General features: G+C 47.0%; 1 protein-coding gene and 2 long non-coding RNA genes across 6 annotated transcripts; 1 reads left to right on the top strand and 2 right to left on the bottom strand.

The window, feature by feature from the left end:
* Window positions 1–82,979: 82,979 nt before the first annotated feature.
* On the bottom strand, window positions 82,980–232,950 carry SFMBT2 (Scm like with four mbt domains 2). Of its 4 annotated transcripts, none has more exons than XM_072954947.1 (21): window positions 232,841–232,950; window positions 216,617–216,768; window positions 209,608–209,702; window positions 206,803–207,043; window positions 160,978–161,066; window positions 159,128–159,374; window positions 153,722–153,819; window positions 140,850–140,951; window positions 139,158–139,305; window positions 133,309–133,391; window positions 128,341–128,467; window positions 118,687–118,800; window positions 115,294–115,336; window positions 113,377–113,447; window positions 111,739–111,878; window positions 104,966–105,075; window positions 96,829–97,004; window positions 94,739–94,905; window positions 94,135–94,398; window positions 93,293–93,418; window positions 82,980–87,680 (listed from the first exon to the last, which is right to left on the bottom strand). In XM_072954947.1, exons 2-21 carry the CDS (start codon window positions 216,714–216,716, stop codon window positions 87,540–87,542), a joined length of 2,682 nt encoding a protein of 893 aa, XP_072811048.1. In that variant the 5' UTR covers window positions 216,717–216,768; window positions 232,841–232,950; the 3' UTR covers window positions 82,980–87,539. The 4 variants fall into 4 exon arrangements, with proteins under 4 accessions (XP_072811048.1, XP_072811047.1, XP_031526719.2 ...); XM_072954946.1 differs by lacking the exon at window positions 232,841–232,950 and adding an exon at window positions 232,384–232,520; XM_031670859.2 differs by lacking the exon at window positions 232,841–232,950 and adding an exon at window positions 228,780–229,280.
* On the top strand, window positions 160,980–162,858 carry LOC140691386 (uncharacterized). Its single transcript, XR_012067020.1, has 2 exons — window positions 160,980–161,374; window positions 161,951–162,858. It is a non-coding gene; the product is annotated as an uncharacterized lncRNA (long non-coding RNA).
* A 6,060-nt stretch (window positions 232,951–239,010) lies between the features above and the next one.
* On the bottom strand, window positions 239,011–263,016 carry LOC140691450 (uncharacterized). The gene is made up of 3 exons (XR_012067074.1): window positions 262,941–263,016; window positions 251,193–251,260; window positions 239,011–239,096 (listed from the first exon to the last, which is right to left on the bottom strand). It is a non-coding gene; the product is annotated as an uncharacterized lncRNA (long non-coding RNA).
* Window positions 263,017–288,358: the final 25,342 nt, after the last annotated feature.

Here is a 288,358-nt window from a genome sequence, read left to right as displayed (position 1 = left end):
TGAAGGGAAAATTAGAGGCGTGCGTCTCGTAGACTTGGCCTCGTAGGCTAGCGTTCTGGGATTCTCCTGGCCTGGTTCAGCGAACCTCGGCCAGCATGCCAAAGCCGACAGTCCAGTGAGATGGTGCCAGGAATAATCAGGCTCTGCGCTGGCTGTGTCCTCAGGAAGCACCGGCGTTCAGGAGGCCACTGGGGCCCTGAGGGGGCAGATGTCATTACAGTGATGCTGTCCAAGCGGACATTATAGCAGGGATGCATGCAAAGATGGGGGACCTGTTGCTCTTGGATCATTTTATCCAAACAAAGATGTAATTGTTATGTCTTCTCTACAATCCTAGAAGCCCCCCTGGCCTTTTTGGTCTGTGCCAAAACAGCTCTCACACTCGTAACACCAAACACAGAGCAGCCCAGCCGACCTCAGTTCCAAGTCTTGATTTCCGTGAAGAGTGTATCGGGAACCTTCCAACGACAGCCATCAAACCAGGATAATGACTTCTTTAAATCCCCAGCCTTGGCTTCAACCTCTTTCCTCTTCTCTGTCTTCCCCGAGGCCCTGAAGTCGAATCAGGCCAAGTTTCCACTTCCCCGCCCGCTCCCCGCACTCCTTCCCCCCAAGTGCGGTCTTGGTCCTGCTGGAGGCCCTCGGGCAAACCTACCCGGGCGGGAAGTCCCTCCGCAGGCCCCACAGCACGTCTGCAGAGAGTCAGAACTCGTCCCCACCCACTGGGACCCCAGCCGCCCCAGGGGCAGCTTCCATTGGCCCCCTTCTCAGTCCAGAAGGTAAGGGGCTCTCTTCCCCACTTGGCCCATGCACATCGCCCTCCCCAGGACTCCAGCTGGCCTGGAGTCCAGCTGCCTTACAGTGACCCCCCCCCCCAGAACCTGCGAAGCCCAGGCCCTCTTCCTGAGTGCTGAGGCTCACGCTCCCTGTGTTTGTTCACGCAGCCATTCACCCACTCAGCAAGTAATTCTGAGAGCCTACAGCATGTCTGTGCGCCAGACCTACCAAGCCGGGCACAGCAGCGAGGGGCCCATATTGTCAGCGCCCACCACGGAGCCCAGCCCGTGACCTGAAGAAGGCCGTTGTGTTCATTCCAGTCCACCAGAGAAGTAAATTCTAGCATTCGCTATTGTTCTAATAAAACCCAAGTACTGCGAGGCTTGGCGTCGTCACAGTAAACTTGTAAATGGTCACACAAATTATAGTTTCATTTAAATACGCTTCCTGTGGGAAGAAGGGCACGCTTTTTCAGAATCATAAATTCCCAAAATGCATCCTGCCGCTCACAGCCTTCTGCTCGAGCCGTGCGCTGTAGACTTTTCCTCGCCCCAGCTGTGAGATGCCCAAACAACTAGCAGTGTTTTATATGTGGTTTTAAGTCCTCCACACGTGCAGTATACATTTCAACCATCCTCATTATTTTAATTCTTATGTTTTGTTGAAGGGTAGTTGATTTCCAGTGTTAGCTTCGTGGGTACAGCAAAGCTCCATTTTTTTTAGATTCTTCTCCACTGCATGCTATTACAAGAAATTGAGTATAGTCCCCTGTGCGACACAGTAGGTCCCTGTTGTTTATCTATTTTATATACAGTCATGTGTATCTGTTAATCCTAAACTCCCAATCTAGCCCTCCCTCCCTTTCCCCCCAGTAACCACAGTCTGTTTTCTGTCTGTGAGTCTGTTTCTCCATCCGCCTTCATTATTACGCTGTGGAAATTCCTAGACTGATTTCATATCGCATTTGTTCAAGGGAAAAGCAATTTCGTACCAGTCGCACTTGATGTGGGGTCCTCATCAGAGCTCTGACTCTACTGAGTTACATCCAAAAAGTTTAATATTCATCCTGCCTTGCTGACACCCTATCAGATGTGATCCGCTCTTCAGTCAAAACATTACGTTTCTAATTACACGACAAATGGCCTGAGATCTGGGACTCAACAGGCTTTTAACTCTATGCCTCATCCCCCCCAAAACAAAGCACCCTCCGCCAGCACCCCACTGGCAGATGGGGGGTGATTCATGAGAGAGAATAGGATTTAACTTGGCTTTTCCGCTGGCGACACAGAGCCCCCAAAGACGCCAAAACGTGTCTGTTGCCACAAAACAAGCAGCTTTCACGCAGTGACACATGGGGGAGCAGCCACGAGGAAGATCATCTAGTTTTCTCTACAATATGGCCCACTGACTGGATCCACGCGCGCTCTCTCTCCCCGATGGGCATGCCACGCGGGATGGGCCAGACGAGACCGACTGAGTCCCCTTCACCTACTGATGCTTCAGGGCTGAGGATTTCAGACGAGTCTGTGATTAAACTCATTTCGGGTCACAGAATCTGTTTTTAGGAAGGAAGTCTTCAGCTCTTGTTTTTTGAAGCATAGTTGATTTATGGTGTTGTCTTAGTTTCTGGTGTGCTGCGCCATGATTCAGTTATACATCAGTCTGCCACTCTCTCTCTCTCTCTCTCTATATATATATATATTCCTTTTCATATTCTTTTTCAATACAGGTTATTACAAGATATTGAATTTAGTTCCCTGTGCTGTACGGTGGGACCTTGTTGCTCTGCCTGTGGTCTTGATAAAAATTCCTCAAATATTGCACTTTTATCGCCCGAAACAATGAGAATGCACAGCATCGCACCCGCCTGTCACAGCAGGCGCTCCCCACTGAGGTGAGCTTTCCCAGGACACCCTGGGGGTACGGCCGCCAGACCCCCTTTAGAGACCCCCCAAAGCTAACCCAGTGGCCTGTGCCTGGTCCTAATGATGCTCACAGACGCAAACTGCTTCCCTCGCGACTAACAGCAGTTTCTCTCAAGGCGACTGATTTCAGTCATCACCACAGATAACGGCTGGTCCTCCCCCAGCACACCTTGCAATTAAAAACTTCTCCCTCAAACCCTCCCTCTTCCAGGTTAAGTGGTCCCGACGGAATGAGCCCCTCCTGCTCAGCCCCGTTGTTTTCTCCTTCTCTAAGACCACAAGCGCCAGGCAGGCTGGATGGCACCATTCTCAGCTGTCGCTGCAACCCTGTGTTCCATACAGCGTCTGGCACACCGTAGGTGCTCCATAAATGTTTGCTGAGTTAAATGTCTTCAGTTCTCCAGTTACTGGTGTTCTTTCCTGGACTCGTTGATCTTTTGCACCCATAGCGTAATCAAGGTTAGCAATCGATACAGCCATGGTAACAGTTAAAACACTGAAATGCTTCCCAGCCCCCAGGTGGCCTCTTCCTGGGCATCCTGGTCACCTCTGGCTTCTCACCCCTGACTCTCTGGGCCTTCCAGAAGTTTCCATAATCCAGCACCTGAAGGATTAACACCAGCTGCGACAGGGGAGCTTCCAGGACCCTGCTGATTGGCCAGTGCCCAGCACCCTGCCTTGAACCAGATCTGCGGGGCTGTAAATATATTCTGGCTCTAATGATATTAAAATCATATGATCAAGAACAATACTGCAAAGGAGATGAATTTAGACAGTCAACCACAAGAGCTCCCAAAAGCCCCTACTATTGACTCATTGTATCTGAATCAATAGTTTATCAATAGTTGAAGTGCTGTGGCCAGAGGTGGTACCTGGGGACAAATGCTCAGGACAGCAGGGAACAAGAAGGGAAAGGACTCACAACTGAGGGGACGTGGTGAAGGAGCTTTGAATGCTAAGGTTCGGTCTACTCTGCAAAGGATAACTCAAGAATACTGTCAAACTTTAAAAATTTCCCTAAAGTACTACATTTACAGAAATAAAATTTGACAGCCCCTTCAAAACTTTGAGAAGAAACCTACTTGCTGAATAATTTACTAATCTTTTTGTTTGCTTGTTTAGGTCTGAGTTGATCTGGATACTTTTATGGTTGTGTTCTGTTTTATTTTATTTTTATTTTTAATTTATGTCATGGGACAGTAGGAAAGACATCAGAAAAGGATCTGGGGTTGGAACAAGAAAATATATTCCTATTGGTTGCTTCCTTTTTTTAACTCTCCACGGAAGCCCATAGAAAAACAAGTACATTGTGCATTACAGCCACCAAGAGAGACATTTGTTTTGCAGTTGGCAAAGGGAAGGTTCTGAATTATTGCTTAAGAGACAAAATTTCCAGCAAGAACCCTGCCACGGCCTCAAAACAATAGGTGATGGGCATGACTTTTTTGGGCCAGATAGTGGGAAATGTGTGTATTTCTCAATACCTGACTTAGGAGATTTAAATAAAGGATTAAAAAAAGGCATCGTCCCATGCTGGCACGTATACAATTCTTTTACTGCTGCGTGGTAATCCATTGTATGTAATATAATTAATTTAACTAATCTTTAATGGATGAGCATTTGGTTTCTAGACTTTTGCTCTTACCTTCAATGAACTGCAATGAATTTTTAGCATATGTATTTGCAGAGATTTTTTTATTGATGAACCTAAAATTATGCGCTTGCCTTTAATGAAAAAAGGCAAGTTGTAGAAAATTATACCATGATTCCATTTGTATTTTATTTTAAAAGATATGCATATATTCATGACTGTTTATGTTTGTAAAGAAATAGTATATTTCCAGAAGCTTACACAAAAAATTGCTATGGGGAGTCAACTCTTGAAAATGGGAATGGAAATAAAGGGGCGCTCTTTCCCTTTTACCCCTGTCAGGCATTTTATCAAGAGTTGATGATTTTTCTTATCATTATTAATAAAATTATGCCCAAGTCAAACCAAGACAAAAGCTCCAAATCCATTGCCTTAAGGACCAGTCACCATCTGTGGCATGTTACTAGCGCTTTTCAAAGCAATCTGTATTTCACAACAAAAAAAAACAGAAACTGAGTAAAAGTCAGGGCTACCATGAATTAAGACTGACAGCCACAAATATAGAGAGCTTCCTCCAATTCGGTGTGAAAAGTTTAGCTCTGCAAGGAAGCAGAGTACAGAGGTTAAGCTTTCAGGGGTCAGAGCCTGGTCTTCTAGGTTTGAGGCCTCCCACGCCATCAACAGGCCTTGAAACGTCGATGAGGTTCCTAAGTCTTTCTTGGACTCAGTTTCCTCACTGAAAAATGGGGAACGCGTACACAGGACTTTTTCATTCATTAAATACTTATGAGAGTTAATGAGGTAATACATGCAGTCCAGGGCCCCAGGGAAGCACTCAATGAAAGTTAATTATGTTTATATTACTATCATTATTCTACAGAGGAAGCAGCAGATCTAAAAAAATAATTTACAGTATCACTTGGGTTGCAGTAAGGTAAACACGATAGACAAATAAATTGTCTTCAGTGGGGGAGAAGAACAAACATTAATAGTTGTACAGTCAGGCTTCCCTGACCTGACTTCCATCTAACTGCGTTGGAGCATGATGGACTCAATTATTTATCACAGCAAGTTACCAAGGCGAATCAACGTCATTGGGTCACGGAGCTGTATTTCAGTGACGTGCCAACGTCTCCCCACTGCACCTGTTTATTTGCATGCAAGGAGGCCAAGATGTCAGTTGAATGTTTTGACTGTTCCAAAGAAAGCATGGAAGCTGCTCAAAACGAGAGGAGGTTCCCTCCAACCTTCCTTCGTTGCTTCTGCCTCTCATCCGGTCTGTCCTGGGGCTGGAAGCACCCTCCGGTGCTGCTCCAGGCCCCGGGCCAGTGCACAGGAAGGCAGGCCATGGAGGCCTGCCCAGGGGCCGCTCACCTGGTTGGACTCAAGCACCCAGGGCCAGCCTCCTCCTCCTCCCTGCTTGTCTCCATCAGCGGCTGGTCATTTTGCTTTTGTGCCCTGCTCTTCTAGCTCCTTCCCAGGAATGGCATCTTGAACTGGTTTGGGGTTCATCTTGAACCCAAAATATCCAAAGTGTATGACCAAAAAGAAAAAAAGGAAAAAATAGCTCATGACAAATGTTGGCTTCATACTTTGCAAAAGATGCCCCAGTTCACCCAAGGAAGACAGATGGGAACCCCAGGATGGGTGACACCGGCAGGTCTGGGTGTGCACGGCTGCCTCATGTGCGTCCTTCCACGTGATCTCACCACCTGTAACACTCGGAGATGCTTTTCTGTTGACTCACGAAAGCAACACGTTCTTGTTGCGAAACAAACAGCACAGGAGCAGATCACGTCAATCAGCCAAAGACGCTCCCTCTTCAGATGTTAACCATCATTAACATCCATCCCATCCTTTTTGCTTATCCATGGACATCACAAATATTTACTGAGCACTTGCTATATGCTGGGTTCTGTGTGGGATCCTGGGGATACAGGAGTGGAAAGAGCAAATAGGATCTCTGCTCCCCTGGGACATTCATTGTAGAGTGTGTGTGTGTGTGTGTGTGTGTGTGGTGTGGCGGGGGAGAGACAATAAAGAAGAAAATGAATAAATAAAGGAGAAAGTTCTAAATAGAAGGTGTTGGTGTGGTGTAAGATGGCACAGGGCAATAGGAGATGAGCCTGGAGAGGGAGTGGGGAGGCCTGTTAAAAAGAGCCTGGGTATTTTTCCAGAAACAACAGAAAACTGCTAGAAGAAGGAGCACGGTTAGATTTCTGTTTTTAAAAGCTCACACTGGCTGCTTCTGCTGAGAACGGACTGAGATTCAGACAGGCTTAGGGAATTCTCCAGGGAGGGACAGGGTCAGCCGGAGTCCAAGCCATGTGCTCCCTTTGCCCCCCTAACGTTGTGGCTTTATTCTAAGTCCAAGGTAGGTACAGAAGACTGACGGGCATAGCCTCCGTCAGAGATCAGCAAACTCTTCCCATAAACGTCCAGGGAGTAAATGTTTTAGACTCTGTGGACCAGATGGTTCTGCATTGTAGCAGGAAGGCAGTCTGAGGCAACACAGAAACGAATGAGCCTGGTTCTGTTCCAATAAAGCTTTATTTATAAGAATGGACAGAGGGCAAGTGTGGCCCTTGGCTGTGGCTGGACCATGTGACTCTGCAAGAACAACCAATGGGAGAAACGTTTTGAGAAGTTGGAAGAAATTTGCAGCAACAAATTCAAGACTCCTGTCTTTAACCTCAGATGCTTTAAAATCTAACAAGGGATGTCAGCCAAGCCAACCCTATTTGGGGAAAAAAAGAAAAGAAAAGAAAACTAGAGATTCAGAGAGACAAAACAGAGGGAGCTGCAAAGTGAATATAATGCAAATTATGAAACTAATCTCTAAGAGAAAAAAAAAAAAGATACTAGTCAGGCATCATTAAATTAGCCAACGGGTGTTAGACCGAGTAGGTGCAAAGCTGGGTTTGAGAGGCCGGGTAGGGAGGGACCAGGAACAGAGAAGAGAACAGATCCTTCTCAACTCAGATGTCTGAAATTTACACAGCATAGAAAGGATAAGGAGGCTGCAGAAGCGCCATACAACTACAGACAAATAGCCAAGGCATTTGTGTGCTCAAAAAAAAAAATGCAAACCATAAACTTCATCCCCCCCTCAACCAAGAATGTCTATTAAAATAAATGTCACCAGCCTAGACTAACTGATAAGACTGAATTATTGATTCCAGAATGAAGGTTTTCATCAGCAATGTTCTATGGTTTAATGCAACAATCCAGTCCATTTCCCCAGCTCTGCATTGTTAAACAAGACATGGGTTTATCTGGAGCCCCTGCCACTGCACATAACCCAGGGCCCGCTGCATCCCTCCCTGAAAGCCAGAGAGTCAGCTGGCAGAGAAGAGGGCAGACTCCGCGCCACTTTCCTGCAGAGTAATTTCCAAAATGGAAATTGGATGCGATCGCGTGACGGGGCTTAACTTCCCTCTGCATGAAGCACCGACTAGCAGGCTCCGCCTCCCCAGCTCCGTGGCCTGGAAATGCCTTTCTGTTGCCTGGGTCCTTCTGTAAGGTTGAATTCCCGCTGCAGGAACCTTGGGGTTGGGGGTCAGGAAAGAGGTGCAGAGCTTTGGGGACATCAAATGACCCCCATCCCAGCTCAAAGATGAGGAGGTGGGAGAGCCAGACAAGTGTCTTAGCAAAGTCAGGCTAAAGCGATGGTAAAATACTGCACAGGAAAGGGTGTGCTCTCTCCCCGCAAAAGAAAATATGACCGATTGAACTATGGATGCAACGAGGCAGAAACGGACTGCCCGCCTGGGTTCACTGCGCCTCCTCTTACCTCCAAACCCACCCTGCCTTCCCTGCCTTGGCCCTGAGCTGTGACGAAGGCGTTCGCCTTCTGCTAGTACCCGGTTCTCTTTTTATTATTATTACTGAAGTATAGTCAGTTTGCAATCGTGTGTCAATTTCTGATGCCACGCATAACTCACTGAGAGTTATGCAGCCCTGAGCTCCATGTACGTACACGTTCCCTTTCGTATTCTTTTTCAGTATAGGTCACTACAAGATACTGAAGTGCTAGACAGTAGAACCTTGTTGTTTCTCCATTTTATATACAGTGGTTAGTATCTGCAAATGTCAGATTCCCACTTTATCCCTTCCCACCTCTCTTCCCCCCTTTGGTAACCTTGAGTTTGTTGTCTGTGTCTGTGGGTCTGTTTCTGTTTTGTAAATATGCTCATTGGTGTCGTTTTTTTCAATTTCACAAAGGAGTGATAGCATATGGTATTTTTCTTTCTCTGTCTGGTTTATTCACTTAGCATGACAATCTCCAGGTCCATCCACGTTGCTGCAGATGGCATTATTTTATACCTTTTTTATGGCTGAGTAATCTTCCATTGCATATACAGGCCACAACTTCTTTATAACTGACTTACCATGGGATCCAGCAATCCCACTCCTGGGCATATATCCAGAGGAAGCTGTAATTCAAAAAGGTACATGCATCCCAGCGTTCATAGCAGCACTATACACAGTGGCCAAGACCAGGAAGCAAGCTAAAACGTCCATCGGCAGATGACTAGATAAAGAAATTGTAGCATCTTGTTCTTAAACCACACTGACTTTCTCAATCAAATTGTACCTCAAGAGTCTTTACTCAGTTGCCTACAGGACTCCAGAAGTTGTATCAAAACCGAGTTTCCAAGCACTGTCCCAGAACCTCAGTTTGCATTTCTCTCTGTCCCGAAGCCACACAATGGCTCACTCTGCTCAGAGCTAAGACACTGAATGCAGCTCTACCCAGTATGGCAGCTGCTGGCTGCCTGTGGTTTCTGAGCTCTTGGAATATGCCTGTCTGAACAGAGATGTGCTGTGAGTGTAAAATACACCCCAGATTCAAGACTGAGTGCAAAGACAAAATGTAGATGAACATGCCGAGATCATCTATCACTTTTATATTGATATCATGTCAAAAAGATACTTGGGACACACTGGTTTAAATAAAATAAAACGTCTATGAAGTTCACCTGTTTCCTTTAGCTTTTTAACTGTGCTCCTAGGAGAGGTTCAGATTCCAGCTGTGACTCATATATCTCTCCTGGGCCGTGAGGACCTGGAGTTAGAGAAAGCAGCTGGTGGACACAGCGGCCTGACGTGCAGAGTCCCTGCAACACGCCTTGCACCTGCCCCGGGGGAGGCAGTGTTCACTTAAGGCACGGAGAAGTCCTAAGTTACTGTCCAAACTGCCGCCTTTTCTGTCCTTGCCAAAAACGGAATTGCTTTTTAAATTAGCTGTGTCCCATTTGCTGGCACTGTTATTTCTAAGGTGGTTTTGCCTCATCTGTCTTGGAGAGGAGGTGTTTTTCCTTGTGAGAGTCGTGCCCTCCTCCAGACGGTGGGAGTCACGAAGGAAGGCTCGTGGGAGATTTTTCCTTAAATTCAGAGCTCATGGGACATTGCCTGGCCCTTAGGACTTCCGAATAAACGTCATCAAATGATAAATGTTAAGTTAAGGATGAAGTTTGCTGTGATAAGGTGTCAGTAGGTACTTAGGTTACAGCATCAACACTAGGTGACAACCATCATTTTTCTACTTAAAAACAGAAAATAAAAGGTTAGTACAATGGCTAAACTTAAAAAAAAAAAAGCAAGCATTTTTTTTAGGACTGTGATTCTTGTAGTGGGGTGAGATGCGATGGGGTCTTCCCAAACGAGACAGGCTGCCCTGTGGATCACTGTTCCTTGTTCGTGCTGGAATCGTTTCATCCCCCGCAGCCATGACGAGATGGGGGAAAAGGTTAAGAATAAGCATTTGGGTCTGACTCACTGAGAGTTATCCAGCATCTTTCTCACTGCCCTTACTTCCATCCCCAGGCAGGGCCAGCTTCGCGAGCGTACAACCCATGCCTGGTTTAACAACTGGCTGTCTGTCTTGAAATTCTTAATAACTTTAAAGATTATTTAAGGGGAGCTCAAGCCTGGATATTGGGGTCATTGCGTAAAATTCCTTCTCCAAATGCCATCAATATATTTTCAAAGAAAACGGATGACAGTGTGCTCTGTTCTTTCCACTTCCGTTGAGATTTTCATGAAGGAGGTGCTCTTGGTGTCTCCACGTATTTTACTCAGATCTTGACAGTATAATTTAAATAATGATCGACCGAGGAGGATTAAATCATCATGGCGCTTGCAGGTGACCCATTTCTGCCTCTCGTCGTGAGATCCTTGGACAGTGATGTTTTCTTTCCTTTTAATGGACATAGGACACATTTTTCTTTGTGTAACTTTCTTTCCCCAAGATAAATAAACGCGAGACAGTAGGACCCATCATGATCAGTGAAAAAGCAGAATCTATTACCTGAAATCTCTTCTCACTACTCTCCTGCACACTTGGACGAATTTTCTTAGCAGCCGATGGCTTTCAGGAGTGACTGCAGCTCATGTGAGTGACACATAGTGAGATATATTTTGCAATGAATCCTTAACAGTCTGTACAGTTGTACACAACGTACCTTAAGTTTTAAAAAAGAGTCATGTTAGAATATATATGTTGCATGAGCTGAGGCAGTCTTACCCTCTTTGGGCCTCAGTTTGCTCATTAATAAGAAGAGGCATTTATAGTATCCACCTCATAGGGTTCTGTGAAGATTACAATGAATATAAAGTGTGGTGCTCATTGCTGGGCGTTCAGTTAAGCTACACAATACAAGTAGTTAGATGTGGTTATTATTGCTTTTGCTATTATCAGCCAAGCTGTTTCTCTATCTCCATCCATTTTCCTCCTCACATGCTGTCAGGAAGGAGAAAGTAGATTTTTTCAGAATGAAATTCTGCCCTTTGCAGCAACGTGGATGGCGCTGGAGGGCATCAGGCTAAACAGAATAAATCAGAGAAAAACAAGTACTGTGTGTTATCACTTATAGGTCGAATTTAAAAATGAAGCAAACAAATGTAGTTTGCAAAACAGAAACAGACTCACAGCACAGAGAACAAACCAGTGGTGGCCAGTGGGGAGAGGGAAGGGGGGAGGGGCACGGGAGGGGGAGGGACTAAGAGATACAAACTATACTATACATAAAATAAGTAAGTAACAAGGATGGACTGTACAGCACAGGGAATTAGAGCCACTGCCTTGTAGTAGCTTTTCATGGAGGATAATCTGTAAAAATACTGAATCACTGGGCTGGACACTTGCAACAAATACAATGTTGTAAATCAACCGTGCTTCCATTAAAGAAATAAGTTAATTTTAGGAGTGGATTTTTTTCCCCATAACTTAAACTTTACCTGCTCAGCCTTCGGGTGGAACCCTAAACAGAGAGAGAATTCATGGACCACAATTAACCTCTCTTCGAACCGGGAACTTCTCTTGCCTGCAAAGCGTCTGGTCGGATTCAGTTCACCAGAGGCCTCCAGGGCTTCCAAGCCTTCCTTTCTGGCGAGCTCACTAGAGGCTTCCCCTAAATCTTCTTCTTCAGAACTTGCTCACAGTAATTCACGCCGCATTCCATGGCTCTTTGTGGTTTTCAAGCATCAGTACTTCACAGGTCAACTTTACAACATTCCAACAACATATCATTAATATATTCGTATGTCACTAATTAATTAACAGGTCACTAATGCTACTTGTCATAGAGGGAAGTTAGGAAACCAAGAATTTAGGCGACCGGACCACTGACCCTCAGTTAGTGCAAAATTTATGGAACTAATTATATCGCCCGTGTTTTCTCCCATGCAAACTGTTATTCCCATCAGTGAATTTGAAGCAGCTTTATTAATATCAAGGAGGCAGACACATAAGCTAAGAGTCCCTCAATTATGTCTTTAATCTTGAAGTTACTGAGCGTTGCCGGGGGGACACAGCTGCCTTGCAATTGCCTTCCGCCGCCTGGCATAGCCAATAACACCACATCCACAAAGCATTGTGGTGCCTGATCTCGGCGTTTAGTTAAAACCCCTTCCTGCCGATGAACGTCAAGATGGACTTGCTGTTTTGTTGTGTCTCTTCTCTTCCTACGTGATGTTACTTGAAACTGACAAAAAACCCAGGGGTAACAAAAGGCGAAGAGAAGACAGCACGGAATGTGTGAATTAGGAGTGGCATTGATACAGGAAAAAAGAATGAGGGGAGGGGCGAGAGGAGGGCCGAGTCCCAGGTCTCGGTTGGGCCCCTGGGACGTGCCCTGCCAAGTGTGGGTCCTTGGCTTCGCGCAGGAAAGAATTCAAGAGCGAGCTGCAGTTGAATAAAGGTAGATTTATTCAGAGAGAGCCATACTGCCTGGAGTGTAGGCTGTGGCAGAAGGCAGGAGAAAGGCCATGAGGGGTGCGGGCTGGGCGCTCAGTAAATACACACTCCGTTGACAGTGCAGGCCGGCTCAGGAGGGCGAGCGGCCACGAGGCGCGGGGGTTGTTAACTTTTATGGGTTCGGTACCTTTATACGCTAACAAGTGGGAGGATTACTCCAACTACTTTGGGGAAGGGGCTGGGGTTCACAGGAACTGGACCACCACCCACTTTTTGACCTTTCTTGGTCAGCCTCGGATCTGTCATGGAGACCATGGGAGTGCCATTCACCATGCTAATATACTACAGTGAGTGTACAACGAAGCTCAAGGTCGCCTAGAAGCTGAATCTCCTGCCATCTTGAGCCTCAAGGCCCAGGGGAGTTGACTCTTCTACCATTTGGGTGTTAATTGCTGTGTAATTCTTAGAATGGCTGTGCCCTGCCCCCTGCCCTCCTGTCTCAGCGTGAACGAGAGACCGGGTCGATTCAGTCAAAGGGTAACAACAACCTCCCAACTGAGGTCTTGGATTTGATGTCCAGCCAGCTCGAGGGTCTCCAGAACGTTCCGGCGTGTCAGCCTTTGGGGTGGGGCAGCCCTCGTCTAGAGAAAGTAAGTGTGCTCTGCAGTGGTGGAAGCTGTCTGTGGTGCGATGCCATCCCTGCCCCTCCTTAGAACTGAAGAGTAAACCACCTTTTTTCCATCTGAGCTGTTAGCTTTTAAAAATACTTAAAAACCAATCAGCAACTAAATTGCATCTGAAGAGCCATTTCAATTATAGAAGGGAGGCAGTTCCCCAGCAACAGAAGTATTTAAGAGCTGCAAAAATTAATGTGCATTTTAATGCTGATTTTCAGAGTATAATACACGTTGTAATTCATTTAAATGTATTCTGTGTATTTTCTCCTCGCTTAAGGCACAGCGGCAGTCCTTGAATCATCATAAAACTACATTCTAAAAGTTTTTTTTTTAAATAGAAAAGTATTTAAAAGCTAAGAAAATAAAGAGTGAAAACAGAATTGGTCAGAATCGGAATGTAAATTGCATTCTTCTCCGTGAATAACATCACTTGAAAGAACTCCTGTGGAATGACGCCTGCTCCTGAAAAGACAGCCTGGAGTTTGGATGATACCAAATTAAAAATCTCATCTAAAATTGCCTTTTCCCTTGTTGCCAGACTAGATGGAAGCCATGAGATTCATCGGAAGCTAGTGACTTGGCAGATAAATCCAGTAAAATCTGTGCCTCCACCGATGACAGGTTTTAAAACTGAGTTAAAAGTAAACGATTTGCCCCCAGCAATGGCGAGCTATACCCACGTCACCAGCCCGCAGGGGGCAAAGCCAGCAGAGCAAATGGCTGTTTTCGTTCAGCGGTTGTCCCAAGCAAAATGAAACGCATATGTGAGGCAGAGGTGAGGCCACAAGCAAGGAAAAGAGGTCTGAGGTGGACGCAGCCGTCCCGGGTCACCTCACTGTCGTTTCTAACGAGAAATTCAGGGACAGGTGGATTCTAGCCGCAGAACATCACTGTGTCCTCACCTCCTTCAGTGCCTTCGTCTCTTCCCGCAGCTGATGAGGGACCAACATCGGGGAATGGAATTCCTGCAGATTCACAGAAAGAGTCAGACCCCTAACAAGCCACCAGGAGGGTGTGGGAAGTCACGCTGGTCATCTCTGTCCTGTTGTCATCTTAAAACAAACGAGCACAGGCTTCTGAATGATATCCCATGTGGGACCAGGTCATTCCAGTCCTGGACTCAGTGCTACCTGTGCTGGATTTGCATTTGAACCCATGAGCTGCCCAGAACGATGACATTCTCTGCCTTCCCCTGACTCCTCCCCTTGCCTGAAGTCAACATGGTTATAAACCATGTCAATGAATGAACCTAAGACGGAGGCTTGTCCAGAACCCGCCTCGGGGGCGTCAGTGCTGCTCTGGGTCCCGAGCAGAGGAGTGAGAAGGCCCTGTGTTTATTGAACAAGCATTAACTGAGCCCCTACTTTCACCGCCATTTGGCAAAGGGTCCTGGGGAAGTGAATGATCGGGGAGCCACAGCCCATTCATCAAAGAGAACCGAGTCCAAGGGCTGCACATCTGGGGGGACTCCGCATTGCTCACTGAAAGACAAAGATTTCCTGGTGCTTAGAGGGGTGGTTAAGGACTACAGCTGAACTCAGAAGCCACAGTTGGAAACGGAGTTTGGAACATCCTCTGGGACTGCCCCTCCCAACTCTGCAAACTGTGGCAACAGAAAGTTCAGAGGTGGGAAGGATCTCAGTCTGGCTCACACGCTGGTCTGGGAGTCTGGCTGGTCTGGGCTCTGGGTTACCCCTCGTCACCTCTGCTGGGTGACCGAAGCCTGCACGGTTTTCACCCACGGGAGCCCTCTGCCCTGGGCCCCAAAGGGCCCCCTCCTCTCAGGCAAACGGGACATTGTCACAGTGCGTCCTGCCCGTGGGGCCTCCGTTTCTCAGCCTTGTATAAGGAAACCACTGGGTCTGCCTCGGAGCTGTGCGCAGTGGTGGCTTTCGTTCCAACGCCCACTGCTGCTCCTAGCGGAACGGGACGCAGAGAGAGCTATTTATATACATCCTGGTGCCAATTTCCACAGCAAGGAGGTGAGGCTGGTTTCTGATTTACGCCTCTCCAGCCAGCTGTCCCCTGTCATTTTGCACATGCTGGCATGACATTTCCCTCCAGCCAAGTTAATCCTGGAAAGTTTTGTTTCTTTCACACGTGAGTGAGAAATCAGTCTTTGACTTGGACTCTCCCTCGCCCCTCGTAAAACCATAATTTCACGGGCTCTGTCTCATTTGCACACACAGATCGTGCTAACCTGTCGGGAGACGGCGCATACTCTCGGGACAAAGGCTCTGATGACTTCTTTCCGTGGCGTGTCTTTGGTGGGGAGGGTGGGAGGATTCAATTAAGAATTTGGGGAATAACTGGAGTCGGAATGATTTTTCTTAAAAAAGTAAATGTTTCTCTTATTTCCTTTTCTATGTATTTTTAAACGCTAAAGATACTCTGTATTAGCAGCTAGTTGAAAAACGAAGCAGATTGAAGACTAGATGGGGGAGGAGTACCATTGGATAAATGTTCATGTTTTAAGTCAGTGGGATGATACCAAGGACCCAACAGTGTGAAACAGAAGTTATCTTTAAGTGAAATCCTGGATGTGGCATGGACGGATGACAGATGTATGGACCAGGGAGACACATAATCTGGGTCCTCGAGAGACTTGAACTAGTATAAATCAAAGCAAATCTCTAAGGTTCTCCAGAGATTCAATACGGCCAGAGTTTCGGCTTTGGAGCGGAAATGACTAACTGCCCGCACCCCACCCACGTCAGGCCGCACAAGCCCTGTGTCTTTCTCTTTCGCCTGCTCTGACAGCGAACTTTGCTCCGTGGGGACCTTTGAGGAACTTAGATCGCACATCATGAAATGGGTGGGAATATAAAAATGAAAGCTGTTCTAACCGTGACGCTCTTTGAGTTATTTGAAAAGCACCAGCTATACACACAACAGAAGTAACATTTTAATTTTAGACCCAGAGGCAGAAGAAAGAAAAGGCTGAGGACAGAAGAAATGCGCAACCCAGAATAAAATTCTACCCACGTCCTCGCTCTGTAAGTGTGTTCAACAAACACTCACTGAATACTTAAGCAGATGAATGACCAGGTGATTCTTGAGCACAGGGGTAGAAACGGTGTTTAGCACTTTTCTGAGAATGGAAGAATTTAAGTAGGATTCGACAACATCCAAAATGCCGGGGGTAAAATTTTTGTTACGGAGTAACTAGGACCTAGACGGCTCTCAAATTTTCTGTGTCGTCTTAGTCACTGAGGAAGAGTTAGAAGCAGGTTAGGACAATAGCTGCCACAAACCTGCAACGCCCAGATAGTGGACAAAAGCGATCACGAAGTTCTACTGGAAGTGCCTCCGGAAACGCTGTGAAATTATCGTCTCTCTTTTACTATGAAAGATTTCAAGGGCACAGAAAAGTATTGAGAATGAGCTCTGCTCAATGTGACGTTGAAACGAGGCATTAAGAAGAGGCGAAGCTGCTTCATGAAAACGATGTTAATCAGCCGAGGAATTTTTTTAAAATTAAATTTACTTGCAGACGTACGTATCCATAAACGATGCATTGTCTTGCATCCTTTCGAGCTTTTTAAATAAACACTACTGTGCTGTACACATCTTTCCCTAACTTGTTTTCTTACTTGTGCTTGGGGGATTTATCCGTGTTGATTTACGTAGCTGGAGGCAATTTATTTTAACTGATGTATAGTATTTATTCTTGTACCTTCTGAATGTGCCATTACTTACATCTCCACTTCCCTGGTGCTGTATATTTCAGTCACTTTTTTTTTCTGCCGGTGCAAACAAGGCTTCCTTGAAGATTTCTGTTTATGTTTCCTTGAGCACACAACCAAGGGTAGCCCCAGCGCAGTGGTTTCCAGCCCTGCCTGCACATTCGAGAGCTTGGAGGAAAGTACCCAGCCTGAGCCTTACATCACAAAGATTCCGATTTAATTTGTCTGGGTCTAAATTTTCATGATCGAAAACAGAAAACGAACAAAGTTATGGATTAGGAAATATCTGGTGGTGAGACAAGGTATCAGGAAAATAAACCAGGGTGACCCTATAGAGCCTGGATCCAGGGAAGAGTGTCCCATGGAGGTGACAACGAAGCTCAGATGAGTGACCAAGGGGTCGCCGCGAGAAGACGTCAGAGAAAGAGGGCTCCTGCGAGGAGACATGGCTGAAGGCGGCTTGTCATTTTGAGAAGCAGGAAGGAAGTCGTATGTCTGCCAGCCTGCCCCCGCCAATCGTGGGGCCAGGTCTGCTGTACCAACACGGGCCCGTGTACCGTACACCTCAACATTTACAGTCATTCCTTAAGCAAACTATTAAGAAATTTATGTTCTGTATCCTTACTTTGACAAATATACCATCATAATGACAAAAGAAAACATGGGTAAAGCTATGGTCTCTGATGGGAAACCACCAACAAAATGACCAGTGACAATAAAGTTGGTTGTTACTGCCCATGTGTGGGTGTACTCGGGATGGACCAAGGATGCTTTGATGAGTAATAAAATGAAGACATAGATATTTCATAAATTACTTTATTCCTTTGGCTTGTTCTGTTGGCTTGATTTCAATCAAATCATTATTTATGTTGTTATCATCAATATTCATATAATTTGTTACTGACAATGATAATCTCAAGGGTTAAAAATAAATTTTTTCTTAAGAAATACACAATTTAAACGTATCTTCATCAAAACATAAATTAAATGTAAAACATTCTTAAATTAACATTTGTATATTTTCCAAAAGGTTATTTTTCTTCTAAAGTATAAGTGATAATTAATCAATATCAAAATATTCATTCAAAATTATTTAAGATGAAATTTTAAATTTTAGGACGTGTAAATACATCTTATTAGCTACAATTGACACTTGAACAATGTTGGGGTGGGGCACTGACCCCCTGGGCAGTTGAAAATGAATGTGTAAGTTTGCAGCTGGCCCTCCATGTCCCATACCTGCAGTTCCTCACCTGTGGATTCAACCCACCTTGGATCATGTAGTCCTGCTGTCTGTATTACTGGGGGAAAAATCCACACAGGTCAAACCCATGTTGTTCAAGCATCAGCTGTATTTGTACAAAAATAAAACTATTGCAATTCAAGAGCTGGATGTACATCAAGTTCAAATGTATGAGTTGGTATCACATCATGTTACTTCTAGTCCCACATTGTTTTAAAATACAGGTTTTATAATTACTCAGGTATCTGAAGGCCAACAGATCAGGAGATGATGCCATTAAAAGACAGCTGTTATACGCACAGGTCCGGAGAGAAGGGGGCTGGTCACACCAGGCAGGGCCACACGAGGTGGCACCAGGGTCCATCAGGACGTGAAGGAGCGGGGGTGAGGGGAGCATATGCCTTTATCAGCCTTTATTGTGGTTTCCCTGGGGCACAGTAAGTTTTACTTGAATAAAATGTGATTTAAAAAAAAACTAATGAAATGAAAAAACAAACTTTGAGCTTGTTTATCTATAATGTGAGTCAAGTAAGTAACATTGCTAGTGAGACACTTTTATATATTAAGTGAAAAAACTGCACAGGCATCAAAGCTTTCTCAGATGATGGGGTTTGAGCAGCATCTCTACAGAGCAGCAGCGCAGGACAGAAAGGAGTGCTGACGGACATAAATCTAACCAGAGACACTTGTACCCAGCGTCCTGGCCAGGAGGCTGAGAACCTGCGGCAGCAGTTGCCTGAAAACAGGTTGTTAATGATGTTTTCTGTTACTGCTGATGAGAACACAGATTAAAATCTCCCAATTAAGCTGTCTTTCTTCATGCTTCCTGCTGGAATTTTGATATGACCGAAGTTGGAGAGAAACATTTGGACATGGTGCCTACAATAGCTACTAGTGCCAGGGCAGGACCCACTGTGTTGTATTGAGAAAAGTCCCAAACGTTTTCATGTGGACTTGTCCCAGTTAGTAAACTGCAGTACAGAGAAGGACGTCTGCACTGGTCCCAGTCACCGTTTTGGTACTTGCTGTAGTACTAAGACCCAAGATGGTAAGAGTTTGTAAAGGCTTTGTACTTAACTATTTGTTAACCCATCCACCCAGGAATAATTTTTGTACAAAAACTTTGAAGTCCGTAGCACCATGAATACTGTCTGCCCCTAGCCTAAAACTCGAGATTGTTCGTGTTTATTGGACTCAAAGCTGGCAGGATGCCATAATACTGAGGTCAAGGGATTTGGTTTTGACATGGTGACAAAGAGATTTTTATTAATTTGGGGGGAAAAAAATTAGCCATCTTAATGTAATTCCAAGAAAAACCTCACCACATTTCACCAGCATAAACCCCAGTTTCCCTCCCCTGAAATCCATTTCCTGAAATGAAACATTTCCAAAATTATAGATTTGAGGACTGAATGGCAAAAAAAATTCTCAGACTTTAAACTTTACAAAATGATCCGATGTTGTTCAATTCACACTCTGACTTAACATTCAGAAGTGGAATAAAAGCTCCAAATGGAAGTCGTTTTGTTGCACTACAATGAAAATTTAATACAGGGATGTTAGAAAAGCAGAATATTGCAAATATCTCGAGAGTCGTTACTTAAAAAAAAAAAACTTGTGCAAGAATCTTTCTGCATTTAGAGCCCTTACATTTGTGAACAGCTGCTTTTTGTTATAAAACTGAATAAAACTAAATGTCACAGTCCATTAGAAGATTGAAGGTCGAACACAAAACACAAGACTTAGTACCAAAAAAACCCCCAGAAAACCCAACAGGAACTGTCATCAGGTTTCTATATCTTAATCCAAAGCATAATGAATTACAAAATAAAAATGCATAATAGGCAAGTTTAAATAGGTAATAAATTGCATATTCAAATATACGTATTTTTGAATTTTGAATTTTGAATTGATAGCATTCTACAATTACATGTATTACAACAACACATCTGGAGAAACAGAGACAGACTGAATGTATTTCTGGCCGTTGACATTTCTTACACTCAATGTATTCCACTGGTTTGTATCTATCTTCCGGTCACCAAAGTGTGTGATCCCTGCTCCGAACGGTGAGTTCCTCGCAGACAGGAACCCCAGAAGCATGTTATTCAACTAGCTTCCTTCATTTGTCCATCTATGATTCATCAATGATTTAGCAAATATTTCTTAATTGCCTCCTGTCTACCTGGCCCTGTAGGTAATGCCGCGGTTGCAATAATGGAGAAGACAATTCCTGCCTCTGGGACCTCAGATTCCTGGGCTCAGGAAATGTTTAAATTGAATTGATCGGCTGTCTTCGTCTTACTGTGGCCCAAAGAGTTCTGAGTTACACAATCTACAGAACTCCAGGACCGCTGGCTGCCAACGTGGAAGGTAAAATAACACCTTATAAAATTCATCCCCGAAGAGGAAACTTATTCCTGTCTGTAGGGTTTGATTTGTGAAGGCATCTGGCACAAAGAGAAGCACTAAGTTTTGCATTCAGGGTGACAAAACTTGAAGTCCCTGCAGCGAATTAGTAAATTAGCATATGCGCTCATTTGCCTGAGTCCCCCAGCCCAATTTGCTGCAGGAAAGTAAGCTTTTCTAAAGAGACACGATGGAAACAGACATCTGAACACACATGGCTTTCACTTTGCAGACGTCTGAACCTATTTCTCTTTGCGATCGCGTTTGAAATCCAAAGGATTGTGCTTCTAATCCAGGTGCATTCAGTGTCCCACGGTTACCGCAGGGCATGGCGGTACATTCTCCCCACACAGAAACTTTCCTTTAGCTGAATTGTCTTTTAAGACACAACTGGGCTGATGTCACAGGAAACAGAGCGGCAGCTCTTTGCTGAGCGAGGGAGTCACACCAGATTTAAAGGCAGAGATGAGAATTTGAGATGATGATGACAGTCTTGAGGTTGAAATGATAAAGGTACAAAAGAAACGTATGCATTCTTACAGTCCAGTATTTTACAGTCTTCTTAAATATTCACCTATTTAGTATCTTACAGTCTACCTGGGTATTTTAAGAGATATTTAATTTCTCATCTTTAATTGGCCCAGAGGATGGAAGTGTTCTTTGGTCTCCCATAAATTTCAGTTACTTGCTCAAATTGTCTTTCTTCCACTAAGTTCATCAGTATAAGCTGGCTGAATTCTAACATCATTCAACGTTATTTCAACAGCATCTTATCAAGTGCCCACTCCATACCAGGTCCTCTGGGCCGGCAGCATAGGAGGCAGCTGAGCACCTAGAAAGGGTTTCCATCAAAGACAGAATGAAGAATGAATAGAATGTATTAAGTGAAAAAGGTGAAATATGAAATACGGGCAATTCGGTCAGCATGTTCGAAGGTGTGAAAGAATGAAGTATCACGGTGGGCAAGAAGGAAATATGAGTTGTTTGAATGGCTGGGACAGCAGGGAAAAAGCAGGCCTGGGTGGGGTTGGGGTGGGAGCTGGGACTTAATCCAACAGGTCTGAGCGCCAATCACTGAAGCAAGGGCTTGCTTCAGAGCCACTAAGGGGGATTTTTGTTTTTCAAAAAAGCAACAAAACTTATTTTTTTTCTGGGCAGAACACCTATTGATTCTGATTCAGAAGGTACAGGGTTGAGGCCCAGAAATGTTAATTTCTGGAAATATTTTCCAAGTGCCACGTCAAGATGGTAGCCGCACACGAGACTTTGCCTCCCTCCGCCTCTCCCTCCGCAAACCCCATGGAAATTTCAGTAGGAAGGACAGAGAGGAATTACCCACAACAGTGAGGACAGAAAAACTGCAAGAGGGCTAGAGCAAGTTAGAAAAAAAAGAAACACAGCCAAAGCCGAAAGCCACCTCTGTGAGCTACGGCCCTCCACTGCAGACGGGGGTGGGAAAGGCAGCTGAGAAAGTCAGTTTCCGGCAAAGCTACAGAGAAGCCTCGAAACTGGTGTGCGTTGGAGTGGGTAATGGACAATGAATGTCACAGAAATAAAATCGTGAGCAGAGTGTCTTGGAAACAGCTGAACCCTCCATGACCAACGCATGAGAGTAAACTGGCAACCCAGCCCTTAACCACGTGGAAGAGATACTCTTTGAAAGAAAGGTATTCGAGAAATCCAAGAGGTACTATTTCTAGCCTGATTAAGTTCTCCCCAGCTGGGAGGATGGGGCCAGTGCGGGAGAGAAGCCTCCCCACATTTCCCTTGGGATCTTGGAAGTGAGACGGTCCCCACTAGACTTCAGATGAGAGCGTTCTTGTTCTCCGGTATTGAGAAATTAAGTAGCTTTGGGGCCATGCAAGGGGGAAGGAGATTTCCTAATTTTTTCTTGAAAGTAAAACAACATTGAATGCGCTTGTGTTGAGTGCCCTGGGCTCCACAGGGAGGTGTTGTGGCTCAGACCCTGGCTTTCTGTTCTTTCTTCCCCCACACTCACGCTCGGAGCCACGTGGGTGTTTGTGCCTTTGGCTGGAATGAGGACAGTGAGTGTGGGGCAGGGGGGCAGGGGGAGAGCTGAATACCAGCTTTGTCCCTAGTGAGTTTAATTCTGGTAGGTTCCGACCTCTTCTCTAGCTTTTTCAGAACCCTCTCCTGCTCAAAAACTTGGCTCTATTTATCAACGAATAAGCCACTTTTCAGGGTACAGTCCGTGGAGGAAGCCCAGACAGCCCGGGGCCCCAGACTGGTACCCGACGACGTCGGCACAAGCTCCGCCCACCCCCGTCTGTCCTCAGTGGACCGCTGACCCCGCCTCGTGGATTTCCAGCTCCAGCCTTGGGCTGCCCAGCAAAGAGAGCTGGTTGTTTGATCTGCCGTGGCATTCCACGTGGACACGTGCTTTATTGCCACATTTAAATACCCATCTTCTCTCTCTGGGGAGGGTTCCCAAGAAAGGGGATCCAATGGCACAAATTCTGTCTTCATACACCCTTTGCTTTCGAACCACCAGGCTCACAGGCATTGGTTTTAACGTCTGTCTGTAAAACTCAGCCCGAAAATTCAAAATACAATATAATCTCTCCACATGCGGAGAACACGTTTGTAAAGTGGTCCTTTTAGGAAAACCAGGGAAATGGCAGCGCCTCCCCGTCCCTTCTGAGGCTGCCGCAGCCGCTGCTGCTACCTTGGTTACAGCGATGTGGGTTCTTAACAAGCTCTTAATTTGAATGGGCTGTTGATGTTCTGTTTACAGGAGGCAAACCGAGGGGTGACGTCCTCTGACCACAGGGGAGCTGGACTCAGTGAGTGAGTCCCTTTCTTTGCACTGAATATGCTTGAATGTGAATAGCTGGCAGTCCCTCAGAGCACCAATGTGAGTGATAAGAGCTCCCGTCGGTGTGAAGTACTTTGGACCCTCAGTGTCTCCATCCCTTCACGCAGAGACCGATTACCCAGTTTTACAGACAAAAGACCCCCTCCTGTAAGCTCGGGAGGGGGCCTGGGTGTCAGAAGGACCACCCACTCCCATCAGTTGCCGAGGGCGCTAGCAGGTCTCCCCTGAACTCGCCCCCCACGGAAGATGCTCCAAGCCCCAGGCCCACGTCTGCAGTCAGGAGCTACGGGATAACTTCAGAGCCTCACGTGGAATTGCTACCAGCATTCTTCTCTCGGCTGTCCACTGCTGACAACGGCCCACACAATATACTTTACATCATGTCCCAGTACACGTGTGCACGTAGGCTTGTGTGTGTGTGCATGACAGAAACTAAAGTCTTACAGTGGGTACATGAAATCTCTCTGATACCTTCTGTTTCCAATAATGCTGATCATAGCCCACTAAGCCAGTTTCATGACCTGCTACGGTCACTTTTTTGTGCCTAAAACAAAGCCTTCTAGTTTACGATTACGAGGCAAAATGTACTGCATATTATGTAAACACAGGATTGGTACTCCACCCAGTGTTTCTTGAGTTTTTTCAACCAAGACTTAGGTTAGAAGTCACATGTTACACTATGACCCTCTGTACAGACGTGAAAGTGTTATAGAAACCATATCTGCCTTCGACAGGGGATACACTCTGATATTTGCTATTTTTCATTTATTTCATTTTTTTGAGTGCTGAGAATTCAAAAAATTGACATCGTGAGCCCCAAGTGGAAAAATACGACTCTGACGTGGATGGACAAGTCCGTCAGTTTGATGTCCTTCCTGAGAGAGACTCCTAGGCGCAGGTGCTCTCAGCTGTAATAAATGTTTCTCTTACACGTGGACCAAAATGTGGCATCCGCACCTTGAAGGGCAAGCCAGGGCCATGGGAAAAGGTCAGAAGCCCCCCACAACGTGAACACCGGTGCGACCGGCTACGTCGCACACACCTGTGCACACACAAAGCCTGAGGTCAGCACCGCAGGTAAGTGTGTGCTCCGGGTGTGGTCACTCGAAGATGAGGTCCCTGTGTGCATTCTCCGATCTCTGCTTCCTCCAGAGGCCACCCTTGGTCCCTCGCATTATACGTGAAAGAATATTTAGCAGAGGTCATCCCGTCCGCGTTGTTTCTAAAACCACACCTGCCTGAGTAACCGCATCCCTCAGTCCTCCTGCACAGCAGCAAGAGCTCATCCCTTCCGTAAACGCTGCTGTCCACACCTGGGCCTGACCGCCACGCTCAGCCGTTTTAAAGGTGAAGTGTTTTTTTTTTTTCAATCCACTGCAAGAAACGTTAATCCACCATGGTTTTAAGACTGCCTTTCTCAGAAGTGTATGACTTTCTCCTGAGCACAATGGCCACGTGCCTCTAACTTCCCTGTTGCTTCCCTGTGCTCCAGCGATGACTGCGCATCTGATATAAAGGTCAACGACAAAGACTTGTCACCAAAGTAGGAACCACCCAGGAGGATTCTGAGAGTCAGCACCCTCTGCAAGGTTAGCTGGGATAGAAGCTGATGTTCACAATACCCTCTGCTTTCCAGAGAGAACTCAGCCCAGGGAACATTCCCCGTTGGCTAAGAGAGGGGGTGAAATGAGACTGCACATAGGAGAGGCAGAGAGAGCTAAATTTTCTTACTAGGAAAAAGGAACATGGGATGGCATGATCAGAGAGGGAGTTAGAGATAAAACTGCCCCGGAAAAGTTTGCTCAAGAAAGGACTTGTGGGGGGAAAAAACTCCAAAAGAAAAAACGGCAGAGAATTTCTTTAGGTAATTCTATGAAGTTTTCCTGTGCAATGTATCCTTTTGTGCTAAGTTCTCTCGAAACCAGCAGTAAAATCAACATGGTTTGTCTCCATTTGTAGGACCAGGTTCGGAGTCGGGGCGGGATGTGGGAAGCCTGAGTCTAGTCTCAAGGTGGGCTCAGAGTGAAAGGGATGTTCCTTCACATTCAGGACTGAAAGGAGATGGATTTAGGGTAATCAATGGAAAATCAAATTTTTTAAAAAATGAAATAAGACAGAATCCCAGTTCACGTAGAGCATGGGAAGAGGCGGGAGCAAAACAATGGACAGATACGGTCTTTCTCCTTTTTTTTTTTTTTCTGCCATCATGTATGAAATACTTTCGGACACAGGTTCAAGCGTCACAGCTCCACGTGGGAGAGGCAGTCCAAGCCCGCGGGCCCCAGCCCAGCAGGCAGAAGCCAGGAAGAAGGGCAAGGAGGCTTGCTGGAGAGAGGACGGGAGGCGGGGGCAGAGAGTCTGTCAGCGAAACTTACTACCTCAGCTTGCACTTTGGTGAGAAAGTGTGCATTAATGCCCCACCTGCTGAGAAAACCCACCAGAGATTTCCAGCGATTCCAAGTGATGATAGGACCCGTGTTTTCACGTCCTCCCAGCTGCGGGGAAGGGGCCCCGCTTCTACGAGAGAAAAATCAATAGCCTCCCTAGGCTGCCTGATGATCCAGTGCTAATTTTCTAAGAGCAGAGGATAAAAATCACACCTCCGGGCACAAAGCCTTGGAGCACACACCTGTGCACTCCGTGGCCGCCTAAATGAGGTCCTGGGGATCTCAGCGCAACTCCCTCCGCGGCTGCCATGGAGCGACGAAATGTCCTTGACAAAATCGCCTCCTCTCCTGCTGTCGTCCTTTCTCCAGCCTTAACACCAAGGAGACACTCTCCCTCCCTTTCCTCTTGGAGGAAACGCTGTCAGCCCTCTTCTGTAAGGTTAGCCCTTCTCCATCTTTCCTAGACATCTTCACTTGATCTTCACCAAAGTCCTGGCCCATTTCGTTTCTTGGTTCTCAATTTCCAGAAACTCAGCATCATAGTGTGATGGTCTGAGACTCCTTTCACTTGATTTCAAACTCCTTATCTTGACTTTTCTCCACCTGTTCTCTACTTTCTTTGCTGGTTCCTTCTCCCTCTCCTGACTTTGGGGATATCCCCAAATCTGTCCTTGATGTCCCACTTCTTTTCCCTAAATTCTTACCCTGAATTCTCCTATTGTGGCTCTAACTATCACCTCTAATGGGAAAGCCCTCAAATTTTTATCATCACCATATGCACACTCAGCTATAGAGGCTTTTCCATTTCATGGTTTCTCCATCACACTGAATCTAATTGCTTCACTCATAGTCCATAGGCCCCCAAACTGCAAACAGATCTCTTCTCCCTTGTTCTCGATCCCCTAACTACATTGCCCTTCCGTCTTCTGATCACAGGCAGCTGGAAATCACCAAACACTGCATATTCTTTTTAAAAAAACTTGTTTTATTAAACTATAGTTGATTTACAATATTGTGTTAGTTTTAGGTGTACAGCTTCAGATTCTTTTTCCATTATAGGTTATTATAGGATATTCAGTATAATTCCCTGTGTTATACAGTAGGTCCTTGTTGTTTACCTACTTTGTATACAGTAGTGTGTATATGTTAATCTCAAATTCCTAATTTATCCTCCCCTTTCTCTCTTTCCCCTTTGGTAACCATAAGTTTGCTTTCTATGTCTGTGAGTCTATTTCTGTTTTGTAAATAAGTTCATTTGTGTCATTTTTTTAGATTGCACATAAGTGATACAAGTGATATCATATAATATCTGTCTTTCTTGGCCTGACTTATTTAACTTAGTATGATAACCTCTAGGTCCATCCATGTTGCTGCAAATGGCAATATTTCATTCTTTTTTATGACTGAGTAATATTCCACTAGATAGATAGATAGATAGATAGATAGATAGATAGATAGATATCACATCTTCTTTATCCAATTATCTGCTGATGGACACTTGGGTTTCTTCCACATCTTGGCTACTGTAAATACAGCTGCTATGAACATTGGGATGCAGGTATCTTTTCAAATTAGAGTTTTCATCTTCTCTGGATATATGCCCAGAATTAGGACTGCAGGATCATATGGTAACTCTACTTTTAGTTTTTAAAGGAATCCCCATACTGGGATGTTGAGGTTGGAAATAGGAGCCTTGAGAGCAGAGAGGAAATTAGGCCAGAGACAGAAGTTTGTGAGTCTTCGATAATGATTTTTAAAGCCAGACCTGGATGAGATCATCAAAGGAGTGGGTAACAAAAAAGAGTTCCAAGGAGGACTCAGCCAGGGATATTTTAACGTTAAGAAGCCTGGAAGATGCAGAATAACCAGCAAAAGAGATTAAGGAGAAACAACCAGCGAGATAAAATGAATGAACACATATGATGATCACATACGTTATACAGTGAGTGAACATGCATGCACCAAACAGAATGCGTGAGTGAAGGAGACAGCAGGAAATTAGTCTTCAATTACACATTTAATAGATAACATCACATGTAATCGTGAAAAAAAAATTGTGGAAAGTAGCAGTCGTGGTTTTATCTGAAAAGCAATGACCCAAAGGCAATGGTACACACTGAATAACTCTTAGAGAGAAATATCCCTTGCCCTTTATGAAAGAAAGAAAATAAAATCATAAAACTTTCAGTCACCTACGTGGAAAGAAAATAGGATGAAATCACTTAAAGGAACTTTATTTTCTTAGCAGAATCTTCTTGCTTCTTAAAGGACCTTCTAAATGTCACTTTTTCCCCCTCCAGGCAAATGTGTCTTTAAATTCCCCTTTCTGCTGCTGCCCGAGCCTTTCCCGTGATAAAGCGTCTATAACGGTACTGTTCTGAATCTAACGCCTCCCCCGCTAAGCTTCCCTCCTTTCGCTGGCGCCGGTGAAAGGCAGTGCTCTGGGAACATGCTGTTAAGAGCAGCCCACTGCGTTGCTCCCAACTTCATAGATGCTAAGGAAATAGCTTCTTATGCCGGGAATTCTGAGAGCACAGAGCCGATCTCAGCAAACATTGTCTGTAAAGGGTCGGATTGTAAAGATCTGGGGCTTCCCAGGGTCATGTCTTCTTTTTGGTAACGACCCAGCTCTGCTGTTACAGACCCGTAAGTGACGACAGGCAACACGTAGAGCCCGGGTGTGGCTGAGTCCCAGGGAATGTCACTTTATTGACAACAGCCGGCTGCGATGAGAGTCCTCTTGGGTCTACGTGGCCTGCCGGACCCTGGCACAGACCACAGACCAGTCTCTCTGTGCTTCAGTCACCTGTTCATCCCTGGGGACCATTTCCAGGACCGAAGCAAGCTCCACACAATGGAGGGAAAGCAAAATGAACATTTAGGTGTTTCTGCTGCCTTGTCCACTGCAGAAGTGTCTCTGCTCAGAAAAGCCACATGTTCAATGTGAAACCACGCATCTGTGTTGGGAAAGGTTTGTGGGACCCGCGTGTGGCTAGGTTCCCCCGGGGTTCCTCTGAGCACCTTACAGAACAGAGCTATCAACCCGGAAAGTGAGAAATTACATCCCCCGTTATGTAATATTAGAACCACTTGTTCAAACACGTGGGTCTCCCTTTCCAGGACTATATATTTTGTTGGCATTAATCTGGAAAGCCTGGAGGAGAAAGAAATTCGAATTTTTACGGCCTCTTTGCTTTTGCCGTTAAGTGTCTAAGTGAAGATCTGAGTCTTCAAAGGCACACTCTGTTTAATTTAGTCCCTGTTTAACGTAACCTTCTCCTGAGCGGTACCTGTAGAGGATTTCACGGGTTTCTTTCAACATCTCTTTCAAGATGAAGATGCGAAGAAAGATTTTCCTGTCGCTGGTGGTTCTGATATAAAGAACCCATTAGCAAACCTGAAATGTGTAAATTACACGGGAGGCTCTAAGATGCGGTTTAAACTGTCAGGCAAGCAGACCTTCTCCCGGAAGGTTAATGTACCGAGGTGGGGGGGCTTGTTTCAACAAAGGGCTGAAATTCATACCCAGGAAATCACCTTCGTGATCAAAAGCTGGATTGCTTTTTATTGCAGATGTGTATTACGATACAAATGGGTAAAAAGCAGTTTTATTCTCCCTTTTATGGCATTTCCCCAGCACACCCAGAATTAAAAATGCAGCTCTGACTCCATCCGGCAGAACATGCCTGGGCGCTGTAACTCAGGACAGATATGGGCACAATCGTTCTTATTATGCTGGTGGGGTGTTTTATTAATATTTTGTAATAAAATCATCATCCTCTTATACAACCAATGCCCTGTAACGTGTAAAAAACGGGACCAGGGATTCGTAAATAGGAGAGAAGCAATGGTTAAATTGAAAACATCATTCTGGACTGAAGTTTTTCCTTTTTGTCTCCATTAAAAAAAAAAAAAAGTCAACAACAGCTTTACCCTGACTGCAGACACTATGATCTTGAGATCCTCTCCTACCCTGATTCTACATCTTATAAATCTTAGCTAAACATTGTTTCGCCGCCTAGGGACGCAATGCAGTTCTGTTTGTACTCCATGTCTTTTGTCAGAGCAGCTACAGTTAAATTCTGTACGGAATTTAACGTAATAATGTTTTGCCTGTTGTAAGAAAATAAACACACATGGACTCAACATGGTTGTCGGTCCTCGGGCAAGTACAGTTCTTGATTCAAACACCTTTTTTTTAAAGTTTGTTTTTGTTTTTTGGGGGGGAAAGGTAATCAGGTTTATTTATTTATTTTTAATGGAGGTGCTGGGGATTGAACCCAGGACGTCGTGCACACTAAGCACACGCTCTACTGCTGAGCCATACCCTCCCCACCTTAAACACTTTTAAATAAAGAGGACTTCAACCACATCTGAGGGGGCGACCTGGATTTGATGAAAGGGTAAGTGAAGGCAAAGGGGCATTCCTTATCAACTGGAGTGTCAGATGCTCTCCTCTGTGCCCCCTCGTCTAACCCTCCACCCTTTGCCATGGATGCTATGAGCCCATTTTACAGAGGGGAATAGTGAGGACTCAGAAAGGCTAACTCACCCACAGTCGAGTGGCTATGTGAGCCCATGCTTCTCCAATTTCAAATGATGCAGGGGAAGTCAGCCACCTCGTTAACCTTTTTGTTGTTGTCGGGGGAGAGGTTATTAGGTTCATTTATTTCATTTATTTATTTTTAATGGCAGTACTGGGAATTGAATGCAGGACCTGGTGCCTGCTAAACATATGCTCTACCGCTGAGCCATTCCCCACCCCTAAGAACCCCCTATTTGAAAGAAGCCTCTTTCCCTTGTCTTCTGGTTTGAAATTTGAGACAGAATGAACATCTTGGGGGAGAAATGTGTTCTGAGCAGCAAAGGCCCCGACAAAGTTGTTGGAAATGTTAAGTCCGCATGCACATCCTTTGGAGGCAAACCAAGTAAGGTTTTATTTCCCAATCAATGGCCTTTGATAATTCACCACTAGGCAAAATCCAAACACCAGAGAAGTCACATGGTGTGTACGTGACAATCAGGACAACATAACCCGAGACTCTAGCGCGTGGCCAGACGTCCCCCGAGTTCTCCACACAGACTCCGCAGTCTGGAGTCTGAAAGCACACGAGCTGCCCTCTGCCCCAAGTGCATTACTGACAATTCGCTCCTGAAACAACCAGCTCTGTTTGGTTGGTGACACGCCCTCGAGGGCATCTGTCCTGCTTTACAGTTCATCTCATCTCGATTTTGTCTAAGTGTCAACATCAAGGTTCAGAGAGAGAAGTCTCCGGGTAGAACGGACAAGGACACCTGAGAATCAGGAAGTGGCGCTCGGGGACTGAAAACAGGCACATTCGTCGTTGCAAAGGAGAGTCAGTCTTCCTGACTTGACCAAAGGGAGCTTTTTCATTGGTGTCACTTGCATGGCTTTCTGGGGACCCGTAGAGAATGGGGGTGCTCATTTGTGCGATGCTGATCACGGTCACGAACAGCTGGGCTCTTCCGACCAGGGGTCTCTTTCTCATCAGGCACCTTAGAACGACCTCAGGGCATGAGGCCTGAGCAGTGGAGCTGTGTAAAATGCACTCGTGAACTGCTGAGATGGGACCAAGAGAGAAAGAAAGGGAACGGACTTCAAGGCAAATGATGCTTGGAGTCAGGGATTAACTTTAAACGTTTTGGACGCAGCTCCTGGAAGCCCCCTTCCTATGTCCTAACAGCTATTGAATAAAGTGACCCGGATGTTTGGATGTGGGTTAAAAACATGTTAAAATGTCTGGAGGACACTTTCACTAGTAGAATGTGACCGACCCGCCTTCCGCATGCAATAGCAGCGGAGAGGCATCAGAGGCAGTCAGCCACTTCCTTCTGTGCTTTTATTTCCTAATAGACTGGCCTGCCCGGACGCCTCTCTCAGAAGGACCCAAGGGAAGTCCCTGCTGGACTTGCTTCTCAGCTCCACTCACGGGGCTCTTGTCTTGATGCAGACGCGTGAGAAGAGATTAAAATAAAAAGATACAGCTTGGCTAATGGTTAGTTTGACTTCAAGTCATAAGTTTTTTCCACAATGCTATGTCCCAGACCAGCCATCCTATTTGTTTTTTTCAATAGTGACTCATTAATCAGTCAATCAATCCATGATATTCTTTAACCACGGTCTCTCAACTCTATTGACTGGACACTCATTAATTAGAATAACTTCATGTATAGACCACCCAGAATGTGTAATTTAAAATGTATATACAGGGTATATGTGTGTCTGTGCACTTGTATGTGAATATGAAACATTATATTATATTATTATATAATGTTCTTAGAAATGGTATTCTTAATAGGCTGGAAACAACCTAAATAAATGTTCACTGACAGTAGAATGAGCGACTAAATATAAATAAATAATATTTTTACGTATAAATATAAAGTGAATGAATAGCCATAAAAGGGACTAACAAGACTTCTAAAATGCGCCAACTCAGATAAATGCAACAACTTGGAAAACACGCCACAAAAATGAAGTTGAAAGAAAAAAGCCAGAGAGGAACGTACACTTTCTGATTCCATCTTGTAGGATGTTTGGGGTGAAGCAAAACTCCTTGACGGCAATAAAAATCAGGAGACTGTTTTTTGAATAGGGAGCAGGAGGTGGCTGTGCCCTGGGGGAGGACAGAGCGGGGTGCTGGGTGCTGGCAGTGCTCTGTCCCCTCATCTGGGCAGCAGTTACAGCTGCACTGTTGACTTTGTGAAAATTCATCAAGCTGCTGGGGACAAGCGATGCATTTTTCTCTATGTGCATAATATTTCCATAAACAGTTGGTTTTCCTTGTTTTAAAAATTGATGGAAGCTGGGGAGGTTATAGCTCAGTGGCTTAGCATGCAAATAACCAACTAAATAAATAAACCTAATTACTTCCTCCCAGCCCACAAAAAAACAAAGGCAAAAAAGAAATTGATGGAGACCTCATTCGATAAGTTAACTTGATAAAGCACTTTCAGAAATTCCTTGGGCTACTTTGGGATATTCAGCAACTAAGATATTCGCCTTCCTCCCAAAATGTGATCAAAGATCCGTCAGGAATTCTCAGAAACTAGAGTCAGTGATGCTGAAAGTCTCCCTGACGTGGGAAACTGACTTTTAAAATGATCCACAGCCTTAAAGATGAAGGCGTAGGAAGCCTTCTGGGCATGAGGGCAAATGCGGAGAGAGAAGTCTGAACAGGCCGGCATCGCAGGAGGACAATTCACTGGTTTGGTACCAGAAAAATCATCTTTATCTCCAGTTGACGCCATGCTCAGCTCCGTTACGGAAAGACCTTTGGAGAGAGACATTCAAGACATCAACCGTGTCTTTCTGGATCCTTAAAGAATTTTCTCAGTGAGTCCCAGAGGGCTAGTCGCCTTCGGTTCCAAGCACCACACCCCGTGTCAGGTGTTCTATGACCGTGAACAACCTTCCATCAGCCCTTAAAGCTCAAAATCCACACGCGCACACAAAGAAAACACATTTATTATACCAAAGCCTTTCCTGTAGTCATTTCCGGGGACCCATTTGCTCTGCGAAACTGCAAACCAATTTCCTTGGGAAGCTATTTGAAATGATTCATCCCCACTTTCAATCCGTTTTTCCCCTTTCTTACGGAGCCCTTTCGCTTTCCGGTACTGAAGGCCCGGTTTCCTCGGCTCTCCCCCCTCTCGCTCTTCCTCTTCCGTTGGCTGTTCCTTCTTTTCAGGATTTCTGACGGGGGCCCCACTGCCTGAAGTCGTTGATGAATCGTTTGTTCTTTTCACGTCCTTCCCCGAAAAAGCCACGCCACGCGTTTCCAGGTAACAGGCTTCCTTTGCACAGCCCTCGTGCCTGTGCCGATCTGAAGAGACCACCCCTCCCCACTTCCGAAGTTCAAGCCCGCGGCTACAGAAAAGGGTTTCTGGGTTTGGTGGCAGTGCCAGGAGGTGGCTAGGGGGGTCCTGGCCATCACTGTGATGTTCCCTAGGTTTTGGTGTGAACCGTCGACCATTACTCAGGCGTATGTAAGGGGCAATGCGTGGGCCGCCACCCTGCCATTAAGACATCCTTGACACAGGAATCCCCAGGTGGCCAGGAGTTCCTCAGTCTGTTGGGCGCATCCATAAAGCAATATATGGCAGGAGTATTCAAGAATGAACCTGAGTCATAGTGCGGGGGCCCCACTGTCCCTGTGACCTTCCCCCTTCGCACTGTCTGTTACATCCCATGTCCTGGACCATTCACATCCCTGATTGTTCTCACTGATGTCAAAGATTTTAAAATCCTTCTCCGGTTGCCTAAGTAGACTTGCCAGCATGTCCCAAACCCCACACAGACACAAGCATGTCACTGTCCTCAGTGTGAAAAAGAAAGGAGCGAGTAAGAGCTAACATCTTCATATCCTCAGGCACGAACTGAATTTATCTAGCCATCAGCAATACCGGTTAAAATCTGTTAAAATGCAAAGCTGACAAGAGAGTCATTTTTCTGGCTCACAGCCCGAGTTCTAAATCCAGAATTTCTTTTAGTTCTTGTTATCCTGTCCAAGCTGAAGTATTGTCCACAAGCTTAGCTCCAGAGGCTGAAGAGATTCAAGCCCTTGGGTTCGTTTTAAGAGAAAAAAAAGTGACAATGAGTGTGTATATGTCCATGAATGATTGAAAAATTGTGCTGAACACTGGAATTTGACACAACATTGTAAAATGATTATAAATCAATAAAAAATGTTAAAAAAAAGACCTAACTTGCATCTGAAGTCTATTTTCGGCTTGCTCCTTGGATGTCAGGGATCGCTGTTCTTTGCACCCCGTTTTAGCTACTACGCAACATGGAACAGAGCACTCGTTCACATGCTCCTCCTCTGTACGCCTGACCACTGGGTCAGATGAAATTTTTCTTGTTTTCAGGCGCGTGGGGCCGTCTAACGGACGGGTGTTGGTTCCTATCTACTGAAGTGTCTGCTCTTCCCCACCATCCATCTCCCCGACCCTGTCCCAAGGTGACCCAACCAGCAATGCCACCCTGACAAAGATTAACCCACATCATAGCTCCGTATCTCACCACCAAGAGGGGAAAAGAGCTAAGTTAAGCACAACGTTACAGTTAGCATCTTCCCTTTGGAGGCGCTTCAGGAGCGCCCCAGAGCAGAGCCGTCCAGCAAATCGCACCTCGTTGCATCCCGACGGCATCAGAGGGACAGAGCCAGCAGGGGGCAGGCTGGACGTGGGCGGCCCTTCATGTGGCCGAGGGGTCTGCCACAACGCCAGGTGGACCGCATTGTAAGGGAAGACGTTTAGCGTTTCCTCCTTCGTGACCAGGAATGAGTCTTCACGGCAGTGACGGCGGTACCAGAGGAAGCTGGCGTCACCGCAGTCTAAACACAAGACGGACACAAATGGCAAATGGAGAAAGTGGATCAAGTCTTGCAAACACAGCAGATTGTTTGAAAAGCTCACATCGAGCAACATCTGTGTTTCCCGGGTGTTATGACGCCCGAGAGCCAAGCTGCAGGACCATGGGACTCGGTGCTTGACTCCAAACCTCGGCCCTTTCAGACTCACTGTTACGTGACCTTGCACGGGCAGGCTTCCCGTCGTTCCTTAGCGATACCAGCCCTTGCAGGAGCTCTGAAAGTCCTCATAGTCCACGTGCGGGGAGACACCCCCAGCCAGGAGAACGTGCCCGGACGGGCCGGCCCTCCGGGAACAAACGTGCTCTCAGGTTAATTCGCGCCCTCGCCCGACGTCTCCGCTTGCGTTTCTGCACTTGAAACAGGTGTGACAGCCGACTGTTCCTTCCACGGTCTCCATGAGATCCGGTTCAGCCGTCTAAAGTTACCCTGACCCTCCACACGGCGCTGAATGAGACAAGTAGATGCCTGTCTGCACGTTTAACTCTTCATCCAGACCTGCTGGCATCAAAGCGGACCAGACCCAGTGCATCAGGGGCCTCAGAAAAGTCTAGATGTTTCCTGAGTGATGGTAATCTTCAACCACAGTGACGTTTGTCTAAACGAGATTAGCTATAAATCCTATATTTAAAAGAACATTTTGCCAATGGGTGCACTGCACTCATTTTTCACATGGCTCAAGGAATTTTTTTTTTGTCCACCTACTTCAGGAAGCAGAGAAAATTGTTACTTCAAAATAGGGTTCCTGCTGTTTCATAAATACCACAGTGAGTATTAACAACTTGTCAGATATTAATGAAAATTTGAGTGGTTTTTTTGTGAATGCATTTCAGTCTAACAACCTTTTCATAGCGAAAGCAAGTCTGAAAAAAATGAGCTATTCTTCTACCATTGTTTTTATTTTTCTTCACTTAACCATTTTTGGCTGTTATTACTGGCTTCTAAATCTGTGGTCCTGTGTCACATGCAGATGGAGAGACGGAAGAAAGAGACAAGATGTTCTACTTTATGAAAGTCCGAGAGCTTAGAAACACAGGGAGTCTCCACTCTCAATACTAACATGCTAGGGAAGAACGCAGACCCCTAAGCTCTACTGAAAGACCTCACCCGCCCCAAATCGTATGACCCAGTGATTCTCAACCTTGTCTACCAGGTAGAAGCACCTGGAGAGCTTTAAACACACTGGTGCGTGGGCCTCACCCCAGGCTCACGAAGCCGGATCTCCTCCTTGGTGAGGCAGCCCCGAGGGTGCTTTGAGACAGCTGTGGAATCAACAGTCCAAGCCTGTATCATCAGCAGCAGGGCCAGGGCTCCAGCCAGGAGGGAGCAGCTCCCTCCACCTGCTCACGCCGCCCCTGGAAACTCCATGAGCCGGCTGTGGTCAGCCAACGCCCACCCCGTCATCTTCATCCCTAGGCCTCACCCCCGCCTTGCTTGCTTGAGTATCCAACTCTGATCGGCAGTTTTCTTTATCTGCAACACAGAGTTTTAAGATAGGTATTTTTTTTTAAGTCTTTTCTCTTTATGGGGGTCATACATTTAGGTTTTCTTTTCCTCTTCTGCTTTACTTGAGACCATCAATGGGGCATCACTCCTGACGAGGAAAGGGCGGCAGCTCACTGAATGAGGCTTAGTCTCAGGAGGGGAGTGGGAGCGCTGGGGGTGTCCTGGCGGGATGGGGTGGGGGGGATTCCGCTGGTCCCTCTCGTGCATAACAATAGCAACAACTTTGAAAAGCTGAGCCTCCCCCAGATCAACGCTCTCGGTTTCTCCTTCTGGGAACCTTTTGGACCATCTATCTTGTAGGTCCCGCGACGTTCCTGGCAAGCTGAAGCCTCAGCGAGAAGAAACATGGAGCTGGCAGAAGAAATATAGGTGTGCAGGGAGTGCAGAGGAGTCCTCCAACAACGCATGGAGGAGACGGGCTCGGAGGCGCCTGGTCCTGACCCTCACCTTCTGCCCCCCAACCCCCGCCGCTCCCACCACAAGTGAACGGCGCCCCAGCTGAGGCTTCCACTATCTGCAGTCCCACGTGCAATTAATAGAACCTTCTCGATAACACACACACATCTGGTCCCCTGTCGCCGACCATTACCTGTACGGGAAACCCCGTCTCTCGTTTATTGCTTTAGCGATTTGTCATTGTTTACGTGGCCTCCTCATTGCTGTGTCTGTGATCTTGGCTTCTTCAGGATGTGTCGTGATCTAAGCCTTAAAGGTGACAGTGCCCAGGGCTGACTGTTAGAACCAGAGATTTAAAAGCCTAAGACCGGGGAGGGGTTAAATCTTAGCGGTTCCGGCGCTTGCTTAGCCTGCGCGAGATCCTGGGTTCAATCCCCAGTACCTCTGCTAAAAAAATAAAGATACAAATAAAAATAAATAAACCTAATAACCTCCTCCCAAAATAAAAGTTTTAAAAAGGGGGGGGAGGTGATAGCTCAGTGGTAGAGCGTGTGCTCAGCACGCACAAGGTCCTGGGTTCAACCTCCAGTACTTCCATTAAATAAACAAAGAAACAAACAAAATGAATTACCCCCCCAAATAAATAAATAAAACTTAAAAAAAAAAAAAACCTAAGGCCAAATAAAACCCCAGCAAAAACCCTAAAGTCCTCCTGGGATGGTACATGCTAGCCCAACTCACACTACATAAAAATATAAATCCAAAAGTTGGTTTATAAGTTGAAAATCAGGTCCAAATATTAGAACATTTTCTCCATTTGTGTTCGTTGGACTTTTGGCTTGCTGGTGGAGCGCTTTCCGCCATTATCTGATGGTGTAAAAACAAAGTTCCTCCCCTTTAGGTAACGTAAAGTGTCCAATTAAAACTTACAAGGAGGCAGGGACCTCCGAGAGGAAGGTAAGTATGGCCGGGAACCTCCATGCACCACCTCCCACACCACAGAGCACTTGCTCCTTGCGTTTGCTCTGCCTTCCCTGAAAGAGTCATTATTTTCCTCTGTATCACCCAGTCAGCTCTTACATTATCCAATTTTTCTGAGGAATAAATACTGATTTGGAATGCATGTACAGTAAAAATATTAAATATACATCTACCCATGCTGTGACTTTGGGCCATTTTTTTTTCTTTCTCTCAAAAATGGCACAAAATGATAAATGAATCATTCCGCTAGGGAGTTCGCTATAAACATATCACTAAGTATTGTGATCTTTCAGTTCAACAGCATTGGGATATTTAGTGAGGATGAATTATTAAGGGGCCTTGGTCAGGAAAATGTCAGTGCATCTTTCCTGAAGTGACATTCTTTCCTCTCAGACTAGGATGGTCAAAAGACACCTGGAAGAACAGTGAGCGTTCAGGAAAACATCATTTTGTTTTGTTACTGTCAAAAGTTACTGAAAGTTCAAGTGGTCAGTTTCTACAGGGGGTTCGTGCAGAAGTGTCCTGATATTTGTAAGGATAAAAAAAAAATGACAGCGAGTGCAAAGGAACTCAGATGGACAGGAGAGGAAAACAAAGGTTCGTTTCCATAACAACCTGCTACCAAAATTAAGGACCAGTGAACAATTAAACACAGCTGAGCACCGGCTAGAACAACACAGCATCAAGTCTGGCTGCAAACTGACTCTCTGAAGATCGTGAAGGACAATCCCCATTGACGGAGTTCAATCCATCAAAGATTTTCCTGTAACAGCCGCGTTGTCTAGTTAGCACATCCGTTGCTCAGATTCCAAAAATCACAGGGGGTGATGCCTGCCCTCTCAGAGCTGACATCAACCTGGGGGCATCGTCCATCTGTGCAAAATTAAGTGGTGCGCCGGATGTCCCGAAAATAAGCGTTGTAACGAGGGATCGGAGAAGAGAAAGAACCTCGAAGGCGGGGGAGACCAAGGAACAGCAGACACCCTGGAGCTGATATGAAAGGATTGGTAATATTGGGGAAGGAAAAAGAGCAACAGTTTTTGCAATCATGGTTAAAAAAGAAAGAAACTCCACATAACCCACAATTTCCCATCTCCCCTGTCTGTGAGTGTGCAGTGCAGTCGTGCGGACCCTACGCCTCTTTGTGTGCAGCGGGCCTCCAGAACTTTTCATCCTGCAAAACCGAAATTCTGTATCCACTAAACATCTCCCCCGCCCCTCCCCACAGCCCCCGGCACCCACCACCCTCTCCTTTCTGTCCCTGAGAGTGTGACTACTTTAGACACTGCATATAAGTGGAATCAGAATTTGTCCTCTTGTGTCCAGCTTATTTCATTTCACATAATATCCTTGACGTTCATCCTGGCCGCCGCATAGGACAGGATTTCCTCCTCAAGACTGAATAAAACTCCTTTGTGTGTATAGAGCACATTTCCTTTATCCATTCATGCGTCAATGGACATTTAGATTACTTCCGCCTCTTGGCTATTGTGCATGACGCTGCTATGAACAGGTGTGCACATACGGCTGTGGGATCCTGTTTTCAGTTCTTTTGGCTGTGTCCCAGAGTGAGCTTGCTGGAGCACGTGGTAATTCTGCTTTCAGTTTTTGGAGGAACTTTGAGAAGGCACAGAGCGTCTGGTGCGGTGGCTCCGTCCTTCAGGAGGGTTCGTGTCTGTCCAGGGATGCATGGTGGCCAGTGAGGAGCCTGGTCTGAGCGGCCAGATCAGACGATGCTGAGAGGGAGACTTAAGTTCAGGGGCACCAAACTCACGAAACCCCAGGAAGCAGATGGAGACAGAAAAATCCCACGGGGTAGGCATGTGAGGACCCTCGGCAGTTCTTCGCAGGATGTGGGATGGAAAAAGCAATAGACTGGAAAGATCGGCTCGTTAGTTGAGCCATCAAACACGTACTGTGTGCCCGGCATATGTGCGGGGCTGCTGGGGACATGGGAGTGGACAGCGAGATAACTTCCCATAAGCTGACATTCCAGTGAAGGGGTCTGTTGGTACAGAAGCAAACTCACAAACTCTGCGTGTGTGTGTGTGTCTGTGTGTGTGAGAGATTAACCAGGATGACGGGGCCATGAGGAACAGCCAACCAGAGTAGCAGAGCAAGGGAGCGAGAGTGGGAGAGAATTTTCAGTAAGCAGAGGGATGGCGAGCTTGTCTGAGCAGAGACAGAAATGAAGGGAAGCCCAATGGACACGGAAAGTTAAAATAAAACACCCCACGCGGTGCCAATGACGAACGCAAAGGCTGTGAGGTGAGATGGTACAGATGTGCCCGAGGAACGGGGAGACGGAGAGTGTGGCCGGGGCCGGGGTTGGGGGGCCACTTCTGAAGGATCCAGAGGCTGTGAGACCTTTGCGAGGACTTCGGCGTCTACCCTGTGTGAGGTGGGCAGTCCCTGGGGGGTTTAAAGCCTCACGGTGACATTTTAGAAGGACCCTCCCAGCTTCCAGCTGGTTCCAGCCGTACGGGGCAGAGGCAGGAAGGGAGTGAGAGCATCGGTCAGGATGTGGTGACAGACCGGGCACCAGACGGCGGCGGCTGGGACTATGGGGGTATCAGTGGGGAGGCGAGAAGTTGCGGCTTCTGGCTGGATCCATAAAGAAGAGTTGACAGCTTGGATGTCGCGAGAAAGGGGGTTCTCACTGGACTTCAAAGTTTTTATCCTGAGCGACTGAAGGATTGGCATTGCAATTCCTGAAATGCGAAAAACTTGGGGAGGAGCTGGGGATTGGCGGTGGGGTATCGGGTATTGCAAAACAATCAGACCCATGTAGGTACGCGTTCGGATGGGAGCCGGGGCGGTGAGATTACTGCCCCGACCCGTCGGAGATGTGATGAAGGACAAGGTCATGAGAATAAATAAGAGATGCCAGGAGATTTCTCCAAGGCAAAAGGACAACACCTGTTGATAGAACAAAAATAACGCATCAGTGAAATGTCAGAGGCTCCAGACTGCAGACGAGAAGCGCAGAACGGTAGAATTTACGTCTTGTTAAGACGCAGAACAGTGAGCGGGGAGCTGCACCTTTTACATCCCCCTCAGTGTGTGACTCTTGGATCCTATTTCTAAAACGCACACCCAGCTAACTGCTCTGATGCTGGGTCCGTACACGAGCAAGGCTCGGTGACAAAGATGCCGACGTGAGTTGTTAGAATGGAGGGCTGGATATATTTGAAGCTTGCATTTTCCCAGAAGTGCTCAAAAGCGCAGGACCACAAGTGCAAGTCTTCAAACACCCTTCCTGTTTCAGCATTTCCAACTGGACAGAGGACTTCAATGTCCAGACTGAAGTCTCAAGGTCGAGGGGAGCAGGACCTTGTCTCAGTAAGACTGTGACACAGATGAAGAAATGCTCCTGGACAGGGTCTCAGTTACAGGGTACGAGCATTTGCCAGGACTCACTGAGGTGTATACGTAGGCTGTGTGCACCTCACTGTACACAGTTACATCCCAGTTTAGGCAGCAGAACGCTCAGAACCCAAGGTCAAGCGTGCCGGCCGGAGGGCAGGAGGCCTGAGGGAAACAAAGCTGCAGCCCCGAGGAGAAGCAAGGACAGCAACAAAGCCCCGATCAGAACATCGCTGCCGCCAGCCGGTCCAGCCCAGCCCCAGGTCACTGCAAAGAACCTCGGGCAGAACAGCAACTGTGTTAGAGAGCAGGTCAAACCAGAAAAACCTGCTCTTAAAGAAAAGCAAGGTAAGAATGAATCAGGTCTGAGCCCACGTGAAACATAATTTGCAAGACACAAGGAGCAATCAGACCCAGGCCTGACTCACGCCAGCGGAGGATGCCGCGCAGAGAACTCGCTCGTACTGGAGAGGAACAGGCGTAAAACACAGCCGGCTGCCCTCCCACAGACACTTCCGCAGGGGTCCCCTCGCGCCCTGGAGGGAGGAGCAGCCCTGCGAGTCCTGGCCTTCTCAGCAGTCCCCCGCGTCACGGGTGCGTCATGCAGGGCCGCCGTCACTTTCCAACTGCTCTGCTTTCTACCTTCTTAAAAAACTACTCCCAAAAGAAGTTACATCTTTCTTTCCTTTTGAGTCATCAGTTTAAAATAACTTGCTGCTCCGCCTACCCATCCATGGCTGCAGCCGACCCAGAACAGAACACCGTCTCTGATTCGGGCACTTCCTAGCAGCTCCGGGAGAGTATGTCTGAACACGCAGGGCTGACCACACGTGTCTTCCTCCCACCCCGACTCAAATGGAAGGGGAGAAGTGACAGTGGCATTCATTCGTGGGAGGAGATTGCAAATAGTTGTCACGGGGAACTCGAAATATGAGATGCTTTTGGAGACACCGAGTGGGCCAGAGTGGGACAAGGCTCGGCAGAGCAGACAGTTAAGTGACTGCAAATGGGAGACACTCATGAGAAGCAACACCTTTCTCCTTACCGGACTGCTGAGAGGGAGAGGTCCAACAAGGGAGACTGGAGTCCAGCACGAGCTGAAAACAGCAGGACCTGTTTCAAATCTGCATACAGTGCTCTTGACCACGCCCTCAGCAATGCTCACCCCCCGCCCCTGCAGCCAGGCAACCACCGCTCCCCTCTCCCAAGCAGGGGACAAGAGGGCTACTGCCTGATTAAATTCAGTTTAAGATGCTCTGGACTCGGGGACAAGAGGCAGAGCAGACAGCAGTATCAGACAGGCTGAGCATGGACGGCTTGAGTGAAACTCCACCTTGAACTTCAGGACTCCAGCCCGGGTCACTCATCTGGCGCCCAGACACCTGCAGCCAGGCAGGAACAGTCCTTGGCAGGTGGTGCGCAGAGCACCCCTGTCCTGCACGCTCCATGAGGACGTGGCCCACCTCGACGAGGGACTGAGGGAAGAAAAGGCAAAGCATGGATGGAGGAAACCAGCCCCAGGACGGCAGCACAGGAAAGCTGCCGCAGGGACTCAGCTCTGAGCCAGGAGGATGGGGAGCTCGGAAGACGCCCCCGGGGGGCAGGCAGAGGGGGTGGATGGCCCAATGCCGCTGATGGATTGTTTGGAACTGTGTTTGCGCATTTGGCAAGATGACACGTAGGCGGTTGCCAGATGTGTTAGCGCATCTGGAAAGGGTTAGTGATAAGTGCATTAAAAAATGGAGCAAATGGAAAAATGAGGCCGTCATCCCAAGAATAACAAAAACGTGGTGTCGGATAGGAAATGTAATCAAACTATGCTGCTGGACGCATTCATGAAAATCCTTACATAGTGCTATTTAATTGACTGACATAGCCAAAATCAAAATCTGGTATTGTATGAATATAAATATATATTCACATATTATATAAATATAATAAATAACATTTTATTTACTATTAAAACAAATTTATAATATATAAACAATATATTTATATTATATATAAAATATGTAGTTTATTATAGATCGTAATATATAACCTGTATTACATTCAGCCTTAGCGCATAAGTCCACTAGGGTCTGAGGCATCACTTTCTCAAAAGGAGCGAGGACATGAAATTTATAGGAAACTGCAGGCTGAAGGGAAGTTTCCTTTTTAACAAACCCTCTTGGATACCGCTTTTTATTCAATGGCTTAATAATTAATCGGGGGAAGGAAAGCTACATTTAAAGGAGGTGACGGAAAATCGATGAGAGGATGAGTGTCTCTGTTTGTGAGAACAGAGTGGGCGCCAGCAGCCCGAGCTCCGGGAAGCTCTGCGGCCAACACGGCTCCACTCAGAGTGAGTCTCTCCTGCTTTCCCCGCGTGTTCTCTGTTCATCACATGGAAGGGGGACATCCCAGTCCATAATTGTTTTTTTTTTTTAATTCAAAAATTAAAATGAGAAGACAGATGTATTTCTGATGGGCAAGAGTATTTTTGTCTTTCCAAAGAAACAGGAGCAATGCTCTTTCTCCAACTTCTCCTTTCCCTAGTCTTAAGCCATCAACGTACATGGGAAACAGCAAAGCTAAGGACACACACCCCCCTTAGAGGAACATTTCCAGCTACTTCTGAGGAGCATCCTTATGCTGCGTGCGGCCCCGCCCTCCAAGTACTGACGTCATGTTTCAGTGCATATCAGTATTTATGGTACCTTGAGGAAAATACTGCCCTCCCCGTTGCCACAGTATTTACTGCGCTTCTCACTTCGATAAATCTTCCTATCAGCACCTGCTATGACTAAACCAGGTATAAGGAGAGAAAAGCCAGGGGAAAGAGAGCTCGGGAGCGCGCCCTCCCTGGCAGCGGGGAGCTGGCCCGCAGACACGTCCCACAGAAACGTGTTCAGTGGCGGCGGATCGCACTGGGCCCTCCCCCCTCTCCGTTCTCAAGTCCTTGCTTCTTCTGCGTGTTGTGCATTTAACCTCATCCCCTCACCGATCAAACAGAACCATCTCTGCTCTGCATTCCTCTCTGCGCCCCGTCCTAACAATCATTTGGAATCCGCCAGCTCCGTATACTGGAAAAAACTCCATCTGCAATGCTACAGCTAAGGGTTGACTGGGGCTTAATGGAAACCCCCTTGCCATAACTCACTGCCAGAGGAATGCATTTCCACCTGGGGATTTTGGATGGACGGCCACATTCACCAGGAGCTGTCTGCAGAAGGTTTTGTCTAGGGCGATCCATTCTACAGGCTGAGTTCTAGAGAGTACGAGGTATTTCTTCAAACACTCGCTCTTCCTCTAAACTCTGCTGAAGGGAGAGGAAGTGTTGCACTCCTGAATAAATCCTGGGGGTCCCACTACATCTTCTTCCCTCAGGACACTAGGAGATCCTCTCTCACGTCTTCTCATCTCCCACTTTCAGAGTTAGGAAGTCAGCGCAGAAGAGCTGGGCAGAGTGAAGAAGAGAAGGACCGTTAGAACCGCCCTGGAGAATAAGGTCTGGGACGTGGTACGTGCAACAGACTTTAGAAGATGCTGGTGAAATGCATAAAACACACAATCGTGGGCTTCGGGGCTGTTTGTGCTTTTCCAGGTGGTGGCCGGTGTCACGTTGGCACAGTGGCTTCTTAAATACCCCGCTGGAGATAAACAGAATTCTCCCAGCCTGCACTTAATGAGCCTCTCAGCCTGGCTGTGAGAATTCATTTAATGCTTCAAAAGCTTTGCTTGGAAGTTTTTCTAAAATTAGCTTCATTTGGATACAAATTTTATTTATAAACCAGAAACAAACTCAAGGACACAGAAAACAAACTATGGTTACCAAAGAGGAAAGGGCGGGGGAGGAAGAAATTAGGAGTTTGGGATTAACAGATTCACATTACTATATATAAAAGTTAAATAAACAACAAGGTCCTCCTGGAGGGCACAGGGCCCTGTATTCAATTTCTTATAATAAGCAAAATAGAAAAGAATCTGATGAAGAATATATATATATATGGATATGGATAACTGAATCGCTTTGCTGTACACCTGAAACTAACGTTGTAAATCAACTACACTTGAATAACAAAATAAAATTAAAAAACATTTTTTTAAATTGGCCTCATTTGAAATTGGTTTTCAGTCTGCGTGTTTACACTTGTCTGTCGAAGAAGTCCCCAGACCTCTTTTTTTCTTATTTATTGCTTTTCCTAATACTGATTTCTCTTTCCTAAACGGACATCTACGTGGTAAAAAATTTTCAGAGTTTGGTGAGTTGCTAAATCATGGGTTACCGGAAAGGAAGCAGCAGAGACGAGCCTTTCAATTTGGTCATTTTACAGGTGAAACTGGAGCCTCTGAAGCAGGCAAGTGTGACGACGTTTATGGTTTCCCACTCTCCCCTTCAGCTGGGTAGAAGGGGGTCAAGTCCTAAAATGCCAGAGTTTCAGCAGCAAGCTTTCCCAGAGCAACATTCCGAAGCTGCTGGTGAGAGCGGGAGAAGGGTGAATTGAGTTTCACGGGTGGTGCTTAGTTTCACGTGGCCAACGATCTAAGTGCACACTGCACTCTTCTTCCTCTTGTGCACATTTCCCTCCGTCCTTAATTTTTTAAGAAAGTATTCAATTTTGGGGGAGGAGGGTCTAGCTCAAGTGGTAGAGCGCATGCTTAGCATACACAAGGTCCTGGGTTCAATCCCCAGCACTTACTCTGAAAACAAATAAAGAAATAAACCTAGATACCTCCCCCCACCAAAAACAAAACAAGCAAACAATTATTCGATTTTTGGATAAGAAAGCCAACACGGGATTTTAGAAGGCCAATAGTATTGATCTATGATGCACTCATTTTGTGGGGCTTTAAAAGGAAATGATTATAAATCCATCCTGGATGGGGAGTCGCAGAAAGAAGCCCATTTGTCTCTGCCCAGGCTCCCCACACCTCGGCGTGGCGTTAAAAGCTTACACTACTTTAAAGTGTATTTAAAAATATGTTTTGTTACCCCCAAACATAGTAGGTCATAGAAATCCATAAATGAGTTTTTGAATCCTATTGTAAAATCTCTCAAAATACCTCAAGACAATCCCAGCAGCTGCAGAGGACGAGGACCACGCACTCGTGTTTAAGGGCATAGAAGACAAGACAGAGTGAATGCATGCCATCTCTCTGACCACCTTCCACAGTCTGAAGAAGGAGCTAGAATACAGAGATCTTCTTTTAACCTACAAAGTTACTAAGAAATACAAAGACGTTGGCAAAATAGAGTAGCTGGCTGGCTTTCTTTGAAAATCTGACAAAACGCATTTATCTGACACATCTTGATGTCTTGGACGGACTCTTGGGGTGATGAACAAACAGCAGAGAACACCAACCCATCCTTTGATTTTCGCCCGCGCTCTCCAGGTGGATGGCGGTCTGTTACGTAAAGCTGAGAAGTGGCCCTTTGATGGTCTTCGCATTTGATTAAGAAACTCTGTGCTTGGCAGACCCAAACACACCAAACTGTTAATTGCTTTTTAAAGGAGGATTATGACAGTTTCCACAAGCCGTGTATCTAAAGCATTATTACGCCAAATGCTCTCATCCTGCTGAACTGTCTCTTATTCTGAGATTTTGGGTCCCTAATTGCTTATAAACCATACTGTTTATTGAGTATTAACGCTGGCGTGGTTGTTTATTATGGGAGCTTATTGCCTAACGCCCATAAAAAGCGGCATAAGTGAGCCACTCTGTGCTGGTGGTGCCTCCCCTCCCCAAAACACACACACACTCACACACACAGTCACAAGCTCGCAGAGCCACACTTAAGTCCATCAGCTGACAGAAGCAGGAGTCTTGGCAGAATTACGCGGAGGTAAAGCTTAAAGAGCGCGTTGCTTGGAAACCAGAAAGCCTTCTGTTGCTTCACAGGCGTGTGGACCCCATACATTTTCCTCTGTACATTACCTACAATGAAAAGGTCGGTGACCCAGTGAAATATCAGATTAAGCCCAACTATTAACTGGACAAATGCATTTCAAGCGCTCTTGTCCCCTGGTTCCGTGTGATTAGTATACATTATGTTCTGCCAAGGCAAGCATGAATCATTAATACGTTCAGAGTCGTGGGGGCTCTGCAATGAAACATAATAACAGCGCTGAGTGATGCGGTGCGCTGTGTTTATCAGACGCGGAGCCTTCCTCAGCGTGATCTACAGCGTTGTTATTTTGTGGTGAGGACACAAGCTCCCCCTTTTTTTTCTTTTTAGTAAATAGTATTTGCCATTCCCTTAAAAAGACGGGAAACAAATCTCCCCCCACCCCACCCCCAGCTACTGGGTACTGCTTGACTGTGTCCGCATGGGGGAGGGGAGGGGAACTTTGCCCCTAAAAGGGTGCATTGTGTGTCTGCTCACTTGATCAGGTTTTTTTTTATTTTCCACCTCCTACAGTTTAAAGTCACTCCTCACAGACCAGGGCTGGAGGAATATGAATATTTAAAATTAAACAAAGGCAAACACTCTCCAAGTGAGACTCCAGTGACTCCACTGGAACCCTGACCCCTCTCTCCTCCTCATCGCTTTCTCGCAGTGGTGTTGTGGCAGCCAGTCGGATTTAGTATGAAAAAAAGCACAAACTGGGAATGTGTCCGGCGCTGGTTTCCCCCCTCCCCATGGTGGGAGCCAGAAATCTAGGATTCCACGAACTCAGGCATTTATAATTCGACCTCTGTTTGGATGGGGTCACATTTGCATGAGTTAAGCCCGTAGGGGCAAACGCGCCTGTTGTCTAGTGGAGCTTGGGTTCAGTTACTGCCTCTGCCTCTGACTAGCCTATTTAATCCACGTAAGAACATTCTGCAGAGGGAAGGAGAAGGCAATGGGGGAGAAAGGACAGCATGCTTCGCAGCAGCCCCTGCACTTAGCCTAAGACTCTCCCGGGTGGGTACCCTGCCCCTCGACCACCTGGGGGTGAGCTCTTCCTCCACTCACCATCACTGGGTAAACCGAGGCGCAGTTCAATAAGGTCAGATCAACAGGCATGTGGTGAACACCTACCGTGTGCCAGGCACATGCTACGACGCAACGTGACAACAGCCGTCCCCACCTGCCCATCGAACCACCGCCCAGACCTGGGAGCTGGCTTAGCGGTGCGGTCCCTCCAGGGCGCTCGGTTGAATAGCAGCCACCCGGCTAAGATGACACCACTATCAATTTCTCAAGAATGAACGCCACCCCTGGCTTTACATAAAATCCTTACTTATCTATGGAGGTTAGGAGAGAAAAAAGTCCCCTACCTGCGACCAGACGGATCTGGATAACGTGTAGAGGAAGATGCTGGCTAATCCAATGAGGTGCTGGCGGGATTCTAAACCCAGGGGTCTGTAGCTTTACTTTGTCTTCTTACCTTTACTTTTCCTGCTCACCTCTGCTCCCTTTAAAAGAGTCCATGGTGTCGGGGACCTCAGATCCTGCCTGACACTCACAGCCATCCCTAGCTCCTCGTATTTAAAGATGGCGTCGCACAGTGGCAGCTCCCAGAACTCAGATCTTTTTTTTCTCATTTTCTCTGGATCGACAGTTCTAACAGCCGCCAGTAGGAGTGTCACCGAAGAAAGCATACACATGAGAAATCCCCTAAATTCTAAAATTCTGGGCACATAAATCTCATACGTTCCCTGCATGGGCGGGCTAGGAATTTTACAAATCTATGTCGAAGTTATCTCGGCAAAAGCTGCCTTTATTTCTAGGACCACGGCTGCCGTAGTCTTTCATTTCACGGGTACAATGAAGTTTCTAATCATCTGATCAAGCTATGTCACTTATGTAATAAGATAAAACCTTGTGATCCTCTGGGTAAGAGCCCGCTCCGTTGTTACGGGCTGAACTGTTGTGCCCCTCAACATTCACGTTTTCAGGTCCTAACCCCCATACATCAGAATGCGCCTGTATTTGGAGAAAGGCTCTTTAAAGGGGTGATTAAGTTAACATGAGGAAGACGGTGGGCCCAGGCCATATACGCAGAGGAGAGCAGGACACAGACTCGTGCAGAGGAAGGACCACGTGAAGATGGCAATTGACAAGCCAAGGAAAGAATATATTCGTGCATACAACACTGTCAGATCACAGAGAAAGACAAATCAAAACATCACATCAGGTCTAAGCTTAAACTCGCTATGCTTCAGGGTAAACGTCAGTCCTGGACAAACACCTAGGCTTGTACGATCACTGCGCAGACCAGGCTCACGGTCTTTACTTTCCAGCTTGGTTACAAAGTGGTTTAAGTAAAAGACCTTGCGAGAGCATTCTGTCCCATTCCCCTTCTGTTGACATCAGGGGCACTCATTTGGAAGACAATGCTGGTTTGCTAATCCAGGGCATAAACATATGACCATGCGGTTCATTCTGAACACACGCTGCCAGTGCCAGAGGAAGAGGTTTGGACTGAGAACGGGAGAAAGAACTGGCAGTAATCCAGCTAGAAGACTTACAGAGTCAGAGGGAAACATAATCTCCAGCGAAGTCCTTCATTCCATCATGTCTCTCTGTGTAACAGGGACCATAATAACTCTCTCCTTATATTAACACTGAGGAGAGAAGTCATAAAACAATAATACAGTGTATTTATTAGGGCAAAAGATGGAGTGGAGGCTGATGAATGTGCCAGGGAAGAACCATTAGCAAAGTGATGAATTAAAGTTCTGTTTGCATTTCTATTGTGATGGATCACCACTTGTTAGCTTAAGTAATCCCCACGCTTTGATTATAGCTATCAGCATATAAAAATACTGTCCGAGCCTCAAAGGTGTAATGTCTAAATGTGCTTATGGAAATTCAAGCACATTATCATTCACTGAAGTCCCAAGGACTCCAAAAGAATGAAGAAGATATTAGTTTAAACAAATAATTAGGGTAATCAAGAAAGGTAAGAATTTATGAGTAAGTCATTTCTATTCCCTGCTCACAAAGATCTGCTTATAGTATCTTAGGGTGAGCTTCCCTCTAGCGGTTTTTAAAGTCTATAATGAAGGGCAGAGAGTTGAGATGAGCATGGATGGTGATGATGGTGATGATGATGGTGGTGGTGATGAGGATGGTGATGATGGTGATAATAATGATGATGGTGATGGTGGTGGTGATGAGGATGGTGATGATAATGATGATGGTGATGATGATGTTGGTGGTGATGATGGTGATGACGATGATGGTGATGATGGTGGTGGTGGTGGTGATGAGGATGGTGATGATGGTGATGATAATGACGATGGTGGTGGTGGTGATGGTGACAATGATAGTGATGGTGATGGTGGTGGTGATGAGGATGGTGATGATAGTGATGATAATGACGATGGTGGTGGTGGTGATGGTGACAATGATAGTGATGGTGATGGTGGTGGTGATGAGGATGGTGATGATAATGATGATGGTGATGACGATGTTGGTGGTGATGGTGGTGGTGGTGATGGTGGTGATGGTGATAATGACAGCGATGATGAGGAAGATGGTGATGATGACAGTGATGGTGATTATGGTGATGATGATGATGGTAATGGTGGTAGTGATGGTGATAATAATGATAGTGAAGATGATGATGGTGATGATCGTGATGATGGTGGTGATGGTGATAATGATGGTGATGACGACCACCATGACAGGTCTATGTGATGATTAATTTCAGTGTCAATTTGACTGGCATGGAGGGGCCCAGATTAAATACTTCTGGGTGTATCTGTGAGGGTGTTTCTGGATGAGCTTAACATTTGACTCACTGGACTCAGGTGGAGTCCCTTTCTTTTCCTCTGTCTCTCTCTCAGTTATTCAGCAAATAACTCAATTACTATAGTTTCAAATGTCCAAATTCTTTCCTGAAATGATTCTTCTGGTCTTTTTGTGGGGGGAGCTTCTACTTTCTCCCTTTTTGATATTATATTTGGCATCCTAAGAAGCCAATTTTAAATCCAAAAGGGAACCCAAATCCAACGATAATTCCCCACAGTTGCAGGAAGGGACCCCTGCGCCTGACACCCACAACACTCTGGGTGAGCCTCTAGATCCACCTGCTCCTCTCCCCTCTTCTTTTACAAGCGTTTGTTCTGGAGACTAATCCTGAGTGCATAATGATAGAGCATCATGACTCCCAGGATCCTGGAGGAGCAGAAGGATTTCAGGACAAATAAGCGGTGAAAAGGCAACATGCATCTGATAAGGGTCAAGTATCCAGACTGTGTAAAGAACGCTGACAACTTAACCACAAGAAGACAAACAACCCATTTGAAAATGGCAAAGGATTTGAATGGCAGAGAAACAAAAAAGGAAGGTTCTGCCCCATTAGCAGCAAATACTGTCCATGTCCATCTTAACTACACCACAAAGGGACTGAGCCCTATGGACACAGCTATGCAAATAATGCAGGTTTTAGCCTCTTCTCTTTATGGAATAAGAATTACTGGACAGCGGTCCAAACCCTACTCATTTATTTGTTTTATCATGTCTACAATGCTGCACCATGTGTTGTTGGAAAATAAAAATGCCACGAACATCTTCTTCCCATTTTTTTTCCTGGGGATAATTCTGATATTAAAAACATGAAGAACAGCCCATGGTGGGTATTCCATAAATGTCACCAATCAGGAATAAATGTCACCAGTCAAGAAGAACTGTGAAGTGTAAAGCAAGAGAGCAGGAACCTTGACGCAGCTCTGGGCAAGGCAGAAGAGGAGGCAAGATTTTTGCCTCTTTGTATTTTGTGTTAGTTTCTTTTAAAGATGCAAACTCTCTTTGAAAAGATGCAAAAACAAAATCACATGTTCATTATGAGTTCAATATTTCAGGCACCAAACTACCTCTGAGGGTTATTGTTTCACGGGTATAGAGTTTCAGTTTCACAAGATGGAAGGAGTTATGGGAGACAGTGGTGATAGCAGCCCAACGATTTGACTATGCTTAGCACCCCTGAATTGTGCACTTAAAAATGTGGTTGGTAACTGTACAATGGTAAATTGTATGCTATGTGCATTTTACCACAATAGAAAAAACTGGGAAAGAGAAAAGTACCATCCAAAGTTCCAAGTATGCAAGATAAATACGTTCTGGAGGTCGCATGTACAACAAAATGGCTGGAGTCAATGACACTGTACGTAGACTTGAGACTGGCTAAGAGAGCAGACCTTCAGTGTTCTCGCCACACGCGCACGATCGTGGTGACCGTGTGAGGAGCTGGATGTGTGACTTAGCTTGACTGTGGTGAACACTTTATAATGTACACATGTATCAAAACATCAAATTGCACCCCTTAAACAGCTATGATTTTTAGTTGTCAACTATCACTCAATTAAAAAGTTGAGAAAAAGAATTTTAAAAAAAGTTACCTAAAACTAAGGCTGGTTCTGAGAAGGTGTCAGAGCCTCGTCGCCTGGCACTCCTCAGTCCTGACCCTCGACAGCCTCTCTGGTTGGGGTGTGGGGCAGCTCTCCTGGGAGGGAAAGCCGAGGAAGGAGGGGAGGGTGGCTGTGTCGGGGTGGAGCACGAGGACTCTCTTCCCAAGGGGAGCTGTGGCATGAAGCACCCGCTGCACAGGGAGCAGGGAACCCCAGAAGACAGAGTTCATGTTCGCCACCACTGCCAGAGGCCCGCCCCACCATCATCGCCCAAGAGGCTGTGGGACCATGTTCAGGAACCACAGGTGCCTACATCTCCCTGCTTCCAGCTCTCCACTCGGCCACCGGAAACTGCCTCTCTTTCCTGCTCTGCCAGCACCTCCTCGTTTGCTTGACCCAAAACAAATCATTTCCAGTGTCTTGACTTCAGTCTCTCCTTTGACTGATGGCCATCACGGTACTATCTCAGAAGATGTCAGATGAATGCCCGGGGCTCCCCCAGCACCCTGCCGGCAAAGGGCGACATCCTCCTTGAAAATCAACAGAGCCCCGGGTCTGAACTTGGTTTGGAGCCTTGAGTCAAACCTGAAACGAGAACTGTGGAATCTGTAGCCCTGCTCCCACGTCGAAACGCCCTCAGGACTCTGTGGCTTCTCTCCTCAGCTCTCGCTGTGATGGTAAATATTCACTGAAGGCTCATATTCCCCGGGGGGCGGTTAAACCCCATGGTGGCCCAGAATCCGTCCTCTCCACCCCATTCCCAGGACCCAGCGCTGGTGGCAGGTGCTTGGGAGTCTTTACTAACTGAATGACTGGCTGACTGCATGGAACCCCAGTCCACGCCCACAGTTTCAAAGGACCCCTTTATGGATTCAGTCAGCGCTTTCTTGTAGAAACACCTCTGACTTGGAATCAAAGCCCAAGCTGCATTTTCTCCCCTGCCTGTTTCCTGACCTGTAAACTAAAGGACTAACACGGGGTGGTCTGTGACACCTCTTTCAGTCCTGCATTGAGAGCCACAGACACGTGATCACTGGCTGGTTTATGCAACGTCCTCTGTGATCCTTTCAAAGTGACTCATTTCTCCTTAATTAATCTGAAGCAGTTTCATCTGATGGACCACGGGTGAACTTCAATAAGGTAGGAAAACAGTAAAGACAGGATGCTTTAGATGCCCACGCAGAAAACACAAGCAAGGCGAGCGGAGAGCTGGGCTCTCTGTCGGTAGTTGAAGAAGCTGAAATGAAAGTGATTTGCCCAGTTCCCAAAAAAAGACACGAGGAAATGTCAAAATTTACTGATGGTGTCCCAGTGGACCTATCTCCCTGAAGCGGGGTTTCTCACTAGCCTTTCAGACACCAGTACAGGTGATGTGCTGTGTCCTCCTGACCCACATGCCCCTGTGCTTGGATTCTCAGAAAATTCCCCCCAAGCTGTAGAGGTGACTTAACCAGGAATCCACATTCCCCACCTCTGCTTCCCTAAATCAGGAAATGCACACACTGTCACACACGAGGTCACACTCACGCTCACACCGATGCAGTATGTAGATTCACCAAACATATTTTGGGGGTTTTGAAGGGAAAATAAATTATTGACTTCTCCACTGATTTGCACTCAAATCCTTGTCCTCTCACAGTGCTGGCTTCCTGGGCGCAGCAAGATCCCGTCTGAAATGGACCAAGGACGGATGCTCAGGCCCCATTAAGGAGGGAGCGCCTTCTTCATCTCAGTCTTGTCAGTCCTGAAAAAATTAGGGGAGGCACACAGTCCTCAAGCTGTAAATAGAAACATCTTGCCCCTTCGTGCCTGGCTAAGCCTCGGGGCTGGATGCAATGGTGGAGAGCCGTAAAATCTTCTCGAGAATGCCTGCAAGCTTTCTCAGCAGTGAAAGATGGAATCATACGATGGTAAGTTCCAAGCTAAACACAACATGCAAAGGTTTTTAAGAGAAAAACAAAAAAAAAAAAGAAATGAGGACAAAATGGCGCCAGGGTTGGAGGCTGAGCACGAGCAAAATGGTGAAAGGACCACGTTTTTTTTTAGGATTTCACTCCCCTGCTCAATTCCCACTCTTTCTCTACCCGAGTTCCCAGGGGTTCAGAGCCACCCACGGTCCTTTTCCTCTCCGCCTGCTCCCACCCCCCGAGGCAGGGGCTGACCCTGGCTACTGTCTATTTAATGTCTTTCTCCAACATCTTGCTGGCAACTTGGGCCCTGGCTCAAGAGAGAAACAACCATCGACGGATCCACCCCGTCCTTGAGCCACCCAAGAATCCATCACGCTTTATGCCCTTCAGTGTGCGAAGGGCAGGGGCCGTGCTGGTCTCTGTCACCGCAAAACCCTTAATCAGCACTCAAAATATATTTGTATTACAAATGATTGTAAAGTTTTCCAACTTTTGTGAGCTCTTTTGATACACATCTTTGCATACTCGTCTAATTTTTTCTGGGCTTCAATTTCCACCTTCCTAATTTCCTAGTGTCAATTTTGAGGCATATTGTTCCTAGACCTCCAAACCAGTTCACATTCTCACCCGCGGTACATGAGAAAGCCCTCTTGCCTAAAAACTCTAGGTGGAGTACAGCCAAGAAGGAAATTCAGAACAAGCCAGAATTCCATCCTTTGTCCTGCTGGCACTTTCTGGCTCTCCTTGACAAAAGCAAAGCAAAACAAAACCAAAAACATATCCTATAGAGTTTTTGACCCATGGAAGCCTCTGGAAATTACAAATATGGCAATAATTAAAGCAGTTATTCTTTGGGGACAGAAATCTCTTTACCCCTGAAAGCAGACTGTATATGTCCATGCACATCCGTCTACATGCACACACACGTACAAACCCGTGTGTGTGTGTATGTGTGTGTACGTTTAAAAGGGAAATAAATAGGGTCACAAGGGGTCCATGAAGCCTAATTTAGCCACTCATCCGCAAAAATATTATCTGTCCTATGTCAGATCTCGTCCAGGTGGCAGGACCGTAACTCACTGCTCTCCCCGAACTCCCTCTGGATTTCCAACCACACGGAATGACCTCGCAGGCCCAGAAAGCGCACGCTGATGCTGTCCAGCTGTTTCCTTCCAAACCAGGACCAGGCCCGTTCCACGGCACGCAGAGTGTCACTGGTCCCCGGATGACCACATGAAAATAGATGCTGGTCCGTAAGTGCGTCTTCTCTAGGCAGTCACGGCCAGAGGGAGGCTGAGGTGGCCTCAGGAGCTAAAGCAAAGAAAGGACAGAAGGGGAAAGTGCATTCTTCCATCTATGGATTTGTCATATATAAGAGCTTCCGTAGCTAGAATATGACAGCAGATGGGGAGGAGGGTACAGCTCAGTGGTCGAGCACGTGCCCGGCATGCACGAGGTCCTGGTTCAATCCCCGGTACCTCCATCAAACAAATAAATAAACAAACCTAGTTACCTCCTTCCCCCACCAAAAAAACCTGAAAACAAAGACAAATGGAAAAAGCACATGACAGCAGAGCTCCTTCCGCCCCACCGGACAGGCGGCACCTTTTTGGAGGCCGTGAGTCCTGCTCATCACGGGCCCCGGGGCCTTGGCACGTGCCTCACACAGGGAAGCCTCTCCAGGCATTTTTGCTGTTGCTGTTGTTGCTGCCTAATTGAAGTAACGTCATTTTCAGAGCAGGCTGTTGCTAGTCTGGTTAGAAGGTAATTAGAGTCTGAAATAAGGTGACGGCAGAGATGACAGGGGTCGATTCCAGAGACACTGAGGATACGGAATTGTCAGTATTTAACAGCAGGACATACAGAGTGATGGGAAACAAAGCTTTTGAGTTTGCGAACTCTTCTGACTTGGGTCAGCCTATGGATAATAAAATATGAATGAATGAATGAATGGCCCCTGGTGAGACTCAGTTCTGTGGGGGGTGGGGTCGGGGTGATGGGAAGGGCTGCTATTGGCCTAGAAGTCAGAATAGCTAGATTCTGGACCTCTCCCTGACACGGACAGCACGTTTTCTAGCCGTGGGCAAGTCACTTATGACAGATGGGCTCAGCTCCTCTATTTGGAGACTATGGGGGTTGGATGAGTTGATACTCTTTTGGGCACCATCGACCTGTCTCTCTCCCCTCCGTGGGGGTGAGCTGGTTCTCTGTTAACTTCAGTACAATGGACATAACTCCCCCCTAAGGGAACGTGGCTGGGTGTAAGCATTCTCACACATCACTGGGGTCTCACAAACGCGTAAGTTGACTTCCATTCTTGCAGCAGGGTATTTTGAGGAGCCTGCCTCTGCTGGCAAAGACGAATTACAGGGGGAGGTGACAGCTCCGTAGGAGAGCACATGCTCAGCGTGCACGAGGTCTCGGGCTCAATCCCCGGTACCTCCATTAAAAATTTTTTTTAAAAACAAAGTAAATAAATAAACCTAATTTTTTTTTTAAAGCTGAATTACATCCCCTCGCCCAGAAATGCAAATCTCAGGCTCAGGCTCACAAAGGAGTCCATGAGTCAGGATGATAACAACACAAACACTGTGCAGGTCTGCGGACACACCCGCCCTTCCTGAAGGGACCGGACACGTGTCCTCGGGGGAAGACGCCCACCGCCTGGCCAGCGGCACCCCTCCTGGGAGCCGCGCAGCAGTGGCGTCTTGGGGGAGGACAGTCCTTTCCGGAGCGCGCTCCCGCAGAGACCTCTCCTCCCCAGACCTACCGGTGGGCAAGCGTTTCCAGAGCTGGTCGTTCTCATTTCTGGTCTAAGAAGGCTGACCTGGAACCTGGGCCGTGAGGCACTCATTCAGAACCTTGACTCTTACAACGCAAAGCAGCCGACTAAAGTGTCTTGCTCTCTACACGTGTCAAGTCCAGAGTGGGAAGGGGCCCCTCAGTGGAGGGAAACGGGGCTCCACCTGGAGACGCCAAGCAGCCGGCAGGAGAGGCCAGCGGGTGCCGGCGGGGAAGTCAAGGTCCCCGCCTTGTGAGCAGCACGGTGGTCCCTAGGAGGAGAAAGGTCTGCTCTACAAGGAAGGAGAAAAGAATCTCTGAGGTTCAGAAACAGAACAATGAAAGAGATGTTTAAAGCATCCAGGCTCACATAGAAACGCAGTTCAGTGATGCGGCTGAGACGCAGGGCTCTGAAGCCCGTGCCGGGGCCCTGCCGCTCTTCAGCAGCGCAACCCCGGGCGAGGGAATCAACCCCTTGGGCTGCGCTGTCTCCTCTGTGAAGCAGGGGAGGTGACAGTACTGATCTTGTAGGGACGTCGTAAGAATCAGATGAGATAAAGGTGGTCAAAGTGCTCAGCACAATTACTGACGCCCATAAAACCTTGATCAGCGTAAGAGCTTACACTTCACATCAAGTGCAGAGCTCTCTCTAACCCAAAATCCCTTTTTTATGGGAAACTGTATACACCTTTCTTAGTTATTGACTGCGGTTTCTGTATTTCCTAAACCCAACATGAGGCTAAGTGGCTTCTGAAGGTCAGAACACTTTGGGGATAATGGAACAGTATTTTAAATTAACGTGACTCAAAAAAAAAAATCAGAACATATGGTGCCACAATGGTTATTCCTGTCGAACGATCCCTGTAAAGAACAATGAGCACTAAGAGCTTAACAGTAAATGAATTTTTCACCATCACATGAAAATATATAGACCAAGAAACTGTCTTGCATCGAACACCACCAATGCCTTAAATGTAACCAGCGGGGTCAACCGCTTCTGAGCAGACGGATTTGCATTCCCTTTGCGTCACCTGCTCGATATAAGGCAAGGATCCTAGGACTGTAACCTGAGCCAGGGGTTTATTTTGAAGACGAAAATTGCTACTGCGATGGCTCAGAGTGGGCGCCCACCCACCCCAGCTATGCAACCCCCAGAATTCTAGGTCACGGCTAGTGTTTGCGGAAGAGCCCTTTACTGCACCTTGAAGAGGAAAAGAGGTGCCCACTAACTCTGACCACGGCCAGTCTTGCCTCTCGTCCATCTGCGTATATTGAGAACAGTCAAGACGGAAAACAAACCCCACACCACACAGCTTTATAGATGGCTTTCCATTGAGGTTCGGTATTATTCTAAAAAGATCTAAAGTTTTTTTTAAAAACAGATGTTTGGAAGGATTTCTTTTCCCGGATGTGTGGGGAGGCTGAGCTCCCTGCCCAGATGCAGGGCAGAAGGAGGAAAAGCACACTTTGCAGATTTCTGAACCCAGTAACAGAGCGTCGTGTTCTGAATAAATATTGAAACGGACTTGCACACGGGGAAATCCACTTGCCGTAGGTAACCAGGATGGAGGAGGAAATGAAAGGGCCCCATTTCTCAACTTCAGCACAACGTATACAAATCCTCGGGTGTGCCAGGCGCGTGAGCCTCCGTGTGGACCGGCTCGCTTGGTTAGCAGAGATGACAGAAAGCCATTTCCAAAGAATATGGATGGCCCCTGTAGTCTAAATCAAATGGAATAAAAAGCGTGCTTAGTCAATAACCGTGAGGACTGGCCACTGAAGACTCCTTAGAGGAGAAACCAAGGGGTAGGTGGGAAGCAAAGAATGTTCCTGGGTTGTTTTTTTTTAAATCATGCTTCATCCTAGAAATTGAGTCCCAGTCATCAGCCTTTCCAGTCATCAGCGGTGGACTTGGATTCAAAGGGAAAGGAGGTCACAGAACTTCACGAGAACACAGGGGCGTCAGAGCTCTAGAAACCTGTGCTTCATTTTCCAAAGGAGGAAAACGAGAATGCTCACTGGCACCCACCCTGGAGGACTTCTGTTGGGGTTAAATGAGCTGATCCGTGTCAGGCACTCAGGGCAGAGCCTGACCCGCAGCCAGCAGTCTCGGCAGTGCTGGCTGTTGTCTGGTGACCGCAGTTGTGACCACTGAAAAAGAACGACCCATCTCCCCTCCCACTCTGGGCACCTTGAGAAAAGAGCTCGTTAGCGAGAAGAGAGGAAAAATCCAGTTTCCAACTTGCAGTCTGTCTCCTGCACGTGCGGATGGCAGCTTCGGTCATCAGTCTCTTTCGTACGTGCTGCCGTTGCTCCGGCCACGGGATGGCCAAGGGGCGCCCTGACCCCATGCTCACTCTGAGTCACACACGAGTGTGACGACTCGCCTTTCAAAACAATTACAGGAGCAGCCACCTTGGCCACGAGGGAAGATGGTGTCTAATGTGCATAGTCTTTACCTATGATGCCAGGGAAGAGTCTGGTTTTATTGTTATTTTTATTCCTGTTAGGATGAAGGAATATGGTTTTTCCTTGTTTCTGCAACACAACATCTCCTTTGGCTCTTAGGGCAATTATTTGCTCTCAAAGAGAAAGAACCAGGTGGGAGCAAACCACTTTTCGGTTTTTTTCGGGGGGGTCGGCAGTATCTTTCTTGCAGATTTTGCGAGCGCAGGGGACCGGTGCGGTGTGGTGGTGAGGATGGGTTCTGTAGAGTCGGTCCGCCCTAGCTCTGAGTGAAGGCGCGCTCTCATAACAGCTGCGTCCCCCAGGGCAAGTGAGCTAACGACTGCGTACCTCCCTCCTCTGAACTGGAAAATCAGTACGCAGTACACCCTGATTCATGAAGTTGTTGTGAAGACTCGAGTTATGTGTAACACCTGCTACATGACAAGTGCTCAATAAACGGTGGCTTTATTACTGTTCTCTGTCTAACAGCAGCCATTTCTCATGGCGTGACAGCTACTTCTTGCAGGAATCTGTGGCTTCTCTGATCTCTGTGCTGGGTCTTCTCACCCAACACCTCTAGGGGGCAGTGAAGTCCCTGATGGGAATTGGCCTTCTAGAAGGTTCTTCGGGAAGTCCTTCTCTGGGAAGTCTTCTGTGGGTTTGATTTGTTTGTGACATCCAGAGAAACAAACCTTTGTGACCCAACAAATGTCAAATCCTTGAGAAAACAGGTGGCATTTCAACAAGAAATGTAACATTAACAATAATAACAATTAGAGCTAATACAACTGAAGGTCTTCTCTACAAGAGGGGCTTCTCTACCATGAGTGTTGTTCCCAAACCATCACTAACTCCACAACAGTCTTGCACAGTTGATATGTGAATCCGCATTTTATGAACATGGAAGCTGAGATTCACAGAGGTCAGAGAATGTTCTTTCACAGGGACGTGATGGCTGCAAATAAGATTTGAATGCAGGTCTGGATTTTGAAAGCCCGTGCTCTTCCTGTCCTGCCGTGTCGGTGGGAGGGCTAATAGTGGTCTGATGTTACGTTGCGCTGAAGTAACTAGCAGCCCCCAACTCTGACGAGGGTTTATGTCTCACCCACGTTGGGTGTCAGGGGTGGCGAGGTCTCTGGCTTTGCTCCATGTCTTCCTGATTCCAAGACTCAGCTGGGGGAGTAGCTACTGTCTGAGACACGCCACTCTCATAGGAGAGAGAGAAAACACCACGGGGGGATCCTACGATGGCTCTTAAAGCCTCTGCTCTATCTTGTGTGTTGCTCACAGCCCAATAGCCAGGGCAAGTCATGCGGCTAATGCTGACATGAACGGATGGGGGAAATTTCCAGGAAGCCTTGTAGAGGTGGGCCTGGTGGAGATGGATGGTGAGCATTTTAGACAAATAGTTTAGTGTCCCACAAAGGGTCTTCCTGGAAGAAAGACCTGTGCACAAGACTTCAAGATAATGCCGAGTTTTCAGGAACAATGAGGAATCCGATCTATCAGGCTTAAAATGCACATATTAGAGTTGGAGAAAGTTTGAAACTTTATGCTGAACTTTCGTTGGGAAGAGTTCTGAATGCTCAGCCAACGAGGATATGCTTTAGTCAACTGGCAGTGAGGGAGAGCCAAGCAGGGATTCAAGACTTAAAAGGTGACTTCAGGTCCCAAGGGCACAGCAAGGACACACGTTGACATACTTTGAGGGACCACGTTTCCTTAGAGGACATACAAATGTAGGTATTATTCACAACAGCCATGAAAACACATGTTTTAACCATTCACAGTCTGCCTATTTGATCCTCCCATAGACATATAAACTTCCATGGTAGATTGCATTGCTACCAATTCTTCACTTCCTCCCTGCTATAAAATTACATTTTCCATGTGACTCTGTAGCAACCCCCACAATGGAAGGTGTGAACCACTCTCCCTCTTTGATGTTGGCCTTGAGTGGGGACTTGCTTTGACTAATGGGATGTGGGCATAAGTGACTGTGCTATTTCCAAGGGGAGGCCACAAGGAGCCATGTGCATTTCTCCTGCTCTCTTACAGTCCTGTGGTCCATCCAGAGGAAGTCATGACCTGAATATCTCCTGCCCCTCAACCAACCATGGCCCCAGTGAGACACGTGGAAAAGATCTGAACTCAACATCCAGCCCAAAGCCAAGCCTGGCTGGGATTCACCAAACCCGAGCCAATCCACAGACCTGTGAGGAAGACTGATATGTGTTTGGGGTTGTTTGTTACGTAGCATGATTGCACCAATAGCTGTCTAATACAGGTCCTTTTTACAGATGGAGAAAAGCAAATACAGAGAATGGAGTGCCCAGCATCCAAACCCGGGTCTTCTTTCCTTGAGGCCAGGTTTTTCTACAGACCATTGTATCCTCAGTTAGGTGGATGGGAAGAGATTTGAAGACACAGGGTGCTTTATTCATAAAGAAGGAAGGGCCCAAAGACTTAAGGAAAGAACAAATGAAGCAGGTCTGGAGAGAAGGGGGGCAAACCTGGATCACAATTAACAAAAGCCACAGACACAGTCCGGGAGGAGGTGTCCTCCTGAAGCCATAATTATTCATAACGGGCAACCAGGAGGTGAGCTGTTTCCAAAATCTTTGTGCCCTCAATTATCTGCTCACTGAATCATCTAAATCGTGTCTTTTTGTCGTTGTTGTGTGAGACTTATTCAAATATTACAGCACAGCAGAAAGATTCAAATGGCTCCACGTGGTGTTCTGAAATTCAATCCCAAAAGCAGGCTGAGTGACCTGCAGGCTGGACATATGTCTTCTCTTTAACCCACGTTGTTCCGCTTCCTTAGGAAAACTTGTGGTCCAGTCACATTTACTCTTCATTCACTCCTTTAACAAACATGCATTAAGCAACTGTATGTTCCAGTGGCGACCCCTCCTCTTATGCAACTTACAGTCTAGAGCAAATAATCAAGTTGTTAAGCCGACCAGGGTGAAATTATAAATTAAGTATTTTCAAAGGAAATAACAGTGAAGAAGAAGAACACGTCACAGAGGAATCTGATTGCCTCAGTGGGCTGGGACGTGGCCTCTCTGGGAAAAGTGCCCTTTGAGCTAAGATCTGAAGGATGCATCAGGATGAATGATGCAAAGAACGCTGAGGGTAGACGTTCCAGATGGCGAGAACAGCATGTGCAAAGACCCCGCGGCAGAGGGCTCTATAGTTCTCTCTGTACACAACTACCGTGGGTTTGTAATATGTGAGAGCCATCAAAAACTCCCTTTCAGAGTGTTTGTCTCATCCTTGTCAACACCACCTCCATCAACACATCGTCCTCATCGCATAGACTTCAGAATTTACATTAACTCACAGTTTCTACTCCCAAGATTTATAAGCAGAGAAACAGATGAATATATACAAACATAATCTTTTTTTAATTAATAGTGAAATGACTAACACTCGCCAGCATACATTTGAAGTTAAGACTTATTTACTGCTCAAAGCATCGCATTTTCACTCAGCTTGGTTGGCCGACAACAGAGCAATTTTAAAGGTTTTATACCGTTCGCTGATGGTACCCCAGACAGATCACACAGCCCTCTGAGGTTTCCAAACTGGTGGACCTTCCCCTCAATGGGTTTTTCACATTGACTTCCTTCTTTGGATTTGGAAATAGAATGACTTTTCCATGACTTGCTTTGAGGGCTGGTTCCAATTAGACTTCCTCGGGGCTGCAAACGTTCACTCCTGTGAAGGGCGTCACGTTTAAAACTTCAGTTGGAGGGTGGGGGACTGGAAAAAAATGTTGCTGACTAACAAGTAAATCTCAGATCTGCATCAAGTAACAGCCAAAAGCTCTGCTCTCTAATCACTCATTTGTGTGAATATGCAAAAGCCAGTGGTAGATAGTTAGACACAATTTACAGACGGAGAAACGCAAAGAGAAGGTTCAGTGATGTGTCTGAAGCCCCCACACAGAGAGAGGGTAATGCTAGAGTTGTAGTCTAGGAATCTGAGCATCTAATTCATTCCATAATTACCTAAATTCCCTGAGCTCTAATTTCTTCACTTCTAAAATAAAAGCAGTAACGTCGAACCTAACAGTAACATTTGAAGAAATGATGACAGGGTTCAGTAGAAGCCGCCGGCACGGTGTCTCGTACAGTGTGAGCTGCACATAAATGTTAAATCTTTTCCATTCGTTATAAAAAATTTCAATGCCACACGTCTCTCAGAACAGGTGTGCTCTGAAGTGATGTCGCCAGCTTCAATGACACCAAATTTGACAGAGAAGTCATGTTGCAGATTTCAAGAAGGAAACGTTTCTAAAGTCATGATCTAGACCACAGAAAGGAGAAATACAGTGGCAGAAAACTGATATGAGCATCGCACACTTTCAGAAACCCTCGCCCAGGTGTAGGTGGGACGATTCAATCCAAGTAGAAATTTAGAACCTATTTACAATGCATTTGATTTTTATCATCAGTGCCAACAGAGGAAAATTAAAGGAGGGGAAACAGGTACAAACAGGGGAGGTTGGGATGAGGGTGTGAAGAGTCAGCCCCAGGAAAGGAATTTCCTCTTCTTGACACTTATAAGTCTACAGGGTATACAGGCTCCACGGATTGCATGGCTTTCTGGAATTTTATGTAAAATATCATATGCATGCTCTATATGCATTTTTCTAGGGACGCATTCTCAGAGGAACAAAAGACCGCTCCCCTCACACACACGCCACAAGTTCAGAATCACTGATTCAGACCAGTCTTATTCCTTAGCCCTGGCTCTTTTCAATCAGTAAGGACGCACCTCCCTCTCTCCCAAACTTCTGATGTGACCGGAGCCTGACAGAACTTTTGGGGTCCCATTCTTTGTTCCCTTGGTCTCCCCAGGATGATCCTGACATGAGGAGTTTAAGGCGGCAGGAAGAAGAACTTAAAACCAGGAAATGTCAACCTGGTGGTACTTTCAGATGAGAAGAACTGAAGCGAGGGTGAGGTGCACAGATGGTTACTAAGTCTCCATGTAGATTTGGCAGCCCTTCCTCTGGGAGCCCCTCAGGGCTGAGCCTTGGGGGAAGTGCTGATCTAAGAATGAGTCATCAGACGTTATCATCCAAACGAAGACGAGATCTCAAAAGAGCTCACGGGCGGAGCTCAGCCACGGCTCTTCCATCAGTCACCCCACCAGACGGAGCAAACCCCTCCTCGCCTTCCTCCTGCCGTTTCCTCGCCCAGGGAACTAAGTGATGGGACGGGCCGTCTCAGTGACCCTCCTAACGGCCACCATGAGTTACAGAGGGTCTGTCTGCTCGATGCCGGGCAATCAACACACATGGTCGTGTTTCCCCCAGCCCTCACGGACACTCTGCAGGACAGCCTGGCTGCCAGCTCGGACGCATCTGAGTACCAGGTCTTAACAGCAGAACGTGGACCCAGAGTTGGGTCTCCTGACTCTGCTATAAATATTCTTTCCTCTATACCTGTGGTCCCTAAACTTTGAACAAAAATATGGTTTTGAGTACTCTCAAAGCAGGTACACATTTTCCTTGTAAATTATACATATACAGAGATACACAAATTACCTGTAAAATATGTGTATATGTGCAGTACCATTATTACATATATCTTAATACATACTACATGTATATTGTCCCATGTAAACACATGTACTGACATGTAAATACCCCGCGGATATTACAAAATAGATACAGGGAGAAATCTGAAAGGGATCAACTAAAATTTAATAATGGGTTATTTGCCTAAGGTACAAAATTGTGTTCTTACGATCAGCAATTCTTACTAATATTCTAGGAAGCATAATGTGATTGAGTATGTCATCATTTTTGAAAATTTTGATTCAACACTCAAGATTTAACAGCTTTACTGTAATTCATACTGTAACAGTTTACTGTAATTCGATTTACACAATTTACAGTTTACTAAATGCAGCTGATTTCCCAGTGTGGTTTTAATGGCTGTTGTAACCCAGGTGGAGGAAGTCACTGGCTGTTCCCAAAATCTTCTGTTTTCAATTTCTTCCTTCAAGCGTGCAAAAGTTTGCTGAAATTCAGCTAATACAGTTCTTTCTTTCCAGATGTTTTCGTTTACTAATCAGAAGGGGCTGCATTTTTATATCTTTAACAAATGGGTTCAACATGCCCTGAAACCTTTCTGGTTAAAATTTTCAAACTGGCTAGAACATTGTTTCCAAGTTTTTAAAGTACAGAAATAGGGAAGTCTCTAAAAGCGATTCACTCAAAACTGTTTCCCTCAAAAAAGTCACATAATGATAGAAACACTTCGCAAGACCCATTTTCAAAATGCTTTCTCCATAGCATGAACTTCTTTCAAAGTGCCCATATTTTTTTTCCAGTGTTGAGTTGCATTTGCCACGAAAGGACGGATTAAAGGCATCGATTACCGCTAGGCAGCGCCCTCTGACAGCCACTTTTCATCCTGCGAAAGGTCAGCAACTCGGAGCACTTGTCTTTTCGCAAAAGAAGAAAAGAAATGTGCAATTCATCTCTCGGTTCCCAACTGTTTTAACACTCTGCCAACAAAACAAGCAGCAAGTCTCTGGGTGGTAAGAAAGATCTTCATGGTCACTCCTTATCTTCAAATACTCTACTATTTCAAATGTTGAAACACATAAAAACACTTTCCTAGGCGTGAACAGCTTATGACTCGCCAATGTGCAGGAAGCGTATTGGAAGGAAGGAGGGACGGGACCCAGCAGGACGCCTGGTCTTAGCTCGGAGACCACGGAGCCCCGTGACCATCTGGCTTGCAGCATGATGTAAACGTGTGCATTGAACAGTATCCAAAGGCAATTTCCTTTCATATCTTTTTGGTGTAAATAGCTTTAAAATATTTCCTCCAATATTCTAACATCTTTCTTTTTAAACATTGGGGGGGGGTAATTAGGTCTATTTATTTATTTAGAGATAATGTTTTTCATTCAGCAGATATATTTGCCTTCTAGCACATTTAAATTATAAGGTATGATCAGCTGTCAGGGTTTTTTTTTTTTCAATTGCTGTATAGTCAGTTTACAGCATTGTGTCAATTTCTGGTGTACAGCACAATGTTTCAGTCATACACATACATTCACATACTCGTTTTCATAGTCTTTTTCCTTATCGGTTACTATAAGATATTGAATATAGTTCCCTGTGCTATAGAGAAGGGATAAACTGGGAGTCTGAGATTTGCAGATACTAGCTACTACATATAAAATAGATATTTGTTTATGTATCTTTAGTGGAGGTGCTGGGAATTGAACCCAGGACGTCGTGCACGCTAAGCACACGCTCTGCCACTGAGCTACACCCTCCCTGCTAATGACTTTCTTCTGCACTCCCTTTGTACGTGCCCACTGCCCACTGAGAGCTCCCCCAGTCCCCCCCAGAACTCCAGGCAACACCGGTCGCACCCTTTCTCCGGGCGTCACATCTGTTCCCTGCACTTTGTCATTTGATGAAGATATTCTTGCCATTACCCTCTGAGACCTCTCTAGAATCCAAGGATCATTATTCCTCTGTTTAAAATGATAGCCAAGGACGGTCTATGTAGAGAGGATCTCACTCTGGCTTGCCACCCCCTCGTCTACCCTCCTATGGAATACACACTCCCGGGTCCCCTCTGTAGGGTTCCCTTACCCAGCAAGATGTCATCACAGAAGGTTTTATTGTCCTTACCCTTGAAGGCATCATGTGTCCGGTGCTTATTTAGAGCTAATCTCCTTTTAAAGTGTGAGTGTCTATGTTGTAGAATAATAACCACCTTATAAATCAAGTAGCAAAAACAAGGTAACAGCTTTCTGGAGAATATCCAATAAACTTTGGAAATTTCTGTCCCATTTTCAAAAGGTCGGAGTGTAGTTTAAAAGAAGAATGGAAGGACACCAATAAAGAAGTGGCTGTACAGGATGAATAAACTTCTCTGCACCCACCAAGCGGTGACTCACATAAAAGCAAAGGTCTCTTGAACTAATGAATAGCTGTGAAAGTTAAAGATCTGGTGCAGAGAATAACGTTCAGGTAGAGGGCAGGGTCTTCCAGAATTATAGCGGCACTGAAATTGAGCTCCCGGCTGGCAGCAAGACCTTTGAAGAACGATTATCTCTGTTTAGTCATAGAACAATAAAAGTCTGTAAAAGCCGATTTCCAATCATTCACTTTTTTCCACGAAACTAAAATCCCTTCCAAGACAGCCCAGGACGTTCAGCACAGAGAGGTTTTCAATCCAGGACGTGAACTCACAGAGAGATGAGCCCAGGTCTGGTCGGGGGCGTTTTAGGGCTGAAGATCAGATTAGACAGTCAGAAACCCCAAGCCTTCCCCGACCCAGTTCATTCACTTTATCATAAGACACTAGTCTTTTCTTTTTTTTAATCCATTTGCTCACCTATAAAAGCCCCTGCTCTTCACTGCTCATCTGTTTTGATACTGACAAATAAACCTCCATGCTTCTTACCGGTGGTGCCCACACGTTCAATGATTTCAGACAGAACAAAATGCAGTGCACTTTACGCCCTTCACTTTTGTTACTGCAGTCTAGTTGGTTTACGATGTTGGGTTAATTTCTGGTGTACAGCATAGTGATTCATTGATACGTATGTAGATATATATTCCTTTTCATACTCTTTTCCATTATAGGTTATTACAAGATATCGAATATAGTTCCCTGTGCTCTGCAGTAGGACCTTGCTGTTTATCTATTTTATATACAGTAGTTACTACATCAGTCACTTGATAACTGGTTGCCATGAGCACAGAGCCCCGTGAAACAGAAACTATGTGTGTATCAAAAGATATTGTGCTCACAGAGGTCACCAAAATAATTAAAGGGAGAAAAAAGTGTTTTCAGTGCCCTAGAGTCTGCACTTCCTGAAAATTCCCTACTGAACATTATTGCTCAGGGTAAAGACTTATTTAGGGAGCTAAACCCCTCACATCCTTAAAGCCACAAAGGATGTAGCACAATGAACATCTGGTCTACCTCATCCAGCACCCACCTCCTTCCTGCCTTTATTTCTTTGCCAAACAGATTACATGCAAGTGTATCTAGGGCAGAAACCTCAGTTCCCAAAACTTAAGAGTTAAAAGTTGGTGACTTACTATTTATTAACCACCTACACTTCTACAATATATAATAAGATAATTCTTGGAGAATAAAACACAAATGCTCTATAAAAAGTGTTAGAAACACCATCAAGAAGAGACCTTGTATCGCAGTGTTGCAGCGAAGTGTGTTACAGCTCAGTTGTGTCAGCAACCTGGATCTGGGCGAGAGACCAAGCAGCACTCAGTGGGGCTGAAGAACTCAGGTTTACTACGCCAGTGGGCCCGGGGGGAGTAAACACTCCAAGCTCTGGACCCCATCTGCAGGTTTACACAGGCTTTTATAGGCTGCCAGTTTACACTTTGCAACATCATATGCAAATAAGGTATAACAAAGTTGACTAATTAGGAATGAGCTTTATAAAAATGGACTGATCAAGAGTGATAGAAATGGACCATTTGGGGGTGAGCTCCATGCAAATGAGGTGCTACAAACGGACCAATCAGGAGTTAGCTCAGGGAACCAATAGAATCTTAGGGGTAAGTAAGCCATTTCAGAGGCAAAAAGTGATCTAGAGCCTCTGGGCCAGGGAACCGGGTGGTGCTGGCAGGAGTGTAGTGGCCCTGTGTGGAGGTCCTGCTGGTCTTTTTCATGGGGCTTCCCACCTCAGCAGGATTTGAGAGCCAGGAAGAGGTCATTTAGATTAAACCCTTCACTCTGCAAGCGAAAGAACTGAAGCCCAGAGAAGTGACGTGTCCTTCCCAAGGTCAACCAGGAGTGACGGTACCAAGACAGGCCCCGGTGGACTACACCTGTGTCCTGTCCCCATCACGGCTCTGCTTTCTGACAGGCTAGGGACACCTACACATAAGTGATCTAAATTATCTCCCTGAGTCTTTCTGTCACAATGTGAATGAACACACACACACAAAAATAATACCAAGGCTTTAGAAAGACTATTTTGTTGAACTCTCCCCTGCCCCCTAACCCCACACACAATAGAAGGCAAGTATCTCCTGCTATTTACACCCAGGAATTTATCCTTCAACTACACAATCTCACAAAACGATTTCTGGCCCTTGACTCAGGCATTCAGTCTGCTAAGGAGGCTGGTAACACAGCACCATCCATCCTGTTAAGTGAACTTCTTCTCCTCTGTCAAAGCCCACTATTACCCGCTCCATGTAGCGCTCGCACAACTGCGAGTGGTGGTGGGTCTCTTCTAGTCACGCCCAATTTCTCCTCGTTTTGTCTTCTGGGGAGAGAGACTGTTTCAGGTCACCATCCATCCGCCCACTAGACCCAGACTTTAAAATGACTTGCAAGCTTTCCGAAAGGCATATCTCTACGACATCAGAAAGCTGATATGACACTTGCAGAATGGTGGCACGTGAAATCAGGTCAACACTATGAGAGCTCCCGTGACCGGTAAATATTTGTTGAGCACCTGTGTGTGCTGAGTTGTGTGGCTACAGAAATCAAGACGTCTTTCAAGATCTCCAGAATTCAGGGAGACTGAATAGAGATTTCAGTGTAATGAGGACGTTAAATGGAGAACCAAAGAAACAGCCAGGGTGGGGGGCAGTGTCTACGGCCAGCTGGGGGAAGCCAGTGAAGTCTTCCCCCCGGGGAAGGTGATGTTTGAGCTGTTATCTGATAGCCAGGCAGAGAGAAGGCAGTGACAACATCAAACTGGGGGACTATAAGTAGCTCTAACAGGGGCCAGAGGATGTGTCAGGAGCTAGGAGTCCCAGGAGATGGGGGTGCAGCCGGTAAAAAGGGGTGAGCCACCCCTTCCTCTTCTGCAGTTTCTGTTTCCACAGAGCTCTTAGCTCCCAGATGACCCAAATGTTTAGTTTGGTTGCCCAAAGTAGATTTCAGGATTCCCAGGCATGTTTGAAATTCAGCTCTCACGAACTCAGGTTTCACGCCTTTTCCAAGGACTTGGACCACCCGTGGCTGGTTTTCAGAATATCCCCCTCAGACTCCAAGCTACTAAATTCTTCAAGCACAATCAGCTGAACAGACGGGAGCATGAGAGGCATTCTTTCCCCATTACACAAAGAACTTTTGGGGGTTAGGATCCGACTCCTTCTTAATGAAGAGTGATTTCCCATTTCGAAGAAAGGCTTTCCCCTTAGACAAAATCTTTATTCCCTAAATTGTTAGTTCTTAAAATAGAGAGGAAGCCAGCATCACTTGTGGGTTCCTATATGCGTTTTGTTTTTGGAACTCCGAATCATCCTGAAAATGTGGCATATTTTCAGTAGTTAAATGGGAGACAAGGCGGTATGGGTGGTTCATGGGATTAAAAGTATATGCACATTTTTCTGAGACTGCTGGAATTTTTATATCCTTGGCCAGAGACTGAAAGGAGCAGAAACATCTTGGTTTTTTAAAGGAGTAGGTGAAAGTCTTGTAGTAACTCTGGATAGAATACTTCAGTTGTGTTCAAAGGGGTCAGGTCCCTTTGCGTGGGTAACAGAGACCACATAAAGAAGGGATAATGTTAACCATGGAAAGAAGGGGGGACTCTGTAGGCTGGGGCCGCCCAAGGACCTATGACGAAGAATAACGCCAACATCATCTTGCTAGGCTTTTGTTTGCTGTGTAATTGTGCCTTTCCCGCCCTGCTGGGTACTGCTCAGCACCTAATTCTGGCTTAAATTTTAAAGGCGGTAATTAAGCCCTAGAAGCTTCTGGTGCCAAAGTTGCTCCTCGGTGCTGTTCGTGCTGTAAATTGCCAAGCTGCCCCCCTGGGGCTCCTTCCCAGAAGCTGTCAGAGGCAACTCCGTGTTTATGGGAGAGTCTCTCAATGCTTTATACTCATGGAGATACAATTAAGCCAAAGAGCATCCAGCTAAAATGGCAGGCTAATTAAACGAGCTGTGTCGGGTCCCTCCATTTAAGCCGCATCAAAGACTTCGAAGCGGCGGACTACGGGATGTCGGGGCTGTGTTCTCGCTGAGCAGTTCTGGGGTGCCGCAGGAAGGGTTTGCTCTTTAGGTCATGGAGACGCCCGATCTCTTCTGCACGTGCTCAGAAAGCAACGCAGGTGTTTGGAGGCCCCTGTGTCAACCCCTAAACTGGACAGGAACCGATGGAACACCAACGGGATGGTATGCAGCGCTGCTATCTGGCTGGAGGTGCCGAGAAGAGAGAGCAGATGTGGTCTGTGGCCTCTGGGAGTTTACAGATTGGTGGAGAAACCAATTCAATAAACAAGGGTACACTGAACAAAAGAGATGCCATAGGAGCGAGGCTGGATGCTTGGCTTTAAGTAAGGGGTGTTAATCAGAGAAAACTTGAAACTGGGAAACTCTGATCGCCAAGAGGGACTGTGGGAACTGTCCAGTCCATAGGTCCCAGCTTGTCTTAGTGGCTCTGCTAAGTGTTTCCCATCAGGTCCCCGCTCCAAGGTTGGCAGGAGAGGTTAGCACAGCTGGCGGTACAAATCGTTCCCACATTACATTGAAACTATGTTTTTTTGTAATCAGTCAGTCCCCATCCCCAGCCCCAATTCCATCCACACGCAACTCTGCATACACCCAGGTGAGGACTTCCTCGGTGCACTTCCCCGGCTGTATTAGCCACTCTGAGAGTGCACACAGCGTCCTCCATCAATGTTCTTGCTGAAGGCTGACCAGTGAGCCTGCATCCTGGCCCCTCCCGCCTGCACTCTTCCTCTGTCCGTTCTCAGCACCCGCCAGCTCAGTCCTTCCATTCCCACCTTCCACCTGGGGTCTACTTTCTCCAAGCGACCCTCTCTGATCAGCACCTCCCAAACACCCCAAAGGGAGCTGTAGTCAGCTCCCCTGACTGGGGTCAACTGTTCTGCCTTATTCATTGACTTTGTCATTATAATATGTTGGTCTTTGAGAATCAGTATCTTTCATTTTTCACAGGCTGTACAATGTGAGAGCAACATGCAATAGATGTTTACCAGGCTGAATGTAACAAATTAAACCCTGATAAATGATTTCTGAGCTATACTCTTTAGCATATTTAGAAGTGCATGCTTTACTATATTTCAACTTACTCCTTCTATCCACTCGCAGTTTAATTCTGAACAACCCACCAAAAATTTACCAAGGATTCCCCTTTCTAGTAATTGGGCATTCATTTGCACATACCTTGCATCCATTTGAGGCAGCTGCCTGTTTTCACTCACTTTAACCAGGACAAAGACTGGGCAGAGCACAGACATCTACGAGATGCCCTGACAGACTCTCCTCCACTTTTGCCAAGTTCCTATAAAACTCCATCACTCTGCTCCCAATTAGCCTTGGCTTGGTAACCAGCTCTGCATCGATCAGAAAGCACATGAAGTTTCCTTGGTTAAGTACAGGCATTGATTTACTATCTGGGGTCTCGCCAATTCTGGTGCCTTTGTAACAGCTGCTTAGAGAAGCAACCTTCAGAGATAATATTTGAGAATCCCTGCTATTCCAAGCACACTGACCCCACCCCTGGGGCATTGAAGACTTGCTTGGCCACAGGACAGGGCCACCTGGCTTGCCCTGGTTCTTTACGTGTCGCTTCTGGTACAGTGTTTCCATCTCAGTACCTTGCCCGTCTACACACTCCAGAGACTTCCCTTGGGTTGACCTGTCGTCTCTGTAAATATGATGTGCCAGTTTTCATTAGAAAATGGGCAACTGAAAAGCGAAAGTTTCCAACTTGCTGTGGTAGGAAATTGAGTTACATGAAGCCTTAGAGGAAACAGTAAAGACAAAGATGAAACCGACAGTTGCAAGGCAGAGATAAACAAAGATTGTCCACATCAAGGACATGGCAGACACAGGACGTGCACCCTTGTGTTGAATATGGCCGTTCTAGGTGAGCCCTGTGACTGACAGCAGGAAATCACCAACACCCACAGGATTCAGACGTTCCCTTATTCACCTTTGGTCGGACTTCTCGCATCCACACTGATGTGAGTTTTGCCTTCTTTGTGTCCTGTCACTATGAGCAGTGAAGCTGACAAGGTAAGGTCTTCAAAGATGGGGAGACGAATTAGCGTTTTGAATGATCAGGAGTTGACCGAAGACCTGGATCTTGCAGTGAACGTTGTTTTGAGAGTGAGAACCAGACAAACGTTAAAAACTCTGATTCCAGCTGCTCTTAGAGAGCTGTAAACTCCTAGAAGGCAAATCTGTGTGCTGTGCGGACTGCATCTCTCGTAGTTCTGAGCTCCTGGTGTTCAAATAGAGAACCACCACCAAAGCACCATCGCATACTGTGAGTTAACATTAGCATCACTGCCGGTGTCGCATTTCCATATCACCTTCCGCAGAAAAGCACAGTGAGACATGCTCTTATTAGGATAATATCAAGATTGTAAAAAATATTTCTGGCAGAGCTAAATTTTTCTTTTGCTTTAGGACCACGATTCCTATGGGTAATAAGTGACTGAAAACAGATTAGAAAAATTCCCTGACATAGAGAAGACTTAGCCTTACCATGAAAAAGCAGAACGCTCAGTAAAATGCACAGACGTTTCAAAAGACGTCTGCCGTGGGTTGCTAGAGCATTGTGACAGTTCTTGACGGCGCTTTAGGTGAAAAAAAAAAAAAGAATTAAAAAAATTTTTAGTAATTTATTTTAAGCTTAATTTTGTGCATTCATTACTGGAATAGTAATGAGAAATACACAATGTGATAAAATAGCTTGCTACCGAGGAATTACACAAACTGCTGTGCTGAGTGGTCGTTCTTCTGCATCTTTCACTGACTCGAGGGGAAAATATTATCGTTTGCAGTTTCCACATTGCCAGATCACGGTGCACTCTCCAGTGATTACTCTCTGTTTGTTTGGGATCTGTCAGCTTCGGCACCGCGGAGTGAGATGATCCGACTTCCCTGGCGCGGGAAGGACCCGGAGGGCTGCGCTGCCGCGGGAAGTTCCGTTCTCAGGAGCACGCGCTCAGTGTCACCAGCTGATAAACCACCTTCCGACGCCCCCCTCCCCTCCCCTCCCCTCAAGCTAAACTGCTTGATTTCATCTTGCAACCATACGATGTCCGAGACTGTAATCTTCAGTCTATTATTTTGATGCTGAAATGCGAGCTGGAGGAGACGCGGTTATCACAGGTTTGCTTTCGGGAGCCATCGTGTTGCCCGTGCACACAGATGGATGAGGAGGTCGAAGGCAGCCCCTCTCTCGCCAAGACTCAAGAACAATTTCCACAGCGTTTAATATACCAACAGTATAAACAGTTTCCAAAATCATTAAGTTAAAGGAACCCTGTTTGTCCCTCGCCTGCACGTTGTCCACACTTCTTCACAACGCTCTCCGCAGCTGCCTCTCAGCCTGGAAATCAAAATGTTTAAATGTCACTATGCTGCCAGCACAGTCTGATCGTCCTGAAAATGGAGTGAAAGCATCTCCCTCCAAAAGGGCCTGTTTACTGAGTCTAACGTGGGTTCCTGCTCCCCGAGCTCGGGGCTCTTGGAGGGGTGGGCGAGAGCATTCTGGGCTCGGACAGACTTGAGCTCTAAATCCTGATACGCTGGCACTTAATCTCTCCTCTCCTAAACCTCGTTTTCCTCAACTGTCAGTGTGGGGAAAGTAGTAACTACCTCAAGTAACTGCAGTGATAATTCAGTGAGATGACTCGTGTACAGAGCTCAGCTCAGCGATTTACTCAAACACGAGTTCACTGAGAACCGACTCTGTGCCCGATTCTAAAGACACAAGAAGAGAAAAAAACAATCAACATGACCTTCCTCCCCAAGCTTGCATTCTCGTGGGGGAGACAGAAAATGCACAAGGTAGATACGTACAATTCATCGTATTTCTGATGAAAAAGCAAATGCTTTAGTCCGTCCTCTGGTGGCAAGGTGGCCCTGGACGGAGGAGATTTGTTTGTTTTGAGAAAAGAACCTTGGGGTGTGATGATCAGGTCCTGCCCTTCTAAGACCAGCGAGCACAGTGCTTTTCTTTGTCCTAATGGACTCAGCCTAGTTCCTCTGCTGAGCAGGTGTGAAACATTTTGTTCCACGAATTAATGTTTTCTTAAATTTCTCCTAAAAACGATCAGCTCACACATATGCTTACGTGTCTTATAAAATGTTTCCATTTCAGTTCATTCGTATGAATTACGGGGATGGCACAGATCAGCCCATTTACATAGGAAGTTTCAAGTCAGTCCGTTGACAGGTGCCAAGTAGCACCAATGTCTGTATTTAGACAGTGTCAGCACTTGATCATCTACATGGACAGTGGGGAGAGAACGGATCGCTTTGCTCAAATTGTGGCCGAGAGAAGCCTGATTAGCACCTGGCAGAGAACAGCACAGACCCGCTGTCACCGTCACACCACGCCAGCTTCACGCCTCTCGGCTACAGGGATTCATGACAGGGAGTCACAGCGGGTAACTCGCAAAGCAGTTTTTTCAAACCATTTGTAGAAAGCTGAGGTTTTACTAAGAGTTAACCTATGCAGAAGAGACATTTAGAAATGTCAGCCAGCTAAGCATTTTGGGAATTGTAACTTAAATGAACCCCATGCCAATAGGAATTTTCATATGGGCTTAAAAAAAAAAAACTCACTTCTAAGTAGCCTGAATAATGCAGAATGTAGTTTCATTCTCAGCACATGTTCTGATACCACCTGCTGCGTGGAAGAAGATTGTTGAAGGTACTATTGGAGAGACTTTCAGGCAAGAGAGCTGTGTCAGTTTAAACTTGGACACACGTCCTCTGTTCAAAACACAGAGCAAGGACAGGTAAATGAGAAAATCATGGCTGAACTTGAAATTAAGGTGAACACCTCCACTGATCAGAAAAGGTAGAGAAACACAAAGTGGGCAGTGGGGCTGCAGCCTAAGGCTCACTGGGCTCTGGAGTGGGACCCGAACAGCTGTAACTGGGAGCTCTGTTCTTTGGGGAAAGGGTTCCATGAGGTATGGGGCGGGAGATGGGCTCAGGGCTTGGAGCCAAAAGCCAGCGTGGACCTTCTCCAATGGCAAGGCGAGGCTGACCCTAACAGAACGGACTTGGAAAGCAGCAGGATGAGGACAGAGATTAGCCACTGGGAAATGAAACACAGGGGCAGATGACTGGCTCCATGATTGGGTGTCACCATGGGCCAGGAATGCTCCCCTCCCCAACAGGGTAAGATCTGGTTCTGTTTCATTGGGCCATGGGATGGATGCAAGTACATGCCAAACCATTAATTCAATAAGCAGGAGAGGGAAAGAAGAATAAATAAAGACAAAACCAAACCTCCACTCAAAGTGATCCTGAAAATGAAAATTCCAAACCCATGAAACCCACCCAATGCTAGAAAAGCAAGGCAAAACTTTCAGGGTGGAAGTTCCTTTAGGTGGAGTTCGTGGAAGTTTCTGGATAGAATGCTAGCATGTAGAAGTCAATAGAGTTCCCAGGGGTAGCCAACAAAATAGAAAAAAATCCCGCAAATTATAAAATATATAAGGAATGTAGTTAATAAAATACGTGTAAGACTCTTATGGAGAAAGACATCACAACGTATTGAAGGACTTAAAAAAGATATAAATGAATTAATGATTATGCCATCTCCTGGACAGAAGGAGGCAACTGGGTAAAAGAAGTTAATGCTCTTCAAAGTTCCCCATAAATTTAATCTAATTCCAATCCATATTCCAACTGAGTTGTCCATGGAATTCAACAAGTTATGCCCAGAATTGATGATGGAGAATGAAAGGTCAAAAAACATCAAGGCAACTGGAATAAGATGGAGAGATTCCCTTTCTAAGTATCAAAGGTTTACGAAGCCAGAATACTTTGTGTGGTAATGGCATAGGGATAGACAAACAGACCCATGGAGCGGAATACAGCGTCAGACACAGACCCACACGTACATGTGAACCCGAAACATGACCAGGTGAGGTGGCAGGCCAGTGGGAAAAGGACAGGTTCTTGGGGCCGTTAGAATAGAGCAATGAAACTGCCTCACTCCTTCCGTTCCTGCACTGTCTCCACACTCATCAGATTGGGAATAATTAAAAAAAACACTGCCAAGTCCTGGTGAAGACGTGGAGCAGGGAAAACTCTCAGAGGGCAGCAGTGTCGTCAACTGGTACCACCGCTCTGAACAACACTGGAAATGCCAGCCACCACATATCCTAGAGAGACTGGAGAAAGTGTAACATCTTAACTTTTGAAAGGAAATACGAGGGACCATCTTAATGTCTTCGGACTAGAAATGGTTTCCTAAACATTCAGAGAGTAAAAGTAAGAATCGTAAAGGAAGGCAGTGACATACTGAAGGACGTGGAGACAAAGACCTTCCTGAGTTCCGACGGACAAAATGAAGTAAAAGGAGTAAAAGCAGAGCAGAGGGACAAATTTGCAACACAAACAGTTGGTATGGGGTTAACATCAAGCAGTTATCTTTTAAAACCCTCAACAATCAAGGGCCGGCTGTGGGGGAGCGTAGAGGGGGAGAGAGTGAGGACCACCCGCAGGGATTATGAGCAGGCAGTCACAAAAGAAAGAGCAGAAATGGCCAGTCGGCATATAAGGAGATGGTAACTTCACCAGTGATCAGAGACTAGTCACGGATTAGAGACGCACCAATGGAAACGGTCTTGAGTTACATCAACAAACTCTGCCAAGTATGGACAAGGGTGTGGCGCAGGGGAGACGCTCATTCGCTCTGGCAGGAGCGCAAACCGGTACCACCGCCTGGGACGTGACCACAGCGCCCAGTGAGGTCGAGCAGGTGCACAGTCCGCGCCCAGCGTTTCCACCGTCCGAGACGTCCTTCAGCAACACTGCGACACATGTGCGGAGGAAGAACTATACAGAAATCTTCACAGCGCGCCCTTTGAAATAGCAGAAGAATGGTCCACCCATACAAGGGATGTCAGCCATGGTATAGTTGATGGAATTTATGTGGTAGTGAAAAGAGGTGCATTAGATAGTTAGATGGACACGCATAAATCTTGTAAATGTAATGCTGAACAAAAAGAGTGAGTTGCAATACAATGCAAGAAGGATAACACTCACTGACGTGCTGAAAACCCCCAAGACGGTGGTGGATGTTACTGCGACTGCGTTAAAATGCCGTCACGGGATAAAAATTGTGTCTAGAAATGGAAAACGGCAAAACTGGAATTGTGATTCCCTCTGGGATATGAGGGAGGCTAACACAGTCAGGGAGGAGACAAAGAGGTTTTCAACTCCATCTGTAAGACTTCATAAAATAGGAAATCTGAAGCCAAGGATGGCAAAATGGTAATATTTCTAGAATCTGGGTGGATGGTATATAAACATGTGTTATGTTGAATTACTTAGAAATTACACCGAACACATTAGCTACATAAAAACACTTAACGCAGCCCCAGAGAACATGATTACAAAATAACCTCTAGTGGGGATTTTTTCAATGGGATAAACAACTTGATTTCAATGTTGCCTAATACATACGCATGGAAATATGATAAAGTGGTAACTGGACGTAGTGAGATAACGGGGCAATTTAATGACTGCCCATGACCTTCCAAGTTTTCTTTAATGTACACACGTTACTTTAATCACCAGAAAGAACATTTTAAACTTCGACTTTCAAGCCACGTCGTAAATTAAGTCAAAAAAGAAGCACGCTGCAAGCCTCCCGACCCCACGAGGCTGGTGGATTTCCCAGGCTCCAGGGATGGCCAGGTTACACTGGAATATTTTGTCATTATTATTTGCACATTGCAGGTGTGACTGTAATGACAGCTGCCTCCGGGCTCAGGCTGGTTCTCTAGGAGAGAGGCCCTGAGATACGCTCACAAGTTGAAGCTTTGCTGTTGGAACCCCAGGGAAGTCAGGCACGGGAGGGAGGAAACAGCGCAGAGCAGTGCACGGCGGAGCCGGCCGTGATCCCTGCAAGAGCAGGGCTCGCTGCTCAGACACGAGGGAGGTCTCTGGACAGACCGCCCAGACCACCCTATGGGGGAAAATCCATCCGGGGGAGGATGGTAGAGGAATTTATTTGCTGGCTGGATCCTGTCTCCAGGCTTGCCTGTGGGACCTGAACTCCCTGCACAGCCAGCTTCTGTCACCCAAAGCAGCCAGGGTCCACATCCGGGGCTTCGTCTGGGTCCAGGCACGATGGGAGGAGCTGCAGCTTTGATGGGGCTGGTGCAATGGGTTCTAAGCACTAGAGGGCTTGTGGCTGCCCCAGGGGAGTGGGTTAGAGGGCATGTGGGACCCCATCCTCACCTGGGGGAGACCACAACAGCTGGCGGTGTCGGGATGTGAAGTAACAGCCACAGTGACCGGGTTTATCCATGAAGGAGATGCAAGCCTGAAAATCGTGCAGGCAGCAAACCTGGGGAGGTGCACTGATGAACCCAACACGGTCAGTCCAGTCCCGTGTGCGAGTCAGATGCACCTGCTGTTCCGGGAGAGCGAGCCGCTCAGCCCGAGAGGGCAAGTCCAATGTCCCTGCAAATGATAAAGGAAGGCGCGCAGCCCTGACTCACCGCGTGTCCATTATGGTCCCATACGCCTTCTGACTTCTTCCTCGATACTATGCTCTGGATTCCCACCTTGTTTGCTGTAGGCCCACATCTGGAAACCATCCCAGGTCCTCACTGGACCTGCTCCAAGCCATCCTTACAAGGATATTAAATCCCCAGTCACAGGTGAATGCCCAGCGTCCCGAAGCCCCCACACCCGGGCTGACGTCCTGCCCAGCTTGGTCTGACCCCTCACCTGCTCCCACGTCAGCCCCCGGCTCCTGTCAAGCGTGTAAGCCACGTCCCGTCATCCCTGTGGTGTGCGGGCTGTCCTCCCCACGTCAGGGTTTGTCACCCACCCCTGCCCGGCTGTGCTGAGACGTCCGGTTCACGGGGAAGGGATGGTGGGGAGGGAGCGGGCCGGGGCACATCGGGAGAGCAAGTCGTGTCATTTTGCAAAGCGCCTGCATCAGGCGCAGTCGTTCTCCCGTGTCCGGGGCGGGGGTGTGTTTCTGCTAGCCCAGAGGGGTTAGGGCAACACAGGATTCTTGGCATGCGGTGCCCAGGGGACCCCACCCCAGGTTGCCAGAGGTTCACACTATCACCGGCGGGGCCCTGGCTCTGCAGAAGGCTGCATCCGTCACATCCTCTGCCGCTCGGCCATCTTCTGACCCTGGGCCTGACTTCTCAGCTGTCTTCCCTGTGGCCGCAGGAGAAGAGAGCATCTCTGAGGGCTGCCTGAGATGCGGCCAAGCTGACAATCTGCCTTCCTGCACCGCCGCTTCCCTTTCCCTTGATGAATGTCACGGGCCCTGCCCGCGGCCTGGCCGCCCACCCACTGCTCTTCCTGATTAGCCAGAGGCCAGAGCGTCAGTGCCTGGGATGCCGTGGGCGGGAGTCGTCCTCCCTGCGGACTGGGAGCCCCGGGGTCCCCACGGCTTTCAGGCAGGTGGCAGTCTGATCCCACATGCCATCTGAAGGCTCTGTTTTCTAGAAAACTCCTGGCAGCTACTATCTTACCTGGGGTTCCAAAGGGAACCAGGTCTGAGGCAAGACTCCTATGCTAGTGTATTCACTGTGGAAGAAAATTCCAGGGCAGCGGGAATGAGGGAACGTGGAAATCGAGGCAGGGAGAGGGGAAAGCACGCACAAGCTGGTGTGTCTTAGGGCTGGCCTCTGTTTAGGGAAGATGGTTCCCCCAGTAGGTGAGACCCCTCTGCCCCCGGATGGATCACACAGAGCGACCACGTTCATGCCAGCTCCTTCCCACCTCCTTTCTGGATCCCAGCTGATGCTCAGGAGACTCACTCCTGGAGAGTCAGCTTTCATCACCCAGTCCTTCTGGTCAGATGTGGTTCCTGGAAGCCAAATCCTGCACCCCGAGGTGTGTATTTCATTGGAATCCAGAGATGGTGGGAGGAACCCCAGCTCTCAAGGGTTTGACTGGGTCGAGCCTTGGTCCCTAAGGTTCCCACTGAGGGGGGCAGTGATGGAGGCAGGGAGATGGTGGCCAAGACATTCTGATGAGGAATGTCCAGTCTCACCCTGGAGTCACCCAAGGTCACGTCCACAGAAACAGTATTTTTAATGCAGCCTTTGCACCTCCCTTAAGGACGCTCTTCCACAGCCTTGGAATCAAATAGGAGCAGTGCCAAAAACCAGTACAAAGAGGAAGCAGCATCCAGGGACCAGAAAGTTGCGAACAACCTTGCTACCTTGCAAGAATGAGAAATAGGCTTTCGGTGGCAACACGGAGAGGAATGTAAATTTATTTTTTGCCTTGATTCATTCGACTTAGAGGTCTGGAAGAGTTAGGTTTCCATATTCCTGTGTAGTCAGTCCCTAAATGTGTCATCAAAGACCTTCATCCCAAATAGAAACACAGTGGTCGTGTGTATTCAGCCACATAACCCTGGCCGATCTGCCTCTGGACTATTTTGAGAAAATGACCAAAAGCACTTCCCGCTTTTGTCTGCCCTCTGAGGCTTCGTTTTGTTATTAAGTCTTTATGAAGAGGAGAAGTTCTCATGATTAAAAATGAAACCAAAAATTGTATATGCAGAACTTGACTGTCCACAAGGCAAGAGAATGTATTTAAAGATGCCTAGATAGCGGGTGATGGGGAGCAGGAACTGTTCAGCGTTCCCCCACCTCCTCTCCCCACATGCCTCTTATCCCCTCACCTCACCTGCCCCCGGGGGTGCTACCCGAGGCAGCCGCAGACGAGGGGAGAGAAAGCAGCGTGTTTCCTGGGGACAGAGACCCCAAGACGGGTGCGAAGGTGTCTCTCCCTCTTCCAACGTGGATGCCCAGGACCTGTCTGTGACACTCTCAAGGCAGTGACATAAAATAGTGTTTCAACTAATGCATCAAGTAATCATAAAGCAACTAAAATCATGGAAAATGGGAAGGCTAGAGGCCCCCTTGTGTGAGCATACAGAGTAATGTTTTAATACAAAGGATAAACACAAGTTCCTGGGTAACAAGTTCCAGAGCTGGCAGGTGACCTTGAGACGTAAGAGGATTTTGAGAACCATGGTTATTAAAACCCTAAAAACACTGACTTTAGTGCCTGGCAGGGGGGAAAAAAATAATCTTAACACATACCTTAAAAATAATACTTAATAAGTTTCTCCACAAAGACACAAACACCACCATAGAACTTATTTTCACTTTATTAACAACGTGGCTTACAATTTTCTTCAAGTAAAAAGGGTTTCTTTCTTCTCATTTAGAATAAAAATTAAAATATAACTCTGATATAGATTTTCATTTATTTACATGAAAACATATATACAGAATACAATCTTACAGCAAACCAACAACAGGCCCTTCGTCCTGCAAACCTCGAAAGCAAAAACACCAATTTTTTTCCCTTTTATGCACCAAAACACACAAGATACGAATCAAATTCCTATACGAACTATTCAAACTGGAATGCGAAACAGCAAGAGGGCTGTGGACGGCCACGAGGACAGAGTTTACGTTTCCAGACATCATGCCACTCCCGTTTTGCAGAACAAACGAGACAACTTTTTTTTCTGTCACTTAAAACATTTTGTCTCCAGTTTCCCATCATCAGGTGACTTTCAACAAGCACTTGTCAGAACTTCACTTTTTCTTCAACGCGCCTCTTCGGGCCGTAGGGAGCCCCCCTCCGTGCGGCGACGGACGTCCTGACCTACTGACACTCGCTGGTACCCGATCTTGGCCATTTTTAAACAAAACCAGTGAGACAGAAAGTGTGCGTCTCAGGCAAGTGCGTTACTGCTGCTCATCTAAACCAGAGACGCCTTTACGAACCAGAACCCAAGGCAGCACCGTGCGACAGCACTTTGAATTTTTAGGTCAATCAACTGGGTCAAACTTGGCACAATGTGTTCGTATCACGTCGTGTTCCAGCTACGGGGTAAAGCAACTCCAGGGGCCAAAGCTGGGAGGTTTAGCCAACCAACCTGAAAATTCAACCGAGCTGAAGGGAGTAAAGCAATTTTCAGAAAAGTCTTGAACAGAAAAGAACAGTGAAGGAAAAAGGGAATCGTTCCACTGTGACGGTTGCCAACAGAGCCTTCCTTTGCTGTTTAATTATTGCACAAAAGCGTCAGGGGCCGGGTATGTCTCTGCAAAGATTTTTTTCCCTTCAAAACTACAGATGCCTTAATTTACCATTTTTTCCCTCAAATAACTGCACGCTTGGTCACAACTTTCTCAAGACAAGAAAGCAAGACTGGAGCTTAGATTCGCCGTCTTAACCAAATAGCAACCTGACGTTCAAACCACAAAGATTTTCACACGAGCGCTTTTCTAAGTTCTATCTACAGAAATAAATACAAACAGGTATTCTAACAACGAAGTGTGAAACCCCCAAGGCCTCCAAAACAAAGGGAGAACAGCCCTCAGAAAGGGGCGTTTGGCTTAGGATGTAAAGGCAGCCTCAGCGCGGCCTGATGACACTCAAAACTCTAGGACGTGAATTCAGGAAACGGAACCAGCCTTCAAAGGCGGATCACCATCAACCCTCCAGAGACTGCAGGGAGGCGGCGGCGGTCAAAAGGTCTGAGTCCTTTTCATTTACTGAACAAACCAAAGCAAACACAGGAAATCACCCCTCAAACATGATCACATAAGGCAAAGCAGCCGCACAGCTGCACAGCTCCAACACGCAGAGCGGGCCCAACCTGGGCAAATGAACCCAATTCTAAAAGTGGTGGGTAAGTTCTCTGCTGCTGTTTTTCTCCCGTACATGCCGGTTATGCTTTGCTCTTTTCGGGCTGTTTAGGATGACATTTCTGTGGATAGGGTATTTTCCTAACACAGGATAAAGGCGGTCAAGAGGTCAGAGGTCAACTCAGGCTCTGCTGGTTTTAGGGCAGGATCGAGGGAGGAACTCTTGGCATTAAAGGCGAGGCTGCGTTTTTATTTCTGCTTTTCAGGTTATACGCGTGGCCCAGACCTCGGAGCGACTGCTTGGCCCAGAGGAGAAACACGCTTCTCGGCCAGTTCTGGGAGGAGAGGGGCCACGCAGTCTGCGCAGGACCCAGGCACACACGGCAGAGGACTCTGGTCCCAGCGTTGTCAGAGAGACGGCAGGGGATCAGAGCATCTGGGGACGAAGAGGGGAGAGGGCATCGCTGGCCAGATGCTTCAGCCCAGAAACGCTGGGCGCAGGCGCTGTGGTGTTCTGGGGGCTGCAGGTGTGATATGGACTCTTCCTGCCACAAGGAGACAGAACAGTAACACGTGGTAAACGGTCCTGGGAAACCGGCCCCTTTTCTCAGACAAGAGCTGGTAAGAGGTGAAGCCTATGGAGACATGAACACGATCTTCAAGCAAGCACACCCACCGTCACCAAAATCTCCCAAGAATCGGAGTTGGAGGACACTGGCAATGCTCAGAGCAGAAGCATCTTCTTGGCCCTGAAAGGTTTCCAGGCTCAGGGAGAGGCCGGGGGGTGGCAGGTGGCAGAGACAGGCTTCGTGACGCTGGCCCCAGGGCCCGGCCTCTTCTGCCTCGGCTGCGGCATCTCCTCCCCGGCACACACCAAGCGGATGTGATCCACAGAGACTGAGGACAGGGAGAGTCTCGGTAAGCAGGAAGGTGCCCCCACAGCGGGTGGCCATGGCTCACCAGGGCTGCCCGGCGGGAGGGCTCCAGCTCCCCTGGGTGGGCTCCTGAGATGCCCCCCGGGGAGCACCTCCCCCTCTGAGCTGTTATCGGAAAGGGCTGGAGAAGGTGATGCTCATTCTGAAGGACCACGCTGGGCGGCAGCCCTTGCCATCCTTCTCTCCCATCCCAAACGCAGCAGGAACAGCTCAGCTTGAAAAGGCCACCGTGATGGATCGTAAATGCGTCCGCGGCAGGAAAATGCCAAAGACCTTGAACAGGATGCCCCTCCCAACTGTTGGACAGGGTTCCACTCCATGGGGCTGAGCACTGAAGGCCAAAACACGTGGCTGAGAAGCTGAGGAGGCAAGGGTCGGAGAACCAAGAGGGGATCAAAATTTGCGCTCAGAGGAGAGAAATCCAAGTGCCGGCCAGGCCCAAGTCATCGCCAGTAATTCCTGTCTGCACGGACCAGGACGCAAGTCCGCGCCACCCAGGCGTCCAGACAAGGTCCCCTGCCAGACGCTGAAGCCTGACTGCAGGAACCAGCCACAGGGAGCCTATAGTATCCACCACTATGTGTCTTCCATTCTCATCTGTGTCAGTGACAGAATGTCGATCAGGGCTTACATTTGTAACGAAGCGTCTCAAAGTCTGACGGATAACCAGGCCTCCGTGTGGAGCAGAAAGGAGAGCAGCTCGTCAGCTCCCCCAAGACAGCATCACCAGCGCTGCTGAGACCCTCGTGTAAGAGAAGGGATCAAGGTGATCATGGTCAGGAACTAAGAGAAGGGTGGGCAGCCCCTGCTTCTCACGTCCACCTCGGACAAGGTGTGGGCCCAGCTTCCTCGTGTTTAAGTTTAAAAAGGCATTTGGGCGACTGCCACCGCAGGGTACGGGAGTCTGTGTGGGTTTGAAAGAGTATTTCGAATCCCTCCCGGGCGCGCACAGACGCAGTGCCTGGTACAAGAGGCCAGCCGGTTCCCCGAGCCACAGATCTCGCTGCAAATGACAGGATGGGCTGGATGCAAACTGCCCGAGAAGTGTCCTGAGCCACCTCTAAGCCAGGGTGAGCTGGGGGACTCACAGGGTCACTGTCCTTCTTTTTCTCCCTGTGGCCCAGCTGGCCCCTTCCCAGACAGCACCGGCAGGACGCTGCCACCTCCAAGCTGGCAGGAGTTCAGACCTGTCCCTTTACGGGACGAGGTCCAGAGTGAGTCAACGTCAGCTGGGATCACAGCACAGGCCGCTGGCCAGGCCTAGAGCTGGTCCTCACCCCATCGCAGAGGCGTGTGCAGGGCGGGGCTGACAAGACGGCGCTCCTCTAAGGGGATGCAGCTGGGGTACCCACAGCTTCCCTCAATCCCCTCCCGCTCTCCGTGATTCAGCTCCGCTGCACAACTCAGCACTCCCTGAGAGACTGAGAGTCCCTCCCTGCCCTGGTCACAACTAAACCGGGACGTCAGAGATCTTGGAGGTTCCATAAAACACGGCAGGTACACCTCCTCGCTGCAGACTTCCGGATGTGCCCGTCACGCAGGAAAATCCGTCTCCCCGCGGTGGTGCGCGGCCTCCTTCACTGCCCAGACCCCCTCCGGGGCTCCTCCGACAGGGGGAGTCCTTCCTTCTCCAGCCATCCCGAAACGGCGCCCGGAGCTGCGCGGGAGAGCAGGCTGCGGGGGCGGCCGGCGCACGTGGGCGTGGAGGCGGCGTCTACGAACACGGCCGCCTGAGCGAGCACAGCCAGGCTCCTCCTGCGTCACCGCGGAGGAGACATCGCCCGCCTCAGTTTTCAAAGGGCTGTGGGCCTCGGCTGAGGAAACCCTGCACAGAGGAAGCCGCCCGGCCCGGGTGGGGGAAAGGCGGGGCGCGGGGCCGGAGGCGGCGCTTAGTCACACGCTCCAGGAACCGCCGCCACCGCGGTGCCTGGAGGGCTTTGGAAACGAGGGAACACGCAGCAACTGGTGGACGGAGGAGGCCCTCATGCTCCTCGCCCTGGGGGGACACTCAGTGCATGGACCATCTCACGCATCCCGGGAAAACAGAAGTTCCTGTCCTGGAAACCCCCCCAGACCCGGCACGGCCGAGACGGCAGGCCGCCCGGGCGCGGGCGCGGTCAGTTGGCGTACTGGGCGTAGAAGGCCACCTTGACCCTCTCGATCTGGTGGCACAACTTGATGGCCGGCCCCAGCTTCAGCTCCATGCACTCCTGCACCGTCGGGAGAGTCAGCAGCAGGAGCGCCTGGCCATCGATGTCCTGCGGGAAGACAAGCCGGGTTAGAGCCGAGGCGGGGACGGTGCGCACTGGGACGCGAGAGCCGCGGGGGTGGGGGCGCTCGTCTCCTCCCAGCCTGGGGAGCGCTTGCTCAGAGGGCCACTTCCTTGACGGCTGTCTCATCTTTCCGTTCATAAAATCTTTTCGGCAAGAAATGTCGGCTACGGTGAAATGCACCAGCCTGGGCAGGAGGGGACGAAGAGCTGGAATGGGTGGGCTGGGGCCGCCATCTCCCTGGAAGTCCCCCACCCCCAGACCCAGCCCGTCCTGTGTGCGGTGTCCCTCCCTCACTCTGCTGTGACCCGTGAGCACTGAAAAGGGCTCTCCACTAATAGGAAACTCCCTCCCCGGCCAAGCTCTGCCAGTTCATCATCGGCAGGGCACAGCACCATCCTCCCGAGAACACGCGCAGTCGGACACGCGTGCCCCGCCCACCATCTGCATTTCCACACCCGCGTCACCCAGAACGCGGGTTAGGGGTCCACTTCCCTGGGCTGTCGCCTGTACCCTTCTGCTTCCACACATGGGGCCCCACAATGGAGGCATTCACTCAGTGCCTGTAAAGTTGCCTTCGCTGTTGGAGGAAGGGTGCAAAGCTCGCCCCAAAGCTTTCAGATCACCCCACTGGACAGACCCGCCTCTTCACCAGCTGACTTCCTGTAAGAATCCGGTTTATTTATCTAGACGTCGTTTGACTGGGTGACTGAGTGTCAGTGCCACACCCTCTCCTATTCGCCGAGCCATTCTTCCTGTTCCAGAGGGAGGACATACATGAGGCTCTGAGAGGCGCGCGCCCAAGTTAAGGACTCAGGGCGGTGGAGCAAGAGCAGAAACGGAAGTGCGCACACACCAGACCCCCCGGCCCGAGGAGAAGCAGGGCCCCCGGGGCTGCCGGAAGCCACAGAGACACGGGAGCCACACGACCAGGCAGGCACGTGTCCACGACACCACGTACTGGTGAATTTCACACAGGCAGCTTACACCCTTGAACTAATGGTTCACTCAGCTGTCCTGAAAGTATCTAAAGCAGAAAACCAACACGGGCAGAACGGTTAGCCCTAGAAAGACGGATTTGGCTAAGAGTGAGCGTCATGTTATCATACGGTCGGTGTCAGAAACCACCTGATGCACTGTTACCCCCAAATACGTAGGGCGGCCATAAAAATTAAGTATTCGTTTCAAAGGCATAAGGCAAGTGCAATCTATTACTGCTCGCTCACAGACGAGCACCAGCTGCGACGTGTGCAACTCCGAGCCACGTCTCAACTGAGACTTGGATCTGACCTCAGCCACCACCACACGGAAAGCAGGAGACGAATGAGTAGAATGGCTGATGAATTTCTGATGCTATATTTGTATCTTTTCTTTCCCTTTTTCCATAGCGCTTTTACTTGTGATTTTACTTCCCTTTCAGATGCCACCGATAAGGCTGATTGTAGTCGGGGGAGTTGGAAATACTGAGAGCGTTTTGCTCAACGTCAGGAAGCGAATAACAGTACCCCCTGGTCTGGGGCTTGTTACCTGACTCCATGCTCAGAGCCAGACCCACATACATTGTATCAAAACCAGACAGAGGGTGCAGGCCAGCAAAACTGGCTGATCTAACTAAGATCACACAGCGAGTTAGGGACAGGAGCGGAACTACAATGGTGGTTTCTGAAATTAAACTTTGAGGGGAAATTGCAGCTCAGCTCCTAACACCTGCACTTGGCCATGATGGCTATCCTTGGACACACAGGTTGATGACAACTGAAAATCAGCCCTGAAATGTTTGCATAACTCTTCACAGACAATTTCCCAAGGCGGCCGCCACATGCAGGCATCATGTTTCAGTGAAGGAGGTCGCTCATGTAGTCAATCAACAAGCATTTATGGAGCACCTACCGAGTGCTGGGCACTCTGATGGCCCCTGGGATATCACACTGAATGAAACAAGGGCTCCTGCCCTGGAGACTCTGGGAACAGACCACTGTGCTACGAGGAGCTACACACACAAACAGGGTGCCACGGGCTCAATCACTAATTTTCCCATGGGCTCCAAAGGGGCCCCTCCTGTCAAAGTCTAAGCTTGCTAGAGGAGAGAATGACTTCGAGGAAGACAGGATGTGTTTTTATAAATATGCGCCTATATAATTCACTTGTTCTGTTAGACACAGAATTACCAGAAATGGACCTCACTTTTAAGAAATGAAATGTGATGAAGTACTTGAAAGTTACACTGATGGGGGAAGGAGACAGTTCAGTGGTAGAGCGTATGCTTAGCATGCATGGGGTCCTGGGTTCAATCTCTGGTACCTCCATTAAATAAATAAACTGAACTGCCTCCACTCCAAAAAAATTAAAAATAAAAAAAATTAAAATTAAGAACATTTTTAAAAAGAAAGCAAGTTATACTGAGCACAGGGAAAATCCCATTTATTCTGATACAGAGGTCAGTTGAGGGCTGGCAGCCCCTTGGTGGGTACATTCAGTTCTACAGAAGCAGAAAGAGGAGGGGACAGTCTACATGTGGATTACGCCTGAAATTACCCTGCAATTTCTCTTTTCAAAGTAAATCACTAATTTGGGTAGTTCGCTTACTGTATGGCTCATAAAAGGTGACTGAGTAGGCACCATTTTACCCGAGTGTTCTGTGGGCTTTACAGACGTGTGGAGTTTTACTTTGTAATGTGCACGCCTGCAGCATGAAATTACAGAGTACAGGTTTTTTAAGCGGTTGCTATAACATTTCAGAATTAAAAGGCGTCTATTCTGGTGACAGGAAGTTTGTGATTTTTGTAAAGGCTCCTGGGTGACTATGACGGTCTCTGAATTTATCGCTTGGAACCCAGGGGGTGGACGTACAGCTGTTATTCTGTGCGCTGTGATTTCTCTCAGTGCTGGTGAATAACCCCCCCCCACCTTAACGCCTCCCAGTTCATCTAAAAACTCTTACAATGCCTGGAGTGACCCACTGGAGGCCTCACCAAATCAGAGCGGTGGCCTGTGGGCTCAAAGGCCTTAGAGCAAATTAGCAACTAAAGGTCTGATTAAACAAAAACACCCTCAAGTGCCTGTGACTTCAGGCAGCCCGGCCAGCAACCACCTTTTATTTTGACAGATAAAACGGCCTAATGTGGAACCGAAAATTAAATAAGAAATAAGGCTATTTATCGATTAAATTCTACCTATTTTTTCTCTCTCGAAGAAAAATAAGTATGGAGGGCCCAGGTTTTAACTGATGTGGGAGGAGCAGGTGGAGGGAGGGCCCCGTGGGAGGAGCAGGTGGAGGGAGGGCCCCGCCCCCTGCTGATTCAAGAAGTGGCCAATTTCGGGTACGTTTCCTTGTTGGACGCCTTCGCCTGAGAAGGCGTGAAACTTTCCAAGATGTTGTTATAAACAGGGATTAAGGTCCAATTAAGGACGACCCAGTGGTAAGTAGTATTTGCGCCTCTTAACCAAATTTTCACTTTCTTGCTGATTACCAGCTATTTATAAAAGGATCCGACACGGGGCCCATGCACCCTTCACAGCACAGTCTTTGCTCTTTATCCTGCAAGAGACCCAACCGAAAACATTTCTCAGTTAAAAGTGGCACCTGAGTCTAAAAACCAAACCAAACCAAACCTTAGACCAACATAAATCGGTACCTTTTGTATCTGCCTTTTGGGAAAAGAATGTATCTAAATCACTATGCTCTACACCAGAAGCCAACACAACAGTATAAGCCTTGTAAACCAATTATGCCTCAATGTAAAGAAAAAATAAAGTAAAATAAAAAGATAAAATCCCCGATAACCCTATCTGCCTCTCGGCTGTTCTAAGGCCCATAACAGACGCCCCAGGGATGCTCGCTGAGTGCTCACGGGAACGGCTGGAACACGTGTTTGCCGGTGTCATCAGCGCTCGGCCTGTATTCGAACGCGGTGAAGCGTTCCGAGGTGTTCGAAGCGCCGCCAGTGATGACACCGGACTGCGTCGGGTGATGCCTCCAGCAGGATTTCAACCTTCGCTTTGCTCTTGTTCTCAAGACAGAGATGCAGCTTCTTAAAAAGCCCCAGATCCCGTAAGTCCCCACATTTCTCACAATTCTCTCTCTTTCCTGTGTGTGTCTTTTCAATGAAGGGACCCACTTGCTGCCACGTTCCCTATGGGTAAGTGTCTTCCTTTCTCTCTGCTGTTAAGTGTCGCCCAGAGAGCAGGTGCAGCTGACGTCACACAGCGAGGAGGCGGCCTGGCCTGCCGGCCACCACTCCCACGTTCGGTGTGCACTCACTGCATGTCTGCAGAAGATGCAGAGAAAACCTCTGAAGGCGAGAACTGACTCTCCCCTGGGAGGAGCTGGGAACCACATGAAGTTGCTTTTTCACGATTCATCACTGCGTTTTGGTGGCCTTGGGAGAGCATCTGAGCAGTCCACTGGGTACAAGGGAAATCAGAGCCCTTCCTCGTTTCTTTCCTGATTTAATGCCCAAATCTCCCTCTTTCTAGGCTATCGGTTTGTATAATCTTAAAAAAAAAAAAAGGCTAGATGGACGTACCTTTAATTTATGATATGGAAAACAGCACTTTTGTAAAATAGAAGGTCGTGAAAGATTATTTACATTGTGAAACCCTGCAAGAAATTCCAATACATCGAGCACGCATAGCAGACAGAGCAAGTCCCGGCTCCACCCTGAACTTTTTACGCGAGGTCAGTGAGAGATGTGCGAGGTGGGTTGTGTTCAGAGGGTGTTTTCACATTCATTGAAGGGAAAATGTAAGTAGAACGCTCCCTTCTAATGGCACATGGTAGCATTTCTTATGTGTTAGCAAATGAGCATCAGTCCACCTGCCAGAGTGGACATTTTTTAAGGTATGGGTTATGTCAACTGTTTTCCCGTTTATTCATCATTCAGCGCAGTACCTAACATACCACAGGCTTTCAAACAAGTCAGAGAAAGAAGTGAAGGAAGTAAGAAAAGTGGTGAAACCGGCATGAAATACAGCACAAGGGACCGAGGGCTCTGCCTCGAGGAAGGCAGAGTGGGCAGACTGTTCCCTATTTGTCCAGAGAAGTAAAAGCCCTGCATGTTATAAACGAGACAAACTGAAGACGCCCCCGAAAGGTGGAGAGAAGGCGGCAACCAGCTAGGGACCGTGGAACCCAAGATATGACAGAGCAGCTAATTCTTTGGGCTTTGGTTTGCTGATTGACCTCTTACTCCCAAGACATTGCTCAAGAAGCTGGCTGCCCAGAAATGCCAACGGGCACAGATGAAAAGAGGCCCAACTGAAGCCCGTTCTCTCTACTGGAAAGTGGTTGCTAGGGAGACACAGCCTTTTGGACAGTAACTGCTCCACTGCAAGAAAGCACCTCCCCACCCCCACCCCCAGAGGCATGCGGGGAGCCCTGACCTCCAGCCTGGCCAGGAGAGCCAGGGTTTCCATCGCCCCTGGATGGCAAAGGGCCCCCAGGGAGGTGCCGGTGGGGACCCCGGGTGCAGTGCCCCCTGCCCTCCAGTGACAAGGAAGCAGCCCATCCCCTGCCACGGCCGAGCCGCAGGAAGCCGTCTGGAACAGAAGGCCCGGAGGCTTAGAGCAAAGACGGCCACTGTGCAGCCAGCTCGCCGTACCTGCTCCTGAAATATCTTGGCCAGGGGGGCACAGTCCGTCAGCTTGATGAACCTCACCACGTCGGTCACCGTCCACTCCAGTGGGTTGCTCTCCAGAACCAGCCTCTCCTCCTCCTCCTGCTTCTCCTGCAGAGGGAAGGGAAGCGGGAGGTCGCGTCACCCCTTTGCGGACGGCGGGACCTCTCTCTCCCAGCCCCGTAGGCTGCGGCCAGGCCCCGGACCACGGGCAGCCCCCTCCCAGAACGGCCGCAGATGCGGCTGGCGTCCAGGGGCTCTCTGAGCAGCTCGCCTGGGTTAGGACTTTGCTCCAACGATGTGTGCGTCTTTAGAGATTAAAAAAAAAAGGCACAGTGATGGCAGCCGTGTCATCCTGAGTGCAGGGGCCCTGGGGCCGGCTCTCTGCGCCACACCCAACTGAAAGCTGCTATTCCGTGTGTGTGACGTGTGACGACACTGCCCCTGCCTCTCGGCTGCCCGTGTGACACTCGGCAGGCTCAGGGGAGACCTGACACCCTGATTAAACATGTCACAGCATCACACAGGCTCCTAAGAAGGGAAAGCCTACCATTGGATGGGACCTCGAGGAACTCCTGACAAGCATCCCCAGGGTTTTAAAACCTCCCAGAAAAAGGGGCGCAGTCACTTCCCCCAGCGGCCGATTCTGATGTTCACCGTCCTGCTCCATCAGATGTGGAACCACCAGGCCTCTGCCCCTGACTTAGCAGCTGAGCTGGAGCAGCCGCTAGTGGTTTTGGGGTCTTAAACAGGGGTCCCCGAAGTGCAGCCCACACCATCCCCACTGGGGACACAGGACAGGCCGGCTCGGGCAGCAGGAGCATTACCTCTGTTGCTTCCTGGCCGGCTGCCGGGCCCCCAGGAGCCCCCTCGGTGCCGGGGGTGGCCTGCGCCCTCCGGCCCCTCCGCGCCCTCTCAACGGGCGCCCGGCGCTCAGGCTCGGGGCCGCTCCGCAGGGTGACGGCCCTCCGGGGGCGCGCGGAGGGCACCTCGGCCAAGGACGTGTCTGTCTGGTCGTCCCGGAGCTCGGAGCCGGTCTCCTCACTCCCGGTGTCATCGTCCACGGCGTCTGCGTCCTCCTCTTCACTCTCCTAGGAAGACGAGAGATGTGCTGAGGGGGGCGGGGGGCAGCGCCTTCGAGAACGCAGTCGGGGGCGCAGGGCTGGGCTCGCCCCCACGTCCTGTCCTGCCCAGGCGCCTGCGCAGGGCCTCTTGGTGAGATGTGTCCAAGGAGGCCTTGGAAGACGGACCCCACCATCCCGACCACGGTCCCAATCGCAGCCCCTTCCCAGCCAGAGATACTACAAGGTCAAACGTGTGGTCAGCTAAGGAGGGGGTCCTGGTAGCTCACGTGTCTAACCACCTGGCCTCAGGCTTCAGCCAGGGCCCTGCTTCCCAATCCAACGTCAGAAGCTGCTGAGCGGAACGCACCTCGCCGGAGCCCGCCGCGAAGTCCACAGCAGAGGACCTCCGTTTCTTCTGCACAAAAATGGATTTTCGCCGTTTCCTGCGTCTGGCTGGCTTTGGGTGCCCGCTCTCAACGCTGCTCTCCCCAATCGGGGGCTTAACAATCTTCTTCCTCTTGCCATAGTAATAAGCTACAGGGAGAGAGATGATGAGAGCCTTGTGAAGAGGCTACACGCAGGTACCCACGTGGATGGGGCAGTGAGATGCGGGGGGGGGGGGGAAGGAACGATGAAGGGGAGGGAGAGAGATCACTCTTCACTTGAGACAGTAGAAACCTGACATCTCATTTGTACCCCAGGGGACAATTCTGAGAAAACAGCTCCACAGAGAAGAAACATTTCTCCAATGCCCGTGTGTTTAGAAGGTGTTACGGACAGAACCCCTCCTCAATCCTAATTCAAGTGCGGAAGTCCTAACCCCGGGGTGACAGTGTTTGGAGGTGGGCCTTCAGGGAGGTGATGATGGTTAATGGTGTCATGAGGGTGAGGCCCTGCTCCGACAGGACTGAGATCCTGAGAAGATCAGGAAGAGAATGCGGGGGTGCAGAGGGAAGACCCTGTGGGGACTAGGAGAGAAGGTGGCCGACCACAAGCAGAGGAGAAAGACCTTGGGAGACACCAACCCTGCTGACACCTCGATTGGGGGCTTCCAACCTCCAGACTGTGAGAAACAAATGTCTGTGGATTAACTCCATCTGTGGTGCTTTGTTACGCGGCCAGAGCCGACCGAGACAGCGGGGAAGCCAAACGTGCCTACGGTTATCATAGGACTCCTCTCCGCCCCTGTTCCCTGTCCCCAGTCCTGCACCTGGCGGAGGCCACCCTGCCCACCAGAGGTGCTCAGACAACTGCTCCCAAGTCTGAGTCGTGAAGAGTCAACGAGCATAGTGACCAGCCACAGGAGGGTCCCTGTCACCAGGGAGTCCCCCATCCCTCCATATGACCAAGACCAGTGGCGACTGTGAGTGCAGGGGCCAAAATAAGGAGGCCTCTTTTTCAAACAGTGTTCCCCACCGACTACGCAGCTACACGCTTTACTCTTTCATCGTTCAGTGGAGACTTACGCTGCTTCTGAATTCAATAGCCGAGATGCACGCCTGTGTTAACACTTAACGCGCTAGTGAGAAAAATCACTTACCGACTTTCAGCATTGACTGACACCCTTTATAAACTGGATGTATGATCAACTAACTAAACCCTACTACGGACCCAGCTGTCAGTTATGAAGACGCGTCCTCTCGTCAGCCGGTCTCAGCTGTCCCACAGGCAATTCCCACTAGTCCACGGAAGCGCCCCAGAGGGACCTTCACCTACGGCTGGAGGGATCCAGAGGAGAACACCGCGTGAGGGGTGGCCGCCCCCACCCTGCAGTGAGGCGCGCTTTCCATGCGTCCCCCGCTGCTGTACGTTAGAGGTGAGTCATCCCCCAGCCCGCCTCTGGACCTCAGCTTCCTCTCATGCAAAATGCTCAGCTAGTGTAGGATTCCTTCAGAACTAAAATCCTCCATTTCCAGCACCTCCCCAAGGGTGGCACTTAGAACCATCGAGACGCCCCATGGGGCTCCTGGGTGGGGACCAACGCTCACCCATCAGTCCCCGAATACCTAGAGAGACCACGAAGCAGCTCAGCCAGAAGCGCGGTTCCGGCCCAACCGGAGACAGGACATGGCTTCAAGTCACAAAGTCACAAGTCACGAAGGCCACCCGCCCCTCCCAGGAGGGTGACGAGGACTCTTCCATAACAGACGTACACCTTTGTGAGCTATACGGCGGCCTGTTTTTAACCATGCTCCTCCCTTCCTTGGACTAAGAGAGCAACACACAGCATCTCCCAAGTGAATCTTAGAGAATCCTTCCACAGCAATGCCAATGAAAAGCTATTCAGAATGTTAAAAAAAGGGAAAAAAAAAGAAAAACACCCAGCTCCCCAACGACATCACCCTGCAGTCTAAGGGAAAGAAAAAAAAAAAAAAGAAAGAAAGAACCAGCCCACCGAGGACATCGCCCCACAGTGCAGGCCCACAGACCAGTGTTCCTTTCGTGATTCGCACTTACTGTATTTGGTTTTGGTGTGAATGGAACAGTTCTCCGGGCAGTTTTCAGAAACCAGCACAGGACTGAACAAGTTTGGGCAGCATTCGAGCTTGGCACAGACCCGGCGGCAGAAGTCGGCCACCTGGTCGGATGTCCGCACGATCTTGGCCACGGCCCTGTATGTTTTGCCTCTGTACCTAGAAATAAGAAAGGAGGGGAGACGTCAAGACCCCCAGCTTACTCAGACCTCTTCTGTCCAGCAGCCCCCAACGCCGCCCGTGGACAGTCTAACCACAAAGCAAGCTGTGTGAGGTTTCCACAGCACTGGGTTTGATCATGCCTCATGACCACACAAACATATTTTTAAGAAATGCCCGGTATTGTGGGCAGTATCTGTGAGGACACTACTGAATCAGAATCCTGAAATAAAGATTTCCACTCGGCGTGGTCTCACTGCAGTGTTTGTAATTTAACACCGACTCTCGAAAGCTTCTGGAACCTAGACGTTGTCACGTGCTGCTCATCACACATGGGGAACAATCCCTTCTCCCACCCAAGGGAACCCACATGCGGTCACATCACCAACATGAAACTAGAAACCAGATCTCCTGGAACGCAGGTGGGAGGGATTCTTGTTTTAAAAACAGGTACCGCAGGCCTCCTCCAAACACTCGCGGCGATCGTGACGTAAATCACGCAGCCGGAAAAGGTGAGCTCTTGGTAATGGGGTTGAGTCTCCTTTCAATACAGTTTTTAAAGCTACCATTGATGAAAAATAATTATATAATAATTATAATTATATTATATTTCTCAGCTGGCAACACATCGTAGGTCTTTATTTAGTTCACATCCCACAGAGGCCACCGGGATGAGAACACTTCAAAGCAGCTGGCCTCATTAAATGATGCCCTGGACATGCACCCTAATCTTCAAGTTAAAATCCTGAATGATAATTTATTTTGCAGAAAAACCGCACACAGTGGTGGCTCTGGCAAAGAACACTTGCGTTAGTTTTTGGGAACAAACTAAGCAAAATCAAGAGAAAGAACCGCCCCAGAAAGCTGGCCTCGTCAGTTCCCGCACCACCAGCGCCAGTCCGCCCGTTCACACACTCGTTTACAGACTTTTTTCGACTGATGATGGGGGTTACGCCCTAATAAACCCGTCTTAGGTTGAAATACTCTAAGCTGAAAACGCACGTTAACACACCTAACCTACCGAACGTCACAGCTTAGCCGAGCCTCCCCCAAACATGCTGGAGACGACCCCATTAGTCTACGGCTGGGCAGAATCACCCAACAGAGTCTGCTTTATAATAAAGTGCTCAACAGCTCAGCTAGTGTATGGAGTACCACACTGATTGTGAAACACAGAAAGGCGCTCCGGGTCCTGAATAGTGGTGAGTGTACTGGTTGTTCACCCTCGTGATTCTGTCGCTGGTGGGGAGCTGCAGCCACCGCCCAGCATCACAAGAGACAGTGGGGACCGCATGTCGGCCCAGGGAAAGCTCCAAATTCAAATTTCAAAGCACAGTTTCTACTGGATGCATGCTGCTTTCCTACCATCATAAAGTTGAAAAATCGTAAGTTGAATGACCATTAAGTCAGGTTCCATCTGGATTCAGGTGTCCAGCAGTCAACCACAAAACACAATGGGGACACCAGGCAGTTAACGCAGAGAGGAGTGTAGCAGCAGAGACCATCACTTCTGCAATTTGCAGATTAAATTTTACGTTCAGAACGTAGATCTGGTTCACTGAGAAGGATGAGGCGAGAGAAATAAATGTGATGGATAGCTCCTGAGTTTATCTCAACTTGTTTTTTGTCTGTCCTTCTGAAGACTAGGAAAATATTTTGCCCCTAATAAGTCATTTTTATAAAGTATCAATGGCAAAAAAAAGTCACTCTAACTTGAAAAAGGTGGACTTTGTGTTCACTCACTGTCTTTCACACTCCAGTGACCCCGTGTCCCTCACTCGTCATTTCTCTGAAGTGCAAAGCTCGACTCTGGACAGAAAGAATGAAAACACAATTCTTCGCAGATAAGCCCACAGCCTTGAACGACCGCTGACGTCCCCAGGACCTCTGAGGACCCCAGAGGTGGGCACACAGCCCTGCTCTGCCGTTCGCTCCGGGGTCATCTGACTGCCTCCGCTGCCGTGTAAGGAAAACAGCACAACTCTGAACATGGCCTCTCTCTGCTATTTTGGGAAATAAAAGATACAAATAGTCGAGTAGTGCGTTTTTCCCTGCAGTGTTTTCCTCTATGATCTTCATGGTCCTAGAACTCTCTCTTCTAAAGAGCACAATGTCAAGATTCTTAAAGTCCCGTGAAAAAATACGATGGAAGGTAAAAAATCAGAAATGTGAAAACCAGGTCAGAGTGTGGAAGCGGGGCCCCCAGGACAGAGTGCCGATCCCACACCTCCAAATTCCAAAGGGACCTCTTCCCGAAACACGTGAGAGGGATGTAAGGAAAAAGGAGCCAATGCTTGTGGAAAATGGGACAAGGATGGGCTGATTCAGTGGAAGCAAGTGTTTCAGCAAAACCTTCACTGTCACTCAGCCCCATCAGGAAAAGCCGATCTAAGTTTACGGAAGCAGAATTACAACTTGGTTTGAGAGTAACAGACTCCTCTCCTCCTCCCTCCCTACTTTCTCGCAGACTCCACACCAGGGGATCCTGATACGAGCCTCCTAGACAGAGTGGACAGGTGCCGGCAGCCCCACCCGACCGCCATCTGCTGTCACCCGCAGCAGGTGCACACAGCATCTGGGTGAGGCTGCAAAGTTACCAACCTGGGCACCTCGCTTCCCTTTACCATTAAGTGAAATGAAGAATCTGTTCTGGAGCTTTTCCTGCCGTAAAAGGCTTAAGACCATAAGCCAAAGACATACTTCCGTGGTCGGGATATGTGAGAACAGCTCGGAAGCGGGAGCTAGAGCCTCTCACTTCATCCTGCCCGCCTGAGTCCAGGGGGAAAAAGCACTTGGCCACATCGTCCATGTTCACAAAATGCCCGGCAAGGCTGTCGTCAACCCAAAGATACGGTTTCTAAGAGCACGTGTTACAAGTTCTGGGATGAAAAAGAGGAAACCGTTGAAGGAGACAGTCAAGCCAGATGCAGCCAAAACTCCTTGGCATCAGAAATCCTCCGAGAAGGAAGGAGGGAGGGAACAAGTGAAAGATCACTGGGTGGAACCGAGGAAGAGCAAAGGCAATGGAGCCGGCGCGGGAGGAGAGGGCTGGAGGAAGACAGTGGTGAGAACAGCTCCTCAGGGAAGAGCTCTGACCCCATTTTTTTTTTTTATGAGACCTCTTCCCCCTCCTCCCTTAGCTCGTTGCCTTGCTAGAAGGTTCCAGAGAAGTCTGGGAGTGAGGAGGTACTCTTGGAAGGTGATGCTAGGCTGACACGCACACTTTGAAAGAGGAAAAGGAGGCAGAGCCCAGCCGAGGGGCCCGGCGGGATCAGCGACCTGTGGTCCATGTGGGGATCCACTCCAAGCCCCCTGCCCAGAGTGCAGAGAAAGGTGTTTAAGATTCAGCAGATGCAGAAAGCAGCCTTCCTGGAGATTCCCTTATCTGACTAAAAGCAGAAACCTGTGGGAAATGAGGACCACCATACCTTCCCCCTTTGAGGCAGCTTCTAGTCCCAGGGGTAAACCTACCATAAACCCCCTTTGAGGAGTTTCATGGCCTTCAAGAAGATAGAAAGACCCCTGGCGCCTGCACAAACTATCACAGACCTTCTTATCTCCCAGTTTTTTTGCCTAAAAACCCATGTCTTTCCCAAAGAAACCTATTTATTCTTCCCCAAGGGGCTTTTTCCCCATACTCACTGCCCCCCACTAAGTTAGCTATAACTTAGAATAAGCTCCAAACCCTAACTGTCCCTTTGAGTTACTCATCATGCAATACGTGCATTGCACCAGTAAATACATGATCTTTTTTTTTTTTGTTAATCTGTCTTGTCAGTTTAATTTGCACGCTCCCAGGCAAGAACCTAAGAGGGTAGGAAAAATGTTCTTCCTCCCCGACATCAATAAGGAAATCTGAGTAGCCTGCCAGTAACTTCCTACCCACCAAAGCAGGGATTTATGTCCACACGGGAGCACGTGGCAGGGCAGAGAAAGTCAGGCGGAGACGGAGAAACAAGAATCCTGGGAAAATGGTCTCTTCGCTGTCAGTGGTTAAGAGTTGAGAAAAATCAAAATGGATCCTGAGTCAAAAAGAAATACAGAGTGAAAAAACAAACACTGGTGTCACAATCCACTCATAACAAAGCTTGGTCCAAGCAACATGACTCCAGTTGGGCCTGAGTTCATTCATCCCTCTTCAACATAACACTTTAGGATCTTAAAAAAAGTCTTGTGATGCAAGATTTACTTGTGATGGGGTTTGATGAGAGTGGAGAAGAAGTTCCAGTCTGTCAAGCTGAATTCACATTCTCAAATATTTAAGGAAGGGAGAATTCAAAGGGAAAAGAAAGATGGCAACTCTGATAACTCTGCAGAGATGGGGACACTTGGCACATTTTGAGAAAAATCACTCCTCTCATTAGCAATAGTAAGAGAAGGCTCCGATTTCCTTCAAAACAAAGCTTTTGCTTCATTGGTCACATCTCCTTAATCGAGAGCCAGGGTCACTGCATTACTGGTTTTCAGTCTTACGATTACTCAGCTCCTCAGAAATTTCTCTCTTCTTTCCAGATTCCTGTATTTCAAGTGACAGGAACTCGTGTGTTTATTTTCAAAAAGACAGCCTCTCATTCAGAGCCTCCTGAAGGGTCTGTGTGTGAACCAGAAACACCACGCCCCAAATCTGATGAATTTAAGTGCACACTGGTTCACCCGCTCTTTACAAACCCGCTTGCTCAACAGAGTTTTACAGCATACGTTTTCAGGGGAGCAAGTTTCACCGATCTGGGCAAAGTAAAAGTTAACAGATGAACAAACATCTTTTTCAGTGAAAAGCCTCTCAGTTTGGGAATCCTTTTTCACGCACACCTCCTTCTCGCTAAACATTACATCTTGCTGTTCATAAAATATGACCGTGAATAAGTGCCCCCAAAATGTGAAATAAAGAAAACACATAAAGAAATAGTCATTGCTTATGAAAAAGGGAACCAAAAACTCATTTCCACAGAGCTGAACATGGCTCACCCAAAAGTAAAGATGTGACTTCTCTCCTTGCTTCAGCCTAAGTGATAATGAAATCTGATTCACTCGAAATACATCTGGATATTTACTCTTTAAATATTCTGAATAACTGTAACAAAAGACTGGGAAAAACCTATTAAATCTCTTCCTGGCTTTTATAAAGATTGTCACAAAAGCCATTCAAAGAAGAGCCTCCGCCATCAGGAAGATTCTATACATGCTGGAAAACATATTTAAATGTCACTAGACGCATAGGATTTGATTTTTTTAAACCCCTCTAAGGTATAACTAGGTGTAGCCTAAATTCCTCCTCCCAAAATTCAAAATAATGTGGGTTAATTTAGTATGTACTTCAATCCATCGTAAAGAAACTACGTTCTGGTCTGGAACTGCTGAAATGAACGTTAGCACCCATTTCCCGCTCTGGCAGACAGACACTCCTGTTTTGCTTCTCAAGGGATGGTGAAGACTCAGTACAATGATATTCTTTATCCAGGGTTCAGATATTTCAATAATCTGTTCTAGTATAAAAGGTACGGTTGTTGGATAAGTAGGCAAAAATCACCGTGGGACAAGGTAGATGACAGTGTTTGCTTTTCTTCCATTTACAGGTCAAACCTTATCAATGTCACCTCCACCCTCTCAAGGAAATGGGTCTTTTCCGAAGAGGAAAATAAAAAGCCAGAAAGCTCAGATGCTCAGTGACAGTATTCACAGCGCCCTACGGAGGTGGAGTGCATGCCTTTTCTTCTTAGAAACACCCTCTGTACTATTATAACTCGAGGACCACAACCAAGACCAGCGAACGCCTTACACACAGGTCTCCTGCTCGCTAAGTCGGTGTATTCACGGCAGAAAACATTTCAGCCTTTTGGCAACATGGCAAGAAGTCCACTCTCTCTCCACCCATCTGCACCAAAGGAAAGAGCCAAGTGATCAAGACGAAGATGTGGTCATTTTACATCAGAAGGGAAGAGGTGACTCAACACGGAGGGTCGTAGCAGGGATGTTCCCGCTGACGGGGAACCTGCCATCAGCAGCGGCCGCCTTGAGATGCTGCAGTGAACTCGAAGCCCGGTTCGGACGCACGTGCCCTCGTGACAAGTCGCTGTGTTTTCGCGTTTTGCTGAGCAACGCGCGGTCGCGTTGGGCAGACCGGGCCGCACGCTGCCCTGCGGTCTAGCAGGGCCCGCTGTGACCCCCTCAGGCTGGTTTCATAAAAGCTCTGAGGGGCTTGGTAACGTGAATGTGAGTGCAAACAGGGCAAAATGAAGTCTCCCCGTCGCCTGCGCATCTGAAGCAAGTTCCTGGTTTCCTCAGGGAACGGGGGAGATTTTAAGGCAATTTAAGGTGGCTGTACCTCTACTCTCACCATATGCAAAGGGGGATCTGGGGTGCACTGAATTTTACAGAAAATTTTTAAACAAGAAACAAGAAGACATTCTCTGTATAAATACTTGCCCATTGTCTCCTGCCTGTCCATCCAATCTAAGTATGAACTGACCTTATAGGAAAGGATTTTACTTTCTTACAGTAGCCTGGTAACAATCTCCAGCTTCCATAAAGTAAAAAATACAGAATATTAGATTGGAAAATAACGTGTTTTATTTTTTTCAGGGCTCCAGACGAAGTTCCTTTAAATATTTCTTGGGAAAGAAAGGTAGGCTGAGATAGTGTCACCTTTCACCAGCGCGATGCTTTGAACCAACCAACACTCTCCTTATTAACACGTGTTCGCTTTAACTTTGGTGACTTGGTGGAGTATCATTTAGACCATAAATGACCTTCATCGAATCTCAGATTAGAGATGCTCAAAAGAGACGCAAGGAAAGGCTGAGTGGACAACTAACAATGAATGGTGAATGACTTAAGAATTTCCCAGCATCCCCACTAAGCCTCAGTGTCAGCTAATGACAGAGGGAAATTATTACGCAAATCACACAAATTGTCATATTCCTCGCTTCGCTAGGATGAGGACAGGCACTTCCTCTGAAGGGCGGGCTTCGATATGCTTGTGCCACTGAAAACCTGTTCACTCTTTAAAACAGCATCACTTTCTTTTCTTTTGTTTGTGTGGGGTTTTTTTTTGGTGGGGGAGGAGGATTAGGTTAATTTTATTTGTTCATTTATTTTAATGGAGGCTCTGGGGATTGAACCCAGGACCTCATGCATGCTAAGCACGTGCTCTACCACTGAGCTATCACCTTCCCCATAAAACAGCGTCATTTTCTAAATGTTACAGCTAAATGAAGGGTTAGGGCACCTTATACAGGAGGCTGACCAGTGGAGACCTATTCCATTCGAAAACAATGAGTGAATTAAAAGTCCTCTCAAACCGCCAAAGCAACGATGCAACAGGAAGTCATCTTGAGAAATGGGTCTTTCTCTGTCTGTCTCCTAAACAGCCGAGCTCTAGCCCGCCAGCCCGTGGGCATCCTCAATTTCAGAGATCAAGAAACATCAAGCAAAGCAAAGTATCACCTCTCCACTTAGCCTATTTCCAAATGAAATAAGGGACCAACTACATGCCCACCCACAGCTCACTGACCAAAACCAGAGGTTTTATTGGTTCTTCCTATTTTTTAAAACCGTCAACTCTCAAAGTAGCTAGCGTTTTTATCTGGCACAAACTCTACGGTATCAAATATTAAGATGAAAAATGTGTAGTGACCAAAAGGAAATCCTCATTTTATATACGTTTCCCTTTGGATCAAATCATCTACTGGCCCCAAAGCACAGTAGGTTTTTATTCTGAACGTTTAACACAATCAAGTATCAGGTAAGCAGCTCTTCTTCACTTCAAGGATCCTAAAGCTTAAGGCAACTCTGTACAGCAAATACGCCAATAAATCTGCACTCGGGACACAGAACAGCAGAAGGACAGGCCTCTGGTTCGTGTCCATTCCTCTGGACGAGGCCAAATAAGAGCAGTGACAAGTTTCAAAGCGGCAGGCGAGGACTGCTAAGGGCCCTGGTTCTCCAGAACTGAAAACACTTACTTCGCCTTCAGCGTCTCCTCCTGAAAATTCCAGTGTGGGTCCTCCACCAGCTGCAGCTCGCGCAGCACCCTCCCGGGCTTGTAGGCGGCGTTGATGATCATGCTGAGGACCTGTCGGGGAAAAGGGACCACTGTGAACTCCCTCCGCCTCCGTTTCTGCCCAAACGAGGCCGCTTTGCAAACCAGCCCGCTGACCCTTCAGGGCTTTGTGCTGTCGCCTCCATCAAGGGACAGGCTGGGATGACGTCGGAGGGAGGGTTGTGCAGGCTAGCACTGATGCGGCTCACCATCGACGGGACAGAAAGGGTGACAAAGGCCAACGCCTCTACCCAGGAGAGGGCAACCCTGGCGAGAGAAAGCAGCACGCTCCTGCTAACATTTCCGGATGCAGAAAAACAGAACCATCTTCTCCAGAGAGCCACCGACGACCCTTCAGTGGGATTCCTCTCTAATATGACTGACTGGTCACTAAGAATTCTGCTTTATTCTTACATATATATTTCAAAAGGGATCACTAAGACAGAGACAACTTCCAGGCAGGGTTCAGATATCTGTATGGGAGGTTCACAAATTATTTGAAACTCACCTGATACTGACCCAATTTATAGCTGTTTAATATTAGGACAATTTTCTCAGACATGTGAGTGTTTCAGAAGGAAGTCTGGCTGCTAACACCATCAGAGAGCTTCCTCACAACACCCCGTCTCTCCCAAGTCCCAAACGCAAGAAAGTAAGCACGTTGTTACAGCCACTGCGACACTCCCAGGAGGACCAGACATCTCCCTTATTCTTTTAATTCTTTGTTTCCTTTTAATATATATTTTCTTCTTTTTAAATTTGTTTTTTCATTTTTTGGGGGGAGTGTTAGGTTTATTCATTTTTTAACGGAGGTCCTGGGGACTGAACCCTGGACCTTGTGCACGTTAAGCAGGCGCTCTACCACTGGGCTGTCCCCTCCCCTGAGACATCTCCCTTCTAAAGCCTCGATGATATGCTCTGGGGCACTCGTTTTCCGTAAGACATCATCATGACCGCTGAACACGGATGACTCTGGCATGCTTGTGAGCTGCTGTCATCTGCACAGAGAGCTCAAAACATGTGACGGTGCCATGCAGCGCATGAAGGACCACTGGGACCGAAGGGGCTTTGGTCCATGAAATGCCCAGTTGCTGAGGACCTGCCATGTGCCAGGCCCAGGAGCACACAGTCAGGACACAGCGCCCGCTGTTCCTGAAGTCTCTCCCCGTCCAAGAGAGGAGCAAGCCAGGCCCTGAGGTCACGCGTCACGCTTCAGGGTGAAACACCTCTGAGACTGTGAGGAAGCTATGTCGCCGAGTTTGGGAGGACATGGACAGTATGGCTGAAGCACCTACTATTTTTTGGTGACCAGGCCAGTGTCAACGGGAAGGAGGAAGGTGAAAGCATGTGGCAGAAACTCTCAAGTTGCAGTTTTCATGTATCTGGTGTGGTTCAGGATGTAACCAGTGTGGTTTGTACCCTGATTTACTTCTGCAAAACAACAAAGCTTGCTCATGACAGAGGATTCAGTATTAAAGTATTCTCTACCCTGCAGTCAGCATGGAAACTGGTTTTTTTCTTGCCTGGGTAGCACCCTGCTATGTTCCAAGGGCCCCAAGACTCCCCATCCAGAGAACACGGCTCAGTCAGGGTGCTAAGAGGCCAGGACACGGCAGTACCTGCCATCCTGGTGTGTTTCTGTTTTCTGTATTAGAATCACCATCTGATTTTATTACTTACTGTCAGAACAATTTCCAGAAACCGAATTTAAAAATAAATCCAGTTGGAACTGGCTGAAATAATGCACAAAGTGTTTATCAACAGACAATCAAATTTCAACTGAGTCTTTTTCATTGTGTTTGGCCAAGAAAACCCCAGAGTTGCATCTTATTTGCTGCCTATCAAAATGCATTTTGTGACGGTGAAAAGAAAATGCCTTCCAGGGTTCAATTCCGCGTGGGGACAGGCAGCAATTAAATCGTAAAAAGCTCACGATATTGAATCATCTTCCTGGTGCCTTATCCTTCGTCTGTAAGTTCAGCAAGCTCTCTACAAAACCTTGGAACTGTGAGCTGAATACTTCTTGTGTACCTGACTTCTCAGTGTGTTACCTCCACGAAAATAACTGATTTGACAGCTGTTATGACCCAAGTTGGACTGAATTACTGTACCACGCAGAACAGCAGAATTCAAGTTATCATGCTTTTGATCCAAAAGGGTAGCGTGAACTCTGCCCCCAATTAACAAGCAGGATGTTAGCCGTGAAGCCAATGACCACCCTTCCCAGGAAACTGGCAGGAAGTTGGTTGGAGTAACTCAAAGGAGGAAATGAACACTAGAGCAACGACTCGGTGGATTTCTTAGGGTTCCTGAAATGTTTACTGGGAACCCACTTCCACACAGCAGTCCCCATCGTGTATTGTAACAGAAGAGCAATAGGCTTTGTAAAGTTGGACAGATCTTGGATCAAATCCCAGTTCCATCCCTTAGAAGCAAATCCAGCTTAGGGAGGCAAGATGCTTGACTGACTGCCCTCGTCTGTATAATGGGAACACTGTCACTTATCTGGTTCACAATGAAGGGGGCTGGAAGAGGCCACCTCAAAATAGGCCGCTTTGGTATAAGATTAATTTTGCCTTGAAACAACTGAGAAACAGTAGACACAGAAGGAATTCTCTGCCCTTCCCCTTTCTGCCTAGAAGCAGGGCATAAAATTCCCTTTGTGAAGCTGTCCCCCTCCTCTGTCCCATACCAGGAAGAGAGCAATCCTTGTCACTGGAGAAAGAAAGATGGCACTGAGATGACTCTGCACAAACAAATCTTGTTAAAATTACCCTTCTCTTCCATTAGGTTCCCCCATATATTTAACACGCCTAAGAGCCCAGACCTCCTGCCCTTTGTCTAATCACCTCTACACAATCTATTGCCTTTTATGAAAACGGTACGTAAAAATCTCAAGCCTACAGGCTTCTTTGGGTTTTCATTACTTTTCAGTTTCATTTGTTTTCTGTTTTCATGTTTTTCAAACCTTTTCTCCTATGAACTTGCTTTTTTGTTGGTTTAATTTACAGGCCCCAGTCGCTGAACCTAAGAGAGTAGAAGGAAAGAATTTCCTCCTTCATAAGGATGTTATGAGAAATAAAAGAGGTTAACTTCTTGGCATATAAGAAATGTTGAAAGGTAGCCTTCTTCTTGATATGAATGTGGTCCTCATCAACCCATAAAATAAACTCTCCCTGTGCCTTCAATCTCTCCAAACTCACTGGCCTGAATTTACATTTCAGTTTTACATCTTTGCAAAGTAACTCTCCTTAGAAGCTCCTGAAGTGGCTGGTACCCAGGAGCCACGGGATGAATGCTCGCCAACCCCCATTCCCAAGCACAGGGTCAGCACTCTAAAGGTTGTGCCAATGGATGGGGTTCTTTTCTGTTCATTTCATGAAATTACAGGACTCCATGATTTCCTTTCATATTCACGACCATGAAACCCTCTCCCAAAACACTGGAAGTAATTTAGATAATTTCCAGCCTCAACCATATCCTGCAATTAAAGTTATAACAACGTTGAAAGTGCAGGAAACTAAGAGGAAAATTAGTTCTCTGAGCGTCAACATTAGAAAACACTTCAGAATGCAAATACGGCTTCTGCAGCTTGGGCTGGGCTGATTTAACAGAAGGAAGACAGATTCTCTTTTGTGCTAAAAACAGAGGTTACACACCCCAAATGGTTTAAACCATGGGGGTGAGGGTATAGCTTAGTGGTAAAGTATGTACCTAGCATGCACGAGGTGCTGGGTTCAGCCCCCAGTACCTCCAGTAAAAAAACAATAATAATTAATAAACAAACCAACAAACAAATAAACCTAACTACCTCCTCACCCCCCCCAAAAAAAACCAAAAACAAAAACAAATGATTTAAACTAAACCACGTTCAAGAAGAACCACGGGCAAATGTGGGCAAAACCCCAAACCTCCGCGAGCCACCGTGGGATTTTATCCTGGTGGGCTGCCTCTAAATCCACGGCCTTGAGGGTCGCGGTGAAAACTGAGACTCTGCTTCTCCGCGAGGGCGGTGTTTTCAGTCATTTCTGCCGGCAGGACTCGGTGTTCTCCCATCTCATTATGCATCTGTTTCAGAAGCCGAACTTTTCATCCCAGGACACGTGGACGTGGGCAAATACATCCGATGCCCTTCTCCCCGACCTTCTCCTGGGTTCACTTGCTCCCTCTCTCACCCAGGGGCACGAGCACACACCTGCCCTCTGCCCTGGACACAAAGTCAACAGCCCAGACCCGGCGACCCACGAGCCTGCGGACAAGGCATTAAGCAGAAGTTCCCCGAACACCCCTGCGAACGGCCGGCGAGACTCTATCCCACGATGCCGGTGACCTCAGGTGGGAGGTGAATTCACAGGGGGCCTGTGCAGATCTGTATTTGTCTTTGGGAGGCCCTGGCGTTCCCGGGGCAGCCGTGCATGGGGAAGCATCTGGGGTAGAAAAGGACAGTCCTGGCTGGTGATGACCAACCTGGGCACATGGGTTTCATTTACAACGAACACCTACACTTACTGCCTGTCATTACAGATCCCACCCTCCATGTCACTGTGCCCAGCGGTCCCACCAGATGCTCCAGGCCCTGAGACCCTGTGGATGGACTGGACCTGCCCCCTCCCTGCCTGGCCTGCTGGTCCTGATCCCCTGTGCAGGGTGACTGGACCTGATGGAGCCCAGCTATTGGAGGTCACCTGTCTACCTCTGCTGCCCTCCCACAGGAATCGAGACCTCTTAGTCCCTCCAAACCCCCTCAAGTCTAACACGAGGACGCTCTCTCCCCAGGAAGTGAACAGAGACATGCATCCACCCCCCCCACCCCCAGTCCCTGGATTTGCCAGAAACCCCCTCCCTCCTGGTCCACCGCCCTCTCAGAGTTCAGGACCCCTCTTCAAAGGCCAGCGCCGCAGCCACACGCACAGACATTACCTATTTCCAGAAGAACCAGACCGAGGAAAAACCACCATCATTCCACATTTTCCAAAAATACAAAAACCTTTAACTACGAATGCTGATGGCCTGGAAAAACCAAACGTGCTCTGTCTTCGCTCCAGCTACCTCCTTCTCTGGAAGTAAAATGCAACCTGGAACCCCGCAGAGGTCCTGTGCCCAAGCAGGAGCATTGGCATACATACTGGCTTGGCGGAACCTACATTTTTCTTGCACTCTCAGAACTGAAGTGCTTGCTTCTTTTTTTTTTCTTCTTTCCTTCCTGCCTCGTGCATTTTCTGAACATCAGCAAAAAACTAGTTCTGTCATCAGAAAACAGCTCTGGCCTGGCTTTTAAACTTGGCTGCTGGCACCGATCAGAGAACTGATCAGAGCTAACTACCGCTGACTTTAAAAAATCATGGAGGAAAATCAAACAGCCGGGCGCTAGAGAGAGACTGATCCTGAGGTCACCCTGTTTGCTAACGGGGCCCGCAGGTGACTGAGGACCTCACTGGACTCACACGGGTGTGCAACGGTCTCGCAGGGACTTTAAACAAACCCGCCAGGTCACCGCTTTTTTGTCAGCTTGTGGGTTCCATTCTGATCATGGGCAACACACACAGGCACAGACTCGGGCAGATGACGTGGCCACGGCAAGGATGCGGGGGCCTCAGGTCAGTCCATTCCTGGTCCAGGGGGGTCTCACTTTACATCACGACAGACTTTTCTACGTGGAATCTGGGTTTGGTTTCTCCCTTGACTAACATCCACCGGGATCTACTCCCCGAAGTCACTACGACCTCTGAGAGCTGCTGCCTCTCCATCCGCCACCCTCTCCTGTGGGACCCACTCGCCACTTGGGCTGGGCCAGACCTGCGCTGTCTGACTTCAGGACATCACGCGTGAAGGTATCAGATCTCAAGGAAAGCAGGTCTGAACAAGAACGCAGGCAAAGGGCCCGGGTCCAGGCCCACAGGAGATGCTGAATTCAGATTTCTGCACTTTCCACGCCCAACCTCTCAGCTCTGACGGATGCGGTGCTGCACGCGCGCCTTCCCGTTTCCCCCTCCTCGATCCCACGGATGCTCCAGGCCTCCCAGATGCTCTTCCCTCCCCTGGGGCAGGCTGCGTGCTCCCCCTTCCCCCAGGCTGTGAGGACATGCCTGAGACCTCCAGGCGCCGGGCCCACCCTGTCACCACTCCTGAGATGCTGAGTACCCTGAATGTGCCGATTGCTTGTGTCTCTCCCACTGAGCGGAGGTCAGGACGGGCAGGAACCACCTTCCACACATTTTATGTGTCAAATGCTCCCAAGTAAACACCTCGGGGAATGCACCTCAGGCGCCGTGCGGGGTGCCGTGGAGGGAGGGAGAGCAGCAGCCACACAGGGTCCAGGCGTGTCCGTCCTCCGTGATACCCCGCGCCATCTCTGAAAGCCCTTTTCTTGTCCTCCTGGCCTCCTTACCTCATCAGAGAAAACTTCATCTCTCCTCCTAAACCCTCCACTGAGCACGGCCGACCGGAGCTCTTCATTCAAACCCAGCACTGCCTTTCAGGGGCAGAAGGCGCATGCCTCCCACTGGACTGGGAGCCCGCTACGGGCAGCACCACCATTTCCATCCGCAGGTGACCCGCCTCCAGCCCGCGGGATCCAGAGAACGGAGGTGCTTGGGGAGCCTCGCCCGAGTTGACCCAAACTTCCTGGACGCCCTGCAGACATGGCGCCCCAGGCAGACACCCCGTGAACACTGGGCCCCGGTGACCGTGCTTTACCTCTTTAAGGACCAGCACGCATTTGCCTGGCCCCACGGACTGCGGGAGCTCTGCGATCCTCCCCTTGTTGAGGTAAGGGCCTGAGAAGCACCGGTGATTGATGAAGAGCTGCGGACAGCAGTACTTCCCGTTGACAGTCCCTGCAGGGAAGGGAGACACAGCAGAGGCTTAAGGGACCGAACAAAGACTCGCTGAGGCCACTCCATATGCAGAGGTGCACCGCGTCCTCACACCAGCACGCTTCACAGCCACAGTAAGATCTTCGACATCCTGATCATGTTTTCTACCACGCAAATGACCTTTTCTGTTTACTAGGCAGGATGCAAGACACAAAATGCAAAAACTAAGACAGTGACAACTGAAGTATCACACAACGTGGCTTAAGAAGGGAAGAAAAAAAACCCAGTTACACAGCTAAGCTCCCCTCTGTCCTACCCTGGAAACCGCCCAATCTTTCCTCCCAGGCATCCAGGACCCTGAAGCTGCCACAAATCCTTCCCAGGCAAGCTAGAGGCTTCACCACACACCTATGTATGTGTGTATTTACAAGCAATACAGGGTGTTTGGATTATTTTTAAAAATATTCCATAAATGGTTTTCTGCAACATTTTGTTAGTGCAACATGAGGTTTCTGAGCTCCATCCATGTCGGTAAATGTCTACCTAGAGCAGCCATTCCCTTTTCACTTCTGCATAGTGTTCCATTGGGTGACTAGAGCGTTTGAATGTGAGTTTTCCATTCTCTTACTGACGGATAGCCACTTGTTTCCACTTTGTACATATCCTGACATGGTTCTCTTAAAGCCATCCTGAAGTCTGAATTTCTTAAGACAGGCAAAAAAAAAAAAAAGTCCACAGCTGCATTTACACGGAAATTTGGGGGCAGGATGACTCTGCCCAGACCTTCAGGAAAAAACCAGTATCCGTAAGTTTACTCATCAAATTGCTCTCTTTCCTACAGAGAACTCTGACTAGCAGGAGTCCTCCACGGCCCGTGGATTTTAACCCTGGAATTCAGAACAGGTTTCCTATTGACTGGAAAATAGACTTCTTCATCAAAGATATTACTTGATGTACAAACACGTCTATAATCAGATCTGTGGTCAGAGGGTCACTCGCATTTGCGTTTTTAAACGGTACTGTTAAGTTGCAGGACTTCATACATTAAAAAAAAAATACACTGTTCCCAACCAGCTATTCAAACACGGAGGGTTTGAAGGAACAATTCAAAAACCCGAAGGGACTTGAGTATTAACCAGCAATATAAAATACTTGTACAATTGGCATAAAATGTTCCCCAAAAATCCCTAATAATGGTATTTTCAGCTCTTTCTTTTCCACGTGATTCTTCGTGATCCACAGTCCTAACTGGACTCGTAATTTCCAAGAAACACACAGATCCTCTTTCTCCTCAGACCAAGAGAAGTGTCTAGAGCTACTGGCCAAGAAGCAGAAAAGAAGAGGCATTGAGAATGCAGCTTGGAATTTTTTTTTTAAGTAGGTATCTGTTACTAGGCAGCAATAGAGAAAAAGACAGTAGGCTCAAAGCTGAGTCTCATGTTGACCGAAAAATACAGCCACGTCTCCACTCAGAGCAACGCACGGGGGGACAGACGGGAGCCCCAAGCAGCTGGTTTACCTGTGGCGTCCAGGTGAGGGAATAAACAAAGGTCATGAGGTATTTTCTCAACAGGCACTGTGGATGGCAATCTGTTGACAAAGAAAAGAAAAAATCTCGTGGGTCACACCCTTCAGGAGACAACTGGTACCTTCCAAAGTTTTTTCATAACTGAAAGCAGCTATGAGACAGATCTAAGCTGAGAACGTGAGATCCAGCCTGGCATCCGTAAGGACAGGTGAGACCACCAGGGGCCGTTCTCCCAATAATGCCAAGAAGCCGACAGATCACCTGCCCCTCGAGTGACCATCACTGATCTCTGAGGCTCTCGTTCTTCTAGGTCACTTGAGGGCCTGTCGCTCGTGACGGAATTAGAATCACGTCCTAGTTACATTCAGGACATGCAGAAACACCACCTTGCGTCAGCTCTCGCGGAAGTCAGACTTCTCGTCCATGTCTACTTAAAAGAACTTTCTGCTGACCTTCGATTCCTGGGGTCTGTGCTTGTGTGGGTCGTGGCCACACTGAAAAGATCTTTAGAGAAAACCTACGAATGGATGATTTCCTGAAATGTGATGCAGGCTGATCAGCCGAGGACTGAAGTCTGCGTTACAGCTCACTAAAAGTTGCTGAGTAAACAGAAAAATGGCAGCCTCAGGGCGAAAGAGGCAACCAGGGTTCCAGAGGGATACCCGGGTTGACTACGTAGAAACCACACAGTTGAAACGCTAAGTGAACTCAAAGGAAACTGTAACGAGAGACCTTAATGGGGTCATCGAGGGCAGTGGTTCTCAAAGGGTCCCCAAACCGTCAGGTCAGCATCACCTGGAAACCTGCCACCCTTGTGGATGCTCAGTCCCCACCGGGGACATCCTGAGTCAGGAATTCTGCAGACAGGGCCCAGCAATCTGTTCTAACGGGCTGCCTAGTGACACAGGCAAGTCAGGGTTGACAGCTGCTGATCCATGGACTGCAAGTTTAGGAGTCACGGGTTCAAATTCTGTTTTTCACTTTTTATTTCAACATTATCCAGGCGAATTGGGAGCTAGATTATTAACCTGATGCACTGTGTTTGGAAATGTGAAAAGAGTACCCACAAAACTGCCATTCACATCGAACAACAATGCAGTTGTTATTCAATTTCATTTTACTTAAGTTTCAACTTGGGTACATGAGAAAAAAAAAAAAAAAGAGCTGCTCTCAATTCCTTTCCCATCAGTACATTCAGAAACCAGAATCACCTGGTAAGGGATGTGACATGACTGTGGTACATCCCAGGTATTTTCCAATATATGAAAAGGCTTCCAACAGTTAAGAGTTTTCCAAAATCATATCGCCTGCATGTTCACACGCTGCCGAGCACCCTCCTTCCTCAGAAAATTACAGTCAAAACACGGGGTAACCTACGTTTGTTCAGCAATGGACGCCCACATATTCTTCACATGGAATCTAATTTAATCTTCTTAAAACCCCCGAGAAATGGGTATTTTACAAAGGAGGGCATGGAGGACACAGAACTAGAGCGTCTCACTCCAGCTCCCCCGGCTGGGACAGGGCTGAGCTGAGGCCTGGACGTGGCAGGGGAGGGGGTCACTGAGTGGGGACAGGCAGCTGTGGGGGGGTCCCCCACCCCAGGGCCTTAAGTGCCACCATCACAGCCTCACCCAGCAGCAGCGTGTGAGACTGGGCCGCCCTGCGGGCCCGCTGAGGTGGGACAAAACTGAAGTCACTATCGGGAGAAGAAATTCCTGCACAAGCAGGCCCTGCGGCCTGTACGTATGAGACGCACAGTAAGTAACCTGAGGTGTATCTGGCTGTGCCCTTCACTGTTCCGCTGGGGGTCACCGAGCCCCTCCCCAGAACAGCCCTGATTCCCAGCCTCTTAAAAGATGCGTCGGAGTTTATCACGTCATTTTTGAGGGGGAGAAAAAAACTTACTGTTTCTCTGGTTGCACAACTGCGATCTTTCTCTTCTTTTGTGCTGTAACACATTCAAAAAAGGGGAAAAAAGGCAGCTTTGGTAGAGAGTTAGGAGTAAGCATTTTTTAAAAACAGCTCAGTGTAAAACTGCGTCCATTTTAAAGTAACAATTTAAGTACAAAAAAGTTACTGCATTTGTATCGTGATTTTTTTCCTCCAGCATGTTTCCTCCAGCATGAAGTAGACTCTGACTTCACAGAAATGAGGTCTAAATAGAATTTAGTGTATTTAATCTTATCACTACACTGGCTACTTTCTCCTAAAATATGCTTCTAATACAAACAAAAAGAACGCACATAGCAAACTTCCCAGGAACAGAGCTGGTAAGATCAGCGGGGGTGTCAGCGCGATTATCCAGATGACTTTTTTCCCACAGGACGTGCGATAAGTCAAATAATGCTACCATAACAGCCTGCTCCCGAATTAGGATTAGAGGCATGTTTATAAACTGAAACACTTTATCATTAAAAGGAAGACTGGCAAATATGTCTGTCAAATGGTGACATAAATCACCCAACAGTAAACTTCGGGATAAGACCATTTCCAGTTTACATTTATAATTGGTTAAAATCAAGCAACATGGATGGAACTAGAGATTATCAGACTAAGTGAAGTCAGCCAGACAGAGAAAGACAAATACCATACGATACCATTCACATGTGGAATCTTTAAAAAAAAAAAACAAAAGGACACAAATGAACTTATTTACAAAACAGAGACAGACTTACAGACACAGATAACAAACTTATGGTTAAGGGGGAGAAAGGGGGTGGGGAGGGACAAGTTGGGAGCTCAGGATTTGTAGATACTAACTGCTACATAAAAAATAGACAACAGGGTCCTACTGTACAGCACAGGGAACCACATTCAATACCTTGTAATGGCCCATGATGAAAAAGAACATGAAAAGGAATATATATACATAACTGAACCACTGTGCTGTACACCAGAAATTAACACAATATTGTAAATTGAGTATACTTCGATAAAAAGAATAGAAAAGGTAATAATAAAATAAAGTCAGCTTAACAAGGACAGACCAGAGCTTCTGGCATCTATTAACTTGGGCTTAGATAATTCTGACTCTTCCAACGTTAGCATGAATTAATCCTAACAGAACTTCTAAAGCTGTCGGAGTTTGGCAGGTTTATTTAGACTTCGCCTCTTCAAAGCAAAATGTATGTGTGAGAGATAAAATGAAAGCAAGAATAAATGAGTGGAAGAGTGACTCAGAGTTCATCTCTTCTTGACTTGATCTAGTATCTAATTCCAGCACAGGCAGACCTCAGAGATACTGTGGGTCCACTGCCAGATCACCCCAACAAAGCAAGTACTGCAACAAAGGAGTCTCAGGGAATTTTCACCATCATCTGAGCCTTCGGTGAGTTGCAGTAGTGACAGCAGAGATCACTGATCACCGATCACCGTAACAACTGTAATAATACTGAAAAAGTTAGAGACAGTGTGAGAATCGGGGGGAGGGTGGGTGTAGCTCAAGTGGCAGAGTGCATGCTTAGCATGCACAAGGTCCTGGGTTCAATCCCCAGTACCTCCTCTAAAAGGAAACAAATGAATAAACCTAATTACCCCTCAAGAAAAAAGACAACAAAAAAAGGTTTTCTAAAGAAATATTGCAAGAATTACCAAAATGGGATGTGAAGTAAGCAAATGCTGTTGGAAAAATGGTGCCAATACAGTTATTTGACAGAGGGAAGGCACCTTCAATTTGTAAAAACAAAACAAAACAAAAAACACTGTATCTGTGAAGACAAGGTCTGCCTGCAATGACTACGGGGACGCATAAACACTGGTCCCTACAGTGAAAGGTGAGCACAGCCCCCTCGTCTAACTCAGCCTTTGCGAAGACGGTGCGGGGCCTGACCTGGGCGACGTTCCGACAAGGAGGCAAACTCAAGGGGCCGGGAAGCAACACAGAAAGCAGAGAGGACACAGGATTGTGTTCACCTTAACCCGTGTGTGATTTTGTGCAGAAACACTCAAAGCGCTTGTCACCCCCCAGATCCACAGGAAGCGGGAAGGGGCGACAGGGCACGAGTTTCTGTCCGAGGCAGAACCAAGGGCAGGAGGTTGGGCCCAAACCCGAGGCAGCCCAGGGAGGACCGGGCTAGTGGCCGTGGGGGCTGAGAGTCAGGGACCCACCCCCTCCTTCTAAGTGAGAAAAAGAGAAAAAGAAAAAGAACAGCCTTGAGACTGAAATAATTATCCTACGCTCCAATTTTTGGAAATAGTTTAAAGTGAGGGCAAGGTGGTCTTCTCATTGGATTCAGTGCCCAGTACAGTGCCCGGAGGAAAGAATCTCTTAAAACCCACCTCCGTCTAAGATCGGGGCCCCGACTTTGCTTCCGGCAGATAATGCCACATCCTACTCTCACTGATATGCAGTAGGACCCTTAAGTGTGCTTCAAAACCTGCTGACACCAGGCAATGGGAGGTTCACCACGGGATGGGACTTGAGAGCAGTGTTCTGAGCACCTACAGAAGTGAACCGTATCATAGGATGCTAAAGAAGTAAGCTAGCCTGTAAATTAATGAAGTATTAGAAACGTGACCTATTTCACAGAAATTTACAACTCTTGATCTTTAAGGATCAAAGTTTTAAGGAATACTTTGGATGCGCATTAGGGTGGAATAAAAAAATGCCAAGATTTATTAGGTCTGAAGATTTGTAGACGGCTACCATTTCAGGGTGATGACACGTTAAAACACACGCTTGTATATATTTAAGGAGGGGGGTGTGTATGTGAGAGAGAGAGACAGAGACAGAGAAACAGAGACAGACAGATGCTGGGTTGTTCAGCTATCAATACTGTTTAATTTGGTATTTTTGTGATCAGACAGATGTGATGCACACATTTCAAAGAACATTTGAAATGTCACTAGTCAGTGTTAGAAGCAGTTCAGTGTTTATCTCAGTAAATTATTGGGGCCCATGGTGATGCTCTGGGGGTGAACCTCATGAGAAAAACTAGTTCTTTCTCAGATATGATCATACAAACATAGAGCGGTTGGCTTCATTTTTTTTTTCTAATCAAGAGACTGAACTGTATACGAAATGGGGAGCGAAGGTTCCGGATGTCCATCCCTGCCTCTCCGTGTGCCTTTAACTGCCTCATCACTGTGACTCAGTTTGTCAACCCGGGAAATGCTTCCAAATGTTAAACTCGGGCAGACACTTTAAAGGACAAATGAGATAAAAATAATCTGGGTGAAATCAAGGAACTTTTCTGAAGTTTACACCATGGCTCTACTAATTCTCTTTACAAAAGTGCCTGTTTACTCATCTGAATCCCAGGCGTCATGCACCTGGGCTCCGAGCCGGGCGGTACTTACAGACCGTCTTGTGCGGTGTGGTCAGAGGGTAGGAGTTGGCCTCACACCAGCCCACGGGGAAGATGTCCATGGACTCAACATCGACAATGAACTCTGGAGCCGGACTCTGCAGACCTGCGGGGAAGCCGAGACAACAGCTGCAGGCAGGTTTTACCAACAGAGACACGGAAGGAGGAGGGGAAACACAGAGCATCCCTGAGATGGAGGGAAACACGCCATAAAGCCGACGGTGTCGTACGACCGACACAAAAGCCTGAAATGCCAAACAGCAAGAGTGCAAGGCGTCCAGACAAACAGGGTTTGGAAAAGAGAGGAAGAGGGAGGAATCTGGTAACACTTGGCAGCTGGGCCAGAAGTGCCGGGAAAAAAAACAAGCATCGTTCTTTCTCTAAGAACAGCTTGGAAATTAAGGAAACGTGGTCCAGCCTGTGGGTTGGTGGGGCAGCGAGCCATCCTTCCCCCAACACCAAGCAAAGGGCAACCTTCAACCACTGAAAGTTAAACGTCCCAGTTAAGAGACTCAGCAACACCGGCGCTGAGCGGCGAACGCGGACAATGCAACTTCCTAGGGGACGTGTTCATTTACACGTGACTGGAGTCACTTATTCTGAACTCAGTGTGTGGTCAGCACACTTTTGCCACGTCACACACAAGTCCTTTACACAGGAATGTCTCTTTAGTGGGGAACCTAAGGACGGCCTCCTGTTTCACCATCATAATGACGCCCTGCGCTGAGTCGGCATCCCAGCCGAGAGATTCTGTAAGAAAGAAAAGATCTGGATCACATGTGAGCGAAGGGTTCAAGGAACTCCGGCTCCTGAGAGAACAAATGTAGGACTCAGCAAACCTGTGAAGGGAAGCAAATTCTACACCGAATTCTACACTTTGAGGGAAGACACTCCTGAACCAAGAATCACAAGATAAGAACGCTGTTAACAGAATGACTCCCTGGCTCTAACCACTTAGTGTTGCTTCGCTTTGGTTTCTTCACCGAGAATCGAGATGAAAGTAACAGCAGAACCCCAAGCACACACCCACGTTGTCACACGTCATCTGATGAACTCTGGGTCACAGTCCCCCTAAAACGTAACTTCCTGAAGCTAAATCCTGGCAAACACAAGATGGTCCAAACCACTTCAGCTACGCTGGCTCCCCGTCTCTGTGACTTCCCGTCACAAAGTAGGCACTGTGAAAAACAGGAGCACGTTATTTGATACACGTAGGTTCCCAGTTTAGCACGAAAACACTCTGTGCACACACAGTGCCCCGGACACTCTGACAAAGGGTTCTTACACACGCGTCGTATCACCACCGGGAGGCACGCATAACTTCTGCTTTGTTCTCAAAGAAAGTCATCACCGTGATTATCCATCCTAGCTTGCTTTTCACTGAACTCTCCTACCATCTGAAAGATACACCAGCTAAAAGAACTCGAGGGGATTTACGGGCATTACTTGGGGGATTATTTACAGGGGTTGCTACTGAGTAAATAGAAGGCATTCTGTCTTACACGGCTCAAACAACACTTAACCTATCGGCCAAAGAATCACTAAATTAACAAGACCTCCCGAACAGGCAAGAGGCTAAGAAACTCTCCAAGCGGCTTCAAACGTGGAAGTGATTTTTCTTGTCCAGAAGGACCCTTGTCCAGTGAAAAGGGTCTGTTTCCCATGACACAGGGTGTGTCCTCTTCAGACCCACAAAAATACAAAGACAGCACATTACTTCTTGCCACCCAACAGGTTTACTAACAGGTTGAATTCATCTACGGGATACGTTTGTATTTCCCGGTGTATGCCTGGGTACAAACTAGATTTTCCAGGTCAACAGTATTTTCAAGAGGAAGCACAAAGTGAACTTCATGGCTTACTCCTCCCTGAGTTATTTTTGTCTTCTGATGTCCTGCTGGTTTGCACATCACTTCATATTCATACTTGAACACAGACACTTCTGTAACAATGTATACAGTCATGTATTTCTAAGGCTGGCTTTACCATACTTTGAAATTATTTGATCATGCTTCCCATTCATTAAACAAATACTTACGAGCTACACTGGGTCAGCCACCACGTTCTCAAGAAAGTTCTAACCCTGCCTTCCTTCCAGCCCCAAATTTAGCCCTTCAGGCATCTGTGGAGCAAGAGATGCTGGGAACGTGCGGTATTTATTACCCGGGAAGGCACTTCTGATCCTGAAACCCTGTCCGTCCTATCCTGAAGGAGGGGCAAGAATTCTGTATTTCCCTTTATCCATCTTACGGATCCAGACATATCTGGCTGGACTCACAATAATTCTTTAACACATAACCATTGTTTCCTAAGACTGGAGAATCAGGAGCTTACAAAACTAAGTCATTAAACACGTTGCCAGTATTCCTTCCTGCTTATTCTAGGATGGCCAAAACCACCTACGCAAAGCGAGATGTTCCACTAAGGACCTCTGCGTTGCTTGTCGTCATTTTGTAGAAACGTCTCTCATAAACAACACAAGGCTGTACGTGATCTCTGATTTTTGCTTCAGTTGCACCAAGTCAAGATGAATAAAACTTACTCATTCTTACCCAGGACTTTCATCTCAAAAACCACCAGGAAGCCTAAATCTCCATCTATGGGTAAGTACTTAAATAAGTCATGGTACTTCCACATGATAGAATATTCTGCGCTATAAAAAAGAATGAGAAACCCCTTTATATATTTACACGTACAGATGTATATTTGAGTAAAAGAAAAGCAGGGCACAGAACACTGTATATTTAGCTTGCCACCATCTGCTTTAAAGGGGGCAAATAACATATTTATATACATGTGCAGAAGATAAATCTGGAAGAAATGAAAAATCCTAATTCAGTGGGTGTCTGCTGAGAACAGCACTGGCAGTGGGGCAAGATGGGGGAGACAATGTGGAAAAAGGTATTTTGTGTATTTCTGGCCCTTGTGAATGAATTACCATGTCACGATGCCAACCTCACCATCGTCACAGTAACAACACAACAAAGATGATCAGAGGAGAAAGGAGGCTCTCATCTGCATACAGCATTGCCCCAGAGGTCAGACTAACAGAGGACCTGAAAAGGAAATTAAGCTACAACGATGAAAAAGAATATGAAAATGAATACATGTGTGTATATATATTTATGCATGACTGGGACATTGTGCTGTACACCAGAAACGGACACACTGTAACTGACTATATTTCAATTAAAAAAATAAAAAAGAAAACCTGCGCTGGGCCATTTCACTGCAAAGAGGAGAAAGCCTTTCCAACTGTACAAGGGTGTAAGTTTGTAGGACTCACTCTGGAACCTTGAAAGATTTTAGCAACTGGCTACCTCCTGAGTCTCTGTCCTCAGACCAGCAGAGATCATCCACTTCCATGAAGTTCCTCCTGCCCGTCTAGCTGCGGACCGTCTCAAGACTTAACCCAGCAAAGGACTCGGGGCCTTGCAACAGAATCGGTGACCGGTTCAATTCGGAGCATCAGGACGAAACAATAAAGCTGCGATGACGCTGAGGTACCCTCCCAGGAACAGAACCCAATCCAGTTCCTCCCACCACGTAACTGCTTCATTCCCAGATAATTACGGAAGAGAACAAGCCTGGGGGCCAGAGGCGAGAGGGCTATGAGGGCAGAGGCCAACAGTGAACCATGGAGGAAGGTAAGTGACGTTCACGGGCTTCAGTAACAGAGTCGGAGCAACCCCTGCATCTCGAGTAAAAGCCGGCCTGGGGGGAAAGGCAAGAGGTATTTACTGAACCCAGTTAACTGTGTTCAGGACCCTCATTAATAAAGGCCACACCGAATTGTGATGAGCTGGTGCTGGAGACCCCGTCCGCCATCCAGCACAGGCCCTGCACCTGCAGACGCCGGCCTACAGAAGATCTCAGAGTGTCCCCTGCCACCTTCGGAGCTAAACTCCTAAGGAATAAAGAGACGGACGAAAGCGTGGCTTGGCAAGACCAGCACGGGATAGGAACCGATCCGAAGGAAAACCACAGAAATGGGATTAAATGTGTGAGCGGAGGGAGAGTGCCACACACAGGATAGCAGAGCCTTATAGCACAATCGGACTGTTTTCATCCCCATTTTATACAGGAGTAAACTAAGGGTCAGAAAAAGCTCACACAGCCGGCAGGAGCTGGACCAGGATCTGAATCCCGGCAATCTAGCTCGAGAGCCTCAGAAAGCATCTGAGGAGGTGCTTGCTTCCTCCCTCTTGTTTTTGTTTCCGTATTTTTTTTCTTTTCTTGAGGGGGAGGTGTTGTCTGTTTAGCGTCTGTCTTGTTCCTGCTAGGGCCCCATATCCCTTCTGCAGAACTTCCATTAAAGGCAGCCAGAAGGCGAGGGGTCAGATCCACCGTCCGCAGGCCCAGGACCACGGGCTCGGGCCTCCTGCAGGAGAACGTGGTCCATCAAAAGTCACGTTCACGACAACGGCCCCATGGAAGCCCAGACCTGCCTGCGGCCGCCTTCGGGAAAGGCGATCCCCACTCTGGGCCTTCCCCCCACATTCCCATTTTGCTTAGGAAAGCCAGAGCCAGGTCTGCTGCTGGCCACTAAGAACCTGTCCGACGGAGCACTGGCTTTTGGGACAAAACTGAATTGGAGTCTTAACAGCCTGTTCACAGACAGCACCCCTCTGTGACACCTCCCTTCACTGTGCAAGGACGTGTATCTCCTGCGCCCAAGACACGCAGATCTGCTGAAGCAGCTCCTCCCAAAAATGTCTCTCGCAGGCCAGACCTCTTTTTAAAGATTAAAAAAAAAAAAAAAGCCACGCTGGCTTGAAATAGACTTAATTTCACATCTGCATCCTCCCTTGGTTCATTTTTGCAGATCTCTGTGAAATGCTTATTAACCACCTGACTTTTTCACCAATTCCAGGGAGGCTTAAAGGGCAGTTTCTGCACCTGGTCTCCTGCACAGAAGAGGAGGCCTCCCCCAAGGTTCTTGGAATCACGCCACCACGCCTTGCCCACCTGAGCTCCTAGAGTCCCTTACCAACTCTCTCTGCGTAAGAACCATCTGGGGAGGGTGACTTTAAAATACAGATTCCCTGACCCTGCTCCCAGGACTCAGGGGTACAAGGCCTTGGGTAGCCCCAGGAATCTGCATTTTAACAGGACAAATTATGATGTGGAAGGTGGTTTCCTGGAACTGAACCAAGCACACGGGGAAAAAAAAGCTGACCAAGGAGTCTCTGAATTTTACAAGTATAAAATTATCTCATGGTCTCAAAATTCGGTTAGCAAGACAGCGGTTCTGAGGGGGCTGCTGGTATCTGACATCACAGCCTCGTTCAGCAACACAGATTTTATTTATTCCTTGTTAACTATTCAGCTAGCATTTTAGCAGGCAGAGCACGGGTGAACTCCTGTGCCAACACCGCGCTGTGTGAACCGCGGGCACATCCATGAAGATGCCAGATGCTGGCAGACAGGGAGGGTCCAGGCGGGCGGCACACGGGTTATGCCAGGGGGTGAGGCTGAAATGAAGTGGAGCTGCCTTTCTTGCTGCTCATCAAGCTCCTCCACTTACACACTACAATGTGCCCAACACAACTACAGCACTTTACAGGTGCGGGTTCACGCCGCCCATCCCCACAAGCCTCCTGTAAGGCAGAAGCTGCTACTTTCTGCATTTCACAGGGCTGCACAAGTAAGAACAGAGATGCTCACGAAATACTCCGGATCACATGCCCAGGGAGCAGATGCGTACGTCGGGAGGGGCGGCTGAGTGCCGAGTTAGGAAATTTGAGTCTCTGCTCCGTAGCAAACACAGACTCGCTGAATCTTAGGAAGAAGGCAATGATTGTCTTGTATAAAACTGACTCTTCTATCTCCATGAAAGTGGGAGAGAAAGCAGTTGGCTGACTGCTGACAGCCTAAGAGATGAAGACTTAGAAACAGGCTGGCAGTGAGAGGATGCAGATGGAGAGGGGGTCCTGGGGACCATTCTCGAAGGTCAGCGGTTTCTCAGTTGCGCTAAGATCGCCAGGTCCCAGATTTAACTTCACAGGAATCTGGTACAAGACAGACCTCGACCCTTGAGGGAAATCAAATTTCATGCCCACCCTGGTCTTGGCTTTCCCCTCCACGCCTGTGATGCCATCAATCTTTCCACAAAGGGCTTGGGCAAGAAACTCTATTGACCTTACTTAGTCAGGGTGGCATCTCATTCATTCATTCTTCTGTTTGCTTGTTCATTTATTCATTCATCAAACGTATTTGAGAGTCTACAAAGTTCAGGGTAAAAGGAAGGCAATTCAGGCCTCGGGGCCCTGGGCAGACAGTGGTGTGGACGGACCGGAACCTCTGAGAGGCACAGACGGATAGGCTGCCCTGGGCAAGGAGAAGCCACCGGCTGCACGTCTGCCTGGGAAGCAGTGAGACCCTAAATGCCCCGCGGATTCTGTGCAGCCAGCGGATGTCAGGTTTTGCTCTGCATGTTCTAGAACTCTCTACAAAATTTCCTGTAGCGGAAACAATGAAAGGGCTAAAGAACCCCGCAGAAATGAAGCCTGCAGACTGTGACGCCTTTTTACGACCTGAAAGGGATTTCTGTGTCAGCTAAAAGGCTGAAATCCCTAACATTCAGGAATATGGAGAGTATCGCGCCTCTTCGAAACGAGTGTTCACATCAGTGGGGCTAAGAGAAACCAAGGATGGCCGTGCAAACATGTCACCCGCCCCCAGCGCTGTGAGTTAATGCGCTTCGGGGACAGACAGAACACGCACAGCCCGTCTGTCCTGCAGGAACATGAATGGAGCATGACGTGGTCACGGAGACGCGGATGCAGACCAGGGGGTGTGTGAGCCGGCATGGGGGGCAATGGTTCGAGAGGAATGAACACTGAAGGTAATTCGTGTAATCTGAACAATGCTTGCAACTGCAGAGATGACAACCTGGAGCAGAACGTTAACATCAGAGAAAGCACCGCAGCTGCCCTCCCTGAACACAGACCCCCGCAGCACACACCACCCGGCTCGCTGGCGAGTGCGTGAGAACTTGACATCCTTTCCAACATGCACCCAAAGTAACATCACACTGACCTCACCGCTGTCTCTTCAGCATCAGCTCCTTTACTGACACTTAAAAGAACCACCTGACTTCACGAGAAGTCAAATATTAAATTAAAACGATCATTCTAATTACCTAAAAGTAGTCAATTAGCCATGGGTTGGAAGTATTTCAGATCAATTTAATACATAAAAATAACTAATAAATTGTTATGAAGCACCTTATAAATTTAAAGTGTCATATAAACGGTCGACAATTGGGCTCACCATCATCATAAAAGCAATTTAACTGCCACAAAGTGACTATCGTGAATCTGTAATATTTTTGTCCCCAGGACTGAGGAAAGGAAATACCGTATATGTGAAAGTCTGAGATACTAAGAAAGAAGTCCCATTAAGCTTGCTGTTAACTTTGACTAAAAGGTCAATGTTCGGCTAAGGGACAAAAAAAACAAAACAAAACCCCCCAAACTCAAAATTTAAGAAAGATTAAGCAGACTGGGTGAATCTGAACTTTGACTAAAGAGATAAATGCGGAACTTTGACCAATAACATCAGATACACAAAATTCAACAAACTATTCTTGAAAATTCTTTTAATACATAAGGTCTGGAAAAATGCATGATCCGCTTTCAGACCTGCTTCCTAATGCTAACTGACCTTCCTTACTCATGGACGAGAGGCCTCCGGGGAACAAGAGAAAGAGCTGAAGTGAACCGATGTGCGCCATAAAACCAGAAATTTATATCCAAAGAAAAACAGCACTGAGGAGGAAAGACTGTCAAAAATGTTAAATATACACTAAACATTGCTCCTAATTCCTTTTTCCCCTTCTCCCCAGTCCAGGGCAACTATCTTTTTTTGGGGGGGGTAGGGAGATAATTAGGTTTGTCTTTTTAATGGAGGTACTGGGGATTGAACCCAGGACCTCGTGCACGCTAAGCACACGCTCTCCCACTGAGCTGTACCCTCCTCACCACTTCATTCGTTTTAAGAACTGGGAACTGAAGGGTCTTCTAAGTTAAGCAACAAAGATGCCAACAGCCGTGGACGCGAACCCCAGGCCTACCTCAATGACTTAGCCTGATTCTCCATCTATGAGCAGTCAAGGACCCTCTACTGCTGTTAGGTGATCAACGGCTGTAAGGCGCTCTGGAAGCTCAAACTGCTCAGCAAGTCATGCCTGCCCAGGAATGTTAACCGTGATGCCCTAAATACCGAGGAAAACACAGGCTTTGAACTTTACCATTTTTGTTCTCAAATTGATGATGCAAACAAGACTCTCACCACGCACAGAACGAGGGTTAGCGCAGAACTCGGTAGCGCTTTCAGTTCAGGGATTTAAAATCCCAGAAGGGATCTTGTTTTTCCAAGAGCGGCTGATTCATCTTTACACGAAATCATGGCAGGAAGCTCATCTTCTATTCCAACAGCTGCAGAATTAGCACCTTTGCACCCATACCCACATTTTGGCTAATTCTAGCCACAGGCCATTCATTCTACTTGAAAATCCACTGAGCAACCAACTTTCTGAGAATTCCTTTCATTTCAGCTTGATTTTGAAATCCTAAGCCATAGTAATGTTTTAAACTATTTTCTTGGAATTAACAATACACACGACTTTCAGCTAAAATCACTGTTCTCTGCCTCTCCCAGTCTCCTGAACTAACATTCATGAGACAGTAGGCCTAGCAAAGAAACATCAACCCTTTTTAGACTTGTTCAGTGAGGAAAGAGGATGAAGGTCTGTTAGCATCAATTCTATGACCTTCCAAACTTTCTCTTCCGATGTCGTAAAAATTAAAATACGGACAAGGAAAGCTAACATCGTTTTATCACTCATTTCTAGCACCTTATTCTGTTCCCACACACGTCTGAAATATCTACCAAGTGCTGTGAAGCCGGAAAACACTCAAATGACTAACAGACAAACGAAAGACCTAAGGAATTTTAAATCGCCAAAAGGCGGCAAAAGCTTAGAGATCAAATTCCCTTTAATTCCTCCTCACTGAAAATACAGCATCTGAAAAATCCAGCCTTCGATCTAAAGGCGACAATGGAATCAAGGTTGTGCTTCCAAAGCGCACTGCGCTGTGAATGGCCCGTGTGATTATAAATAAAATGCAGGCACGAAGAACAGTTGGAACATCACTCAGCAAACAAGCCTCGATTCTGTTTATTACGTATTTTGGGGACAAAGTCATGTCCAGTTACTATTTTAAGGAAAAATTCAACATCTCCTAATGAAGCCAGAGTAAAGGGTATTACTCATATTAAAATGCAAATTTTATCCTCTTAATAACCAAGACCTCAAATGCCAGCTTTAGTGACTCGTATTAATTTCATTGTGACATTAGCTTTTATAATCGTAGATGCAAAAAGACCCCTGTGTTCCAAACATAATTATCACGCCGGCATCTCACGTCATGAAATTGTTAGTTAAGACGAGAGCCTCTGAACGAATTTATCTTTTGATTAGGTTCACTTATTGAAGAACGCTGAATAATTTAAGAGGGATTTTAAATAAAAAGGAAAGCAGAAGGGACCGTGAGCGCTGCTTCCGAGCCGGGCTGAGGTCTCCTGCACCCTGCGGCTCCCAGACGCACCCGAACCCAGAGCGCCTGCTGCGTGTGCGTACCTTCCAGGCAAAGCCACATCAGCCTCCCCTTCACGCCAACGACAGAGGCCACGCAGAGCTCTCCCGGGTTCCTGGGGTTCACGGCTTCAAGCTTCATGTTCTTTGTGAAACCCCGACTGAATGATGTCTGAAAGAGAAAGAGAATGGACACTGAGCCGGCAGGTACCTCAGGGATAAGATGCAACAACAGAGAGGCCAGTGGTGCATGGGACACACACACTCACACACAGAGATCTCACTGATCAGACATTCGGGTGGGCTCACGTGTTTAGTCTTTCCCCACCATTCATGGGGAGAGAACCACGCTTTCTTCACTTATATCCCAGAAACAAGAAGTCCACCTGGTACACAGCAGGCGCCTAATAATGTCTGTTAAGTAAGTGAGGGGATGAGTACATCCTCTCTTCCCCGTTCCGATGCATTCTTGCAACCACAGAATCACTGAAGGACAGATCGCTCGGCCCCTCCCCCGTGCCCCTTGCCCACCGCCTCCAGGGCAGACTTGAGGGTGGCGGAGGTGCAGGGCGCATCCCCCTCGGGGACCACCTTCTTCAGCCTGAAGACTGTCTTCCAGCTTCTCTTTCAGCACAGGTCTGCTGGTGACGAACTCCTAGTTTTCTTCCAACTGAAACGGTCTCTGTTTTCCTTTTGTTCTTTTTGTTTATTTTACTTACTTTTTAAATTCCACTTTTTAGAAACACACACAGAGGGAAATTCACTCTTTTCGGCGTGCGGTTCTCGGAAGGCGGGGCTGTCAGACGGGCGCACGCGATCGCGCAGCCGTCACCACAAGCCGCCACCCCCAAAATGCCCTTGCACCGGCCCTGCGGGGATCCAGCCCTCCCGGACGCCCAGGCCCTTGGCCACTGATCTGTTTTCTGTTCCTGTAATTCTACTTTTTCTACAATGTCATCTAAGTAGACGCCCACACTGCGTAGCCTTGAGTCTGATAAAACAGTTTATCTTTCCCTTTACCAGCTGAAGGACATCTGAGTTGTTTTCGGGTTTCGGTAGCTGTGAATAAAGCCGCTACAGACATTCAAGTACAAGTTTTTGTGTGAACGTAAGTATTAACCTGCCCAAGCCGCTGTAACAAACATCATGGGCCACGAAGCTCCAACAACAAAAACGTACCGTCTCACAGCTCTGGAGGCTGGAAATTCAAGACTAAGCTGTCAGCTGGGCTAATTTCTGCTGAGGCCTATCTCCCTGGCTTCTCCCTGTGTCTCCACATTATCTTTCCTTCACGTATGTGGTCTGAGCCCTAATCCCCTCTTCTTACAGGGACGCCAGACATATGGGTTAAGGCCCACCCATACAACCTCATCTTACCTTATTTCTCTCTCTGAACACACTAGATCCAAGCACAGTCACACTCTGAGGTGCTGTGAGTTAGGACTCATGACACATGATGTTTGGGTTGGAGGACAAAACGCGGCCTCTAACACTAAGTTCTCATTTCCCTACAAACAGGATTGCTGGACCGTATGGTAAGTGCATGTTTCTTGGAAACTGCCAGATCATTTTCCAGCGTACCATCCATTCTGCATCGCCTCCAGCAGCGCGGGGAGTCCCGGGTGCTAGACATCCTCACCGGCACTTGGTGTTGCCAGTTTTTCACATCTTACCCTAATTCTAACAGGTAGGTCTAGCGGTATCTCATTGTGCTGTTAACCTGCCGTGTTCCCTGTAACCAGGGATGCTCAGCGTTTTTTCACGTTGTTTCTTTGTCGTGTGTACCATCTTCCTTGGGGGAGAGTCTTTTTATCTCCACTTGGAAAGTGCACTTTTTTGGAACGCAGAATGGCGTCTTCTTCTTCTGGCTCTCTGACGACACGAATGCACCACCTCCTGGCCTCCACTGTCTCTGACGTGACATTTGCTGGTACTCAGACGGCCGTTCCTGTATTAGGAATGCATCACGTTCCTCCCAGTGCTTTGGAGATTTTTCTGTTTGATTATCAGAAATATGACTAAGTCGTATTTCTTTGTATTAATGCCGCGTGTCCACTGAGCTTCCGGAACCTGTGAATTTAGATCTTTCAGCTACTTTGGTCAGTTTGGAGCCATTGCTTACGCATGTTTTTTCTTCCACAATCTCTGTGGCCACTTCTCGGTCACCAAGTACACATGATACAGTCACTCAGATCCCCGGAGTCCTGTTCACCTTTCCCTCGGTGCCCTCCAGTCTCTTTCTTTTCCTCTCTGTTCCTCAGCTGGAGTAATTCCTATTTTCAAGGTCATGAACTCTGTCATGTTTTCTGCTACTGAGCCCTTCCAGTGAATTAGCTTATCTGAAATGCTGTAATTTTGTACTTCTAAAATTTTTTCTTTTTTAGGCTTCCTACTTCTGTTCTGGCATTTCCCATCTTTTTTTTTTCACTATGAGAATATTTTCCTTTACATCAACTGTTCAAAACTTGAGGGTGTATCAGAATTATCCAGAGAGCCTTTTAAAAACATAGTCTGCTATGGTCTCACCCCAAAGCCTGTGATTCAGTTGATCTGAGGTGAGGCCAGAGAATCTGCATTTCTAACAAGTTCTTGGGCGATGCTGCAGATGCTGCTGCCAGGATTACACTTTGGGAACCACTGCTCTACACCACTGAGTGCAGTTATAATACGGGCTTTAAAATACCTGTCTGCTAATTCCAACATCTGGGTCACACTGGGTTTAGTCTCTGCTGGTTTATCTTTTCTATTGGCAATGGGTCAGATTTTCCTATTTCTTCATGCACTGAGCAACCTGGATTGCAATCTGGATGTTTTCAATGTATGTCACAGAGACTCTACATTGCATTATATTTCTCCCAAGAGTGTTGATTTTCCTGTCTTAGCAAGCAGTTAACTTGGCTGGACTCAAACTACATACTCTTGTCTTTTGCAGAGCAGCTCAAATTTCAGTTCTGTGCTTTCATCCTTGGCACGGCTTCACGGAGTCTGCCTCACACATGCCTGGTTCAGGGATCCGCCAAAGACTTACGCAGAGTTTATGCTCTGAATTTGTGGTTCCCCATCCTGGCTCTCCCTTGAGTCTCCCCTCACTTCCCAGCAGCTGTGGTGCCCAAAGCTGTTATCTGGGGCAACAGGCCAGAAACACCTTGAACCTAGGGTCTCTGTTTACGTCATCCCACACGTTGTCCACCACGGCTGACCCCAGGCCAAAACGCTGAAAACAATGGAACAAACGCCCCCACTATCCCCTTCCCTCAAGTCCTCGTTCCCCTCCAGAATCTGCCTGCTTTGGTTCACTCTCCAGGCTCCCCAGGTGCTAGTTTCGGTATTTCGTCCAGAGTTTATAGCCGCCGTCTGCCGGAGGGCCAATTCAGGATGAACTTACACGGGCAACACCGGGAGCAAAACTCCCTCCTAACATCTTAAAAGAAGTATGAAATTTTCCACAATTACCCACTACTATAAATTTTTTATCAGGCATTACAATGATGGGTAAATATACTTTTTTTAAAAATACATTAACTGAGAAAAACTGAGATAAACAGGTTCCTCTAAGAGAGATCACATCTTTATGTGACTCATGGAAAAAAAAAACCAAGGTAATTCAGTTTCATGTCTTTTTATAAAAGTTTGGGTGAAAATGTAATTACGCCTTTCTGTTACCAGAACAAAACGACCCAATATGTTAAGAAACCAATAGGCTCCTTTCCTTTACGTTTCTTGGGAAATAAAAATCAAACAAATTCGAGGTTGGCTATTTTTCTGCAGGTCACCTGCCTCGTTCACACGTATTAGGTATTGAGCTTCTGTTTGATGACAGGACTCGATAAGCTGCCTGAAAAGCCTCTAAACAAGTTAAGTGCATTTTTTTTCCTGCTTAATAAGGAAACGCTATAACCACATAAACTATTTTCATCTCAACTCACTGCCCGAGGGTAATTTACGAAGGATCAATAGCAAGACTGTTACCTGTGAGTTGATTTTACTAAGCATTTGGCTGCGTCAATCCATTTCGGAACTGCCTCTGATTGTTAAACATCCCTGGGGAAATGTCTTTCGTGCATCCACTTCCCCACCACCGCACCTCTGGTACGCACGAGACGTGTGATTAAAAGTGAATTCATAATAAGCCTTCCACTAAGGGGCACGTGGAGCACGCTCATAGCCCGCAGCCCAGGGCCAGTAATGCCATCCACGTGCCACCAGGCAGACAACCATCCTGTCGATTAAATAAACGGACGGCCAGAAACAAAGGGCAGGGGGGGTATATCTGCAACAAGTGCCTTCAGAGTGGATCCGCCAGCATTTTCACTGAAACAGATTTAAGAATTGGTCCTCCGGCAGACAGATCCCCGGTTCAGGGATCAGCGCTGAAACAGATTTAATCTTGGAAGCTAAATCCTGGAAGCTCAGCGGGATACGGCTGCTTGCCCCACCACAAAGATCCGTTTGGACAACTGCTGGCTGATGGAAGCAGAGGACAGATAAGAAGCAGCCTTGGGGGCTGTCACTGTCCACTGTCCGCTGTCACAGATGAAACAGCTCCTGAGCCCAGAACGAGGGGGAGATGTGAGGAACCTCCCAAGGCCAAAGAGTCAGGCAAGGACTATCTCTCATCTGGAACAAAGTGCAACCTCAACGCTCTGAGGAGGTGACGAAGGGTTTCCACAATCCCAAACTAAAGGCAGTGAGGCCAGTGATGTCAATATGGTGAAAAGTCCGGTAAGACTGCGCTGGACGTAGTAAGCTCCCCACGAGGAGGAGAACCGCACGCTAACCAGGCACGCCTGGCACCTGCCGCGGGTGCAAAACCAACCTGCAGCCTGTTTACTAGTCAGTTTGTTATGCAGCCCAGCATCCCCCTGACTGATACACAGGAGGACTTTTCAAAACCCACCAAAGGTCTAGATCCCGCAGTCCGCGGAAGCATGCCAATCTCAACTTGCTCAATGAACAGAAAGTAACGGATAAAAGTCAAGGAGATAAAAGGAGTGGCAAGAACCAAGCTCTTACATTTCTGAAGCAGAAGGGAGGCGCTTCCTCGGTCCCATGTTGCTTGTGGTAATCGGCCCAGTCGAAGTCCTGGCCAGAGTAACCTGTGCAGGACAAAACACAGAGAAAACCCATGAACCCAGCCACATCGCGGACCAGTGAACCGGGGCGTGCCAGTGATCAAAGTGAGAAGGACTCCAACTACCGGCCCCCCGCAAAGGCGAAGCCCTTCCTCAGGCATCACGGTACGCCAGCTTTCAGGAGGGCTGCATGAAGCACTGTGCAAAGCGGAAAGGACCAGGGACGGCGAAGGCGTCCGCATCATCACGCGGTGCCTGACACCAAGCGGGAAGGGGCGGAATTTACCCCCGTCGGCGCGGGCCGGTGAGCACACCTGCTCTGGCGGAGAACAGACGAGACGGGCTGTCACACGAAACACAAACGCGCGACGCATTTTGCAGAAACACACGGTAACACGTGCCTTCATGTCAACTCTGAGTTCATGTGAACTTACTTCTCGGTATCTTCGTGAAGACCGTGAGATTTTATTGATAAACAACATAAGAGGGGGATAATTTTTTTAAGGAGGAGCAGCAGGTAAAACATACAGCAAAAAAGGAGCTGAGGTTCTTGGGAGAAAGCCCCCGAAGACACGGAAGGAGGGAAGGAATAAACCTCAGAACTGAGCTGTGGAGGAGGAAGGGAAATGCGAAGTGGGGAAGGGGGGGGCTTCCTTCCTGGGTGCAGTGCTGGGGGCACGTCTGGGACACCAAGGGACAACGCTGACAAACGGCTATTCACACGTCCTCAATTTAGTGAAATACAGATCTTATCAAAGTGGTTTTTTTCCTTTCTTTAGTCATTTCTTTTTTTGGTGGGGGGGAGACAGTTATACAAAATATGTCCGTCACGATCGCCATGACAAGACACAGGAGAAGTTTAAAACGCTAAGTTGAGTGTATGGTTGAACCTAGGTCAGAAAACAGCTCTTAACAGAGTGTCACTGTCATTTCCTGTGAACAAAGGAAGGCAGCGGAAACGACCTACAGAACCATTCAGGATTATCTGGAACTGTGAGGAAGGTCCCTATAATCATTTACTGCTCCCCCTTTATTGGTGTAAGCATAAGTAAAATAAATCCATAAGAGGCTTCTTAAGTATACTTTTAACCCAAGCCCCCCGATTTCTTTTCCCCGTACCATCATAAATTCAACATCTGCAAATGCATTTAACATGGGGGATTCTGTTACCAAATCCCACAGCTGCAGAGAGACTACAGAAATTCTCTGTTGAAGAAACAAGATACTGTCTGCGTCTCACCCCCATTTGTAATTGAAGTGAGTTCAACTTACTCACTTTTTTTTTTGAAGATGGGAGTGGAGGTTAATCAAGAAGGCAGCTGAACAGCAAACCATCTTCTGATATAACATAAAATGTAGGTATTCTGTATGGCCAGTATCTGTTCAGATAAAATTTTCCAATTTGGGGGTCACCTCTGCTCCCCCCAGAGACAGACACGGAGCCGGCTTTTCTGCCACATTCATAACCACCAACTTCCAGTGGACTTCAATCCATTCCGTAAACGTCGTGCTCATGGTTTCTTGGACCCACATTCAACCCTTCCCTTCCAGCCTCCAGGACTCTCTACAGGGAGCCACTTCCAATCGGTAATTGCAGGAGAGAACCGAGTCTGGCTGGGTACCTAAAAGAGTAATTACCTCCCCTGGAACTCCCTGCTTTCCTTGAACATTTGGACAGCCTCAACTTCTCCTCCTCCTCCTCTTAAGGACTTGTATTCACTTCATCACTTAAAATTCTTCTCCTTGGGGCCGATAATGAGCTCCCTTTGTGAGGCAGTTTTGTGACAGTTTAGAAAATAACTGCTACATAAAAACAAATTGCTCCGGCTCGTCTAATAGAGACAACAGGGGTCAATTATTCTCATTCATCAACAGAGACAGAACAAGAAGTACTGAGACTTCACCGCGGCCAGGCGAGCATGTCTGAAACCCAGGAGGGAGGGGAACAGCAGAGGGGGAAAGAAAATAAAAGGAAATCAAAAAACCCCTTGGGCTATGAAAATCTGCAACGAGCTGCCAGGGAGACTGTCGAGCCTCCACCACTGGAGTTATTTAAGCTTTAATTAGTGTTTATTCTGAATGGAGTTCCAACTGTTACCGGTCCAAAAGGAAACAGGTCGATGACCCATTTCCTTACGATACAAATTAATGGACATAAAACAGCTCCACTGGCAAAGATGACTACTGGCAGTGCAAGTGGACAATTTTAAAAAAAAAAAAAAAAGCAATTTGGCAGTAAAAATGTTCGCGAACTTTGACACGATCATTTCACTTCTGGGAATGCACCCCATAAAAGCAATCCTGAAACCTGACCAAGTGTGACACTTTAAGATGCAGAGGCATTATTACTGATAATTCTGAGGGAGGGAAAAAAATCTTTACATCCAAAAATACGAAATGATACGAAACTTATCCAAGTCCGTGGAAAGTCACGTGGGCGTGAACATGCATGTAGTTTATTTTTTAGAAATCATGGAAAAAATGGTAACTGCAAGTTCAGATGAAGAGACTGCTACAGGCATATACAGAATTACCCAATTTACATTCAAATATGCAAGAAAAAGATCAGGCGAAACGTAGGGAAAACTTACTAGGAAATATCTGGGTTGTAGGATTCTTGGATACCTCTCTCTTCTACCTCCCTGAATTTTCCAAGTTTTTACTAATGATCATAAATTATTTAAGTAATACAGAATTTCTGAAAGCTCAGCATCTCTGCCCTGTTTTAAAAGACAAGGCACCGGTCACTCGATCCAGAACCACAGCATGACAGCCTCCCCTCAGCATCCTCCCTTTCTCTCTTTTGCTAACAGAACCCTGACTGTATCCAGTCCCCAGAGGAAGGCAGAGCTCCCCTCAGCACCAGGGAGTCAGCCATGGCATCCCCAAGACCATCATGGCAGCCTCACGCCCTTTGCTGGCGACTTGGGGTAGAGGAACGGGCAGGGTTTTAGAAAAGATTTCCCACTCAGAAACGAAAAGAGACCATGGGAATAACAGCTCCTGTTCCAAAAAAAAAAAAAGTACAATCTTAATAAAAAATAAAAACAGCCGAAGAATGTCACATTTGCCATCTACCTGAACGGCAAAAATGAAGAACAATGAACACAAATCCACCCCTGTCAAGGCTGCTGGGAAACGGGCCCTGTGACACACTTCTGGCTGGGGCAGAACTTGAAAAACCACTGCAGGTGCTCATTTGGCAACGCGTTATCAAATCTTTAAGAACAGGTCTGCTCTCTGGTCCAGCCATCCGCTCATTCATGTACTCATCCATCCAAACGTACTTTTATTAAGTGCGCGCCCTGTGCTGCACATGGTTCTAAGACTAGAACTTTTGTTCACAGAAATGATCAAAACCGAGAAAGAATCCTTACCCTCTCAGAGCTTACATTTCGGTGCGAGGAGGCGGACGGCACAGCGGGAGTAAAAACTCAGATTGTCAGAAGTGCTACAGGTCTTAAATAAGGCAGCCAAGAAGGACAACCCCAGTAAGGTGACCCCAGTCAGACTGAAGGAGCAAGAGGAGGGGACAGCCAGTGCCGACGCCCCGAGGAAGGGGCGCGCCGTGGTCCCGGGAGGGCTGGTGTGACTGGGCGGACTGAGGGCGTCTCAGGGCAGCAGGCCAGTCAGGAGTGCTGTAGGCTGTCGCCAGGACCTGGACCCCCCCCTGGCCACTGAGCCACGTGGGGTGGCCCTGCGCAGCCTGAGCAGAGGAGGGGGCAGCTGTGGTTTACGGTTTAACACCATCAGTCTGGCTGCTGTGCTGAGAGTGGGCTGAGGACACTGGAGGCCACTGTGTTCCCTGGGGGAGACGTGAAGCCCACCTGACGAGGAAGGTGACAGGATAACCCCAGGTCACCCCCCGAGAACGTGGACTGGATTCACTGACAGACTCCGTAGGGGGGTGAGAAATACAAGAGTCCAGGGGAACCCCGTCTTCAATGGTATTTACAATTCTGTATTTCATTTCTTAAAAACCTGACTCAGATATGGCAAAACGGTAGCATCAGTTCATTCAAGGCAGGAAGTCCACGAGTGCAAGTTTATTATTTCTTTATCCCCATCGGCATGTCTGAAATATGAGATGACAGACAGGATTAAGTTCCATCAGTCAGGGTCTGAGGAAAAGAGAACACCCATCAGGGTTCACCACTCTGCGTCTCAATGATCATTAAAAAGCACGTTACTTTTTACATTAAGTTACGTCTATGTGTCTATCAGGATGGCCAGAGGGCAGAGGCAACGTGCAAACACAAGAAGTTTACCTTATCTTCTGCTCACACGTTTTACAACAGAAACGTTCCAGCTCAACGTTCTCTACAGAGACCCCCGGCTTGGGACGGGCTCGCTGCTCATTCTGCGACTAACCTCTGACGTTATGCGCAAGGAGGCTGATGAAGCGATTTTAAAATAGCAAGCCAGGGCTGTTAACCTGGACGCGTTTCTGCTTGTTTGGTCTGATCACTTTTCAAAGTGCCTTTAATATTGTTGTTTGTTGGGTTTAAACCAAGGGAGTAACATTTCCACGGGGACAACACTAAATAATTGCAATCCGTTCCAGCTTACACTGTTCGTATCTCAAGTCTGGGGACAGATTTTTTTTTAAATAGGAATGGAGTCAAAACAGAATAAACAGGGATTTACGTGCTTCGCACATCTCCTGTGCCACCAGGCGTCTTGTTTCATCAGCTGCTTCCTACCAGGGAGTGAGTGGGTTACCATCTCTTGAGGGTCAGGGAACAGGCTGTAATTGTAAGCAGTCTTCATGGTTCTAACAGAAACCTACACAATGTAATAAATCCTTCTGCGGCAGACATATCTGCAAGAAAACCTCTGAACTAAATCATACGTACTTCTCAGAATTTAAGTTAAAAATAACAAACTTGAAAAAAAAAGCATACAGTTTTATAGTTTTAGCAAAGATTCTCAGACCAGATGTTGACATATATGACATACAACAAGTGACCTCAAAAAGAAAGCATAAGATCATCACAGCCGCCCGCGGTGCGTGATGACCCCAGGGCGGAATGGCGCTCAGCTGGTGCGGGCTCACCTCCCAGTACAGTTACCACCACGAGTCATCCAATCCCCGGTGACGCGGAAAAGTTAGTGCAAAAGCCCTGCTCTATTTGAGGTTATTGGTTTATTTTTCTAAACTCCTTCTGATTTGCTGTTTCATCGTTCCCTTTCTTTCCCTTCCCATCCTCTCACCTCTCGCCTTACTACCTCTCCCCCAGACAGACCTCAGACCTACAGGGACAGCGTATCACGTCCCTAAGGATAGTCTGGTGCGTTCTCAGTAACGGTTTACGGATCTCAGCTGAAAATTACTTTCATGCACCCTGGTTCCCAACTTAATTATTCTAAGGTCTTATGGCATCTCATTGCTGGACATCTGACAGCAACTGGGCTCTGGGGAAAATCTGACTTATTGGAAATAAATGTTTAGAGAGATGCTTCATTCGCGTGTTGTTACCTGGTTAGAGCCACTTCTCAGACTCGTTCAAATGTTTAACCCCCATCACTTAGCAACACGTACCCTCTCTCAACACACAGACACAACAACAGGGAACCGCGGTTTACGGGGGAGCCCAGGGCCATGCTCCCCACCAGGGGAGGGGGCCGCACAGACTCCACGTCAAGCTAACCATGAAACGCACTCCTTTCCCACCACATCTAAGGTGTTTCCAGCATCAGCTGCTCCAGATCAGCAAAAGCATCACCACCCCGACAACACGACGCCCTCCTGAATCACCCAAACCCCGTACATCGTCACAGAATACAAACCTTTGGGAGGTGTGAGATCGACTCCGTTTTTAAGGCACCACTGGACTGGCAAAATCCCCAAAGAATCCGCATGGCACAGCATTGAGAGTTTACTAGGTTCGGGTCTTAGGTCATCAATAGTCACTTGAAAAAAATGATTGTTAAAAACCTGAAAGAAAAGGCAACAGAGCCGGGAGTTAATTCCTTGGGACTAACAGATAAGGGGAGCAAGAAACACTGGCATAGCTTGCAAATGCAGTAAGTACATTTCACCCCAATGACCGCGACACCAACCGGCATTTCAGTGTTTATCACGAAAGTGGTCCAGTTATTTAAAAGTTCATTGATCCCTTCGGACACATTAATGGAAAGTAAACAAATAACTAGAATATGTACGAGACAAAGAAGGAAAAAAAACAGCAGTTACTTTAGAGAAATAAACCCACAGCCAGAGCCAGGAGAAAACACACTGACGAAGCTGGGCAGACCCCGCCAAGACGGCTTTCTCAGCGTCCCCAGCAGACACCCACGCCCTGGCACCGCATCATTCAAGAACGCCCACAATCTGGCTTGGAGACGTCCAGCCTCACCTGGCATCCCGTCCCGCCCACCACCCTGCCCTCCAGCCCAGGGCGAACTCGTTCACACCAGGCCATGTCCTGACCCAGCGTTCTCAGAAGCCTGGAACAGCCCCTCCACCGTCCGTGTGTTTTTCAGGGTGCATCCCGAAAGGCAGCACCCATCCACCCCAGCGAAGCACCAGACATGTGCCCCAGAACCGACAACCCTCATTTCCCCCTGTGGATGGACACCACGTCTCTCCCTTCCAGCAGACCCCAGTCCTGTGAGGACGGCATCCTCTTTGTTACCCACCAAGATATTCCCACAATGCACAGAAAACACTCCGTGCACAGGAACCAGATAAACATCCACGGAGTGTAAGAAAGAACATCAGTGAGGAAGACAAAGAGAAACAAGCCACCTTGATGGAAAAAGCAGAGTGCAAGCATCAGGTGGACCACCACCCAGAAAAGCGTGCTGGGCTTAAGGAACCGAGTACGTGAAACAGACCGGGGGGAGAAATCACTTTCCCAACTCGGCAGACAGACCCCGTCTTTGTGAGGCAGCCCGGCACTCTTGCACTAAGCTCTGAGTCCTGGCTCCTCCATTCACAGAACACTTTCTGCCATCAACCTGGCTCGAAGCTGAGCAGGAAAGGAACTCGCTTCAGTTCCTCCTGATGTGAATTTCAGCTAAGGAGCAAGTTACAGTTACGAAGGTGACGATATACAACTCATCCGGGGTTTACTTTAATGCCCACAGGGACACGCAGTGACTTCAGTGTCACTACGGCTAGTAAGAGATGGTGGCCCTGTGCCGGGGCTGAGTTCACTGCTGGAAACCCACAGTCCTGAGTCTGAAATGCCCCCACCATCTCTCGAGGACCCAAGAGTCCACACGCTGTACTCCCAGCAGACAAAGGACGTCCTCCCCATCCTTTACAAAGTGGGCATCGAACACACTCGCTCTGTGATACCAGGGGTAAGAAGGGGGCTTCAGACAGCGCTAGACGGGGGAGACGGCGCCCCCGTGGGTTTACCCGGCGTCTCGGCAGAGCCTCACACCTGCGGTTTCCACCTGCTTGGCTGGGAGCGGGAAGACTCAGGTGGCCCACCCGGGGGGGGGGAGGGGAAGGCAGGCGAGGGGCCTCACCTTGGTCACAGAGGCAGGGCAGACACGGAAGGGCTCCCTCACATTCACCGCCTCAAGCTTCATCCCAACCGTGAAGAAATGGCTTCGCAAATCTGCGTGGTCCTGCAGGGAGAAGGACGAGGAGACTGAGAGCGACGGCATGGTAAACTAGCTCGGTCCATAGGTCTGCGTGCTCCTCCTCGGACGTCTGACGGGGCGACTGGAGTCGGATGGAAAATGGTTAGCCCTCCCCGTTTCAGGCTTCTAACTATGGCGAGGGACCGTCGATCTAATTGTTTCCTACGGGCTCTAAACTGCTTTTCCAAGGGAAACGAGCCTTTGGCTGCCCTGCTGAAATGCATCCTAAGCTAAAAGCAAGCTCACACCGCCCCGTGTTCACCTTTCTGCGTGTGATCAGTGGAGCACAGCGGAGTAATAGAGGCGACCAGCCTGCAAAAACCCAGCAGGACCGTCCCCAAAAAACCTCACCTCTTGCTCCTGGAGGTGCTTTGCAGGGCCTCCGTGAGGACCGTGTGGGGGACACAGTTTGTCCCCGTCTCCTGTGTCTGAGAGCACACAGGTTATCACTTCTCAGTTCTGGCACTGGTATTTGGACACGTGTAGAGAAGGTGCCAAGACAGCCCCGTGCACCATCAGAAGCTGGCTTCCACCCTGTGAAGACGAGGAACCCCCACCCCGCGTCGAGTGAGTGCCTGGCAGCTTTACGGACGGACAGCGCACAGCGATCTTGGTGAGGGTGCATGGAGCATTCCCGCCTTCTCAGGAAAACAAATTTCAATTAACCACTTTAGCTCTACGGCAAAAGATGAGGCTGGCTGGACCCTGGATACCAGGATTTACCTTGCAGGGTGGAGGTCACCTCCTAACTCCCAGCCTGCGTGGACAGGACTGGATAAATAAGCGTGTTTGCAGCCTTGCCCCTGAGAATGTGAGAGCCACAGAGAAATCCCGCTGTTTCTAAAGACACCAGGTGAGCGAGAAGTACAGAATATCTGGGGGAATCCAGGACTTTCTTTCATCTGCAAATCTAAAGTGGATGTTTTCGTGGGGAGGGGTAATTAGGTTTATTTATTTTTCATTTATTTATTTTTTAATGGAGGGACTGGGGACTGAACCCAGGACCTTGTGCAGGTTAAGCACACGCTGTGTGCTGAGCTGTACCCTCCCCCCTCCGAAGTGTGTTTCATTAATTCGAAGGCGTCATTCTGTATCCAGCTCGGAAGAGTGCGCTGAGCCCGCAGGGCTGCACCTGCGCCCTCCACAAAGCCTGGTCAGCACAGGACCACGGAGGACACCAGACCAAAGAACTACTTAGAAAACTCACCACCCCTGCGCTGCTTCACCAAAGAAAGCACAGGTTATAAATGCCCTTGGAACCACAAGGACCTGTCATTTCTCATGGCTCCACAGCCATCTGCCAGACTCTGCACCCCGGAGACATGTAATGAATACATGCTGGGTCGGCCTGGGGCACACGGTGCCTCGTCCAGGGAGGCGGCTGATCAGAATGAGATAGGTGACGCCCTGGATGTGCCAGGACTTTACAGGACAAAAACTTGCTGACCTTTACAACCAACACTTTCATAAAGACCATTCTCAGGTGCGGGAGATGATTTCCTTTTTTTTTTTTTAAACACTGAAAATAAAAGCATTGATTTTAAAAAGCAACACACACCTTAACCCATCAGTGCTATTTCCTACATTCTGAGTTAAGCCCTAACCTAAACTGAATGCAGAGAAAGCTGGAGGATGGGGTTACCGACATCAAGAAGTTGACATTTAGTTAGAACGAGACTGAGGTGTGACAAATACGAACATAATGCTGAAAAAAGACGCCACCATATACTGAGTTGTTCTGAATTCAGAGGACTGACAGGTGTCCCACGTCATTCCACCTGTGAAGCAGAGGTCAGGACAATCGGACAACCTCAAAGCACCCCCCGGGTGCCCACTGGTCACCGAGGTGCCTTGGAAGGGACTGCGTGCCTAGAAAAAAATCCTGGGAGAATCAAGCATCACTACTTAAACACTGCTGCGCACAGCTGCGTTCACAGCGGTCACCCATGAGTGAGCACCAGCCCGCACTTGCCCAGCAGAGCAACAGAGCTTCAGGGCGGACACGGAGGTTCTTTATGAAACACAGTGACCATCAGGATGAATCTGCAGGAGGACGTGAAGAGGATTGCTAACGGAGAGACAGGAGACGGGCAAGAAGAAAGAATGTTCGATCACTGTGGGTCCCACTCATCTCCCGCGTGCCGCCTGGATCTGAACTCTCCGTTTACTCTGGAGGATGCTGGAAGCGTTGCTGGTTACGCTCTTACAATTTAGCGCGTGCCTGTCACAGGCTCCCGGAATAGCTGATGCATCCTGCCATCCCTGTTTCATCGGATAAATACACCCTACGTGACATAAAAATAGGGAGGATACTGCTTGGGGGAAGAAGGAGTTTGAATTAATTAACACAACACAATTTAAAGGCACTTGGTGAGGATTTTCACGTAAGACAAGCAGTGACCGACTCCCTGTGCAGAAACCAGATCCTTACCGCCCGAGCCCCACCACTGAAGCCACAGGAAACAGCCTTCGGTGGCGGCCGTCCGAGCATTTCTCCTTAATCTTCCGGTTCTTCCTTTTTGTTTACACTGATATTTCTTAAGTACAAAGTTTTTTCGTGCATCAGACACAAAAACACTGCACAGTAGAATTTTTCTTGTTCCGATATGCCTGTTTTCTGGGTCCGCAGGGAACTTAAACGTTGCATACGCATCTTTTCAGATGCCTCAATTAATTTGTACCATTTCTGAGAATAAGCTTCAGAGAAGTCAAAGGAAGGCTTTAATTAGCATTACGTTCAAATGGATACAATGACCTCTGCTTTCATTCCTTTATTTATAGCCGCATCAAACGCCACGCTGAAGAAGAACCTCAGTGCAACTCATCACATTCTTCCTCTTTGTTTTCCCAAAGATCTAGTGCTCTTACGTTCATTAGATAATTACTCTCATTACGTTGCTTTCATCTCAAAATGGACATTAGAACTCCAGCGTTTATTAAATCAATAGCACTTCTGACATTTCAGTCCCCTTGCACTGAACTAAATTTAGCCAAGGAAATATTTCTAACAAAAACGTAATAAAAAAAAACTATACGCTGAACACTAACAAGCGTTTGCATTTTTTTACTTACAGCTGTAAACAGCAATTTTATCAGCTGGTCGCGCATTCAATCAAGTTAAAAAATGGTCACGAGAAAGCGGAATGCTATGTACTTCGACTCGAACCACAGGAATTTATAACAGGCGATCACAGCAAGCTTAGTTTCACAGCCAGCCCCCAAACTGGTGCACTGGGTTGTTTTAAAACAACGCGGGTAATAAGAATGCCTTTCACTGATTAACACTTAGCACCATACAAGCATCTGTAAGTGGCAAGAAATCCAGCCTTCCTCACAGCACCGCTAGGGAAAAAAACAGAACAGGGCTGATTCTGGGGGCGCAGTGAACAGCGGTTATCACCCCGTCTGTTCTGGTGCTTAGGTGACTTAATTCTCTCCTAATGAGTGAGGGTGTCTCCCCATGCGTCAGCCTGACTCCTGTGGGCTAAAGAAAACTGGTCTCCCAGTTTATCCCTTTCTACCCCTTTTCCTCCCTGCTAACTGTAAATTTGCTTTTTTACATCTGTCTGTCTCTATTTTGTAAATCAGTTTGTTTGTGTCATTGTTTTAGATTCCACATATAAGTGGTATCATACGATATTTTTCTTTCTTTCTGGCTGACTTCCCTTGGTATGACGATCTCCAGGTCCATCTATGTTGCTGCAAATGGTATTATCTCACTCTTCTTTATGGCTGAGTCGTATTCCATCGTATAAATATATCACTTCTTCTTTATCCAGTCATCTGTCGATGGACATTTAGGTTGTTTCCATGTCTTAGCTATTGTAAATAGTGCTGCTGTGAACATTGGGTACTTCTCAAATTAAAGAGGACAATAATGCAGGTACTTGTTAACCTGCCCGCTGACCTGCCCCCGTGGCTGCAATGGGCTTGCTATTCTTAAAGAATAAGCTATCGTTTCAAACCCAAGACAAGCAGACCAGTCACCAGGGTTGGTGTGGGTCCTTGAGAGAGCATTAGCCATGAGGCTACCTTCACACACACACTCCAGAAAACCCGACTGCAACTGGCATAACCCATAAGGAAATCCACGGTGTCACATGAGAAAGAATTCCGGAGGAAGGAAGGGCACCTCCAGGCTGGTGAAGGGAGCAGCCAACAAGGTCACAAATGGCCCTGTTCTTTCCCTCCTCCTTCGTCGACACCCTTTATGGGACAGCCCTCCCCCAGTCCAGTGCCCGTCCTGGTCTCAAGATGATACAGAAGTTCTGGGATTCTCAGAGGAGGGAAAGAGAGCCACAGCTTCCTTCTGCCTCTTCTTAAAAGCAAGGAAACTTAGTCCAGAAACCACTCGGCTGATATCCTCACACGGTGCTGACCCCAGCTGGCCACAGGCCTATCCCTGAAGCAACACTGATGCAAACCGTGGGACACACTCCCGGCCTGCGGCAGGCTGCTCCTTCTGCGCCGGGGGCACCGCCCCATCCGGGAGGCAAAGGCATCCGCCAGTATTACCACAAAGCATCACCCAGTCCCCAGAGCCAACAGAGCCTCCGTCAAAGGCGACTGAAGAACCACCGCAATCCAGCTCACTTGCTGCCTGACAGGCAACACGTGATCCTCTCAGGACTCCCCTTCTGGTTCTTCGTTACGATAAGACCTACCGTGGCTCAGCCCCTGAATATCCTAGCTGACTTCCAGGGACCCTACAGAAGCCGCAGGAGAAAGCTGCGGCCGAGGGGATCCAACAGACGGGGCGTGTGGGTCCCGGTTCCACCACGCGCTCTGGGTGAGGGAGGACGTGGGATCACTCCTCGGAGTCCCGAGCGTGGCCAAGTTACAGCAACGCTGGTGACCCCTACGAGCCAGGTCACCCTGAGGACAAGGAGGCTACGGACGGCACCCGGTACCATCTTCTCCACACTGCCTGAGCTCAACAGTCAGAAGCAATCACCACCACCACCGCGACGACGTCCCGCTGACACCACCGCGACGACGTCCCGCTGACGCCACCGCGACGACGCCCCGCTGACGCCACCGCGACGACGCCCCACTGACGCCACCGCGACGACGCCCCACTGACGCCACCGCGACGACGTCCCACTGACGCCACCGCGACGACGTCCCACTGACGCCACCGCGACGACGTCCCACTGGAGGACGAGGTGGGAGTCCAGGTGACTCCCCAGGGTTTGCTTTTTCATTCTGTTCACTACCCCAGGGGGTCTGAAAGCGTTCACATGTATATTCAAGGTTATTCCCACGGTGTGTAACTGAGCACACAAGAACAAGGCTCTGGAACACGCCGGCCACACCGCGCTCACCACCCCAGGCAGCCAGACCTGCCGTCTCCCAGGGCCGTGGGAGGCCCAGAAACCACCAAGGTCCAGCAAGGGGGCTAATTTGTGCCAAACCACAAGCAAAGGGACCAAATGTTCCAAACTCCTTTGCAAATGAGAGTTAACGGGTGGCGCGTGTGCTTGTATTTACTTTTAGCACAATCAAGATGATGCGGGGGAGGGGAGTAATCCCGGTGGGATCTAGTGATCTCCCTGAGGACTCCAAGCCCAACATCTTCTTAAATACAAGGGGGCTTTAAGTCAGATTTCTACACTCCTAAACTTACTCACTCCTCTCTTCTCTAATGTTAAACGCAGAGCATCACCTGTTCGCGTGGAAGTTTATCTGATTGGTGTAACGGGTTCTCCTGCTTATAAACAGGAGGCAGAATTTAATCTTATCCTTGACTCTGTACCATCAGGACATGAAAATTCAGAGCAGGATGCCTGTCCAAGGAAGCAGAGAACTCACGGGACTGAAGGATTCCCACGCTTTTATTTTACGCCCCAAATTCCCACAAACCTCCTCACAAGGGTGCCTTTCCCGGGGAGGAGGGAGTGCGTGGAAGGTAGCCAGGGTCCCTGCCATACGTGGTCCCATTTTCCATTAGATCTTAAACCTCTGCAGACTCAGTGGCCTTAAACTTCCCTCTACGTCAGTCTGTCTCCTTGAGATGCTGCAATTTACAACTGCCTGTCTGTGAAAGAAACCACGGGGATTAAAAGCAAGACCTAATCTATTAAAAAAAAATCTACATGTGTTTTGAGGGGAAAAAATAATCTGCCTCCAACTGTCCTGTCATTTGTTATCAAATCGTCCACAGAAGGAAGAATTACAATCAATGCTTAATTGTTCTTACTAACAGCAAGTAGCAGGGACAACCTGGAAAAACTTAAAATGCGACCCGACAAACTCTGTGAAATGGGTCTGCTCTGTAAACAAGAGATTCCTGCCCCATCCTCACATTCCAACACCAAGTACATTAAGTTCATGCTAATATCACCCTGCCTTCCCTGAAACCACAGCAACAGGCGGGAGTTGGAACACTCAACGGCCAGCAGAAGCCATCAGGGAAGGACAGCTCACAGCACAGGTGACCAAGACTTGATGGCACTCTGAAATTCTTGATGTTTAGAATTAAAAGCGAGTCCCTATCTAGCAGGCTGCAGGCAGCGGCGCGGGGGGAGCCCCCCATCCAGCCACCGTTAGGGCGAACTCTGTGTATCTGGGCTTTGCGATTTTCAGAGTTGACCTTTCTCGTTGGACCGAAGTTGCCCTCCTTAGCAGGTCTTACAAGGTTTTCTGCAATGCTCATAAAAACACAGTGGTCCCCACGGTGCTTCCTGAGTTACGTCCTGTGTGGACTGCAGTTCGAGACCCCGGAGCACGTGAGAAAGAACACAAACAAGCCTCTCTCCTCCTGGTCTGTGTAAGCGGCGAAGGACCCGCACCACATCAACCGAGCTTCTCTGTGGTTCACCATCCCCGAGAGCCTGTCTAACAAACCTCCCCGAGTCTTTAAAGAGATGAGACCGACCGGGATGCTAACTGCAGAACCTGAGCTCCCAGGCCCGGCGGTGCGGTGCCGGAGCCCAAGGGAACGCAGCCTGGGGCTGGCCACTGGGCAGAAAACTCAGGAGTCAGGCTGATACCACCTGCAGCGTCACAGGGGTGCAGCCACCAGTCTGGTAACAACATGACGTATCGTCTGAGACAGACTTTTTTTTTTAATTGCAGCATAGCTGATTACAATGTTGTGTTAGTTTCACATGTACAGCGCAGTGATTCAGTTACACATATACATATTCTTTCTCACATTCTTTTTCACTATAGGTTGTTACAAGGTGTTGAATATCGTTCCCTGTGCTGTACAGTAGGTCCCTGTTTATCTATTTTGTGTATAGTAATGTGTACCTGCAAATCTCAAACTCCCAATTTATCCCTTCCCACCCGCTTTCCACCCTGCTAACTTTAAGTTTGTTTGCTGTGTCTGAGTCTGTTTCTGTTTTGTAAGTAAGTTCATTGGTATCTTTTCTTTTTTAGATTCCACATATAAGTGATGTATTTGTCTTCGTCTGTAAGACAGGCTTTCTTTCAAAGAACCATTTGGGTTCAACTTGGTGAAAAAGGAAACTGCAACCATGTGTCACACACACATTTATTGCTGAATTATTTGGTATCAGACACTCTGCCAGGTGGGGCAGGGAAGGTCACACCCAGGAAATTGCCTTCTCGCCCACACAGGGGGCCTAGAGCAAATTCTGGGGGAATCCATGTATCCCACCTGAAGGCCAAACCCAGCTGTGAGTTGTCTGCTGTATTTAGCTGCCGAGCGAGGGAAGAAGTCGGTCACCATAGAAACCGCAACCTGACCATCCTTCATCACAGCAGCTCGCACCCTCTCGTATCCCTTTGGCCGCACCAGACGGAATGAGAAAGGAAGGCTTTTCTCTCCTGGCCACCGTGAACCTCCTCCCTCTGACCTGTACCCCAGGTCTCGGATGCTGAAACGTACAAGGGGGTCTCTCCTCAGGGCTAAGTCTACAACCGCACCAACAGGTACAAAACTCAAAGCGGAAAAGGGCTAAAGAAATTAACAGATGTGGAAAGTTCCATGCATTGTGAGCACAGCCTGAACCCTCTTAACAGGGAAGAAATATGCGCACAGAATACCTTTCTTCATGTGTTTGTGTGAAGAAAAAACAATGGCCACATGTCGCATCTTTTTTAATCAAATTAGCCTTCTCTCAGCTTCCCCTTCCCTCTGTTTTCCCAACATTAATTTAGGAGTAAGTTATGCGAGTCTCTGAGTTTCCCTAGCTCGCGCTGGCCCAACACGCTGTGGCAGGAACTAACGGTGTCTTGCATGCTTTCTACGGGAGAAGACTCTTGGAAGTGTGTGTGTGGGTTTTCAGAATTCACCCCACGAGGCTCTCCCCTTTGCTGTCTTTGCCTAATGTCTTTTATTGTAATAAACTGTAACTGTGACCACAACGACCATGAGTCCTGGTCAACTGCCGAGTCTGGGAGCAGACCTAAGGATGAAGGCAGGCCACGGTTTCCGGCCTTCATCTTACTTCTTTATTTTATTATTTATTATCCAACTCTTTACCAAGAGTCCTCTGGACTCTTCTGCAAATCTCTAAATAAAATTTGGAATTCCAAACACACTAAGGATTGAAACTTTGGTAATGGGATGAAAATAATATTCAAGCAATTTCTTGACTTCAGGGGGTAAAAAATTTAAAAAATGGATTTTAGTGACATTTCAAATCATGTTCTTTCTGAGCAATTAGAAGGTGTGGTCAACTAAAAATAGACTTAACATATGATCCAGCAATCCCACTCCTGGGTATATAGCCAGAGGGAACTCTAATTTGAAAAGATAAATGCACCCCAATGTTCATAGCAGCACTATTTACAATAGCCAAGATGTGGAAGCAACCTAAATGTCCATCGACAGATGACTGGATAAAGAAGTTGTGGTGTATTTATACAATGGAATACCACTTAGCCATAAAAAAGAATAAAATAATGCCATTTGCAGCAAGATGGATGGACCAAGAGACAGTCATTCTAAGTGAAGCCAGAAAGAGAAAAAAAAATACTACACAGTATCACTCATATGTGGAATTAAAAAAAAAAAGGACACTAGTGAACTCATCTACAAAACAGAAACAGACACACAGACATAGTAAACAATCTTATGGTTACCAGGGGGGCAAAAGGAGTAGGAAGGGATAAATTTGAGAGTTTGACATTTGCAAATGTCAGCCACTATATATAAAAACAGATTTAAGAAGTTGCTTCTGTCTAGCACAGGGAACTATGTTCAATATCTTGCAGTGACCTTTAATGAAAAAAAATATGAAGACAAACATATGCATGTATATGCATGACTGGGACATTGTGCTGTACACCAGAGATTGACACATTGCAATTGACTGTACTTCAATTAAAAAATTAAAAGTAAATAGACAAAATGCAAAAAAAAAAGGCGCAGTCACACCTGGGGGCGGCTGGAGAGCCCTGCGTTCCCCGGGCTATCTCTGGTCCCCTGGGGGACAAGGACTGTACTTCAATCACCCGGCCAACCCGGGGCTGCCACTTCTTACCTGCAGCTCTTTTTGATGTACTCACGAGCTGTCAGTGACACTTCCGTGATTTAACGTTTGCAAACAAGAGGGGTCACAAATGTAGATTACAATTTACAAGAACGGCAGAGGATGAAAAGCGGCATTAATTATAAAAGGCTTATGAGTGTCTGGCACGTGAAATACCAAACTAATTATAGTTAGACAAGAGTCTGGTCTCCCTAGGCCCTACTTTTAAAACCTAACTGAATTCCCCCAAATCCACTCCTTATGTTTTAGCAAATACTTAGTGAATTAAAATGGAAGCAGTACAGAAATCCGCCGGCCAAAAACTCAATTAGCCCTGTATTCACTTCATTTTTCACGACAGAAACTCTGAGAGAGACCCACCCTACGAATTCTTTGCGAAGACAAAAGAGAAACACTTATAGAAACTGGGGCATTTCACTTCACTTGACAGGATGTGTCGTAAGTTAATCAAAGGATGGTTTGAAAAGGAAACATAGTAATAAGCAATAAAGAAAGCCAGCTGAGAGACCACACTGACCTGTAGTACCGGAATACATACTCAGTATTTTTCCTAAAACAAATTACCACTAATATATGGATTGGTCTCAGCAAATCTATTAGGTCTGTAAATAATGAGACTGGTTTTCAAGAGAAAAAAATGCATACCTTATTGTTCAGTAACAAAAAATCTTCCATAATCCTTCCTCCTTTTTTGTTACCCATTTCATAAATGACGTGTCTTTCTTCTAAATACACACTTTGTATAAATTTTGAAGATTATCTGCATTTTCCCAATAAGGGAAGTCAGAATTCTCAGTAAAATATAGCATTCAACCAATTTTTTTATTAAATGCCCACGCCATATGTCCTGCAGGCACTGTGAAAAGTAGAAATTATCTGCTATCTATTCGTAAAGCAATTATTAATTATAAACAAAATCCTGGGGGCAATGGTAATTCTAGGTACTTCACAAAAGTAACAATCTGAATTCTAACAGAAAAACTTATTACAGACCAGTGGTTCCCCCTCCCAGTCTCCTCTGAAGAGGATGAAACAGATGGTCCCCGGTCAGTGGGTGCCAGAAAGAACCCCTCGTGGAATCTCCGGGCCCTCTTCTCACCACCCAGCACCTAGAACGCTGGCAGCTGGACCTTGAACCCCAGGCGGGAAGTTGAAACTGTCCTCCTTGGAAATCAGCTAAAGAGGAAAAGTCACCATAAAACGAGCAAACCACCACGGTCCCCGGACATGGACCAGCCCTGCCCTCAGCTTTCAAATCCCCTCTTACTTCAGAGCAGACAGTCAGGATTTTCAGAGACCCGAGCAAAGCCTCTGGCAAGAAAGACAGAAACCAAAAGCAACGTGCAGAAAACAAACTACTCAAGGAGAAGAAACTTTTTTAAAAAATCAATTAATTCCAAGAAGATCCACTCCTGCTTTCAGTCCGCAAGAACAGAGCCTTCAGAAAAAAAAAACGCCCAACAGATGCTCATAAAAACAGCAGCACCCAGGTGTGGGGAAGCCTTCCGACGGTCCAGCAGACAGAGGAGAAAACGAAGAACCGAAATGAATAGAGGGGAAAAAGTGACAAAGCCAGCCAGGGAGTCCCGCAACCACACGGTCACAGACGAGGAAAGCAGCCGTGGAAACTATCATTTAGCACATGAAACGAACTAAGTCAGACAGAGAGAGACAGGTGATCATATGACATCACATACATGTGGAATCTAAAAAAGAATGATACAAATGAACTCATCTACAAAACAGAAGCCGACTCACAGACATAGAAAACAAACTTACGGTTACCAAAGGCGAAAGTGGGGGAGGGATAAATTAGGAGTTTGGGATTAACATATACACACTACTACATATAAAATAGATAAGCAACAGGAACCTACTGTAGAGCACAGGGAACTATATTGAATACCCTGCAATAACCTATAGCGGAAAAGAATCTGGAAAAGAATATATAGAGATACATATATATAACTGAATCACTTTGCTGTACACCCAAGACTAACGAAACATGGTAAATCAACTACACTTCCATTACAAATGTTTTTTTAAATATCACTAAGGCCACTGGGAAGAGAGTGGACACCAGCTGCAGAGGTCAGGGGAGTGAGGCGGGTAGAGCCAATTCATGGACAATTAAAACTCTTTTTCACAATTTGTATTATTATTATTTTCTTTGCAGGGGGGAGATATTATCAGGCAAGGAAAGAAGGAGAAGAAAGGGAGGGAGGAAGGAAAGGGGGAGGACAAAGAAGTGTTTGGTCACTTAGCAAAAAAAAAAAAAAGCCCCAAAATACATTGCACGATCAGCGTGCCTGTTACTGCCAATAATAACTAGCTTCAGAAAAGGTCTCCTAAGTCCAGAGTCACCAACAAGGGAAGTGCTGAACAGGCACGTCGGTGATTTGCCCTGAGGGATTAAGGTTTGAGTGAGGACCTCAGCGAGAAGTCCAGGAAGTCCAGCCTCATACTCCTGCTGCGGGTGGTGCAAAAACACCACGGCAATTTCATTTTCCATACGAAATATCTACGGCCCTGCTGAAACTTCTTCCAGCCCCACTCGGAACTGGAAAGCAAGTTAACGTCAGTAACCCCACATACAAGTTTCCAAGAGGCCATCGACGTGGTACCAATTTCCCACCTAGTCCAGCTCCAAATAGGAAGGCGCCGTCTTCCTGAAGGGACTCCCTCCTGTCCAGAACTTAATGGTATACATCATATAAATGTTAAGCACAACTGTAAGAGAGTTAAGGAACCAGGTGGTCTGTTTCAGTCCCGGTATGTTTCTTTCACTCATCTCGCAGCACCGAGAAGAAAACTTAACACCCACCAGCTCCTCTCCTCACACGAGTTTCTGGAGCCATCGAGAAAACTGAGCCATCAAGGAAAGCGCCCTTTCCCATCATTGTTACCCAGCAAATAGCAAAATTAGACTTGCCCTATTTTGTTTTGTTTCTTTGGTAAGGAGTGAAATGGTGAATGTAAGATTTCGATACTCATATGTGATGGAGAAAAGAAAACTGTAAACCTGAAAAAAAGTTAATAAGATTCAGGTGACCTTATAATATTCTTATTGAGGATTTAATAAGAATAAGATTTGAAGCATTATCTTGGAATACAGATATTTGTGAAGATTCCAAAGCAGAGCAAAACAAAACCAATCACATTTTAAACATTTAAAATGAAAACTGGCCAAGGAGGCAGCTTTTTAAAACAGTGGGAAAGGATGTGATACAGGAAACGTTTTCCCCCGCTCGTTCTTGAAGAGTAGACACATTGTACCAATCGGCATCTTACCTTAAACACTTCCATTGGAAGAGGAAACCTAGCAGCTTCAACAAGCGATTTCTCCAGAGCACATTTCCATTCTGAGTCCGTCTTCAAAGGATAGATTTCTGTATCAACAGCAAATAACAGAATAGTTTAAGGGCTGAGACGTTCTACTAGGTGGTTCTTCCTCGGGTTTTATCTCCCTAGGATTTCATAATAACTCGGCCACCGTAAGAATTCACACCCTGCCCGCCATAAAAAGCCACCTGCTAAAGGGATTTCCTGAAGTTAAATAACAACGTGGCGCTCTGCTCTCAGAAACGAAGAATAAACTTAGTAGGCTCTTCTTCAGGGAACACGCGCACGCATGCCGCTGGCATTCTGCAAGTAATTTAATGGTATAAATCACATCAGCCACTCTTTAGTCGTCTGTGGCCCCAAATGCCATACATCACCTGGGAAGTCATACCCACTGATGAAGAACTTATTATCTGATCAATTTCTAAACTAGAAACGACTCTTGTCTGGTGTTTTTGGTTATTACAGCACATTTTTCGCTAAATCTCTAAGCTCTCATCTGCTAAAAATAGTCCACGTCAGTCAGGAAATTATTAAAAGATAGGTTAAAATTTACCAAGTTTAACATTTACACAGGAAATGTTGCAAACACAGTACATGTGGCCCTTATTTTTCCCCAGGCGGCAGGGGCCGGGGGTTACGCTGTCTGAATACAAAATTCAAAGGAAAAAAAAAAAATCGCTGAGCACTGTTTTTAACCAATGGCTGAAACTGCAGGGGAATTTTATGATCTGATCTCAACAGATTTAAGACCTTATCAAAATAGGATTTGCAGAAGCACTCACTCGGAGTGGATATGTTTATACCTTCCTTATATCAACCCAGACTACTTCAGACAGACAGACAGGATGGGAATACAAATTTAAGCACAGTTAAAAGGCAACATTAAATCTTTGGGGCTATATTTTTAATTTCTCATGTGTCTGCTTTTTAGCATGCCGCCGTATATTTTGGGCTCATAGCTTTTGAACTCACCTTGAGCTTGAAGCTCCCGTGTTCTGTTTGTTTAGTCTTTTCAGACTGTCATAATTACGGGACGCCAACGACGCAGCCACAGGGTTTCAAGGAACCAACACACCACCCACTGTGACTCACTGTCAGATTCACCAAGTCACATAAAGGCTATTTAAAGACAAGGTAGGCTCTACCTGTGAATATCGGCTATAATCCTGTCTAGCCTTTTATTTACACTCAGCCACCTCAGGAGAATTTTTTCTTCTCAGTTTGGCAGTTCTGTATCAGAACAAAAGTAGACTGTGATTCTTCTTTTTTTTTTTTTTAATGGAGGCTCTAGGGATTGAACCCAGGACCTCATGCTTGCTAAGCATGGGCTCTAACACTGAGCTGTGCCCTCCCCACTAGGCTGTGATTCTTCTTAGCAGACATATCTGGGGGAACATAGTGAGGTTCCCCAATAAACACATCCACAGAGAATAAATCCACGGATGGTTCCTCCAGCCACAGGAAGAAGGGCATCCAGAGGGAGAAATGGTTTATCACAGGGTCCCACGGAGGGGTAAGAGGACCCAGTCCACAGAGCCCTACACATTGTCCCCAGAGGGTGAGGAGGACTCCCTGGAACACACTGGTGCTTCAGCTCAGGGGCGCTGCGTCAGAATCTCCAGGAAGAGGGAGACAATTCAGGATTCCAGGAAGCAAAGCCCTGATGACACCAAGTGCAGTGGCTCAAGAGGAGGTCAAGGTGGAAGCAACAAACAGGACTCTAGATTTCCTGAGCAGACAAGAAGAAACCCACTTTTCCAGGGGTCTGGAAGCAGGTCAACCTCAGCACAGCAGTAAAAGGAGAACCAAGCAACTCCACACTGAAGCAGAACTCAACCGTGCTGACACTCGCATTTTGGACTTCAATCCTCCACAGTTGGGGTGTGTGTGTGTGTGTGTGTGTGTGTGTGTATAAGGCCCCCAGACAAGGGTATTTTGTTAAGGCAGCTGGAGTTGACTAAGACAGAAAGCAACAATTCTTTCTGGACTAAGAAATAGTTCAAGGAGGAAGCATGTGAATTAGACGCAGAAATTTCCTGGCTCCAGGAACTATCTAAAATGAAAAGAAAAGGAGGAATTGGGGGTGGGGGGAAGGTTGACATAAAGATTTTGAAGGGAAATAAACACAGGAAAGAATCTAGGGACAAGGCTTGTTTTTGAAAACCTCAGAAAGTTTCATCTTAGGATGAAAAAGGATGGTGACTTCCAAAGACATGACCGAAGGAGAGGTCTGCAGACACAGGGAGACCAAAAAAGGAAGACAAAGTTCCCTGTGCTGGTGCCCGAGCCCGCACTGTCTGTGACTGAGGTCTCTGGGGGTGGGGGGAGCCCCTGAGACAGACAAGAGGGTAAAAGAAGTGGTTACAAAATCACTCAAGGCCCCTGACCGTGTGTGGAGTTGGGTGGGGTGGCTCCGCCCCTCTAACATCCCATCGCCCCAACCCTTGTCCTCTGATTGCAGCCAGAAATGGGACGGAGGACTCTCCCTGGCGAGCAGCATAAAAGCCAGCACTTTTCCTCGAGTTTTTGAAGACTTACTAGCTAGCTACTTTCCACCATCTATTTCCACACCTCTATTTGCACCCAACAGCTGGAATACTGTGGTCTTCAAAAAGTAGAAAGAGTAAGAAAAATTAAAGGAAGAGCTATGATTATTTTTAGCAACAGTGTTGGTGTTAGCTGGGGGCAGGGGGAAGCACAGCAAAGAGGGCACGGAGAGTAGGGTAACCTGGGCACGGCCTCCCTCTCAAAGCCCAGGCAGCCATCCAGCCTGGAGGGTCCGCACGCCCCACCCACACGGTGGGCGGGACCCACGGTGGGCGTGGCCCATGGAGGGCGGGGCCGTGGAGGGAGGAGCCCGCGGATACAGGAGCCGACAAATTTAATGCCCGCGAATGCAGAACCCACTGGTGTAGAAATCGCGGGTGCAGCACCTCAGACCCTCCAGTGCGGAAGGCTGGCTGTACTACACTGTCTTATATAAAGGATCCGAGCACCCCTGGATTTTAGTATCTGTGGAGGTCCTGGAACCCAGTGGATACCAAGCAGACAACTATATACCCAAAGGATCTATTCTCCCCTCCCCCTGTACCGTTCCAACTCTACTTCTCCCCAGCAGTCAATGGTGAACACTTTGCATTCCCTTAAGAAGAATAGCCTAGTATTTTCTACACAAGTCTGAAATTTTACCCCCACCTAAATTTCAGTTAAGGAAGGGGCACTGCCATCTATGTTTAGCAAGTCACGTTGGGTCCCGAAACTAACATATGTGAACCCCAAGGACTGGGTTCTGCGCCCGTGTGTAACACCTGCGTCACAGCTGCCTTCCTGGGCGTGTCCTGCTGAATGAGGTCAGAGAACTCAGCGTTCGTCTTGTAACAACTGCATATGAAGAACCAAAAGTCACACTTGGGGTATCCTGCCAGCTTTCATTTTGTTCTTCCCATCCATAGCCTTTCCTGCCAACAACTCATAAATGCTGGGAAAATCACTTTTTGATGATGAATGTCTTTTCCAAAGTCTTTAAGGAACTCCCTGGAATGCTTCAGTGAAATGGACAGCTTGTGTCCAGAAAATTACTAAGACAAGTAAACACAATTTATTCTTGTAAAGACATCAAAGTATCTGAAGGAAGAGAGAGAAGTCTCCTATGCAAGAATTTCCTCGGCTTCTACAATGACAACTTCCAATCCATCACCAAGTATGAGTCCACCAAGGCACAGGAAGGGGAACTTACACTGAACCTAAGAGCTGCTAGTAATCCTTTGCTTTTCTATAAATTTTTACATCAGCAAATACAAGGTTTCTCTTAAAATTTATAAAGCAATTAGATACTAAGCTAAGATTTATACACCCAACTCTGCACAAAGTAAATTTCTCCTGCTAAGTTATGAATCCCAAGGCAAACGTGAGCTTAGATCTTTTCTTGCAAAACTGACAAGCCCTTCGTTTGCAATCATATCCCCAAAATTACTCAGGGTATAAACGGATTTCTGGCCGTTTTTCAGAACACTGACAACAATAATACTAATAAAATACCATGTTATATGCCTATATGCCTGTCAAATTCAACACAAATGCAAACATACGACATGCAGAACCAAGAAGCTTTTTCAATTAAAGCCCTTGACTGACAGGAAAAGGAAACACAGCTCCTCCGATTCATGTACTCAAGACTTAACACTGGCAACTAATACGGGAGGGTGAAAAATCGCTGGCAGTTTCAATAAAGGAGAGAGCCAAGTCTTTGCTTCCAATAAACCTGTGAGATTGACCAGAACGAAAACCAGCACTTTCGGGAAGAAATGAGTGTACCTTCTTTGGCCTCTTTAATTCCATAAGAATTCAATACTTCTGTTCTGAAGCTACCTGTCCGAAGGGTCAGGCCAGTGAGGGGCAGCAGGGGGGCTGGATGGAAGGGGAGAAGGGACCTGGGAATTTGAATTAGAGCACATTCCTGCTACGCACTGAGTGACCTTGGACATGTAGCTTAAACTCAGTCTCAAATTTTTTTCTGCTGTCAAAGGAAATAGTCACACCAGACATGCAGCACTTTTCTTTTAGAATCAAAACAAACAACATAGCAGATGTAAAATCACCTGGCACACAGTGAACATTCGAGAATGGCTATTTTGCAAACGTTGAGATTTTTGCCCCGTTAGGTATGTCAGGAAGCATAACACTCTTCTACTCAATTAAGCCTGTGCAGAGTCATTTGACAGGGCACTTGGAGCTACTTAAAATCTATAATGTATCAGAAAAAAAAAAAACGATTTTCTCTTTGCTATTTTCAGGTCAGAAGAGAGAATACAATGATAAGCATTTGGTTTGGATATTCACATGGATGGGTGGATGGACGGATGGATGGATGGGTGGAAGGGTGGATGTCTGAATGGACAGATGGATGGACGGACAGACGGATGGGTGGACGGGTGAATGGATGGATGGACAGATGGATGGATGAATGGAAGGATGGCTGAGTGGGTGGATGGATGGATGGAGGGACAGAGATTTTGGAACCCACTTGCAAGACTGTCAAATTCCTAAAGAAAAAGAGAGAATATAATCAAGTCCCAATCTATTATGTCTTTCATTTCTGAACCAGTATTTCCGAAGAAACTGAATCACCATCTCCACAGCGTCCCACCAATTCCTCGTTTCAAATACTGTTCATCGAGGTCTTGAGTTCTACTCACCACAGAGAGAGAGTACTCTGAAGTCAAAGTGCTTAGTATTTACCTGTATAGATGGAAGAGATACCACAGAGCTAACCCATTTTCCAGAGATACATCCAGGAAAATAGTCACATCTCTTTCTAGAACACCTGGCAGCAGCCAACGCCCTCGCCCTTACCTGAAGGTGGGTCCATTCTGTACTTATTCTCTTGACACCAACCAACTGGTCGAAGTCTGTAATCCAAGTAAAACAACCACTGGTCATAGGATTCAGTGTCCTCCAATCCCACATAGCGAAGGCGTAATCTTCCTCCAACATTGTCAATCGCACTAACTATCCAGTACTGAAAAGGGTTCTGAGAGTCCTGAAGCTCTATTAAGGAATCAACTGTAATGAGGTCTATGGGGCCTTTCCCTCGCAGAGGCTGTTTGAACAGAAGCAAAACTCCTTATTTTAAACTTTATTTTAAGGTTCTCATGGAAACAGATGACAGTAGAAGATAATATTTTTTCACACCATCATCCAGGCTACTGGCAAACAGTCTGGTGTTTCCCGTCACCCCCATCGCCCCCTCCCCTCTCCTCCCTCCCCTCCCCTCCCACACACACTTCCATTTTTCCCCCATCCAAAAACAAAACCCACAAAGACACAAAAAAACACAGTTTGTGCTAAGTTCTCACCAAACAAATCACCCTTCCCAGACAGAATTGCATTTGCTAAGAATGAGGATGCTTTTAAGAAGTATTACCCCAAATTTGCCTCGAGCTAGAAAAATGTGTGGCAGCGGACTACTTTTCCAGTAGGCAGATCTGATTTGGGGCGACCAGTTTATACCTTGACTGAGAAGAGAGTTCTCTCACCACGGCCCCATTCACATAATCAAGACCTTCTCGTACCTTGATTATGTGAGTAAAGCATGAACATGTGTAAAGGACATTTTTTATGAATGCCTAATACACATTAATGATCAGCTAAATTAGACTATTGTGTAATTTGGACACTTAATTCAATAGCTGGTTTAGAGATTAAATATAATTGCTGCCCCATCTATATGCACCTTCTTAGCATATTTTTGCATAGGAAAAGGGTGTTTGTTCAGCCAGCCTTGTAGGCAAATACATTAAAAGCAAATTTAACAGTGTAAGAAAATGTGTCCTTATGAAATGGAGAACAATCATCATTTTGATTTGTCAGGCAAACAATTAAACTAGGAGCCACTGAGATACACAAATACATTTGGCAAAACCTTCACAAAACAAGACCAGGTAACCGTATGTGAGACGGTGGTGTTCCGAAATATCATTTATGACAGGAGGGAAATTTACGGTCAATGTTAAGAGAATAATGATATTGTCAAAATCCACACTGCGTTCTTGGTCATTCCTTGTGTGTTCCTCTTTTTTAGGGGCATACTCCAAACAGATTTGGTAACTCAATAATCATTTACGACAGTACATTTCTCTTCCTGTTCTAGGATATAAATATTAAAATGTTTTATCATACAATTGCTTTTTCTTCAGGCCCTTGAAGTGACTTTAACCACATTTCAATAGGGTTAGCCATTTCTCCTCTTGTTTCATAAAGGAGGCTAATGCAATGATTACCTAACACGTGTGTGTTGAAACACGGGTTTTGCAGCCGGCCTGGAATAGTCAGGGGACCCATTTATCGGTATACTCCGAGAATACCCGCCGGCACACGTACACCCAGCTGGCATCTCTACAGAACAGTCATGCTCCGGGATTTCATATGCATTCGGTAACAGGAGAGTCTTAAACCCAGGGGATGGTGGGGAGATGTCCTAACGTTACTCTAAAACGTGTTCACGTAGCAGCACGTTTCCCACGTCCTGACTGCACCCCCGGTGAAGCGCCTTCCCTGCCGTGGGCACCGGCGCCCTACGCGGCCCGGCCAGGGCCGGGCGGTGCCGTGTGTACGCGCGCAGCCGCAGAAGGATATACGCTGCGAGGCTCGCGCTCAGGGCCCGCCGGCGCTTCGCGCGCAGAACGCTGCTAACAGATACATACACCTTCCAGCAGGCTGGCGGGGGCCGTCCGGGAGCCGGTCAGGTCGCGGATGAGAAATTCCGTCCAGTCGGTGTACTTTTCCTTGATTGCTGGCGAGGCAAAAGAGGGGAGAAAAAAAACATTTCAGCAAAGCAGTGGAACGTCAAACTCGTTTGTTTACAAACCCCAGCACCCTTCCGGACACAGGTGGTCTTCCATTACTTTCCCTCATCTTCAAGGCCCTGCTGAGATTAAGTATTTCCACGGCGACAACAAATATGCCCACGATGGGTGACGTCACGCCGACCACGTGCCTAGATTTTGCTGGGCTTCAAGGAGATGGACGACCGTGAACCTCTGAAATCCGAGCACCTGTTTAGAAACTTCCGTGGACAACAGAGAAGCTACGACGAAGCAGGTAATTCGGGGGGTCCAAGAAGAAAGAGCTCAGTGAGGGATGGGAGAATCGGAGGACTCTGTCCAGGCGGGAAAGTAAAAGCCGGCTCTGAATTACAGAAAAGAAAGATGCATTCTAAAGGCAGAGAAGAAGGAGGAACAGCATATGCGAATATTCAAGGGGTGAAGGGAAGGGCAGGTGGAGAAACACAGGGCAGCCCTTGGCCACAGAGAGCCCAGCCTGAGCACAGAACACCACACACACAATACCCATGGGTGGCAGGAATGAAACTGTGGACGGCCTGGCAAATCAGCACCCACGTTTCAGAGACAGAAAATCTCTGCATAAAGTGGACCTGAAAATAGGATAAAGGCTCGAATGAGAACAAAGGAACCTAATGGCAGAGAAACTAAGGTTGAGGCTGCTGAAGTTCCCTAGTTACAGAAGAGGCCCAGCCCCAAACCGCGGGGACAGCACTGCATCGGAGACATCTTTCAAAAAAAGACGCATCAGACCTTGGAAGCCAACATTCTACAAGTGCTTCGAACCCAAGACTTGAGAAAAATGTAACTTCTTGGCAAATTTCTCCATCTACAGGTGTCCCAACGCTTAAGTTACATCCACATCCGAGAGCCTCCCCAGGGCATCACAGGATTCCCAAAATCAGCCACAGGCGAGCAGCACCCTGGCCCGGACTCCCGTTTGCCCGCCATGCGTCTGAGTTTCACATCCCATGACAACCACCAGACCCGGGAACACTGTCTGGAACAGCACGTCCAATACTTAGCCTCCTGGGAAGGTTCAAAGATTGTTTAGAGGTTGTTTCTAAACGAGGTGCAACTCTCTCTCCAGCCCAAACCTCAAGAACTGGAGATATTACCAATGGAAATGAGGCCGTGAGGGTGGCAGGAAAAGCCAGCTCACGGTGCGGGGAAACCCTGGGCTCTGAGCCGGGTCCTGCCATCACTGGCCGCCTGGCTTCCAATAATTACCCCAATGCCTCTTCTACTCTCTCTTCCGGGGCCACAATATTTTGCGTGTGGGATGCTGTAAGGATGAAAGGAGATACGTGTGTCAGTAACACATAACCACGCCTGGCACACCTAGGCAATGAATAACGAACAGCGCCTCCTGTTATGAGGATCTCTCAGATTGTCACCCATACTCACCGTGTTTACTACTGATTTCCACACACTCCAGGTTGGAACTTTCAACACACTTTGGCCAACAGAATGGGGGACCGCAGCAGCACCCCACTGTGTCACTCACCCACCTGCATCTCAGTCCACAGCCGCACCATCACCCACTGAGGACCACAAGCCCAAGAGAAAAATTAACATGGAAGGGACTCAAGCAACATGAAAGGGATGTGGGCAAACTCGGAGAGCTTCCAGCTGGACCACAGTGTCCTAGCCCTGCCCCCCTGAAAAGAGCAACTCACCCCTTCATCAACATCCTTTACCACTAGGTTATTTTTTCTCAAATAAAAATCATCATCTTCCTAATTTTATGCATACATACTCATAAGGAAATGCACACATTTGGGGCAAAAACTGTGTTAACGGGGTTCTTTTCCATCATTAGCAAGCTGTATCTGTTTCTAAATCAGCCCTTGTTATAGACTGAGCGTCTGTGCCCCACCCCCCACTCCCAAAATTCATCTGTTGAATTCTAACCCCCCAACCCCAGTGTGACGGTGTGAGGAGGTGAGGACTTTGGGAGATTGGTGACGTCATGAGGGTGGAGCCTGACGAGATAAGTGTCCTTATAAAAGAGACCCCAGAGAGGTCCCTGTCCCCTCCCTTCCAGGTGAGGACACAGTGAGAATCGGTGTCCAGGAACCAGGAAGAGGGTCCTCACCAGACACTGAATCTACTGGCAACTTGATCTTGGACTTCCAGCCTCCAGAGCTGTGAGAAGCAAAGTTCCCTTGCTATAAGCGCCCCCAGTTCTGTGGTATTTTTGTTACAGCAGCCGAAATGAACTGAGACAGCTCTCTCCTGTCTGCCGAAGGTTACTAGCAAGACCAAAAGTAATGGGATATAAGATAAACCAGTAAAAATCTGTATTCACCTTATGCTTTGCAAAGCCCTTTGACGTATCTTTTCATCATCCTAACAATGCTATAAGGTGGTCGCTCTTAACTAACTTTTGCCCCAGTTCATCAGAAAAGCAAGGGCAGGGCCAGCCGCAAACTCAAGTTCGCAGACGCCAATCTTATAAGGAGTCTTTCCACCAGAATCTATGATTCTCAAAGCTTTTGCATTCAGATAAATCAATCATTTAAGTTGCAGGCAGGACAGAGATAACATGAAAACGACTGTCTAAAAAAAAGTTTCGAGGTTAGGACAAAATATACAACAGCACCCAATAAATATGCATTTTGTATTTCATTCCAGAAGAATGACAATTAGCACCGTCAACAGAAACATGGTCTTGTGACTGACAGAATTTATGTCTGCATCCACGAGAAGAAAGCTCAGTTTGTCACTTAAGCATTGTTTCTAACATCCGCATAGTCTAAGGTAACATTTAAATTAGGATTTTTAAGTCATGCATGTATGCACCCTATGAAGATACTGTGCAGTGCTGAAATTTAAAATGGTTGAGTCACAGCAAGAGAACCCTGGAGACGGCTCTGAAATTTACACCTCCCGAGCCCACCTTTCCCAGGATCCTGTAACTGTCCATTAATATGTTTCTGCACAAGGCTCTAAAGCAAGCTTTCATCTGTCACAGAACATCCAGACAAATTGCTCTCCATGGGAAACGCATCTTCGCTGCAAAGGTACACCAACCACTTCAGGTTACAAAGTGGAAAGGAAACAGTTCCCAGAAATTTTGCTAATTTTAAAAGAAAAACTGTTTCAGTCGACATTTAGTTTTCAAAACACTCAATTTTCAAATGTAAAAATCTATTATAACACCAGAAACTGACACAACATTGTAGACTGACTATACGTCAATAAAAAAAAAAATCTACTACCAGGATTGCCATATATAAAAATCTATGCTTGAAAAGTTTATAATTCTCTGGCAATGGATTTGTTTTAAACAATATTCAATTCGGTTAAATTCTAATATGCTAAAAACTGCCCAGGAATTCCTTAGAATTCATTGCAACAGAAGCTGATCTGTATTTTTCCATGTGTCCACATAAATCCCTACGAATTTTAAAACTATGAATTTTAATTTACTACAGAACATCTCTCTTCAAAGACTCACAATTTAAGGAGTATGAGTGTAAGAATAATCTCGCTCAAAAGTAAACCGATTCCTTGCCCCATGGGCCTTATACCTTTTTCTTCAAATGAACCACACATTAAATTCCAGAAAACTTACCAGGTGACCCATCTACATCAAATGTGAACTTTACAGCAGGGAAGAAATGATTAAAATGGGAAAAAATCTGCCATTTGAGGGGGATAAAAGTTTTTCCACAACTTGGTCATCATTTTCCTGTTTTTTTTTTTTTAATTTATAGAGAGAAACTCCTGAAAGTCCACAAGAATTCAATCAGGATCTTTCTACAACCTCCTCATGAACATGTTTTCAAGGTTCTACTCAGTTATAATATGATAAACATTCAACTTCACTTTTTTTTAGAAGTCCCAATTACATTCCTCATTCTCACACCTCACTCTGGGGAGGAACTGACATCTCACCGAAGGAAGCAATGAACTTGAGCTTCAGAAAAAGGAAACTGCTGCCCCATACACACACTTACTCTTTTTGTGAAGACATTTAGAGGTAACCCCCAAATCCTACAACTGCTTTATTAGGGTTAGAGGGCTGTCTACAGAGAGTCCCAAATGAAAGGCAGAAGATGACCACCATTTTTTCAGAGTTAGGAAACCATCCCTCTTGGGAGATCTCCAGCCACATTCAAGCACATGCAGAGGGCTCAGTGTTTTGTCATTTCTCAAGGATGCTGCTTCTTGAGGACACCCATCTAGGGGGACATAGAGTAGACCATGAGAGCTGCCCATTCAGGTGGATCCTGAACCCTGAGACCCGGGCTGGGGTCAGGTGGACACACCCACCTCTCCCTCCCTGAGGCCACGAGGAACCGGCAGGTCCATGGAGAAGTCTGCTGGATCACGCCCTTCTGCTCATTTGAAAGATGGGGAGTGTAACTTCCATCACACGGACACTTTCACTCCAACATGGTCTAGGCTAAGGAAAGTCATGTTCTTATAATCCCAGCGTTAAAACACTGAGAAATTTTTCTTCTTTATGGCAATTTCCTCAACTCACTTTCAACCAACCCTTCTTTGAATCCACTGGGTCGGTCATATTTTTAATGTATAATGGTCCTTTCTTGCTCTTTGGCTGTTCCTTTCTTCTAGAACATTCTTCTCACCAGCTGCCACAGCCCAAATCCCTCAGGACAGTAATCAGAGGATTTTTCCCCCCTTCGCCGCCCTGGAATCCTCTCTGATTCCTGAGGGGGTTGGATGGTTTGTTTATCTGCCTCTTTCTCTATTTTATTAGAGGTTCTGGAGTGACTGGTGGCCCATGGTCACACATCAGACTTAAATCGGAGACAAGAGAAAAACCTAATGGTGAGATGTGTGCCCTAGAATTGAGATTTCTGCCTCTGAGTAGGTGTCAGGCAACCCCCCACCCACCGCCATGAAGCGAGCTCCCCAGACAGTCTGTCCGTTTCTCTACAGAGGAGCCTGCGGGCGGACCGTGCGGTTTCCAGTCCTTGGTGTGACCAGAAACCAGTGGGGCAGGGGCAGGAGACAGCCTGGGACGTGTTCAGATTAGAAGCATCCCATTAAACCCCGTGCCCCGTGCGGGACGCCCACCCACCCAGCATCCACAGCCCCTCCGCTGTAGCCCCCACGTGTGGCCAGGGCTGCGGCAGCCCCCACAACGCGTCACCGGTCACCCAGCCTCCCTCAGTTTCCAGGCCGCCAGAAACACTGCGAAATGTCTTTTCTGCGCTGGTGCCTCTTCCATTCTTTCTGTTGTTGGTTTATGTATTTTTCATTCCTCTACTATCATTTTAACAGGGTCTCCGGAGGAGGAAGAGATAAGTAAGACGGCTCAATCCACGGCAACTCCCAGCTCACAGGCGGCCTGGGCCCGCACAAAATGCTAGACAACAGCCTTTGACTTTTCAGGAAAACTCTCTTTAACACAGACTTTGTGAAAGAAAAGAGGCAACAGAAGTGGGGAGGGCACGGCTCAGTGGTAGAGCACGTGCTTAGCAGGCATGAGGTCCTGGGTTCCATCCCCAGTGCCCCCATCAAAATAAATACACAAGGAAATAAACGAATTACCTCCCCCATCCCCCAAAAAATTGTTTTAAAAAGAGTTCGTCTGTATACACACTACTATATCTAGTCTATATCTAAATGGATGACCAACAAGGACCGACTGGGGAGCACAGAGAACTGCATTCAGTATTCTGTAACGATCTAGAATAGAAAAGAATCTGAGAAAGAATACACTGTATAATGGGATCACCCTGCTGTACACTTGAAACTGATGCAACATTGTAAATCAACTATACGTCAATAAATGATAAAATTTTTTTAAAAAGAGGCAACAGAGAATCTTGAATTATAAATGGAAGCACTTACACTTACCAGGAAGGAAAAAAACAGACTACAGAGTTCCTTCCCTTGGAGGTTTTTAAAGAATCTGCATTAATTTTTCATGTAGGGTTCACATTAAATTATTCCTACAAACAGAAGGATAGATCATAAAATGATTTGACGGGATTGATACAGTCCTACTGTGTGCAATGGACCACATTACATACTATTGGGAGTTCGAACCTATATATAAAAGCATTTCCGTCTTTAATAATCAACACCACCTAGACGCAGACATAACCTGCTGAGAATGTCATAAAAGCGATAAATACACACACATTCCTTACGACGTGTCGTGTACAGACTGGAGGAAAAGTTTCGATTCAGACTTTCAGAACTCTTTCAGTTGTATACTTGTATAATTACAAAAAGAAATACGATTATTATTTTACTCCAAAGAACAAGATTTAACAAAGACTAATTATCTAAGAACTGTTGGAAGCAAATGACAGAGACAGTGATGACCTTAGGGTGAAACAGAAAAAGTAACTTGACCTCAGAATACTCTCCGCAATTAGACCATTTAACATTTATGCCATAACCACTGAAACCCTGGTCAGTACTTACGCATAAACACTTCAGTTTGTCCCTTAAAAGAGAAAGGCCTTTGCTATTTAATATTCTACACATTGTTTACAGCTTTCCTCAATATTGGGAGTGAGAACAGAAGGGATTTTTTTGTTGAAACTGGCTTCTTGTGGAGTCAGATAAGACTTTCAATGCCAACTGCTTCACTGGACGGTTGTAAGATTCCGTGAGAAAATAAATATAAATTTCCTAGCATTTATTACCCACATGGTACAGGATCAAGCCTCGTAGAAAGTGAAGTACTCTTGGATAATGTGGTCAATCCTTCCTTCTCTCACGCATTCAAATGTTGATATAACAGACTAAGTTTTCTTGTAGAAGAATTTAGATGAAATGTCCTCAAGGGATGCTTTAATCACAGCCTAACAACTCTTTGCAATCCAAATTTAACTTTCCATCAGTCTGTACGTCAAATCCAGGGATACACAATGATGGCCATAGGTGTACAATCACAGTTAATATTGTATAGATTTGAAAAATTACAATCAGAATAAAAATTCCTGTCCAAGTAGGCTGACTCGCTAGCTGTCTGATCTCCTCCCTTCCCTCCCTAAATTGGATATTAATGCTAATTTTGTCATCGTAATCACTTCATCAAACTGGCACCAAAAAAAAAATCTACCTAATGCAAAATAATTTCTAACGTAAACCATTATGGGAATCCAATGCATTTTTATCTTCTCTTCCTATTTCCTGGCGTTACTGTAAAATTGATCACCTGCAATTTGGCAATAAAATGCAAGCTCTCTGGCTAACCTTCGCAGTAATGGCGTTAACACAACAGGACACACCAGGCACAAAGATTAGTATTGCAGACAGTCACTTGCTGATGCTTTTTATGAGAATGAGATCGACCCTGAGTAGATGATACATGATACTTACATCAGCAGGAAAAGTTTACACGCACAGCCATTCACACTTAATTTTAAATCGACACTACAGAGCACACTGTAGTTCCCACTTCGACACTTCTTCCACATTCAGACCAAACTTCTGTGCTTTACATCGTGCACAAAAGCACACAGAAACCAGAGAAACAGCACACTCGAGATAATCACAGAACCTCACTTTCAAACCAGACTCCAACACACCTATACTGCAAGCCGGCTCAACAGCTGCTCTGCAACTTCAATTTTCATCAGTTAAGTTGGTCCTACAGTTTGCACAAGTCGCATCCTACTGAAGAATGAACTGATGGAGGCAAAGTCAGTGGGATCTGCTGTTGGAGGAGACGTGGTATGTGATGCCGAAGATGCACTGAGGCTCTGCGCTAAGCAACGGGAGGAAGTGAGGTGAGGTTTCCTGCGATGGGGACACGCAGGGGAGGGACACGTGGAGGGGAGCCTGCATCAGGATGGCTACGAGACTCTGCCCCGCAGCCAGGAATTAAGGGACCCAAGTACACACGGTGCACACCAGGTGGAAGTTTATCTCTTGCAATCATCCGAAGGCAGGTGGCTCAGCGTGACAGGCAGGCCCGCTGCACAAGACGTGTTAGGAACCCAGGTTCCTTCAGGCGGATTGTTCTGCCCTCAGTGAGGGTGTCATCCGGCTCTGAACAGCCCCGGCTCGCTCACCACCACACTGCACCCCGTGAAAAGGAGGAGAGGACAGAAGACAAGGGCCACTCCGAAGCCAACCCTTCCTCATTTCATGCCCTCCCCAACACCCACAATAAACTGTGTTCTCTCCTGGGCCCCCACACCCTTTCCCATCCTGGACTTAGTATAATTTCTAATTACATGTTGGGAGTGACCTGACAACTCCATGAGGCGAGGAACCATCACATCCCCTGGGTTACTACTGTACACCTGTACCTATAAGAACTGCACATAGTAGGTGTTCAATAAAATTTTGCCACAAGAGGGAAGGACTGACAGATGAGATGGTTTCACAAATTCTGTCTGTTTTTTTAACTCATCTTTGGATGAAACAGAACTTGTTGAATTCTGACTAGGAACCACCATTACCATGGATATTACAGAGACCTTTCAAGAAAATGTGATTTAACACCACCGTACACACATACACCACAAGCATTCACAAAGGAACAGCCACTGCTTTTCCGTTCTTCTTTGATTTGCCTGGCTTGTAACTGCTTACATACGATACAAGTTATCATTTAAGACTTCAGTTTCAGCAAACATAACCCAGAAAGCCAGAGACTATTCATTTAATTGAGTCGGCATTAAACGTCTTACAAGATGACAGAAACTGAGTATTTCCCTCGCGTTCTCTTTGTGGGTGAGTACCAACGGCTTTCTCTGAAGTTCTCAAGACCCCTCAGCACAAGAAGCAGCCGTGATTTACAAAATAAAGGCCCATGAAGATAAGGACCATTCATGACATTCCCAGAGGATAACTCACATCGCTCCACATAAGAGCTTTGAGAGCCTAGATGATAAACAGCCTCTAAAACTATTAGAAGAAATTTAAAACCTTATCATTGTTCACTGGTTATAGAGATTTTTATCCAATAAAATACAGAATTTCTCTCATTCTTGCCCATTTCCTTCAATTCTTCTCTGGCTGTCAGTATTTCCCTTTATAGACATTTCTGCTATTGCTTCAAATATCATCCTCCTTTCAAAGAATACCCTTCCAAAAAGAGTCAGCAACTCTTTCCCCCTCTACTAGGAAGAATTTCCTGCAGGTCTTTTATCAGCTATCACTGCAGAGAAACTGTCAAGACTGCTGACATATCACAAAGGTCCAGGGCTCTAAGTTCAATGGAATCAGACACTTGCTTGTTAAAGATTTTTTCCCATTGGTATCGCTCAATCTCTCTCTCATACTTGACTTATTTCTTTCTGTAAAGTTAATTTCTTTGCTGCAGCAAAACAGTCTCCATTCAAATTTTTCCCAATGTTCCCTTTAAGAAGAAGGAAGGAAGGAAGAAGGAAGGAAGGAAGGACCTTGCAAAAATTTTAAATTAACATGCCCTTTGTAAATATCTAATTACAAAAGTCAGTCTATCTTTCAACAGCTCTCACATTACTGATCGTGATGGTTAATTCTCTGTGTCAACATGGCTAGGCGACAGTGCCCAGATATTTGCTCACACATTATCCTGTTTCCAAGAGGGCATTTTTGGACGAGGCCCACATTTAAATTGGAGGACTTCTGGGGAAGGTATAGCTCAAGTGGTAGAGTGCATGCTTAGCACCCACAAGGTCCTGGGTTCAATCCCCAGTACCTCCTCTAAAAAATAAATAAATAAATAAATAAGCCTAACTACTTCCCCCTCAAAAAAAAAAATAAATTATTAAATTGGAGGACTTCTGAGTAAAGCAGGTTGCCCTCCTTATTGTGGGTGGGCCTTGCCCAATCAGTGGAAAGCTCCCCTGAGCAAGCAGGAATTATGATGAGATCAAAGGAGAATGAAATAAAAGAACAGACTCTGGTTCATGGATAGGAAGACTCAATTTCATCAAGACGTCAGTTCTTCCCATCTTGATCTACACATCCAAGGCAGCCCAAATCAAAACCCCAACAAGTTATCTTGTGGGTGTGGAAAAACTGACTTTAAAGTTTATACTGAGAGGCAAAAAAACCAGAATAGCCAACACGATACCGAAGGACAACATGGGAGGACTGGCACTACCCGACTTCAAGACTTTCAATAAAGCTACTGTAACCAAGACAGTGCAGTGCTGTCAAAAGAACAGACAAAAAGGTCAATGGAACAGGACCCGGTAATTGTCCCCCACACAGCTTTCAAAAGTGAATCACCTATCCCCAGCCCGGCAGGTGTGACACACGACAGTTCTGCTTACAGAAGCATCTACTGGGCATCTGCTACGCACCAAGCACTTACACATACAGCATCGCGGGCGGGGCTTCCAGAAGTCCAGCAACTAGTTACTCTCATCCCCATTCAGCCAAACAGACTCAAAGAGACGAGGCCGACCTGAAATCACAATTAGCAGCAAATACACTAAAGAGTGTATCTGCAGCAGACAGACTTCTGTTAACTCACATGCTATGCAGAAAGTGTCCACTTTGGAACAATTAATGCTCCCAAACACACGTTCCATATAATTAAGGAAATAAAATGGATGAGAAACACAAATCATTTCAGGAACCTAGGACGTAAAACACAATTACTCAAAAACCCTTAGATTCTGGGTCAGACTGCTCAGAACCACTTCTTGAATACTTTGAAAAATTTATATCACTAGGTAAGCAAGTTTTAAGTAAACAATTAACAATAAAAACTGCTGTCTGGCCCAACAGCTACACCTCAAAAAACGTTATTTCCCTTCAATTGAAAAAGATTTTTTAACATTTTTTTCTTATTTTTTAAAGTAATACTTTGTGAAAATACACAACCAAGTATGGTTTTCTTAATAGATTCAAATCTGACGAGTGAACTAATTACAATCATTAAAAAGGTATCTTTAAATACACCTCACCAAAAGAGTGTCCTCACTGACTATGAACAATGACATGAGAAAAGAAACGGAATGATTCTGTAAGCATTCAACTTGAGACCTGACATATTTATGATACGCAATGAAATTCCTCTTACTAAAGTCAAGTTCAAGAAGATTCAGAACACGCTCTTGAAGAGAAGAGGCTTGATCCATCCATCATGAGTCAGGTCCAAGTGTGAGCACCAGTACTTTGCAGGCCTTCTACAACTAATGGACAAACGCAGTGACCTGAGTCATGCCTGCATATGAAACATGGCCCCAGAGGTGGTGAAACCCTCTAAACCTGCCATATGTGGGAACACTAATGAAACATCAACTCTCTTCTACCGATGAGTCCTACAAAAAACCTGAGATTCTGTCTCCAAAGCATTAGACATCAAAACTTCTTGGCAATTGGAGACCCTGGGAAACACGTTCTTGAAAATAGGAATTTATATCCAGCCATTGTAGTTTTAAATCCTTTCCATCACTATCTTCCATGAGGACATTGTCAATGACCTGCAAGTGTTCTTAACATGCCATCAAAAAACCATTATTGAATTTTACGGTTTTTAAAAAAAAACGCATTTTGCATGCCTCAATTACAACAGTCGCTGGCAACTCAAAATTACAGAGGTGGAATAATTATATTACAGGTCTACAAACTGGAGAAAAATCTCAACCTATAACCTCACTCTACACATTGCTTTCCTTAAGAACTTTCTGCTCTGAGAACTCTATACGGCAAAATTCAGCAATCAATTTCTCATCTGTCAAATCCAAGGGCAAAGCTCCAACAGAACAGAACTGCCTCATGCCCCAGTACAACTATGTGGAAGCAGGTTAGGCAAGGACCAGGAAACAGATGGGACCAGACTTGCAGAGTACAAAACAGAGTGGAAAAAATAAAGTGCGTAAGAGGTTAAGGTCACCAGTGTCTTCCATGTTTGCAAAACCCAATGGTCAATTCCCAACTGCAGATGTGTCTGACGTAACGGACAGCACTGGACAGGTCTGGTCACTCTCTCCTTCTTGAAACATTTTTCATTTGGTGTTATGTTTTGAAGGTTCGTGCCCCGCTCCTCCAAAAAACACATGTGTTGAAATCCTAACCCCTAATGGGATGGTGTTAGGAGGTGTGGTTTTGGGGAGGTGATGAGGTCAAAAGGGTGGAGCCCTCATGAATGGGATTAGCCCCCTTATAAAGGGTCCCCAGAGAGCTCCCTCCCCTTTTCCACTACGACTGAACACAGAGATGTTGGCAGTCTGCGACCCAGAAGAGGGTCTTCACCAGAACCTGACCACACTAGCCCCCAGATCTCACACCTCCAGCCTCCAGGACTGTGAGCAACAATTATCTGTTGCTTATCAGCCACGCAGTTTACAGTACTTTGTTAAGCAGCCTGAACTGATCAAGACACCTGGCTTCTGAGCCCCAGAGCTCTCTTGGCACTCATCCTACCTCACTGGGCATCACATCTGAGTCTCCTCCGCTGTTCCTGCAGATCTTTTCACCCTCTGAACACCAGAGCATCCCAGCACACAGTCCTGGGATGTCCTCTAGACCTCCACGCACCCCCTAACTGACCTCCTCCAGGCTCACGGCTTCCAATACCGCCTGTACGCTGACAACATCCACTTATACCTCGAGCCAGGTCTGCCTCTCTGAACGAGACTCCTCTGTGCAACTTCCACCTTGACGTTGCCACCAACATCCCAACTCAACACATCCAAACACACACACTGTTGGTTCCCACCCCCTCCCCACAGGCTCTTCCCACAGACTCAGCTCTGCAGTAACTGTGCCTCTCCAGCTGCTCAGGCCAGAAGCTGTGGAGTCAATCCTGGTCCTGACAAGCTCTCTCCCCTTCCCCCGCTGCCCCCCCCCACACAAACACACTCACATCAGGTCCACCTGCAAACCCTGTTGACACCTATGAAATACACCCAGAATCCAATCACTTCTTTGCCAGATGCACAAACCACCACCACCCTGATCCACGCCACTTGGATTGTTGCTACAGCCTTCTCATGGACTTGCCCAATACACACACACACTGGGGAGCCAGAATGATCCGTTCCAAGCACAAGTCATGACTGAGTGACCTGGTGACTCAAAACCCTCTGATGAGGAAAAAGCCAAAGTCTTCCCCTACAGTCTACACGGCCCTCTAGGCCACAGCTCTGAACTTCCTCCCAGCGCTCACTCCTGCCCCTTTCTGTTGGTCCCGGGCTGCCCTGTAATATAGACACGCACTGGCCTCAGGACACTTGCACATACTGTTTCCTCTGCTCAGAACACTCTTCCCCCAGTTATAGCTCAAACTTGATCTCTGCTCCATTGGCACCTGATTCAGGAGGACTTCCTCCCCCACCATATAGAATATCTCCTCCTGTGCCACCAACCACCGTCCCTCCCTATCCCGCTGACCCCGCCAGCTTTTTATCCAGAGCACTAATTTGCAACCGACAAACTAAACACCTACATGGTTACTGTCTACCTCCCCTTCCTTCTCCAGGCCTTACGGTCCATGAAGGCAGGTATCTTGTGTCCTTCATGGCTGTAGATACCTACCACCTAGCACTGTTCGGTGGTATTTCTTGAAACAGGCTCCCCAGAGTTAACGAGCATCTCACTCGCACCTCCCTCCGTCCCCCAAGAGTCCCTCCTCCCCTCTTTCTGAGGCTGCCCTGGGGGAAGAGGGTACACCTACATGGTTCTATGTCATCAAAGGGGGAACACTTACTGAATATTCTTTTTTGGTTTATATCTTTAAAATATTTTATTTTCAAGCCTTGAATACTAGAGCGGGTGATGTTTGCAAATGAAAACACCCACATACACATCAGTGCCACAGTTCATAGCATAAAAATAACCCAGCTTCTTCTTTTTATTTTTTCAAAGTTTTCTTAACAAATATATACTGTAGAGATTCGTGGTTTGCATATTTTTTGTTCAAATAGAAAAATAATGCATTGGATTCAGGTTAGAATATTTTTCAGAATCAGGCAGAGAGGCAGGGACTCCAAGAGCCAACCTAGTGTCCGTGTGTGGAAGGGAACGTCCACTGACTGCAAGGAACAGAGGTGACAGCAGGCCCGGGGAGCACTGGAGGTTTTCACAGACCCAGTTCCGAGTCGCAGACACAGCGGCCACTGACAGACAGAACAAGCCTTCCGGCGGGTGATTCCGCGATCTGCCTTTGTAACATGTTTGCATTTCTCCCCCATCGGATGTGCCTCCTTAAGTCTAACCCCTGCCTTCCTGGCTGAAGCTGCAGCCTACCTCCTCAGGCACCTTCTTTTCCAAAGTCCCCAGGCGACCTTCATCCAGACAGTTACCTGTCTGCTCCTAAGACTCCAGGCATCCTCACTCTTCAACTCACACAGCTGAAGTATTTCAGTAATTGGCTCAGTTCCTTGCATTAGAACTCATCTTCAGCATTTAATATGACCCCAGTCCTAGTGCTTCCTTCAGTGAGAACAGTGTGGGAACGAATGACCACTCAGTAGTTAATCCCCCGCCCCCGTGGGGAGAAGGAATGTTACTCCCCAGGCCAAGGAGCTGAGTAGGAGCTCACAGCTCTGAACTTGGCCGTGACATTGAACCCTGACCCCTGGTGCTCCCCAGGCGAGGTTCCTGAACTGGATAAACAAGAATTCCAGTGACTATTCCAAAAACAGAGACACCAAGGCAACGAGCTAGCTTGTTGATGTAAGATTTTTGTTGTTATAAGAAAGTAGAATAAGACTGCTTAATTTAAGGAGCATTCCAAAGGGCAGGAACCATGACGTAAAACCATAAACCAGTTTGTTCTTAAAGAAAGGCTGTTCAGAAAGAACCCAAATTACAGTGTGCTGTCCCCTCCCCCGTGAAGGAGGACAGGGCAGTCACGGGGCCTTAAAACAGCTGTATCTGGTGTGCGGGCACCAGCATTACTAAAGGAGGTGCTTTTCAGGGCCTATCTGAGTTTTTTTTGGCATACTCTCCCCTCATGACCCTCAGGAACCGAACAGGAGCTTTCAAAAAAGCAAAGCCTTGAGGATTTTCTCTTCTCTCATTCTTAAAACCAACCAACCCACCTACTGAAAACGCCACGCTAGTACATCACAAAATACCTCAATAAGAACTTTTGCAAAACGGTCAGAATATGTAAAGAAACAGGCCGCCCCAGCGGCTGCCTGGGTAATTCACTTTGGGTGCTTGAGATAAATTCGGCCCGCTCTGCTACATAAACAGAATTCATCTGGATTATTGCCTCTGGCAGTTCTTGAAAAAGTCAGCCGTAAACAGGGCCTGGACCAATTCCCCGGATCTGCCTGTATCAATTATGCGAGATCCAATTATGTCTGCAGGAACGAAGCTTTCCTAAGTAACAATTATTTTTCAGCCATGAAATGTAGCAGATATTAACGTACGGTTTCTTCCTCACTAAAACCACATCAGATGGGAATTCGAGTTGTTTAAACAAAACAAAAACTGTCATGTCAGCCCTGGAAGCAGCAATTCATCAACTTCTGTGGGGAGGACCTTCCACACCAGAGGAGTGGAGGGGAAGAAACCGCCTGCTTATTCTGCAACCTTCCACAGTGGGCAGGGAGGGCAATTTGAAATTTTCAAAGAGGAGTGCATCATGAAACAGGGCCTTCTGCGGAGACATTTACTCTTGCCGCAGTCTGGAGCAGGCCTGCCAAAAAATCACAAGCTCTTGATGATTTTTGTCACCTTATCTAGTATTTCGATAACCCCAACACAATAATCTGCTGGGATTTAAACCCAGCCCCAGCGGGCATTAATCTAGAAACATGCCTCTTTTAGTAACTGTTCTTGGTGACATATTTCTGGAGGAATAAAAGGAATAAGGAAATCTCTGTAATGCCATCATCTTAGGGTGAAATGCGTGAGCAGTGAGATAAACGTGGCCCCAGAGGAGAGCCGGACGGGAACCCATGTCATCTGACCACAGCAGGAGGAACAGGGCTACCCGGGAACGCAGAAGACCACGTCACGGCGTCTCTTCTCATCCCTTCCTCCTTTCTGGGTGTTGGTGAGGACCCTGCGCAGTCTAATAGGAAGTGCTGGGAGAACTGAGGGTGACGGTGATGAGTGATGCCTTCTTTCCAGAGAGGAGTGGGGACCACGGAAATGGCTCTTCCACTGGTAAGGGGTCCAAGAGCAGGAAGAGCCCAAACAACTCATTCATTTAAAGCTCAGTTTTCTACAAACTTGTGGTTACCAAAGGGGGTCGGGAGGGATAAAGTAGGAGTTGGGATTAACAGATACAAACTACTCCATATCAAACAGATAAAGAACAAGGTCCTACTGTACAGCACAGGGAACGATATTCAGTGGCTTGTAATAACCTATAATGAAAAAAAATGTGTGTGCAACTGAATCACTATGCTGCACACAGGAAACTAACACAACACTGTAAATCAACTAGACTTCAATAAAGAAAGAAAGAAATAATGATCACTGCTATTATTTATACTATTATTACAACAGGTAACGCTTATTGAGATTTTACTATGAACCAGTCACCATTCAAAGTGCATGAAATATATTTACCCAGTTAATCCTCACAATATTGTAAGGTCAGTACCATTACTGCTTCCATTTGACTGACCAGGAAAGAGACAAAATATATTAACTATTAACAAGAGACCGATACACACACACACAGAGATCAGATCTTAAAAGATTTCAAAAACTGACATGGTTAAATATACATAATACATTTTAGGAAATAAAATAAGAAATTTAAATTGTGTCTGGAACAACAGCCACAACCAAAAAAATAAAAACCCTATGAAAATGATGAAAGTTTGAAAATTTTTGAACTTTTATAAATTAAAAATATAATGAATGCTGTTATTTAAAACTCCGGTGCAAGGTTCCCAGCACAACAGAGAGCAGAAGATGTGTCCCGGATGAAGCCAGAGGGAAGGTACAGAATGCAGCAGAGACAAAAGGATGAAAATATGAAAGAAAAACTGAGAAACACGGAGGACAAGGCGTGTGATGTGTCCGTCTGGAAGGCTAAAAAGAGAAGAAAAAGCACAGGGAAGAGGTGATATTTGAAGATGCGATAATTGAGGATTTTTCAGAGCAGGAAACAGACAGTAACCCACAGCCTCAGTAAACCCTAAGAAACTTGGTAAAAATAAACAGAAACCTACTATTAGAATCATTCCAGTAAAAGTGCAAATCTCCCAAAACAAAGAGAATCCTAGAAGGAGCCGGAGGGAGAAAGAATGAGTATCTTTAAAGGAATGACAATTAGTCTGACAACTGGTTTCTCTGCAGGAAAGCCAGAGAGTGGGAGTTTACTGTCCCCCGGGCTGTGACAAAACACAGGTCCACCCAGCACTGAGCGCACAGCCAAAACACTTCTCAGCAGTAGGAGCTGCGAAGACATTCACGACAAAGAAAAGCTGCGTTTATCAACAACAGCCCCCCTTCCTGAGAGATTCTGTAGTACATACTTCCTACAAAAAGAAAGTGATTCCAGAAGGAAGATACGAGACGCAAGAAGGAATTCCAAGAAAACAAAGTGGGAAATAAAGGAATAAATCTAAAGGGGCATTGACCCTATCAACTCACCACGCCAGGAGTTAGAAAACACTTACAAAGCCAGGATGCTGCATACATAGCTCTCACGTCAAACTCTGAGTAATGAAGGGTAATTCACAACTGCAAATGATGATGTTACAAAATGAGAAAGGTTTCTGCGCAGCAAAGGAAACCGTAAGTAAAACAAAACGACAGCCTACGGAATGGGAGACAATTTTTGCCAACGATGAAACCAACAAAGGCTTCATCTCCAGAATATAGAAGCAGTTCATACGACATAGTAAAAAAAAAACAAACCACCCAATCCAAAAATGGGCAGAAGACCTAAACAAGCAATTCTACAAGGAAGACATACAAATGATCAATAGGCACATGAAAAAAATGCTCAGTATCACTAGTTATCAGAGAAAGGCAAAGCAAAACTACGATGAGGCATCACCTCACACCAGTCAGAATGGCCATCATTCAAAAGTCCACAAATGACAAATGCTGGAGAGGCTGTGGAGAAAAGGGAACCCTCCACTGCTGGTGGGAATGTAGTTTGGTGCAGCCGCCGTGGAAAACAGTATGGAGACTCCTCAAAAGATGGGGAATAACAGACTTAGCATATGACCTAGGAATCCCGCTCCTGGGTTTATACCCAGAAGGAACCCTACTTCAGGATGACACCTGCACCCCAATGTTCATAGCAGCACTATTTACAATAACCAAGACATGGAAACAGCCTAAATGTCCATCAACGGATGACTGGATAAAGAAGCTGTGGTATATTTATACAACGGAATACTATTCAGTCAAAAAATACAACAACATAATGCCATTTGCAGCAACATGGAGAATGTCATTCTAAGTGTCCCTGGAGAATGTCATTCTAAGTGAAGTAAGCCAGAAAGAGAAAGAAAAATACCATATGAGATCGCTCATTTGTGAAATCTAAAAAAAAAAAATGAACATAAATACAAAACAGAAACAGACTCATAGATATAGAATACAAACTTGTGGTTGCTAAGGGGGCGGGGGGGTGCGAAGGGACAGACTGGGATTTCAAAATTTGTAGATACTGACAGGCATATGCAGAACACATAAACAAGATTACACTGTATAGCACAGGGAAATATATACAAGATCTTGTGGTAGCTCACAGCAAAAAAAAAAATGTGACAATGAATATATGTATGCTCATGTATAACTGAAAAATTGTGCTCTACACTGGAATTTGACACAACATTGTAAAATGACTATAACTCAATAAAAAAGTTTAAAAAAATGAGAAAGGTTGAAGACGAAAAGGCTAAGACCTAATTTTAGATCATTAGAAAAAGGAAAAACAGAATGAACCACCCAAAAAGAAAAAAGAAAAAAAAATACTGTATAGAGAACCACAGAGCCTAAAATTGCTTTTTTAAAAAGCTAATAAAATTGACAAACCTCTGCAAAGAATGCTGCTAAAAGAAGGCAGAAATAATACTGGGAGTAAAAGAAGTTACATCTACAGACGATAAAGAACTTAAATAAGATAAAGAGAGAACACAAGTAATTTTTGCCAATATTCTTCAGGTTTAGGTGAAATGGACACATTTCTAAAAACTGACTCAACAACAACAGAAAAAAAACTAAATCATTCTATAATCTTGAAAGAAGGTGCAGACCTGAGGACTCATCACTTTGTTTGCTATGTTTCCTCATTCATTAATCCTGATTTTTGTGTCCAGAAAAAAAAGCCTAACAGGGAATGCGGCTATGCCCTGTCTCACTTTGGGAAAAATTTAAGCCATCCATTCAACATTCAATGCACTCTTTTTTGCAAAGGGGAAAAAAGGGGGGCTTTCTAGAAGTATTCAGAAGCAGCAAATGTATGCTATCCATTCACAGATTTAAAGGGACTTCATAAAATTTGTGGACCAACCAGCACTGTTAACATACACGGGCCTGGCCCTGCCCTACAGATGGGTGATCTCGCAGCCGCAGAACAGTCAACAAACGTTCCACCGCAGTGAAGTTCAGTTCACCAGGGAGTCCAGCGAGCTGGCCAGACGCAGACACCCGCGGGCTGTGCAGAACAACCACAGCTCCCTGCGGTGGACCGCTCGCCCTCGCCACGCCTGCACCCTCCACATCTTCCCCGGGGGCGCACACTCACCCCAGGTCTCCCCACCCATGCTGGGGCCGCAGGACTCGTTCTAGCCAAGAAAATGTGAAGCCAGGCCTTCTCTAAGTGCTTTCTTCCCAGCTGAATGCAGAGGACATGACCCCATGGAGATGGCAGAATCCCGTGATGGAAAACGCCTGGATCCATGAACGGGGACACAGAGCCCATTCATTCACGTGGGCCTGTGACAAGGGCACTGCAATTAAATGAAGAGAAGCCTCCCCGATTCCAGGGCTATCCGTTACAGCAGCTAACGGGGTGCAGACTGACCCGAGTTACCTCAGTACTCTTTTATGAAGGAGTTTATATCCTCATCTCATTCCGATATTAAAATAATAATTCACTAAACCTCCTGCAGCCTCTTCCCTCCAGAATCATCACTCTAGCCAGGCGAACAGGTCTGTAACAAGGAAGAACCAGAAACGACTCAGCCAGGAATATCAGTAAAAGACCCCAGAAGGCCTCAATATGCCATCAGTACGAGCAGAGAAGTCTGTGGTCTGGAGCGGGGCCTCTCGACTTCAGAACCACTGACATTTGGAAACAGATCATTCTTTGTTTGGGGGGTGGAGGGGCTGTTCTGTACATTGCAGGATATTTACCAGGGTCCTTGGACCTTACCCCCTAATGCTGGTGATACCCAACTCCCTTCCCTGCCAGTTGTGACAATAAAAATTGTCTCTGGGTATTGCCCACTGTTCCCTGGGGGGCAAAATCCTCCCCAGCTGAGGGCCACTACGGAGAAATGCCCAAGGGAGGACAAGCTGCAAAATCTGGTACAAACACACAGAGCAGAGAACTCAGTGTCACGGGACGCCACCTCCCGCTGCTGACCCGCCTCCTGCCCGCACATCACACGCACGTCACCCCGCAACACGCCTCCCCATCTGGCTTGAAGGAACGTCATCACTGCCCTGTTTCCCCCAGGTAACAAAAAAAAAAAAAATCAGTTACAAAGGGTAACTGACTAAGACACTACCTTCAGTGCTGAATTCTACTGAGCTAGCCCACTCTCAGCCTGTTCAAATGAGGGGAAACAGGGATGCAACGAGAAGAAGGCAGCTAAGCCCAGAGTCACTCGTATTTAACTTTGGCAGGTTCTTTCCTAAGTGCACCTTCTTTGGAAGTTTCTTTTATTACAGTTAGCAGTAAAGTTGCATTTCCTGACTCCATGCTAACTCCGGGGAGGAAAAGGCAGGTCTCACACACACACACTTGGTGTGAGAAAGATGTTCACCCAGGTTTCAAAGTTTTCCCTGTAGGAGAAAAAAAAAAACAGTATTTTGCTCTAATTTTGAAAAGTAAAATGCTGTGACACCATCTGTGCAACTACACACAGGATGAAGGTCCTCCTGCTAGTGAATCCAACACCTGAAACACTAAGAACGTAACGGCCCTCTTTGCGCTTAAGATGAATCCCGAGCTAGACATCCCCCGTGGCTGTCTCTCCAGCTCATCTTCTGCTGTGACACCTGTGGGCTGACCTCTACTTTGCAAACTAGCAGATCCTTCCACTGACGACGACTTGTAGGTTTCCTATTTGCAAACCCACCTGCCGAGAATGTAAAGTGATTTTCGTAAGAGAATTTGGCTAACCAATCAAACACATCACCCTCCGTCATCCAAGAGTGACGAACCCACTCGGGTTTATCTTGATTGACTCACAGCTCCACCAGCGGTCACTCAGCCCCAGTGAGCAATGAACCATCGCCCCCTGCAAACTGCTGTGATGAATCACCAGCCTTTCATGAAAGCCAATATCCCACTCACATCACGATGACAACAAGAAAAATTTGGTAATAAGCAGTGGCTGTGTTTTATCCAGGCTGGAGCTACATAAATTACAATCAGATTATGTAGATAAAAAGGGCTAAATTTATCTGCTGTAACCACACTTGTCACGACACTTTTCCAGGCCTTTAGAGAAGGATTTACGTAAGTGCTGGGAGTTGGGGGACAGTGGAAGAAAGGTCAGTACCCCTTCGAAAAGCTCGCCTGTCACTCATTCAAATTATTTCTTTCTGCTGTAGAAATCATTAACTTAAGCCATTTCATGTTCTTGGCCCAGACTTTGCTTACAGAAACCACTTACAAACCTCTGGACTATCCTTAAGGCATAAGCTAGAAGCAAAGAACAGAATTTCCGTGAGGTCACTGAAGCAGCAAGTACATCGACAGGGCTAACGAGTCACGGCCACTTTCCAAAGCAGCCAGCCTTCTCATGGAGAACGGCACGCCCGTGTGAGGCACTGGGGACTCCGGCATCCATGTGGTCCTATGACACAAAGGACAACGTCACAGCAAAGATTAGGGTGAACACGTGTGATGAAGCCCAAAGTAAAATGGGTCAAAGAAAGGGAAGAAATGGGACCCCAGGCACCCTTCCATCCTCCTGGCCAGACAACAGCCTCGTGTTTCAGGGGCTCCGGCTGCAAGACATCCATACACACCCATCGACAATGAGCAGCCGAGCAGCCTGGAACTGCCTGGGGGCTTCTGCTCTCGGCTTAATGATCTGTTGAGTTTGTAGCTGGTAGCTGTCTCCGTAAGGGGCATATCAAAATGGTATTTCCTGATAACCCTGCAGAGTGAAGAGTTAGGCTGGGGTTATTTTTTTTCCCCTGGGGGTTGATTATAAAGCCCTGAACCTGGGATTTTAATTCCTGGCCAGGTAAACGCAATGCATGACCTAATTTCAGGAGACAAGAGGCAGCATTATCACGATCAGAGTGAACACGGCACAGACTTAGCGAAGTTCGGGGGGTGTCCCCGAGGTTGGCCAGGTCGAAGGGCTGAGGTGGGATCCGGCCACGCGCTCCGCCCACCTCTGCAGAATTTAACTAAATAAAACACGAAATTCTGTTCCCAAACGAGGCCGGGACACAGGAAAGATTCTCCTACCAACCATTTCACACTGCCTCCATCCAAGGAGTAGGTCCCGCACATTTTCATGAAGAAAATGAATTTTCAGGTGCAGCGAATATAATGCAATTACCCTCACTGCAGCCTCGGGTGTGACAGAGAAATGCTAATAAACGATTAGACTTGGACCAAGTAAATGACGTGCGCCACCCACACCAGGCGACAGGAGAGCGGGGGAAGGAGGCCAGTCTGTTGTCCCGAAGGGGCAGGTGGCCGCGACTCAGTTGAGTGAAATAAGTCTCAGAACAACACATGTATTTCTAACACCAGTTTTCTCGTGAAGTCTCTTAACTTAAAATATCTTCATACTGCAAACCAAAGCTACGATGAGGTATCACCTCACACTGGTCAGAATGACCATCATTCAGAAGTCCACAAACGATAAATGCTGGAGAGGGTGTGGGGAAAAGGGACCCCTCCTACACTGTGGGTGGGAATGTAAACTGGTGCAGCCACCATGGAAAACAGTATGGAGGTGGCTTAAAAAACTAAAGACAGACTTACCCTATGATCCTGCAATCCCACTCCTGGGCATATATTGGGAGAAAACTCTAATTCAAAAAGATACACGGACCTCAGTGTTCACAGCAGTGCTGTATACAATAGCCAAGACATGGAAGCAACCTGGATGTCCACTGACAGATGACTGGATAAAGGAATGTGGTATATTTATATGATGGAATATTACTCAGCCATGGAAAAGGAATGAAATGATGCCATTTGGAGCAACATGGATGGACCTAGAGGTGATCACACTACGTGAGGTAAGTCAGACAGAGGAAGACGAATATCATATGATGTCACTGATATGTGGAATGTAAAAAAAAATGATACAAATGAATTTATTTACAAAACAGAAACAGACTCACAGACATAGAAAACTTATGATCACCGAAGGGGAAAGGGGGAGGTGGAGGGATAAACGGGGAGTTTGGGATCAGCAGACACACACTACCAAATATAAAATAGATAAACAACAAGGTCCTACTGTAGGGCACAGGGAACTACAGTCAATCCTTTGTAACAGCCTATGATGGAAAAGAATCTGAAAAATGTATCTGTATAACTGAATTGTTAGGCTATACACCAGAAGCTAACACGTCGTAAATCAACTGTACTTCAATTAAAAACTTTTTTTCACTAGAATTGCTCCATGACAGTATTTAAATATCTAGAAAAATGCACCTCTAGGTCCTCAAGGGCTGTTGGCTGCAGGGCCCCTCCCCCCACAACGAGGGCTGCCCACAGGGCTGCAGGGGGCAGCCAGCTCCCCCCAGAGCGTGTGATTAGACAAGGAGGGGAAGCAGAGCCCCAGGACACAGCCACAGCCTCCTTATAACCTCATCTTGAAGTGACGACGCAGTGGGACCAGTAGGTGTGGCTGCACTCAGGGGGCTTCCAGGGTGGTCCACCACTTAGGGTGTGAACAGTGGGAGGTGAAGACCACTGGGGCCACCGTGGAAGCCCCACCACGGTCACAAGACCCTTTGCAAAGGTAAGAAAGGGGGACTTGAGTACCTACCTAAAGGCCCTAGAATGTTCCTGAGAATCACAGAATCCCCAAGGGCTGGCTGGAGCCCTAACGACCACCCAGACCCACATTTCCCAATCTGTGGACCACGTTAGCGAACAGTCAAAATGAACAAGAGCTTATGGGGATTGCCATGAGACCCCATTAGAAACCAACATAAAAACGTCCCTATCAGCAACATCGTCACTTAATGACCAAGCTGACACTGTCACCTGAGGAGGACGTACAAGCTCACAGTCAGATCCCTGTAGAAACTCACCTGCTCACGAAAAGTAACTGATTTATAGACCGAAAGTACATCAAAGATGGGATTTCAGATTCTATTAAGTTAACAAGGAACTGCATGAACTGCCCCCACTGCCCCCAGTGAGAATGAGATACAAGACACGAATGTTATCTCTGGGTGAAAAAAAGACCCCTGCTTTTAGTATAAGCTCCTGAGGACCAACAAGGAACCTTGTCAAAGGGCAGCATCCTGCACTACCACCCCAGTCACAATCGGAAGACAATCCAAAATGTCAGCGCAAGGTACAAAAATAGGCATCAATTTAAGAATTGGTTTTTTTTCCCCTGAGAAAAGAGAGAGGAGTATTTCAACATACGTGTAAACGGGTCCTGTTACCGGCAGGTCCGCCGACCAGCGCCCGGCTAACGCCAGGAAGGCCCGCCCACGCTCAGCACGCTCGCAGGGACGCAGGAGGCATCCTCCCAGGAAGCCCTTGCCTGTTTTCCTGGTCTCCTCTGCCCAGAAGCCAGAGTTTCTCCACCTTCTGTTTTTCCCCATTATTCCTATGAAGTCCTTTTAGATCTTTTTTCCCAATCACACCCTCACGACATTTTAAATCCACAAGTAAACTATACATCTCTCTAGGTATGATATGTGTATATTATCTGTGCTTTACACATGGAAAAAGAATGATTTCTTTTTCCACCCACTTAGAAATGCCTCAATCCCCAGGGCGCCCGTGGCCAAGTTCTCAGGCTCCAAGCAGGAACTCTGGCTCAGTCATGAATTTTATGACTTGAGTGAGCTAAATAACGTTTACTTTTCATTAGCAGGAAGTTGAACACACTGACTCTGTTAAATATGTCTGGAGCCATAACATGGCATATCAGTCCAAGGCTATCTCATCAATCAGTAAATAAAAAGCCTAGATGCTGAAGGAAGTACAGTGAGCAAACCGTGGAAGTTCTGATCTTGGTCCCCTTATATTCTGCACTGGGGGAGTGGAACAGTGGGCAAAAATGCTGTATGTCAGTGATAAATGCTAAAAATAAAATAAAATAAAATAAAATCAGCCAGGGTGGGCCAGGTTATTACACTGGAAGGGCTTGTTTAAAAAGGTAATATTTTGGTAGAGAGCATTTTAAAGGAAGTGAGAGGAACTCATGCAGTGATCTTGGGGATGGACATTCTAAGCAGAAGGTAGAGCCTGTGCAAAGGCCCTGGGGTGCAAATGAACTTGGAATGTCTGCAGAATGAAGAAACAGAACCAACTGATTGAAGCAGAATCAGAAAGATGAACCTCATTAGACAAAATCAGACAGGAGGAGGGAGACAGAGGAACCATGCGTAGATTTATTAACCATGTGTATGGAAAAACACGCATTTATGCTGCCTCATTGCGTCTTTAGATGGCTTTGGGTAACATAAACATTTTAACAATGTTACTTCTTCTAATCCATGAGCACAAGATAGCTTTCCATTTGTTTGTCTTCTCCGATTCCTTGCATCAAAGTCTTTCAGTTTTCAGTGCACAGAGCTTTCACCTCCTCAATCAGATTTATTTCTAAGGGTTTTATTGTTTTGGAGGCTATCATGGTCAGGGTGGTTTCCTTTATTTCTTTTTCAGATGTTTTGTTGGTGGCGTACAGAAACACAAGCGGCTTCTGCACGTTGACTTTGTATCTCACAGCTTTCTGAACTGTTGATTAGTTCTATCAAGTTTTTGGTGGAGCTTTTAGGATTTTCCATGTGTAAGATCACGTCATCTGCAAACAGATACAACTTTACATCTCCCCTTCCTATTTAGATGCTTTTTATTTTTCTTGTCTGAGTAAGTCCTATGCTGAGTGAGTGGGGTGAGAGTGGGCATCCCTGTCTTGTCCCTGATCTCAGAGGAAAAGCTTCCAATCTTTCACTGCTGAGTATGATGTTGGCTGTTGGTTTGTCACATATGGCTTTTATGAGGTTGAGGTCTGTTCCTTCTAAACCTCATACCCTTCTCTTCTAAACCTTGTTGAGCATTTATCATAAGAAGATGCTGTTTTTTTAAAACGGTTTTTCTGCATCTATTGAGATGACCATATTATCTTTCCTTTTATTGGTGTGGCATATTCTGTTTATTCACTGCCCTATGTTGAACCATCCTCAAAATCACGTGCCTTGGAATCTGGGGGCAAAGTAATCAATATGTGAACAAAAAACATAATAAGTCTGCTTGTAAAGAGTTTACAAAACCAAAATCAGCACGCTCACCGTTATCCTAGGGTAAGAATGCAGAGCTAGGAATTGTCCAAGCCACCTTTCTTCTAACCCAAGCAGCAATTATCTCCTGTGTGTCTGCAAAAGCATTATTTGTGCTCGCTCCAGTGAGATAAATCCAAAGTTTAAAACTGAACACTGTCACAAGGCTGCCCACAAGGTCCCAGGGAGAACTTGAACCCTCCAGGAAGTGCATCTGTTCTTCATTTGACCTTGACCTTGGAAACAACAGTCCCTGGGAAGGTAAACTTGTTTCTCGAGATCTTAAGAAATCCCAAGAGTCACAAGTATCTGGCGATGGTGTGTCCTGAAGCTGTTGTTTTAACTTTTTGCAATATATAAACTACAGGAATTCAGCTAGGTGCCGAGAGGGAGGGAGAGAGAGAGGGCAGCTTGACAACTCCAAGTGGGCAAGATGAATTGCCCTCATTACTTTAATGTGCTGTCATACAAGGGAGGCAGTTTGAATTCACTGAACTTGTTTTCCTTTCCTATCAAAGTAGATGCCTAAGTGTGCAGCTGCTGACTTAAAAATTAATTAATGGCTCACTTTTTTTTTTTTTTTAGTTCTTCCTCAAAGGATTTGAAACCATGTGTGTAAGTATTCTCAGATAGCTTGCCCTGTGGTATAAATGGAACAGACTGATGATCCAGAGAGCTGAGGCCACTCATCCCCCCATGCAGGCAACAAATCAAGAGAGAAATTTAAAATAAAAAAGGAGTAGAGCCGCAGGGTTGAGCTCAGTGGTAGAACGCACGCCTAGCACGCACAAGGTCCTGAGTTCAGTCCCCAGTGCGTCCATTAAAAAAAAAAAACAGAGAGAGAGTGATAAGGCAGAAATACTGCTTCTCAGTGGTAAAAACCTTCTTCCTTAGATTTTTATCCCCTGGAGAATCCCTCCCAGAACCATTTCACTACAGAAGGTAAGAAAAACAATCCCAGAGAAAGGCAGGCGTCACACCACTAAGAGCAGGTCCACCGCAATATATGGAATTTCTTTTCATTCTCATCATCATCCTGGAATATTAAGTCATATCACCCCCATTTCTCAGATGAGAAAAATGAAGCTTCAAGAGTCTACTTTGGGGCCCACCCAGTTTGGGGATGAGGTGAGCTGAAGCATGGATGCAATGTCGGGTCTTCTGACCCCAAAGTCCACATTTCTTTACTAATGCTAATTCCAAATGCCACACTTCACTGGGAGAGCAAAATCACTGATTTTGTCAGTGCAGACTGCCCTGTTTATCAGAGTCAGCAATTCCCTTCCACCAGCGTAACAGCCCGGCCCGGCGCCCAGTCCCGGCACCGGCTGTGACAGTGAAGGGAAGGAAACACGCTGCCTCAAACACTCCTCGTCCACCTCTCACCGAACGCTCTTCTCCCCACCTCATCTCCCCCAGGATGCACCCTGTGTTCTTTTTAATTAATAATATGACAAGTTATATTACAGGAGCAGTCATATATAAAACAAATTAACATCCTTCCAGGAGGGAAGGGAACGGAAGCTCTCATTAAAAAAGAAACTGTGTATCTTCCATTTTAAAAGGGGGCAATTTGAAGTTTCGTGAAAGCATTTATGAGTGTCCTGACAGCGACTGGGAGTAAAAGAATGTCGGGGGTAAACATCCAGTCTTCAGGGGCAAGCCAGAGCTGTTTGCCAAAATTCATTAAGTTAACGGACACGCAGGAACATGGACTCTTCTCCCTTTGAGTTATCAAACACAAGAGTCTGTAAATTTCTTGGGATGATCACAATATTCTACCTTCAGTACTTTGGGACTCTGTCTTGTCCACGTCCAAAGACATAAACGGCTTAAGGGTAGGACTTTCTTACTTATCTGGATGCTCTGAGATGGAGTCTTCGACAATTAAAAGAGGAACGCTTACATTTGCATTGCATTTTTTTGAAAATGCCAGCTGAACTTAGTATCATAATGATTTCAATTCCCCAATCCAAATTCAGTCCAGCGGGCCTTCTCAGAGAACTTGACACGTTTGACCTCTAAATTATGCACAGTGTCAAAGGACCATGGATCCCTGGGACCAGGACTTCCTGAACTTTTTCACATCATGGGACACACAGATGATGGTCACACACTCCAGAGGCTGGACATCCAAGTTCAAGGTGCCTGCAAGGCAGGTTTCGTCTTGAGGTCTCTTCTCTTGGCTGGCAGGCGGCCACCTTCTCCTATGGGCTCACAGCGCCTCTGCTTTGTTCACGGAAAGAAAGACAGCTCTCTGGTAACTGTTCTCAGGCAGACACTAATCCTACCAGATCAAGGCCCCACCCTTATGATCTCATTGAACCTTTATTCCTTCCTTGGAGACTCCATCTGCAAAGACAGCCCTGCTAGGGTTAGGACTTCAACAGAGGAATCTGGGGAAGACACACTCAGTCGATAACACAGAGTGAAGGGAGAGAACCAATAAAGTGGTACTTGGCGAAGTGTAAAACACATTAATTATCTCAAGGTATCAGTGCTTGACCACCACCTCTGTACTGTGTAACCTCTCTTCATATAAACATCCCACACTCCCCTTATGAAGCTGAAATGATGTCCACAGGTAACAAAACCGTCCTTCGCATACAATTTTTTTAAATCAACAAAGTGCCCTAATTTTGGCATAAAAATAAATGGACAGCAATTTATACCAAAGTAAAGTGAGTTTCAGGATGTGAAGGTTCAGGTAAAACTCGCCCAGAGGACAGAATGTGGAAGTCAAAGCTTTTGTCTACTTCCAAGAAATCAGCTGGGATTTAAAAGAAGATACAGCATGAAACTGAATGTTACCGACACGCTCTTCCACATGGCATCCTGAAAGAAGCACACTTACACTCCCATGTGTCGTCACACATAACCCGCCCTGCACACGACCACCCAAGTGCACACGGACAGGTGTGTGCTGCCTGGTATTCGAACATCACCAGGACCACTGTGATCAGTGCAAAGATGACCTTCCAAGAATGAACAACTCTTGTCAAGGTTCCAGACAAAACCACCACAGTCTTCCCTCAATTTACCAGGTAGTCACACTCCTCAAAAATCCTACTTTAAAACGATACAAGCTATACAAAAACGACTAGGGTCCAGACTCCATTAATTACATGCACGTTTCACCTTCATTTCCAGCTGGACATCCCGAGATCATAGAACAATTCCTCACTGTACAGGACTGTCCGATGTGCTGCAGGACACTGGGTATCTGCAGCTCCTGCCCCATGAAATACCAGTAGCTCTTTCCCATCTATTAGCACCTCCCCATTCCCAAACCCTCCCAGGCAGCAACAGGGCGCCCCTGGGAATCACTGATCTCCTGCTCAAGCTTCAGCTCCCAATTCCCATCTGAAATCAGCTCAGGCAGCAATCGTCTGGAAGACACAGAACACTTGTGACACCCCTGTAAATATTAGTGTTAGTCTGAATACCAATGATAACCATTTGCATTGTCTGGAAATAAATCTGTCTTCAAACCACCCAGACTATCGCGCTTACCCTTTAATTTTCCAAGCTGTGCGCGGTAATTTAATTGTAAGACTCTGACAAGCCTCGATTTCCAGCCGTGCAAGTCAAATCTCTACCAAGTGCCTGGAAAAATGAATACGTTCCATCTCCCACTCCTCATAATCACATCGAGTCAAGCCTGGTTTCCTGGTCCCAAAGGAATCTTTCTCTTCCAAATGTGCCCTTCAAACCAAATCAAATTTCCCTTCTGGGGGAGGGAGGGGGCTTCTCATTTCTCCATGCATTTCTTGGGGGCATATTTTAGGAAGTCAACACTTAAAAGAATCTTCTCTTTTAAGACAATCTTGGGAATGTCACCGTGAAAGGAAGTGTCACCTTCCTGCGGTCCTCCACCCAGCAGTCCTCCTGTCCACCTCCTTCATTCTGGACCACCACCCGCCAGGGAGCAACCAGGTCCTCCTTGCAAGGAGCTGCTCCCCTCAAACTTCTCTTGCATCAAGCAAAGAAGCAGTGAGGGCTGTGTCTTCCATCTCACTTTTCTTCTATGGTAAGGCAGAACTGACCTTTCTTGGGTACACACTTCTATGCACTTTAACACATGGACAGACTCGCAGTGTCACCATCACAATCAGGATACAGGACAGTTCCATCACCGCCCCCCTCCCAAAAAGGTTCCTTCCTGTGTCCCTCCGTAGTCCCACCTTCCCTCGACCCCACAGCCGGGGCACAGAGTGATGCTCCCCACTACTCCAGTTTTGCCTTTTAAAGATGTCATATCGATGGAATCAAACAGCCCAGAGCCTTTCGAGGCTACTGTTTTCCACCCAGATTTATGTCTTTGAGTCTTCCGGGTGGCGCATGTATCAAGACTCCATCCTTTGTTACTGTCGAGCAATAACTCCCTTATGTACGTGGACCACACTGTTCATCCATTCACTTCTTGAAAGACATCTGGATTTGTTTCCAGTTTCGGGCAACAAGGAACACTGGGACACAGATTTTTTTTCCAATAAGTTAAGTTTTCATTTCTCAAGGATAAACACCCAAGGGTACGGCTGCTGGGTACGTTTATGCTTAAATTTACAAAAAATACTGCCGGTCTGTTCCCCAAAACAGTTTTCACATTTTGCATTCCCACCAACAAGGACTGGAGAGGTGGAGATGCTCCCCAGCCTCGCCAACACACGGTACTGTCAGTAATTTTTTATTTTTTAGCAATTCTAATAGGAACGTAGAATTCTCTCCTGTGGTTTTAATTTGCATTTCTCTTAAGCACTTAGGATACAAATGGCTAAAAAGATAAGGTCTTGTTTTTTTTTTAAGTCTTCTGCGTCTTTTCTAATCGGGTTATTTGTTTTCTCCCTATTGAGTTTTCAGAGTCTTTTTGATCCTGGATGGAAGTCCTCGCCACATAGGTCATTTCAAATATTTTCTCTAAGTCTGCAGCTTCTCTCTTTATTTTTTCTTTTTCAAGAATGAAACTTTCATTGCATTAGACACTGATATTTGGAGATTTCTCTGAATCTAGTGATGCCCTAATTAGTAAAAAATGTTTTTAATTTTTAATAGATACCAAGGGCTGAACCCAGGACCTCGTGCAGGCTAAGCACGCGCTCTACCACTGAGCTACCCCCTCCCACTTCTCTGTTTTTTCAATAGTGTCGTTCACACAGTTTAAGTTTTCATCTTTCATGAAACCCAACGTATCAACCTGGTTTTCAGTCTCTTGTCAACAAACTCTTTGTCTAAACCCAGGTCGTGAAGCTTGGCTCCCGCATTGTCTTCCAGAAGGTCCCCAGTTTTGCACTTTACATTTAGACCGACGGGACATTTTGAGTTAGTTTTTGCAAAATTTCTGAGCGTGGTTTACATCCACTTCCCATTCTTTGCCTAAGGCGTTCCGACTGCAGGATTTTGAGCAAAACAATCTGCCCTTTGATACAGTAAATACTGAAATCCCAGACAAACCCACTTTCTGAGGTCATGCTTTCTTGACTGCTCAAAAGACAAAAAAAGCTTCTCTCTGTACAAAGACTTCTGTATCTTTAAAAAAAAAATTATTTTGTTTCTAAGAAAAGGTGACCATGGAGAGTTCAGACTCCCAGCCCTCAGAGCTCCCCTCCGTGTCTGCCCGACAGGAGAACAGGGCTGCCTTCCCTGCTGGTCAGAGCCCAGGCTGAACGTCTCCTTCTTCATCTAGAGTCTTCCTCTCCAGCAACTTCTTTCCAAATCTGCGATAGCAGGGAAGCCCCCGTTTGATGATTCCTGAAACATCTCTAGCACCACACACTTTGGCCATGAAAGACCCAAATGACCACGAGCCTTGGAAAACTGGACAGCTTGCCTAATCTTTCGTTTCTGCCCCAAACTCAGTGCATGAAGCCAACAGGCATCTTCACTGCTTTCATCTGACTGTGGGCTCTTTTCATGGGCACGTTCGACACTAACTGCTGTCGCATACAGCCTGGGCTAACGGGTTAATAGAGCCCGTGAAATTGCACACCCGCTCAGGTTCCAGGAGAGGGGACACCCAGCCCACCCTCATCCGCAGTGAAGACAAGACATCCAGAGTCATACTTTAAAACCCTCACAGCTGTAACTGCTCAGAGTCTGAGAAGCCCCTGAAGACGTACCTCTCAGGGCTTCCTCGAAGGGATGGAGATTTCCTTAAGACGGTCTGAGGCCCCAGGGACCGCCCTCCACATCCAGAAACCTCATTCTGCCCCAAAAATGATGTGTGGAGGCTCCCTAACGAGGGGCATTCCGGTGTCCCTCCGACAACTGTGCAGCCTGTTTCTCAGGATTCTGCTCTGAACAGCCTGAACCATAAATCGATACCTTCAGCCAACTTTATAACATTTCTCACTATTTTTCAAAATAACCGGGCCAGCCCGTTCCAAGGCAGCTATTTCGAGACTCCCTTTAAAACACTCTCCTCGGCGAAACCTCGCCATGAATTTGATTCCCGTCGCCTGACTTCCAAGAGCAAACCTTAATCAGTCCCTCCTGTCCCAGAGGGACAAAGATGTAAGCTGAGTACATGGCGCCCAGTGGCCTCAAGCATCCCTTCACCTGTCTGGTCCTGCGACGGAGCCCAGGTCACCCCAGGAGGCGTGTCACCTGTAAGTACGGCCGGTTAATTGATAATCACCGTAATTACCTAATCGGGACAAACTCCATCAAAGCCAAGCCACCTCAGCTAAGTTCCTCTCCCTCCCCCGCCCTCTCTCTTCCTCGCTTTCCTCTTTTTCCCCTTTCACATACCGCACGCCACATCCCAAGTCAGATGTGCTTTCAAAATTTGTGTTGCTTCCTCTAAACCAGTCTCTGACCCAAACACCTTTTTTGCTGCAGGAAACACAGGCACAAAGATGCCTTTTCCTGTCCCGGCTTCCCTCACTGACGAGCCCCGGGTAGCAGGTGACGGTCAGGACTCGGCTACTGGTTTCAAACCCCGTTGCACGGAGCGAAGCCTCAGTGCCCGCACCCTCTATTCTGGTGCAGCACAAGGGAAGGGGTTTTTTTGGTTTTTGGTTTTTCCCTTGAAAACCTTCCAGGTTGATACTCCTCTGTGACTCCTTTTGTGCTCATAATCTGACAGGTGTCCTCCAGCCTCTCCAGTCTTCATTACAAACCAACTGACTGTACAGAAATAAAAATTATATTGTGAGCCAGAGCTAATAAATCTCCCCTGTGCTGAGAATTTCTCCGTATCCACCACCACTCTGCTGCACGTGTAATTAATTCTGACACACTGTCCAGCCGTGAGTCTGTAAATGGGTGCTTTTTCTTTTTCTTTTTTTTTTCATTTTATTTTCTAGTCAATTGATACTGACAGAGAACTAATTCTTACAAAGATCTTAAGTCTTCTGATCCTTGGTAATACAAAACTAAATTGCGCTAAATGCTTATTTGAAGAACAGAGTTTTTAAAAATACAAATGCTACATCCTTTAAATAGTTGACCAAGTGTTATAAATCTCTGAATGAAAAAATATCATTATGAAGGGCATACTCAACGAGTTGTATAATGTGGATCACAGAAGCAGTTTCAGCGAACTACAGCTTGGCTTTGGGAATCTCAGACCTCAATCACAAATCCTAACCAGGGAAATTCAGTTTATCTACTTGTCTGGAAGTGGGTTGCTTTTCAATAGGAAAAGAATTCTCACGATCCATATGGATGGGAAAACCAAGAGGAAACTGTGATCGTTACAACCATCTCGAAAAACAACCTTTAAACATACGTATCCAGCTAGGCTCCTGAGTCTGGTATTATAATCCATTCACAGTTATTATAAAGTATTGGCTATACCCCCCGTGTTGTACAGTACCTCCTTGCAGCTTATTTTACATCTAATAGTCTGTACCTCTTCCTCCCCTTCCCCAAGATGTTTCTTCTCTATTAGCTTCCTCCACCCAGGGAGGGAAAGAAACACTTTGGAATTGTTCCAAGGAGACTATCTTCAAAAAGTGATCTGGGGTTCATGCAAACTCAGGGGAGTTTAAAAGGAGAAAGAGAGAAATGAGTGATGGGACAAGGATAACTAACATCTGGAGAAAAGCACTGATCTGAAGGACTCTACACGTCACCATTCACTTGGGAAAACCAAATTTAGCGTTAAGCATGTGTTTTGTTCACTGGTCCCGACAAAGGGGACACCGGAAACCTCCCGTGTGTTATTCTGCCATTTTATCCACAGACCCTGAGAGCGTGTGGTTGACATCAGGCAGTAATTCCTTCAGTGGATGACCATGGGATCCACACAATGATAAATAATGAGAAATAAATTCAGTGTATTTCACGGCTGGCCCCGCAACCCCCATCACATCCGCCTGGCAAGGGTCACCAGGACGGAAACTCACTGGGAACCCGTAGGGGCCTCAGCCCCCGACTCTTCACAACAACAAAACCAAAACCACAGCGAGGACGTGACCCTCAGGTCCGCTCTGAGCTGCCTCAGTTTCAAAACGGAATTGGAGGAGAACCCAGCAGCCCCATTCAAACCCGTAGCTGGGGCTAGATCAGCCTCTTCCCAGGGTTTCCCGTCAGACACAGACCCTAAAATCCAGCTGCCAATGAGACGCATGACCCGTAACCGATACCAACTTGCAGCTGAAGCATCGGTCCTCCAAGGGCAGAAGAGGACTTCCTCAGCCCTTCATCAACTGCAGGAACGCTGATGCAGCTTCGCCTAAACAGGACTGTCCTCTTTCCTCACCATTTTCCATCAACGGAAAGTGAAGATCAAATGCTCCCGGGCTGCCTGTGGGATTCAGCTTCACTTAATTTCCAGAGAACTTTCTGCATCTGATCAGACTGAACCCCACAGAAATGATACAACAGTCCATTTCTTTTTACTGATAACATGAACCATGTCTTACGGTGCCCACTGACTTTGTACATACACTGATGCAGAGATAAAGTGCCTCTTTTTCTCATTAAAATGGTCGTTTGCAGGGAAGCTTGTAAACATGCAAAATGACACGTTACTCAAGGGACCCACTAATTAGATGGGTATCTGCTCAAAACCGCTGTTACCAGACCCAGTGATATGTAAACACTTTCTAGAATACAAATCCTTGCCAGCCTGGACCTCGAGACACAGCTGTTCCTCACCTCCCAGGCTGAAGATCACAGCAAAACCCATTTCACCATTCTGGGCTCTGAGATTTTCCACGAATACCTTTAATACTTTCGTGTTTCCACACTCAGGCCAACCCAAGTCCTACACAACCACACACACACAGTCCTAAACCGACCCAATTTCTCCCCCTGTCTCCCACGGTCCAGCAATGACAATGACTAGTAAGAATAAACATAGTAATAATTAATTAACATTTTCAAAACCTGGCTTATCCTGCCCAGGGCTAACCAGTGAGGAAATCTACCCCATGGGGAAAGTTAATTCATCTCAGAGAGATGATATCTACCCTGTAAGAATTACTCTGCAATTATTTCGTAATTATTTTTGATCGAGATGTGCATGAACTTCACTGAATTACGTATTTTTAAGATGTTAACATCTTATTTTCTGCTCCATTCCTGATCCAACACACTCTCACCCCCGTTCTTCGCTGGTTATCTTGCAAAGGCGACTCATGGTATTGTTTGGTAAGTACTGTTCAAGTTTAGGGGTACTGACATAAGCTTAAATTTTCTGTAAAGATGGAACTGACTTTTTGCTTCACACTCAAATCAATTCTATGCAAAAGAGTGTGGTCCTTTATTAACTCTCTTTAGGATAAACTAAAAATGGAGATGTTCTTCACTTCAGAAAAATTCTGAGCATTTTAATAAGACATTTATTTTCTCCTAGTTTAAGGCAACCACAAATTCGGTTTGGAGTAAAATTTCTTCCAACCAAAAATGTATCTTTTGATAGACAGGAAAGACAGGACTCTCTCTAGAGCTCTGAAAGCTGCTTGAATTTCAAGTTGTTAAGCTCATGATCGCTAATCGCTACCCCTCACCTCTCAGGCTCTACACCTTAGACTGAGTCCTTTAAAGTCTTCAGAGAACAGATCTTCTAGAAAGTGGAAGTCGGTTCAGGAACTGCAAGCCATGGGATCCCAGCTGCCCATCAGCAGGACAGCTCTGCTGTTCAGAAAGAGCAACGAATAAATCTTCACCTCCTACTAACGTAATACACTCGGTGGCTGTTGGCAGCCAGGAATAAGCCTTCACGCATCCTTGACACCCTTGCCAGGCGGATGTGTTTGCAGGTTCCTCCCATTTGTACAGAGTTTGGGTGTGTCTCCCCCACCCCCTGGAGCTGGGCTTCAACGTGCAGGTGCTGAACGCTGACCCAGAAAGGCAGGTCACGCGATGAGGTACTGTCCAAGGTCCTGGCTCCCGAACACGGATGACCGCGTTGGGTCCTGCAGTTGACACTTTCAGAGACGGGCACAGAGGTTACAGGTACCAGCAAAGTGGGCTCCTCACAGCCCCACACCCAACAGTCAGGTAAAAACTAAAAATGACAATACTCTGAACAACATCACTGGAACAGATCTGCAAGGGTTCTTTAACAACCGTTCAAGTAGAAACAGGAGACTCGCACAAGTGACTGGGAGCATCTCCGTATGCACAAGGGCCAGCTTCAAAACTAGTGATGGAGTAAGTTCATCTTTTCTGCAGCGCTACCGTCTGAACACTACAGGTCAGCTCCATGCTCTCCGCTCCCAAAATTTTCTCTGAAGGAAAGCAATTAAAAATAGTATTGCCAATATGAGCACCCAATTCATCCACTATGGGATGTGGAAGTTTAGCCCAAGGCGATGAACACACTTCTCCAGGGCTCACTCCAGGACCAGAGCTAAAATGTTCCTCTTCCATCCACTAACAATTAGTGCTCATGTGACAGGACGTCTGAAAATGCAAAACGTGGGAACTCTACAGCTGTGCAGTGACACAGAGCCACGTTCACCACAACTGGTAAACTCAAACTTACTTTAAATCTAATATTCTTTCTGGGTCTACCAAGGGAAGGGAAATGCAAATTCTCAGCTCTCCACTCTGCAACAAATGTAGTTGTTGCTGCCAGTGATTCTCAGGGGTCTCTAAAATACAGAGCCCTGGCCAGAGGCCCCTCTTGTCCTGGCCTCAGTGCAGTGCTAACATCAAAGATGGCTGGTCCAAGAGAGCCTGACTTATACATCCGGCATCTAATTAAGAGGCATGACCTCCAAGGTGAAGACAGGAGGAAGGCACGCTAGCTACTACCTCTTAAGACCCTGTATGTTTCTGGACATACATCTGCAATAGCTAAGTCACTTGTAGGGGATCCCAGTGGGCAGGTTGGCTCAGCAACGAGGACTGTGGCATAGACACTGCCTTGGGGAGGTCCTGCCAACCTCACGGACAAAGGTGGATGGCCCCGCTGAGAAGCAGGCATCAAGCCAGTGAACTTCAATGTCTATCCATTCACATTGGTTTTTCAGGAGACTCTCTGGCCCTTCACCCAGGCACTTCTGCTTTCAGACTCAAAGGTGCCAACACCTTATATTTACTCCACGCTCTCTCAGGTTCCTTCCAGAGCATTCTGCTAAGAGCACTGACACAGAGATGTCAGTGGAATCTCGTCTGTTCAGGGGAAAACTACTCCAGTGATCACAAATGCATGCAGACCATTCCTTCTCTGATAAGGTGTTAAGACAGCAGAGGAGAGAAGGCCAGACTGCTGATGGTTAATTTTATGAGTCAACTTGGCTGGGCCACAGTACACAGATATTTAATAAAACAATATTTTGGATTTCCTAACATTGTACTTCCTTAAAGGTATTTGGGGATGAGATTTACACTTAAATAAGTGGACTCTGGCAAGCAGACTGCTCTCCCTAACATGGGTGGGCCTCATCCAATCAGTTGAAGGACTGAAAAGAACAAGGGTGGGCCTCATCCAATCCGGTGAAGGACTGAAAAGAACAAAGGAGTTGACCTCCTCCGAGAAAGAGGGAATTCTCCAGCAGATGGCCTTTGGACTTCATCTGCAACATCGGCTCTTCCTGATTCTCTAGCAGATGATGGTCACTGAACTACAACTGCAACTCTTCCCTGGGTCTCCAGCCACAGGCCTCCCCCCATGATATGGTGGACTTGCCAAGCCTCTGCAATTGTGTGGGCCAAATTTGTTAAAATAGGTCTGTGTATTTTATATATATGTATACACACACACACACACACACACACACACACATATATATGCGCATCCTATTATCCTATTGGTTCTGAGATCCCTGATCAATACAGTACCAAATTCTACTTTTGAATCTCACTGCCTGAATCCCCAGGACTTCAAATAAAATTTGTATCCACCAAGCTTTAACAAGATTCTGGGCTCAGGACACAATCTATGCACAAATCAGTCATTCCTTTAGAGCTGAAGTCAGACAAGGTGAACTCTCCCAGGGACCTGCCAAACAGAAGGACTCAAACTGGAGGCGTGACCCTGGAATGGAGGCATGACCCTGGAATGGAGGCATGGACATGCAAAGGGGCATGGACTTGGAATGGCAGAATGAGCCTGGAATGGGGGCACGGACCTGGAATGGGCAGATGGCCTTGGAACGGGGGAAGGGACCTGCAGTGGGGGCACAGGCCTGGACTGGGGGAATGCGTCTAGATTGGGAGCATGGTCTGGGATGGAAGCACAGCCCTGGATCTGGGACGGGGACTAGGAAGGGGGACATGGCCCTGGAAGGTTGGCAGGGGCCCAGGGACATGGAGCCATGGGAGACTTAATAAGAAGCAGTGTAAGGTCAAGAGGCTTGTTCAGGAATCCAGAGCAAAGAGAGAAGTGGAAACACCCGTCCAGCAGGCGAGAGGGAGGTAAAGGCATGAGGCAGATCTGACGGACGGCACTGAGGGCTCCTGGCTCAGGCAGGAACACAGGGAGGTCCACGAGTCAGGTCGGAACTGGGAGAGCAGAGGTCCCAGAAGACAAGCTGTGTCTGTTCACAGGTGACTGGAGGTCTCTCCTGCAGGCTGTGTTAGGGTCACTGGGGTACTAGAGTCCGCTCAGAGCAGGAACAGGGGCCAGAGGGAAGCCAAGCCCCCCTGCATGAGGCCATGAGGACCTGAGTCCAGTCGAGAGTAGCCCAGGGCAGGATGGGGGGCCCACAGCCCAGAGCAGACAGATGAGGCCGGGGCTCTGACAGTTAAGGAGATGAAGGATTAACAGCAAGGAAAAGCATCAGACCACAGAGCAGGGAAACCCACAGAACTCACTCAGCCTCCTTTCCATGCAGAACTAAGCACTGGCGTGATTTAAAGTGCATACGCTGCAGGATTAAGAAGTGAAAGAAAATAAATGCATTTCTGACAAATACCAGAAAGGAAAATCCTACAGCGCTGCTCTGTGCTTGCAGCTTTCCCGGAGCACAGAAGAGCCCAAACAGTGTCGGATCCCATTTACATCACTTTCCATCACCTCACAACCACCACTTGGCAAGGGAGCGCCAGACCCAATCTCTTCCACTTATGTGCCTCCAAAGATGACAAAACGGAAACCATCCTGGACAAGGAGTTTCCTACCGCCTCCTTTAAAATCACCAGAAGTGCATTCTACCACTTCTCTTAATAGTACGTTTCCAATGTTCCAAGCCTGAGCACTCGAAAGTCTCACTGACACAACTTAATCCATAAACAGATGTCTACCAGCCTTCCTGCTATTGATTTCAGAACTGGGGGTGAAAATCGTCCTTGGCTTAAAATGTGCTCCGAGATGCTTGTCCTGGCGCCAAATTATTCACCCATCCCAAGTCACATTTTTTTCAAATGTAACGTAAGAGTCACCCCAGCCAGTCTGCAAGGGTGTTCATAGCATAGGGTTAAATTAAGTTGCTTGGTACGTGACAAAAATATTTTGTGAATGAGAGAAACTGTTTTTAACTAGAGTCATGACTCAAACACTGAAATTCATGATTCATTTGTTCACTGGGGAACAAAACGATAAAGGGGTTAGGTGGGGTACAGTGAGTTTCAAAAGATAAATATAAACACCAAACAGAAATTTACAGAGCTCACCGCTACCTATACAGACAAAGGCTGCTGATTTATACGAGGACCATTCAGCCTCCCTTCATTTCTTTTCATCTTGGTCTTGTTTTTCCTTCCACTGGCCAAAACCCCTACAGTTCCTTAGGCTTCCATTCATAAAACGTATTTATTTCAAGCCTTTTCATAAATCCTCATCCGTTGTTCCTTGGGCTCTTAGATTCAGAACATTTTTGAGCTGAAGGGGATCTTAGCGATCACTGGGTCCAACTTGGTGTGTTGTCAGAGGGAGCCTCGGAAACTTGAGGTCACAGGCTCAGTGGCTGACACTCGGGGGGGTCACAGGACCCGAGCCGGCAGGACCTGAGCAGATAAGAGCGACCAAGCAGGGAGCTGAAGGCCTGGAGAGCAGAGGGCCGCCGGGAGAGCTGGGGGGTGGGGGGGGCATGCCTACATCTGCCAGGTTCCCGCGAGATGCCATAAATCATCCAAATTGTTCAGTGATGTGGTCTGTAGACACCAAAACCATTTGGAAATGCTGTTCAGATCAAAACTCATGCACACGCTCACACACACATACAAACATGCACACTCGCTCACACAGGCTTATAAGCACACACATGCTCACGCACAAGTGCACACACTTGCAAGCCAGGTCCACGCCGGTCCACGCCATGGTCAATCCCCCACAGGCACTCCACGTGACCAGACAGGACTCCGAACCATGGGTGTTGTTTTAACAGGGGTATTAAGTGCCTACAGAGGAAAGGCTGATTTATTTCCCACCTAAATATGCCTTCTTTCACTTACGAGGACCAGAATGGCTTTTCTGACAACAGGATGTGAACTCACTTATCCCAATGCCTTAACTATGACTTTTAGTTTATTTACTGTCGTCAAACACATTCCTACCCTTCTTTGTAACATGTGGGTTTTTTCTCTCTACCTTTAACAATCTAATACTGAGTGAGGCTACGTATTTCCCTCCACTCCAAGCAGCCCCTTAGGGTTCCCTTTGCTCTTGGAGTTTTTAGTACATACACTTCATTTTCTCATTCAAATACAAATGGGATTCCAGTTACAATGTAAGACTATCCATGATACAACGTCTTTGTTCACGTCCCGTCCGCATTACTAAAATGTCATTTAAATAATAAAACACAGGGGAAAAAATAGGTAAGTAAGTAAATAAAAAAATACAAATAAATTAATTAAGTAAATAATAAAATATGAATTTTAAACACTGAGAGTCTCCTGGAACATAAACAGATTCTACTTCGCAGAGTCCCCAGTTAAACCATAGGCCCAGACTGGTGAGTCCTGGACACTAGCTGTCTCATCTCATTTCACAACCAACTACAGTGACAACCACCGTCCCCCGAAAACAGTCGAGGACCAGGCTTCCGAAGTGGGCGGGATCTACCCCCCCCAACAGAAGGCCACATTCACACTTTGTCCTCACCCTTCATGAATAAACATGCCTTTATTCAAATAAGTTATCTACTAACTAACTCCAGTAATTCTGATTCAACTTTGAATGGCAAATAGAGTCATTCTGGCAAGACTGCAGAGTTTGCAATTCAAATGACGGAAGTCTTAATAACGGAGAAAATAAAAATTAGTGGTGTGATTCCTCAGGAACAGCAATTCCAATACTTTTATGGCAACAGCAGAAAGCGCACATAAATATTTCTCAATTTATAAGCCAGGGGGAGAGGGGTTGTTAGGATGAGCATATTCAAACATATTCACCTGCAGTCTTATCAGAGAATTCTGTTTGGGGACCGGTAGCCACCTGCTGCAACGCCAGAGTGACCCCAACCCCAGACACGAAGAGGTGATGTGCCTTCTTCTCAATAAATAACAGTGAAACTGTCACTGGATTAAATGATTTCCTTACATTATCACCATAAACAATAATTATTTGGCAGCTGCCCTTTGCAAGCGTGCCTGCGCTTATGAATAAATCAAGCCGTATTCATTTCCCAAGCCCAAGCGGTTCACATGTGGCTCCCCTAATACACGCTACGATCCTCCGGTGCACTTAGGGGTGCGTTCATGCACTGTGCTTCTTAACACTTTTAATATGAAAGATCAGTGCTGATCAGCCCCGGAGTAGGAACACCGCTGTGTGAACGGCCCACTGGTCACGAAACCCAGGTCTGCCGAACATGTCTCCAGTAAGGCCGTTCTCTGCTGCTCAGCAGAGTCCCATCTTAACGAAATACAGTGGGGCTGCCACTGCTTCCTTCCCCATGACATGAACGGAGTGATGACGGCCAGCGTTGATTCAAAGATGAAATTCATTTACAAGGGCCGGGCAGGAAAATACAGGACTGCAAAGGATGCTTCGAGCTTGGTAAAATATCACCTAAAATTGTTTTAAATGACTCTCTTCCAGGGCAGTGAGTTCACAAGACCTAACACTACCTGGAGAATCCCAGAGCCACCGGCAAGATGCTGAGCACTGCACTGTGACCAGGAGAGGCAGTCCTGCAGACGGCCTTCTCCCGTCAGTGAGCAAAGTCATCCCGAGTCCAGCCCTCGCTCGGGCCAGTGGTATTCTGAGGCTCAGCGACTGATGACTTCCAGTCCTCTGGGTTCCATTGGGGAACCAGCGTCTACAATTCCGTACTGAGTAAAATTCTATCCACTGCAGTCAACAAAGAACCCAGGCACTCATCATCATTCCCCGATCTAGTTTGCAGCCAAATCCACTGAAACTACACCATCCCCAAGAGTGACAAAGAAACGTGACTTCTGTGCTTCGTACAGACCCCTGGGCTAGATTTCGATCCATCCTCATTCCAAAACAAACTCCATTCCTCACGCGTGTAACAGGAAAAGTAGCAGCCGCTCTTTCCTTTCCAAGGATCACAAACCAAGGCAGGTCAGACTGGAAAGTTCTTTAGAGATTAGATACTATCACCTCCTTATTTCAAAGATGAGAAAATTGAGAGGGGACTCACCCAGGAGGCAAGAAAAGAACCCTTACCTTCTGCCTCCAGCTGCCATGTTTCCGCTTTAGACCACCCCCTGATTCTTGGATCAGTAAGAAAAATCTATCACCAAAGAGTATCCCAAACAAACATACAAGATGTGGGGGGCTGCTTTCATGCGTGTTAATAGTCTGCGATGCCTTTTAAGTTTAATCACGGGAAAGATCGACCAGGTACCGTGGCAGGGTTTACAATGCTACGGGCTCTCTGAAGACAGAAAGCCACACCAACAGGAATCCTTGTTCCAACACAGATTCGACGACTCCCTCTGGAACAGCTGCCACCTCTGGCTACAAAGCAATAACTATCCTGCACTCTAGCAATCAATAAAGCCCTCTGCCCCAGGAACCTGCTACTTCCTGACTTTGTTCTCCACACTAAAGATTTCCAAGCCAGATCGATCACCTACTAAATTTTTTTAAAGTTCTTTCAAACGAGCCATAAAGAGATCCTCAAATTAGCATAACTTGCGATTGTCTGAACAGGCTTCTCATCTTTCAATTGCATTAATGGCTTCTCTTTTCATGGGGTTTCCCCATTTTTCATTTTCAATTTGTCATTTTAAGTGTGTCTGTGTCTTGCCTAATAGCACAAAGCCAGCAGGATACAAATTTGATGGTGTTTCCGAAACTGTGACTTCCACCACGTTTTTCATCCAAGCGAGAAAGAAGAATTGATTAATCAACTACGCCCGCTTTTCTCAAGCAACAGCATGGATTTTTTTTTTTTTTTTAGCCAAATGAATCCATTAGCTCCTAAAGTGTTACAATTCAGGACCCTGGAACTTCTCTCTAAAACGACCCATGAGAGGGTCTATTATAAAATGAGACCATCTTCCATCGTCTCAAGGACATTTAAGAAAGTGTCAGATTTAAGAGCAAGTCACGAATGAGACACGCAAGGACAGCAAAAAGGCAAGGTGGCAAGTCAGCAGCAGGGTCTGCCCCCCGGGCCCCCTCCACGCCCCCCAGTGTGCACTGCCCCTGGGACTGACCCACGTCTGCACCCTCAGAACTGGCAAATGGGAACGTGTCTCATTCTCTAAAAGTGCTATCAGCTAAAAAAGTGGTACAAATGAACTTACTCACAAACCAGAAACAGACTCACAGACATAGAAAACATACTTACGGTTATCAAAAGGGAAAGGGAGTGGGGGATAAATTAGGAGTTTGACATAAGCAGATACAAATTACCGTATATAAAACAGATAAAGAAGGTCCTACTGTAGAGGACAGGGAACTATAGTCAATTTCTTTTTTCCCCATTCATGAAGGACCGTCAAATGTGCTCACACATATTCAAGAAGTCAATCGTCTAAGCTATAGATAGTAAGTAGTTCATTTGTGTCCTTTTTTTTAAGATTCCACATCTCAGCCAGTATCATACGGTATTTTTCTTTCTCTTTCTCTCTTACTTCACTCAGAATGACAATCACCTTTTCCAAGACATGGAAACAACTCAAATGTCCATCAACAGATGGGTGGATATAGAAAATGTGACACACACACATAGGCACGTGTGCACACGTGCACAATGAATACTACTCAGCCACAAGAAAGAATAAAATAATGCCACTTGCAGCAACATGGATGGACCTGGGGATTGTTACAGTCAATTTCTTATAGTATAGAGGTATAATGGGAAAAAATCAGAAAATATATGCATATATATATGTAAACATAAAACCAAATTGCTTTGCTGTGCCCCTGAAACTAAACTTGTAAATCAACTACACTTCAATAAAAATAAATTTAAAAAAATCTGTTTGGTTTTCTATGTGCTTCCCACCCTGAGAGTCCTCCCACAAGGAGACAGATTAAAAGTCATTAGAGAAGCCTGTTTCCGGTGCTCTAGAGCACTGCTCAGAATGTCAAGTCTCTAAAGCAACAGACAAGCAAGAGAACCCATCACCAAAGGGAGAACAGGACCCCCATCTCAGGCATCGCTTCAGCCTCCCTTTCCTTCCTCCAAAACCCACAGGAGGAAGAGGCTCGAAAGCCCCAAGGCCACGGTGGGTTTGACTGTCAGGTTCAGCTCCAAATCTGAAAATGCACCCGTCACCCCCTGACTCGGGTGCCCTAAGGCGAATAACGCCACTCAAGAAGCAACCTTGAACGCGCTGGACCATCCTGGTAAACCAGTTATCAAACCCCCACAAGACTCTTCTCTACGAGCATCACGGCGGAGGGCCGAGAGGTGGCCAGCCTGTGCTCACCGTCCGGGGGCATCAGGGTCTTGTTGTTCTGCGTGCACCACCCCACGGGGTGGAGATCCGCTATCACCACGTCACACCAGAAGTCGGCGCGCCGGTCCTCCCCATAGCCACAGTAGCGCAGAAGCAGGAGCTGCCCGCAGGTGGTGATGACCGTGGCCACCCAGTACGTGTCCGGGTTCTTCTTGTTGGCGACTTCCAATTTCATCCCCGGCTGGAAGTTGTTCTGAATGCTGATCTCAACCTTAAGGAACCAGAAACACAGGAAATCCAGTATCACACTTGACACAGCCCTCCAGGAGATTAAGAGAACTACCAGAAACACAGCACTTGACATTTCTGGTTGCCCACCTCCAGCCCTGTCTAAGAGAAATATAATGAGAGCCACTGGCGTGACGTTCAATTGCCCAGTGGCCACTTTAAAAAAAGAAAGAAAAGAGAGAAAATTAATAATGAATTTTATTTAACCCAGGAGATCCCAAACAGCATCATTTCAAGATGTCTTCACTATAAACAAGTAGTAATGATACATTTTAGATCTTTCTTTTCCAACAAAGCCATCTTGTTACCAAAGAGAACTCGGGTCCGCTCGCCAGATGTGCAGCAAAGCCCATCTACTGACACTGGCTTGTGGGGAAGGAAAGCAGTGTTTATTGCAGGCGACAAACAAGGAGAACAGGCAGCTGGTGTTCAACAGACCCAAGCTCATGGATGGCCTTCAGGGAAGGATTTTTAAAGGCAAGGTTAGAGGTGTGAGTCCAGGGCGCAGAGCCCTCTGACTGGCTGGTGGCAAAGTAACCGGGTGAACCTTCTGGTTCCAACCAGTCTGGGGTCTACGGGCTGGGGGCTGGCTTGCAGTTAACTTCCTCCACCTGGTGGGGGTTTAGTGTGTACAAGATAACTCAGCGATACAGCTCAGGGTATTATCTATTGCCCTTGGGGAAAACTAAGGGTCCTTGACTTTGTTTTATGGCTGAACTATCATTATTTTGTCTGGCGTGGCCGCCTTCCCGGTTCTGCTTGTTCGCACTTCGCTGATGGAATCTGCTCTCTGTAACTCGGGGAAGGCCTTAGGGGGCTGACACTTTTCTACAGACAAGGGGCCGGGGACACGGGAGGGTCTCTCCCCAGGAGAGCCCTGCAGGGTCTTGCTCAGTTTCAGTCTCAATTTGGACGGGACCCTTTCCAAGTGCTGGATGGCTCCACGTGGCCAACAGCTACTGTGTGAACAGAGCAGCCTCAGATTTTCTTTTTTTAAAAATAAGGGTTGTAATCTATTCATATTTGACAGCCCTCCCTGCAAAAGCAAGCTTTCCAGCCTGGTGAGTGGTAGCATTCTAAAGCTAACACATCTGATGTCCGTGAGCAGCAGCCACTTTAGGGACAATGGGATTATAAACTGTGGGTCCAGGGGTCCAGGGCTGCTCTCCCTTTAAGCCTGGAGGGCAGGCCTGGGGACGTTCTGCACCCACAGGATCGGACACTGTACTAGGACTGAAACGGAGGCAGGAGAGCTAGCTGGATGAAAGAGAACAGGAATGACCCCGTACGGAGAGAGATCAGTCACTCTGTGGTACAGAGAAGAAGAAACTGTTGGTCAGTATCTGGTCCCTAAACTGCCTGGAGAAATCTAACCAGGTGGTTCCAGCATCGTGAAAGGCAAACGTCACCATGGCTTTGGCAAAGCAGAATCCACGCTGATGCCCGGTGAGCTTTATAATATTCAGCTCGGGGGTTCACTAAATGGCCACAACCGCATTCCTAATAAACCAGTAATGGCAACATTACGAGTGTCAGTGTAAAACAGGAACTGGGAGCGCGGTCGACCTTTAACGAGGTCATGCAAATTTAGTAAGGTCTTAAATTCCTTTTCAAAAGAACACTTCATCTCCAAAAAGAATAAAAGGTCGCATTAAAAGAGAGAACGTTCGGGCTTCATAACCCAACAAAAGAGCCAGAAGGAAGCCCAGGTTGAGAAAGTGCCCCCACTTTGCTCATGATAATTCAGGCTCAATCTCCGCCTTGGGAAGTCCAGGGGAGGAAGAAGACGTTTCTCATTATTAAACTGTCGTTTCCAGCAAAGCAGTCGTAGTACCTAGGAACTTAGGTCCTGGAAACGTAGGCCTCTTCTTGCTAATGGAATATTACCAAAATCTCACGTCTCAGCAAAAATCTGATAAAAACTTGATTTTTTAAAATTTCCTGGAACTTGCCCTCTGCTTGGCAGACTATTTGCATTGTTTAAAGAAACAGCACTGATGAGGATGATTTTTTTGGTTTGACCCAAGTGTCTTCTGAGTATTTATGGTTATTTCCTGTAATCTGACTCATATGCCCACAAATGGCTGCAACTCTTTGAGGTGTCCTTTCAAATAAAATTATCAATTCAACATTAAAATACACAGCTCCTGACACCTCCTAAGAAGACATTACACACGTCACTTCCTTGCCTAGTTGGCTGGCTTTTTATTTCTTTGCATCAACCTTACCTGGGTCAGGCTGTGCTCCCTCAGACAGCAGGGAACACGTCTTTCTAACCTGGCTTTTTGAGGCGTAAGACAACGTTCAGACTGCAGGTCATTTCTCACACTGAGCATCCACCTGGGTCCCAGCCCCGGATGAAAGGAAGGCCCACCTTACCTGCAGCTCCCTGTGAAATCAAACTCACTTCCAATCTCCTCCATATTTCTAGCAACCTTGGCCACAGTTCTCTTTTCTTTTCATTCCCTTTCTTCCAAGAGGCTTGGCATCCTCCTGCACCCGTCCCACCCCCCCACGCAGATCAGAAGGCGCAGGGACGTCACCTACATGTTTGAACGATGTGTGAGGAGCCGCACTGGCACCAGTCTCTTCCAAATACTCTCCCCAGTTAAAGCCGACTTCCTCCAGGCTTGAGCCTTCTTCTGTTGAGCAAAAAAAACAAACAGAAAAGGAGAAGCATGTCAATACTAGCACGAAGAATGGGGGGAAAAAAGAATGCAAAGGCATTGCCCTTCCATGAAAACCAGAAAATCCTTCATGCAAGAAGGAAACAACTCCATGGTGTAGAAGGCCACTGCTGGATTCTTGGCAAAGCTTCCCTTTGCTGATTTTACAGACAGATGACTCAAGAAAGACATGGAAACACCTGTGTCCATCAACAGACGACTGGAGAAACGAGGGGTGGTATATATACGATGGAATACTACTCAGCCATAAAAAAGAACAAAATACTGCCATTTGCAGCAGCATGAATGGATCTAGATATGATCACACTAAGTGAAGTTAGTTAGACCAAGATAAATACATGATGTCAATTAATAAGCGGAATTTTAAAAAAATAACACAAATGAACTTATTCACAAGACAGAAACAGATTCACGGACATAGAAAACAAACTATGGTTACCAAAGGGGAAAGGGGATGGAGGGAGGGATAAATTAGGAGTTTGGGATTAACAGATACAGACTACTATAAATAAAATAGATAAACAAGGTCCTACTCTACAGCACAGGGAACTATACTCAATATCCTGTAATAAACCATAATGGAAAAGAATATGAAAAAGAATATGTGTATTTTATGTACAAGAGTCATTCTGCTGTACACCTGAAACTAACACAATATTGCAAATCAACTCTACTTCAATATAATAACTAATGAATTAAACTGTGCATAGTAAAAGCCATTTTCTTTTCATATTCTATCTAGTCTCAGCAACTGACAGAGGAGGATAATTTTTGTAGCATCAGAAGATGCTAAACTGAGAGGCGGTTACCTTCAACTCTGTCTTCTAAAGCCAAGTGGCTAAGAACTTCCCCCTCCAACTTGACTTCAATAAAGTGGTTTATAATTAAATGTCTGAGAACCAAAAAAAGCCATCTGCAGAGAAAACCCTTCCCTCGTAGCTCTTCCAGCATCTGAGCCACCCAGGGATCGCGTCCTTCCATCAGAAACCTGCTCCCTGGAGAGAGCCCCTGGGTCCTGCAGCCACCAGCTACCAAGGGTTGCAAGGCAGGTTTCCAGCTGCTAAAAGTCAGGGCAGCAAACCCAAAGAGAAGGCAGTCATTCTAGAAACCCCCGCAGGGTGGTACCCAATGCTCTGCCCACAATTCTGTTCCCCCAAACAGCACCGGGCATCAATTACCAAGTCTGTTTCCTGATCCACTAGCCAGAGGCACCAACGCAGCACCGTTTATTTGCCAAGGCAGCCTGGTGTGCTATCTGCCGGGTAGCTAACTTGTCGCAGAGAAAGTCGCTAATTTCTTCACACCCTTCCTGTCCAGGCTCAGCTCAGACCAAGCCTCCCGTGGGCCCCGCTGCTCCAGCCTTTGTCAGGCACTTCTGACTCCACCAAGAGACCACACGCCATCACAGCGATGCTGTGAGAACTCTGCTGTCTTGGGGTAACAGCTCTCTGCTAACTGCTTCATGTCACCTCATTTAATCCTGACACATGGACACTCAAGGGAGTCACCAGGGTCCCATGGCTGGCCAGCCGCAGAGGCAGGTGTCCCACGGAGGCTGGCTGATGTGGAAGCTGGGACTTTTCCGAGGTGCCTCGTCAGGTCACTCCTCTGCCTGGAGCAGGCATCAGGCACCCCCACCCCACCACCACCACCCGTTTCTCCGCCTGGAGAATCCACAGCAGCCTACAGGCCAACGTATCCGTCCCTCTATGCCGGGGAGCGCTGACACCTAGCATCTCGTCAGGCAGTGAGAAGATGCAGGAGGCAGAGTGGGCGGGAGGCAGCAGCCACCCTCAGGGAGAACAGAACGGGCAGGGCTTCAGGAGCCTGTCTGCAGAGGAGGAGAGGGCTGCGGAGAAGACAGGGGCATATACTCGGCCCCAGGCCCACGTTTTCTGAGAATCACGGCTGCTGAAAACGGAACGGGCTCCTCTGAATCAGAAACAGGTCGAGACCAAGCCTTTGGGAACTGCCGGTTGCAGTCAGTGTGTGGATCAGGAGGCCCAGATGAACCTTCCCACGACTGGAAAAGACCCTCTCTCAGTGGTGAGGCTAAGACCACAGCTTAAAATCCCCAACTTCAGCTTTGAGACCAACCATCCGAGTTCTCTGTCCTCTATACAATTCTCACCTACACTATGCCCCCAAATTTTATGTGCACCCAATTTTAATTCATGACAAACTACGTTTCCAGTGTCCTCTCCCAATCAGACTGTAGAAGCTTTCGTGACAAGGTACACTGTGACCTCCACGTGCGAGGCAGTAAGGTCAGTGTTTAAGTTCCATTGCTCTCTGCCGTCTACACAGATACTTTAAAAAGGACCGAAAAGTCAGACCTCGAATGGGATTTAAAAAATTAAAACCAAGGGGGAGGATATAGCTCAAGTGGTAGAGCGCGTGCTTAGCATACACGAGGTCCAGGGTTCAATCCCCAGCACCTCCTCCAAAAATAAACAAATAAGTAAACCCAACAACTACCCCCCTAAAAAGGTTTTAAAAATAAAAAATAAGTTAAAACCTTTATGCCCAGTGCTGTTAACTTGAAGCACGCTGTTCTAACAACAAACTCATACATAAAATTGAGGGTTACTCAAAATTGGGCCTTTTGGAACCTGCCAGAATCTGTAACATAAAACACTTCCTCCAGCACCTGTGCCCTGAGCAGCTGATTCTTCGAAGACATTTGAATGAGCAACAGATAAGCACACCATGTTTACAAGTGGAGGGTTCATAAACCCAGAGCAAATATTTACAGCTGACGCACAAACCTCTTAAACCCACAAACATTTTATCAAGGAAATTCTGACAGCCTCCACTCTCTGCCTAGGACCCAGTGGAGGCATTTCCCCAGGATGTAATGCAAACAGTCAATGGAAAGCTACAAAGGCAATTTCACAAACTGAAAGAAGGCAGAAGTGTTCGCTAGTGCGATCCAATTCTAGAACACAGAAAAGCTGCTCGTGTGACCCGGAACAGTTCATAATAACTAGAAAAAGAACACGCTACTGAAAGAGGGAGTGTGGGAGTGGAACCGAGCCAGGACCCACTGCTTTCTTTGAAACAATCAAATCTTGGGGTGTAGAACCTCACAGTCTGAAATAATAAGACAAACTTTGCAGGGGAGGATGTTCAACACGGAACCACCAGCCCGTCAAAGAATCAGCAGGCTCAGGATGAATGAAACCTTACAGGCCACCTCCTTGTGGGCTAGATAATTTTTTTAAGGGGAAAGAAAGGAAGAAGACATCAAATCTTTGTTATCTGAGCTGCTGACAGTCAGTTCATAGTATCACAAGGTTTAGAGAACGGTTCCACTGGGAATGTCTCAGACACGCGGGAGGAATGAAACTCAGAAAGGACTGGCCAACCTCAACCCCAGATCTGAGGTCACAGCTGCAGGGCGACACCCGGGGGGGCGGGGGGACAGACACCTGAACACAGAGGTCCTCATGGCTGTCCCAGCTACCCAGAGCCTAGAAGGCCAGACATTCTGGAAGAAATAAGACGCCCCATCTCCTAGTGAGGGGAGGTCACGGCTTGAGAAAGATTTTAAAAAGGGAGAGGAGAGGAAATACTATTGAGTCAGACAGAACAAGCTTACAGCGTGAAAAGTGAGAGCTCTGCATTTCTCTGCTCAGATCGTTGATCTCTTTCCTTTTTACCTAGAAGAGCCCATGAGACTCCAGCTAACATGCTCCTAATACAAAAACAAAAGCCAAACTGGGCCCACACTTCCAGCCTTAATTCTTCTACTCAGATGTTTGCAACACCTAAACATTCAATGCCACTTCATCTAGGTCCCAAACCTCCACAGCCCCACAACTGACGCCAGAACAGAAAATATTTTATGTAGGAACAGGTTAGAAGGAAGTACCTGAGAAAACAAACCACCTGAACACTCAACTGAAGCCTGTTAACATCTAAGTGTTCAAAACTCAATTCGAGTTTCTACGAGTCAGCCTCTGATCGCTACGAAGGTTTAGATTCTGCCTTAAATCTCTGGCCTTGCTAGGAAATCTGTCATCGTGGCACCATCTGAAAGTCTCACCCACACAAGTACACGTGGAAATTTCAAGGCAAATGGATCGATTAGCCATACAGAAAAAAAAAAACTGGGGGTCAGAGCCAATATCTTAAAAAGTTAGAATAATTTTTTTTAATTTTTCACCTATAACAAAGCATATTCAAAATTAAACAAATTTCTACCCTAGAAGAAAATTAAACAAATATTGCTTAATATGTAAAAAAAAAAAGTATATTCAAATTTGGGCTTCTTTGAAAAATATTTTTATTGAAATGTAGTCACTTTACAATGTTGTGTGAGTTTTTGGCGTACAGTACAGAGATTCATACTCGTATTCAAGATACATAATCTTTCTCATATTCTTTTTCATCACAGGTTATTACAAGGTATTGAATCTAGTTCCTGTACTGTCCAGGAGGACCTTGCTGTTTATCTATTTTGTATATAGTAGTGTGTATCTGCAAACCCCAAACTCCCAATGTAGCCCTCCCCCTCCTCCCTTTCCCCTCTTGGTAACCATAAATTTGCTTCCTGTGTCTGTGAGTCTGTCTCTGTTTTGTAAATAAGCTCATTTGTCTCTTTTTTTATATTCCACATGTAAGCGATCTCATATGGTATTTTTCTTTCTCTGTCTGAGTTACTTCACTTAGGATGACATTCTCCAGGTCCAACCATGTTGCTGCAAATGGCATTATTTCATTTTTTATGGCTGAGTAGTATTCCATTGTGGTGTGTTTGAGTGTGTGTGTGTGTGTGCGTGCCACATCTTCTTTATCCAATCATCTGTCTGTGAACATTTAGGTTGTTCCCCAAAAATGTTAGGATAATTTAGAGGTACTCAGAACTACTATTTCTCTTACAGGTCTTAACATTCTGGGGTGATGCAGGCAGCGTCCCCACGCAAGAGCAGGAACCAACCATGAAGCAAGCACACAGGCAGGCTTTGGGCCCCGCACACAAACCCCGGCTGGGGACGTGAGGAACCTGGTGCTCTTAGGTCCTCGCTTGTGGAATCCCCCCAAAGAAAAGCCAGTCCAAACAGCATCCCCGACACCATCTAATTGTGAAGGAGTTCAGAACCTAGGCTAGAGAGTTATACTGCAGCCGCCTCAAAATGAAAACCCAACACACAGCTGCCTTTTAAACAGCTCTGAAAACACACACTGACAGTAACGCAGTAACAGGTGTCAGATGCGTGTAGGAAAAAATACGACAGACGCTCAGGGGCTCCGAAAGCGGGAAAATAAGATCACGTCACAAACGTAAGACTTTTTTTTAAAGACATACAGGCACTTAAATAAAAGCAGAATTAATTATTTTTAAGGGGAAAGAAAGGAAGAAGACATCAAATCTTTGTTATCTGAGCTGCTGACAGTCAGTTCATAGTATCACAAGGTTTAGAGAACGGTTCCACTGGGAATGTCTCAGACACGCGGGAGGAATGAAACTCAGAAAGGACTGGCCAACCTCAGCTGTTGGCCTTCAGCTATGAGACTACGCTCTCTCAGAAAAAGAATTTCCACGTTTCCATTGGGAGACAAAGGCTCAGTTCCAATTTGAGGAGAAGTTTTCCCACTTCTACTTTGATGTGCAGAAAACCAGAAAGGGGGCGAACGGAGCCAATTTCGAAACAGATACGAGCACCTTTCAACACAGTGAGGCAATTATTTCAGGGTTTTCCAAATAAAAAGTTAATTCCAGATCTGGGTATTATTCGAGAAACTTAATCTAATAAATTCTATGGTTATCAGGCAATCTGTATTTCTGTCATTACCTGGTCTCACCAAAATGCAAAGATATATCTTGTAACTTTTGGACAAAGGTCAAATCTCCCACTGAGTAAAAGATCACTTTTTCACATGAATTCACCAGAGCAAACATTTAGGATTCAGAGAGCTGAGCTGTCCTTATAAAATTTGCTGTTATGTAAATTGTGAAATCCTTTTTTAAAAGAAATTATCTTTTTAAAATAAATTCTTTGCAGGGAGGGTATAGCTCAGTGGTAGAACGCATGCTTAGCATGCACGAGGTCCTGGGTTCAAACCCGAGTACCTCCATTAAAAAAAAATTTTTCTTAATAAACTCTATCACTTAAGTAGTTAGAAAAAGATGTATTTATACATTCATGGTATAAATATCATGAATTAAAGATAAATATTATGAATTAAAGATAAAATTCAATCAAGGACTGGTTTTGCTTTGTTTGAGATTTCCTCAAAGGAGAAAAACTTCAGGGTCAATTCATGTTCCTGCAATATCTTCCATGTTACACACTTTTCTGAAAGATGAGCTCCAAGTTTTCGAAAGGGTCTTGGGAAAGGGCATCTGGGTACACGGGAGAGAATTCTATTTCCCCACCTCCCTTGCAGTAGCAGAAACACACGGCCGGTTCTCATCAAGAGGTTCTGAGCAGAAGTCTCTTCTGAGCTGCAGGGTCCACCTGCTGATTCAAGATCCCCCAGACCTGCTTACCCCCTATAAGGACAGACCTTGAAGCATCACGAGGAGGTGGTGGCCCTATTAGAAAATGTGGGTGACTCATGCAACAGAGCATCCTATGACTCAGCTGAAATAGTGTGAACGATTTATAAGCATTTGTTGTGTTAAGTCACTGAGATTTTGAAGAGACCTGTCACTTTACTATAACCCCACCTGCTTTGCCTAGTACTTGGAACCAAACTTTGCACAACTTCCAAGCCGCTAATGCTTATTAATAGGACTGCAAATCCCAGGAACAGGCAGGATGTGAGGTCTGCAACGCTGCCCCAGTGTTTTCTGAATGTTTTCAGGAAGCTATTGTTCGACGCATCAAAAGGCCAAATGGGTGCAGAAAACAAAATCGCACCTGAATCAAGATCCCCATTATGATCCGCTGAGCTCTGGTGTTTCTCCAAGGGTGAGGACGAAGGGTCTTGCATACTGGAAACTGACACGCTGCTCTCCATCCTTAATGGGTAAGGGTCCTCTTCTCTTAATTCATCCTGCGGGAAGAGCTACCTAAAGGCAACCAACAACAGAACAGAAATCAGAGCACTTGACTCGAGTGCACCCATTTTTAAACTCTCCCCAAACGGGGTCCCCTCAGAGCTGCTGCCATTTCACGACAACATGCAGGTAACAAAAAACACAAGGAAGGAAGGTTAAAGTGTGCATAGGCACACGAGGTCAACACCAAGGTCACAGCACAGCAAAACCACCCACTTTCCACAGATCACCGTCACCACTTATCTCCAATAAGGAGAATCTACATTTCAATTCCCAAGCCACCTCGGCAGCACTGGCAGGACACTGCACCACTCAGCTGTTTCCCAGCCACTTCCTCCTCTCGCTGGATGCAGTGAGGCAGGAATCCGCACCCCCCACCCCCTCCAGCAGCCCCCGACACACATAAGACAGCTGGTGTCTCAAAGATGATTCGTTACCAAAGCCAGTTTAAGCATCAGCGCTTGCATGTGATGTGTTTTTTGACCAACTGGACTTGCCCTGTCCTAACATAGCTTGTTAACTCCGACAGGGCTCGGGGGGGGGGGGGGGAACAGGTGAGTGGCAGCTGATTCTCTCAAAGTCCTACAATCCAGTTCACATCCATCACAGCCCATGAAACACCTGGCGCAGTCACAACTCAGGGTCAGCCACTCACTCAGACACAGCCACCTGCGGGCTCTCCATCTCCCATTCACTCAGCACTCGCTCTTCAATCAGCAAAGAGGCAAGGATCAACGAAGAAGAGAAAGGATAGTGTATCTTTCCCTATAAATGGAATCCTGCATCATTCACATACAGGAAGGTACTTTTTAAGAATACTACGCCTTTCTTTTTTTTTTTAACAATTTTTTTGTTTGGTTAGTGTTGGTTTACGATGCTGTGTTAATCCCTGTATACACTTTAATGCCTGTCTCCTTTGCTCTCAGGACTGTTCTATAGAGCTACATGTCTTTTCTGATATGAATGTGCCATTCATTCCGTTCATAGGTTTGAATATGCCATTCATTCAATCTGTTGGAAGGCTTGTAAGCATGTATCAGAAACTATTAATCCCTTCTTTTAATAATAGACATTTGGGTTCGTTCGTGTTGTGCTATTATGAATCGGTATTTTTGAGTATTTATTTTTTCTAAATATCTGATTTCACTGACCCTGTGTGATGAACACATGCAAGCACTGAGACTGGGTAAGAGGTATGCTGAATACTCCTTGCCTTCACTTTGAGTATTTTCTTTTTTTTTTTAACTACACCTTTCTTAACACACACACAGGCACACACACACACACCACTTTTGGCGCTATTCGGTTGACTTTCCTGGAAAATACTGTGAATTTTTACAACGAAATTTGTCAAAAACTAAGAGGTTCACAAAAGTGTGTTAGTTACTTGTGCAACAGCAGGAAAAAAAAAAAAAAGGCTGAAAACTCCTGCTCCAAGAAGAGGCTGGAAACCTACCAGGTACGCAGGCGGCTAGTGATGGGGCTAGGAGCCTGGACACCCCAGCTCAGAATCCTGGGAGTGCCAGACAGACAGACAGACAGACAGATGGGGAAGACTGAACAGAAACAGACTAAAAGCAGGAACGTGCTTGTGGTCTGAATTAAGGCAGCGGGGCACAGAAGAAAGCAAGCAGTTTACGACTGAAAGGTATGACCCACCACAGAACGTGGTGACAACAACCCGAGAACCTCCCAGGATCAACAAACCGCCGTCTTCTCCCAGGATGTCCTCACGGTCCTGGAATAAACCACCTCCCTTTCCACAGCCAGCTCGCGGCAACCAACGGAACCTATGCGGTGCCGATGGAAATAAATAATTTGGAGAGAAAGTATGTGATACATGAGAATGACAAACTATTTCACAGAAATCTACTTCCAGTGAATTTAAGCAGCAGATCTTACAGGCGACAACTGATCTACAGATTTGGGAAATAAAAACAGGATTTTAAACTACAACACCCTAACCACCTCCTCCGCCCCAAAAGGCTACTTTTCAAAGTCTATTTCCTTTTGATTCTTAAAATATATATGGTTTCGAGACCAAAGGTGAAAGTGTCTTTTAATGAAAACATCCTTTTTCCAAAGACAAGTTCAGAAGGCTGGGATTTTCAAGGGTAACTTCCTGTTTCTGACAATACACTTTGTGATCTTCTGTAAAGTTAATTCTACTCCAAGTGGCTCCTCCTGTCTCTAAAGATGCTGAAGGCAGAAGTCAAGTAAGAAGGCTTGACTTGATGCAATCAATGGTCCTCTTCAAATCTAACACTCTACGACTCAACCAGGGTTTTTTAAAGTGCTGTCTATTTTTCGCATTCAGATTGCCCATTGATTTGAGCCAAATTTAATACAATACACACTCACCCCTCCACCTGCCTCCTCCTATCACTTGGGGAGTATTCCAGGAACATAGGTAATTAAGCAAAGCCTTGTTAGGAAGGAAGTGGGTGGGTGGGTAGGGGACAGTCACTGGACACTGTTCTAAAATTAGTCAGAAACTATTGGGGGCTTTTTATCTATTTTAAATTATCTCTAGACCAGCAAGGTCTAACTGAACTTTCTATCCCTGCAAAGCCCAATACGGTGATCACACACGGCCACCGAGCCCTTAAAATGTAGCTGCTGTTGACTGAGGGAGGGTCTCAGTTTTAATTAATTTTAATTTATTATTCACTGAAGTACAGTTGATTTATAATATCAGTTTCAGGTGCACAACATAGTCACTATTTTTATAGATGACACTCCATTCAAAGTTCCTATAAAACACTGGCAATGTTGCCGAAAACCTCCCTGTAGCTTAGTTTTATCCACAGTGGTTTGTACCCCTTGATCCTCGAACCCTCTCCTGCCTTCATATCGTGTTAATGAAGCCACCTTAGCACTAGAAATCATTCTTACCTCCGTTTATCGCAAGGCGAAGCCCACAGGGGCAAACCTAGGACTCACTCCAGTGAGCGTTACTGCAAATGGGATAAAAGAAATATTGAACTTCTTCTAAAGCTGCCCAATTATCCAGCCCTTTTAAAGGTGATCTGCCCTAAAAATAGTTCAAGAAACGGGCAATTTTACTACCTCTTAATATACTTAGTATATTTTCAAGCTTGCTACTCTGAAACGGGAGAGAGGTCTGCATTGTTGTTTTTCACGTGACTCAGAAGAGAGACGATTCTCCAGGCTGAAAATCAAAAGCGAAGGCCGAAACTAAAAGCTTATGAGATTCCAGACATGCTCTAGCTGCCCTCGGAAATCCAGCATCTCTAAATCACAGAGGAAACGGCCTCCGTTCACACCCCAGGAATTTCAAAATGAGCGCAGGACACCCGAGTCTCAGCGAAGACTTTTCAAAATATTTCCATCAAAATGGAAAACCTCAGAGGATTCTGAAAGGTCCACAATCACATTTTTGGCCCAAAACTTCATCTCTGGAAAACCTCTGCTTCCATCTCCTTAAGAATCCACAGGCAAACATCAGGCTGGGTCACAGGAGCATTTGCAAGGACTAAGTTTGTAAATGGCTTTGAAGATGAAATGCGGTGTTAAGCGCCCGGGCGCGGTTATCAAGGGAAGGTTCCTTCTGTGCATGTGGCCGAGTCACCGAGTCACCCAGATCGCTGTGCTAACAAGGCATGCCCACGCCTACTGGCCAACACTCGGCCTTTCTAAGAGACAGGTCCCGCGTGATTCCATCGCCAAGGGAGATGAACTGGTTCTTTGGGGCAGGAGCTCACGGGATTTTGCCATTTGTCATCCGCCGTCCGCCCAGAGCTTGATTCTCCCTGATCAGGACCGCGATCTACCGGCCACTTTTCAACCAGGCTTCGTCTGTTTTCGCTCTAAGTAGATGGAAAGCTGACACGAACGGCTGCCCCGGCATCGGAAATGCTCATCTTTCAGACTCGGGTCACACCTCCGCAAACACCAGGGCTTGCATTGCGTCTGCTAATACAGGGTCTGACTGTCCCCTCTTAGCCTTCCCATCAAACAGCAAGTGCCCTCCTTGAGGGTAAAACCAGGCAAAGAAAAGTAACAGACCCCCAGGTTACTTCGCTCAAGAGAAGACAAAACTGCATCAAATTGCAGACTAGCCTCCCCATGCTGAAAGTTCACTTACTTATTAACGCGTTACCTACAAATTACTTACTTACCATCAAGAAGAGGGGGAGGGTGCAGCTCAGTGGTAGAGTGTATGCTTAGCATGCATGAGACCCTGGGTTCGATCCCCAGTACCTCCATTATAAATAAAAGAAAGAAAGAAACCTAGTTACTTCCTCCCCCAAAAAAACTTAAAAAAAAAAGATGAGGCTTTGAAATACCCAATTAAACCTACTATACAATCAGTCTTTGCATCAAGAAGGTAGCCACATAGGGTCACTTAGACCAGAAACTTACTTCCAAGCCACAAAAGTAAACACCATCCTTAGGTCAGCATACGACTGTGAAATATTTGAAACAGAAGAGCCTGGTCACAGAGTCTCAGCAAAGAGGCACCACGTTTAGAATTAGCACAGACATTTGGTGCTAACACCTTGGACAAACTCCAAACACAGGCTTTCCCTGTCACCTACAAATATTCAGAGGAATGAATTAGAGCCTCAATCCAAGCTTGTAACAAAGCTAAGGAACCTCATATTCTGCATCCAGGAGATCTGTGTCTCACACGACACACCTGCGCACACGAGTCATTTTTGGTAAAGTAGCCCATGTGCTGTATGAACAGTCACAAGAACTCAAGAAGTAAAGAAATCTTACAAGGGACCCCTCTGCAAGCTAGACGTGCGTAGACAAGGTCTAACCATCAGCGCCCAGTCTTCTGAGGGGACTTTATGAATGGATGACTTCAAGCAGGACAGGTGCACAACGGAGATGCTTCCGAGATGCCACACAGTCATCCCGCCACCAGCTAAGACACCGACCATGAGAAGTACCGATTCGACTCTGATCTGGACTCCACAAGCCCATCGCTGAAGAATGCAGCTAAGAGTCTCCCCAGCCTGCCATCGAGCTGGGGATTCGTGAACCAACTGAAGAGCATTCCAGGTGTTGACTTTAAGCCCCGGATACAGATCCATAGAACTAGGCAAGCATCAAATCGTATGAATTACATCACTTAGATGCAGAAAGAAAGTTTACTCTAGTGGGGTCCATCCAACTGCCAATCATTATGCAAAGTCAATTAAAAAAAAAAAAACACCCCCACTGACTGTGGTTGCAAAGAGAAAGGGAAATGTAACGACCCCAGCAGAGGACTGCAGAAGGGCTGGTTTTCCACTGACACGTAACCACCACTTAGCAGAATGTACTCTTGGTCTTTTCACCACAAACAACACTGTTCTCATCTGCAAAACACTAGGATGTTCTAGAAGCGTCCTGAAGTCTCCCCTCCCACTCAAACATGTCAAGAAATCTGCGTTCTCACGGACTTCCCTGGTTAAAGGCGTATGCGGCAGGAGAGAACAATACAGTATTGGAATTGAGGCTCAGAAGAAGGAAATATTCAACACGGTCTAAGCTGGATTCCAAAAGCTTTCATAAAAGAGGTGGGTCAGGTCCTAAATGCTGGGCTGGCTACTCAAAGACTTAATCGGATGCACTGCCCAAAGCCACTCCAGTGCGCAGCACAGGGAGGCAAAGGGGGAGAGGGTGGGTGGCGTGCATTTTGCAGCTGGCTGGGAGGAATAAAGCAGGTTTAAGGTAAAGTTTTAAAGACAATGAATGACAAGGGCCAACGTTCAAGGTGCCAGCCACTCTCTCCTGCTCCACTTGGAGCCATTCTCCTGTCTCCAGCAGAGCAGAGCACAGGGAACCAGGGCTGGGAAGTTTCACTCAAGAGCTGGCTATGAACCACTGGGGGACTGAGAGGGGGAGCAGGGAAAAATGAGCTGCTCCACAGCCATCAGCTTTTCTTAAAATGATGGCATCCAACTGTCCACATCTCCCTACCTGAGATCAGGGAAGCACACCTGGCAGGGGTTCGATCCACCGGCATGAGACCCTGAAGGACCTTGGAAACTGTCAGCCTCAACGTGAAGCTCCGGCTGCGTCCTGTGTCACTTTCTTTTCCGCTTTGTTAACACAGTGAGGCTAACGCTTCCCAGAAGACTCTGGGCCTGGCTTTTGGCCTCCTCCTAGTCCCTTGCTCAGCTAGGAAAGCCCTCTCCTTGTCACCTGCCACTGGAGAAATATCTGAAAAATCACTCCCCACAAAACACACACACCCAAAAAAAATTTTAAAAACTGGGATGTAAGTCTCTCTGACACACATCTTTTTACCCTCCGGGGCTTGAAAAGCCTCTATGTAATCGGGCCATATGGAAAATTAAGGCTGAGAACTGAAAATAAGGTGATCCAAGACAAAACGTGCCGGATGAGGCCTGCAGCCTCCAAGGACCAGCATCATGCTGGCGCGTCGGTGGCAATCTCAGCAAATCGATCTGGGCAAAATGAGCAAAACATGGTCCAACCAGTGGCCCGCAACCAAGAGCCAGAGGTTGGAGTAGCGACTGGACATCTGTCGTCTGTGTGTTTACAAACAAAGGACCCCACGTTAGGAAGAGCAGCTATGGTTAGCAGCAAATCAAGTTTAACATCGTGAGTTAATACCAAGCGTGACGCTCATTAACAAAACAAGTGGGATGCCTGGAACGGTAAACACGTGCCCTCTGGACTCCTTATCATCGTCTTCCAGACCTCTGTCCTCCCGTTCACACGTGCACAGGCTCACCATCTCCAGATAAACCCACATCCTCCTCCCTGCGCACTTCCTCTCCAAGGCTGCCCTTAGAAAGGCAAACCCAGTGTCTTTCCTACAGAAATGAATGCAAACACTGGAGTCATCCAACCAAAATTTGGCCAGTGTGACTTCCTCTCCATCCCCCTTTTTCTGTCACTATCTTAATGGCACATTTCTCCAAGCTCTCCACCATGCTTGGAAGCAGTGCGTCCCTTTCAGAGCACCAACCGGAAGGCTGTTTGGAACAATCTCTTATTAATCTCTTTTTTTTTCATTGATTCACAATGGTGTTAGTTTCCGCTGGACAGCACGGTAATTCAGTGAAACATATATATTCCTTTTCACACTCTTTTTCATTACAGGTTATTACAAGATACCTGTAGGTCCTTGTTGTTTATCTATTTTACATACAGTAGTGTATATAATCCCAAACTCGTAATTTATCCCTCCCCGCCCTTTTCCCCTTTGGTAACCCTAAGCTTGTTTTCTACGTCTGAGTCTGAATCTCTTGTCTTTTTCACTTGAAGAACTCAACCCGGCACTAATTGGCAACCCTCCTATCAAACGACAGGCCGCCTCCGACTGCACACCCAGTGAGCGTTTTTGCTTAATACATAGACAGAATGACTACTACAATATAGTCTATAACATTTTTTTTAAAAAACCACCAGGAAGGAAACACCTTTTCCAATGTGAAGATGAGGGGAAAAGAAGAGAAAAATGCTTCCTTGGCTCTTGTTAAGTATGTACCTTTATAAAGTCAGGGAGATTTTTTTTTTTCCCTCTAACAAAAAGATAGCATCTTTGTCCCAAAGCTGAAAAAGCAAACATGTCTTTTACCTTTGAAAGCAAGTTTGCAAAATACATTTGGGTCTAGCAGGAATTCTCTCCTGCCACTCATCAGAGGAAAAAAGTTCCACACGGGAGGGGGAAGATGAAAAGCAAGGGACGTGGCCAAGGTCACAGAGAAAGCTCTGAACCAGAACGAGGCTTTCTGAATTCCCAAGACTGGCTCACTCTCACCATCAGACTGTACTTTATTTATGCTGCATTTAGGGCACTTTCTAAAATAATGCCAAAAGCCAATTTCTATGAAAATTCAGCTGCTTGGAGTTGGCAGAACTTGGCTCTCTCTCCCGTGCACTACAGGAAGTGCAATCCAGACCCATTCACACGGGCAGGTGGAACTGGCTTTGAGTTGCCAGCTTCACGCCTGAGGTCAGCTCATCCCAGGAGGAGCCTACAAGGAGCGATGACCCAGGGGTGCAAAGAGAGGCAGGGCTCCCCTCCACCTCACAGGGAGAACCACTCTGGGACTTTGTCTTCAGTTTCCTACCGGAGAAGAAAATAATCCAATAAAAGACAAACACCTTCGGCAGAACCTAGGAGACTGTGCTCACGAGGAACCAGCGCTCCTCAGAAGGGAAAACTCTCGCCTCCTTCCCCAGCTTTCCACGCTGTCTTCCTGACTTCCTCCACCACTACTTCCAAAACTCGAGAATTTTTTAAACTTATTCTAACCCTCATTAGCCGGGTAGCATCTTTCAGAGCGGAGCAGGGTGAAAAACTGATTTACATGAAAACCAGTTGATTTTTAAAACGAGATGAAATTTCAGAAATGCAACACTTCCCAAAGCTTTAATGGCCAGTTCACATGACAGCTGACAGCATGCTATCCTGAACCAGGAACACAGAACATGTCCACTTCGAAATTAAAAAACAGCGACCGAAGCGCTGTTCTCCCACAACCATCTGAACTAAATGCAGAATGAAAATGCTCTAGTCTTACTCTGTTTCAATGAAATAATTAAAAAATAAAAACAATTTTTTAAAAACCTGTTTGTGTGACCCTGTAAACCTCCCCAAAGACTGCATAAATTATCGAGAAAATAAAAGATGACAGCAGCCACCTGTAGAGATTAAATAAACTCACACACTTGAGTGTCTCACACACAGTCGATAATCAACATACACAGTTTCAAGACAACCTAAGGCAAGGATTCAAATACTCATGCTTTCTCTGGCTCTAATCTGCTAGCAACTTATTCAGACTCTGTAAAGCTTCAGTCTCCCCATTTGCAAAATGGAGACGACATGCCCATAAAACAGGGGAGACAGAAACACCAAGAATTAGAAGAGAGGCTGCCAACAGATGTTTCCCTAAGTAGCGACTATTTTTCTTTTTAATGTTATTCAGAGTAAACAGAGAATTCCAAATCAGAGTAATCCCCCAGTCCTTTCATCATTAATCCCTGGACCTACAGATCCACATGTGCACTTTTTAAATGAGTATCCATGTAAATTATATTTTATTTACTTTTTATTTAATTTTTTTAAACAGAGGTACTGGGGATCGAACCCAGGACTTCCTACATGCTAAGCATGCGCTCTACCACTGAGCTATACCCTCCCCCACTAAATTATATTTTAAATGACACTCTGTAGGAACTTGCACTTGGAATTTCAGGTGCTTGTATTATACCTTAAAGTGAAGCAGCTCATACTTCACTTTTGACTGAAATGGCAAAAAACAACAACTTTCCAAATTTAGGAGAAAGTAGAGAAAGCACGCTTAAACAACCTTATAAGGTGTCTTTTTCTCAGCCAATAAAACTGAAAGGGGGGGGTGAATATCACAGAATAAAAATCTGTCCCATCTTCCGGTCCCGCCACATCTCTCTTCTGTAGTCACAACTGCTAACAGTGTTTGCCCAGCCCTGCAGGGTTCACCAAATGCTTTTACCACAAGCAAGGTATCTACCAAAAGGTGTCACTTGTGTTTTAAAGAAAATCAAAAAGAACGAAACCAAAAGCACAATGGATTCTTTCCTCCAATCAGTGCCAAAGACATCTACCTGATCGTAAGAATAGAAACCAAAGTGACACGGAAGTAAAACTTTTTGAGTCGTGAATATCATTTCATCCAGTAACACAAGGGATCCTCACTACCGATGTCTGGTGACGCATTACCCTGTTTTAAAATTCTCTACCAGCCCATCAGATGCGGAGGGTAACGGTGGTCTCTCTCCATCAGAACACTGCTGTACTGACCACACAAAACCAATTCTTAAAAAGTTTATTTGGTCACTTTATACGAATCGTGTAACATTCCCCCTTAGACTGCAAGCTCTAGGTTGAATATCGTCCTGTACTTAAAATACACCGTCCTGTCTAGAAACATCTTGTTTACACTGACTTCCAAACAGCCAACACTTGGCTTCGCCAACCAGATCATGTTTCGTAGGAACTGTCCCAGGACATTTTCTGGCTCACAAAGAAAGGGAGTCCAGCCCAGTGGCCCAACAAAAAGGGCAGGAGTGGAGAACGGAGGGTCAGGGCTGATCCCTCCACCACCACCTGGAGGCTGCGGTCACCACCCACACTATGAACATAACTGAATGACGTCCAAGCACTCACCCTGCCCGGGAAGGCAGGATACAGGGGCCGACCGGAATGGCCCCTGCTAGTCCGAGGAATTATTGGAGCAAACTCAAATCAGGTTTTTCCTTCTGGCCTATATTCAAAGATCCACTGACCTAGGCCAGGCCCTGCCTTCACTGGGATTGTACGTGAAGGCTACGTTTGTGTGCCTCAATCTTCCTCCGCCTCACCTGTCTCAGAGCACAGAGGAAATCCTGGCACCACATGGCACCTCTATCACGCAATAAGTACATGTTACTTCTGCACAGTGACGTGCTTGCACGGACATCACCTGTAACGAAGGCCCATAATGGTTTCACTACACTTTCCAGACCTAAGTTCGAAAGACGGATGAATCACGTGGTCATGTCTGCACAGATGTGCTGAATCACCGATATTTTTTCCCCCAAAGAGTACCACGGCGATCTTTGGGTGAGACTCCAGTCCTAAGCACTTCTTCCATAGAGAGCGTCCTCACCGAACAGTGCTGTCAGACCACGGCCCACCACCACAAATGCACAGCTCAGTTTGTCGTGGCACGTATGATTTCCCTGATTCCTTCTGCTTACTTGCAGGATGGGAACAGTAAAGTTGTTACCAGGACAATGCAGATGTTAGAACAGTCAGGAAAAAAAAAAAACCCACAGAATGTGTCTTTGGGAGACAAGAAGCTCTTCTAAGTTCTTTACGCCCATCACACTGTGAGGTAAACTCCGCAAGCTCCAAGGAGGGAAATTCTAAGAAAGAAATGTTACCTAACACTAGGACTGGAAGTAATTCAAAATCCACAGCAGACGCTTTTTGTTCAAATTAGTTAAAGGGGAAAAAAAGCTATTTTACTTTGAAATCCTTACAAAACCACTTAGGTTACAGCACAGGCCAGGCAGTCTGCATTTTCACTGCATGTGCTTCTTGGATCCCAAAAGCAATTCAAAGGAAGCAATGTTTCCATCATCGGCATTTCTGCTCAGATTTGTTAAATCCTTTGGGGACGATGGCATCGAGAGAAAGGTGAGAAATGCCACCTCAGCTAGAGGGGGCAGAAATGGGATCTGATGAACGGCCAGCACTCCCGGGACAGCCAAGGGAGGTCTCACTATAGAAAGAAAAAGGACGAGATGACCAAGGCTCTCTCCTCTCTTCAGGACCTCCTTCTGCTTCTGGTTTTTCTTTCTTTTTTTTTTTAAGTCAAGAATCATGAAGCTAGTTATTTATATGTAGCAAGGTTTCAAACAAAATTAGTCCGTAATTTCAGCAAGAAAACACGAAGAGGAGACACGCCTTCCCATCAATGACTCCTATCATTAGTAAAAATTCATGCCCCCACGGGACGGCCTGTTTTAGGTTCAAAGTGGGGGTATCCAACTGGGAAATGCTCCCTTGTCACCCCTGCAGGTTTCAGCTGGCACGTCTAGAACATCACACGTCAAAACAGAGTGGCTGGTGGCACTCTTTCCTAGGACAAGGGCTGCTGAATCACCCTGCCCCTGGGCAGTGGTTACACTGGCCCGAGAATGGGTGCTGAGCACAGCTTGGGCAGAGGACGGGAGGGTTCTGGTGCCCATGGGTGTAACACCCCAACACCCCCCACCCCCGCCAGGCAGGCGGCTGGGCCCCAGCAGCGAGCTAAGGTAAAAATCTGAGACAGAACTTGTTCATGGAAGGGAGGAAGCAGAGTGTGTGCAAATGTAATGCCTCGCAGGGAGAAAGTAGCAGATCTCCTATCTCAGAGGATTGCCCAGCCAGCAATTCCTTCGGAACACTAAGGCCTCTCCCCCCCCCACCCCTTCTTCACCCGCTCCATCACCCTCCCCACCCCCAACCGCCTCCCAGAAAATAGGGCCGAATTTCAGCCTGTTTTCGCTTTTTCTCCGACCTGGTGAAACCCGGCTCGGTGCAGACGCGCCAGTCGCTCCCCCAGGTCCCTCGGCTACAGTGCAGGGCTGGAGGGGCGAGGGAGAGCGGAGGGCAGCGGCGATGGATGCGGATTCGGGCAGGGTCTGCCCGCGTCGAAGGCGGTTTCCCACCAGTGGGCTCGGATCCGCCGCGGCTGCGCCGCTGGAGCCAACAAAACGCGGCGCGGGGACGAGGCTCTCCGGAGCCGGGGCCGCGCGCGGGACCGGGAGCCCCAGACCCCGGAACGCGCCCGCGCGCGGGGTCCAGGGAGGCAACGCAGGGGACGCCCGGGTGGCTGAGAAGTCTGACTACTGCACCGAAAGGACAGAGGATCCGCGTGGCCAGACGCTGGCGCCCTGCCCTTCCCGGAATCCCACCAAACTCTCTGAACCCAAAGATCCCGAAAATTCCGAAAGCGAAACTGCAAGCAGGTCGCCAGAAGTTTGGAAACGGCCTCCCAGGCTTTCCGGCGTCGTGTCTGGACTCTGGTCACGACGAATGTGCTCAAGGGCGAGCGCCCCCAAGAGTGGCTGGCGATCCCTCCGCAGCCACCCTCCACGTCCCCGGGGCACCTCCCTGTTTTTTTTTTTTTTACGCGTAGAAGTCCCCAGCCCCGGTTCCCGGCGGGGACCTGCTGTGCTCTTGCCTCGTCTCGGTTCCTCCCTCCTCCCGCTCCTCCCCCCAAGAAGGGAAACTTAGGCCCTGCAAGAATCCTGTGGAATGTTCTTTGTAATCTGTTGTATATTTGCTTCCACGGCACCGCTCGGTGCAAAATCGCAGGTTTCGGGGCGCTGGAGTGAATTGTGCGCTTGTCAGCGGCGACGTCAGGAGGACGAGGGGAGGGGTTCCCAGCTGAAACTGCAATTTACCAGCACAGAGCCATCTTAGGCTGGTTTCCACTTCGGCAAAGCCCACAGGAAAGCTGTCCCCCGGAGGATCTGCGCGACAGCAGCATCGGGGACGCGCCGCGCGCTCGGCCAGGGAGCTGGGGGAGCCAAATGTGTCTGAGCCTGAGGGTCGCGGGTCCTTCAGCCTCCCCACCCAGGTGGGAAGGGAAATCTGCTGCAGGGTCTCCAGTCCCGGTGACGCTTCCCTTCAACCCCTCCCCCTCCATGGGAGCCGCGAGGGACAGGCCCGTCCCACTGCGCGGCGTCCACCTAAGTGGGAGGACGAGCTGACCCCATCGATCCTCCCTCTAGGCCCCTGCAAATGCCTAGAGGCCGCGTTACTGCGGTAACTACAGACTTGGCCAGCGCTATCTTATAAGCCCTACGATTTGAAAACGTCTTGGTGCACTAGGCGGACGCGCCATCAAGTTCGCGGGTCCAGAGAAGGTCCCCTGGACCTGTCCAAACCTGGCCCCGGAGAAGGCTCGCAGACGCCGTGTGGCCCTTGTCCCCCTGATCCACCCCACTGGCACCGCTGCGCAACCTCCGCTGGGCAGCCGCATCCTGGCCACTGGCGACCCCTGTCGGGGACCCCTGTCCCCAGCTAAAGGACCTCGGTGTGCTAGCTTTCCCTTGAGCTCCACTTACAAGCTCCGACTTTGCCTTCAAACTCCACTCCCAGACTCTTCCCGGCCCCCAAGGCCAGCCTTTTCCCGGGCACCTCGCTGCTGTCTCAAACCCCAGGGTGACACCCTCGCTCGCTTGCCGGAGACTGCCCCTCTCGGATCCAGCCGCGATCTGAGCAAGAGACACTTTCTTCCGCGAACGCTCTCCCCATCCCCCACTTTCCCTAGAGCGCAACTCTAAAAGCAACTCCTCCCCTCCACGCTACACGCTTTGCAGGGGAGGTCCGCACGCCCCCGCCCTTCCGCCACTCCACTTTCACCCACCCCACCCCACCCCCACCTCGCCTGGGACGCCGGCCCCCCACCTTCCCCCACCCCCACAGCGGCGCGAACTGTACCAGGTGCCCACTGCTAAGAGCAGCGCGCCCCCTGCAAACCCCAAACCCCACGGGCGTCTTGCAGCCCGACTGCATCCGAAACCCTGGTCGGTTAGTCCTTTCAATAAGCACCTCCTCGCTCCACCTACAGGGCTTTACCCACACTGGATCCAGCACACAGAGAGAACTTGTTTCGTAGAAATCCGAAATAAATCATTCCCTCTGCCCCCCTGTATTTTGCACCACGTGTCAGCAGTTTGTCATGTCAAATCATGGGAGGGTCTGGGTCCAAACGCACACACGTATTTGGGGTGGATCTCTTTGACTTGACACCCCCCTACAACTGCACACCCAGGTATGCACACTGATCCAAAGGCACACTGAACAGTTGTGCTCGGATGCCCTGGTCCGGGCCAGCAGCACCCTTCTCCCCTCTAGCAATGGGCTGGACAAGAGAACTCAAGCCACGGAAAAAACTAGGACAGCTCATTCGCTCTATTTTTTCCTACTTAATTCGCTAAAGCAGCTCCTGGAGTAACCAAAGAGAGTTGAAACTAAAGGATGGCAACTCCTGTTGTGTTTTTTCCCACCTCAAAACCTTTATTTTCAGTTTTTAAAAGCCACCTTAGCCCGCCATATTGAAACTGGCACGGCTTCCAAATACTCCTTCTCCGCAGTTGCTTCCAAGAAAACATGAGTAAGGATCGAGGCTCTGGATGTGCATCTGGCCACCGCAAAGCAACTACCTCCCACCCTAAGGCTCCCCCTTCCCCGGCTAATCTCCTCCCGCCGCCCCGGTTCAAAAATCAATATACCTAGCAGTTCCTACAGTTGGGGGTTTTTGGGGCGGATTTTACCAACACATACACACAAATTAAAAAATATACTCCAAAGCCACATCAGATTAGTAATTTTGAAAGGAGGTCATAAGAGTAGACAATAGGAAAGCCCCAAGTGACAGGATATTACTTTAAAGCAAAAGCGAAAAAAAAAAAGGAAGAAAAAAAGAACAAAAAGACCATCCATGCCGGAGCACGCTCCGAAACTACTAGTGGCAATTTCATTTCAGCTACACAGGCAAATGTTTCCAAGGGGGCGATTCCGAATGCGTATCCGATTTTTAATCCCCTTAATGGTTTCCAGTCCTCACCCCACCATTTTCTCCACCCCAACCCCCGCCACCCCGAACACACACACCCAAAAAAAAAAAAAAAGGAAGAAAGAAAGAGACCCCAGCGAGGAGACGCGGGAGCGCGGGGTAACAAGGGCGGCTGCGTCGCTAAAACGAGCGCACAAATGAGGAAGGGGGCGGCGGGAGGCGACAGCCTGCACCCGGGGAGGATACTTTGCAACTACCCAGGGACTCTCGCACGGCCGGGCTTTTCAAAGCCGAGGGACGAAGGAGAAGGGGACGAGGGAGCAAAAATGACAACCCGGAGCGCAGAGCGGAGTTTGGGGCTCTGCTCCAGTGCTGTCGCTTTCTCCGCCTGCCTCTCTCTTTTGCTCCTCTCCCTAGGCACCCTCTCTTCCAGTCTCCCACACCCCTCGGCTGGCTCAAGCTCTTTTTTTTGTTTTTGTTTTTGTTTTTTCCTTCTAAGCTGGAAAAAAGCTGACCGGCGCACTCAACCTGCGGGCCGGAGGTCTGCTCGCGGGGCGGGCTGGGCGCGGGGACAGTGGCCGGCGCGGCGTCCTACCTGGTGAAGTTCGTCCTCCTCGCGGCGTGGACCGAGGCCCCTGGCGCCACCGCGGGGGACGCCGGCCTCGCCCGCTCGCTCTCCCTCGCTCGCTCCCAGCCCGCCGCCTCCCTCGCACGCCCGCTCCGGTCCTCCGACTCCCACTACAGCCTCATTCCAATATGGCATCCTCTGTGTGCGCATGCCCGGCACTCTTTTTTAAGATTATTATTTTGTGTGTGTGCAGCGAACTCCTTCAACGACCTTTTCCAAGCGCTTGCAGAACGTCTTAAGCCAATTAGCCTGCGGGACGTTCTGCACGCCTTCCTCTGCCCCCGCGCCTGGGCACATCCCCCCTACCCATTTACACACACACACACACACACACACACACACACACACACAGGCACATTTCACGTTCCCACTGCCCCCTCCCCGCCCCGCTCCCCTCCCTCCCTCCCTTTGGCTCCCTCCATACACAATCTGCATAAAGTTCCCATCACAGGCGTTTCCGCAAATCCATCGGCAGGGAAATCTGGGCAAACTCCGCATCTCACTGGACACTTTCCGCTTCGTCAGTTTACAAACCCTCTGCGGACGAAGCGCACAAACTTGGCGATTTATCCGCCGACGGATGGTTCCGAGCCGAGAGAAATTAAGTCCTCTCCTTTGTCCCGCCCACTGCGCCCCACCCCGGCACGTAAATAGCGCCTTGTCTATGGAGATTCAAACATTTCCTGGCCCCTTGGGAGGGCGGGGGCGGGGGCGGGGGGCGGGAGGGGGTGGCCGGGGAGAGGTTTTCCAGGGAGACGAGCCCATAGGGGTCAGAAATAAAGTTGGGCCTGTTGGGGTGAGCTTGCCGCTGCGATCTGTCCGGCCCCGACAGGACGCAGGTACCAGGGTCGCCACGGCGTGTCATGGAGCAATGTCCAGTCATGGGCGACCCAAGAGGGCACCTGGCCTGGGCCGGCTATTGCAGGGCGGGGAAAGAATCCTGCCCGAGAAAAACGTGGCCCTCCGTGGCTGCTGGAGGGACTGAGAGGCAGCGCAGACGGGTGCGGAGCAGGGTTTCCCGCCCGCGTTTCGGGTCGGTGGGCACTTTGCCCGGGACGTGGAAGGAAGGCAAAGTGGGGCTCCCTGGGACTGGGCAATGGCCAGACAGAGACAACGTAATGTCCCCAGTGCGGAAAAGCTGGTGACGCCCGAGTAGACAAGACCGAGAACTTCCGAAGACTACTGAGGAGCGAGGAGATGCTGCTTAGTGCCTAGAATTTATTTCTAAATGGATAACCGACACGTTTTCTCAGGGGTTTTGCTCTATTGCCACAGGGAATAAAACCCCCCAGAGTCTCCCTATGCTGTGTCCTTCGCCTTCCTACAACCTCTCTCGCCATGCCTCTGCCCCGGTCCAGAGGACCGCGCGGTCCCCAGGCTGCAGCGAGTTCGCAGCTCCGCCCACACTCCCACACCCCGCCACCCTCGAGCGTCCTCGCGGACCGTGGAGTTCCTCCAGCTTGTGAGTTCCCGGTAGATGGGTGGGTGCTCCCAAGGGCGGGGGGCAGTGCGGGGACCCCAGGGATGGAGTCAGGGCGTCAGAGTCTGAGCACGCGCGGGACGAACGGGGTTCCTGCCCAGGCGGGTCCTCTCCCCGACGGCGGGGCCCGAGCTAGTCTAGATGAACCGCGGGAGAGATGTGCCCGGAAACCCCTCTAGCCAAGCCACGCGGTCACTGGGCGCCCCTCAACCTAAACGGTGGGCGGAGCTCGGAGATCCCGGGAGGCTTCGCCTGCAGGGAGACCCCGCGCACTTTAAGTCTGGGCGAATGGCATTTCCTTACATCTTGGAGAGCGCTCTGCAAGATACAAAACGCCTTCGTCCCACCACACCTCCATTTGAGGTGCCACCTGAGACCCAGAAAGGGCAAGCGACTCACACAGTTGAAACTCCAGCCCGAATCTGCAACCCTCCAGCTAGCTTCCCGGTCCCGTCCACTTGGGGACATCCGACGTCTTTCACCTGAAGGTCACTCAAGGCGGAGCCTCCTCAGTCCAACCGCAGGCAGTCCCTGTATGTTAGCCCCGTCACCACCCCCTCAACTGCCTCCCTCTGGGCCCTGAGACGGCTAAAAATTGAGCCCGATGGACGAACCTTACGTAGCTCCAAGGAATCCAGAATGTGGACTCCAGACAGTCTCCTTGGCTCTACCCCCAGGTTTCTACGTCTAAATCACCGCTTCTTGATCCTGCAACACGGAGTCTTGCTAGTAGGGAGGGAGGGGAGTGGGGGACGATCCCATTCCAAGTGGACGTACAGCGCAAGGAGACACAACCCGTGCGCCCTTCCCATTGCGGGGACACCAGCTCCCGCACCGCAGAAGAGCCTGAGCGCAGATCCCCTCCTCCAGGCCGCCCCGCGCCCCACCCGCGCCGCGCCGCGCCGCGCCCACCTCGGTGCCCGCGGCCCTGCAGGGACCGGCGGCAGCGCCCTTCCCTCGCGTGTCCCAGTCCTGGCCGCCTGGCTCAGGCCCGGGAGGGGGCAGCAGATGGCTCTTCGCCTTCCGCCCCGACTCCCCCAACCCCAGGACTTCCGGGCTGATCCAGCTTAAGAGAGAAAAAGCACGTTCGCTCTCCAAGAGCTGCGGCGACGGCGACGTGAGCTGCAACAGCCATTGCTCTGGCTCCAGCTTTGTTTATGAGTTCTAAGTCATTATTATGCCCAGACCGTTATTTCATCAAAATAGAAAACCAGTGCAAAAGAACACCCAATCCTGACTCGATGGCCTGTCTATGCATCGTCTCACGATTCCTCCGGAGTAGTGGAGTCTCTTTTTTGGTACTCAGACCCCGGCATCACTTTGCCCACGTGCCTGGGAAACAGTGTGAAACTAGATTTTTGGTACGTATTGCGATTAAGAATGAAATTATGAAACCACAGCACACGATGGTCATCACATTGTTCCCATTAAGAATCTCAACGTTGTCTGGGGTGAAGTTTTTCAAAGTTGGGCAACCACGTGACTTTTTGAATGTTCCTTGGCTATTTTGCATCCTGACTCCATTCTCCACCCAAAGACACCCATGAGGCAAAAGAAATTGGTTTAAAGACTCCCTGAGGCAACTAAAGCGACCCTTCATTCCACTCCAATACTTCCCCACTTTCATTTTTATTTCAGAAACAGACACTTTAGGGGTATAATTATCCAGATGTAGAATCCACCCTAAATCAATTAAGGATGAAGAGGGTGGGGAGAATCCAACAGAGTTAGCCAAAAGATAAAGCCTTGGTAAAAGCTGGGAATGTTCCAAAGAAGGCCAAGAATGTTCCAAATCAGAGAAATTCAACCATGTAAATACAAGATTTCTCTATAAATTGTTAACATTTTCCAAAAATATTGGTAAAAATGAGCCTGTGATCACACCAGCTGACTGTAACTGTTAATTTCATACCTAAACAATGGTTGAATCATGAATTTAAATTGAAGTCTAGTCAGTTTACAATGTTGTGTCAATTTCTGGGGTACAGCATAATCGTTCACTCATACTTATACATACATAGATTCGTTTTCATATTCTTTTTCATTATAGGTTACTACAAGATATTCACCATAGTTCCCTGTGCTATACAGTATAAACTTCTTGTTTACCTGTTTTATATATAGTAGTTAGTATCTGCAAATCTCTAAAATCACTTTTAAAATGCATCTACACATCCAAGTTATGCCTTCCAAAGGAATTCTTTTGGAATTCTTTCCTACCAATGAGGCTAAACTCTATAAAATATTAAAATTATATTTGCTGATTGGACAATATTTAGTTGCTATTTTCATTTGCTTGCTGATACAGCACAAACTAGGAATAAAGAAATAACAGTTGAAAAGTTTCTCGCTCTCATTCTGTGACTTCACAAAAATGAGTGCAGAAGAGTCGAAAATTATATGCATATTGTTTAGTTTCTTTCTGTTAAAGAAATATGATTACTTAAATCTCGTCACAATAATCTTCACACCAAGAAAAATGTTGGTCAGTGAGCTCATAATTACTCCCCATTCGAGTTATCATTTCCCACTGAGAAAAGGAAATGCCCTAAAGAAGGTGAACCGTTTTGTTTTCTTAACACAGAACATCTTAGAGATAGTAGACCCATGAGCATAACATAAAGGCAGAAGGGTGGGAGAGTGTCCCCCAAAAGCCCTTCACAATAAACAAATATTTGAAGAATTTAATGCAATCTTCTTTCTCCTGGAGGCTTGGCAGCTAAACATGTTCTCAGGCCGGGTGAGATTATGTTTTTCCATCACCCTCCTAAGGTCACTAAGACTGAAATCCAGAGACACTCCCTCCCTTACTTTTTCACCCTCTTCCCACCCCCATCCCCCCCCATCCCCAGTTCAAGCACTTAGCTCCTTCCTCGGTAAGAATCAAATGGCCTCATCCCTGCTTCATCACTAATTTTCAGTGTGACCTGTGTAAGTCAAATGACCTCTCTGAGACATTCTTTTCCTGTGGGTAGAGGAGGGGGACCGGACTCAAAGTTCTGTAAGTTCTTTCAAACTCTAAAGAGCACTTATCCATCTAACCACCCCCTGCCCAAAGCCACGAATTGCTTTCCATAACATTCTAACACCATTCCTGCTAATTTGCAATACTCAAGGTGTGAATTCTGGGGTCACAAAGAGGGAAAAAAGATGAAAGGAACGGATCCGTAGGGGAAGGGCCTTCTGTGCTCACCTGCCTAGCAGTAGAGGTGTTGTTCGAGTCCCACGTCTGCATCGTTTGGATTACTGCTGTGGTATTGTATTTACCCTATAAATTCTTGTTTGCCCGTAATAGCGTCCAGGCTGAGGTCCCTGAGAGTTACTGAGAAAAGACTGGGTGATGGAGTTCACTGTTCGGGTAAATGAGTACAGCAGGTCTCCCCAAAGATACCACCTTTCTCATCTATTTCCAAAAATTCCAGAAACCCACCACTGCTTCTTGTATAGTTTGAAGATGTTTCAGGCTTCCTTGAAAACAGGAAAAAAAATCACAGTGCACACTCAGGGTGTATTTTTAAAAAAATCATGCTGTCTAAACTCTCCTAGCACATTTATTTAAAGAGCAAAGATGGTTTAGCTGTGGAAGGGCCAGTTCTGACTGATGGCTTCTTTCTCACCAAGGAAGTTGAACACTAGGACGAGTCACGCCCAGCCTCTGAAATGACTTGTATTGGGTACTTGGCATCACACACTTCACTTGTGTGAACCTTATTTTACATGATGCAGAATGTGCTAGATCTTGCAGCCTGGCTTCCAGCCCTTTTGAGAGGCGAGGAAGCCAGATTCAGGGAGCTGAAATGACAGAGGTCCTGCACAGAGTTGCAGATCAGGGCCTGGCTCTCAAGTCCCGGCCTTTTACTCCTCCACGCCACTAAAGATAAGAGAAGGAAGACAGAGGATTTATTTAGCATCTGTTTTGTCCCAGACACTCTTCTAGGTGTCTTTACATCGCTGAGAGCATTTACTATGTTAATATAGCAAACATACTAAATTTATGCGTCTATATCGCATGTAATGTCTCTCTTAAATGACTTTTAAATATGTTTTAAGCATTCCTTTCCATACAAAGCTGGTCACTAGAACGTATGTGTGGGTCACGTTTTTTGTTGCTGAGCTGCAGTTGTCTGGTGTCATTTATGTTCTATGTGGCTGAGGGTATTATTGCCCAACACACACACACACGCACGCACCAAAAACAGCAGCACAGGTCAAGGGTGCAGTTTACGGCCCAGCACAGTTTGGCCTCCGCAAGATAACTAGCCCGAATGAGACTGAAGTGAGCGCTGTGCGAGAGTACGAATGGTCCCACTGGACTCGTAACGTAAAACAGACTAAACAAATTAAAACGGGCAATCAAAATCCCCACATCAAAAAGTGAGTTTCTTCACTTCCCAGTACTGCCTCTAAAAATAAATAAATAAACCTAATTACCTCCCCTCACCAAAAAAAAAAAAAAAGTGAGTTTCATGCTAAAGCAAGTGGACTGTTTTTGTCATATAAAACCCGCTGCCTTAATAAATCTCCATGCTAAATAGAGAAGAAATAGCAGTGTCAGAACCCTGCAAAATCCAGCCTTATTGTAGCTTCAAAATCCACTATTTAATTCCACTGTGTAAGTCGCTTTAGTTGGTCTTACTACAGAAAATAATTATGACCCTGGTCAAAGAAATAATAGTTAATAGTCCCGTAAAGACTTGATTTGCAGCGCCACCTGCTGGAAACAAATAGTGACTTGCTTTCAGGCTTTTTTTTTTCAGTTTTTAAAATGGCTTTTTGTTGTTTTCTAATGGATTAATAGGAATTCAGGTATCAGGGGTAATGGAAGAAGTCGGTGCTTATTGTATCTGATTACAGATAACAATTTGGAAGCTCTGTTTTTAAATAAACTGAAAGATAGTCATATGATGTCATTCAACTTTTGAATGACATGCAGACTACTGACGTGTTTCTTTGGAAAGTAAAACAGGTCATCACAACCAGCTTTTTAGCAGAGCGCTACGACTTTTTCTTATCCCTCTAAAGATTGGTTTTTACACTTGTAAATGCCTCTGAAATTAAGTGGACGAGCTCTTAGAGGTCATGAGATCATACCCCAAATTTGTTTTGTACGTTACCAAGGTCTTGTACTTCAGCCTCTTCCTTGACCACCGTCTTCTCCATTTATCTTTACTCTTACTCCACGACTCAGTACTTTCATCTCCTGAAAACGCAAATAAAATATTCTGAAACAGGAATGGTGCTAGCAACCGATTCACAGGCTATGAAAAATCTTTAAGTTAGATTTCGGCTTATTGGAAACAAAGCCTTCACATACATCAATGCCATATCTCTTTTGTGAAACTTTGTCAACCGCTCGAAGTCTAATGTTAGCACCCAGTTTGAAAAGCAGACCAGACCCCAATAGCAGGACTAGACAAATTGTCTTGAATTCACATGCGATGGATCGTAGAAGAATACTGCAGTCCAAAATAGTGAAAAACGGTATAAGGAAGGGAGAGATTTGCGTTCATGTCCCAGTGGTGTCCCTTAATAGATTCTTTGTAAGTCAATGAATTTCTCTGAGCCTCAGATTTACCAATTGTGAAATGGACGTAATAGCTTCTTACTTCATGGGATTGAGAGAATTTAGGGATATGTTAATATACCTGGCGATGTAGAGCTTTGACTTGGGTGCTAAGGAAAAAAACCAAAAAACAAAAAACCCCGACATTTCCTTTAACGTTTCTTTTTGGTTGAATAACAAACTAGTGTCTACTTCTAGTCCAAACCATGAGTCAAAGAACTCTTAGAACCAGGCATGTTGTAAGGCACTGCTGTAATTCAAGTCACTGTAAGTTATTGTCTGTTGTATTCCAGGCATTGTGTTACACACTGCTTGCTTTCATATCTGTACTAGTTTCAAACTGCTTTGGACTCTTAGAAGGAACAGACCTACAAAAATGTAATGTATGACTTATTTCTTAAGAGTCTTTTGTTGGTGTGCCTTCAGCTGCTAAGAAGAAAAAAAAGAAAGGAAAACTGTAAAACTAGGAATTCTTTGAGACAGAAATATCTTCATCTTTTTTCTCTCGACTCAAAAGAGCACAGATCACGTTGAAAGAGCCAATATTTTCCAGTTTAAAAAACACTAGGTTTTTTTTTCTTTATTCCACTCATCAATGAAAAGAAAGCTTTTGACAAATTTTTAGTAGTGAAAAAACACATATCTAAAGATCAGAACCTGAAGCTGACACTTAACTGGGGTCAACAGTACGCGGAAGAAGCTCACTGAACGTCTGTGGAATTTGGTCTCTGCTTTGGCCTTGACCCGAGTGTAAACTCTGGGGTGATGCCCCTCCCTTTTCCCTTCTGGAACAGGAGTGTGATATTAGCAGGCATACACATTTGGAAAGACTGTATGAAAGTTGTTATAGTTTGGTTACTTTTTTGGTTTCTTGGAAGAAAAAGAATGATAAAGATTCTGTTTTCAGAAATCAAAGATTGTTTGCATAGCTTCCAGGGGACCCATTGTTTGCACCCATCGGGTTTATTTACTTTGTGTTTTGCTGCCCTGGGACAGGAGGAGACACCCTGCTGAGTAGAAGCCCGCTGAAAGCTTTTAATAAGAAAGCTGTTTTTATAAACAGAATTTTAGTGACAAAACCACATGGGGATACTGAGCTCTGCCGTGCGGACCATTCTCTTAAAAATCTCTGGGTAGATGGAAGGGGGGAGGGTAGAGCTCAGTGGTAGAGCGTGTGCTTAGCATGCATGAGGTCCTGGGTTCAATCCCCAGTGCCTCTGTTAAATAAATAAACCTAATTACCTCCCCCCACGAAAGAAAACTAAACAAAAATTTTAAAGCGATGGGTAATATGATTCTCAAACTAGAGAACCTTGGAGGTGTAAAGACCTCAAAAGGCTTCTCATTGCCAAGGCCGCAGCAGCACTTTGCCGGCTGCAAAGAATGATGCAGAACTGAACCACTGTGAATATTGTTCTGACTCCGTCTTGAGCCTCAGTGCTGGGCTCTTGTGAGACTATCCACTGGTGCCCTGCCAGCTTCATCTTCTGTGTCGCTTTAGTTGAGGTATAGTTGATGTATCACGTGTTCATTTCTGATGTAAGCATAGTGGTTCTGTTACACATATATTCTTTTTCATTATAGGTTATTATAAGATATTGACTATAGTTCCCCGTGCTCTGCAGTAGGGCCATGTTGTGTATCAGCTGCATATGTTGTAGCTTGTATCTGGACTGGCACTCTTACCAAGAGCAAATGGCCCAGAGAAGTGAGTCTTCCTCTCCACTGAAAGTGTAAAGTGTGATTTTTTTGTTTTCCTTAGAAAAGACAATGAGAGGTAAACTTTTCATTGTTCGTGTTTCTTATGCTGACATTCTTTAACACTCACCTAGAAGTCAATGTAATGGCTCCAGGCCAGGAATGTTAACGGTGAAAAGGTCATATGCAGTCATGGCCAGAAGTAGAAGGAAAGATGAACCTTACAGTTTATCACGGGAGAAGGACACACATTCATTTATAAATGAATTTACAAAAAAGGTATATGCTGAGACCACCAGCTTGAGAGCAAAATCAGGAGGTAAATAAATGGCACCAGCGTTGTGATGCTTAAATCCCTCACCTTTCTTCCCTCTGTTGCAAAAGTTCGGAGTATATGGAGGCACGGGATGGGGGGGGTGTGACAGTTAATTTTATGTGTCTACTTGGCTGGGCCATGATGCACAGATATTTAGACATTATTCTGGATGTTTCTGTGAAGGTGTTTTTGAGGTTGCTGGGTTTTGTTTTTGTTTTTGTTTTGTTTTTGGACTTGAATAAAGCAGATTATCCTCATAATATGGATGGGCCTCGTCTGATCATTTGACGGTCTTAATGGAACAAAGGCTGACCTCCCCCAAGGAAAGGGGAGTTCTGCAACAGTCAGCCTTGAACGGATACATCTCAGCTTCAATGACCTGGGCCCAGTGAAGTTGCCACCACTGCCTATCCCTTGGCCAAGTACTAACTTAGACTCTACTTACTGGGGCCACTTAGGGGCTGAACCCCTGGGTATGGTGTGTGGCCCTTCTGATTCTGCTTTTCTGTTCTGGTATTTCTTCATGTCATTTTATCATGCCACATTACTTTATTATTAATCACTAAAAACAGATGCCACACCTAGAACAGAGCCTGACACATAGTAGGTCCTTTGTAAATATCTGTTAAATGAAAGATGAAAGAAATGCCACAAGCGCAAAGCCCACCCGAATAAAGCCGAAATGAACACGGTTCCATAAATTCTAGATGTCACATAATCGGCATGGGTTCCAAGCAGAAACACAGTCAAGGGATGGCATTTTTCTGAACACCTGAGGAAGGACAGGAGCAGGGTTGTCACAGTTGAGGAAGACTCTTGCATGTGAGCACATGAGAAACCAAGAGATCCCGGGCACTTATCTATTTAATCTTATTTAAAAAACACCTCCATCTGTTTGATCCTTGCCGGGGTCCGAAAAAAAGATTTGAAGCCAGAGTGGCAAAGTATCTTCCTTTTATCCTTGAAGCGCCCACGCTTCCCCCAAAAATAGTTAAAGCATTTTTGCTCATAACTCTTTTCTCGTTCAGGTTTTAAGGTAGACTATAGGCATTATCCAAGCCTTATCTCATCAGTTCCCTTAATAGTTTGAATCTAACACCACACAATTCACCAGCAGGTGGAAAGAGTAGGTCTTTTCAAAATAACCCACTAAGACTCACGTATCCAGCAGGCTGGCAGAAACGAGGGCTGCTATCGGTGTTAGTTCAGGTCTGCCCAGTGCTGCACCACTCAGTAAGGCTGTAAGAATTGCACGGTACTGTATAGTCTTTAATAGTCCAGCAGCACCTGATTAGGCATGCTTGGTTTAACGCAAATGACTCTGAACCACAATTTAGGCTTAACTTCCGCTTCCTGCTCAGCCTTTACCAGGTTTACGAGATTGGACGAGTGATTAATCTTTCAGTGTAAGTTTCCCCGATAAAGGGGGCGGCAGGGAACACAAGTCGGAATGAGACCTTCTAAATCTAATATTTTCCACACACCCGCACCACCACCACCATTTCTTTCCTCTGCTCAGGTGCCCGGTGTCAGCGAGGCTTAGCTATCTGAAGAGCTCTTCCCACCCCCCTCAGAGCCCACCCCGCACCCCGTTAAGGAAAGCGCTGACACAGCGTTCATGTGAACCACTCAGACGTCCGTTAGCAGAATGAACGCAAACGCTCCTTCAGAGAGGAAGCAAGGAGGAAACACAGACGCTGTCACTGAGTATCAGTGCCATCTTGCACAGATGTCTGAATCTGTCCGAATCTCAGCGTTTCCCCTCCCCTCGAACCATAGGGGTGACATTATTACCTAGGTCTAAAGTCTCAGGTGTGCATGAAATACACATTTACTTTTCCGTAACTGAAGTTTATTTCCGGTATGAATGCCCAGTCCATTTATCACTGGAAACTAGCCCAGTCCTGTCAGGTTTGCTTCCCGCCATAGGCACAAAATGTTCCCTTTCCTCTGAGTAGTAGCTAAGGTAAGCGAGGAAGAGCATACGGGGAAAAAGAATACAGTAGTTTAAAAAAAAAAAAAAGATGAAACAAAGAATTTCCTTTGGGAAAACAGAGAAACAGAAATGAAATTCAACCAGGAATGTCACTCATAACTTAGAGCCAGGGCCCACTCTCATCCCTTTCACCATCCCTGGTACTAAAGGTGACCCTGGAGGAAAACTTCCAGCCCTGGGGAAGCGCAGTGACTCCACCCCTCCTCTCCTGCCTATGAACCACAATCTGCCTCTTCGGGGGAGGGAGAATGGAAAGGAAATGACTCCCTTCTTTATTCATATTATGGTTCCTTTAAATTTCAACTTTACAGGCAAATCATTTGCTGCTCCACAACTGGATTTCTAGAAGTATATTCTAAGCAAACAAGACAATCACACAAATGTGCACATGCAAAGACGCTCATCACAGGACTGCAGGGGTTGATGACGTCAGTGAAGGCGCATGTGTACAATGGAACATGGGAACAGACACGAAACAGTCTGTTCCATATTTATCGGCATGGAAAGCATTTTTAAAATATCATAGATACCATGAGCTTGTCTTTGTGGAGAAACAACACATGTATGTGCGGCTAAAGAATCTGGAAGCACAGGTACCAAAAGTTTAAGTTCAGGGTGGCATTCTGAGTAATTCCATTTTCTACTTTATAACTGACTGTGTCACGTGGTGCCTATTACAACATGCATCTATGAATTTATAAAAGTATTTTTCACAGGCAATGCTTGCACATGGTGCAAAGTTTAATGGACGCAAGAGTGAAACGATTAAAACCAAGCCTCCGTCGCTCTCACGTTCCCCTTCGGGAGGCAGTGACCGCTTCCTCTGTATTCCTTAGTCTTCCTAAGATGGTTTATGCTTTTCCATGTCTTCCTTTTATAATCTGAAAAGCAATAATGCTGGTTCCAGTTTGAAAAAAATAATTTCAGGAAGATGACAATGAAGTCTTTAAACTTGAAAGGAAGAACCCAAAGCAAGCATAGGACTACCTGGATTTTTTTCTTTGTTTTACAATAAGGCAGTGGACTGGAAATACTGAACATATTTCCCAATTCTGGGCTAAGAAATAAGCTTTCTTCATTGTTACATTTATTTATGTTTCTTCCTCCTCCCTGTATTTGAGGACAGAATTGAGGACAGAATTGGTGTCCTGCAATTTCTGTGTTGTCCACAGTGCCTGTGTGCAATAAAATAAACCAATTAAAACAATATTTCAATTATACTATTTATATTATATCAGGATTTTATGTTATAAGGTTTCATGACTGCTAAAGAATAGTTTGTATACAGCAAGCAGGAAATATATAGCTGCTTAAGTGATAAATAAATGCATATGATCTGAAACAAGATTGAACAGGTTTATCTTGAGCTGCAGTGTTGATAGATGCTCCCAGGGTACTCCCTACGTGCCAGGTGTGGATTCCAAGCACCTGACAGGTATTAATTCACTCAATCTTCTTAACCATCCTATGAAAAACTTACCTTATTGTACAGATTAAAAAAACAAGGCATAGAAAGAATAAGTAACTCACTCAAGATGGTCACATGGGCTCTGGGGAGGTGTTGCCCAGGTCAGTGAGCCGGTACTTTTCAGCTAAGCCTCTTAAAGCATCTTATAGCAGACAAACAGAAATAAACCAGTGCTTCAATAAGGCACTTAGCACCGTTGTTTGTTGTTATGCCAAAGATAAATATCTGCACATCACGGTGGAGCTGGGACGCTTGAATCTCTGCCTCTTGCTCGTGCGTCCCGACCACACTCCATCACCTGAATACCGCTGAGTTGCCTCCGTTGCAGGTGACGGAGCACAGTCCAAGAAAGTGAAAGAAAATATGATGGATGTTTGCCATTTAACGGGATGTTAACTGAGTATTCAAAAAACGTTAAAAGGTATCAAACAGCAAGCGACTGGAGAGTGAGGTCACCGTTATCAGTGCCAGGGTCTGGTCTTAAACTTCGAGGAGTTGAACTTAAGTCTTTATGGTGGTTTTTATTAAAACTTGACCACATCCAGCAGCTGATGGAGACTGCAAAGAGACACTGTAAGTAATTAAAAGTAAAACCTAAGCTGGACCTTTTTTTCAGGATGCTGAGAACAATCAAGATACTGAATTGTCCTAAACTTGATTCAAGCAATGTGATAACAAAAACATGAATCCTTAGGTCATCTAGTGAAATATCTTATAAAGATGAAAGGAAAGGTGTGAATTACCATCGTTACCCAAAACATGGTCCTTGGACCAGCACCAGTGGCACAACTGTGTAGCAGGGTAGACTCCTAAGGTCCCACCCAGAAACATCCTGAATCCAAATCTGCATCTTATTGAGACCCCTAGATGGTTCAAATGCACCATTAAAGTTTGAGAAACACTGGTCTAGTTTAATTCCAGTATTTTACAGATGAAAAACACTGAATGCTGTGCATGAGCAAACTCTCAATGCTCATGCTCCACAGAGATCAAGATTAAAATGCAAATTGGAAAACAGAAAAGGATGGACACAAAACTGACTCACCCACCGAGTTCTAAACTGACCACCACGTGTATGAACGTATTTTGTGCTTACAAGCAAGAATTAGAGGTGATGTTGAAATAGGAAGTAAGTTCAGCTTTTCTGTAACCAGTTGAACTCCATAATCAATATACTCCTAGCCACCTTTGTCCCTACAAATGGGAATATAATGTCTTGGGCAAAATGTATTTCTTTTGTGAGGACAGTTTTCCTAACATCATTTTTTCCCCCAGTCTTCAGGTGCAACTGCAAAAAACATTTTTTCAGGCTGTCTTTTCTCCATGATATGATAATTACTACCATATTTAAAATGTAATCTTCTTCTAAAAATATAAATGTTAAATGCAACATCTTAGCTGTACACTGTGATTATCCATCATTTCCATTGCTCAATTGATTTTCCAAACAGGATCAAATCAGCTAGGTATTTATTAGAATTTTTTCCTCTTTTCCTTTTGGAGGAAAGAAGCATTCATATTTCCATCCATGGGGGAGAGAAAGCAATTATAGGTTATTTAAACATAGTTGGTCCCAATTCTGACTTTTTGGGAGGGGTTAATGATTAATTAGTATTACTTGAGAGTTCCTAATTGACTATGGCTTGAGAAATGATCAGCACTACTGGGAAAAAAAAATTGCAAGACCAGAGACACTTCTAGCAACCCAGTGGTCCCATCAGACCACAGTCATGATGCATATCTTTCTGCAGAGGATGATGGATGCCATTCAGGAAATTATCATCAGAGCTGGAATTATCATCCCAGAGTCAAATTCTCAAGGTCCTCTTTAGAAAGAATCTTTTGGCTTCAGTTACTTGTCCTTGACAAAATGAAACATGATATTTCCTAATACTTTGTGAAAGTTGAACGCTTTCTGCACAAAAATGGGCTGCCTATTTACAAAAAAGCCGAGGCATTATTTTGGAGGGAGAGCATCAAGCACAAAGTGAAGAGACTGAAGTTCTACTTAAACTGAACCTACATAGACAACCATACATGAGATGTTCCTCTCTTATCCCCCCAAACCCCAGACAGGGAGACAGAGAGGGAAAGTGGGAATTCCACCTACATCCTTTAATCACCCAGCTCCTCCAGTCTATACGGAAAGATGGGAAGGGGTTTCTGAATCAGTAACGAAGCACCAATTATGGTAGGTAAAGAGGCATTTGGAGGCACGAGGAAAACATGAATCATCGAAAGGTTTGGGGGGACTACTAGAAGCCTTACATTTAGGTTACAATTTAACTGATCTCATTTTATTCAGCCTTCTGGATCATATTTGATTTAGAGACTTTTTTTTTTTTTTTTTACAGTCTGAGTCTAAGGAGTCTTGTGATGACATGGTGCTTAATTCCTGAAGGCTTCATCAAACTCCCTTTTAATATATCTTTCATCACTGTATTATAGTCTGTCTGGTGACATACATCTTTCTGAAGATAATTATATCCCTCTGGTATTTTTTTATTCTTCAGTAACTTCCACAGTGTTTGAAATCTAGGGTCTTTGCTTTTTTATCTCATCCAGCATAACATTTTCCCTCCTGACGAGTTCTTTCTTAAAAAGACCCTAAAAGTTTTTTGTTTGTTTGTTTGTTTGCAGAGATTGATGACTTCTCTCACCAGGAAGTCACTCTACCTATTTGGCATCCTTGGGAAACTGAGGTAGAAAGTCAAGTGACATGTTGACGTCATATAAAAACTCAGCACCAGAGTTTGATCATCCAGGAGATAAATTCTGTTGCCTTCAGAAAGAAATGGTATCCTGAACTTGACAGAAATAATGATGATCCAAAAAAAATCAAATCCTAAAGTAGGAGAGAACTGCATAATTTCACCTCACTGACGTGCAAACCTGCAGAAACGTATTCTTAATGAAGATTTAGCCACTAAGACTTACAGTGAAACTCACATTACCAAGATTTTATTACCGAGCACATACACACACAGCAGGATTTTTAGTATCCTACGACGAAGTGTTATTTGAAATCATTAAAACTAAACTGCACCTGTCAAAATAAATCAACCAATACATTCAGTGATTCAGAATCCATGCCTCTTTATCTTTCCTATACATTCATTAATTCTTAATATTCTTTCCCATCATTAGCGTTTAATTTCCAAGTACGCCTGTCCTATAAAAATAGTGTATTAAAATGAAATTGGGTGTTTAATGCCCAGTTCCGTCTGTGGATTCATCTGGGCTGAGCTTTGTCGCAGTGTGCGCTTACGGGGCAGCTAGATGGTTTTTCCTCCCATAAAATGTTTTTACAGCTTTTACGCTGTAAAAGTCAGTCCAGCTGACAAATCGTGGCTGTTGCCTTTATGTAGGTCTGCGTGATTTAACTTGCTTCTGATTAACAATGGGGCTTCCTGACGCTGTCAAAGTAAGTCAAGTACGAAATGCCTGTCTAGAAATGACTGTTTTTAAAAGAGAGATTAAATAAACAAGCCATTCCTGCTGGTAAAAATAATTGATTACGTTGCTGACTATTTAATATTATGTTTAGCCAGAACTCCTTAGGGACCGTTTATTCCATTAGGATAAACAAAGAGAGAACTGAAGGAGAGGATGGGGGGAAGGGAGGGAGGGAACAGTGCTCCGTGGGGGGCGGGGGAGCACAGGAAAGGAGGCCACAGATATTTGTGTCTGAATAGGGCACAAGAAATGCCTTCCTTGCTGAGGTCACCAACCGATGGCATGAAAACACACACACACTCACTCCAGTGTCGCCACATTAAAAAAGGGGCCTTCATGTTTTATAAACAACTCCAGCAGCTAAGGACATGTGCAGTTAAGAAAACGGTTTGCTTGATACAATTTAGAATCTTGACTTCAGCAGGGAGGCACCTAATGGGTTTTAGTCTTTGCTTTCTCAGAGTCCAGTTTTGTTTCTGCTTTCTGGTCACACTCAGGAAAATCGAGTCACCGGGTTTCTACGGACGCCTTGAGTCGCAGCGTCAGAGAGAGAAACTGACCCCGTCTCCAAGGCTCCCTTGCTGAGTTAGGCAGAAAAGGCACCACTGGAAAGCATGGCGCGAGCCCCTCCCTGGCATTTCACTTCTATCTGCGTGATTTGGGATGGCTCTAGAATTTGTTGAGTCCATGCTTTCATTTTGAGACTAAGAAACATTTGTTTCTCCTGCTCTGGTGGATTTTGAAAGAAAGAAGGAGGTGTTGAGAAATCCACTGTGTCTTCTTTTTCTATTTGAAAAGAAAAGAATGCTTGTAAAACTCTTTGGTAAGAGGACAGCATGTGTCAAATCCACGTAGTAAGGCAGACTCCAAAAGATGAGCCTACGTAGAGAAACAAGGGCAGAACGAGGTCTGATTGCTAGGACTAGTGCAGTAGCTTAAAGGGATGTAACAGACAAGGCAGTTGGGAGAATTAAATGAGATAATGTGAAGGATTCTGGCCTGGAGCTCTACAGTCAACTCCCAGTTCTTCCCTCCATTTTTCTCCCTTTTCCTTCCCTTTCCACTTCTTATGAAATAAAGAGGATCAAGTGCTCATAAAACTGCTGGAAATCCACCTGACCGCCTGCAGAGCTTTCAGATGCTGTATCATTAAGTCCGTGATATTTTGAAAGAGTAATGCTCTCGACTCAAATGCTGCCAGAAGTCCCTTCTATTCAAAATGACTTGGTGTTCCCCTGAGCACATTTTGAATTTTTTTTAAGTGATCTGATCCATAATGATTTATTCAAAGATAGAAATCAAACGTGAGTTAACTTGTCGGACTCAGGAAGCCTACCCTACCTTTGAAGGAGATGACTGTTTAAATGATTTTAAATCCCTACTACATTCTCAGAAGCTCAGTTTATATCATGAAAAAACAGAATCAACTCGTACGATCAAAGTTGACCCAACAGGTATTTTTCTGCTTGTTTTTAAGTTATGTGCAGTCATTGATACCAGTGTCATGCTGTAGACCTCTCGCCATTGGTCCATCCCCTGCCTTCTCTAGGACTACCAATTACCCAGGACTGGAGAGGATTTCTCTTGGGAGGTGGTACCAAGTTTCTTTCATTTAATCACCAATTTACAAGCTCATTTGGATGAACCTGTCCTGTTGCTCCAGGCAACCGGACACCCCTGGAACGGCTGGACCGCATCACTGGGAAGAGGATCGGGATCACCACTAGGTGGCCAAGAGAAGCTGGAGACGGTAAAGGCGGGAAATGACCCGGATATTTATGGCATGGACTCCAGTTCCTTCCAAACCCAACACACACCTCCGAGGCATTGGAGATGGACAGCCCCGGGTTCCCAGGCGGGTTCTGAAACGTACCTGCAACTTATTCCATTGAGCTGGTTTTCCCATTGGTAGCAGGCAGGTAAGAGTGACAGCTGTACGGAATTTCGTAAGGATTAAGTAAGTTGGCACATAAAAGCACCCATCACACCAGAGTCATCTAATAAGTAGTGAGTGCAAACGTAATCGCTAACATTTATGAAGCATTTAATGTACTCCAGGCTCGGCAATGAGCATTTTATGGGCATTGTTCTTTTTGTTCTTCTCAACAACCCTAAGAACTCAGCATTATTACGCTCGTTTTACTGACAAGGAGAAAGTGGAGCCCGTTTATCTGACTTACTCAGGGTCCCACAGATGCTAAGCAGTGGATGGACGAGGCCGCTTCCGGTCTGTATAAGCCCACTGTGTTTTAATTAAATATATCGAAGAGTCACCCCCGGGGGAACCATGAGATGTGTAAATAATTTAGACCTCTCCAGAGAAAGTGGCCCTATGATTATGATTAATAAAAGTGTAAACAATGCTTAATTTAATAATTAATAGAAACAAAGAGATGATATGAAATTGAATTTTACACGAGTCATAAAAAGCAATGGGTCTTTCCAGTATCTATTTTAGAAGAACCTATTTATTCCAGCATACGTCGGCTCCATTTAAGTATCGATGGATACAGCGGAATCAGTCCAGAGAAAGGTCCTGGTGATCTGGAGAGAAGGCACGTACCCATGGGATAAAAGCCGGGACCTAGCTTAGGGCTGTCATCTCAATTCTGATTATGGCATCACCGTCGACGATCATTCAGAAACAGATACTATCTGCATGCAGCACTGGAATTCAGTCTCCGACTAAATTTTTAGAGGTTGTTGTCAGCTTGTTATTGAAAAATGATGCTTAATTATGAGAATGGCAAGGCGGGTGTTTTGTGTGTATTTTTTCAAGGAAAAATGGTTTAAACTCACCAAATGGGACCTGCGACTGTTGCAGACCAAGAGCGAGACATCCCACCGAACAGAAGAGGGGAAGCTTCCTATTAAAAAAAATGTGAAGTTTAATGAGATGGAAGTGGAATAAATGTGATGAAAGACAGCCCAAGCTACTAAGGACTTAGAGAAAGAGAGTGGTCCCCTCGTCTCAGGGCTGGAGGGTGTGTAGTTTTATCATTAATTGCATTCCTGTAACGTTCCGGCTACAGGGGCCTCATGTCCACTTTAAGCTCTATCTGGAGCTGGAGGAATTGGAAGATAATAAGGGGGAAATGAGTAATGAATCCTTTTTATTATGCGCTGTAAATGGCCTCCATTGAAACAGGCTGTGTTTAGACTGGTAATAAAAATGAGTGATGAAGGCAGACGTTTAACATGGGAACTCGTTCAAGCAAGGAACATTTTCTATTAAAAAAAAAAAAAGAAAAAACCTCACAAATAATTTAGGTTACAGAGAAATTCCTTGCTCGGAAACTTTCTGCAACTACTGCAGAGTTTTTATAAGGCTTGGGAAGGGGTAGGGGTGTGTGTGTGTGTGTGTTCCTTTTGTGACTTGAAACATCAGCAAGGATTGTAACAGTAGCAAAGGAACTTTATTTGTGCATTTGTCAGTGTGCAGACCTTTTTCCTCCATTGGGCGAACACAAGAGCACCAGGAGGGATGACATTCATCAGACATGAAGGGGGCACTGATTAGGTACCAGGGACCCTGGTAACATGGAGCTCTGTTATTCAGGTACTCAAACCATAGCCTTCTCTAGACCCTGAAATCATCCCAAATATTTATCACCCTTCTTGTTTGCATTTCCCACACACACAAAAAAATCTGATTTATTATTTTCTTACCCATCCCAGTGTAAGGGTCTGAAACATGGAAATGCTCATTTGTTGAGAACTTATGTTCCTAACACTCTAACCTGTCCTGGCAGCAGCAGCCCAGCAAGGTGGAGACTGAGAAAATGAAAGTTCAGAGAACGGGTCCGCTAAGAAGTAACAGCGCCTGGGATCTAGCGCTGAGGGGGCGGACTCTGGAGATCCACATTCTTTTTACTGCTCTGCCCTGCTTCTCGGAGTGGTTGCTGCCAAGTTAGGGTAATACTGCAAGGCAGTCACTTAACTGGAAATGATTGTGACAATAGAGATCACCGCTAGGCCAACAAGTTGTGTAGCTATCCAAGCAAGAGTGTGTGTGTGTGCGCACCCACACACACACACACACACAACACACACACACACAGCCCTCGGTCTTTTCCCTTGCTGTATGCACTGAAGCAAGTTCCCTGGCAGTTACAGAAGAAGCTGTGATTAGGAGGATGGAGTTGGGGGCTGGGAGGAGATGAGTAAGATAGGACAAAGATGAATTTAGAACAGAGACTGAGGAAAGCAACGCCAAGAGCCCCCCCTCCAGGCCGCCTTGCCCTGAAACAATCCGTCAGGGACTTAGCCAGTATAATTTACAACGATTTCAGGCCACGGAGACAAGCCGCACGCCCCCACTGGTCTTTGTCACAGGAAAATGTGGGTGATGGCATGGAAGAAAAATGATTCTCTTGCCAGTTTCACGTTGTTCCCACGTTAAGATGACGTGTGCAGTCGGATCTCTTGTGCTTCTAGGATACTTAGCATCCACTAGGAGACGCAGGATTACTGTAGGATATGCTGTTCAAGGTTTGCATTATTTGGGGGATGGAAGAAGTAGGTGGGACTTAGTTAAAATTAATAGTTTAGAAAAAATGGAGTCCCACTTCAAAGCAGACATTAAAGCAAGACCAGATAATCTTCACTGTTTCCGGCATCGGAGCGCCTGGGCGTTGGAGCCCGAAAGAGCCAGAAGTCGCTCAACTCTTTCCTACAGGCTGAGTGTGGCTTTCTTGAATCCTGAAAATGGCACTCAATCCAGGAATCCCTGTAAGCTGTGAAATATTAATATGCCATAAACTGGACACGAAGCGTAACCGCACGTGCAGAAAGTCAAATAGTCCACAAAAGTACCCAAACAGTAAGCCTGCAAAGAATGTATCCAGAAAGGTTGTCGTGGGAGTTTAAGAAGCCGCAGCATCAAACCCAGACACCTGACGTGGTCCCCACCCGGCTACCCACCAGTCAAAAGGAGAGCTAGAGACACTCGTTCCAACCTCAGAGGCATAGTCAGAGCCACCTGACCGCGCGCACCACGTTCTTTGCTGGTTACATCAGTCAGTACCTTGCTTCCCGTGGATTTTGTGACTGAGCCACCCGTCCCAGGCTGCTGGCAGGTCTCCACGTCCAGGGGCTGACAGTGGCTCCGTGCATTCAGATCCTCCAAAAGACATGTAGCTTTGGTTTTGCACGCATGCACTCTGCTCCCTCATCCAACTTCCTTCCCAGGGGAGCTTTCCTTGAACTCCTCAGTCGGCTCGCAGACCCAGGCTGCCCCTGGTCTTAGGAGGTGAGTGAGTGAGAAGGTGAGAGCTGAGGGTACCTAGCGATGGGGAGCCCAGCCTGAGAGCCACAACTTGTCGTGGGAAATGCAACATCAAAACAGTATCAGACAGGAGAGGAGTCTGGTGCCTTGACACACAAGAGGAAGTACCTGGGGACCAACTTCTCCAAGAAAGCTTAATTCATGCCATGTAGACGGCCGAGTCGGCTACATGGCCATCCACACGCTAGGTGTGACCCCCGACTTCACAGCTCATCATTTATTTTCCCTATATAGCCCGAGAGAGAATTCAGTATTAAAATACCCAGTTCAGCAAGCAATCACACGACTCCTAAGTGAGACGGACTGACGGCGGGGTACCAGCGGGTTGGGCAAACTATTTGCAAGCTGCACAACTCAGAGTCCTAGTCCTGCTCCACTGGGAGCCTTCAGCTGCCTCTACTCCATGGTAGCGGAAAAAGAGGCAGAGAATTCCAGCCCACAGTTCTGGACTTCTCCATCCCAGAAAAAGTATATATTTTTGAAACATTTTATAAATGATTATACAGCTATGTAACCCAGAATTTTAAAACTTTTCATTCCCATTCTTATTTTAAATGTTTTTACTCATAATTTTCATTGACCCTCTTTTTTTATCTTCCCCTTAATTCTTCTTACTTTTGTTGTGTTTGGTTGTTTCCTTGCTCTGTTCCTCAGTAAACCCATCCTAACGCTGGAGTGGGTTATGGAGAGCCTCACATTTCCTTGCAACTCGATGTCACTTTTTAAGTACATAAGAGCCAGGATTTAGAATCTAGATTCTAAAGTAGTGGTCTCCAAAATTTTGTATTGCATCACTGTAAAAAAGTCAATTAAAAAAATGCCTAAATGCTTTACTAAACACCTAATTCTTAGAGTTTGACCATGCACTAACATATTACACTGCTAATATAATTCTAATAATCTATTACTATCTGCTAATATATTAGACGGTCTAAAATCCCAGAAAGTGGGAAGAAGAATTTAAAGGATGAGAGAAAAATAAACTTAAATTAGAAGTTCTCAGTTTTCTTCCCACACATCATTAGACTATATCCATCATCCCATTTCTGGAGACCACTGATCTAGTGAAGAGGGGGGAAGACTTGATTAAAAGCACTTACGATGGAAAAAGTGGCTTTTTCCCCCCAACTCTGTTTATTGCAAGTAAATAAAAAACGCAAGAAAACAGAACTGCTCCCTGAGAAGCCAGAGGCAGCATTTCATCCTAAAATATGTTTAGCCCTGCAGTGTGGCTACAGATTCATTTTCTCTGGCAGAGAAAACGGGCTTGGTTGACACAGGTTTTTGTCCCCGAGGATGGGGCTGGGAGAGCAGGCTCCCCTGCGCACTAACCGTGGTTGCTCTGCACCCGTTTCTAAGGAGATGCTGCCAGCCGTTGAATGCAGACCTGCCCCCCCATCATTTATCTCTGCCTAATTGAACTCCCATTGGCTCTGTTCCAGCACAGTCCTGTTTCACCTAGTAATACATAGTCTTTCGCTTTCCAGTTTTAGAGCTAAACGGAGCCCTGGAATGAACCACTGTTCATCTGAACTATGTCCGCAGTGCAGGAACCAGTGCGCTGGGCGATCAATGCTGTTTCGCAGCAAATTGGCAGAGTTCAGCAGTTATTGGCTGGAACATCAGAAACCCAGATATGGAATGGCTTTTCCCCAGAATCCCTGGGGAACCTTGTTTGACAGGGTAAGAAAAAGAACTTAAGCTTTATTTAGCGTCTTGCTAAATTTTGGGAGTTCTAATGATGGCTGGAGTGAACGCATCAGGTAAATACTCTTTCATCTAGATGAGTGACATAAAATTTAGCACAAAATAAGTATTTACATCTCTCTATCCATGGGAAATATTAGGAACCGGAAACACATGTTTAATGCATGCCTCTGAGTTTCTGTACCCCAGAAATCCAAGTAGCCAAAGCTGAGAGAGTCAAGGTTTCTGTGGATGATCAAAATACCCAGGCTCAGATTTATAAGCACAAAGTCTAAAAGCTGGGTTGGGCCTCTCTGGGTAAGTAAATTAGCATTTGGATTGTTGTGCAAAAATAAAAATTCTTTAAAGTGTAAATGAAGGATGTGCTCCATACATTTGTTTATTAGGGGTTGTCCTTTTTGGGAAAGCAATGCACGTACCTGTAGAGGGGTGCACAAAGTTAGCGATCAGCCAACATTTCCGGAATGAAGCCCAGGCGGGAACAGTCGCTGACTTCGGGTTACGCGGTAGTCAGTGGTAAAGCCAAGACAACAGAACCCAAGCTCCTGCTTCCCAGACCGGTGTCCCTCCGTTTCCAAAATGCTGTTACGGTGCACGCCAGACAAGAGATCCTTGTTCCTTCTGGAGCGATAGCTCAGCCCCGCCCAAAAGCAAAAGTTCATTTATTTTTTTTTTCAAAGCCTTTGTGACAAGGAGCTCTGAATTCAGGTCAGCAAAATAAGTCGTTACCTGGATTTGCTAAATTGATCAACATTGGAACGTGACCAGTCGAGTCTGCCAACTTGCATATCTGGCACATACTGTCAGAAAATTCAGTTTCATTTGTTCGTTAATAAGCCCATTGTGTGGAAGACTGCCGTGGACTCTGAGAATGTTGGACAGGCTATGCCGTGGTCTGGGACGCTCCACCATTTAAGTCAGTTGGTAAGAAACATGGCTCGATGCCCTATATCATAGCGTAGTAACGGCTTCCTTTATTTTGTGAAAATAACCATGGTTCTCCATTTTTAAAAAATTCAAATAATAATATGGTTTAAAATAAAAAGTAAACCCCACACAGAGGCTTAGTCCAACTCCTCAACAATTCCTTGTGTAACTTCTGGATTCTGTCCTGCAGACACACACCCACAGGTCTTTTTATTTACATATAGAAACAGGGACGTATAAATCATGTTATTCTGTTGCTTGATTTTTACAGTTGGCAATATACCGACAATCTTTCTAGCTTAGCACACGCAGCTCTATTAATTTCCTTCTAGCTATGGAGTATTCCATTGAGATGACGCACGATGAACTGTTAACCAGGCCCCTGTTGTGAACGTTACAGCCATTTGCAGTTTTCACCCTGGCAAACCATACAGCAAGGTTCCACTTTTACATACGTCCTTCTGTGCATTTTCTGTGTGTTTGTGGAATAAATTCCTATCACTGGAATTGCTGGATCCAAGGGTGTATTCATTTTCTCATTCTGTTAGATCTCACCAAATGACACTCAAAGATCACTTGAAACAAACACATGTAACAGCGCTGCGCTGATTCCCGCCCCATCCACAGTGTGTGTGTGTATGTGCTGGTTTCCCAAACCCTTGCTAGCGCCTGACTTTGTCAAGGTGACAAACAAAGAGTGTCTCAGTCCAAGGTATAGTTCTTAATTCTCAGTGAGCGTGGGCATCCTCTGTGGAGACTCTGTTTGTGATGGTTTTTATGTTAACTACCTGCCTGTTCCATTTTCCTTTTCAAATTCTTTATTTCACAGTCCCTTAATATTTTTTCATCTTTGTCTTATGTGTTGCAAAGATTTCTTTCTGAGTTTGCCATCTCAGTCTTTGGTACATTTCAAGATACCGAAGTTGAAGCAATTTATAGAGTTACATGTGTATCTAGATACATACATGTACCTCATGTACGTAAGAGAGATTAAATCATTTTCCTATGACTTCTGAGGTCCTGCAGTTTGGGTCTTGCTTTGAAAGGACTTTCTCCACTCTGAATTATAAAGTAAATTATCCCATATTTTCTTTTAGTGATTTTATGGTTTTACTTTAAAAAACTGAAACTTTGGACCCTGTCTTCCACTTCAGGTTAGCATGTAGAAGGATATGAAAGACCTTTGTTCGCCTGGTAACACCAAGAAAAACCCAGACGTGTAAAAATCGCACTTTCCCAAGGGGCTAACAAAGATCAGGGAAACGAAAGCTTAATGAACTGCATTTCTGAGAAACGAGCCCTTCTCTGGCAAAGGGAGGGTCAGGACAGCCTCTGCTCCCAGGGAAGGGTTTCTGGCAGAGAGACTTTGCAGGGAGGAGGAGGAATTAGCTGGCATTCAGGTGGTAATGGAGGCCAGAGGGGTGAACGGAAATATGGAAGAGCCCCAACTGCAAAAACTAATTGGCCCACCGATGTTCACATTCCCACCCTTACCCTCCAACTTTGACAAAAAACAACCAGTGAAAAAGGGTTAAAGTGCAGAGCCAAATCTCAAAGACCTCTTGTAGGCACACAGTGCTTGGGTTCCGGGGCTCTGCTGAGTTAAATTCACGGTAAATGGAAAATATTAAAATGGAAGCCCCCATCAGCTCAACTATGGAAAAATTCAAAAAGGCAGCTGTAGTGTAGGAGTTGAGGGTTGGTCTACGTGTCAGTCATGTCAATCTATGCATCAGCTCAGACTCAGGTCAGTTTGACTCTAGAAGGAATCTAAGTTATCAGCCCTTCACCCCGTCAGCAGAAGACAAGGGCCTGCTTTCTCTGAGAAATAAAATCAAAACATTGTTGTACTTCAGTCTTCATTGTCTTTGAATATACATATTTTAGATACAATAAAAAATTATGAGGCATAGCTATATATATGTGTATATATAATGGAATATTACTGAGTCATAAAAAGGACAAAATAATATCATTTGCAGCAACATGGATGGACCTCAAGATTATCATACTAAGTAAAATAAGTCAAAGATAAATATCATATATTATATGTGGAATCTTAAAAAATGATAGAAGTGAAATTATTTACCAAACAGAAACATATTCACAGACAGAAAGCAAACTTATGGTTACCGGGGGGATGGGGAGAGGGAGAAATTAGAAATTTGAGATTAGCAGATACAAACTACTACATACAAAATAGATAAATAACAAGGTCCTACTGCAGAGCACAGGGAACTAAGTTCAATATCTTGTAAAAACCTATAATGGAAAAGAGTCTGGAAATAATATACATTTACATACGTATGTGTATAATTCGCTGTACACCTGAAACTAACATTGTAAATCAACTACACGTCAGTAAGAAAAAATGAAATTGTCCATTCCCGGGTGTATTTGCGTCCTGTGGCTGTGGTAACAAATTATCACAAATTTTGTGGCTTAAAACAACACACATTTCTTGTCTGATGATTTTGGCAGCCATAAGTCAGAGACGGTTCTTTCTGGGCTAAAGTAAAAAGTCAACAGAGCTGCGTCCCTTCTGGAGGCTGTGGGGGGAGTTTATTTTCTTACATTTTGAGGCTTCTGGAGGTTGCCTGCTTCCCTTGGCTTGTGGCCCTTCCTCCATCTGCAAAATACATCACTCACTTCAACCTCTGTTCTTGTCACTACCCTTTCACCCTGTGCCTCCTGCTTCCCCTTACAAGGACCCTTGTGATTGCATGGGGATCACTGGACAGTCCTCGCCTTCCTCCACCTCGTATACTTCCCACCCCCCTCCACCCCTTCCTCACTTCCTCCATGGAAATTTGCACCCCTCTTACCGAGTACTTATCATAAACTACCTCACACTAATGAATTACTTCTGCACTCCTTTAAGCACTCCTACTGGTGAGGAAGATACTTGAAGGTACTCATCTCCGCACGTCCCTTACCCCTAATATGCAATGTACACACTGCAAATACAGGTTAAGTGACAGGGGATATTTTTTAAGGACTCTGGGCTTACACTAGGCAGCAAAATATTAAAACACAAAGTCTCGGTTGCAGCCCAGAGCAGTGGGTTCCAGTGATGCGTTTCAGCCAGCACAACCATTAACAAGCGGCTCCCAGGCTCCTGCGAGCCTAATTAGCCGCGAGCTCAGCTGGGCGCTAAAGGCACTACAGGAGGAGCAACTGTGGGCGCTACCTTCATAGCAACAGGTTAAAGCTGCTGATTTATGACTCTTGGCGGGCATTCCTGGCCCTAGACCGGGGGACACCGGAGTGGCAGCCAACGAGGCCACTGGTGATCCCCCTCCACCCAGCCCAGCCTCCCCCACACCGCGAGGGCAGAGTTCCAGGTTCTCACTGAGCTGGATTTGTCTAAAGCGAGACAGTCAGAAACTCCAGAGACGAACTGTAAAGAGAAGGGGCACCTCTTAGGAACAACTCTGAGTTAAATCAACACTTGGCTGTTTTGCCGTCGAACCTTGACTCCCCAGTCTCTGCCCCGGGTCGGTTCCTGCCCAGCGTCCAGTGCCTTCCTGCCGATCCAGCTGTTTCCTCCAAGAGGCCGCATGGCGACCACGTACAGTCTCTGACTCTTTTCTTTTCCAGGCCATCAGTCTCTGTCCTTCCCTTGGGGCCATGGCGGGGGCCTGGAGAGCACATTTTGCTAGAAGTATTCATTCTAAAGTGTCCGTGGTTACAGGCACTCCCCTCCAAGGGCCATTTTCATCGTAAATGCTGGCTTCTGGGCACTGCCTTAATCCAAAGACAGGAATCTTTTTAATGGATATTTATTCTCCAGGAAGCACGGAGTGGAAGTGGGGAGATGGTGGGAGGGACGAACAGGTGGAGCTCAGAGGATGTGTGTGATACGAGACCAGGGGAACCCTGGTGCAGACTGTGGGCTCTGGGTGCTGAGGACGTGTCAGTGAAGGGTCATCAGTTGTAACAAATGTCCCATCCGGTGGACAACGTTGATAATGGCAGAGGCTGTGCATGTGTGGGGGCCGGGAGTATACGGGAAATCTCTGCACCTTTCTCTGCACTTTTCTGTGAACCTATTTCGCTTTTTTTGGGAGGGGGGAGGTAATTAGGTTTATTTAATGTTTTTAAAAATGGAGGCACTGGAGAATGAACCCAGGACCTCGTGCACGCTAAGCACGCCCTCTACCAGTTGAGCTGTACTCTTCCCCCATCAATTTTGCTGTGAACCTAGAACTTTGCTTAAAAAAAAAAAAATCTTTAAGAAAAGCTTACCAATATTGATATTTTTCCTCTAGAGTAAACACATCCTTAAATGTCCACTGCCCACATCCACCAAGGAGAAACAATAAATTTTAGTGCAAAAGGACTCCTTGCCTTGAGATACTCAGAATATTACCCACCACAGTACTGTTGTCGGCCAGGTTATAAGGAGTCTCCATGAATACAGGTAATTATCTTTCTGTAAGGGTTAATTTAGGATCCTAAGCTCTTTTTTTCATTTAAAATTTGTATGCCTGTGCTGTATTTATTTTTCTTTATTAAAATGTGTATTTTTTCTCTTATGACTTACTTTATACTACTTTATGATGGAAAATGTAGAAAACAAATCTGAAAAAAAGAAATTTTTTCCATTATCCCACCACCCAGGATTCGCCCAGTGAGTTTTTCCCTATGCCTATTCACTTTTAAAAGTCAGGACCACACCCTCGTTAATGCAATCTTTTCACATTTAGTAGAGTTTGACCGTCTTGTTACATCAGTAAATCGTCTTCTGTGTCATCAACATGCCAAGTCCATCTGTGGAGTCGCTGACCTCTCCCCTCCGTTCAGGACTGGGCAAGGTGACCTACGTGCTCACACGTCACAACAGCTCTTCACTCACCCACGGCCAACGTCCCCCCACCACATCTCACACACACACACACACACACACACACACACACACACACTCCCCTGATGGGGCCAGTCAGAATCTCTCTCCCAGGAATGTGGAATCAGGCTGTGAAACACGGGTCAGCTAGACCCTGATGGAGGTCTCTGTACTGAACGGTCCTGCAAGTCGGCCGGGACTGGTGAAATCACGAGAAAACACTGCCTGCAAACAGAAGTTCCATGGAGGCCAAGCGAGCCGATCTGCGAAGGAAGCAGGGTAACAGCGCGGCCTGTAGCGAGGCAGGGCGCCCACGGGTGCCGACGGGCAGATCTCCGAGGGGCCTTGCCACCCGGCTTCTCCCGGGAGGCCCGGCTGAGATCACTTCCTGAGGCGTTCACGAGCATGTTTTGATCTTTCAATATTTTATCTTTTTACTTTACTGATATAAGTGGATTTCAACTGAAACACCTTGACGCTTGTGAGTCTCATATCAGTCCTCATGGGTGGTGTCCAGACCGACAAAGTTCAGAACTGAGGGCTGAATTCCTCCTACTCAAGCATAGAAATACACATCTTAGGAAGAGTGCCTTTGCTTGATGTATTAGCATTGCCCTTACAAGGCGCTTTCCTTAGGTGGGTAACCAGGCCCTCTATTAACTTTTTGCTCCTGAGTCAGAAGTGCTTGCTAATTGATTTGGGGTAAGAATTCCTACAAAGATGTGACGATTCTGTGCTCTGGTTATTGAAGGAGACCAGCCAGGATTCTCCCCTTCAAAAACTGAGAGCAGTGCCTTCTCAATGAGGCACGCGTGGATGGTGAGGAAGGCAGAGCGCCCCTCCCTACACGGTGGAGATGCGAGGAAGTCCTCTCTGCAGCCGCAGCTTAGATCTAGTGCAAACGTACATTCTGCTTTTCCCCCAGATAAAAGCATTTCCAGCACCAATCACATCTCTTGTTTTGGAGACTTCCACTTGGCAGGATCAAGAGGGTTGATTTATAAATGACACGTCGGTGTGCAAAACAGATCCAGGTTCACTGGCTGTGAGCCCACTCCCTGCCCCCCCCCCACCCCGCACGAGCAGAGGCTTCCTTTCATTCCCAGCTAACGGCTTCCTTCCGCAAACATGGTTAGTTCCTGCCCCTCAGGCTGCGGCGGGGTCAAGGCCAGCATTAGTGTCCTTCTGGTGCAAAAGAGAAGACGAGGTCCCCGGGTTTGCAGATGCAGAACTCAAAGCGCGACCTCCTTGTTTGCTTTTTACTGATTCGTATTCGAATTGGGTCCCTAAGCCTCCACGTTTGACCGTTTTCACTGGTGAAGTAATTTGCTTCTGTCTTTTTTTTTTAACCACCAGATGCAGAGCTCTTTCTGTTGGAATAAAATCTTTCCAGGAAAGAGGAAATAAATGCCTCAACCCTCCTCTCCCATAATCTGACGCAAGAAACGCAGCTGAGTGAAAGATATGTCACTTCCCCAGCAGACACTGGAAAGGAGAAATTCTTCAGCAATGAAGACTGGTTACTTCATGGGGACCAGTTCCTGGACGTGTGTGTGTGTGTGTGTCCCAATATGTTGGGTACAGTTTTGGATCATTGGATCACACTGACCACAAGGGACAGAAAAACCACAGTGGCCCGCTATGACCCGTCTTCCTCCCCTTCCCTCCACTCTCTCGGCTGGTGGCCTCACAACTTCACGGATGCAAGAAGAAGTGCAGGGAGGATGGAGAGAGGGCGGGAGGCTCAGGCACACAGAGCATCACTCACCTGCTCACTTACCCACATCTGCTCTTAACCTTCCTTCTTGACTCCAACCCACACGGGACCTGTGGACTATGGGCCATGGAAATCCAAGGCACTGGACTGCCTTTCCTCTTTCTGGCCCCTGGAGGCAGAGAGCTGCAGCCCAAGGCCATTTTCATGTAACAATAGGATGCTGTGATGGTTGATTTTCTTTGTCAACTTGACCACATAAACGGATGCCCAGAGAGCTGGTAAAACCTGATTTCTGGGTGTGTCCCGGAGGGTATCTCCAGGACGGATGAGCATTTGAAGCCGTGGACTCAGCACAGAAGATGCCCTTCCCCCACGCAGGTGGGGGCATCCAGTCCCCTAGCGCCGGAGTGAAACAATGGCGGCAGGAGGAGACTTTGTCCTCTTGCTTGAGCTGCAATGCCCATGTTCTCCTGCCCTCAGACCTCGGGGCTCCTGGTTCTCAGGTCTTTGGACTCAGACTGAATTACACCGCCTGCTTTCAGGGGACCCCAGCTTGTAGACAGTCGAGGCGGGACATCTCAGTCTCTGTGATTGAGCCGATTACAGTAAACCTCCCCAGCCGCACCTCCTTCTGTGTCTCTCCGTGTCTGTATGTCTACTATCTTTATATCTACCTAGCGAGGAGTAAGTAGATGTGTGTAAGTAACCAGACGTATGGCTAGAGACAGACAAAGCCACAGCTGCAGCTGTGGACACAGGCACAGGGGCCCTTTTGGTTCTGCTTCTCGGGGGACCCCGACTAATCCACGTGTGAAAGTCAGAAAGGACCCCAATCCTTTGGACACAAGGACCACGGTGTGAAGATTGATGAGGGGAAGTTTCCATGGTACCCACAGCTAGCGAGGATCGGTTCCAGGGCTGGATGGCTGGTTTCCGGGCTCCCTCCATCCAGTGATCTCCGTCCATCACCACCCTGCTCCCAGGACAAGGCTCAGCCTCCCCAGTCAGGACCAGGGTGCTGGACCCAGGCCTTTTTCTCCCCACCTTGCCCGGCTCAGCCTTGACTCCTTGGCATCGACCGGGTTTTGGTGACAGCTGTCACACAGGTGGGCAGCACCGTCACCATATTTATGGCTTTCCACCAGGGGCGACTTCATCTCCTCGGGAGACTTTTTGGCAACATCTGGAGGTATTTTTCATTTTCACAACTTCGGCAGATGCTACTGGTGTCAGGCGGGTGGGGGCCAGGGATGCAGCTAAACATCCTTCAGTGCACAGGACGGTCTCTGACGGCAAAGAATTGTCCTGCCCCAGATGCCAATGGTGCCGAGGTGGAGGGAGCTGCACTTGAACCTCGTCAGCTGTGTGGTGACGGATGGAAACTAAGTTTTGGTGGTGAGCACGCCATGGGGTGTGCAGGGGTAGGAATACAACATGGTACACGTGAAACTGACATCATGTTATAAGCCAATGTTGCCTCAATAAAAAATAAATCTAAAAACAAAGGTAACTCCATTGTATTACCCTATGTTATAATGGGCTTGTCTTGGAAGGTCCGCTGGGCTGCACTTTTTCATTTTCCATTTCGTTAATGCTGCGGAGAGAGCGCGTCTTACTTCTTAGCACTGTTCATTTTGTGCCCTCTCACCAGAAACACACAGCAGGGGAGAAAAAAAGAAAACAAAGCTCAGGAGGATGAAAAAGGATGAGCTGGAACTCGAGAGAAGTCGGAGGAGCACTCCCACTGCCCCCAAATCTGAGTTTTAGAGGACCCCACACGGATGTTTTTCTTCCTCCAGCATCTGTCCCTCGGGAGCACTGAGTCTGAAACCTGGCTCTTGCTTTGTATATTTTAAAATATAGAGATATGGACGCATTCTTTCAGAGTCTCAGTCATTTAACCCCAAGGAGAATCCACTCCAGGAAATGTCTGCAGATGGGGCAGCTGGGAGCCAGAATCTGTTAATGGGCAAAGCCAGACTTTTCCATCCAGTCTCTTCTTTTAACTGATCAATCTCCCCAGAGCTGAAGCCACAGGCACAAAATGTCACAACAAGGAGCAAAACACTGTGGGCACTTAGCGACTCAGAAGGGGTCCCGCCCCAGCCCCCGGGCGGCAGTGGCACGGCGGGAGCTGTGTGCCAGGTGAGGTTTCCATTCACAGTGTGAGGCTCCAGGACGCGTTTTGCAGGCTCTCTGGCGGGGCCCGCCTTCCTGTTTACCTGCCTCAGCTGCTCTCCCAAAACGAACAATTCAAAACACACGTGGATGTCTCGTACCATTCAAAACTGGAAAAGACCAGGACATGGTAGTAATCTATAATAAGCAAGAATACGGAGGAGAATATATATATGTGTGTGTGTGTATATATAGCTGAATTGCTATGCTGTACACCAGAGACGAACACAACCTTGTAAATCAACTGTACTTCAATTAAAAAAAGAAAAAAGGACAATGTATTTTCACAAAACTTTTTTGTACAACTTAACTAGAGGGACTAATCACCTTCAGGCATTGGTCAGGGGAAATCTTGAATTTGCAGAAAAAAAAAGATTAAAATGGGTTTGCATTTTAAAAAGAAAAAGAAAATCACCAGAAGGTTTTTAATCAGGCAGAAAATAAAAAGATAGCAGCTCTGGAAGATGGGGTTTCCCCTCTCTCCTCTCCTTTGAAAGCTGCAGTTAAACACGTTTCCGGGAGAGCGCACCCTTGCCATCCAAGAAGACGGGGGATGTAAGCCTGTTCTTCGGTAATCAACTTGACCCCTGAAATAAACGAAACTGCAAAGCTGTCTTTTGCTGGATGCCCAGGCACTGACAGAGAACTGCAGGACCTGAGCTTCATATCCATTCCCTTGGGGCATGATTTAAACCACGAAATCTGTCCTCTGGAGGCAGGTGGGGAACAGCTCCAGGGATGGCTGAAAAGTGGCGGTGAAGGGTTTATGCCTCCCTCTCAACCCTGTGAAACTAAGTGAAACTGATCTCTGATGGATTATTAAACACTTTGTGTTAAGAGGCTGGGGGACATTCTGCTCATTAAATCCATGATTCTCAGCAGAGCTCTTTCTGCCAGATTATATCACGGTGGGGGTGCTGGGGGAGGGGGGAGGCAGATAATGAGAAGGAAGTTGTAGTATCAACTTGGCAAAACTCCAGAGGAAGTTAAAAAAAAAACTTCCGTTAGCAACATCTCCTGCCAGTCCTTCTGAGATTAAGGAATCAGGTGAACAAAGCAGAAGTCAGCATCTTTGCTACAGAAAACAGTCAGTCACCACGGTCGTGGAATATACCTCACGGGGTTTCTAACTTCCTTTTGGAAGAGGCGTACTTAGTGTGGGACAAACTTGCGCTTTCCCCTCATGTTGATTCTTTGAAGTGCTCATGCTAATTCAGGTGAATGTGCTTCTCTTTACTTCGGTCATAAATTATCATTATTTCTGGCATCATGTATTTGTGCCTTTTAAAAGCTTTTGCACATCAGTGCCTTTCACACCACGATACTTAATGTGACCGAGGGTCCCTTGGTTTTCAGCAGAACGCTCAGTGGGACTCCGCGGTGTGAGTATAGGAGGTGCCACCATGCCTTTATTTTGCTGGAGGTGTTTTCTCTTCTTTCACCTGGTTTTTACTTCCCCCACCTTCCTTGGAATCACCTCGTCTTCTCCCTATCTGGGGATAAAAGATGATTACCTTTTTGTTCGGAATCCACTAAACTAATACGGTGAGTCTGTTTGTTGCTAAGCAACCGAGCTGGGTTACCCAGCAGAATCTCACTCCACTGTCAGACCCTTGTTCCCTTTTGGATAATTGACCAAAGAGAGAGTGGGCTGATGGGAAGAAAGAGCTTGTGATCAAGAGACTTGAGGAATTAAAAAAATTCACTGTCTCAAGTTAACCTGTAAAAAACTTTTATCTTAGACAAGTAAGTTGTGGTGTATTCATACCACGACGTGCTGTTCAGTAATAAAAGAAACGGACCACAGATGCACACAACATGGATGAACAGTAAACGTGTTAGAAAGAAGCCAGACATGAGAATCTGTCCTACGTGTGTTTCGTGCCTGTGAAACCCTAGAAGAGACAAACCTAATCTAAAGTGACAGGAAGGGGGCGGTGGTTCCCTGGAGCATCAGGTAGTGCTTGTCTGAGATGGAGCCCTGGGGACTTTTAGGCATGATGGAAACACCCCATCACCTGTGTCTTGACTGTGGGAGAAACTGCACAGATGCAGACTGGATGGACGCGGGAACGGGTGCATGTTATTGTGCGTGTATTCTAACTCAACAAAGAAGCCAACACTGTGAGCACCATCCAAAGACCTTTTTTATGTGATCAGTTCTAGCCACTGAACAAAAGCCATGGCAGGACGGTTCCTCGTTACATAAAAGGACTCTGGATTTAAACCTTTCTGCAGCTGAGTTTGTCCCTAATCTGGTTTTTTTGAAGGAAGCACTGGGGATCGAACCCAGGACCTCGTGCATGCTAAGCATGTGCTCTACCACTGTCCCCTCCCCGCTCCTTTTTTAGTGGAGGGGCTCCCTAGTAGGTTAACTGTTCCCTCTGCTACATCCCTGCATCCCGTAACCAAAGGGAAGATACTCTGCTGGTTACAGAGAAGGTGAAGCTGTGAACGCACTGGGCACACAGGACCCAAGGTGACCCTGCTGCCTTTGGACTGAAGAATCTCTCAGCCATAAGACTGTTCCATCTAAATGTTATTTATAATAATGAAATCACCACAAACAACTAAAGGTGTCCAACATCAGAGGGACACTTTACAAACTGTTAATCTTTGCACTTCTGACATGGATTATCTGTAAACTTCACAACAAACCTGCAGGACTGAGATCTGCATCGCCATCTTACCTATGACCACACTGAGGCTTTGAGAAGTGATGTGATCTGCCCAGAGTCATTTAAATTTAAATTTACTTCCCAGGCCAAGAACTCATTTCCCTGCATCATATTGCAAGAGAGCCCAGACGTCCTTTTCAGACATCCTTTTCTAGGATTACGTGTTTTGGTTCCTTGAGTTGATTTAAATGCAACAGAAATGTCTTTATTACTAACCAGGGAGACTAGAAATCGTGAGTTTCTACAGCTTCACCAGCCAGCAAGAAGCGTTTCCAACAGGCAGAGGGGCAGATACGGGAAAAACCACCGAGCTGTGATACAGCCAGAATTTCCAGGGCTGTACGTTAAAGAGCGAAACAGCACAAGTGTTTGGGCAGACAGCCAAGGGTCCATCCATGCTCACAGCACCAGGTTTTCAGGACCCTCTGCCCTTGACTGAAACCCTGGAGAACCCTTTGTAAGTATCATTATTCTGAACCCTGAGAGGACCGCAGAAACATTCAGAGGGCGCATTCCCAAGCGAAGTTTCCAGATACCACAGAAAACATAACACACAGCTCAAACGTGGGGGTTTTCTGTTGAAAAAGTGCAGGATGGCATCTTGTGACCCGTATACCAAACGGCTGTTCCTTCGGCAGCCAACGCCGTAACCTTGCTTCCTAGCCGGGGCTCAGTGGAAGAGATTAATCTTCAGGTTTACTCTGACATCCATAGCCATGAGCCGAGACTAATTACCAGGGACGAGCTGGTAGTTGTCCTGCGTCTCTGCTGCGGAGCTGTCCGCAGACCTTCCAAGCCCGCGTCTGACGGGGAGCCCCCGCTTGGCGGAAGATGAAGTAGCGAGCTGTTCTCTGCCACGTTATCTAGCTTTCCCATGATAAGCCTGAAGTGGAGATCGCCCAGCTTTATTTCATCACGATTCTAAAAGGAATGCACACTGAGATGTAAGCTACTGAGAATGTGCTGGGACGCCCCGCTCTCAGGGTGTTTGCTTTTAAACTGGAGACCCGAAGGCGAAAACGGGACCTCCTCCCCGCGGAATTTCAAGGCCCTGCAGGAAGCTTTGTATCTTTCCATTCTCTGCTTTCCTCCCTTCTCCCCGCAGCGTCTTAGCCCTGCTGGGCCGCTGTAACAAAAGCACCACTGTCCGGGTGGCTTGTAAAAGCCGAACACTTGTTTCTCAGCATTCTGGAGGCTGCAAGACCAAGGTCAAGGTGGAGGCAGCCTTGGGGGAGGCGTCCGGTGAGGACCTGCCTCCTGGTTCCTGGACAGTCTTCCCGGTGTGTCCTCACATGGAGGGAGGGGTGGGGGGCTCTCTGGGGTCTCCTTCATAAGGACACTAATCCCATCATGGGGACCCCACCCTCACGACCTGCTCCCCTCCTAATGCCATCACCTTGGGGGTTAGGATTTCAGCATATGAATCGGATGCAGGGACACGAACACTCAGACCACCGTGCTTGCTACCTGGAAGGTGTTTATTACAGTTTGGGGGCGACTAGGGGCCCCAGTGATCAATACCACGAATACATTTATTCTCTCCTCTAACCCTCACCCTGGAACCAAACCCAGCTCTTGTCCCTAAAGGCAAAGTTCTTCCCTGGATTAGCAAAAGGATTTACCCTAGGTTCTCAGGTGGCACGGTACTGGAGGTCTCGGAGGGACCCAGGGAGACGAGACCACCCTTTGCCTCCACGCCCCTGGTGTGCCCAAACGCCAGAAGAGTGATCTGCGAGTTTATCATAAATCCCACCTGGAGCTGGGCTGTTTGCGAGCATGTTCCCAAGAGGTAGGGAGCTGTTGTTTGGGTCTGCGTTAAAATGTGGAGGGTGGCAGGTGGCAGGATAAGCTGTGGAGGGGGTGCTACTTGGCAAGTTTTCTTTGGATCGAACGACGCAGAACGTGTGGATGGTGAGAACCAGCTTGGACTTTCAGGGTTTCAGCAAAGGAAGGGGTTAAACCAGAATCTTCCCCCTGTCAAGGGTTTTGAGTCCACCAGCTGGTTTGCACTGTGAATGGGGAAACTGATGCCCCAGGAAGTTCGCTACAAAGGACCGCAGACCCGCGGCCTCTCGGTCAGACCCGATTCGAGGGAGATGATTTCCTCTACAGAGAAGAGAACTTCCCGGTTCCACCAGGATGAATAGACCTGATTGCACTTGTTGTTGTGAGCGTCCCCCTCCCTTGTTCTTAGCCCTGTGATTTTCCAGGTCAATAATATAGTGTCCCCAATGGTGACTAAAATCCAGCTTTTAAAAAGTGGGACTCAATGCTGATGGCTTCATATACATTTCTGCTGAATTAAGATGATTAAGTCCGTCTGAGAGGATGAGAAAAGTCGGGAAGTGATTTCTGTCCAACAGAGGCTGAAGATGTGGTAGATTTTTGATCAGATCTCAGTCAACACTTGGCAAAACTAACTTTGCCTTCCCGTTTGAAGTGGAGGGAAGTGATTAGAAGTTAACTCTATCCTGTTATTTCTTCGGGGTGGGGGAGAGAAAGCTGGGTCCCACGGCCCTGAAAGCAGGATCTGGTGATGAGACAAAAGTAAGACGCTGTAAATTCTTGGGCCAGCAGAGCAGCAGACGGGTGGGTGGATGGAAGGAAATATGCTAAGTGGTACCGGCACAGGTTTCCTCAAGTCCTTGACCTGCCAGTGTCTCCAAAGACTATTCAGTGCTGGGAAGGGTAGATTGGAAAGTTGTGACAGCCAGGGAAAGTTAGAAAAGGAAAGAGCGGGGAAAAGAGGAAAGATTAAGATTTGCTCAGGCGTGTGCCTCTGTCTCCCCTGTGTGACTGATATTACAAGTGCTCATTTTGTCCATCCTGAGAACTAGCAAAGCCCCACCTCCAATTTCCCCTCCCCGGCCAGCTCTGCGCACCAGCTAGACTGCAGAGCAGACAGCCCAGAAAGCCGCTGGGCTGAGGCCCGAGGGCGGGGGCAGAGCTGGTTTGTGCCCGTGGGAACTTCCTGTTGACGGTCACCCGGGGAGCATCCACGGCTGTGTGTCCCGCAGCCCTGCCCGGGGGCTGAGAGCAGCCGCGCTGCGCCGCTCACTGAGTGAGGGCAGGTAGTTCCGAAGTGTGACAGCAGTTTTGCTCGTGGCAGACCAACACTTAGGGTTCTGTTTGGCCCAACTCAGTATGTTCTTTGACCGAGAAGTGACCCATTGACCTTATTTGTGATTTATCCTTGGTTCGTTCTGCTGTCAGCTCCCTGAGGGCAGGACGTGCCTCTTCCCTGCGCTGCGCCCGGGCTTCTGGCTGCAGCAAGATGATGCTCATTCGTTATCCGAGTGCCGCGTTTGTCACTGTATCGCCAGATGATAAATTCCCTGATGGGCCAATCACGTCTTCTCTCTCAGTGTTTTGATGCTCCAGGGCAGCTGACGAAGTGTCTTGGACCTCACCTCCCACTCCGTGTGGCACTGATAGCCCGCGGAGGGAAGAACACACTCTCCTCCCCCCACAGTGGAAGGAAGCCTCAAGGGTGGAACGTGGGCTCCTGTGGCTGCGCCTGCACCAGCGGGATGTTGAGGGCATGATGCTGAGTGAAAGGAGTCAGACAGAGGAAGGCAGGTACCGCGTGGCCTCACTTAAAAGTGGGATCTGAAAGAGCCGCACGTGCAGAGACAGGCCAGGCTCCTCTGCCTGCCTGCCGTCTGCTCGTTTTCTTCGCTCCATGCTATTCCGCTGCGTGAACGCGCCGTGGCTCGGCGATTGATCTTATTCTTGGTGGGCCGTAGGTTGTTTCCAGGTCAGGGCTGTTACCACACAGGCTAGGGAGACATTCCTGCCCCTTTGCTCGGGGACCGCAGAGGCACATTTCTCTAGGGTAGTGGGCCTCTAAGGGTGGTTCCCAAAAGCAGGGGCTGCATCACCTGGGAACTTGTCAGACAGACAGACTCCTGGGCTCCACCTCTGAGCTGCTGAATCAGAAGCTCTGGCGGTGGGGCCTCGCCATCTGTTTTAAGAAGCCCCACCCCCAGGTGGTTGAGAAGCCCTCAGAAACCCGTGGCCCACAGACCATCTATCCTCACCTTGGGGCAGATCTGACCATCCGGGAGGGTCACAGGATAGCCGCGCGCGTCTTCAAGCTCATTCTTGCACGGTGCCACACTGCTTCCCAAGATGGGCAACCAGTGAATGCTCTCGAGGCCGAACTTGAAAGGTCCCGTGCCCTCCCCCCCCCCGCCACAGCCAGGGAAAGGTGGCGTCACAGCGTCTCAACGTGTCTGCCCTGGTCGCCAGGATTTGCTGTTGTCAGTGTGCTGGACTCGGGGCCATTCTAACAGGCGTGCAGCGGCCTCTCGCGGTTGTCCTAACTTGCGTTTCCCGGATGCGCAGGATGTGGAGCAGCTTTTCCTGTGCTTGTTGGTCACCTGGACATCTTCTTTGGTGAGTCGTCTGCTCGGGTCTTCTGCCCATTTTTTCAGTGAGGTTGTCGGTTTTCTCACTGTTGCGTTTGAAGGGTTATTTGACTGTTTTGGGTCATTGTCCTTTATCAGGTGTGCCTTTTGCAAATATTTTTTTCCAAGTCCAGGTCTTGTCCTCTCATTCTCTTGGCACTGTCTTTTTTAGAGCAGAAGTTTCTCATCTTAATGAAGTCCAGATCACCAATTCCTTCTTCTCACGGCTTGTGCCGTTGGTATTGTAGCTACAAAGTCGTTGCCACGCACGACGTTTTCACCCATGTTACTTTCTATGAGCTTTATAGTCTTGCATTTGACATTTAGGTCTGTGGTCCATTTTGAGTTAATGTTTTTGTGAAAGATGTAAAGTGTGTTTTTTTTTTTCTGGTCTTTTTGCACATGGATGTCCAGTGTTTCTAGCAGCATTTGTTGAAAACACTAGTGAGATATTTTTTTATGTAACGTTTTCTGGGAGACTGCTTCCAGATTAGGTAAGGACACCCCAGTACAGCTGAGGAAATGTGTGTTGTGCAGGTGAGGCTAAATGCATTGGGTATGACTTCTCCTGTCCTGGGCCTGTCCTGGTAAAATCTCAAGCAGTGGTTTCCCAAACCTTAGGAATGCTTACAGTCACGTGGCACCCGGTGCCATGGGTCCTGCCTTGGTGGCCCCGCCCTCGTCCATCTGTCCAGGTTTGATTCCATCCATTTACCTCTCAGAGACTTTCAGCAACATCGAGGCTCCTGGGGCAATTTTTGTCTTTGTTCCTCATGTGGTCATCGACTGTTTTATGATCTGAAACATCCAAAGACCAGAAAGTACCAGCTCCTGAAAAGACCCCTCTCTCCCCTCCTCAACTATGTTTCTTTGTAGCCAGAACAATTCTCCGTCTTGCAGACAGCTCAGCGGATAGCACAGAAGTGGACACAGAATTGACTAAATGCTTGTCAGTTATTTGACTGACTGGAAAGGTTCTTGTGAAAAGGGAGGAGTAAGTGACTCCCGACCTGTGAAAAAATTTATACAAACACGACCGGAGAAACCACAAAGGAAACAATGACTCTATCAAAGATCTTTTTCGCTGGCAAAAGCAGCCCTTTGCAAATGCCGACTGTGCAGCTAGGAGACTGTCAACTTAAAAAGATTTTGCTGCAATGTGTGCAGTGTGAGTGTGTATGAGAGTGTGTGTGCATTTATATACATATATGTGTCTATGTGTGCCTGTGTGTAAATGCCAGGAAATTATGATCCTTGAAATTCGTCATGTTTTCCTTTTCTGCAGTGATGATTTATACATTAGTGCAATAATCCACGTTAATATGTCAACATTTGAAGATTGTCTTACTGGGCACCATTCGTTTATTTGTGAATATTTAATGAGCCAGGTATAGGACATTGCATGAGGCTGGCTTGGATCCCAATCTCAAGACCTATTTAAAGGCTGCCTCTATTATAAAAACGTGTTTCCAGTGAGTATTCAGAAAGCATAGCCAACAATTAGAAACACGTGCGCTGTTGCCATCCCCACAAGAAGGTCTTCCCTCCTCCCCAGCGCCGCGCTGTTGGCTGGTGTTAAGCGGCTCCCGGGACTGCTGGACACAATGCCTTGTTTCTTACTGCAGATAAATGCACCGCTTTTTAAACCACACGTTGTTGTAGCCTTAGAAATCTCCAGCCTCAACAATGTAAGTTGTTTTTTTCCCCATGTAGCCAGGACCTAGATCAATAAAGTAAAAGCGTAAGGACTTTCCCTGCTTTATTTTAGTAGGTTATCTGATACTATTTGCTTCTTAAGTCTTAGTCAATACTGTCGTCTCCCGGGAGGCAGAGATGCTATCTCTTCACGAAACCCAGTTTCCCACAGTCCTCAATAAAAAGCCAGCCAGGACAGAGGATTCTGCCCGAGCTGATAATTTTTTAAATGATTCTCAAACGAACTGAGAGTGCAGCCTAATTTCTATCATAATAATTTCCTTTGCTGTTGCTGGGAGCCGCGGGGGTGCCTGCCCGGGTTGCCTTGAGCCCCCGGCTGCCTTAACGATTAGGACTCGCTTTTGTAACAAGGCAGCGTGGCCACGTTGCTCAGCTGCGACCTCCCTCCCCCTCCCCCAGCACACCTCTGACCGCTCAGCGACAAATTTCAGAGCTCGGGCACAATAAATGGCGCTGCACTGTCGGACAGGAGGGAGCAAGGCGCTGACCCGCTCACAGCCCGGCCGTCTCAGGTACGGCACCGTGGGGCCGCCAGCCATCTCCCCTCCCGACCGCTCAAGCGCTCGTTTCACGTGATTAAGACCCTCAGAGACAAATTGTGGAGCTGCCTGGTAGGACTGAGAAAAGGAGGTCCTTCCCACACGGAACAATTCCCTTCAGGTCCCCCCTTTGTCAGGCTTTTAGGCTCAGCCCGGTTTCAGAGAGCCACATCTGTGGGGACCTTTCTCCTTCCAAATGGGACTTTTACACCAGCCATGACAATGGTCCCCAAGAAAGCTGGTCAATGACTTCCCACCAAAGATTTGAAAAATTGTTTCCCAAGAAGCCTCTGCAGAATTTCCGTGTGACTCCACCTCGGGAAGATCCTGGGAGAGAGGGGAAGAGGTAAGGGGAGGGGACAAGCGGGGGCAGGTGGCGGCAAGGGTGGAGTCTCATCCTCGCTGCGACTCTGGCTGCTGGAGAAAGAGTGGGTGACGGGGACAGACTACCAGCAAGCCTGAAGAGTCCCCTTCACTTCAGGTACCTCCAGGGGCACGCTGGGCCCGTGGCAAAGAAATTCTGCACAGACACAGCGCTAGAGGGAGCAAAAGAGAGACGAAGACTGGGTGATGGTAAAAGGAAGAGGAAGAGGGAGGGAAACAAGGGAATAGCTTGACTTTGCTAGGTCCCCACTTGGAACCAGGGCCCCACAGGGCCAACCCGACCTGGTGGCGTTGCTGTGCCATGAGATGCTCCAGTTGTAATGAACACAGCTCCTCAAAGTTGCTTCCATCCTCCCAAACCAGTTTCTTTCCTGGGATCGAGGCTTCCTTGACACAGGAACATCTTCACTCACCCCTCGTCATTCAACAAGTGACCAGTACATACAGGAATTAAACCAAATTGAAGTTTCCCTCCATGTCGTTGATGAAGAGGATTTTCCTTGATTATTTTCCCATGTGGATTCCTTAACTTCGATCCCAGGAAACTGGTAACCCATTGAAGAGGGGCTGGTCCAACCACCTCACACCCGTTAGGGTGGCTCCTACTAAGGAAACAAATTAACAAGAATTGGCAAGGATGCAGAGACGCTGGGACCCTTGCACCCTGTCGTGGGAATGCCAAATAGCACAGCCACTGTGCAAGATCGTTTGGTGGTTCCTCAAAATATTAAAAGTAGAATTATGGCATGATCCTGCAACTCCACTTCTAGATTTATACCCCAAAAGAATTGAAAGCAGTCTTGACCCAGTATTTTGCACACGTTATTCACAACAGGCAAAAGATGAAAGCAACTCAGAGGTCCATCAACGGATGAATGGATGAGCAAAACATAGTCTGTCCATACAATGGAATATTATTCAGCCTTCAAAAGGAAGGAAATTCTGACATGGGCTACAATGTGGAAGAACCTTGAGGACGTCGTGCTAAGTGAAAGAAGCCAGCCACAAAAAGATGAAAACAAATTCTCTGTGACTCTGTTTCTGTGAGGCACCCAGAGCAGCCAAATTCAGAGGCAGCAAGGAGCATGGTGGTTGCCTGGGGCTGGGGGAGGCGGGCAGGGAGTTATGCTTTAATGGGGACAGAGTTTCAGTTGTGCAAGATGACAGTATTCTAGAGAAGGATGGTGGTGATGACTGCACAACATGATGAACGTATGTAATGTCACTGAATGGTGCGCTGAAAAATGGTTAAGATGGTAAATTTCATGTTATGTGTATTTGACCACAATTTTTTTTTAAATTGAAAGGGAAAAAAAAAAAGGTCTGGTCTAAAATGACTAATGTTGTTTAAGTCCCCACCCAGCAAAAGTCCCCACCTGCAGCCTCTGATTCTTGGACTAAGTTGCTAAACAGATGCCTGATTAAGCAGTTAATTATTTCTCTCTGATAGTGGCTTTTTCATCTTTCAATACAACAGTTTTACTGTCTCAGATCATTGCTCTGTCTCAATAGCTCTTTTAAATCTGACAAGGCATGGCCAGCTCTGCTCAACAAGGCGACGCGTCCTTAGCTTCTCTTCTCTGTGTCATTCTGTCACCCTCAGTTACTGCGTCACCAGCCAGACGCTAACTGGCCACCGGCCGTTGGCAAAACGGTGTGACATGACCTGTCATCAAGCCAATTAGTCCTGGTGCTCAGCCGACTTCCAGGGCTGCTCACAGTCCTGCTCTTCAACCCGCCCACAGTCCAAGTGGAGCGGAATCTCTGGGATACAGCCGTTTCCTGCTAAGTCAACTGTAAGATGTTTCGGGAGGGTCCTCTACAGTCTCATCTTCTGCTCCCAGGAATTCTGTTTTGTCTCAAAAGAATCCCCTGGTAGAGAAGCAGGGAGAAGTAATGAAATGAGTATGGGGTTGAGTTAAAAAAAAAAAAAAGACAAGTCGGTCTTGCTGAGCTGTTCACCAACTGTGTGGCCTCAGGCAAACCACTTAACCTCTCTGAGCCCAGTTCTTTATCCCCAACGACTTGCTTCTGAGGGCTGTCTTGCAAGTTAAAGGAGTTCATTGCTACTTCTGTTGCCAAGCCACGTCAGCCTGGAAGAAAAAGTAAGATCGCTCCCTCCACCCTCTTTTTGAAATGAGTCAGAGTGTAAATCAGTGTGGAGTCAAGATGCTACAGAAAACCGATGTCTTTAGTTTTCCCTCTCCCCCGTATATAAACTGCCACCCACCTGCCGTTGTATCACTCCCGAGTCATCTGGGGGTGGGAGGGCGGGTCCTGGGGGGTTATTATTTATTTGGCTCCCACCTATGTTCCAGGCTGTGTGGAGAGTGGGTGAGAGAGATGGTCTCCACCCCGAGAACTTCATCTTCTCAGTAAGCGAGTGCTCCTCTCGAGGATGACGATAGCCGTGACTTTACGCCAAGGATGAGAACAGCAGAAAGTCATTCCTTTACCACTTCTGTCTTCCCACTGCCCGGACCAGCGCACAGCTACAGCAGGTCAAGCTCCAAGCTCTAAACACGTACACATGGTGGCCTTTACAGTGAGGGTGAAGAGGGGGTGGAGGGACGCTACCAAACAGAGGCATGGTTCTGGGTTTCGGGCGCAGCGAGGTGGAAAGTGCAGGTTTGGTGCCAAAAGGCTGAGTCAGGTTGGAGCCTCCTCACTGGGTACCATGCTGCCCTGGGCCGAAGCAGGGAGCCATAGGCTCATCGTTAAAGCAAAGACAGTGCTGCCTCCTCATGGCAGCTTGTGAAACGTCCACAGATCGACGTATCTGAAACTTGTGTGCAATTTCTTGAGTGAATGCGTGAGTAATGAATGGGGTAGCCTGGTAGCTCCTCACCCTGACCTTGTAGACCTGGACCCGCCGCTCCTGCCATCAGGTCCTCCACCAGGGACACTCTGCAGGACACTGAGTGATGAGTGACTCTCATTTCCCCAGGCTGAGTGAGGTTTCAGTTCCTCTAGCTGCTCGTTACGTACCAAGGCGGCCTCAACCTCTCTGGTCAGCTGTCTCCCAGATTCACGGGTTCACTCACCAATCCACTCTTTCTTTCAACATAATTAGCCAAGTGCCTGCCACATGTCAAGCACCGCACCATTATTTTTTCTAATACATAACACATTTACACATCTCAAAGTCCAAAATGAGATTAAGATAGAAACGGAGAAGGCTCCCCCTACTGGTAACCACCATTACTTTTTAAAAATTTATCAGCAAACATATGTATCTTCCTTCGTGGGTTAAGAAACACCGGTTATACACTGTTTTGTCCCTGGATCTCTCCACACCTACACAGAGATGCTCCCTCGATACTTTTTATAGCTGTATTCCGGCCCTGTCAATACCGTGGGTTGTTCCACTCATTTCCTGTGGCTGGGCACACGTCGTTTCTAAAGCCTAGGCTGTGAACAAGGTTGAAACAAGACGGAAATCACTAGAACACGCAGCAGACGTCTGTGGGCAGCCATGAGCCCAAAGTTCAAGGGAAACCGGAAGAGGGAGCAGTCACTTACGGGGGAGGATGGAACTGAGGGTCTTTGACATCTGGAAATGTCCTTTCTCTGAAAGATTTTGATGGAAACAAAAGCCCCAGCACTTTCTCACCGCCCACTCCCATCCACATGGTAAAACCTGCATTTTCCCAATTCCTCCAGGGCCCTTTCCAGCTCAGGAATGAGTCTCATATTTTATTCAGCTGCAGGCGATAATTAAAGCTCATTCGTAAACGATTGGGTCAAAGCCAGGCAGCAGCAGGCGAGTCAGAGGTCGCTCACCGGCCCACCGGCCCGCCTGCCCGCCGGCGCACCCCGGCACCACCTTGGACGCAGCCTGACAATCTGGGCGTAAGTGTCCTTTCAGGTTCCTGCTGCGCCAGTCGGTTACTGCACGGATGAACTGGTTTGGGTCTGTGTCAGAAGTGGAAGCCCCTTCTGCGCTCTCTGGCCTTCCACATCCCCAGGGGTAATTACAGGGAAGACTAGAAGCAGCCACTTTATGGTTTTATAACAAATGGATTAATTTAAAAATATTCATGTCATCTTAATAAGTGACGGTGGGCTCTACGTTGAGTCCTCCCCTTTCATGGAGAGAAGATGTGCATATACAGTCCAAAGAATGTTAGCTCTACTTCAGAGACATAAAATGGGAAATCTGTTGACTGTGGGAAATACATCTCTGTAAGGAAATCCATTATCCTTCCTGTTAATTCCTAATTTTCTTTGACTCGGGTGCCTTCTATCAATTCTCCACTAGATGGCGCCATCCATCCGCTTACTTGCGGGCCTGCGAGTCTTCCACCAGGTTGAACCCAATTTGAGACTCCAAGGCCAGAGAGCGAGACTTCCTTAGCAATAACATCATCAGTTAGCAAATGAATAAAACAAAGATCGCTTTGAATATAAAATGCCTATGAAGGTCCCGCTCTTCTAGCTGCAAGGCTCAGTTTGCTGCAAGGAAGCAATTGATGGGCGGTAGGGTGTGGATTTTGTAACAAAGTCTGGGCAATGCTTTTCTGGAGGTGACAGGGGGCGTCAAGGAAAGAATATAAGATTCCATGGATACTGTTTCTGGTCCCCAACACATTTGGCTGCTGCCTGGAAAATGCCTCTTAAATCTGTGTGCTCTGTTTCCCATGACTGCCCACCAGTAAATGAGGATCCTGGTACCTATGGCAGGGGGCAGAGCAGAGGCCCCTCCGCTGAGTCAGGGACAGACGGTCATCTGGAAGTCATCAAGCCACCTTCAGAAACATTGGATGTCACTTTTGTGAACAGGGCTTGTGTTTCAAGGTCTCCCTGGGTTTGAGCTCCGAGGGGACGTGGGCTCTAGAAAAAGTACCCCCCACCCCAGGGGTGTCCGGGCATCACCACCCACAGGGAGAGCTGGGCCTCCCGCCAGCCCCTCCCCTTGCCCTTGTCTGCCTGAGCGCTCCCCTTGCCTTTCTTCTGACACTTTGTCCCCTTCCCCTTTATCAGGCTCTTGTTTTTCTGTGACCTCCAACCAGAACACTCTGCCACTTTCTTTTTCTTTTTTTCAAAGTTTCATCTAAAATTTTTTTTAATTAAAAACTAGGAATCTGATTATTTCAGATTCACAGAGACCTGGACTTGTCCTTGGTGGGCTGTGATTTACCGGACCCTCTGGTGCCTGGGACCACCTTCTCAACCTGGAAGTAGGGGGCAGGGGGCAGGGAGGCAGGGGAGGGCGCGCTCCCTGGTCCTAGACCATCAGGCTGATTAAGACGGAGGTGACAGCTCTCCCCAGACCACCCCGTGGCGTGTCCGCTGGAATTAACATCAATATTATGACTGCGATGCCTCTTAGCTGCTAGGGAAGGCGCCTCAGACATGTTCAGGGGAGGAATTCGGGCCGACACGCCGGCCACCTCCATTCTGTGTGGCCACCACAAACATTGTCCGTCTGGTGCCCCAGGCCCCTGCTCAGCTTCCCCGCCTCCAGTGATCTGAGGCACCTTTGCCAGATCTGTTACATTCATCAGGCAGACTGGCCCAAGTTCTCTAAAACTCTCATCTAGGGTGTTCTCCAAAATTGAGTTTATTTTGTAAGTTGAAGAAGAAGGAAGGGTGTGGGGAAGTGGGGGTGATCGGGGTGAACGGGTTCAGCCTGGGCAGCATGGGGTGGGGGTGGTTCCAGCCCAAGGAGAATCACTGGAAGGGTCGAATGATGGTGTTCATTTTATTTAACCAAAGAGCTTTTATATATATATGGAGAGAGTGAGAGAGATGACTGATAGATTAGACAGATGGATGGATGATGGGCACGTAGATAGATCGATAGATGGTAGATAGATAGATAGATAAGAAATGAGGGCTGGGTAGATGGAAGAATGGATGATGGATGAATAGATAGACAGACAGATGAAAAGGTGGAAGATGCTTAGGTAGACCTTACGCTCCAGTTTATTTTTCAGAACTACAAAGGTAATCCCAAGAAAAGTCATAAATAATTTATTACTTAACTTCATAGAGAAACCCCATTAAAAGGTGAGCTGTTAGCATTTTTTGGTAAAAGAAACTATAGCTCCTCCTCTAGTTTGAGACGCCTTGGCCGGTGCTGCAGGACCGTGTGAGCAGTGGGACAGCCGGGAGCTCCGCTCAGAGGAGGTGGGCAACTTTGGGGCAGGAAGAGGGTCTGTCTCTGTAGCAACAGGCAGAGTAAGAATTCAGAAGCAGGGCAGTAAATACAGAGTGTATCCTGCCTTTAAAGGGCAGGCGTCAGAGGAGACTTCCACAGTGTGTCTCATTGTAAGGAGCTCTTGGAGCTATTGTCATACTGTGAGCCCTGTTATTGGGCAAGTGACTCCTGAAGAAAGTAGGCTCCTTTGATGGGAGCGTGTAACTTGATAAAGTGTTGGCCCTTTGGTTCAGAAATTAAACTATTCGACTTGAGGTCCCATTAGAAGATGTTCTTGTCAATTTCTCTAGCGGTCTTAGACACAGCCCGTGATTTATGCACCCCTAAAATCTGTGTAAGTGCCCTGAATAAGCCACTTTAAAAAATAGGAATGATTAATTAAGACCAGGTCCACCTAGCCCTTCTGCTTTTTAAAAAGGATCCCCTCAAAACAACAGGTTTGTTGCTTTATGGGGTGGTGTAGATGTGATGGGCTCACTGGATGACAATGCCACATGCTTCAAATATTTTCACTGCAACTGCTCAGGCCCCAGGGAGACCCTCAGGGATGGGCGAGGTTATGCAAATGCCCCCTGGGGGAGATGTGGAGACTGCTTCAGAGGTTTGGGTCCTGTGATCAGTAACAATAAGAAAAAAGACCTCACACTGTCATAGGGCCTTCCACACAGGTCAGGTCTTTATTCTGACATCCTCGTCAACGACTTCTCCTACCTCGGCGAATCTGAGACTGTTGTGGTGGAATTCTGGCTTTTCTTTTACCTTCTCCTCTCGTGGGACGCTTTAAGGAACCAAAGGAGGAAAGACATCCTTGGGGAATCTGGTCCAATTTGACTACTTTTTTTTATCTAAAGAAGGTGGAAGTTACCAGTGTCCAGAGAGTTCGCCCTCAGTGATAACTTGAAATAATATTGCTGTTTTATCCTGGATGTTCCGAACAAGACCCACGTGGGCAGTTTTTTTTTTTTTTAGTTTATAATAGTGATGTCTGACACAAAGTGAGCTGTTACTCCTTTTACACATGGAAGTCAAATGAGATCAACCTAATATATACCCCCAAAGCATGAAATTATTTCAGAAATGCCTGTGAGTCACCAGAGAGTTGGGATGGGAGGGGGGAACCAGGCTGGGATCTGAAGGCGGGGGAGGGGCTGAGACGTGGGTGGTGTGCCGGAGCAGAGAACACAGGACGGGTGTGGACCATGTAGTCTGTGCCAGACCAGACAAGAAAAGAGAACAGGCCTAAATCATGGTGGGCCTGGTAGGGATCATTCTGGGTGGGGTGGTGACATGCTTAGGCCTGGGTTTTGAGAAGGTCTCTCTGGCCGCAGTGCAGTGGCCACACTGATGCACACCTTGCCGGAGGTTATCACACCAAAGGATTCGAGATGGATGAGTGACAGTGGAAGGGTGCTTATGCCTTGGTCCCTAGGTGAAGGGCACGGTGTTGTGCCCTCCTCACCAGTCCTAGGGGTCAGGACTCGCTGGGCTGGTCTTTACAATACATATTCCAGAATGGACCACTATCCCTGGGCATGAAGCTACTTCCAGCAGAACATGAAAAAACAACATGGGTTTTACTCATGATCCTTCTGCCATAAGCAGCTGTGAAAACCCGGCAGAGTAAATGGTGGAAGAAACAGTATGGCGCCTCCTGAAACCCTGGTCACTCTGCAGACTCTCCACTCCGCAGGGGCAGAGACCACACTTCCGTTGCCTGGAAAGGATGGTGTGCGTGTCATCTCGCCAAAGACCCGCGGGAAGAGACTGGATCATTTAAATAAAATGGGGTTGTGATTACAGAGCCAGCTGCCAGTACAAAGCCTTGGATCTTTTTTGAAGCCAGGAAAAGAGAAGCCGTGTTTCCCACTGGGGAGACCCAGGTCTGGGTCTCTCTTGAAGGGCAAAGCCGGCCGGTGTTGGTTTAGTGGCTCCTGTTCTTTCTCTTTGCTCAATTACCCAACGAACTGTGTCCTGGGGGCCAGTGAGAGGCTGCTGCTCATGTGGGCTGGAGTGAGACTGTGCCCTGGCTAGTGTGGTGTTGGGACTACTCCTGTTGGCATCTGGAGAACATTGTACAGGGATGAAGCCCGCTTGGGAGGATTAGCCTTTGCATCATAGAACGAGACACTAGTGTCGACTCTCTGCTTACTGGCTGACTTTCCCGCGCACTGCGGGTCTTCACGGGAAGTTCCGTGTCCGATCAGGGTCACCCTGTGCTCAGTTAACAATGGGTCTCAGGAGTTTCCACGTCGGTCAGGGGTCATTTGCCAAGTGCAGAGTCCGCTCTGGTTGGATTAAGCAGAGAAGGATTTGTTACGGGGCGTCACGCGACTCCCAGAATCATTGGTCGGACGGAAGAAATTGAAGAGAGTCTAGGCTGAGTTTCCAGGAACTACTCCCAAAGGCACAACGCAGAACGGGCCACCAAGGAGTTGCGATTCTGTCACTGTCAGAAAGTCCCTGCCATTTCAGGCGACTCTCCCTTCCAAGTCCTTTTGGTCCATCTTTGGAAAAACCTGTGCACTGAGAGAGAAGGGTCTATTTTTGTATTTATTTATTTATTTATTTATTTGGGGGAGTAATTAGATGTATTTACTTATTTTTTAAATGGAGGTACCAGGGCTTGAACCCAGGACCTCGTGCCTACTAAGCTTGCACTCCACCGCTGAGCTACACCCTCCCCGAGACGAGTCTATTTTTAAATTTCTTCTCTACCCGGTGGGGCGGGGGGGCTCACCCTGACCCTTACCTGGGGAGTCCATCTGACGGCATTTCCAGCTCTAGCACCTGACGGGGGCTTGGCTAATTTGCAATGTGCTTCCTGAAATAAACTGGCACCCACTTACTCTTCGTCACAGTGGTTTTACTGGATATTAGAGTGGACTTTTAGAAAGTTACAAAAGACCTGGAGAAATGCCCGCGGGTCCCCTGCAGTTCAGAGCAGCACCCGCTAACGTCCCCGGAGCGCCTACCGTGTGCCAGGCCCGCGCTCGTCCGGTGGCACGTTCGCATTGACGCGTCATAGCAACCCGGTGGGGTCCATTTTCTTACCTGCACCTTAAGGATGAGGGCAGGCGCTCTCCCAGGCTAAGTGGTTTGCCAGAGCTAAGCGCTCACAGCCATGTGGCTTTACCTCCACGCTTCTTTTTCCCCCCAACTTTTTCTAATAATTTTCCAACACCCAGAGAAGTTGATAGCACTGTGTATGAAGTGTCAGTACACTCATCACAGTGTTTTATTGTCAGTTTTTCATGCACTGTTTAGTAGAGATCTTTCCATATAATGAAATGTAGAAATAGACTCACTTTCATTAAAACATTTTTTTTAACTGAAGTGGAGTTGATTTACAATGTTGTGTTAGTTTCTGGTGTGCAGCACAGTGACTCAGTTACACGTGTATATTCTTTTCCGTATTCTTGTCCATTATATGTTGTTAAAAGATACTAAATATAGTCCCCTGTTCTGTACAGTAGGTCCTGGTGGTTTATTTTATGTATAGGAGTTTGTACCTGCAAACCCCGAACTCCTGTTGTACCCCTGCCCTTTCCCCTTCGGTAACCGTGAGCCTGTGCTCGAGGTCTGTCTGCCTCCACTGTTCTTAACCGCCATGCCATCCTGTTTTCTATTGAAAACTCCTTTTAAAAGAGTAGATCCAAGCTTCCCTTAGCTTTCTTTTGGAGTTTGTTGCCCCTTTTTGTTGTTGTCAAATCGAGAGGGTTGATTAGTGAGGAAGAAGAAAGAAGGAGGAGGAGGGGGAGGAAGGGGAGGAGGGGGAGGAGGCGGGAGGGGGAGGGGAGGGAGGGAGAGGGAGCAGATAATTGGAAACTCAGCAGACCCAGCAGTGAATGGTGAGCTGGGAGCCGAGCTGGGAGTCTTTCTGGAAGGAAGGGATCTGGCAACCGCCTGCTGTTCTAGGTGGGGCCTGAGCCTGAGCTAATTTCCAGCTTCCCACACAGACCTCGCCCGCTGCTGTGCTCTGGGATGCTTCCATATCACGTGCCAAAGCTCCCCAGTTTCAACTCTGCTCATTTTGAATGACTACCTTACTTAAATGAATGTTTGCAGCTGGTCTTGGCATCAGCACATCAGAACAATGAAAAAATACCTACAGAGACTTGAAACCAAAACCAGAGCGGGTTTTTGTGTGTTTAACGAAATAGAAGTGTCTTTTCCTCCAAGGCCAGGTCTGAGACTTAGAAACAGGCTCGCTTGAGAGGCCACCGGGGTGCCGGGGACGCAGCTGGATCCGGAGGGCGTTCCGCTCAGTGAAACAAGCCAGATGCAGAAGACCCGGATCGCGGGAGCTCACTTACATGTGAAATCTAGAAAGAATGCTGAACTCCTAGCGGCAGAAAGTAGAATGGTGACCAGGGGCTGCAGGGTGGGGAAAGGGGGCGATGTTGATCAAAGGGTAGAAACTTCTAGTTACAGGATGAATAGGTTCTGGAGATCTCAGCTGCAGCGTGGTGACAGCGGTTAACAATAATTTGTTGCACTACTTGACATTGGCTCAGCAGATCTCCAGTGTCCTCACTACACACACACACACACACACACACACACACACACACTCACAAAGGTAACTACGGAGACGGACAGGTTAGCTGGACACTTGTCAATGTATGTATATGTCAAAACATCATGTTGTACAATAAATATATACAATTTTTATTTATCAAAAATAAGTCAAAATTAAATTTCAAAAAATAAAGAATAATGTAGATAACAAATGCTCCAACCCTACCTCTGTCTCTCTGCGATGCAGGAACAGGAAGAGAAGTTTAACTAAAAGGATGAGGACCACTCATTCTAATGCAGCCTCAGGGGGAAATCTAACCTGAAAAGCGAGTTTATGGGCATCATGGGATTGGAAAAGCAATATGTATTCAACTGACATGTCACCTTGACCTTACTGCGCTGTGTGATGCTCTGATTTCCCGCTGGAGCTCCGGCAGGACTAAGTAAGGGGCTGATAAAGGATTTGTTCTATGTGTTGATTCTATGAGTTACAGATGGTTCCCGAGTTACAGACGTAACATGACGACAATCTCTTTCTGCGGGTGAGTCTGCAGTTCCGCAGGGCTGGCCGGGTTAGCGGGTCTCAGCTCTGTGCACGGTGAGTTGGGGCCGTTCGAAGGCTGGTGGCCGGACCCTGTTGGAAGCTCCTCCAGGGACACATCCGGTGATCCCTGCTGGCTGCTGGCTGGCACCTGAGCTAGGCGGGTCCGCGGGCGCACCTGCGCGCACCTGCACGCGCCTTCCTCACGGTGTGGGGGCCCGAGTCCAGTGGTGAGCATCCTGGAGAGAGGTGGGCAGAAGCCACACCCCTGTTCGTGACCCAGTCTCGGAAGTAACCCCGTCCCTTCCACTGCCGTCTGTTCCTTGAGGCAGCCGCAAGGGAACCTGCCACGCAAACACAGGGGTAGCGGGAACAGACTCCACCTCTTCGTGGGGGCAATGGCCAGGTTCTGGAAGAGCACCGGGGACTGGAGTATGGCTGTGTCCATTTCTGGAAACACAGTCTGCCTCAGTGTCCATTGTGTGGGAGTGCCTGGAGGCAGCAGCATCCTTTGACTGTAGCTCACTCTGTCACCAGATACGACGTCCACTGGTCTCCAGGGCCAACCTTCTGCTGTTCCAGGAAAGGCTGCCTTCTCACCGTGGGCACTGAACATTTCCCCTCCTCTTGGCTTCTGCTGTCCTACCATCTTTCCAGGCTCAGCCACACCACCTCCCACGCCTTTCCTGGCCACTCTGAGCTTTCATTCCCCGCGTCCCTGGTCCAGCCCTACATACACTTGCTTCTACTATGAGTTCATTTTCTTGCCTGTGTGTTGACCCCTCAGCGAGACAGTAACCCCTTGGCGTCTCTTACCCTGCCTGACCCAGGGTGGGCCTTCCAGAATTGGCTCTTGATTTGCTTACGCATTCATTCCATCTCTGTAAGTCAGTCACCAGGGGTTACCCACCAACACGGAAGGAAACGGCAGCTCTGTGACCTATTTGAAAACGCGCCATCTCATCTGAATGCTGGGTTGCCCTTCAGAGACAAGCAGATAAATGTCAGATTTGTCTTCTTGCTTTTCTGACCTTTGTGGCATCGTGGCTTCGTGCCTCTGGGGATGAGAAGGGCTGGCTGTTTCAGGGTTGCTTAGAATTAAGCATGCGCAGCACTGAGGCACGCAAGTCTGGGGGTGGTGAACGAGAGACAGGCGCTGGGAAGGGTCGGAGTGACTGGACCCTGGGGGCCTCCCCTCACTGTCTGCCTTTGTGTGGGAGAAAAGTAGATGGTAGGAGAGTGGAAGAAATGACCATTTCAAGTTGCTCCAAGAACTGGGAGTGGGTGGGAATAAAGTCACTATCAGGGCAAGCTGGAGTTAGGGAAGTCAGCGCTCTCTGCTCAGAAGGAGTTTAAAGGTCCCTCCAGCAAGCCCCCCAGCTCTGTCTGCTGTCGTGCATGTGAATTCTCCCAGGTAATTTCCACTGACTTATTGAGGCTTGGGTTTCTCTGCCGGTTGAAGGGTATGCCTCTTTCTTAACCTGAAAAGCCCACCGGGGAGAGAATCTCATCTCTTTGCTTAATAACCCTGCTCCCAGCTGTCTTCGGTAATGTTCCTCCCAGGACTGTCTCTGTCGGTGTGGCCCCTGGGGTTGCAGCCAATCCCCATCCAGAAGACATGGAGAATTAATTCCTCCCTAAAATAAGGTGGGTTCTGAATGTGGCGGGTCCTTTGCTGTCAATGTCTTAGACACACATCTGGCCGGCCGTGGAGGCAGGCGTAGGGGACGCTGTCCGTTCTGTTGCCATGACACCAGGCAGTGTTTCCATAACACAGCCTTCCCGCTTTCTGGGCAAGCCAACTTGGACGGTTTGCCCTGCATCGTGCTAATCAGGCTGGAAAGGGATCAAGGGTCCTTGGGATTGTGATTCTGATTTTTGCATGTGGAAGTTTGCCTCTGGCTCTAAGCAGGCTCCAGATCTAAAGGGGATGAACCCAAAGGAAGACACGGAGTTGCTGGGAAGGTGTTGAATGAATGCTCCACCTTCTCTCCTTTGCTTTGCGGGGCGTGCTGAGTGTGTCAGCGGCTGGGATTCGCGGGTCTCGGAGCTGCAGAGAGGTGAGCAGGTGGCGGCTAAGGGCTTGCAGCTTCAAGAGTTCAGCCTTTTCTATGAAAGAACAGAAAGGAATTCAGGAACTTACTCTAAACTTGAGTTTAAGGAGGTCTTTTTGTTTCAGCAGTGGCAACGCACCAGCCACGGGGAGCTTGTGCGCACCACCGAGAAGCGGCTTGCCTCTGTCGTGACTGGAGCGTGGAGAGGATGGCTTGGAATCCACATGCGGGCTCAGATCTTATTTAAATCAGCCATTTTTTTTACTAGAATATCGAGTATCCGGGGAAGAAAATTCACTAA

This window comes from Vicugna pacos, chromosome 35 (assembly GCF_048564905.1).
Source record: "Vicugna pacos chromosome 35, VicPac4, whole genome shotgun sequence".
Lineage (NCBI taxonomy): Eukaryota > Metazoa > Chordata > Mammalia > Artiodactyla > Camelidae > Vicugna > Vicugna pacos.
The sequence above is the reverse complement of the archived record's forward strand: the minus strand, read 5'-3'. Positions and strand labels throughout refer to the sequence as shown.

Excerpts from the sequence above, each read along its gene's own strand:
- SFMBT2 (XM_072954947.1), bottom strand. The coding sequence starts at position 216,716 with ATGGAGAGCAGCGTGTCAGTTTCCAGTATGCAAGACCCTTCGTCCTCA. Across the intron at positions 128,468-133,308 it reads CTCCCTTCTGCTTCAGAAAT|ACATCATTCAGTCGGGGTTT; the intron begins GTAAGAGCTTGG and ends TTTCTCTTTCAG. Across the intron at positions 118,801-128,340 it reads GATGTGGCTTTGCCTGGAAG|GTCTGCAGAGTCCGGCTCCA; the intron begins GTACGCACACGC and ends GCTTCCCCGCAG.